General features: G+C 42.3%; 1 protein-coding gene across 5 annotated transcripts; it reads left to right on the top strand.

Annotated features, from left to right (window-relative positions):
- The first annotated feature begins 572 nt into the window (after positions 1-572).
- FSIP1 (fibrous sheath interacting protein 1) lies at positions 573-195,924 on the top strand. Of its 5 annotated transcripts, none has more exons than XM_048853119.2 (13): positions 573-1,016; positions 9,516-9,647; positions 18,321-18,498; positions 22,582-22,754; positions 26,152-26,242; positions 30,590-30,688; positions 35,398-35,510; positions 36,326-36,436; positions 45,209-45,373; positions 68,319-68,456; positions 172,592-172,657; positions 186,395-186,941; positions 195,842-195,924. In XM_048853119.2, exons 2-13 carry the CDS (start codon positions 9,522-9,524, stop codon positions 195,874-195,876), a joined length of 1,842 nt encoding a protein of 613 aa, XP_048709076.2. In that variant the 5' UTR covers positions 573-1,016; positions 9,516-9,521; the 3' UTR covers positions 195,877-195,924. The 5 variants fall into 5 exon arrangements, with proteins under 5 accessions (XP_048709076.2, XP_048709081.2, XP_048709082.2 ...); XM_048853123.2 differs by lacking the exons at positions 573-1,016; positions 9,516-9,647 and adding exons at positions 11,886-13,346; positions 14,092-15,037; XM_048853122.2 differs by lacking the exons at positions 573-1,016; positions 9,516-9,647 and adding exons at positions 13,371-13,590; positions 14,092-15,037.
- Positions 195,925-211,995: the final 16,071 nt, after the last annotated feature.

Raw genomic sequence — 211,995 nt, forward strand, 5'->3', positions numbered from 1 at the left:
TTATTTCATTACCTAGTTTACTAATATTTTAAACTTATTAAAAGTTAATTAGTTTTGAAAATGTAGTTTACATTTCACTTATTCTTTTGCATTCTACCAGTTTGGACAACACAAAGGGGTCTCGTGAGTTTCAATGGAGGTTTTCTAGCCAGTGAGAGAGGGTTTAGCTTCAGCCGGAAGTGGACAGTTGCCACTCGTGCAGCGGTTCTCAAACTGGGGGTCAGGACCCCTCAGGGGGTCATGAGGTTATTACATGGGGGGGGGGGCACGAGCTGTCAGCTTCCACCCCCAACCCTGCTTTACTGCCAGCATTTATAATGGTGTTAAATATACAAAAAAGTGTATTCAACTTATAAGGGGGGGGGGTCGCACTCAGAGGCTTGCTGTGTGACAGGGGTCACCAGTGCAAAAGGTTTGAGAACCACAGCGCTAGCGGCACCCGTTCTCTCCCGCCTGAAAGGCAGGGCCGTACTGCCGGTGCTGTGCTTACGCTGGGCCCCAGCTTGCCCGTCTTAGTCACAGTATTCGCGTATTTACAGAAGAGAGCTTTAATTTCAGTGACAGAACTTGCGCCGTTAGGGCTGAACCATGAGAAAAGGTGGCACCTGCCACGACGAGCCCCTTACAAAGGAAGCAGAGCGGAGCGGCCCCTCCTCTTCGCCACGAACGGGTGGGAGGGAGATGAATCTTCCCACAGCTAGGTGCATAGAGGCAGGGCCTGCTTCAGGTAGCGATTCCCCCCTCCTCCTTTCCCCGTGAATGGTACCGTCCACTTTCAGGTGACGGCAGGGAGTAAAGAGAGCTGGGTTACAGTTCTCGCGAGAAATAAACTAGGGAGTGAGACGTAGTTGTTGGTTGGCATGGAAACGGCGTTCCCGGATGTACTGTGCACGGGAGCGCAGCGGGGCTGGGAAAGGGGCTCAGGTTGCCAGCCGGCAGAGGGAGGGTAGCGGAGCAGGGCTCGCGCGACCCCGCGCTGAGTCCATTGGTGCAGAGCCTGGCTGCGCTCCGTCTGGGTGAGTGTAGGGGCGGGGCTGCGCATGCTATGGGGCTCGTTAGCTGTGGGCGCTGGTCGGTTGCCCTCCATAGGGCTAGGAGCTGAGGGCCTGTTGGAGGGAGGGCAGGGGTGTTGGAACAGTTTTTATAGTGGGGGTTGCTGAGAGCCATTGAACCAAACTGACAGGTTTCAGAGTAGCAGCCGTGTTACTCTGTATCTGCAAAAAGAAAAGGAGTACTTGTGGCACCTGTGGATGCATCCGATGAAGTGAGCTGTAGCTTAGGAAAGCTTATGCTCAGATAAATTGGTTAGTCTGTAAGGTGCCACAAGCACTTTTTATTGAACCAAACTGTAAATCCTATATATGTTGGAAATCATGTCAAGCCAGGGAGTTCAGTAGCACCCCCAGCCTCCCTGTTATTGCACCTATGGGTAAGGGGAGCGGGGGGGGGCTCCTCCCAAGAGTCTCACCCTTGCTGCGTCCCCTGTAACGGGGCACCATGGGAAGACGAGCTGGGAAATAGCTTGTATCAAAGGCAGCACGTCACCTAAAGCACTGCCTACAAATGGTACATTCTCCAGAGGGGAGCTAACCAGGGCCATACATCCCACTTGTTGCCCCAGGGCAGGCGCTCTGTGCTGCTGGGCTGGAGCAGTGTATTCTGCTGTCTGAGTTTGCACTGTTCCAAATGCACCCACGCACAACGTGGCAGAGCACTGAAGGGGGCCGTGTGGCCAGCGTCGCTTGGCAGCAGCACCCGCTACTAACTTTGAGGGAAGCATGCCTGGGGCCCAGGTATTTCATAGAATCATAGAATATCAGGGTTGGAAGGGACCTCAGGAGGTCATCTAGTCCAACCCCCTGCTCAAAGCAGGACCAATCCCCAATTAAATCATCCCAGCCAGGGCTTTGTCAAGCCTGACCTTAAAAACTTCTAAGGAAGGAGATTCCACCACCTCCCTAGGTAACGCATTCCAGTGTTTCACCACCCTCTTAGTGAAAAAGTTTTTCCTAATATCCAACCTAAACCTCCCCCACTGCAACTTGAGACCATTACTCCTTGTCCTGTCCTCTTCTACCACTGAGAATAGTCTAGAACCATCCTCTCTGGAACCACCTCTCAGGTAGTTGAAAGCAGCTATCAAATCCCCCCTCATTCTTCTCTTCTACAGACTAAACAATCCCAGTTCCCTCAGCCTCTCCTCATAACTCATGTGTTCCAGACCCCTAATCATTTTTGTTGCCCTTCACTGGACTCTCTCCAGTTTATCCACATCCTTCTTGTAGTGTGGGGCCCAAAACTGGAGACAGTACTCCAGATGAGGCCTCACCAATGTCGAATAGAGGGGAACGATCACGTCCCTCGATCTGCTCGCTATGCCCCTACTTATACATCCCAAAATGCCATTGGCCTTCTTGGCAACAAGGGCACACTGCTGACTCATATCCAGCTTCTCGTTCACTGTCACTCCTAGGTCCTTTTCCGCAGAACTGCTGCCTAGCCATTCGGTCCCTAGTCTGTAGCTGTGCATTGGGTTCTTCCGTCCTAAGTGCAGGACCCTGCACTTATCCTTATTGAACCTCATCAGATTTCTTTTGGCCCAATCCTCCAATTTGTCCAGGTCCCTCTGTATCCTATCCCTGCCCTCCAGCGTATCTACCACTCCTCCCAGTTTAGTATCATCCGCAAATTTGCTGAGAGTGCAATCCACACCATCCTCCAGATCATTTATGAAGATATTGAACAAAACCGGCCCCAGGACTGACCCCTGGGGCACTCCACTTGACACCGGCTGCCAACTAGACATGGAGCCATTGATCACTACCCGTTGAGCCCGACAATCTAGCCAACTTTCTACCCACCTTATAGTGCATTCATCCAGCCCATACTTCTTTAACTTGCTGACAAGAATACTGTGGGAGACAGTGTCAAAAGCTTTGCTAAAGTCAAGAAACAATACATCCACTGCTTACCCTTCATCCACAGAACCAGTAATCTCATCATAGAAGGCGATTAGATTAGTCAGGCATGACCTTCCCTTGGTGAATCCATGCTGACTGTTCCTGATCACTTTCCTCTCATGTAAGTGCTTCAGGATTGATTCCTTGAGGACCTGCTCCATGATTTTTCCAGGGACTGAGGTGAGGCTGACTGGCCTGTAGTTCCCAGGATCCTCCTCCTTCCCTTTTTTAAAGATTTGTATCCGGCTGTCTTAAGGAAGAGACTTCCTGGGTGTAAGTTATTCCCTGTTCATGATGGAATAACCAGTACAAGAAGCACTTCAGCTATGTGATGGGCAGTGTCTGACTACATCTGTTGCCTTTGGCTATGTTGTAGCTGTGTTGGTCCTGGATGTGAGAGTGACTAGGTTGGTCAGATAATATCTTTTATTGGACCAGCTTCTGGTGATGAAAGAAACATGCTTCTGAGCTACATGAAGCTCTTCTTTAGGTCTGGGGAAGGTAATCTTTTTAAAAATCATTTTTAAAAATCATTTTTAAAAAGATATCTTTCCCACACCTGAAGAAGAGCACCTTTTAGCTCAAGAGCTGGTCTCTTTCATCACCAGAAGCTAGTCTAATAAAAGATATTGCCACATTTGCATTTTCTCTTACATCTGTTATTAGCATATCTTTCAGGAACCCAAAGAAATGTCTAAAATAGACTCAGATACCTTGTGTCATGTGGATTTACGATCTCACTTTGGATTAATGGCTTGCACCTAGCCATATAGGGAATTTCAGTCCTATTCTTTCCATGCTTCTTGAAAAGAAACAATTTTGAATTGATTGAAAACTTTTGCAAAAGTATCTATGAAGTTTAGTTTTAAAAGTTTTCATTGTTTTATTGGGGCTTTTTCTCCATTTGTTTCTTTTCTTTTCTTCTTTAATGCTCTTTCTTCTTCTTCTTCTTTTTTTTTTTGCCAAATCCCACTCTTTTTTCCATTTGATAACTGAAAAAGGGAGGAAAGAAACTGAAAAATATAAGACACAATTTTTGTTTTAGTGAAAAAACAATTTCTGATGGCCCAAAATGCTCATTTCTTGACTAAGTTTGAGAATTTTTGACCACCTCTGAAAACTAGCTATTAAGAGAACTTGAAAAATATATTTAATTTTTTTAAACTATTTTAGGAAAATATATCTGAAAGAACACAACAGGAGGCAATTATATATGTAAGAAGTTGCAGAAGTTTATGACATGTACTTCTCACCTTTCTGTCTCCCACTACTTCAGTGTTAAATTTGACTTTTCTCTTTTTTCCTATGTCCATTCTCTTGCTAAGTCCTATAATTTCTTACTCTTTAATCAGAGTTTCTTCTATTTGATATCCCCATTGATTAAACTCCTTGTTTTTGCAATAATCATGTCTCGTGTGGATTCACTTTCCATATGTTTTGCAAGGCTCATCATTTATCTCAGGCATTTGGGAAGGATGGTGTCTGAAGGTTTGGGAAGGTTTATCTGGGCTTGGAGTGTGTGCCATTGCTCATCCTCCATAAATAAATAAAATTAACCCGCCATGTACCTACATAATTGTATGAAATGTTTTAATATGAATGTAAATTTAAAGTGTTGAAGCCGAAATACAGGATGGGGAGCCTATTGATTGAATGATTTAAAGCTTTGCAAATCAGAATAAATAAGTACTGTAACTTTCACCTTTCTGACAGGTTTCAGAGTAACAGCCGTGTTAGTCTGTATTCGCAAAAAGAAAAGGAGTACTTGTGGCACCTTAGAGACTAACCAATTTATTTGAGCATAAGCTTTCGTGAGCTACAACTCACTTCATCGGATGCATACTGTGGAAACTGTAGATCTTTTTATATTTTTTATATTTTATACTTTTAAGATCTTTTTATAGACACACAAAGCATAAAAAAATACCTCCTCCCACCCCACTCTCCTGCGGGTAATAGCTTATCTAAAGTGATCCCTCTCCTTACAATGTGTATGATAATCAAGGTGGGCCATTTCCAGCACAAATCCAGGGTTTAACAAGAACGTCTGGGGGCGGGGGGTAGGAAAAAACAAGGGGAAATAGGTTACCTTGCATAATGACTTAGCCACTCCCAGTCTCTATTCAAGCCTAAGTTAATTGTATCCAATTTGCAAATGAATTCCAATTCAACAGTTTCTCGCTGGAGTCTGGATTTGAAGTTTTTTTGTTGTAATATAGTAACTTTCATGTCTGTAATCGCGTGACCAGGGAGATTGAAGTGTTCTCCGACTGGTTTATGAATGTTATAATTCTTGACATCTGATTTGTGTCCATTTATTCTTTTACGTAGAGACTGTCCAGTTTGACCAATGTACATGGCAGAGGGGCATTGCTGGCACATGATGGCATATATCACATTGGTGGATGTGCAGGTGAACGAGCCCCTGAAAGTGTGGCTGAGGTTATTAGGCCCTGTGATGGTGTCCCCTGAATAGATATGTGGGCACAGTTGGTAATGGGCTTTGTTGCCAGGATAGGTTCCTGGGTTAGTGGTTCTGTTGTGCGGTATGTGGTTGCTGGTGAGTATTTGCTTCAGGTTGTGGGGCTGTCTGTAGGCAAGGACTGGCCTGTCTCCCAAGACTTGTGAGAGTGTTGGGTCATCCTTCAGGATAGGTTGTAGATCCTTAATAATGCATTGGAGGGGTTTTAGTTGGGGGCTGAAGGTGACGGCTGGTGGCGTTCTGTTATTTTCCTTTGTTAGGCCTATCCTGTAGTAGGTGACTTCTGGATACTCTTCTGGCTCTGTCAATCTGTTTCTTCACTTCCGCAGGTGTGTATTATAGTTGTAAGAATGCTTGATAGAGATCTTGTAGGTGTTTGTCTCTGTCTGAGGGGTTGGAGCAAATGCCGTTGTATCGCAGAGCTTGGCTGTAGACGATGGATCGTGTGGTGTGGTCAGGGTGAAAGCTGGAGGCATGTAGGTAGGAATAGCGGTCAGTAGGTTTCCGATATAGGGTGGTGTTTATGTGACCATCATTTATTAGCACTGTAGTGTCCAGGAAGTGGATCTCTTGTGTGGACTGGACCAGGCTGAGATTGATGGTGGGATGGAAATTGTTGAAATCATGATGGAATTCCTCAAGGGCTGCTTTTCCATGGGTACAGATGATGGAGATGTCATCAATATAGCGCAAGTAGAGTAGGGGCGTTAGGGGACGAGAGCTGAGGAAGCGTTGTTCTAAGTCAGCCATAAAAATGTTGGCATACTGTGGGGCCATGCGGGTACCCATAGCAGTGCCGCTGATCTGAAGGTATACATTGTCCCCAAATGTAAAATAGTTATGGGTAAGGACAAAGTCACAAAGTTGAGCCACCAGGTTAGCCGTGACATTATCGGGGATAGTGTTCTTGATGGCTTGTAGTCCATCTTTGTGTGGAATGTTGGTGTAGAGGGCTTCTACCTCCATAGTGGCCAGGATGGTATTATTAGGAAGATCACTGATGGATTGTAGTTTCCTCAGGAAGTCAGTGCTGTCTCGAAGGTAGCTGGGAGTGCTGGTGGCGTAGGGCCTGAGGAGGGAGTCTACATAGCCAGACAATCCCGCTGTCAGGGTGCCAATGCCTGAGATGATGGGGCACCCAGGATTTCCAGGTTTATGGATCTTGGGTAGTAGATAGAATATCCCAGGTCGGGGCTCCAGGGGTGTGTCTGTGCGGATTTGATCTTGTGCTTTTTCAGGGAGTTTCTTGAGCAAATGCTGTAGTTTCTTTTGGTAACTCTCAGTGGGATCAGAGGGTAATGGCTTGTGGAAAGTGGTGTTGGAGAGCTGCCGAACAGCCTCTTGTTCATATTCTGACCTATTCATGATGACAACAGCACCTCCATTGTCAGCCTTTTTACAAATCTTGGGAGACAGGCCAGTCCTTGCTTACAGACAGCCCCACAGCCTGAAGCAAATACTCACCAGCAACCACATACCGCACAAGAGAACCACTAACCCAGGAACCTATCCTTGCAACAAAGCCCGTTGCCAACTGTGCCCACATATCTATTCAGGGGACACCATCACAGGGCCTAATAACCTCAGCCACACTTTCAGGGGCTCGTTCACCTGCACATCTACCAATGTGATATATGCCATCATGTGCCAGCAATCATAGAATCATAGAATATCAGGGTTGGAAGGGACCTCAGGAGGTCATCTAGTCCAACCCCCTGCTCAAAAGCAAGACAAATCCCTAATTAAATCATCCCAGCCAGGGCTTTGTCAAGCCTGACCTTAAAAACTTCTAAGGAAGGAGATTCCACCACCTCCCTAGGCAACGCATTCCAGTGTTTCACCACCCTCCTAGTGAAAAAGTTTTTCCTAATATCCAACCTAAACCTCCCCCACTGCAACTTGAGACCATTACTCCTTGTCCTGTCCTCTTCTACCACTGAGAATAGTCTAGAACCATCCTCTCTGGAACCACCTCTCAGGTAGTTGAAAGCAGCTATCAAATCCCCCCTCATTCTTCTCTTCTGCAGACTAAACAATCCCAGTTCCCTCAGCCTCTCCTCATAACTCATGTGTTCCAGACCCCTAATCATTTTTGTTGCCCTTTGCTGGACTCTTTCCAATTTATCCACATCCTTCTTGTAGTGTGGGGCCCAAAACTGGAGACAGTACTCCAGATGAGGCCTCGCCAATGTCGAATAGAGGGGGACGATCATGTCCCTCGATCTGCTCGCTATGCCCCTACTTATACATCCCAAAATGCCATTGGCCTTCTTGGCAACAAGGGCACACTGCTGACTCATATCCAGCTTCTCGTCCACTGTCACCCCTAGGTCCTTTTCTGCAGAACTGCTTCCCAGCCATTCAGTTCCTAGTCTGTAGCTGTGCATTGGGTTCTTCCGTCCTAAGTGCAGGACCCTGCACTTATCCTTATTGAACCTCATCAGATTTCTTTTGGCCCAATCCTCCAATTTGTCTAGGTCCCTCTGTATCCTATCCCTGCCCTCCAGCATATCTACCACTCCTCCCAGTTTAGTATCATCTGCAAATTTGCTGAGAGTGCAATCCACACCATCCTCCAGATCATTTATGAAGATATTGAACAAAACCGGCCCCAGGACCGACCCTTGGGGCACTCCACTTGACACCGGCTGCCAACTAGACATGGAGCCATTGATCACTACCCGTTGAGCCCGACAATCTAGCCAACCTTCTACCCACCTTATAGTGCATTCATCCAGCCTGTACTTCTTTAACTTGCTGACAAGAATACTGTGGGAGACAGTGTCAAAAGCTTTGCTAAAGTCAAGAAACAATACATCCACTGCTTTCCCTTCATCCACAGAACCAGTAATCTCATCATAGAAGGCGATTAGATTAGTCAGGCATGACCTTCCCTTGGTGAATCCATGCTGACTGTTCCTGATCACTTTCCTCTCATGTAAGTGCTTCAGGATTGATTCTTTGAGGACCTGCTCCATGATTTTTCCGGGGACTGAATTGAGGCTGACTGGCCTGTAGTTCCCAGGATCTTCCTTCTTCCCTTTTTTAAAGATTGGCACTACATTAGTCTTTTTCCAGTCGTCCGGGACTTCCCCCGTTCGCCACGAGTTTTCAAAGATAATGGCCAATGGCTCTTCAATCACAGCCGCCAGTTCCTTTAGCACTCTTGGCTGCAACTCGTCCGGCCCCATGGACTTGTGCACGTCCAGCTTTTCTAAATAGTCCCTAACCACCTCTTTCTCCACAGAGGGCTGGTCATCTATACCCCATGTTGTGATGCCCAGCGCAGCAGTCTGGGAGCTGACCTTGTTAGTGAAGACCGAGGCAAAAAAAGCAATGCCCCACTGCCATGTATATTGGTCAAACTGGACAGTCTCTACGTAAAAGAATAAATGGACACAAATCAGATGTCAAGAATTATAACATTCATAAACCAGTCGGAGAACACTTCAATCTCTCTGGTCATGCGATTAGACATGAAAGTTGCTATATTACAACAAAAAAAACTTCAAATCCAGACTCCAGTGAGAAACTGTTGAATTGGAATTCGTTTGCAAATTGGATACAATTAACTTAGGCTTGAATAGAGACTGGGAGTGGCTAAGTCATTATGCAAGGTAACCTATTTCCCCTTGTTTTTTCCTACCCCCCGCCCCCAGACGTTCTTGTTAAACCCTGGATTTGTTCTGGAAATGGCCCAACTTGATTATCATACACATTGTAAGGAGAGTGATCACTTTAGATAAGCTATTACCAGCAGGAGAGTGGGGTGGGAGGAGGTATTTTTTTATGCTTTGTGTGTATATAAAAAGATCTTCTACACTTTCCACAGTATGCATCCGATGAAGTGAGCTGTAGCTCACGAAAGCTTATGCTCAAATAAATTGGTTAGTCTCTAAGGTGCCACAAGTACTCCTTTATTGTATACATTGTATATAAAGATTGTATAATTTGTTAGGGGTAGGACTTCTAGATTTGTTTAATTTGTTGCCTAAGCCTTATGGGGTTTTTTGTTTAATAAATAAGCTATTGATATGTGGTAGCATTTGTTGTTCTCTATTTGTCCATTTTAGATCACAATGGATATTACAAGGGGAAACTTGGATGAAATTTCAAGGCCTGCATCTAGCTCAAGAGCGCACCCTGTAAGCAGAGCTTTAAGTGCATCTTTGGAGGTTCTAACACCAGAGCCAGGCTTGTCAAAGGTATGAGCTTTGGCAGGTCAGAACCTCTGTGTGTCTCATTTTTCCCTATCTATAAAATGAAAAGAATAAACCTTTGTAAAATATTTATAAAGTGCTTTATGGATTAAAATTGATATGTAAATACTAGTGAGTATTATCATAGAAAGTCACTTAAAATGCAGTTCTAGTTTCAAGAGTGAGTGTGTGTACACAGGTCAGCTCTTTGTATGTATTTAGAGTGATATTTGCTTACTTTAATGACTTACATACATCTGTACTACTTTTTCCCCTCTGTTAGCCTAGATCATATTCTGTTTTATGCACCACCAGTCAAATTGTTAACTAAATTCTTCCCTCAATTAAACCTTTGTTACCCCATTGATAACAGGAAGGTTTCACAGATATAACTTGGGACAGAGTTTATGATGGTTCGTGGGGTACCCAGAACTGTGAATCACCTTGTTAAAACCTCCCCCCCCCCATCCCCCGCCTCCAGTGTGAGGGAGACTTTCTTGTGCTTAATTGGATATTAGCTCTTTGACACCAGCAGCCTGTTAGCTGCCCAAACAAAGTCCTCTAGGCTATGTCAGCCCTTACTTTGCCTTGCAGATTATGAATAGGTGCACCCCAGTCCCTGAGCCCCTTTTCAGTGTTCCCCTGTAGTGTCCAGCCCCTTATCCGCTGAACACTCACAGAAATATCAGGGAACAGTGTACACACCTTCTTGAAAAAAAAAACAACAACAAGAGTACTTGTGGCACCTTAGAGACGAACAAATTTATTAGAGCGTAAGCTTTCATGGGCTACAGCCCACTTCATCGGATGCATTGAATGGAACATACAGTAAGAAGATATATATAAAATATACACATACATACAGAGAAGGTGGAATTTGCCATGCAAACTGTAAGAGACTAATTAATTAAGATGAGCTATCAGCAGGAGAAAAAAAAATTTGTAGTGATAATCAAGATGGCCCATTTAGACAGTTGACAAGAAGGTGTGAGGATACTTTACTTAGGGAAATAGATTCAATATGTGTAATGACCCAGCCACTCCCAGGCTTTATTCAAACCCAGGTTAATGGTATTTAGTTTGCATATTAATTCAAGCTCAGCAGTTTCTTGTTGGAGTCTGTTTCTGAAGCTTTTCTGTTGCAGAATTGCCACCCTTAAGTCTTTTACTGAGTGGCCAGAGAGGCTGAAGTGTTCTCCTACCGGTTTTTGAATGTTGTGACTCCTGATGTCAGATTTGTGTCCATTTATTCTTTTGCGTAGAGACTGTCCGGTTTGGCCAATGTACATGGCAGAGGGGCATTGCTGGCACATGATGGCATATATCCCATTAGTAGATGTGCAAGTGAACGAGCCCCTGATGGCGTGGCTAAAGTGATTAGGTCCTATGTTGGTGTCACTTGAATAAATATGTGGACAGAGTTGGCATCGGGCTTTGTTGCAAGATTAGGTTCCTGGGTTAGTGTTTTTGTTGTGTGGTGTGTGGTTGCTGGAGAATATTTGCTTCAGGTTGGGGGGCTATCTGTAAGCGAGGACTGACTGGTTTGTCTCCCAAGATCTGTGAGAGTGAGGAATCATTTTTCAGGATAGGTTGCAGATCTTTGATGATGCGCTGGAGAGGTTTTAGTTGGGGGCTGAAGGTGACAGCTCTTGAATGATTCAACTCAGGATCATCTCTTTGTATAGTATCACAGCACTCAGAGATATATTTTTAGTGAAAACCACGATACATTTATTATCAAAGATTTGAGATTCAGGTGATAGTGAGTAAAAATAATAGAAACAAAAGGAATGTATACAACAAAATCATAGCATGATTTCTAAAGACTAAACTTAATAGACTAACCTTCTATCTATAGAAGTTTATTTCACCCCAAATGTCCTTTGCAGCATTTCAGCCGAGGTTAGTTGTGATCCCGTTTTCCAGAATGTAATTGCACTGCCTGATTACTTCCTAAGTGCAGGATAAAGGGATGTCTTCCTTACCTTCTCCTTCTGTCCCCCGAAGTTCATAGCCTGTACCCTGAGTCAGGATAACCCTCAGTAGTTTATTCTCCAGTGTGCTGCCTTCCTGTTGATTTCACATCCCTCCACCTGTTGACTTTGTATGGAAATGTGGCTTCCACTGTGTCGGCTTACAATGCTCAGTTTACATGCTGACAGAGAGAAGAATAAACATCTTTCCTCTGGCAAACAGAAAACTTGTTTGTCAGCTCTGCCTTGATACAGGCTGTCACACGGTCTGGAGTGGCTCATGACCGTGAGTGCCTACCTCAGGACAGAGTGTCAGAAACAGGGAAGACATTCCAAACTGATGGTATGTTCTATAATTAGATTTCACCAACCAAGTAACAAATGTGAACTCCTGGATCATTATAGCAGTCTTACTGTGAAGTCACAGACAGTCCCCTTATGCTCTCCAGTCTATCTTGCTACCAAGGCAAGCTGGATTTAGTGATTAAGTGGTCACTCTCACCAAAAATCACACAATATTCAGGTTGCTTCCAGTCCCCAAGAGACCAGTCACTTACCTTAGATCAGTTGGTACCCTAATTCTTACACCAAAGACACTGCCTGTAGCCAATCCTGTCATAAACTATCTACAGGTTTATTATCTAGGAAAAAGACTTAAGTTATTTACAGGTTAAAGCAAGCTAATATGCGCACTAATGAGTTGCAGTTTAAAACCTAGGAGTGACAGAGTTGTAGTGATCTGTCCATTCAAAATGTCTTTCAGTGCAAACCCAAGGATAACCCTGGGGGTTCTCTTACTTCAGTTTAAATTTTCTGGCCCTGTGAGAGTTCAAACAGCAAAGAGATGAAAAATTCTCCTGTGACCCTGTTTTATCTTTTACAGTTAGGCCTAAACGACAGAGTTAGGCTGATTTACGTCGACATAACTATGTTAGTGTCTACACTAAAATTTTGCTCCTGCTGATGTAACTTGCCCGCTATGCCAACTTAACTCCACCTCCACAAGTGGCGTAAAGTTTAGATTGACATCGACTATTAGTGGCCTCCAGGAGGTGTCCCACCTTGACCACTCTTGTCACCGTTTTGAACTCTGCTGCCCAGTGGCCAGGTACACAGGAAGCTGCCTCTCCTCTTTAAAGACGTGTGAATTTTTGAAATGGCATTTCATGTTTGCTCAGCTTGGAGAGCTCACATAGCAGTTCTCAAGCAAACCTGGCAACTTCCCAGCTGACCATGCCGGTTCCACACTGCAGATGCACTCCTGTCTGGAGTACACAAGAGGTGTTTGATCTCCTGAATCTGTGGGGAGAAGAGGCTGTGCAGACACAGCTCCAATCCCGCCAGCAGATCGCTCAGATCATGGCGGAGGAGGAGGGCTATAAGAGGGAGCAGCAGCAGTGCCGCATGAAAGCCAAGGAGATGCAGCTGGCAAACCAGAAGGCAAGGGAGGTTAATAATTGCTCTGGTGCGGAGTCATAGACCTGCTGCTTTTACACAGAGCTGCATACCATCCTCGGACAACACCCCTCTCCCCCCACAAAGAGTCCCATGGATAGTTAGGAAGCGTTACAGGCCTCCACTGTGAACAGCAAAGAACAAGAGGAATATCAGGAACAGGGGACTGACAAATCCAGCTGTGCAGCAAGCCAGGACATGTTTTTGAGTCCTGTGCAGTCCAGCCAGTCCTTACAGCCCAGGACAGGCGAGCATGATGCAGGGAAAGGAACCTTTGGTAAGTATGCAGTTTGCTTTGATATTGCAGGGATGGAACCCACAAAGTACCAAGACATACATGTTGATTTACTCTTTTTTACTTATGCTAGATGAGGTAGTGAAACAACCAATAGAGGTAGAGTTGCCATCTGCTTTTCATTCCCCTGTGGAGTTCAGCAGAGGAAGCCCCATGGAACAGTTTGTTTATGTGCACCGGGATGTCCTATGAATCCTCCAGAGATCTCGAGGAAACTTTCCTGGAGGTAGTCTGCAGTTCTCTGCTGAAGGTTTCTGGGAGGGCTGCCTGATTTCTTCCACTGCAATAGGATGCTTTCCCATGCCACTCAGCGATTATGTCATCAGGCATCATTGCAGCACACAGCCTAGCAGTATATGGCCCCAGTCAGCAGCTGGATGCCTGCAGGAGCTGTTCCCTTTCAGCCTCCATTACCCTCAGGAGTGAGATATCAGCTAAAATCATGACTGCCTGTGGAAATTGGTGCCAGTATTCAGTACAGTTGCCCAATGTGCATGTACTCATGCCTGTGAGCTATGCCCCCTTATTTCCCTGACTCGTCCCTTTCCCCCAGGGCCATACTCACCATAGCTGGGACTGCCACCATGATCTATCAGTCCCAAAGAGAAGTGAGAATGGAGTGCTTGCAACTTGTGTGGATCAAGGGCAGTGAGTTCTGTTTAGCAGGATTCCATTTATCTTGTGAATACAGTCACAATTGTACCTATGTGCATTGTATCTTTTGCAGCTGGAAATGTGGCCTTGAGGCTCTTTTCATCCACACCAGTGGAGCGGCTCAGCCAGATAGGGAGGAGAACGAAGAGGACATGGGATGACATGTTCCAAGAGATCCTGCAAGCCTCTGCTGCTTTGGATACTGAGCACTGGTCTTGGAGAATCACCCCCGCAGGCAGCATGAGCAGGGATAGAGCGGAGAGGAGAAAGAAGTGAGAAATGGACAGGGAAGTGCAGCAGCAAACAGGCATGCTGCAGACTCTTGTTGACTTTCAGGTTCAACAGTACCATGCTCACCTTCCTCTGCAGCCCATAGAAAACCATATTCTGGGACCTCCCTACACACACACACATTCCACGTAGCATCCGGGGCTGCTGCACTATCCCTACCACTCTACGCCGGGGGAGCGTACAGGCAGTCACAGCTGCACATGCACTGACCTGTGAAAAAGACAGTTGGCATATGTGTTTCTGAAATGGAAACGACTGTTCTTTCCCCTTCAAATGTTCTTTTCCCTTTACTTATTACGTTTTATTTAGTTATAATGTGTCTGTTTGCATGGGCATGGTATAAAACTCTATTTATGGAAACGTAATTCATCTTTTAGTTCACAACATATGCTGGCTGGGGTGCTAGTAACAGGTGAATTTGTAATGGTATATTACTACACACACAGCACTCATTACAAGATTCATATGGGGTTGCAAAAGAGCAGTGCCAGGTAGAGCACACTACAGCAACACACATGGTTTTTCAAAGCCTCTCTGAGCCAAACAGCTTTGCGTAGAGCTGCTCTTATAGCCCTGGTACCTGGCACTGCTCAAAATCAGCAGATAGCTGTTCCATGTCTGCCCTCCACCCCAGCAGAAACTTTTCCCCCTTTGCTTCACAGATGTTATGCAGGACACAGCAGGCACCTATAACCAGTGGGATATTTTTGTCACTGAAGTCCAATCTCGTGAGTAGACCGTGCCAGCAACCTTTCAAATAAGCAAAGGCACATTCAACTGTCATTCTGTATCTGCTGAGCCTGTAGTTAAAGCGCTCCTTGCTGTAGTTGACGTGGCCAGTGTATGGCTTCATGAGCCATGGGGATAAGGAGTAGGCTGGGTCTCCCAGGGTCACTATTGGCATTTCAATATTCCCAGTGCTAATCCACCAGTCTGGAAAGAAATTCCCTGCTTGCAGCTTTCCGAACAGTCCTGTGTTTTTAAAGACGTGAGCGTCATGCATCTTCACTGACCAGCCCACATTGATGTTAATAAAGTGTCCCTGGTGATCCACCACCGCTGACATTACCATAGAAAAGTAGCTCTTTTTGTTGACGTGCTCTGTGGCAAGGTGGTCGGGTGTCAAAATAGGGATATGTGTGCCATCAATCACCCCACCACAGTTTGGGAACCCCATTGATGCAAAACCATCCACTATATCCTGCAAATTGCACAGAGTCAAGTCCTTCACAGCAGGACTCAATTAACGGCCCTGCACACTTGTATCACAACAGCCCCCATGGTGGATTTCTCAACTCCTAACTGATTTCCAACTGATCAATAGCAGTCAGGTGTCACAGGTTTCCACAGAGTGATCACCACTTCTCCACTTCAGTGCAGATTGCATTTTGGTGTTGCTGCACTGGAGGGCTGGGGTGAGCTCTGCACCCAGAATCAGGAATATGACCTTGCACATCTGAAAGTTCTGCAGCCGCTGCTTGTCATCCCAAACCTGCATGACAATATGATCCCATCAGTCAGTGCTAATTTCTTGGGCCCGGCCCTGACATGTCACTATCTGCATTTCCCCATGAATGCTTCCAACAATTTTGAATTGTTTCTATGTCCCACAGCAATCTAGCCTCCATGGACTCATCATGTTCCCCGTGGCTTCTCTGGTGACTCTGCAAATACTGCAGGATCAGGTGCCCCATGCTTGCAATGCTCATCACAATAGTGCAGGGCTGTGCAGGATCCATGCTTCTGACACAGATGACAGACAGCGAGCAGGGATGTGTGGGTTTGTGGGGATTTTGAAAAGAGGTGTGAAACATTATGGGATACAGATGAAATTATGGGATGGAGAATACTGCAATTCGGGATGTTGAAATCATGCTCCGAGTCACCCCTGCATGACTTTTTCGGCCCCCATGAGGCATTGCAAAACCTCACGAAAATACCTTGTACTAGATGGTGGCTAGTTGCACAGTGTAATAGCTACCCATGGTGCACTGCTTTCTGCTGACACGAGGAGTGTAGTTTGGACACGCAAAAGCGATTTAATTACTGTGGCAGCTGTATGCCAATATAACCTAGGTCCACACAATTTTGTAGTGTAGACATGCCCTTAGTCTTCCAGTGTATGAGACGAGCTCCCTTGCATGTACATTTCTAAGATGTGATAGGGCCATTCACAAGCTTAGAATCCTTTATGTCACGATGTTCCTTAATGTCTCATTTCATCTTGGTAGGCCACCTAAATGGGCAGGGGAGATGATTCCTGTGCCTGGCTTCACAAGTTCAGAGCAAACATTTTCAAAGTTATAAAGCAAAGCTTACATATTTCCTCATGGCATGGAATACAGACATTACAGCTGAGATTAATGCATGCAGCAATTTACAAGCATTTCATAGAGTCTAAACACTGAATACATTCTTGTAAGACTAATACCTATTTTGAAAAAACTAACATACAGGTGAGCTGGTTTGGTTTCCAGCTATGAGTTTGTTAGTTCTTAGCTAATGCCTATGGCCTTGGCCAGAGCTGGCACTAGCATCACACAGACTTGAGGAACTTTTTGTCAGTATATATACATAACTCCTTACATAGGATCTGTACGTACATTTCACAATGATATTAATGACCAGTGGGACCCTGGCTTTCATTTAAGACCTAATATTCTTTTGTGCACCAGATTGTTCATACCAGGATATTTTTGTAACCCCCTTGCCAGTGGGCATTGAGGAGTTCTGAGGGCCACAGAATCTTTTATTACTGATGATAACTAAAGCTATATGAAAGTTGCAGGCTGTGATTTTGTTGCGGAAACCTCTGCTTTTAGCACACACCTTAACTTTTTATAGTTGTCTCAAATTTCATTGGTGTTGTGACCCTGTGTGTTAGGTGACAACACCACTCACTTGAATTTGGCCCAGCTGCCCCTTCAAAGGGGTGGGCAGACCAAATTTGAGTGAGTGGCGTTGTGACCCTCAGTCAGATTTGGTCTGACCACTCCTCTAAAGGGGTGGTTGGGCCAAATTCGGGTGAGTGGTGTCGCAGCCTGGCACATGGAGTTGCAACATCACTCAAATTTGAACGGACTGTACCAAAACCACAACTATATCAAACAGCGGCTGCAACTTTTGAACAAAAAGAGTCACAACTTTCTTACAGGCTTAATGCTGATACATGAGCCAGAAAGAGCGCAACTTGACTTTCAGATCCTGGGTTGTGCTTGCATGGTTAACAGTTAGAATAGATGCGACAATATTTTTTATTGGACCAACTTCTGTTGGTGAAAGAGACAAGCTTTCAAGTTACACAGAGCTCTTCTTCAACTCTGTGTAGCTCAAAAGCTTGTCTCTTTCACCAAGAGAAGTTGGTCCATTAAAGATATTATCTCATCCATCTTGTCTGCCTAATATTCTGGGACCAACATAGCTACAACCAACACTGCAAACAAGTTAGAATAAATATCATTTGCACTTGTAAGCTGAGCACACTTGGGAGATCTCAGCTAAGTGGAATTCCTGATTAAGCACATCCTGATTAAGGTGAGGGCTCTGTAATAAGTGGAATACGATTAAAAGATTTTTTCAAGTGCCATTATTTAATTATTTCAACAAATTCCAGTGTAAGTACAGTGTTTGACCCCATTGTGAAGATATTAATATTTGAAATCAAATTTGAATTTAAGGCAAGGAGTGTGGTGTAGCATTATATCAGTGTCTGGGAATCAGGATGCCAGAGTTAGTACTGCATTGACTTGCTGTGAGGTTTTGAGCAACTCATTTTATCACTTTGTGCCTCAGTTCACTCATCTGTAAAATGAGGATAATACCTATGTACCTGACAGAGGTGTTGTAAAGCTTTTTTATTTGTAAAGTGCTCTGAGATCCTTGGATAGAAGCAGCTGCAGAACTGCAAAGTCTGGTTTGGTGTCACTATTATTAGCAGTCATAAGAAAGAAAAGAAAGTATTTTTAAAAGATTAATACTTCTGTGGAAATTGTTAATTTACATAATTTTTAGGTTTCTTCACCAGTTGAGCGTAAAGAAGACAATTCAAGAAACAGCAGTGTAGAGGAAAACAAAGATGATGATAGTGAGAAGCATGAAGTGAAGAAAATGAGAACATCTCCACAGACTTCTGAGCGGGAAATTAACTGCATTTTCCAGCAGAAGATACAAAATGCTAATGAGTGTCCAGGTATGAGAATGACTAAGTTTACCAGCAATAGGGTTACCATACGTCCATATTTTCCCGGAGATGTCTGACATTTTGGTTTTTAAATCACCATCCGGGAGGAATTTTTAAATATCTAAAAATGTCCGGGATTTGCCATTATTATTTTTCCCCAAAGAAGAGTTGATCATTCAAGAGAGAGAGTGAATGCTGATCACTCGAGAGAGTGTCCGCTCTTTCCCCCTAGCTCCCAGTGCTTGCGCCGCGAAACAGCTGTTTCGTGTGGCTGGGAGGGAGGGAGGAGGAGGGGGAAAGCGGCTTGCTCAGGGGAGGAGGTGGGGCCTGGGCGGGGATTTGGGGAAGGGGGTCCAATACAGCACGGAGGGGGCGGAGTTGGGGTGGGGACTTTGGGGTAGGGGTTGGAATGGGGGCAGGAAAGGGGTGGAGTTGGGGCGGGGCCAGGGGCGAGGAGGCACGAGCAAACCCCCCCCCCCCCCCCCGTAGAGTGTGTCTTTTTTGAATGTTAATTTTGGTAACCCTAGTCAGCAATGCCAACTACTATTATATAACTTGGGTAAAATTCTACTCTTGGATCTGCAAATGTGGAATGCTGTGTCTGTAAGAACAGAATGATGAAGTCAAAATTCACCCTGTGGATATGAGAGCAGAACTTTGTTCTTAGTATTTCATATTTGCACTTATGTGAATTAACTTGGAGGAGGAAAAAAAGGTCATGGATGAGAGGTGCCCTAACATTTGTCAGTTATCTTAGTTTTTCCAACTTAGCAATTGCAAGTGTACAATATACATCTGAAAAAGAAATATTTTAAATAAAATGAAGTACTGCATTTTCTAATAATACTTGGTACTTATAGGAGATCTTCAGATGGAAGGTGCTAATACACTTTATAGATATTAATAAAATAAAGCTTCCCAATACTTCTCACACCCTAAAACATGAGTAAGCATGTATTACCATTTTACAGGCAGGGAGATGAAGGCACAGAAAGCTTAAATGACTTGTTCCAGGTCACACCAAGATTCTGCGGTTGGGCCAGGAGTGAAACAGATTGCTTGATTCCTAGTCCTGTGTTTTAAGCACAAGGTCGTAATGTGCCGGAATGTGCCTTTTCTAGACAGTAATCTGCTGTGGAGTGTTTTAGAGATGCTATTTTATGATTGACAGGAAAAAATGTACTTTGTTCTTTTGTTGTTTAACATTTCAATCAAATATTTTAAAGTTATTTGAAATAATCTATATTTTTGTGATGGTCTTTTGTCAGAATAGATTTCTAGCTCAGTAGGTTCTGAAGATGGGTGTGCTGAAACTCAAGCTTCTAAATTCAATAAAGCATCTCAGTGGAAGCTAACCAACGTGAAAGAAGGTATTATTTTTCAGATGCATTGAGTTAATAGAGCAGTAAAACAGATTCCCAGAAAAGGTGAAGGAGCAGTCAGGAGAGGGAAGAGAAGTGTGTGGTGATGATATTTCAAGAGGGGAATTCTTGACAGCCTCATTGTGTATTTTTTCATTTAAGTTCTTTAAAGAAAAGAAAAGGAAGGAAAAATATCTGTTCATGTAGTGTCAAAGTCAAGAGTTTAAATTTGTGGGCTTGATTCTATCTAGGTTTTCATAGTATAGTGATGGATGTCGTATCTGAGTGCTTGATACACCTTTCTGGGTTTTGTCAACACAAGTCTTCAAAACCCAGTGGTGGTAAGTGTGTCTGGAGCAGTGTTAGGCAACTTGTACCCCATCCATTCCACTATAGCAGGAATGGTCTGATGAAGACCCCAAAGTGGTTTGGATCTGTTCAGTAATTCTACATGTCCAGGCCAGGTGGGAGAGGCACTCTTAGGCATGGAGACCAAGTTGGATATTAAAGCTGCTTTCCCCTGGCAGAACCACTAATATCCTCCCTTGTGGTGAATTCTTCCCCCACCCCCAGCACAGCTGAGCCCCGCACTTGATGGGTGGGGTGATCCTGCAAAGGTGAATCTGGTTCCAAAATGTCAGAAAATCAAAAAGTATTATAATAACACTCTTCCACATCCCACATAGATAATACTTTTCCTTACTAGGCTGTTAAATTCATGTCCAAGTATAGAATTGCTACTTGTACTTCCATAGTTAAGGTTGCAACTGTTGTTTTATATCATTGAGGCCAATAACTTTTTAGGCATTAAAAATAGATTACTCGTGTATATGGATAATGAGGCCACTCATAGCAAAAAATATATCATTGACTTGTATGGCTCTGTACCAGTTTATGCCAGCTGAGGATATGGCCCAGAGTTGTCAAGTAATTTGTAAGGGAGACAGTATGATCTAGTGCAATGGTCTCCAACCTTTTTACGCCCAGGATCACTTTTTGAATTTAAGGGCAACACAGAATTTACCCTGCCCCTTCCCCGAAGCCCCGCCCTGTTCACTCCATTTCCTCCCCCATATCGCTCGCTCTCCCCCACCCTCACTCACTGTCGCTGGGCTGGAGCAGGGGTTTGGGGTTTGGGAACAGGTGTGGGCTCTGGGCTGGGGCCGAGGGGTTCGCATTGTGGGAGGGGGCTCCGGGCTAAGCCTGGGGCAGGGGATTGGGGTGCAGGAGGAGGTGCAGGGTGCTGACTCTGGGAGGGGGTCAGGGCTGAGGCAGGGAGTTGGGGTGCAGGAGGGGGTTTGGGGTGCAGGCTCTGAGGGGGGCTCAGGGCTGGGGCAGGGGGTTGGGGTGCAGGAGTGGGTTTGGGGTGCTGGCTCTGGGAGGGGGCTCAGGGCTGGGGCTTGGGGTGCAGCCTCCCGCCGGGCGGCACTTACTGTGGGCAGCTCCTGGTCGGTGGTGCAGCAAGGCTAAGGCAGGCTCCTGGAAGGCCCTGTGGCCCTGCGCGCTGCCCCTATCTGCCAGCACCGCCCTCTCAGCTCCCAGTGGCCACAGTTCCTCGTTCTCGGCCAATGGGAGCTACGGGGGCGGTGCTTGCCTGCAGGAGCAGTGCACTGAGACCCCTGCCCCCCCCACCCATGGGGCTGCGGGGGCTGCACTGGCCGCTTCTGGCAGTGGCGTGGGCCCGGGGCAGGCACGGAGCAAGCCTGCCTTAGTGGCAATCCCACTGCACCACCAGATATCACAGTTGACTGGGAGAGTCTCTAGGATTGACCAGTCAATTGCGATTGACTGGTTGGTGAGCACTGATCTAGTGAATAGTAAGCCTTGGTTCAGGGTTCTGTTCTGGCTCTATTACATGTTTTCCATGTAACTTTGGCAGGTCACGTCAGCTCTTTTTTCCTCTCTTAGCTCTTCAAATAAGTGGACTTGTGCACATTCCTATAAACAAAGGGCAATTTTAGTGGGAAATGCCTGCAGGAGAACTATCTTACTAGATCCTTGAAATTTCTTTTCAATTTAGAAAAGAAGACCAGACCTGTTCAGAAGCTGATCACAAATATATATTTCTCTGTTGGCATCATTGACAGAGAATCCTGTTTAATTTTGAAATAATGGTAATTTCTTAAGCATATTATTGTTTCTGCCCTTAACTGCTTATTTCCAGATCAAATGTCAAAATGTACCTGAGTTTCCCATCTTTTGGTATTGAAACTTTTTGTTGAGCAGGTAGAGGAATATATTAAAACTTTAGATGCTTTGCAGCATTTTAAAAATGGAGCCGTTTAAAATCGTCTTGATCTCAAAATGACTTAATTCAATCAGAAAATTCAGGACACATTTTAGTTGTCAATGAGATTTACCTCAAAAAATCTGAAAGCATGACAATTATTTTGAGTTTTAGCCTTATTATGGGGTTGTGGTTACAACCTTTGCTATGGATAAACCACTACCTCCCCAGAATAAATATTACACACTGCCAAACTAGAACTCTGGTCCTATGTGTCCAGAAACACAAACATCTACCACTACCTTTCTACCACAAAGGAAAAGTTCTGTTATCTTCTAGAAGGACCTGTATATTTCTTTCCTGGTGTAACCAACTAACAAAAAGCAACATGTGATAGTGAATGGTCCTATTCCTACTGAAGCTGCTGCCAAATAATTCCTATTGTCTGGTGATTATTTTATTAAATGCTTGAAGCTCACATCCTATTTTATATCTAATCTACAGCAAATTCTACCAATCTAGAAAATACTGAAGAGAAAGTTATAGATCCTCGGATTCAAGTAGCGATAAAGAAGATGAATAAATTGGACAATATACTGGCAAAGAAACAATCTAGAGAAAGAGAAATTAAAAAACAAGGCAGAGAAGTGAGGGCTAAACTTTGGGAAGAACTTCAGGTTAGCAAAGTGTGATTTTTTTTTAAATATTTACCAATAAAACAGTATCTCAGAATGCTATCTTATGGAAGGGAGAAGTCTAGTTCAGCAGTTCTCAAACTGTGGGTCGCGCCCCATTTCAAATGGGATTGCCAGGGCTGGCTTAGACTAGCTGGGGCCCAGGGCCGAAGCCAAAGTCTGATGGCTTCAGCCCTGGGAGATGGTTGCAACTTTCAGAGTGGTAGCCATGTTAGTCTATCAGCAAAAACAACAAGGAGTCCTTGTGGCATCTTAGAGACTAACAAATTTATTTCGACATAAGCTTTTGTGGGCTAGAACCCACTTCATTAGATGCATGGAGTGGAAAATACAGAAGCAGGTATAAATACATGAAAAGATGTGAGTTGCCTTACCAAGTTTGAGGTCAGTCTAACGAGACTATTCAGTTGACAGCAGGATACCCAGGGAGGAAAAATAACTTTTGAAGTGGTAATGAGAGTGGCCCATTTCAGACAGTTGACAAGAAGGTGTGAGTAACAGTAGGGGGAAATTAGTATTGGCGAAATTAGGTTTAGGTTTTGTAATGACCCAACCACTTCCAATCAAATGGTGTCCAGTTTGCAAATTAATTCCAGTTCTGCAATTTCATGTTGGAGTCTGTTTTTGAAGGGTTTTTTTTTTTTTTTTGAAGAATTGCCACTTTTTGGTCTGTTATTGAGTGACTAGGGAGACTGAAGTGTTTTCCTATTGGTTTTTGAATGTTATGATTCCTGATGTCAGATTTGTGTCCATTTATTCTTTTACATAGAGACTATCCCGTTTGGCCAATGTACATGGCAGAGGGGCATTGCTGGCACATGATGGCATGTATCACATTGATAGTGGCATATATCACATTGGTAGATGTGCAGGTGAACGAGCCCCTGGTGGTGTGGCTGATGTGGTTAGATCCTATGATGGTGTCCCATGAATAGGTATGTGGACAGAGTTCGCACAGGGGTTTGTTGCAGGGTTGGTTCCTGGGTTGGTGTGTTTGTTGTGTGGTGTGTACTTGCTGGTGAGTATTTGCTTCAGGTTGGGGGCTGTCTGTAAGCGAGAACTGGCCTGCCTCCAAGGTCTGTGAGACAGATGGATCATCCTTCAGGATAGGTTGTAGATCTTTGATGATGCGCTGGAGAGATTTTAGTTGGGGGCTGTAGGTGATGGCTAGTGGCGTCCTGTTACTTTCTTTGTTGGGCCTGTCCTATAGTAGGTGACTTCTGGGTACCCTTCTGGCTCTGTCAATCTGTTTCTTCACTTCCCCAGGTGGGTACTGTAGTTTTAAGAATGCTTGATAGAGAGCCTGTAGGTGTTTGCCTCTGTCTGAGGGATCGGAACAAATGCAGTTGTATCTTAGAGCTTGGCTGTAGACAATGGATCGTGTGATGCGGTCAGGGTGAAAGCTGGAGGCATGTAGGTAGGAATGGCGGTCAGTAGGTTTCCGGTATAAGGTGGTGTTTATGTGACCATCACTTATTAGCACTGCAATGTCTAGGAAGTGGACCTCTTGTGTGGACTGGTCCACGCTGAGGTTGATGGTGGGGTGGAAATCGTTGAAATCTTGATGGAATTCCTCAAGGGCCTCCTTCCCATGGGTCCAGATGATGAAGATGTCATCAGTATAGCACAAGTAGAGTAGGGGGGTAAGGGGACGAGAGCTGAGGAAGCATTGTTCTAAGTCAGCCATAAAAATGTTGGCATACTGTGGGGCCATGCGGGTACCCATAACAGTCCCGCTGACTTGAAGGTATAAATTGTCTCCAAATCTGAAATAGTTGTGAGTGAGGACAAAGTCACAAAGTTGAGCCACCAGGTTTGCCGTGATGGTATCGGGGATGCTATTCCTGATGGCTTGTAATCCATCTTTGTGTGGAATGCTTGTGTAGAGAGCTTCTACATCCATAGTGGCTAGGATGGTGTTTTCTGGAAGATCACCAAAGGATTGTAGTTCCTCAGGAAGTCAGTCGCATCTCTAAGATAGCGGAGAGTGCTGGTAGTGTAGGGCCTGAGGAGAGAGTCTACATAGCCAGATAATCCTGCTGTCAGGGTGCCAATGCCTGAGATGATGGGGCATCCAGGATTCCCAGGTTTATAGATTTTGGGTAGCAGATAGAATACCCCTGGTCGGGGTTCTAGGGGTGTGTCTGTGTCGATTTGTTCCTGTTTAGGGAGTTTCTTGAGCAGATGGTACAGTTTCCTTTGGTACCCCTCAGTGGGATAAGAATTTATTTTCGGAAACACGAAAACATGATCTTGAAAGGAAATATATGAAATTAACGTTCTTTTTAGTTTCATCATGGGAGTGGCGAAACTGACAAGAATGTCAAGTTTTCTCAGCTGGTGCCTGGGCTCTTCAGCACAGATCAGGTGTGTCTAGCAGAGTGTCCTCCCAACCCCCAGATAACTGATTCTCAGTGTTTTTGCGCAGCTGGTCCCTATCTCACCATTCTTTGTGTTCCAATCTGTTTCTTGGTGTGCAGCATGCTCACTTGCTCTGTGGTGATGGCACCATGTGCAGTCCAATCACAAGTAGGAGCTGTGAGGGAATAAGTGCACACAGAACCTTTGGAGATTTTAGCTGCTTAACCCTAAGAAGTCTTTGCTGAGCATGTGTGGACTGAAATTTTTCAAAGACTTTTAACTTGGCCCAACAATAAAAGGTACATTCCTGACAAAAAGGCCACCCCTTTCAAGTCTCTGCTCCAATGTGTGGGAATACTAGAGCTTCTCACCAAAAATGTCACCACAATTTTGTTAACATTACAGAACATATTTTTCCCGAACCTCAGTCTCAGAAATGGCTGAACTGTTTTTGCTGAAACTTTCAAAAAAATCTGCTTGAAGTCTGGGAAATTTCAGACCAAACAGTTATATTTAGGCAAGGTTATGGGTAGGTGAAAATAGGGTCTTTTATTGGGAAGTGTCTTGCAATGTTAATAATAGGCAGTGCTACCAGCCCCACATATAATATGTATAAATTTGGTTTGAAATGGTAAAGCAGTATATGCAATGTAAATCATACTGCAAGTCTACCAGAATTCAAATTTATGTATCTATAAAACTATATAGTTCCTATAATCCATGGATAGATTATGTACAATAATTATAAGCATATACAGAGCTTAAAAATCTATGCTATTTTCATAAATGCTCAGAGAGTCTAAGACATTCAGATCACCCAAAAAAGTAAGAAAAAAAAAGTAAGAAAATAATGTTCACCCAAAAGCTTGATTGACAAAAAAGGCTTCTGGTGTGTGATCTGAAGTTTGCTAGACTTGGGCCTCTGATAGATCATCAGGAAAAGTATTTTACTGTAATTCCAGTCTGATCATATATTTGCTGCTATCTTATATTTTCATACTTTCCCTCTTTTAAATAGTCTGTAACCTCACTAAGTGCTTCAGGAACTCAAGAGGAGATAGAAAATACAAACACATTTTTAGCTTTGACCTCCTCATTGCAGATAGTTGGTAAGTAAGTAAAACAGGTAAATTATAAATATCTCATAAGATTATCTTATATGTTGATTATAGCTGTATTTCTGTAAGTTCTAAGATATCACTACTATTAAAATAGATTAAAATGTTTTCCATTACAAGTGCAGTTTTAAAGTTTTATCAATAAAATAGTCCTTACACGTAAAAATTTGTAAAGACAATTTTTCTAAACCTCAAGCTGAGTAAAAAGTATTTTTGCTGCTGCACATGCCTTCACAAGGTAGTATTGCTTTGCAGATTTTTGTTTGCAATAATTCTGCAGTATTTCAAATGACTGGGCAGCCTTGAAGGTTTAACTAAGTAGAAGCAAGGTAGGAGAAATGTGAATAACTTATGTCTGTGATAGAAAAAACATTTCTAAGCTGCTTTATAGACTGAGTTGGCAAACCCGATTTTATTGTAACCAGTACAGAACCCTGTATGTATCTTCAGAATCTAACTATTGGCAATTTTATCTTCATTTTTTATCCCTCACATTTACATTTTGACTTTTGATCCCTAACCATTCAGCCTTGTCTGGAAATTCATCAGCAAAGCTAAACATTTTTAAAAGGCCCTATCCAGCAGAGCAGATATATGGTCTCCTGCAGTGTGAGGCTGTGGCCATAACTATCCTATTGAAAAGGAAGGTTGGCTGAGCAAATGCTCTGAATACTGCTGCTTCTGCTTCTCAGAAGGAATGACTTTAAAGTATTGTAGAAAGAAATCTGGAAAATAAGTGTGCTGCTTTACTGAAACCAAACATATTTAAACTACATCCTATAACACTCTTTACCTGGCCTACTCCTCAACATTTCAAACGGAACTGGAATTCCAGTGCGCTGAGATGCTATAAGTACAGCACGCTAAGTAAATCTCTGGTTACAACAATAATCAGTTTCAGAGTTTCAAAAATATACCTTAATGTATTTTAACATTCTGGTTATTAAATCCAGGGTCAGACAGCTTTTTGAAGTCACACACAGCATTCTGTGGGGTAGCTGGCTATGCAGCATTGTTACAAAGAATAATTTAACAATAACTCTTTTGCATTTAAAATGCAGCAAATACACCAGCTTTGCTCTTACCATCTTTGATTTTGACTGTGCTTTGAACTGAATTACCTTGGCATTGCTTATACTGCTCTCACATTTATTAATTGTTTTGTCCAGTTCTTAAACACAGACTTTTTCTTTTTCGTTGGGGAAAGATTTCTTGGAGTACAAATTTTTGACCTCTGTAATCTAAAAAATATTTCAATCTCTTAAATAAAAGAATTACCAAAAGTTGTCTTTTGGTAGCCTGTTGCACTATAGAATTTTGATTCTCACCACCTTGTGCTCTCCAAACTTAAAAATATTACATTATTGGCTGTTACAAAATTTAATGAGAGAATCTTTACTTGGAATCATCTTGGATTATAATTGCTTTTTTTCCTATCAGAATGGTTTTTTGTATTGTTGTCTGACCATTAACGTTAGACCTGTTGTGACTTTGTGTAGTTTTATAACTGAATTATACCATTCTGTGCTGGACTTTTTGAAAATGGTAAAGAAGTATATACAGGAAAAGAGTAGCAGCCGTGTTAGTCTGTATCCGTAAAAAGAAAACGAGTACTTGTGGCACCTTAGAGAGTAACAAATTTATTTGAGCATAAGCTTTCGTGAGCTACAGCTCACTTCATCGGATGCATGAAGTGAGCTGTAGCTCACGAAAGCTTATGCTCAAATAAATTTGTTAGGCTCTAAGGTGCCACAAGTACTCCTTTTCTTTATACTGGAAAAGAGGATTTTTACATCAATAACTGCATAACATTTATTTAGTTTACTATTCGGGGGCAAAAAACACAAGATTTACATATCAGCTTTACAGCAATTTAAAACTGTCCAGTAGGTGTCAGCATCTAATAAAAAGAATATGCTTTACTAGGTCTCTTAAACTTTAAGATATGGAGAGAAAATTTGTTTATGAGGTGGTTATTAACAAAGTCCACACAGCACTTCCTTTTTCTTTTCAAAGGTAACTACGGGTGTATGGGTCATATATTTGCTCCTGGGTCTGGCCAGGAGCTAGAATGAGGGAGGGGGCTCAGGGTTGGGGCAAGAGGTTTGGGTGTGGAGTGCTTACCTGGGCAGCTCCCATTTGGTGCTAGGAGTGCAGGTGGGAATGTGGGAGGGTGCAGGAGCCCCTCTTTGGTGCTCAGGGTGGGAGTGGGAATGTGGGGGGTGCAAGAGTCAGGACATGGGGTGTGAGGGGTCTGGGTATGTGTGGGGGGTGCAGGAGTCAGGGCATGGAGTCGTGGAGGGTGCAGGGGTCAGGGCAGGAGGCTGGGGTGTGTGCAGGGTGCAGGGGTCAGGGCAGAGGGCTGGCTGTGTGTGAGGGGGGTGCAGGGGTCAGGGCAGAGGGCTGGGTGTGTGTGTGGGGGGTGCAGGGATCAGGGCAGGGGACTGGGATGTGTGTGGGGGGATGTAAGGTGCAGGGCTCAGGGCAGAGGGCTGGGGTGTGTGGGGGGTGCAGGGCTCAGGGCAGAGGGCTGGGTGCGTGTGAGGGGGGTGCAGGGCTCAGGGCAGAGGGCTTGGGTATGGGGAGATGTAAGGGTCAGGGCAGAGGGCTGGGGGTGTGGGCTGGGGTCATGGGGGTGCTCCCAGCCCCCTGCTCAGAGTAGCAAATGGCCGGGGGCTGGAGGGGATATGCCCTGATTCCACCCCCCTTCCCCAAGGCCCTGTCCCCACCTCTTCTCCGCCTTCTCCCTGGAGCAGCGAGCACACTGTGGCTACGCTTCTCCCCCACCCGCGCAAGGGCCATCAGCTGATCGGCGTCAGGGAGGGAGAGGAGGAGGGGCAGGAACGCAGCACGCTGGGGGAAGAGGCGGGGGAGCGGGGAGCTTGCCTGCCCTGCAGCAGCAGCCGGCAGGACCAAGCTTCTTCCTCCTGCCTGGGGGGGCGCAGAGAAGAGCGGGCTGTGGCGGGCAGGATTTTTAATGGCAGGCTGCTGTCTGCCGGGGTCCTGGCCTGGGTTTGGCAGCGGGCTGAGAGGGGCTGGCGGCTGGGACCTGGCAGGCAGCAGCGTGCCATTAAAAATCGGCTCGTGTGCCGTCTTTGGCACGTGTGCCATAGGTTGCTGACCCCTGGTTTAGATTTTTCCAGGGTCCTCCTTGCCTCAAGGTTTTATGTAGCATGTTAACACTTTTCATTCATCAAATCATTTTGTATGATTGGCAGCTGAGGAACTTTCCCTGGTTGAAAATAAAGAACTGAATGTAATTAACTTTGTCTTCTAGCGCTTGAATATTTAGCTTTTATTTTATTTGACGACAACAAATGATGCAAGGGAGGTTGTTTTGAAAATAGTCTGTTTTGAAAAGAGTCATTAGAGTTTCAAATGCCAGCTACATCCACAAAATCACTTCTATCCAGCCACTTGTGTCTCAACATCTCTAGCAGCAGAAACACATCTGCCCTAATTGTGGCAGAAATTAGACTCTGCAGCTATAAAACGCGCATTCAGTTGTTACTAAATGACAATCATCATCATGCTTTCAGTTGAGAAGGCTAGTATTAATTATTACAGGCTGTTTGTTGTTTAGTTGATATTAGTTAATCTCTCATGTATGTGGATCCTTAGAGTATGTGCTTTTTAAGTGTGCACAGATTGCAGAGCAGACAGTGTGGGGCTTCTCCTTAACCTGCACTCCCCGGCTAATTCTTGTCAGGAGCATGACTAACACTTGGAGTACTTGAAGCAGCTCTTGAGCACTGGGATGTTTGGCACCCATTTCTCCCAGATCACACTCCTGACAGAGGCCAGTTGGATTTCTGACAATTTGGGCACATCTAGACACCCCCTGGGCACTTAACTTTCAGTTGAACCTCTAGATGATTCCCCAAATGGCTATTCATGTCTGTTGAAGCTTTTGAACATTTTGGCCTTTGGCTGTATCACTTACATACAATTACCAGTCCTATAGAAGCCTGTAAATGCAGCAGAAGAAAAAAATATGTAATCCCATTTACTCAAAACCTCTATCAGACTTCATAGATACATCAGAAGTGGTATAATACATTTTGATACTTTCTTCCAATCTTACTTGCCTTTGTTCATAATGATTCTTTTACTCGCATATTGACTCCCTTACTCACCTCTCTTCTTTTGCTCCATCTGTTCTATCCCTTGTAAAATGTTTTATTGTATTGTGGTAACTACTTGAAGAAAATCAATAATAAACTTCTATGACTCTTGCATATCGTACTTGGAGAAATGTACATTAATCATACTGTTAAGTCACAAAAATCTGCTTTAAATAAGTATTTAACAGTTATTCAATACACTTCTAATTAACAGATCCTTCCCATTCTGAAGAAGATGAAATATTTATTTCAGTATTTCACACACAAATTAATTCAGAAGATTACGACTGCAATGAAAAACAAGCTGTACAGGGTAAGCCCTTATTACAGTCCTATAATTATGTAATGAGCTTTTGTATTCTGGATTTGAATGAGTAAAATGTTCCAGAAAATCAAGGCTGAAAGAGAAGCGTTGTGTGCCATACAGAGGTTGGAAAACATAACATTCCCATAATGTATGTAATATAAATAGGTATTACAAGTTTACACCCCTGATGGAAAAATTTAGGAGTTTATCAACAATGTGGTTCTTTTTGGAAATTGTATAAAATTTATCTCTGCTATTAATCTAATACTGATAATCATAGGGTCATAGAAATTTGTAGCTGAAAGGGTCTTCTAAAAGTATCAAGTCCAGGCCCTGCATTGAGGCACCACCAGTTAAAACCTAGACCATTTGTGACAGGTGTTTGTCTAACCTGTTCTTAAAACTCGATGATGGTGATTCCACAGCCTCCAGGATTCTGGAAGCCTATTCCAGAGTTTTAATATCTAACATAAATCTTCCTTGCTGTAGATTAAGACTTTCACTACTTGTCCTAATTCCAGTGGACATAGAGAACAATTGATCACCATCCTCTTTGTAACAGCCCTGAACATGTCTGAAGACTTTTAGCAGTTCCCCTTATAGTCTTCTTTTCTCATGACTAAATATGCCCCCCCCCCTTTTATTTTTTTGGAACATTTCTTCCTAGGTCAGGCTTTCTAAACCTTTCCTCATTTTTGTTCTTCTCCTCTGGCCTCTCTCCAGTTTGTCCACATCTTTCCTGAAGTGTGGTGCCCAAAATACTCCAGCTCTGGCCTCACCAGTGCTGAGTAGAGTAGGGCAATTACCTCCTGTGTCTTACGTATGACACTTCTGTTAAAACACCCCAGAATATTAGCCTTCTTTGCAATTGCATCATGGTGTTGATTGATATTCAATTTGTGATGCACTGTAACCTCCAGATCCTTTTCAGCAGTACTACCACCTCATCAGCTATTCCCCATTTTGTAACTGTGCATTTGATTTTTTCTTCCTAAGGGAAGTACTTTGCACTTGTCTTTATTGAATGTCATCTTGTTGAATTCAAACCAATTCTCCAGTTTTTCAAGGTTGTTTTGAGTTCTAATCCTGTCCTCCAAAGGGATTGAAACCCCTCTCAGCTTGGTGTCATCAGCAAATTTTATAAGCATACTTTCCACTCCTATGTGGAATCCATCTATATACTGTCTGCCACCTAGTTTGACCAAACCATTGATAAGTACACTTTTGAGTATGGTCTTTCAACTAGTTGTTCTCTGGCCTTATAGGAATTTCATCTAGACCATATTTCTCTAGTTTGCTTATGAGAATGTCACGTGGGACTGTGTCTAAAGCCTTACTGAAATAAAGATATATCACCTCAACTGCTTCCCCCCCATATTCACTGGGCCAGTAACTCTGTCAAAGAAGGAAATTAGGTTGGTTTGGCATGATTTGTTCTTGACCAATCCATGGTGGCTATTCCTTATAATCCTGTTATCCTCTGGGTGCTTACAAATTGATTGTTTAATAATTTGTTCCAGTATCTTTCCAGTTATCAAAGTTAGGCTGACTGGTCTGTAATTCCCCAGGTCCTCTTTGTTTCCCTTTTGAAAGATAGGTATTATGTTTGTCCCTCTCCAGTCCTCTGGCACCTCACCTGTCCTCCATGAGTTCTCAAAGATAATTGCTAATGCTTCCGAGAATGCTTCAGCTAGTTCTTTAAGTACCCTAAGGTGAATTTCATCAGGCCCTGACAGCTTGAATACATCTAACTTATCTAAATATTCTTTGACCAGTTCTTTCTCTGTTTCCGCTTGTGTTCCTTTCCCCTAGTTGTTAATATTAATTGTGTTGAGTATCTGGTCACCATTAACCTTTTTAATGGAGACTGAAGCAAAATAGGTGTTAAACACTTAAGCCTTCTTGATATCATCAGTTGTTAGCTCTCCTTCCTTGCTAAGTAGAGGACCTACACTTTCCTGTGTCTTTATCTTGCTCCTAATGTATATAAAGAACCTGTTCTTATTGCACGTTATGCCTCTTGCTAGATGTAAGTCATTTTAGCTTAACCTTTTGGATTTTGTCCCTACATGCTTGTGCTGTTCTTTTGTATTCATCCTTAAATTTGTCCATGTTTCCACTTTTTGTAGGATTCCTTGTTAATTTTCAGGTAATTAAAGTGCTCCTGACTGAATCATACGCTCACTGTGAGGCACCATCTTCCCTTAGGTGTGCAATTATTAGGCCTATGCTGAAGAAACCTTCTCTCAAATCTGACGGTTGATGCAAAGTGCAGTATTACACAGTCTCTCATATTCCTATTTTGGGTCAAGGTTCTCTGGCCCTGTTTAATGTCTTCAGACTTCTTTAATCTTCTTCAGTTTAGTGGGTTTTTTTCCTATTAAACTGATTATGGTACAGACTGCACTTGTCTTGATGTTTGAAGATCTCCTGACAAAGATCAGACATCCTTGCTAGTTCTTTTAGATTTGTGTGTTGTTTTGATGCTATTGCTTATGAGATACTGTTGTGGCAGGCATCTGTCCAGATAGAATGAGTTGTGTTTCAGTGTCTGTATTCTTCCATCTCTGTGAGATTCCACTGCGTGGCATTGGGCAGTTGCTCATTTACTCAAAAGGTTATTTTCAGCATGTATACATGACCATTAGGAGAGTAGTGAAATGTTTTAAATTGCTGTTGCCACCAGTACGCCGATGACACTCAGCTCTGGAAGCATATTATGTGATTCAAAGTAATCTGGTTTCTTGGTAACTGGCTAAGATGGGGGGGTTGGATGAGAGGGACTTGGTTAGAGATCATTCACAACAGGAGAGATGAGGGGTGTGTGTGTGTGTGTGTATGGGTGCACTTAGGAGGAGGTGATATTTGCTGTTTCTACTTAGGCTTCTTGTTATTGTGGTTTGGTTTGTAATCTTGAGGTCTGTAGCATTCTTGGCTGCTGCCTGGGTTGCCAGGTAGGAGCCAAGATAGGCCCTGAGCGGGTAAAGCAGAGAAGGCTGTGCTTGACTATAAATACTTAAGTAGTCCCATTAATGGGACTATTTATGTGCTTAATTTTACATTTAATCCAGTTACATGCTCCGCTGAATTGGGGCCATAGTCTCTTTCCTCTGGTCCAGACATCAGGTTACAATCTTTCCTCTTTGATGCGTTCCTTGCCACAATTATCCATGTCTCTGTCATTCTGCATTAGATGTTCTATGTGGGTCTACCTTGGAAGGCCATTCAGACTTCAGCTAGCACAGAATGCGGTGTTAAGCAGTGTTTCTTATATGACACTTATTACACCTGTGCTTGTAGACTGCAATGGCTTCAGGATGCAATGCAAAGTGTTCATTTTTATCCATAAAACCCTGCATGCTCTGGTTCCTGGTTAGCTTCAAGGTAGTGTTTCTCCTATGCTCTGTGATAGCAACTAAGAAAGTTTGGGATGCTTTTTCCTAATAGGCCCTAGATTTGAACCCTGGAGGGTTGGAGGCAATTTTTCTTCAAGGGTGGGGCCCTCCACTTGGGAATTCATCTCCTTCATTGGTATTTGCACAGCCAGAGTTTGTATGACCTTAAAGAACGTTGCACAGCTTCTGTATATACTAAGACTTCTGTGCAGAGGAATGGGTAGAACTTCTTATATGATCCAGTGAGCTTTCTTTTAGTTGCCTTTTTTGGTCAGATTGCATATTCTTTAATTTGTGATACTTTTAAATGTAATGTATGTGCTCCTAGAGGCAGTGATAGTTAATCTTTTTATAAATCCAATGATAAGGAAGCACATTCTAGTTTTATAACTAAGTAATCCCCAAACCTGTGTCTAACCCCAGGATGAAAGGGGAAAAAAAGAGAGAACTATTATGTATGGAGGAGAACACATCAATTTGTGAGATTTATAGGACATTAAATATGATTGTTTAGTTTTGTCATTTATAAATCTTTGGAATCTGGATCATTCCAAAGTCATGAAAGAATTGCCACTTTAAAAGTATTAGAAATCTCTGAATAGCACATACCATATATTGTCTGTTCATATGGTTTTTGGAGAAACTGTGTTCAGAAAACATTAAATCTGAAAATAGCTTGAGGGTGAATTAAATGTTCAGTGTGCTACTTCCTGAACAATCTGATCTGCTTATTAGAACATATCTTTAAATGTAATGATCACACATAATATATTTAAGGCTGTTACTAAGAAACCATGTTTGTTTCATAACTTGCACAGATTTAAGGTGAGTTTTTAAACAAAAATTGTTACAACAAGGGACTGTAGAACATCAAAGACCTCATCTGTTTTTCAGCTGTTTCATTTAAGAAATCTGCTTGAAATATCCCCAAACAGTTGCATGCTTTCCCCAAAAATCACCACTTAATTTATCTAGTACTGGTGATATAGTTCAAACAATAAGAGGTTTAAAAAGAATGGGTTTAAAATCATGGCAATGTGTCTAACATTTTTGAGGTCAGATCTCCATAAAAAATATTTTGGCCTTCACAAAACTATAATCTTATGTAAGAAATAACTTTGCTAAATGGGCACCCTGAAAAACTTCGATTTACCACATTTAGCTGTTGAAATGGTTATGATAATAGTTTCTAATGGTAAATATAGGTAATACTTCCAATACTATAAATATAATAAATCATAGTGAAAATAGTAGTTATTGATTTTTGTCTATTGGAGAGGCAACAATCACATTTTTGCAACTGTTTTTTCTTAACTACAGACCATCTAAATGAAATCAAAACAAGCGGCTCACTGAAAATAACAGGAAAAACAGACCAAAAAAGTGACACCAGAAGTAAAAATACTCAAGATTTTATTAAAAAGAACATTGAGGTATGTGTTAGGGCCTAAAATCACTAAAAGTTTAGGGAGTTACTGATGTATACTAAATGCATTGCCAAAAAAAATACGTTGGTTTCTTGATCAAGACACATGCCATTATTAACTCTGTAAAAGTTAATCAGGATTAAATGAACAACATTATACTACAAAAATTTGTTGTTCACTGCAAAGTGCGGCTGAGTATTCATCCTTCACTGGTTGCCCAAATTTGCAAATTAGGTCCCCATTTGCTTTTAGATGGTCATATAAGAATGAGAAACTTTATATTTTCCAATCTGTGCCTGGCCACAGCCTATACATTTTGTAGACAAGTACTTCTTTATAACCTTTTTCTAAAAAAAGAAAAAACGATGTTTGGTGTTCTTAAGATAATGGGTGGACACTGAGTGATTTGAAATTCTCTATCTACAGAACTGTGATAGCAAAGGCCATGGCACAGCAACGTGTCCTATACCATTCAGGGAGTATTCTCAACCCTGATGGAGAGAAACAACTTACTGCTATCAGAGGGCAGTTTACTTTCCATGCATCATTTAGTTCTTGACCCATCTGCTAACATTCTCTGCAACAAGGTTGCCAGGTGTGGTAGAGGTTTTTGGACATGTGCACACTTCTGTGCCATGAACAGGAATAAGAATACTAATTTACTTCCTACAGGCCACCAGATTTGTGAGTGGTTTTGATCAGCTTGGTTTTGGTTTTAACTAGTAGCACAGAAATGAAAACCTGTTTTCCATTGTCAGTATTGCGAGCAAACCCAGTTTTATAGTTTTATTTTTAATGCTTTCTATCCATAAATACTTCAGCTGGCAAAGGATTCAGGGAGCCAACTGGTTATGCTAACGGAAGAGAAGAAAAGATTGGTTGAACTGTTGAAAGATATAGAAGACAATGGCAGTGAACTTCAAGGCATTGAGGTATGATGATTTTAATTTGCACTGACTCATGACTGGACTTTCATGGATGTTTATGATATTGCAAAGAAGGGAAACAGTGAGTTTACCTCAAAGTTTGCAGATGATACAAAATTACTCAAGTTAGTTAAGTCCAAAGCAGACTGCAAAGAGTTATGAAAGGATTTCACAAAACTGGGTGACAGGGCAACAAATGGCAGATGAAATTCAGTGTTGATAAGTGGAACGCACATTGGAATACAGAATTCAACCTATACATACAAAGTGATGGGGTCTGTATTAGAAGTTACAACTCAAGAAGGAGATCTTGGGGTCATTGTGGATAGTTCTCTGAAAACATCTGCTCAACAATGTGCAGTGCAGTCAAAAAACCTAACCATGTTAGGAACCATTAGGAACGAGATAGATAAGAAGACAGAAAATATCATAATGCCACTATATAAATCTGTGGTATGCCTACCCCTTAAATACTGCATCTAGTTTTGGTTGCCTAATCTCAAAAAAAGATGTATTAGAATTGGAAAAAGTACAGAGAAGGGCGACAAAAATTATGGGTATGGAACGGCTTTCATGCAAGAAGAGGTTAAAAAGACTGGGGCTGTTCAGCTTAGAAAAGAGATAACTAATGGGGGGTAGGATAGAGCTCTATAAAATCATGAATGATGTGGAGAAAGTGAATAGGGATGTGTTATTTACCTCTTCACAAAAACCAGGGGTTACCCAATGAAATTAAAAAGCATCAGGTAAGTACTACTTTACACAACACAATCACCCTGTGGAAATTGTTGACAGGTGATGGTGTGAAGGCCAAAAGTATAACTGAGCTCAAAAAAGAATTAGGTAAGTTCACAGAGGCTAGGTCCATAAATGGCTATTTAGCCAAGATAGCCATGGATGCAACCCCATGCTCTGGGTGTCCCTAAACCTCTGATTGCCAGAAGCTGAGACTGGATCACTCGATAAAGGGCCTTGTTCTGTTCGTTCTTTCTGAAGCATCTGGCACTGGCCAGTGTTGGAAGATGGGACATTGGGCTAAATAGCCCATTGGTCTAACCCAATTATCAAACTATAAATCTCTAGCTTTGTCTTTCTTTTCAGGTTTTACTGCAGATTTAAGGTAGTGGGTTTAAGGGAAAAAGTGTGATTTACACTATTTACTCTTTGTTGAACTTCTGTAATTTTTTGAAATGTAAAATTTCAAAGTTGACATATGATTGGGAAATAAGTGAACAGTGTTTTTCATCTCTTAATAGTATCAGATTTTAGTATTTTAAAAAAATTTAGCTGAGTACTGTAAATTATTGTGCCATCTTTTTTTCCGGTAACACGTTACCATCAATTTCCCTAAAGTTGAATATGACTTATTCGTTCAGTATGACATTAGATGCATATCATGTTATGTTCATTGCTCAACAAGTATTATGAGTAAGGAAGACGACAATGTTATATCCATTTGTGATGGGATCACCATGGAAGTTATAAGCATATACTGTTCTAACACCGTCAATTGAATGGGAGTGAGGTTGAGATTAAGCAATATCCAGTGGTATAACTGTGTTGAAGTTTATAAGCCAGGAACTTTGTAACAGTATTTTACTGTACCATCGAAACATTATAATGCCATATATTTCTAATAGAGAGTGCAATGTTGTTGTGACATACCAGGCCATAATCCAGACTAGTGGGGGGGATTTGTCACCCCTGTCCTGCAACTTTGTGTGCCCTACAATGCCTTACTGTAGTAGCTTCTATCTGGGCCGCTCACAAACAACCTTCTGGCATGCAAGCCACGGCCTGAGTGTCTATGTGTAAATGCAGCTGGCCATCTACACCCTGGCTCTCACCAGCCTTGGTTGTACTGCGTGGTGACCTCAACCCAGCCCCAGTCAGGGATCTTCTCCCAGAAATATATATCGTGTACTGGCCAGCCATCTCCTGGACAGTGCAAACATATTAAGTCCATTATTCTTTTAAGAGAATAATAAGCCAGCTTATTGTTTTGAATAGACTACCCAGACACTCCAATTTAAACACACTTGGTTAGATAAAATCGTAAAATATTTTAAGTGATTGTGAGTAATGAGGAATAAAAGCCAGAAATGGTAACAAGAAAAATAAAGATAAAACACTTAATAATATCTACTTAACAGACTATCTTAGTTGCAAAGCAGACTTTCTCACCACATGCTCCAGCAGATTACTGACCAACTCTCAGGTCAGGACCCCATCCCCAAAGTCCAACAGCTGTTTCCTTCTCTCTTCTCAGGTGTAGAGAATGAAATGGGCAGGGAGAGAGAGAGAGAGTGGTGCCTTGGGCTGTTTGTCCCTCCTTTTTATAGTTTTTCCCCCTCTTGAAAAACATTTCCAGCTGAGAACCAGGAGATAAAGAGTTTATCTGAAAGGATATTCCCCACTGGTTTTCTCATCTATTTGAATTTCCTTTGTTTTTCCTTCCTGCTTGATGACTCTGTTTACTGCTTAAATGCAAATTAAGGCAAGCACACATTCCTTCCTTTGTCTGTGACAGACCTGACTTCTGCCTGGGCAGGGCTGTGGGGTTTGGAATGTGTGTTAACAACATCATACAGGGGAAGCTTATAACTTCACATACAATATTGTACACACATTTTATCAGGATAGTACTGACCAGCAAATGATGAGTTTTCAAATGGTACCCTATTAGGCATACTGTGTACAAAGATTATTACAATAATATGTACGGTGTGAATACAGAGGTGTATTCCGTCAGTTGAAAATTATTTTAGAAGGGAAATTTACCTTTCAAACAAAGCATTCTTTGTGATTAAAGACCTTATATTGCAGGCAATCAACAAAGTCTTCTTGGAAGTGTGTTTCCAGAAAACTTTGTAAGTTGGTTGCTTACCAGGCTTGCTGATTTTAGGGAACAGACTGGGCTAGTTTGGTAGGGCAAAAAAGACGAACAAAACTCACTGACTTACTTTGTGCTCAGGTGGAGATTGGGATTGGAAGTGAACGTAGGTTCTTTGGGTAGCCTCTGCACATTCCCATTATTTGTAAGTGTGCCAGGTTGCTGCAGAGCATCAGAACCTTTTGAAACCAATGCCCTTCAGAGTATCCACTTTTTCTTAATCCCTGAAGAAGGGCTCAGAGCTTTGCCCTGCAAGGAATGAGAAGACAAGGCCTGGCCTCTCAGTTTCTTTTCTGGCCCTTGGGAAAGGAACTTGCATCACACAGCATTTACATGGGTAATCTCTCTCTGAGCTCTGAAGCAGACTCGGCAGATGGTGTGCATATTGGAAGCAAGTAAAATCTCTGGAGAGGAAGCTATGTCACGCCTGAGTGGGAGCTGCACAATAGGGCTGAGGAGCCAAAAACTTCCAAAAATGCTTAAAAATCTTGTAAACACCAACAGCTGTGCTGATTATTGTAATTAATCAACTGTGTAATACGATTAATACTAAAAGTACAAACAATAGGGGAGGCTTAATGAAAACCCAGGCGCAAGTTTTGAGGTCTGCCTGCTACTGTGGTTCAGAGGAACTGAGGTAGCTGAAGATGCTTTTGCTCTATCCTTAATTTGGTGAGTTTTAGAAGAACAAAATTTGAAAGTATAGCTCACCAGATTATGAGTCAATCTGCCCTTCCCTCAGTGTATTAACTATTCCTGCAGAAAATGGTTCCGAGCATACTACCAGATCATGTTGCCAAATCTGCTTGAAACAGATTTGGCAGCATGAAAATGACATTTTAGGTAATAGGATACCTAAATATTTTAAGATTCTAATAGAAACAGAAAGAAAAAACCCCAAACCTCTTCTGCCCTCTTTTTTTAAATACGTTCCACATTCCAGCACATGCTTTTCACATTAACAAAAGAAAAACCTGAGAGAGACTCATTCAGAAATGCCTTCACTTGAAAGTCTTTTAAACAGTTTTTTTGGTGGGCAACATCAAAGATAGTAATACATTTTCCTAACATGAAGAATGGCATTCTCTACTACATGCAGATTTATGTCTTCTCTCCAGATGTGTAGTCCCTCAGATTTTTAAAACAGGAAACAACTTCAAAAATAGTTAATAAAGGTTTTCTGTGTATCAGGAGTCCCCTGTTTAGGATGACTAATGAAGATTCAGCCTAACAATGCTTTAGCTGTTTCTTATACCAACTCTGATGGCAGCATGGCCATAGAAATGCAACAGTCTACCTAGGTTCTCATATTGGGACCAGTCACCACGTTATTTGGATACCTATCAGAGACTTTCTGTTGTTTGTGACAGACTTTCAGCAGCTCACATTAGGAGATGCTTGTGTATTGCTGCAGACTTAATACACAGTGAACACCAGAAAATAGGAGTGACAGTTTTAGGATTATTCTATTAAATGATTGTTAGAAAACAAATGTGAATATTATGGACAAAATGGGGAAACAGAAAGGAAAATGCTTTCCTTAGTCACTTGAGACCTGACCAGTCTAGAGATGGATTCTTTCGCCCCACATTTGAGTTATAATCTGACCTAGGCATTTCCTGAGACCTTTGGTAGGGAAGATTTTGAGGAAATTATCAAGAAACTAATGACTAATCTTGATTGTTTTGAATTGGCTCCGATACTTGTTTCAAGAACTGATTAACACTTTTGGGCACTGTGACGGGGTGTATAAACCTGACACTGGCTGGTGAGGGTTAATGAACTGCTCAGGGCAAACCTTCAATTCTTGGTTTCAGAGTAGCAGCTGTGTTAGTCTGTATCCACAAAAAGAAAAGGAGTACTTGTGGCACCTTAGAGACTAACAAATTTATTTGAGCATAAGCTTTCGTGAGCTACAGTTCACTGCATCGGATGCATACTCTTTTCTTCAGTTCTTGGAGAGGGTTGAGCAGAAGGCAGGAGACGCTCAGGGAGCCATTGCCTATTGAGGCCCCCTTCAAGAGAATCGAGGGCCTGATGCTGAACCATTACTTTGGAACTATTAGTAGAGACTTACTTGTGGGTGCTGAACCAGTCTATTGCTTACTAGCTTCCTTCAGAGAGTCTTGCTGTAATCTTGTATATGTTCGTGTACGTGGTTTTCTTTTTGATCTTTGATAGCCCTGAAAGGGGTGGACTTCCACGGACTCAGTGGCAGGGTTGTCTCTCCTACAGCCAGACCTGTGCCAGAGATGGAAGATTAAAGGCTGTGGGAGTTTAAAGCTCATCCATCACCTAGGGTGTGCCCTGGGAGACCAGCTCTTTGCCAGGCATATGCTGCCCTGACTTACAGTCCATCCAATCTTATTGGCTTCACGGATGTTATGTGGGATGTAAGTCAGGACAAATTTGGCACACTATATTTAAAGCTTATTTTTTTTCCCAGTGTTTATTTTTTAGCAGTTTTTAAGTTTTATTGTAGCTGTTTAAAATCAAGGGGCTTCTGGGCATTTCCATTGTATATACCAGGGATTGGCAACCTTTCAGAAGTGGTGTGCCGAATCTTCATTTATTCACTCTAATTTAAGGTTTTGTGTGCCAGTAATACATTTTTACGTTTTTAGGTCTCTTTCTATAAGTCTATAATGTATAACTAAACTATTGTTGTATTTAAAGTAAATAAGGTTTTTAAAATGTTAAGCTTCATTTAAAATTAAATTAAAATGCAGAGCTCCCCGGATCGGTGGCCAGAACCCAGGCAGTGTGAGTGTCACTGAAAATCAGCTCGCGTGCCGCCTTTGGCACGCATGCCATAGGTTGCCTACCCCTGGTATATACTGTAATGAGTAATTTATAGAATATAATATATAATGAGACTCTCTTAGTAATGTTCCCTAGTGCATTTTAACATAGTGCTGTTTTATACAAGACATTAGACACACGTAACCATTACCAGTGTTTTTCCAAAGTTTATCCAATAAACACAGATTTCATTTTTTAACCTCAGGGAGGTATTGTCTGGGTTTATTGGTTAAAACCGAAAATCAGAAGTCCTATGTTACATAAATGGTCTGTAAATTGTATTCTGCATTAAGCAACTGCATTCAGTCAGTTCTGCTAGATAACTGTCAAATAATGCAAATAGGATTTTTCCTTTAGATCTACAACCTTTGTAAAAGAGATTTCTTATCATTTAAAACATTTCAAAAGCTCTTTGTCAGGGTAGTTTGACCATCAAATTTGCAAGCGTGTAATCTGTCTCAAATATTCCAGGAGAATAATAATAATAAGACTTTACTATGTTGTTGGAAAAGCATGTTCTGATTTAATGAACTGGAAACTGGGAGTAGGAGTCTGAGAGAGAAGTTTTCTTTTTATGAAAAACTTAAAATCGCTAAGGCTGTTTTGAGAGTACAAGAGAGATTATGTATGTATTGAACTTGCTTCTAGATGTTATCTTGACATCATAACATGCTAATTTAAACTGGAACTAGTTACGTTGTCTATTTATTTCTGTGCAATTCTTCAGTTGCTCAGCAAGCTACAGCCTGTTGTGATATTTTCATTAATTGGCTTCAGAAAGTGATTTTATGACTTCCTTCACCTCCAGTTAGTTTTGGAATGCGTCCTTGTATGAGAAGCCATTAAAGAACCAATTTTTGACTTGTTGAGGTGGCTCTTGTTTTTTATATGGACATGATGTTTTCCTGTAAAAGAACAGTAAATGTTGCTACTAATTTGTGGTTGTCTGTTGAATTTAGTTTGACATGCTCTTCTAATTTTTTTCAGGTTTATTTCAGGTTTTTATCATAAAAGTATGCAGACTCCTCTGACTTCTGGCAGCTCTTTGGTTGCTATTAATTCCATGTGTATTCTCTTACATAATTCATATTTTAGCCTGTGGTATATAACCTGTTTTTGCATAGAGAGATATTGTCAGGGAAAGACAATAGTGAGAGTTTCAAAGGTATTATTTCTGGCATGAATTGCACTGAGTTAGGACTGTTGTGTATGTTTTTCTCAGACCGCATGTTAATGACTTTCTTTCCAGTGAATTGATTTACACAAGAGATTGGTTTTAAAGAATCTTCACCAATCCGTTCAAATACTTAAAATTTAAAATATTTTAAGTTTAATTTAAAAAAAATACACTGCCTCGGAACTACTGTAAGATGTCATTTTAAAGTGATGCCAGTTTATTATTTAGAGTAATAAATGAATGCTACATTTAGTTATTTTCTCCTTTACCAGTGTCATTTCATGGACCAATTTTTTCTGTGCAGCTCCATTTGTCTACAAAAGATTATGGCTCCGGTCCTGTGAAAGCCCCAAGTGCTGAACTCCTGCTGAAATAAATGAGAGTTCCATATGCAGAAAGCTTGCAGGATTAGGCCTTTTATTGAAAGAATTCATTCATTAACTGATGATTTCTTCATTCTTAGGCACTCAAGGTCTGATTTCCCCTCCCATCTCCGCCACAAAACTGGGATTTAAATACCACTGTAAAGTACACTGCTGTAAATCCAGAGTAAATCACTGAGTCAATTTACACCAATGTTAGAGTTTAATTTTGCCGTAGGTACCCAACTGAGTGACTAAATGGCCTGTTTAAAGTGTCACTAGACACGTGTCCTTCTCTGGGACCTGCATCTTGACACAATGGGAAAGCTTGTGTGTTCCAGTGACTGGAGAACTGTGCCAGCTGGAGTTCTAACCCCTGGTAGAGCCACCCAAGCGCAAAGCGTAGGGACCAGATGAAAACGGGTTGAGTGATAGGCCAAGGACCTATCCTTGTAAAAAAATTACTGTACAGGAAACACAGCAAGGATAGCTATTTGAGCAAAAGGCATGATAAGAGATGGTGGAGTCTTGTTCATGCCCTAAATGATGTTTTATGGTGCAGGAAGGATTCAGACACTAACTTAAACAAACTACATGTTTTTTCATACAGTTGTATACCTGACATTCACAAAAGCAGGCCCTCATGATTCTTCTCCCCTTCAGCTAGTCTTTTGTCTTGATTCTGCTTATTTCTGTTGTGTTCCCACTCTGCTTACCAGATAGCATTGGTGTGCCAGCTGCGGCATCTGAATTCTTGGGGAGAAGTTATAATGTGAAGCTTATGCACACCCTTGAACCTTTGAATATACATTACATTAATGAGGTTGTACCTGTATTTATGTCTGAAGGAGAGCCTTTATTCAGAGCCTATATTTTCAAGCATTTGAAACTTTTTAAAACTACCTTTTGACTTAAAATTTCTCTTGTTTATTATGCAGTGACATATTTGTTGATAGAGTTGCATTTGATTACTGTCTCTGAAATTTTTGAGATTTAAATAAAAACTTTTTTTACATGTCAAGAAGTCTGAGCTTTAGTTTTTGATTTGCTTTCTGGTAACTGACTTCATTTCAAGATTTCTAACTTAATGAGGACATGTTTGTCTTCTTTAAAAACACTTTGTTTAGAAAGAAGATGCTATAAACATTGCAAAACTGTATTGTACGTATGCAGTATGTTTTTTTTCTGTTAAATTTTAATGAGTCATGGAAATATGACAGTATAAATGTATGTTTTTTAGAACAGATTTTTTTAATGTAGGAGCTTTGCATACACTTTTTAAAAATTGCTGATTAGTTATATTTAAGAAAAATTTAAAAAGTATGCCTGCAATTATTGGATGAGATTTTGTTCTCAGGTACACTAGAGGAACATCATTAATTTCAGGGGAACTCAGATTTACACTGATGTGGGTGAGAGCTCACTGTATTTTAGTTCTTCAAAATACCATGTCTTTGAGAAGTAATATATATTGATGTTTGACTGCCTTAAATAGCCATTTTCTTTGGTCAGATGAAATAACCATTTCCCTTAACTTTTTATAGGAAGATGTAACTGGTTGGCTAATACCAGGAGAAGGGTACACACCCGAACCAATGGAATATCATCACCTAAATGAAATAGATGCTAAACTCCAAGTAGTACTCTCTAATGGTGATTTCTGTGCAAGTCACAGCTCCTGCTCAAAAGTCCCAAGCCAAATTTATCAGGTACAGTAATGCACAATGCCTATGAATTATATATTTATTTTTTGGAAATATATGTTGAGGTTTAATGAAAATAAACATGTAGAGAAGTGCAAAATACACTTAAATATATCAGGAAGTTTCAGATGCAAAGTCTGAGTACTGTAACTTGAACTTCATTAAACACACAATGGACTTCAGTTGCTCTTTTATAATGTGGTGTTACCAGAGTTGCTGACAGTTCTGTCTTTTGGGGACTAAAATTGAGTTTCCTCTTTGTTTTTGAATATTCAGATGGCTTTCCATGATCCACTGCTGAAGTATGTGCAGTGACAAACAGTAACAAATATAGTGAAAATAATCCCCCTTTGGATGTTAGTAGTAAAAGGTGTTCAAGTTCTTTTACTTGGAAAAAAGCATTATTCAGATTTTGTGCCTGGAGGAGTCTAAATTCTCATTCATGTCTTTCAGTAATGTAGTGTACTATGAACAAATGAGCAGAAAGTTTGCTTTGAGTAAAGCAAAATACTGGTGTGTGTTTTTGAAAATGCTGATTAAAAATGTATAATACAAAAGCATTCATGCTTATAAACAAAAGTAATGCAGTGACATATCCCAATTTTTGCATCTCTTTACACAAATTTGTTCTCTTGTACTATATCTACTGTGCTGTTGGAACAGATGTTTCTACAGAGCCATACATTTCCAAAGCCATATGTCCTGAGTCACCTATTTATCAAAGAAACAAAAATGTCTTTGAGCTAAAGAGGAGTGAATTTGTCTTCTCCCTTGAGGTTTAGAGTTTTTTTTTAAATTGTATCATTAGTTTTATTTTTATATTATCTCTGGATTATCTCCTTTTTGGCATCCTGTTTCTGACATTTTGTCAGAATAATAGAATTGTTCCTCCAGCTGTGCGAGTGCAGGAGGAAGCTCTTCCTGATACTGAGGTTAATGCCCTACTAGCAACAGATGCTTTAGTGTGAAGCAGCAACCCCCGCTGGTCATTAATTCAATCACATTCATAAATATGGTTAATTTACATTGTTTTTAGGCTTATGGGTCCAATCCTGCAAACACTATCCAGTATAACACTCACAACCATGAGCTGTCCAGCTGAAGTCAGTTGGACTATTCATGATAAGAAGCACTATGTTTTGCCACATTGGACCTGTCATTGCTTTTGCAGAAAAATGCTCTGAAGTTTTTGAGTTGACTTGACCATAAAAACAAACCAAAACACATCTGAAATACTGTGCTTATATGGTTTTTAGAAAGTTTAAAAACATTTTATTACCTTTTAGGTATGTTATAAAAACTAAAGAACTATAAAATGTATTAATTCCATAAATAAATATTCCATACCACTGATTACAAATTGACCATACTGGCAGTTTTGAAGTACATAAAGGTGGGTTGCTTTTTTTGACATCCTATTTAGGAAATTATTTGCAAGGTTTTGTATGGTATCTTTGTTTTTACGCAAATATTCTTTCTAATGAGAGAGCCATTTGGATGAAATGTACCTAACAATTGAACTCTTTAAAAGGACTTCTTTATTAATTCAGTCCAGCATCCTTTTATATTCTCTATTTAAGTGTCATGGGTTTTGGCTAAACTTTGTGTTAACCAATTGGTACCCAGATAATTGTTCTCAAACTGCAAAAAGAAAAGGAGTACTTGTGGCACCTTAGAGACGAACCAATTTATTTGAGCATAAGCTTTCGTGAGCTACATCTCACTTCATCGATGCATCCGATGAAGTGAGCTGTAGCTCTCGAAAGCTTATGCTCAAATAAATTGGTTCGTCTCTAAGGTGCCACAAGTACTCCTTTTCTTTTTGCGGATACAGACTAACACGGCTGCTACTCTGAAACCTGTTCTGAAACTGTAATTCCTATACGTATATAATCCTGAATATACTCTCACTGTCTCACACCTGAATGAAGCCTTGACCTTCTGCAGCCTAACACCAGCAGAATCCTTTTCAAGTGCCTTTTTGATAGTTACTTTTTATGAAAGAGATAAGGGCAACAAGTAATCCTTATTACCTCTGAACACTAGGGAATCTTTTCACATCTACAGAAGAGAGTTAGAAAAGCCAACTTCAGAGAGAGTTCTGTTTTTGGTGTGGACTTCAGAATAAAGCTGACCTTGGAAAACTGCAGGAGTATTCTATGAAGAGCAAAAGACTAAGAGAAAGCTTTTGTCCTTCCTCTCCCAAAAGTCCTGTAACAAGGGCAAGGTCCTGTAACTTTTTCTTCCACAATGGTTCTAAAATCCACCCTTTTTGATTTGTCCAAAGCCTTATCATCTCCTGCCTCAACTACTGCAGTCTCTTCATCTTGGATGTTTCAGTACTAACCTCTTCTTCATTCAAATTGCTCCTCTTCTTCATTCAAATTGCTGCTGCCAAAAGCCTTTCTTGTCTGTTGCTTCAAGATGATGTCTCCTCTGAGCCACTCCACTGTAATTCAAACTTCTCGTACTTGCCTTCAAGGCCTTATCACATAACCCTTTTTTAATCACTGAGTTGGTCTCCTTTTGCTTTTCCTCTGCTCCATCAGCGATTTCAGCCTTGATACCTCCTTTATTTAGTTCTGTGACAGAGCCTCCCTCTTGTCCCTTATTTTTGGAATGCTTTCTCAAGTTCATCAACCAACATCCCTGAAGTCACTGAAATCTCTCGTTAAAAACTCATTTTTGCCATGTTTCCTACAGAAGTGAGGCAGAAGAAAGGTAACTAAACAATAAAGGAAACAGAACCTGTCACCCATGTCCATCCTTGCTTCTCCTTTCCCTTCTTCCTATTTTCTGTGTAACCCTTATGTTTGTCATATTGTATTTAGGTTGTACACTCTAGGGACACTGTCTTTTAGTTGCTTTGTAAGGCACCCAAGTGTTTCCTGTTGAATGCTCTGGGGATTTTCCCTTTCCTGTAATCACTGTGTTGAACTTTTAGAAGGAATAACTTGATTTATAAATTTTAATTGTGACAGATCTGCTCCACACCAGATATAATGTGCCCCATTATAAGAGCATCTCTTTCACCGATTGTACTTCCGAAGATTTATAGGAGTATAAGTGTAAATGATATGAGGTTAGGTAACCAGTAATACATGCAAGGGCATGGAGCTATGGTGTTTTGCATGCTTCATCTTCATCCAAAGGCTAAGCAAATATAAAGTGCCTAAAAAAAAAAGTTACCAAAAAAGGGAAAATAAGGAATGAATCAGGAAAAAAACACACCTTCTTTTAGCACTTGCCTTCCACAAACCATCATTTGGTAGATGAGCTACAGTTAGTAGTAATCACTCAAAGTAAGCTTTCAATTTATATTAATATTAGAAACACAAAAACTATGGTAAAATAACATTAAGGTTCTAAAGTCAAGCATTCAAAAGTTAGGAAATGCTAGAATTGAAGTTGCCCGTGTAACCTTAATTTAGCTTCCTTTGGCATTTCTGCATTATGTCTTTAATTACATGATTGCATGCTATGTTTTCCACAAAATGCCTGCCTCCATCACTGCACAGAATGGACCTGCTTTGGGGATGACTCAGGGTTGAAGTTATCTGATTGTTTGTAGAACCTCTGCCTCATTTGTTGCAGCAGTTAAGTGATTCGTGAAGGAGGCATGGGATTGTGGGAAGAGAATGCGTAGTTTCATGATTAAAGCAGTTGAATGCTGCCCTGGAGATTTAGATTTTATCCCTACCTTTGTCTCAGAGTTCTTATGTGATGGTAGGCAAGTCATGTAAACCACTTTTTTCACAGGTGGTCACTAATTGTGTGTTCCTCATCTTCTGGGTGCCCAAAGTGAGACCCTGGCATTGGACTTACAAAAATGCCGAGCACTCACCATGGCAGCTGAAATCAGTGGGAACTGTGCTTTGAATGTATAAAGTGATGTATAATGCTAAGTGTTCTGAAAAATCAGGACCAAAGTATCTCAAATTGGGCACCTAAAATTAGTGGGAACTAGTGACCTTAATCTCTCTGTGCCTCATTCATAAAATGGGAATAATACCCCCGCCCCTTGTCTTGCAAGGTTGCTTTGAGAATTAATGTTTGTAAAGCACTCTGATACTATAGGTATGAGCACGATAGAAAACCCAGGAGAAAATTAATAATTCTATGTTACAGGATTTGAATAGTGTGCAGTAAATAAGACATTGCACCACACATTTGAAAGAATGAGATTGAAGCGAAATACTGAATAGCTGCTTATTAAGTGAGCACCTTCCATCCTGTGCACTGAATGAAGCAGGGGTCCTGTGGAAAAAATAGTATGTGATCATGTAATTAATAGCTGTATGATAATGAATATGCACAAGGGAGCAGAATGAAGGTTGCACAGGCAACCTTTAACTGTAGTTTTCGTGTGTATAACTTCCTTGGTTTATTAAAAACAAACTCAAAAAAACTAGCTTTGGGTATGTCACATATTGACACCCACACAGTTAATCATCAGAGTTAGAAAATTTAGATCCACTGCACAGACATCTACCACTTGAACTGAGGGAGTAACTGGTGGTGGTGGTAGTACTAGTAGTAGTAGATTGTCATTCTTTAAGCAGACAACTACTAGAAGGGGGTGAGATGTACTTTGTGAGTGGATTTCACAGATACTTACAGACAGCAGAGGAATAATAAGACTCAAGAAACCTGGGTTCCATTACAGGCTCTGTAGGGGAGTGTTCTATAATGGTCACAGACCCTTCTGCCCGTTCCCCTTACACCCCATCCCCTCCAACCTGTCCCTGGCTCAGTCATGTCTCTGCCTATCCTACTCTGCCTACTCTGTCTCTGCCTATCCACTCCTCCAGCTTCTCATCCCAGTTCCCTGCCCAGCCAGTCCCAGTTCCTTTCCTGCCCTGCCTCCTTCTGCCTAGTCTTCTTGCCCAGCCAATCTTTCCACTTCCAAGCTCTTTGATATGTCCCACTCCTGTTTGTTCCCTCTTGGTTGGCTTGCAGCCTCCCCTCACTGGCTTCTTATCCAATTTCAGTCCCCCCCCCCCACTCCCTCTCTGGCTTCTTGTCCCAGTGGTTTTGCCTAACTAGTCCCAGTCCCCCCACCTCACATAAACAGATCTGTCTCTGCTCCTCCTCCACTCCAGTTCCACCCACTTTGGCTCCCAGTATTTGTACCCAACCAGTTCCAGTCTCCTTCTCTCCCTGTCCCCCAATTCCAGTCTCAGTGGGCTCCTTATTCTTATCTACTCCCTCCCTTCCCTGTTGCATTTAAGTCAGGTGGTCTCCTCTACGTTGCTGGGTACGAGGAGAGGGATCATTTGAGAGCAGAGAAGAGAGAGGTTCTCTGCTCTCAGTTCTGGTGTCTAGTCCAACCGAGACCAGCAGCAATTACAGGGAAAGTCTCGCTTTGTCCGTGCAGCCCTGCTCCGTTGCTCTGTGGGGATGGCATATGTGTAGTCCTGTCATACGTAGGAGCTCTGAGAATTTGGAGCATGGTCAGTTGCTCTGTGTGAATGGTGCATGCACTGTCTGGTTAACAGTAGGAGCTGTGAGCAGCTGGATGGAATCTTTGGAGGTTTCAGCTGTTAAAACTTTTTAAAGTCTCTACTGACTGCCAACTGAGATTTTTCAGTGGCTTACAGTATGACCACATTTGGCAGATTTTCACTGGAGCTGCAATAGGCACATCTTCGGACACAAAGACCGCCACCCCTCCCACTTGCCAAATTTCATGTCCTGCTCCAAAGTATGAGGGCGCTAGAGCTTCTGAAAGGAAAGATCATCAGGATTTCTTTTAATGTTGAAAACAACATATTTTCTCATAACCTCATTCTCTGAGATGGCTGAACCCTTTTGGAAGAAACTCCCCTCCCGCTTCCCCCCCAAAAAAATTCAGCCGACCTGCTACCCCCTCAGTTCTATGGTTTAAACCCTGCGAGGACTGTGGCAAGTCTATGGCCAGGAGTGACCCACACACTTCTTGTTTGGAGTGTTTGGTGGAGAATCATCAGAAGCACCGCTGCAAAATCTGCTGGGGGTTTTGTCCCAGAACCCTTAAGGACAGGGAGAAGCAGCTTAAGATCTCCTCATGGAGGCTCTGCTCCGCCTGCAATCCGACCCCGGGTCAGCAGATCCCACCACGAGCACCTCCTACTTAGTGAGGAGTGCACCGGCATAATCGATGCACGAGCAGGGGCTGAGGAAGGACTCCTCAAGAGACGCTCGGCATCACCACAACTCCGCCTACAGACTACTGGGAGGCACTGGTCCCAATTCCCGGTGCCACAAAAGAAAAGGAGGCCTGAGAGGGATTGATTTTCTCCAACCAAGCTGAAGGAGCCTGCTGCAGGGAGACCTGAGTTGGGCCACATCACCTTGGCCCCACCGCCTCCAAGGGTCATGTTGACTCTTGCCCCTGTGGGGGTTCAGTTGAATCCGAGCCCTCACCACTCTCCAGGCTGGCACGGCTGAGAGCTTGAACTCCCCTCCATGCCAGAGGCATTCGAGGCGGCACAGGACCTCATGAGGCTGACGGCACTGTCCTTGCTTCCGAGGAGAGATACGTCGCTGGTGACTGCCCGACCCCTGATACCATGAAGGGGCAAGCTGGTGATGATGACATGCCACTCTCCATCCCCTGCACACCACTCTGTGGCATGGGGAGCCACACTGGTCCCCCAGTCCCGAGCATCACTCGCCAGCACCACTCCTCCATGGTCTTTGTACTCTGAGACCTTGGAGGCAGAATCCTATTGCTCTGATATGACCAGAAGCAGAAGGTCCAGGTCCCGGCGCAACTGGCAGCCCTGTCCGGCACCATGGTCGGGCAAGTAGCAACCCCCAGCGCAGTGGCCCTTCTGGACACCCAGGGCTTATGATCAGAGCCAGGGTTGGAGCTATGGATTGTGGTCCAGATCAGTGTCAGTGGTGGTGGCGTCCTTCGGGCCACCGGCACCATTGGCACTGAGGGCATGGGCGATAGTGACACCTGCTTCTGTCGCCCTGGCTCTATCAATGTCAACACCTACACCGCCAGCTTCGGTACTGCTGTCAGCGGCATCGTCAATAGTGGGCCCGGCAACCTCAGCACTGGCGGTTCCAGCACCACCGACAGTGGGAACAGCGGCTTGGGAGCACCGGACACCGCGTGACCCCCTCGGCGCCGAGGGGAGGGAGCAGGCCTGTCTCCCAGGGTTCTCCTCTTTGTCCTCCCTGGCCGACTCCGTGGCGGGCACATCAACGGCCCCAGCCCTGGAGGATAGCAGGGTCCTGCAGCAGTTACTGTGGCGTGTGGCCCAGAACCTGGGGATCCAGGCAGAGGAAGTGGTGGAGGATGCCGACCCCATGGTAAAAAGAAAAGGAGTACTTGTGGCACCTTAGAGACTAACAAATTTACTTGAGCATAAGGTGCCACAAGTACTCCTTTTCTTTTTGTGAATACAGACTAACATGGCTGCTACTCTGGACTCCATGGTAGACATCCTCGCCCACTCTGGCCCTCCTGTATTGCCCTACTGCTGATAAAAACAATCAGCAAGACCACAAAAACCTTATGGGAAACTCTGGCCTCCTTGCCCCCTACAGCTGAGAGGAACAAAAGGAGGCATTTCGTCGCCTCCAAGGGTTACGAACGTCTGTATACCCACCCCACACCAGATTCCTTGGTCGTGGATGTAGCCAAGCAGCACGAGTGCCAGGGCTACCAGGGACCCTCCCCAAAAAAACAGGATTGTTCAGTGGGGGGATTGCAGCTTCGCATCTCAAACCAACAGGCCATCATAAGTAGGTTCTCTTTCAACACCTGCAGCGCGGTGGTCAGATTTGCTGAGCTGCTGCCCCAGGACTCCCACACAGAATTCTCTGTGCTGGTAGAGGAGGGCAAACTCATCGCCTGGGCCTCCCTGCAGGTGGCTCTGGATGGAGCACATGGCTACAGGGGTGGCCATGAGGAGGAGCTCCTGGCTTCAGGTCTCTGGTCTTCCTTACGAAGTCCAGCAGACCATACAAGACCTCCCTTTCGAGGGTTTGGCCCTCTTCTCGGAGAAAACGGATAAAAGACTCCACAGTTTAAAGGACTCGAGGGCCACCCTCAAGTCCCTGGGATCTCCATACTCCCGTGACTCAGTGGAAGCATTTCTGGTCACAGCTTCCCCCACAATTCTACCAACCGCAGACCCAGCAGGACGGTTCTCGGAGGAGAAACAGAAGCGGCAGGAAAAGACTGCACACATCCTGAGGCCGGGGCTCTGGCCAGTCCAGGCCGTCTTTGGGCCAGAAGCAGGCCTTTTGAAGGTGCGCTCGAGGATGATGTACTAGTGCCACAACTGGATCTATCCCACCTTACCTTTTCATCCCAACTATCCCCTTTCTACCTTGTGTGGGCCTGTATCATATTGGACCATTGGGTGCTCCGCACGGTAGAGAGGGGATACTCCCTCTAATTCTCTGCCCCCCTGCCCTTCCCCATCCCTCTTCAGGCACCCTTCTCATGAGCAACTCCTCGTGCAGGAGGTGAAATCGCTTCTGTTGCTGTGGGCAGTGGAGCTGAAGGGCAAAGGCTTCTAATCCCTGTATTTCCTAATACCAAATGCCAAAGGCAGCCTCAGGCCCATCCTAGACCTGTGAGATGTCAACAGCTTTATGAAGAAACTGAAGTTCCGCATGGTCTCTTTGGCCTCCGTTATCCCTTCCTGGGATCCAGGGGACTGGTATGCCACCTTCGACTTGAAGGACGCGTATTTTCACATAGTGATCACACTGTCCCACAGAAGGTACCTCAGTTTTGTGGTCATCCACACCCATTACCAGTTCACAGTCTTCCTTTTCGGCCTGTCAGTGGCACCTTGAGTACTTACCAAGTGCATGGCAGTTGTGGCCGCGTTCTTGCACAGGCGGCAGGTACAGGTGTTTGAGTACCTCGACGACTGGCTCACCAAGGACCACTTCAGGGTTCAGGTGGAGGCACAAGTGGACTTCATAAGAACAACGTTTGACAAACTGGGCGTTCTCTTGAACATGGGAAAATCAACGCTGTCCCCGGTTCATAGGATAGAATTTATAGGGGCGGTACTGGACTCGACACAGGTCAGGGGATACCTCCTGGAAGCGAGATTCCAGGCCCTAGGTGATATCATTCGAACTCTCAGGCAGTTCCCTACCATCAGAGCAAGGAATTGCCTGAAACTGCCTGAAACTCCTAGGACACGTGGCCACTTGTACATGCGACGCAACAGGAAGTGTCAGCAGTTTTGCTCCTTACTGAATCACAGCCCAGGCTCCCATCGCAGATGCATTCCTTTCCCATGGGGGGACTACCTCTTATATGCGTTCCCTCCCATTCCTCTTGTTCACAAGGTACTCCTCAAAGTACGAAGGGATGAAGCGTCGGTGATATTAATAGCTCCAGCTTGGCCCTGCCAACAGTGGTACACACCCCTCCTCGAAATGTCTGTGGAAGCCCTGATCACCTTAGCACTCTTCCCGGACTTGTTAACTCAGGATCATGGCAGTCTGCAGCACCTGAACCTTGAGTTGTTGCACCCCAGGTCATGGAAGCTCCATGGCTGAACCTGATGGAGCTCTCCTGTTTGGACCCTGTGAGACAAGTATTCCTTGGCAGTAGGAAACTGGCCAAATGGAAGAGATTTTCAATCTGGTTGGCACAACATCATCCGTCTCTGATCATGTCCATACCCCTTATACTGGACTACCTTCTACACCTCCAGCGTTCCTCCATAAGGTTGTCTCCCAGTTTCATGTCAACCAGGACGTTTTTCTCCCATTTTTCTACTCTAAGGCACAGTCAAGCAGCAGGGAACAAAAACTTCATTCACTGGACATTCGCCAGGCGTTAGCCTTTTACATTGAGTAAACCAATCCATTCCAGAATTCCATTCAGTTGTTAATCATGGTAGCGGACAGAATGAAAGGACTTCCAGTCTCCTCCCAAAGGATTTCGTCATGGATCATGTACTTCATCTGGGAATGCTACGACCTGGCGAAGATAGCTGCCACTCCGCTCACAGCGCACTCCACCAGGGCACAGGTTTTGTCAGCAACAGGCACACATTCCAACCCAGGAAATATGCAGAGCGGCGACGTGGTCCTCCATTCATACATTCCCATCGCATTATGCCGTTACCCAGCAGGCCAGAGACGATGCAGCCTTTGGTTGGTAGAGCGGTGCTTCAGTTAGCAAACATTTAAGCTCTGACCCTGCCTCCAAATTTAGGCTTGGAAATCACCTAATTGGAATTGACATGAGCAATCACTAGAAGAAGAAAAAATGGTTACTGACTTCCTTGTAACTGTTGTTCTTTGAGATGTGTTGCTCATCTCCATTCCAATACCAACCCTCCTTCCCCTCATCAGAGTAGCCGGCAAGAGGGAACTGAGGGGGTGGCAGGTCGGCAGGGCCCTATATGGAGCGCCATGAAGGCGAGACCCCTGGGGGTGCCCAGGCTGACTCTATGAATACTGCTAGGGGAAAAATCTTCTGGCTATTGTGCATGCAGTGCACACGCACACCGAATTGGAATGGATATGAGCAACACGTCTTGAAGAACAACAGTTGCAAGAAGGTCAGTAACTGTTTTTTATCGTCTTCAGTTATTAAATGAATCTCACATCCACCTATGATATGTATAATTATGTAAAATTAATACAAAACTGTATTAAAATAATAATAAGGTTGCAAAGTTTAAATGTTAGGAAATGCTTGCAACTTTAATTCTGTCCCCTTCTATGTATGACTCGATACTGTACTTAATTACATAGTCACCTATTTTTTCCTCAGAACCCTTGCCTGGTTTAGTGCACAACAAGGCTGGTACTTAGTGTATGAGGCAGCTGTTCAATATTTCTGTTAGCTAGCAGCAGTAGTAGGCTATCCTCCTCTGTGGACCAGCCACAGTAGGGGGGAAATGAAATATACTGAGTCTGTGAGTTATATACAGTTAGGAGGTCTAATTCCAAGCATCTGAGGTCAACTCTGTACTGACTCTCTGCATGCATTATAGCAAGGTTCAAACTCAGTACAGATCTCTACTACTTGAGCTAAAGGACTAACCTCCATCAGTTAGCAGCAATAGTAGGCTGTTATCCTCTGTGGGCCAGACAGTAAAGGGGGGATGTGTAACATATTGAAACAATGAGTTACACATGCAGGAACTACCTCATGTTACAGACCCCCAGGCTAAGCACAGAGATTTGACAAATTCTTTCTGAGAGGCTGTGTGGCTAAGTGGATGAGTTGTCATATTAGAGACTTAGGGTGAAAACTTGGCCTCCCTTGAAGTTTCTGTCAGAACTCCCTTTTACTTCAATGGGCCCAAGATTTCACCCGGGGACTCTAGTCCCAGCTGAGCCAGAAACCACCTTGTTATTAACCTTCCAGTTATTTTTTCTGTAAAATGGGGGGTGGGGCTGAGACTTGCCTCCCTCCTAAAGTAGGAGGATAAAGGTCTGTCTCTATAATGGGGATTATGAATGGCACACAATTATTTTACTAAAAATACTACAGAATTATTTGCACAAGTGAGTAGAAGTATTGAATCTACATCACCTGTCTCCCACCCATTGGGCTTTCCCTCGTGCTAACAAATATCTTGCTAAGGGGCAGGGAAAGATCCATTTTGTTTGTGTCCCAGCTGGAGGCTCATTTCTGTGTGACCACTTCAGAATGATGCCTGGAGCGTAGTGGGGCCTGGGACCGTGCACCTTGCAACTGGATGTTCAGAGAAGTGTTGTGTTGTGTTTTTTTGTTTTTAAAGCACCAAGTAAAACATTTTTCAGAGGATTCTCTTTTGCTAAGTTAGATTTTCAGGTGGACAACCCGTGGCCTACCCCCCACCCCCCCGAAGTATAACAATTTCCTGTAACTGGAGATTGTCCCAAATGCTACTCTATGTCAGTTTTTAAGAAGAGGATTTTGTTGGTAGAACTAAGATATGATTTCAATATGTAGGATGTCAAAATAAAGTATGAGCCCTATTAGATGCTGTCATTTAATATAAAAAATACTAAATTTAACTAGGGTTATAAATATTTGACAACTGAGAGGTTATACTAAAATATTTCAGGATATAGCATTGTTTAGGACTATATTTATATATTAATCTAGTTCTCTCCATTGCATTTCATTCTCTTTTTCCTGCATTGATATATTTTTAATTACTATGGGTACAAAGAACATCTGTGCTTTTGAGGTTTCTGTGAGCTTCTAAAACAAAATAACTAGAGCAACTGATCCTTCTTCAGAGCAAACTGGAGTATCCTCTGATACCTTTTTCAGTTTTTTCATGGCATTTCCTGTTTTTCTAACAAAATAAATCCCTTACTTTATTTATTTCCAGAAACCTAAACTAGCATAAGTACTTCCTAAGATCATTTTGGGGAACAGTTCGTCTTGCACCAAGTATTCTGGCCAAATTATGTTGTGACTAAGGTGTGTGATAATTTGGAACATTTTCAAGCATCTGGTATTTTGATTTAACTTCTCCCCAAACTGTACTTTATAGCTGAACTGCAAGCTCTTTCTATGTAGTTGTCTTTCCTGTGCAGCCTGCATCTCACTATATGTAACTGTTAATATACTTCCATGACACTTTGAAAAAGCATGTAGTATCTTTTTGGCTCCCCACTCCATCCTCAATTAAAAATGGGAAGCTGTAATTGTGTAACAAGGTAGTCTGCCCCTTTAAGGCTGGGCATCTGGGGACAACCAGCCACATTCAATTATCAGACCAGATGGGAAGGGGGTCAGGTGATTCCTATACAGAGCTGAGAGAGCTGCAGGAGGGAGGTTGGCTTCTGTGGCATGCCCTAGAGTAATGGAGAGACACTCTGGCATCTGGGCCCCTGCAACTCAGAGAGCTGTTTTTGGCAGAGCTATTCAGCCTACTATAGCACAGTGATACTCAGACTGTGGTTTGTGAGCTGAAAGTGGCTCTTTAATGTGTCTCCTGCAACATTTTGCAGCACTGGGTATCAAAACACTGTGTTACTTAATTATTACCCAATGTAAAAAGAAAAGGAGTACTTGTGGCACCTTAGAGACTAACAAATTTATTAGAGCATAAGCTTTCGTGAGCTACAGCTCACTTCATCGGAGCCGTAGCTCACGAAAGCTTATGCTCTAATAAATTTGGAGCTGTAGCTCACGAAAGCTTATGCTCTAATAAATTTGTTAGTCTCTAAGGTGCCACAAGTACTCCTTTTCTTTTTATGGATACAGACTAACATGGCTGCTACTCTGAAACCTACCCAGTGTAAGTTATTAATCAGTCAGGATGCTTTACTATGTTATTAATCGAATAAGTTATCAACTTGCACTAGGGTATTATCTTATTTGCTGTGAGAATAATATATGTTGTGGCAGGGTGGTCATCCGCTCCTGCCCCAAAGGGCTTGAAATCAGCCCTAGGAGAGGGCAAAGGCTGTGAGAGGACTGCTGCTAGGGAAAGCAGCAAGCCTCAGCTGATTGGGAAAACAGCAACATCTGCAGCCATGCCCCAGTCAGGCCCCAGGTGGCCTTTATAAGAGGGCCCTGGGCTAGGAGGAGACACTCTTTCTCTAGATGTTGAGAGGGAGGGGCCTGATTGCTGGGAGCTGAGCAGGGTACCTAAAGTGGAGCGGAGCTGGGGACCTCTGGCTTGGAAAAACCCCAGGCTGCAGGCCTTGTAGAAGGCCTACCAGTGGAGCAGAGCTGGGGAAAGGCCAGAGGAGCTAGCTCTGGACTGAGAAACCCCCAGGCTGCAGGCCTTGATGAAGGCCTAGGAGAAGGGTACTGCGGTTGCAGAGGGTAGCCCAAGGGTAAGCAGAAGCAGCAGGTCCAGACCCTCCTTGCTGATGATGAGTGGCAATTATACTGCAGTCTGCCTCATGGAGCGGGGGCTAGCTGGTGACTGGCAGTAGCCAAAGACTGAGGCAAGGTGGGGATAGAGGTTGGGGTTCCCTGGGGGGGGAGAGACCCAGATCTGTGGGGGTACTGCCAGGGGGCAGCACCACGCTGGGACTCAGGGCCCAGCAGCAAGCGGGACACTGGCCTGCAGAGGGCAATCCGGAGGCTGGAAATGCTAATTCCCTGGACGACCAGCAGGAGGCGCCGCAGGGGTGAGTCGCTGCCCCGCTACTCTGTGTGTGTATATATATATATATATCACTAAATATTTCCTCTGTCCTACTGTTTAAATATGAATATATAGTACTATAGTAAATGAAACAATGAATTCACACTATTGTGACTCTCTTGGGTAATGCTGATTGCTAATTTTGCTCCTGAACCACTAAGGTTTGAGTATCACTGCTCTAGCATATATTCTCTCTGGAACTATTATTTGGCTAGATCCACAATATAGGCTTATTGCTGTAGTGCCTAACTTTAGGTACTGGCTTCCCAGTGGAATCTTCAGCCCAGAGTTAGCCACTCAGGCTCCTTATACAATGTATGTGGAGTGTCAGGGGTCTACAAATGGGATTCACAAAATCCATCACACTGAGCAAGGAGCCGTCTCAGCTAGCCAGCATGAAATGCTGAGAAGAGAAGTATGGCCTAAGTACGGGAATTAAGTGTCCAAGGCTATGCAACAGGAGGCACTTATCTCCACAAGCTCTCCTGGAGTTAGGGATCTAAGCCAGATCAGTCCTTTTGCACAGAAAATGAAGAGGTGTTACTCCCCCTTATAACCCAGTGATTAGGGCACTCACTCAGGCTGTGGGAGGCCCAGTATCAAATCCCCAGTGGGTCTGCTTTGGAGCAGGGATTTGAACTAGGACTGTCAAGCAATTAAAAAAAATTAATTGTAAGAATAAAAAAAAAATTGTGATTGATTGCAGTTTTAATTGTACTGTTAAACAATAATAGAATACCATTTATTTAAATATTTGTGATGTTTTCTACGTTTTGAAATATATTGATTACAGTTACAAAACAGAATACCAAGTGTACAGGACTCACTTTATATTATTTTTATTACAAATATTTGCACTGTAAAAAAGATAAACAAAAGAAAGTATTTAAATCAGTGGTCCACAACCTTTCTTGTGGGAATAGCATATTGCTATTCCCAGAAGACTGTGGCGGGCGCCGCACACCCCGCCGCCGAAATGCCGCCGGCGGTTAAGGAGCGTCGCCGCCGAGAAACGGCAATGCTCGGCAACAATATTTTGGAGGCAGGGTGTCCTGAGGGGGCACAAAAATGCCCCGGTGGGTGCCATGGCTCCCGAGGGCACCGCGTTGGGGACCCCTGATTTAAATTCACCTCATAAAAGTACTATAGTGCAACATCTTTATGGTGAAAGTGCAATTTACAAATGAAGATTTTTTTTTTTTACATAACTTCACTCAAAAATAAAACAATTTAAAACTTTAGAGCAGTGTTTCTCAAACTTTTTGTGCTGGTGATCCCATTTGGACTTTAAAAAAATTGTGATCCCCCCCGCCCCCCAAAAAAAAACAAAATTCTGATCCTTTACTTCCAGCCTTGTGGGGCTTAGGCCTGTAGCCCCGCTCGGGGTTCCAGGCTTCAGCCCTGCTTGGGGTACAGGGCTCTGGGCTTCATGGGTAAAACAGCTTACAGAAATGTAGGAAATGTGCTGTGTGAGGGAGCATTGCGTTTTGGGGTTGTGTGTTTTTTTTTTTTTTACAGTGAAGAGCAACAAATTTATAAACAGTGTCTGTAAGCCTGTGATAGAATTCCTGCCATGTAGCTTAATTCAGTGCAGCACAAAGTCTAAATTCTTTTGACATGGGTGCAACTCCTTTTGAAGATGAAGTTGACTAATGAGGTGAAATCCTGGCTTCACTGAAGTCAATGGCAAAACTCCCATTTGCTTCATTGGGGCAAGAATATTACCCATAGTCTCTGAAGAAAGAATAGTGTAGTCATGATGATGAATACAGAAAAGAACATCCTTGTCATTTCTAAATCATCTGTTTTTGTTTCCATTTAGAATACTATCACTAATTTAAGAAATTTAGCTTCCAGTGTGTGTAATAAATCTGTCAATTTTTTTCTGCCAAGAGTTGTATTTGATAGTACTTTCTAAGTAGATTCCTCAAATAAAATTGTGTGATGTACAAACATTTAATTACCATAAGCTCCTGGAGAGACCTACTTCTTGTTGCTTCTAGCTATATTTTCAGGTTCTAGGAATTAACGCTGTGACTTTGTTTCTGAAATCTTTAACAACTGGCTTTAAGCCTACAGTACTGCAGTTTGGGTATTACAGAAGTGTACTTTATTAATCTCTTTGCAATCAGTCCAGTTGGATCCAGAATGCTTTTCCATGGTTAGTATTCTTTTTTACTTAGTAATGGTTCTCATGAAAACTTTATTTCTATCTGAAGCATTTCTCCTTATGCCATCTTAATAAAATGTTTTTACAAATGCCTGTCTCTTAATTTGTTTTGTGTTCCTTAAAAATATCTATTCAGTTTAATACAATTTTGAAAAAATGGGATAGGACACGTAAGATTCATAGGGTAGAATAAATTGTCTGACCTTGTTAACCAAAGACGCACTATTGCCTATTTGCTAGGTTGGGACAACAGGATGCAGAGTTGGTATAGTGACTACAAATGCCAACTTGAAGAACTGTAAAACTCATCTGGAAATAACATAAACCCAGGATCAGTGAACAAAGAGAGCCTTAGAACATCTGCATGCTTGATTATGATTAAGGCTACAATTTAGTCATGGGTATTTTTAGTAAAAGTCATGGACAGGTCATGGACAATAAACAAAAATTCATAGCCTGTGATCTGTCCATGACTTGTACTACGAATACCTGTGATTAAATCTTGTGGGTGGGGCTCTGGAGAACCGTGGGGGGCGTGTTCCTGAGAGGTGGCAGCGGGCGACTGCTGCTGGGGGGGTGGGCTCCTGGGGCCAGTGGCACCAGCTGCCAGGGGCTGTGGCCCATGGCTGCTTTGGCCAGCTGCCTAGGGACCACTGCCTGGGACTGTGGCTGCTCTGGCCAGCCAGGGACTGCTGCCTGAGACCGTTGATGGCAGCTGCTCCAGGTGGCTGGAGGCAGCTGCCCCGGACTGTGGCTGTTCCAGCCAGCCAGCTGGGGATCACTGCCACTGCTCTAGCCAGCTGGCTGGGGACCGCTGGCCGGGGCCAGGGACCGCGGCTGCTCCAGCCAACCCAGGACCGCTGCTGGGGGCTGCCGGAGCAGCAGCTGGTGTGGCTGTCCTCAGGGCCACATGAACTGCTAGCCCCAGAGCCAGCTGCTTGGGTGGCCGTGGGGCTAGCCACCCTGGCCCCTGCAGAAGTCACGGAGGTTGCAGAATGTCATGGAATTCGTGACTTCCACAACTTCAGTGACAGATACGGAGTCCTAATTATGATATGAAGGCAGTCATAGTAAACCTGTTGGCTCTGCATTTATCTTTGATAGGGGCTTATTTCATTAGAAAAATTGGACTTCTTAGCCACAGCAGTCAGCTACAATAACCAGATGAATTATATAAGTAACTTGTCAAAAGAGCAAAAGATTGCTTAGGGAGCTCATGTTGTCATTAAAGAACCCTCTGGCAGCGTGTGCTCCTAGCATCCACACCAACGTGATGGATTAGATGAGCAGGTACCTATACTCTAAGTAATGGATGCTGTTTAGAAGTGTTTGTGCCCCAAGATAATTGCAGGGCACAAATTTATTTTATCAGGTGTCTTTGTCAGAGTAAAGAGTGCAGTATTTGGGAAATGGTGGTCATCTTGGTTTGTCATCTTTTCCATCTTCACTGTTACTCAGCTCATTACCTTTTGGTAACATTCTTTTTTCTCCACTTCCTCACTTCTCCCTACCCCCCATATTATATCCATACCCTTGCCAGATACTTTATCTTTTTCTAGTATAACAATTCTAAATTCTGTCCTTTCTTCATCTCTGAAGTTAAAATCCCTTTTCAGGCTTTATTAATCCATAATTCAGATTATTGTATGCTCTACCTTTTTGCCTTCCACATTGTACCCCTGCAGTCTAACTAAACCTGTTCTTACTGAGATCATCTTGCTTGCCCACTACTTTGACCACATCTCCTCCTCTTCAAATCCTCCCTTGGCTTTGTCTTCCTTCTGACATAAATTATAAGGTGATTGCTTTGACCTTCACAGTTCTGCACAATTTTGCTCCTGCCAATATTTCTCATTCCTCACTTTCTACTGAGTTCTTTCTGACAATCTCATTTGCATTTTTCTTCTCTTCCATTGTGGTGCCTTCTATGCCTCAAATGCCGTTGTCATCCTGATGTGGCAAATTCCAATCCCTCAATTTTAAAATCCATCTAAGCGTAGTTCTTGTACTGAGCCTTACTGTTAATCCCCACCAGTTTTGAAGTCCTTTAATATTACATATATAAAAAGTCAAAATCTGCTGTGTTGTTGAGTAACCACATTGTTGCCTGGTCATCTTTGTGCTTTTTGGTGGTATATGGTTTGTCTTGAGGTTAAGTCTTGCTCTCATTGAAGACAATGGCCATTTTGCCATTGATTTAAGTGCGGAAAGGGTCAGGCTCTTAACTTTGTTTAATGTTGTGTTCTGTGTGTGCTGCTGGTGCACAGCAATAATTCTAAAGAGAAATAGTCATAGTGTTTATATTCCTTTTTGACGAAGCTGCAATAACAAATCGTGCAATCCATTCAATCTGTCTCGCTAATGAACTATCTAGATAATAAGTTCTACCTCCAACTGAGAACTTCTCAAATTTACACACATTTAATTCCCTTGCAATTGTTTAAAATATTCAAAATATCATAGCTTCGATGCAGTAAACATTTCGGTAATCATCTGAATGATGTTTGAATACATATTTGACTGTTTTGGATGCTGGCCAGTGGGGGGGGAAATGTCTGTTTTGTGTATACATATAAATTGACTGGTAAGGTGTATGTCAGAATTGTTAATGTAACCCTGACTCATGGTTTCATTGTTATATTTTTCTTAAGTGGGAGTGTGTATGTGCCCTGAGTATGCATACCCTGCATAAAAGACAGGAGGAGGAGGAGGTTGTACTCCCCCGCCTTTATGTCCAATACCCATTGGTTAGAGCACTCACCCAAGATGTAGGAGACCCGGGTTCAAATCCCCCCTCTGCTGGTTCAGAGCAGAGACTTGAACATGCATCTCCCACCTCCCTGGGGTGTGCCCTAGTCATTGGGATATATAGAGTTAAACTCTTAATCTCTCCTGTTGAAACTGTTCCCAACAAAGCGCACTGCATTGGAATAATTTGACTTTTTATTACAATTTTATCATTATTATCACTATTTATTTGTACGGTGGTAGTGCCTAGGGGCCCTGTTTGAGAATTCAGACCATATGCACTCGTTTTTCAGAAATGAAGTAAAAAGACTTTACCATCTTGACAGAGGACAAGAAACGAGTAGTGGCTGAAACAAATAGATTTGGGATATGAGGAGAAGGGGTCCACGAGCAAACACTGAAACAAGCAGCTTTGAAATGTTAAATAGTCATAGGCTCATAGCTCACTGTCTGCCTAGTGATTGTCAACTGGCAGGGATTGGTAGGCATTACAGCAGAGTTTTTAAAGAGATGTTTGGAGGGGGATAAAGTAGTAGCTTTAGGTAACCCTAATATGCCTTCTTCCTCATAGGACCATATAGCATATACCAGAGAAGCAACAAGACTCAAACATGTTGAGTGACTATAGTGGGGTGAAATGAGGGAGGCGAGTATGGAAATATGACACAGTTGCCTTCCACAGCTATTATTTCTCCTCCAAGCACTTATGCATGTGGGACTTCTCGGTGTCAAGTGGAGTGCCCCAGGGGTCGGTCCTGGGGCCGGTTTTGTTCAATATCTTCATAAATGATCTGGAGGATGGTGTGGATTGCACTCTCAGCAAATTTGCGGATGATACTAAACTGGGAGGAGTGGTAGATACGCTGGAGGGGAGGGATAGATACAGAGGGACCTAGACAAATTGGAGGATTGGGCCAAAAGAAATCTGATGAGGTTCAATAAGGATAAGTGCAGGGTCCTGCACTTAGGACAGAAGAACCCAATGCACAGCTACAGACTAGGGACCGAATGGCTAGGCAGCAGTTCTGCGGAAAAGGACCTAGGGGTGACAGTGGACGAGAAGCTGGATATGAGTCAGCAGTGTGCCCTTGTTGCCAAGAAGGCCAATGGCATTTTGGGATGTATAAGTAGGGGCACAGCGAGCAGATCGAGGGATGTGATCATCCCCCTCTATTTGACATTGGTGAGGCCTCATCTGGAGTACTGTGTCCAGTTTTGGGCCCCACACTACAAGAAGGATGTGGATAAATTGGAGAGAGTCCAGCGAAGGGCAACAAAAATGATTAGGGGTCTGGAACACATGAGTTATGAGGAGAGGCTGAGGGAACTGGGATTGTTTAGTCTGCGGAAGAGAAGAATGAGGGGGGATTTGATAGCTGCTTTCAACTACCTGAGAGGTGGTTCCAGAGAGGATGGTTCTAGACTATTCTCAGTGGTGGAAGAGGACAGGACAAGGAGTAATGGTCTCAAGTTGCAGTGGGGGAGGTTTAGATTGGATATTAGGAAAAACTTTTTCACTAGGAGGGTGGTGAAACACTGGAATGCGTTACCTAGGGAGGTGGTGGAATCTCCTTCCTTAGAAGTTTTTAAGGTCAGGCTTGACAAAGCCCTGGCTGGGATGATTTAATTGGGGATGGGTCCTGCTTTTGAGCAGGGGGTTGGACTAGATGACCTCCTGAGGTCCCTTCCAACCCTGATATTCTGTGATTCTATGATTCTATGAGCATGAAGTGAAGCATGTGTCTAAGTGTTTGCAGGATCAGGGCCAAGGCCAGTAAAAAGCATTGTTCAGGACAATGTACAAGGGGAAAAAAAGAACTTGGAGCCAGTAACTTTTGAGTTGTGTGGCTTCTCTCATCATTACCCTTTTAAAGCTAAGTCCTATTGAGATGATAAACATTTTAGTGGCTTTACATGCAATTTGAGCTCTGTTCATTGAAGTCTAAATTCATATAAAAATATCCACCTGCCATCCATATACTCAAAACCCCAAATAAAATAATAGTGAAGCAAATGAATGGGAAATACAATATAACATTTAGTGACCTTGCAGTACCACTAACTCTGTTCTCTGTCTCTCTCTATGTATCTTATAAACTTAGTTATTTTCCTATAACAAATTATAATCACAGCTATAATCCACACTGAATGGTACCCATAGAACTGGCACTGTCTCTGTAAGTATGCAGATTATAAAGGTGGATTTAGAAATTTGACTTCATTGCAGAAATAGGTGTAATTTGTAAGAAAATGTAAAGTTGTCACAATCTTTTCTATTTTACCATAATAAATGAGTTTTCTTACCTTGCAATCATGAGTGGGGGGAAAAAAAGCCCTACATCAACTCCCAATAAATGCTGTGCCTGAAGAGTAGTAACTTTTAATCTTTATTATTGGTTTCTTGAGCCACTTCTCCATTCATATTGAAAATATGAAGATGATATACTGGTACATTGAATTTAATGTATAGAAATAGAGAGAAGTGGTGCAGGTTCTTGATATTATAACATCTGCATAGATGTTAATTATGCATGCCTATTGACTTCAGACCACTTATGTAGATAGCTAAATATGCATTTAGGTACCTAACCTTAGATAGTCATTGTTGAGACTCTTAGCTGAAGATAGCTCACCCTATTGAGGGTTAAACTGGCTCAGTTTGGGGAGATTCCACGCTTCTATAGATGACTCTTCTTATACCTCCTTCCGCTGTGCGTGAGATTTCTTGGAATTGTGATACTGGGAGCCATTGTGTGATAGCTCTGATACTTTCAAATACTCATGCTGAGAAATAAACTCCATATTGCATGATTCACTGATGTTATGGTTTAAAGTCCTAGAGTCACTTATTTGTCATATGCATTTTGACCAGAAAATATATTGTTTTTAACACAGTCACACTTTTTACAAACTGTAGCCTGTATGCTGAGAAGTTTTCATCTGAATGATTAAATCTAGAAAACTGTCCTTCTTTCCAGTTAAGTATAGTACTTAGTTTCCTTTACTGAGGAATATATGTTAATCAGGAATGGATGAGTTGCTTTGAAAATAAGAGTGATTAATTCGACTAGGATTTTATTTAAATAGTTCGGCATACTCTCTTGGGTTAAAGGTAATTAGAGTTTGGCAAATTTTTTTGCTGTTACTTTGACTACTCTATGACTTGGATTCTTATATTAAATCCTTGGTTGCCAAAGGTAAACCCTGTTTTTGTCAATTGTAGATTTGCAATTTTGTCAATATTTAGCATTCCCAGTTGGGTAGATTCCATTCTGGTCTTTCTCACATTGAATATTCCCTTAATCCCGCAAATAGTCCAGTTGATTTCCGTAATTAAGGTCATACTCCCTGTGTGTAAGAATGTTAGAATCTGGTCCCAGGCTACGGAATATTTGTAAAATTGTTCAGCTCTGCTCTGTAGTAGTGGTTGCAGTCCAGCTGCATGTGTGCCGCTTGGCTATGGGTTAGAGAATGGGTTTTGTGTCTCATGTCCGCACATAGATCCACTGTGCAAAGGCTGTTTCCTCAGGCTTCATATCGGAGAGAAACATTTTAAGTGAGATTTTGAAAAGTACTCCGCATTGGCTGGCCCTGACTGGTCCCACTGAAGTCAACTGGACTTAGACCACTGCTGTGGGCTGTTGAAAAGTCCTCCCTCCACTGTTAAATATTTTTATAGAAAAACTCTTAGAATGGAAATCTTGAATATGAATGTTTGTTCTTCTCCTTTACAAGTTTGAACAGAGTTAGTTAATACTCTGTGGAAAAAATCCTGTTCAATATTTAAATACTATTAACATACATTGACCAAAATGTGAAACTAACCAATTATGCATAAATATTCGTGTTCTCTCACTTTTTTCTGTAAAAATCTAATTAGCTTTTTTTCTGCTTTAAAGCATATATTTTAAGATGTTTTAGCCGTGTCCACTCTTTCTTTTGTCAGGAATCTCTGGCTTATGCAAATAGAAGTCTGGAAGCAGTTCCAGGTGAGAAGGTCCTGCAAGACGCACGTGAGCAACGTGAGCAACAAAACCGACTTAAAGAGATTAATCAACAGCTGAAAAATCTGGATGGAAATCTTGTAAGTTTAAACTTGAAAACTGTGCTGGAGTTTATAATTACATATGCTTATAAAATTAACCCCAAAAGAAGAAATATATAAGCTTCTCTAGTTTTGAGAGAGATTCCCAGTTCTAATGATACTCCCCATTTATATTTAGGGAATATCTCTCAAACTCTCTTTTAGAATGGAAGAAGCCTTTCAAGAGTGACCACTATATACACATAAAGAAGTAAATATTTTAAGTACTTTCTAATAACTTATAGAATTTAGTGTAGCTTCTTCACATATGTTTGAAGTAATTCATTGTGCTCTAACATTGACACTATGATCTAGTTTTGTTTAATTCATATGATTTTTTTTTTTTAAAACTGACAATTCTTTACCTAGCCCAATACAGTACCTGAAGACCTCAAGTTGCAGTGGGGGAGGTTTAGATTGGATATTAGGAAAAACTTTTTCACTAAGAGGGTGGTGAAACACTGGAATGCGTTACCTAGGGAGGTGGTAGAACCTTAGAGGTTTTTAAGGTTAGGCTTGACAAAGCCCTGGCTGGGATGATTTAACTCGGAATTGGTCCTGCTTTGAGCAGGGGGTTGGACTAGATGACCTTCAGGGGTCCCTTCCAACCCTGATATTCTATGATTCTAAGACCAATAGGAGGCAAGAAAGTTAAAATGTTAGTAAGTGTATAAAATGTGAATTACAACTCAGTAACACTTTGGAAAAAAACTGCATAATTTCTCAGTGTTAACAATAATTATTTTGGGGTAAGAGAAGTGGGGGAAAGAGAAATGAAATTTACAAAGATCCTCTAACCACAAAGTATATTGTATTTATGCCTAAAACATAGAGCAAGGGTTGACAACAAGCCCAAACCTGGGTGATCACATGCATCTTCCAAACAACATATCAGACTTCTTGCCCTTTAACTCTAATTTGTGGACACATTTTTCTGTTATAGTTTGAAAGCAATGTAATAGCAAAGTTAATGCTAGGTGAACTGCAATGTTCAGAGATTTTGTTTAGGGTACGTTTCTCAGAGTTGAAGAACAGCTGCTTATTTTTTTAATAGATTATAAAGCCAGAAGGGACCATTGTGATTATTTTGTCTTACCTCTATAACACAGACCATAGGACTTCCCTGAATTAATTTGTGTTTGAACAAGAGCATGTCTTTTAGAAAAAAAATCCAATCTTGATTTTAAAAATTGCCAGTGATGGAGAATCCACCACAATCCTTGGTAAATCATTCTAGTGGTTAATGATATTTTCTATTTTGTGTCTTATTTCTAGTGTGAATTTATCTAGCTTCAACTTCTAGCCATGAATCTTGTTATACCTTTGCTAGATTGAAAAGCCCATTATCAAAATTTTGTTCCCCATGTAGTTGCTTAGGGACTGTGATCAAGTCACTTTTGTCTCTTTACGTTAAAGGGATTGAATTTCTTGAGTCTGTCACTGTAAGGCCTGTTTTCCAATCTTTCTTGTGGCTCTACTCTCAGCCCTGTGCAATTATCAACATCTTTCTTGAATTGTGGACATCAGAACTTGCTTGCTGGAGAAGCACTCTGGAGAGAGAGGTTAGACATGGTGTGGGACTCTTTGCCAAGAAAAGCAGGGAAGCTATCAGCCCATGAAGAGCTGTGAAAAAGGCATGTAAAGAGGCATGTAATACATGGAAGTTCTGGGGAGGGATGAAATAAAAAGGCCGGGGACAATATGATTCTGGTGTGGGCTGGAGACTCGTTGTTACTGGTTCTTACTTACAGCCTTGCCCGAATTTCTGGAGAAGGTGCCCTTTTAGTTATGGCATCAACAGGGGGAGACCAGGACAGACACTGGTGGGGCTATTGTTTAAGCCTAGGGCTGAAGGACTTGTTTCTTTGAAGTTTTGGACATGTGTTTTTGTTTGGACTCTTGTGTTATGCTGAAAGGGGAGGTGTTTTCCTAGGCTGTTGCTTGAGGGCTAAACTGTAATTCACCATTGCACTAGAGTGGACAAGAAACTGAGCAGAGGGAAAACCGGCATGGGCAACTTGATGCAGGAAATCAGCCACACTATCAGAGGCTCGTTCACCTGCACATCCACCAATGTGATATATGCCATCATGTGCCAGCAATGCCCCTCTGCCATGTACATTGGTCAAACTGGACAGTCTCTATGTAAAAGAATAAATGGACACAAATCAGATGTCAAGAATTATAACATTCATAAACCAGTCGGAGAACACTTCAATCTCTCTGGTCACGCGATTACAGACATGAAAGTTGCGATATTGCAACAAAAAAACTTCAGAACAAGACTCCAGCGAGAGACTGTTGAATTGGAATTCATTTGCAAATTGGATACAATTAACTTAGGCTTGAATAGAGACTGGGAGTGGCTAAGTCATTATGCAAGGTAACCTATTTCCCCTTGTTTTTTCCTACCCCCCGCCCCCTCTGATTTCTATAAAATAAATTGTAGATGGTTTCTGACTGACCTGAAGAGCTTTGTGTAGCTTGAAAGCTTGTCTCTTTCACCAAGTGAAGTTGGTCAAATAAAAGATATTACTTCACCCACCTTGTCTTTCTAGCTGGGAGGTCTTTCAGCATAGTTGATTCAACAAGCATTTCTCAAGTTGAGTGGGAAAAAATTGGTCCAAGAAGTCTCATGTATAAGCCTGTCATCCTGGAAATCTCTGTCCCAAGAACAATGGTCTGAGTGTAGTCTAGAACCTATGATTTAAAAGTAAAATGAAGACACTGATTGTATCTGTCTCTTGTATGGAGATTAACAATACAGAGGATGGAGCTTGGAGGGAGAGAGGGCTCATTTCTGCAGTTGACAGATGATGATGATTGATAACCACTGATGGAATGCTAAAACAGAAACCTCAATAAAAGTAATTTTTGTTTACATCAATCCAGATTTCTTCTACCTACTATTGTGAGTAATCTCATAAATAACGGTAACTGGAAGAGACTGGTGAAAAGTAATTTATTAGTTTCCAACTTTGTGCATTTAACAACCTTTTGAATATAGTCAGTTTCACGGTTTTCCCTGTATGGCCAGTTAGTTTTCTCTTTTAGTTTTGTCAGTCTTTCATATTGCAAAAAGCAAGCGAAAATCATTTAAAAATGAAGAAAATGGGTTTATAAAACTAAAAAATTAGCACAGCCAGTTTCAGCATGGTACCTTAAAATACTTGTAATTCATCTTTTTTTAATTGACCAGATTTCTATTAGTGCCCACTTTAAAGATTAAAGACATAGACTGTTTCTGTGTATTTTTCAGGGCAAGAGGATGTGGAAACAATAGATTCTGGAGGAAACAGCTTAGCAGATAAATATAATTAGTTTAGTAAGTTATTTTTGCTATTGGTATATAACCAGATGGATTAAGGTGGAACTCCTGGAACTGCTGAGCAGACTTTTCTATTTGATTAAGAATTTGGCTAGATGGTGTTGTCATTTGTTATGCCCCAAATTTACAAAGCAACAAAATGTTCTTACCGTGGTTATTCTCTACTAAGCATTCTCCCCCTGATGGAAGTGCTTGGTGTGCCCCTCTGGATGGCATGCTCTTGTCAAATCATCACAGGCTAAATAATGGTCTGTGCACTTGGGGGAAAAAAACAATTTTGAACCACTGGTTTGTACAGAAAGGGCATTGTTGAAAATGATGGCAAGATTCTTAACCTGTCTCACTACTTTCTAAAGAGGAGGAGGGGGAGTTGTTGGTAGTGTTATTATTTATGATAGTATTCACAGTGCACTTGGTGCTTTCCTGTTTTAAAGAGCTCAAATTCTAAAGACAGACAAACATGCAGAAGGCAGGAAAAAAGGGGTATACTGTAAGTTCAGTTAAAAAAAAAATATTTATTTATTTTTGTTAACTTAAGTAGGACAGATGAAACTATTCCAAATTATTTCTCTGGGTTGTCATTGTTATAAAATTTCCCAAAGGCAATAAGGCAGAGGTGGACTTCAGGAGAGCTGGATTATGGAAAGAGTAGGTCTTTCAAAAATCTTCTATGCTGTAGGGGTCAATGTAGAAGGAGGCACAGAAACCCCTCCAACACATTATTAAGGATCTACAACCTATCCTGAAGGATGACCCAACACTCTCTCAAATCTTGGGAGACAGGCCAGTCCTTGCCTACAGACAGCCTCCCAACCTGAAGCAAATACTCACCAGCAACCACATACCACACAACAGAACCACTAACCCAGGAACCTATCCTTGCAACAAAGCCCATTGCCAACTGTGCCCACATATCTATTCAGGGGACACCATCACAGGGCCTAATAACCTCAGCCACACTTTCAGAGGCTTGTTCACCTGCACATCCACCAATGTGATATATGCCACCCTGTGCCAGCAATGCCCCTCTGCCATGTACATTGGTCAAACTGGACAGTCTCTATGTAAAAGAATAAATGGACACAAATCAGATGTCAAGAATTATAACATTCATAAACCAGTCGGAGAACACTTCAGTCTCTCTGGTCACGCGATTACAGACATGAAAGTTGCGATATTACAACAAAAAAAACTTCAGAACCAGACTCCAGCGAGAGACTGTTGAATTGGAATTCATTTGCAAATTGGATACAATTAACTTAGGCTTGAATGGAGACTGGGAGTGGCTAAGTCATTATGCAAGGTAACTTATTTCCCCTTGTTTTTCCTACCCCCCGCCCCCTCAGAAGTTCTTGTTAAACCCTGGATTTGTGCTGGAAATGGCCCACCTTGATTATCATACACATTGTAAGGAGAGTGATCACTTTAGATAAGCTATTACCAGCAGGAGAGTGGGGTGGGGGGAGAGAAAACCTTTTGTAGTGGTAAACATCCATTTTTTCATGCTTTGTGTGTATAAAAAGATCTTCTATACTTTCCACAGTATGCATCCGATGAAGTGAGCTGTAGCTCACGAAAGCTTATGCTCAAATAAATTGGTTAGTCTCTAAGGTGCCACAAGTACTCCTTTTCTTTTTGCGAATACAGACTAACCCGGCTGTTACTCTGAAGCAGAAATGTTTGTGTGACAAGCTGCCAAATGGTTGGATGAGGCCAGCATCTCTGGAAGAACAGAAGGCATGGCATGTGATCAGTGGTGGATTTACAGTTAGTGGGCCCTGTGCGCAGCTTCATTTTTGGGGCCCCCCCTTCAGGACCCAGCGAAGAAAAAGAACATTCTCTCTTGTCTCTTCTCCCTCCCCCACCCATTTTTCATTCTTTTTTTCTTCATCCTCCTCCTATATTATAAATTAAGGGGATTAAATTAAAATAAAGTGTGGGGCAGTGGGTTGGGGTGCAGGGAGTGAGGGGGTGGGCTCTGGTAGGTAGTTTGGGTGCTGGGTGCAGGCAGCCTGCCTGCCTGAGCCCTGCTGCACCGCCAGCCAGGATTTGGGGGCAGGTTGCCAGATATTTGTCCTCCATTTTGGGGGCCCCCTTGTTGTTGGGGGCCCTGTGCCAGCACATGGTTTGTTTCATGGTAAATCCGCTGCTGCATGTGATGTTGGAGAGGGCCAGAATTAGTCAGGGCTTTCAAGGCAGTAACAAGAAGCCAGAACTTGGTGTAAAGGGTGTTTAAATTTGCAGAAGTTTTGACTTCTAATATGGACTAAATCCTCTTGTAAGTTAAACTGGAACAACCTCACTGACTGATCACAGATGCTACTGGTGTAAGTGAGAGGAAATTTTTGCCCCTTGTTTTGAAAATAAGTCCCACAACTGGATTATTTTTTACTCAATTTTTGCTTCTTTGTCTCACAATGTCTTTGTTCCAAAGAGGAAAGCTCGTCAGATGATATGGGTCCTAGTCTGGGACTCATAAACCTGGATTCAATTCCCTCATCTGCCATAGATTTTCTGTTGTGAACTTGGGCAAGTGACTTAGGATGGATGTTTCAAATGTGCCTCATTGATTTAGGAGCACAAGTCCCACTGACTTTCAAAGGGACTCTGCTCCTAAATTACTTAGGATTTTCAAAATGTCTATCTTTAGTTTCTCCATGCCTCAGTTCCCCATTTGTAAGGTGAGGATAATAGCACTAACCAATTTCACAAAGGTGCTTTGAAGATAAATACCGTAAAGATTGTGACATGCTCAGTTACTGTAGTAATGTGGGCCACATAAATACCTTAGGCTTGGTTTGCACTTAAAAGTTACATCGGCATACCTACATCGGCCAGGAGTGTGAAAAAAACACACCCCTGGCTGACATAGCCACGCTGACTAAAAACCCCTGTGTTTTTTCACAAAACAGCTGTGCAGATGGAAGAGGGCTTCTGTCAACGTAGATAACGTCCTTTGGGGCAGTGATGTTCCTGTACCAACAGAAAAACTCTTCCTCCTGTTGTGTGTGGGCTGTATCTACAATAAGGGGCACTCCATAATGTGGACACTGCCTTAGATAGATCATATTTGGTAGTTTAAGTATCATATGATGTCGGGTGGCCTCCCTCTGTGAGGGTAGCTACCCCAAGGTTTGCAGAAGTGGGGAGTGGGTAGGGGGGCAAGAGTCAGAATTTTTTAAAAGATTTAGCATTCAGCACATTAATGTATTTCCCAGAGCTAGTGTGATTCTTAATTAACATGAAAAGAGAACTGGTACAAGAAAAGTGTAGGATGTACTTTTTAGCCAAACAAAATAGGAGAAAGTTAATGATTTATTTTGGTGATTTGACAATTATATACTCCTTTTTGTTCATTTTAAGCAGCTGGATAAAAAAAGTTCCTTTTTTTTAAAGAAGTATGCTGGGTAAAAGGAAAATAAATTATACATTTGTGTATTCAAACAAAGGGCTGAATAAAAAAAAAATCTGAAAGTTAATGTGTATTTTGTGACATTTTATGTTAAATTTTGGGATCAAATGATCTTTCCCCCCATAACTCTTTTAACTTGGGAGATGGGAGACCATTCCTTCTAGGGAGATCTGTCCGACTCCTAGAGATATTGCATGTTTATCATATAGTTACTATAGGAATGAATTCATTTCTCTACCTGAGGAATAAGGTGAACTATACAAATATTCAGTAATTTAATTTTTTTAGTGTCAGTTTAGGGAATTTTATAGTAAATTCCATGTTAAATGTGTAAGAACTTTTATTTTCTATTCTTATTTTCTTCTATTTGGTAAAAAAGACAAAACATACTTCTTTTGTTTAATTTAAGTTGAACAAAGTCTAATATTTGGGAAATTACTGTGTGAAGCTCTTGGAGGAAAGGGAGCTCTGTTCTCAGTGGAGGCAGAGAAAAATGGGCATATTACAGTCACTAATTGAGGGTATAGAGATGGCTGTGGTCTTCTGCAGTAGTGCCACAAATGGGCCATGAGAGTGACAGTGTGGACACAGGAGGATCAAACAGCCTAAGGGTATATCTACACTGCAATCAGACATCCGGGGCTGGCCAGTCCCAGCTGACTTGGGCTCATGGGGCTCAGGCTAGGTGCTGTTTAATTGTGGTGTAGATGCTCAGACTTGGGCTGTAGACCAGGCTCTAGGACCTTGCATGTTGGGAGGATCCCAGAGGTCGGGCTGTAGCCCAAGTCCGAATGTCTGAGTCAGCTGGCACATTCCAGCCTCAGGTTTTTAATTGCACTTTAGACCTGCCCTAAGCCAGAGGTTCTCAAACTGCGGGTCAGGACCCCCCACGGGGTCACAGGGCTATTACATGGGGGGTTGCAAGCTGTCAGCCTCCACCCCAAACCTCACTTTGCCTCCAGCATTTATTATGGTGTTATAAATTAAAAACACGTTTTTATATATTTAAGGGGGGGTCGCACTCTGAGGCTTGCTGTGTGAAAGGGATCACCAGTACAAAAGTTTGAGAACCACTGCCCTAAGCCGAGGGTAAAACGGTCCTTCACAAAAAGAGGGGATGATAAAGAAAAATAACTGAATTTGAAGTTTTTTCAGAAGGAAAAATAAAGGGAGCTTATTTACGTAATAGGGAAAATTCCTTATTAAACAGCAGGAAACAAAGAAAGGGAGAAGGAAAAAGAAAAACATTACAACTTCCAACAGGCTGTATTAACAGCTGTTGCTTACTTGCTTGCCAACTTTGGCTGACTTTTTAGCACTCTTGCTTTCAACATTAATCCAGTTTGAGATATATACCGTATACCGTTCCATCTAACTCACACTGTAAAGACCTAATCTCGCATTCCTTAAATAGGTGTTGCAAAGTAAGCTTGCCTAATTGACTCTTTTATTCCCACTGATTTCAGTGAGGTTTACCTTCATAAATAGTACAGGATCAGACCCAAAGAGACAAGTATGTGGCCACTTCAGCAAGACAACATATTTAGCTCCTCATCTATTCAATTTCTAAGCTGTGGTTGACTTCCACCTTAGTACGTTGTGGTTAGCATGTAAGTAATTGTTAATCGAATAGTTTAAGCCAATCTTGTAAATCTTCAATTTAATTGAATTAGGTCTGCTGGGGAACTGATAAAATAAATCCATGCTATGACATCCATTCCAGCCACTGATCCGTGCATTACTCTCTCACTCGTCACTGACCCTTGGTAATGAGGTAAATATAATCCCAGGCAGTGTGTCTGCAGCTCTGTGCGGTGGTCCACAACAGGACATTACTGCACTTTGGAATGTAATGGGCTACTGAGTCATTAGAATGTTATGAATGTTAATAGCTCAGTTTCAAGGCTTGATCAGCACAACACAGTATTTTCTTGGTATCTGCTATGTCACGCAAACCCCTGTAACATGCCAAACATGTTTTCTTGTATGTGTATAGAACCTTATATGACAAGAGCCGATTCTTTATTTACAGTATTTATCAACATAGAAACAGCCTGTAGTAATGTGTATTCCATGGCTGGGTTAGCTTCACTACATAGTGTGAGAACTATTTCAGAACATTTTGTTCATAAAACTACTTCTGAAGGAAATACTGAATTTTAACATCACCTGTTGCTGGTAGCATAACAATGAAATTATGACATACAGTTTCAAATTTATATGGATGTGGCATATTTTATAAATTCTCTGGGTTGTCTGCATAAAATATGGAAGCATCCAAATGTAAATTATGTTGCGGTTTCCCTTCCAGTAGTCGAAATAATAGAAATAAAATAGTATACGTCTTCATTGAAAGAACATCAACCTTCAAAAGATACTCCACTTATCTTGTCATTATGAATGACATTCTAGGAAACAACACCTAAGAAGCAAAGCTTCTTGGAATAACATCACAGCACTGGCCAAATTTGTTGCGTCACTTTCTCAAATAGAATGCTTCATAATGACATGCAAAAACTGGCCACTTCCCAGTCTGTCTTTATTATTGGGGCAATCCACTACCAAGAAGATTAAGGTTATATGTAAATCACTAGTTTTTGGATTATCAATCATCTCCTAATTTTAGACCCCTGTATTAATAAATATGATTGCTTTCCTAGATCATCATGACATGTCATCTGCTGTAACTAGACATCTTAGGCCAAAATTTTCAAACTTGGATGGCTACGTTCAGGTATCCAGTCTGTATATAGAAAGCTAAATATAAGTGACCTGACTTTTCAACCAGTGTCTCTAAAAATAAGACTATGTTTACTTAGCTGCCTATGCACCCAAGTTTGAAAATTTTGGACATACTTTGCGTAGCAAGAAAAAGAGTACTTGTGGCACCTTAGAGACTGTACTCTTTTTCTTTTTACGAATACAGACTAACACGGCTGCTACTCTGAAACCTGTCGTTTTGCATAGCAGCACTCTTTACTTAGGGAAGCAGCTCTTTAACTTTTCATCAAGTAGTTTCATCGCAAAACTGAGTGCTTGGCCCTGGCAGTATTTGATGTCAGACTTTGCACTGAAAGCTCAGTTTTTTCAGAAAATGTTCATTATTCAATAGGTGGCACCCTTCTCTCTAATTCAGTAAGCAGTGCCTAGGTATAGGTTAGGGACGATTGTGCTGCTGAAAGTGCTTTTGATTATATAAAATTGAGGGTACATCTACACTTGGAGCTGAGGATGTGATTACCAGATTGAGTAGACATAGTCATACCAGCTGTCATCAAGCTAGCATTATCGAGCAGCAGCACAAGCTGGTGGGACAGGCTAGCCTTCCTAAGTGTGTATCCGTCCAAGTCCCTAGGCACGTACTCAGTGGGGGTAGCTCATCCTACAGTTCATGCTGCTATGGCTATATTTTACTTTTAGTGCACTAGGGTGATGGGAGCTAACGTGAGTATGTCTAATCAAGATGGGGGTGTGATTCCCAGTTCAAAGTGAAAATGTACTCATTGATCATAACTACTTGTATCATGGCAGAGCTCATGGAACTTTTCACAAGTTAGGGTTGTCGGCCCTGATGTCTACTCAAATTCTAGTTTGGATAATTATACTCTGTTTAAAATTCCTGTTGTACTTGGATAGGGTATTCTCCTTCACTTTACCCTAAATTGTTCTGTAATATGGCTGTGTTCTAAAAAGAACTTCTATGTTCCACCTTAGAGGAGGCTGCATTTCAACAGTAGGAGAGGTGATGCTTATATGCATAGTTGTAAAGAGCTTTATCTTTCTGTATGAAAGACATTTTTAAATGTATGATTTTATTACTGATTTGATGATTAAGATATTACATCTGTTTGCGTTATAACAAATTCCCAAGTAAACAAAATTCCTGTTTGATATATGTCTGTACTAGAAGTAATTGATGATTCAGTTAGAAAGAATGTGCACAGTCCTGTACTGTGTGTTAAAAAATGGCTTGCCACAGTCATAAACGTAATTAGAGAGAGAAAGTGGGTGAAGTAATATCACTTTTATTCGACCAACTTCTGTTGCTGAGGGACTCAAGCTTTCAATCTTACACAGAAGAGCTCTGTGTAAGCTCTAAAGCTTGTCTCTCTCACCAACTGAAGTTGGTCCAATAAAATGCATTACCTCACCCACCCTATCTTTCTAATATCCTTGGACCAACATGGCTACAAGAACATGGCATATAAAACTAATTGTATGATGATTTCCTTTTGTATAGAGAAAATCTATTGCACCAAACACTACAAATTGCTATTGTAACAGTATGTTTAACTCCTTTTCTCAGGTCTGAGATCTGTTGTTTCAGGTACTGCTCATTCTGAAACACACCTGTTGTGTGATGAAACTGTTCTAAGCCATTTTAAAAATTAATTAGGCAACTTTAAAAATAATTTAGTTTTATTGAGAATTTAATTCTCTATGGACCTTCAGCAATTTAGAAAAAAAAGTTTTGCAAAGACATTTCATGGAAAAGCACTGAAGAACCACTTTCAGAAACACACATGAAGCATAGTTATCCCCAAATCCTGATTCTGGTCATCCCAAGTGTGGTTGGGTGCTGAGTATCTATGAGGGCAGGGAAAGTTAATTTTTCTTCCAGGTGGCACAGTTTTCAGTAAGACCTATGATCCTCTTCAGCAAGGAGCGGTGGCTGGTGGACTCATTCACCTCCCTTGACCTGTGCCTATGTGAGAGAGCACAGGGAAACCCAGTGGAGCTGGGGTCCATGACATCCAGTACTAGGTGCTCCATCACTATGTTATCTCCTAAAATCCCAACAGCCTCCACCAACTTTGCCCTTGCTTACACATGCACTAGAATCTCCCTGGTTCTGCTGGATCTGGTAACTGCTGAATCCACAAAGGGAAGCAACATGTGCCCCTTGATGTTGAGTCATCATTTTAGTAAATAAAAGTAAATCAGTTATACTGTTATGCTCTAAGTAAGTGAGAATCATTACAGGCTTTGCAATGTTACTTCCCCTTGCAACTTCTTAAAAAATGTCCTTAGTGAAATAATATACCAAGGAATGTATTGTATGCTGTGTTAAAAATGCATTCTGAAATCTCAATCCAACTGAAATTTATCTGACCATGGTTTCTAGGCCCTTGTTGAATTTCTTTTTGATTTTCTATTGGACCTTAGTTCACTTGTTCTTCATTTGAAGCTATGGCAGTTTCTTTCCACATTCTTTCATCTTTCAGTTTCCTGGAAACCATTAAGTTTAGCTTTGTTTAGTCAACTGCATTGTCGTTACTGCTTCAAAAATGTTCAGCTTCTGAAGACCGGTTGCTGAGCACTGATAAAAAGAATGTTGTATACAAAGGATAACAAATCTAGTGGGGTTTTGGGTTCTTTTTTTACATTTTGAAATATGGCTTCCATTGGTTAGCTGCTTGTAATAAGTGAGAACCCTACTAAGAAGATATGGGATTTCTGCAGTGTTGAAGGTGATGGATTTTGATCCATCTTTTACACACACACACACACACACACACACACACACACCATGAAAAGATGGATCAAAATCCATCACCTTCGACATATATATTTATATATATATATATATATGCGCCTACTGTATTTTCCACTCCATGCATCTGATGAAGTGGGTTTTAGCCCACGAAAGCTTATGCCCAAATAAATTTGTTAGTCTTTAAGGTACCACAAGTACCCCTTGTTCTTTTTAAATAGTTCAGTTTCTCTTTATTTCAGCTTCACAGAATTTAGTACCAGTACACTACTCATATCCTTTCCATTAGTTATATCTGCCATACCCATTTTTCTTGAGCACAAGCCAAACACAGTTTTGTTTAATTTGAGAATCAGTGTCATCAGGGTTGTCTGCACAGCTGTGGAAAGCGTTTGTTAATTAACATTCTGACCAGGCAGGTGGTTCAACAGCTGGGCATAAAATGTAAATTCTTAACAGTGATTCTAGTATTGTGTGTTTACCTTTTGTATCCTATCCTGTATAAAAACTTAAATCTTAAGGTAGGAAAATATATTATATACATAATATCAAATAATTTTCAGAGCCTCATGAGGAAATCAGCATTTTAGAATAGGGAGGGCAGAGAAAGAATTAAATGGATATATGAAAGAAAATGTGAGCACACATTGATGTCTTCAGAAAATATTGGCCGGAAGTGTCTCTTTATACCCTTGATGGTATAGTAGCTAGTAATGATGTATAATACACATGTCTGTGAGAAAGTCGCAGGGTAAAATTCATTTTAGTTTCAAGGAGCTGGACAAAGCCTCACGCACCATTTAAACCCTATGTTAAGACCTTAGGTGAGGCTAAAGTATTGCATATGATCTTGTCCAAGCCCTGTGAACTGGGATTAATTTAACTTGGTGGGCCCGATCCAGCAGTCTCTATATAGGCCAAACTTGAGCTGACGTCAATAGGAGTGCAGTACTAAGTCCAAACAAACAAATAAAACAGCAACAACCCTCCCCTGCATTACTCCCCCAATCCCCAAAACATTAGGAAAGCAATTATATTTCTTCTTCAAGGAGTGTCCCTGTGCGTGCTCCACTTCAGGTGTCTTGGCCAAAGATTTGCTCTGAGTGGCTACCAAGCATGCACAGCCAACCAACCCCCATTTCCTTCTCTACTGCCCTTGGCTTGAGTCAGAGTGACAGCAGCACCCCTTCAGCTCCGTAGAAAGTTTATATTTCTTTTTTCTTTTATCCCCTCTAATCTAGTTAACTTTGGTTACTTTTATTTTTTTCCATATTTAAAAAAATATTTTAGGGTAGTTTTTCGCCTCCTGCTCCGGAGGCCCTCCACCAGCAATGACTGCTTAGACACGGGCTGCCCATTTCTCTCCAGAGCTGGACCTTCCTCAGACATGCCTGGTTCCCCTGGATTTAAACGCTGCCTTACTTGCAGGCTATCGATACCTGTTTCGGACACCCATGCTCAGTGCGTCCACTTTCTGGGAGAGACCCATATTCCTCAAAAGTGTCCTCATTGTAAAAAAACTGACTGCCAGGACATTAAAGGCCAGGGACCTCCAACTTAAATTACTCATGATGGAGAAATCCCTCAGGCCAGCCTCCGACCCAGAGTCCAAGATGCCTCCTGGCCAACGGTCACCAGCAGCAGCGTCAGAAAAGGGCTCCACTACCAAGACCGCTTCTAAGGACCCTGTCCCTAAAAAGGCGACAAACGCCGGCTTCAGTCATTGTTTCTTTTTAGACGAATCTCGCTGTGGCAATCTTCTTGTGAAAAATCTGCCCTGCTACCGACGGCACCAAGAGGAACTGGGAATGTCCAGTACTGAGATTTCCCGAGGAGCCAAGGATCCGGTATGGGCAGGCTCTCACTGAGGTGCACAATCTAAAGCCAAGTTCCCTAGCTTGGCACTGACCGTGCCGAAAACTGTCACAGCATCGACCGTTGTAATGGCGTCACCTGCTGCACATATACAGTTCAGCAAGACCTCGGCACCGACAGTTCTGACCCTCTCCTCTCAGACTGCGCTGCCATCCCTGGCAATGAGCTTCCCGGTACTGCAACTTTTCACTATGCAGGCGGACCTGACAGTTTCTTCTACACCAGACATCCCCCTATTCAGTACCGATGGTACCCCAGTGAGGCCTGAACCAAGCCAGATCATCACTCTGGGGGCTTCAGTGCCATTGCTCTCCACTGATGATGATGATGATTGATGACCCAGGACTGTACATCCCTCGCCACTCCTCTCCTAAAGCTGGACCCTCACATCACCAGCCACTGGTAGACACGCGAGCTTGGTAGCCCCAATCCTGGCTGCCAACTCCTATGGCCCTCCCACCCAACTGGTCATATTGGAACCCATGGGCCATTTATAGGGTCCAGAACATTAGACTGCCTAACCCACCGGTCTCCAGAACACCCCACTCCCCCTCACTAACAGGCCCAGTACCTTCAGAGGCCCAGGATGAGGAGAGTGAAGAGCAGCAGGATGCACCTGAAGGAGACACCTTGCCACCTACGCATCTCATCTTCATCTCCAGATGAAACAATCATGCCACCACCTCCCTCATCGGGGGATAACTTCAAGTCCTTTCAGGACCTTTTCAAGAGGGTGGTGGACTCAGTCAACATCTCCTTGTCTGAGCTCCCTGAGACACAACATAAGCTCACTGACATCCTCCAGGCGTCCCCATCAGCAAAAATAGCACTGCTGATTAATGCTGTCAAAATGGACCCTGCCAAAATCATCTGGCACACTCCAGCCACGGCCCCTAATTCATGTAAAAGGTTGGATAAAAAAATATTACGTGCCAGCAAAAGGGGCTGAATTTCTCTTTACCCACCCTACTCCTAATTCACTGGTCGTGGAGGCAGTAAATCAGAGAGGCAACAGTACAGATCCACCCCTTATGACAAGGACTGGAAGAGGCTAGACCTCTTTGGGCGCAAAGCCTATTCTTCCGCCACCTTGCAATTCCGCATCGCAAATTACTCTGCATTGCTTGCAAAATACACTCACAACCTGTTTTCTACAGTGTCCTCTTTTATTGAACATCTCCCAGAGGACAAGAGAGAAGCGGGTAAGTCCAACATCTCCGAAGACTCTCTCATTGCAAAGATGACCCTCCAAGCCTCCCTCAATTCAGTGGACACAGCAGCACGCTCTATCGCAATCTCCATCATCATGCGTCGGGCATTCTGGTTACATCTCTCTGGGTTCCTGATGGAGGTGCAGGCTACTGTGGAAGACCTACCCTTTGAGGGTCTGAAACTGTTCGCGGAATCCACAGATGCATCCTTACATCCTTTAAAGGACTCCCGGGTCACCTTAAAGACTCTGGACATCTATGTCCCTGGAATCAAGAGGAAGCAAGGCAGGTTTTACAGCCAAAAATTCCGGGCTGCACCCTACTCCCAGCCTGAAAGACACTATATGCAATGCTGCAAACAGAGGCAAATGGGACGAAGACAGAATCAAGATCAACCTGCCACTCCCCAGCCTTCCACCTCCAGGCAATTGTGTTGAAGGTCTGGTTGAGGGCCTGAGACCTCTCTACTCTCTAACTCCGGAACTTAACCCCACCTTAACAACATTCGGGGAACGTCTGTCACCATATTACCCAGTCTGGAACAAGATCACTACAGATGGGCCTGGAAATTATTCAGCAGGGTTACTCCATCCCATTTATTTCTATCCTACCTACCCACCCATTCCCCATCTCTCTTCAGGGACCCCGCTCATGAGCCCCTATTACAACAGGAAATAAACCACCTCCTGCAATTAAGGGCCATGGAACCAGTGCCACCTCAACACCAGGGAAGAGGATTTTATTCCCATTATTTCCTCACTCAGAAAAAGAACGGCGGATGGAGACCCATTCTGGATCTACGCAAATTCAACAAGTTTGTGAAAACACAGTGATTCAAAATGGTGACCCTAACGATGATTCTGACACTGGATAAAGGAGATTGACTCTCATCCCTTGACCTACAAGATGCTTACTTTCATGTCACCATTCACTCAGCGCACAGAAGATCCTTGTGCTTCACCCTAGGACATCAACATTACAAATATAAAGTGCTACCCTTCGGACTGTTAACTGCCCAAAGGGTCTTTTCCAAGGTCGTCTCTGTTGCTGCAGCTCACCTTCGCAGACAAGGGGTCATGATTTTTTCATACCTAGACGACTGCCTATTATGACCACCAACTCAGCTGGCAGCAGTAGAGGCCACACAAACCACAATGGCCTTCTTTATGAACTCCCAGACTCCAAATAAATCTTCAGAAGTCCATTTTGGTCCCTGTCCAACAATTGGATTTTATAGGAGCCTATCTTGACTGCCTCACAGCAACAGTGAGGTTACCTCAACAATGCTTCCTCAACTTAACCACTCTGATTACTACGGTCACGCTCAGCCCACAAACGTCCGCCAGGACATGCCTACAACTTTTGGGGCATGTGGCCGCTACAACTTTCCTTGTCAAATATGCCAGACTACATATGAGATGCCTATAAGCCTGGCTTCACACTTGCTTCATACCACACAAACACTCCCTCAACAGGCAGCTCCCCAGGCCCTGCAAGGTAAAGGATTCCCTCGAGTGGTGGACACACCCACAAAATGTCTGCTCAGGAGTCCCGTTCCAACAGAAAGCTCCTACAGTAATGATCATCATGGATGCCTCCCTCATGGGATGGGGCGCTCATCTGGTCAACAACATGATCCAAGGTCATTGGTCAGCAGCAGAAGCCAACTTTACATATAAACATACTAGAACTAAGAGCAGTCAGAAATGCAGGCGAGCATTTCCTTCCTCTAATCCACAGCACTAATATCAAAGTCCTTATGGACAACACAGCATGTATGTTCTAAATAAACTTCCAAGGGGGAGCCTGATCAAACCCTCTGTGCATGGAGGCAATACGGAATTGGTTCATCTCCCACAATGTAGGCGTCTCGGTATCCTATCTGCTGGATCACCAGAACACCACGGCAGACCGACTGAGCACAGAATTCTCACAAACCCACGAGTGGGAGATGGACTATGTAACCCTCACCACCATCTTCAACCTATAGGGGTTCCCTGCTATAGACCTATTTGCCACAGCTCACAATGCAAAGTGCCCTTAATACTGCTCCCAAGCGGGACTGCAACACCACTCCTTGGGCGATGCCCTCCTGATGAAATGGGAGACGCCCCTATTTGTATGTGGTCCCTCCGATTCCACTTCTGAGTCAGATATACACAAGATCAGGCAAGACAAGTCCAGGGTCATTCTCATTGCCCCTACATGGGCCAGACAAATATGGTTCCCATGTCTGTGACAGATGGCAGTGAAACCACCTCGAACCCTCCCTTTAATACCTCGCCTCCTGACACAGGACTCAGGATACATCAATCACCCCCAACCTAGTTTTTATCCATCTCAAGGCCTGGTTTCTCCATGGCTGACGGGTATTGACAAAGACTATTCTGACGAACTTAAAAACATACTCTTGAACAGCCGCAGACTAAGCACATGGAAAAGCAGAAGCAGACACAATTTCGCACCTGGTGCGAGACTAACCATATTTCTCCATGCTCCGCCCCACTACCCAGGGTCCTCTAATATATACTGGGTTTTAAATATCCGGGCTATCCAACAGCTCCATTAGAGTACACCTCAGTGCAATCACCTCTTTCCATTATAACGTGGATGGAGCCGCTATCTTTGCTCATCCAACGACTAAGCGTTTTCTAAAAGGCATGATTAATACCTACCCAATGCCAAAAGACCCTACACCCATGTGGGATCTTAACCTCATCCTCTGTAGCCTCATGGCGAAACCATTTGAACCCTTAACTATTTATTTGTTGCTACAGCTATCAATGTAAGTTGCCTTCCTGATTGCCATCACATTGGCGAGAAGGGTAGGAGAGCTAGGTGCCTTAATGGCATATCCACCTACCACATTATGTAAAGACATTTTGTATGACTGCACCCCAAATTCATACCCAACATAGCCTTGCCCTTTCATCTAAATCAACCGATATACTTACCTGTGTTATTTCCGAAACCACACGCCAACAACAGGGAGGCTTCACTTCACACGGTCAACATCCAAAGAGCGCTAGCCTTTTACCTAGAAAGAACAAAACCATTTAGAAAATCGTTTCAACTCTTTCTCTCCACAAAAGAACAATCAAAGGGTCAGACCATCTCTAAACAGAGACTATCTAAATGGATTTCTGGCTGTATCCTTTTGTGTTACCAGCAGAACAACCTCCCTGCTCCACCAGGAGTTTGCACACAGTCCACTAGAGCATAATCAGCATCCACAGCATTTCTCAATGAATACCCATCACGGACATTTGCAAAGCTGCCACCTGGGCCTCTGGCCACACTTTTACTAAGCACTACGTTTTCGAGCAACAATCAGTTGCAGAGACACAGTTTGGACTCTCAGTGCTAGCCCCAGGCAATAAACCGGCTGCCCCACTCCATGAGAAAAAGGGCTGGAACAGGCCAAAGAGGCTGCTCAGACCAGCAGCCAATCAGAGCCAGGCTGGGCCCTATATAAAGGCTGCCTAGCAAAGGAGAGGGCAATCTCTCCCTGACTAGCAAGGGAGGAGGACTGGCTCCTGAGGTGAGGAGGTAGCACCTTGGACAGAGCAGTGCTGGGCAGGCTGCCGGAAGCAGAGGAGAGCTCCGGCCCAGTCACCTGCCAGGCTGCGGCCCCTGCTAAAAAGGGTCAAGGAGGTACTCTGGGCCAAAGGGGAAGTGACCAAGGGAAGATAAGCGGACAAGAAGGGAACGAAGGAGGGCAGAGAGAGGCTGCTGTTAGAAGGTCCCTGGGTTGGGACCCAGAATAGCGGTTGGGCCTGGGACCCACCCTTCTCCCCCTTACACTGCACCTGGCCACAGAGGAGTGTGGCTGAGACAGACTGCAACTTGACCTGAGGTGAGGGCTAGACTTTGGGGTTGTGGGGTTTAAGTAAATAGCCTTAAATCAAACTCTAAGTTCTCTAGCAGCATTTTTCTTTCTTTGTCTATCTGTAAATTTGGATTATTACTGATGGAAATAGTTTTTCAGTGGTTTGTGTATGTACAGTGAAATTGACGTTTATCAACATTTATCAATAAAAAAATCGAATCCTCCCAAAACCTACACATAAGTAACAAATATTTAGACAAAAATTATGTATTGCAAACTGGACACCATTAAATTAGGCTTGAATAAAGACTGGGAGTGGATGTCTCATTACACAAAGTAAAACTATTTCCCCACGTTTATTTGCCCCCCACCCCACTGTTCCTCACACGTTCTTGTCAACTGCTGGAAATGGCCCACCTTGATTATCACTACAAAAGGTTTTTTTTCTCTCCTGCTGGTAATAGCTCACCTTACCTGATCACTCTCGTTACAGTGTGTATGGTAACACTCATTGTTTCATGTTCTCTGTGTATATAAAATCTCCCCACTGTATTTTCCACTGCATGCATCCAATGAAGTGAGCTGTAGCTCAGGAAAGCTTATGCTCAAATAAATTTGTTAGTCTCTAAGGTGTGTGGCAAATTGCTGGCACTACTTTGATGGGTCTCGCACTTTCCCTTCTTGGGGAGGGTTCAGGGCACCGTTTCTTGCCCCTGAACCAAGGTATTAACTGCCCCACTAGTGTCCTAGACGAGGGGAGTGGAGAGGGAGGGACCTGGGCCCGCCCTCTACTCCAGGTCCCAGCCCAGCGTCCTTAGGGATAGCAGTAAACCGCTTGAACTAGCAGTTCCTTCCCTGCTATTATCAGCAGGAGAGTGAGTTTGTGTGTGTGGGGGGCGGAGGGTGAGAAAACCTGGATTTGTGCTGGAAATGGCCCAACTTGATTATCATACACATTGTAAGGAGAGTGATCACTTTAGATAAGCTATTACCAGCAGGAGAGTGGGGTGGGAAGAGGTATTGTTTCATGGTCTCTGTGTATATAATGTCTGCTGCAGTTTCCACGGTATGCATCCAATGAAGTGAGCTGTAGCTCACGAAAGCTTATGCTCAAATAAATTGGTTAGTCTCTAAGGTGCCACAAGTACTCCTTTTCTTTTTCCCCGGACTACTTCCCTCTCCTGCCCTTAGCTTGTGGGGCTTCCTGCCCTCCCTCTGCACAAACCAGGCGTCCCTTTACCTAGGATCTTGGTCGTCTTTGCCCACTGTAGCACTTCTCCAAACTCTCCTCTGCTTCCCTCCAAACTGCTCTCTGCTCCAACACCAATCCACTCTGCTTCAACTCCTTCCCTTGTCTGATTGAAGCAGGGGGGTTTTATCAGGTGACTGGCTTCAGGTGCTTTAATTAATCTATAGCAAACTTTCTTCCCTCTACAGGGGATAAAGCTCCCTTCTAACACTCTCCTGCTGCCCTCTGGCCATGCTGTATCATAGGTGCCACAAGTACTCCTTTTCTTTTTACACTATCCTCTAACATCTGGTTTCCTCATAAACGTGTTTATGCTTAAAAGTCAATATTTATTTATCATAATGATTTCCTGTTAAATGCTTCACTGCATAAACTGAAAGGAAAAAGCATACCACATATCGTAATGAAGACAACTTATTCTGTCACTGTGTTGACCTCACTTCAGCAAAGCACTCATAGCTAGCAGGTACTGAAGCTTTGATAAATAACATTTAATCATATTTTGCTTACGTAAATTTGCAATATGTGTTCTATTCATGTGGTTATACAGAACTATTTCAGAATGAAAAGTGGTACCACTTTCCTCCTGGAAGTAATATTTAGTATGGAAACCAGATGTTCTGCACACAACGCTTACTGTATAAACAAAAAATGATATAAGAAAGCAGTGCCACAAACAATATGCAACGGAAAAACAAATTAACTGCTGTGCAATTATTTTGCTCAGATGCTTGAAACAAAAAATTATAATAATGTTGATAGTTTTTCGCAGTAGTGAAGACAAGATGCAGATGAGCACTTAGCTAGAATTCTCTTCATATGAATTCCTCCATTTGAAAATGTGATAATTACTTTCCAAACAAATAATTGTGGAAGTAAGAGATGCTTATTTATGTGAACCCTTAGTAATTTAACACATACAAATATTTTCCTGGAACACTTGAGACCAGTTGAACTGAATACATTTATAGCAGTCAAGTAACTTTGCAAGCTTACATTTTACTTGGCATCCCAGGATCTCAAAGGACTTCACAACTGTTAATTAGGCCTTGATACTGCATATAATAGCAAGTGGCTGGACTTCTGTGCCCACAAAGAATGCTGTTGAATTAATTGGGGCTCTGTGTGGGCACAGCAGTCTCTCCACACACTAGTAAGTAAAGGTTTGGCATCTTAAGCTTCACCACACTCCTGTGAAGCATGTATATAATAGTATACAGATTGGAGGCACAGAGGTTAAGTGACTCATCAAAAATTGCACAGTGAGATTGGTAGCAGAGTGGAATTAAAACTCATGAGTCCCAGACTCCCCCTTGTTTTTTTCAACTTTTTCCTTACTCTCCAACTTTTCCTACTTTTTACATCTTTTCCCTAGCATTTTCTCCATTTTTTTTACTTTTTGAAAATATATTTTTTTCTCATTTTTGAAAACAGTGTCAAAAAGCCATGGCTACCTATGACTTCACGTTTATCACTATGCTGTTACACCATGGCTACCTGGGACTGCATATCAGCAGGGAGATAACTCAGACACTCTGCTCCCAAAGTAGAGGTTGCTACTATTTGTGCTAAAGAGCACTCCGCTAAATTTTATTGGTATAGAGTCTATAAAACACCCTTGAGCAATTCTGATTCTACTAATTCCCCTCCAGCACTCTTCCTTCTTCCCTGTCATAGATACAGAAGTGTCTCATTTGCTCTCCTTCTGTAACCTCTCCACTTGTCCCCGTGATCCCATCCCATTCCTTCTCCTGATCTCCCTCATGCCCACTCTTCTATTTCCAGCTGGGATGCTCTTGTTTCTTTCTCAGAGACATTTTGCTTTTGACCCTATAAATAGGATTAAAACTGATTTTAGAAAAGCTCTGGAAGCTTTCCCTCATGAACCTAAAGAGTCTAATGACACAACGGGTTTTTAGTTACACTGTTTTGTACTCTAATAGAGATGTTCTTCAGTAACTATTTGGCTTATTTGGTATCACTGATACAGATGGTACTGAAAGAGATGTCCCTATTTGTGGATAATGTCAGGTTGATACTGGTCAGTTGAATAGACTATATATATGGGCCTTGTAATAGAAAAGATTGTCTCCCTCTCCAACCCTTTAAACTCGGACATTATTCTGCCCTCCCAGCTGGTTATATGCACTCAGGAGAGGAAAGCTTTGTTTGAACTGCTGTTTATAGAATTAGCTGAACATTTTGGGCTTCACACAAGTTAATGGTGTATTCCTCACCAACACCCTCCTTTCTGGGTGCAAAACCAGTTCAAGTAAATGGCTTTCCCTCAGTGGTGTAAACAGCAGTTCTGCTAATGCTATTCCCCCACCAGCATGCAAATGGCAGTTCATATTTTAAAAAAAAATCCATACAATTTTACTAGTCCAGGAACTCTATGCTTCAATTCACAGCCCATCTCTTTTCTAAGCTCAAGGCTATCTCCGCTAGTCTACTCTGGGCCACTTCCTTTTCTGCTGTACAAGTCAGTTGGCCTTGACTGTTTGATGAGATCCAGCTGTCTTGATCTTTTAGCCTCATAACCTTTTCCTGCCTGTACTTCTACAGATCAGCCCAGATGCCAGAGGTGTTTTGCAGTTTACTTTTCTCTTATCCCTGTGTGAATGAGATTAACCTTTAGAAGCAGATTTCCAATGTAAATACTCATGCTTAAGTTCAAAATTTGCTTTCTGCAGATAGTCTCTCATATTCACTTAAAATTCATTGTTTCTTGTGAATGTTTTTGCCAGTAAACTCAACTGCTGGACTATTCTCGGAAAGCAGACCCAAAAGGGGTGCAAACATAGACAAAGCAACATTGAATTTTTATTTTGAGTGAATATTCCTGGAAATGTTTTTTGAGATATTCACTCAGATGTCATACAAAGTTGTCTGGCCTTGTGGCTCACAGCTTAAATAGATAATGGTATATGCCTAATGTCCTGCAGGTAACTTGCTAAAAAACGTGGACTGATAGGAGGTATATAAGGAACAGAGCTGTTAGGTCACCTGGTTCCTCCCCCTGTCAGTGCAAGATTATTTCCTACATTTTATTTTTAAATGCTTTGGCCTGTATTGGTTTGTGCATATACTGAGGACGTGGGACTTCTGCAATTTCCCTTGGAATATTATTTCAAAATCCGATAAATCACTCTGTTGGGAAGGGTTTCTATTGCCCAGGATACATTTTTCTTTACATAAAGTAGGAGTCATGGAATGTAATTAACTCCTTAAACAATTCCTTTCTGCCCTTGATATATTCTCCCTTTAAATATATATAGATGATTATCTATTTTTTCCCTTCCCTTCCCTCCCTGTTTTACTATGTCTAATGATACAAGACTAAGAGGACACCGATGACATTTAACGGCAGCAAATTGAAAAAGGAAAACCTTTCTATGCAATGCATAATTATTTTATGGACCTCACTACTACAAGATATTGAGGCAGAGAGTTTAGGATTCAAATAAAGGAATAAACTTTTATATTAATAATAATCATAATTTGCAATTGCCCTAGATAGTTGGTATTCAGGCAGATTGGTGTAAGGAAGGGAGGAAGGATTTGCCCGTTGCTAGTTTACCTTTCCCTACAGCTGTATTTGTATAAAGGCTACACTACATTTATAACTTATTTACCTTTCTCTGTACTCCTCTTTTCCAGTCAGCCAATCATCCCTCTTTGGCAGGTATTTCTTTCATAGAGTTATAGATTCCAAGGCCAGAAGGGACCATTGTGATCATCTAATCTGACCTCCTGTATAGCACAGGCCATAGAACGTCCCCAAAATAATTCCTAGAGCATATCTTTCGAAGAACATCCATTCTTGATTTAAAAATTCAGTGATGAGGAATCCACCACCACTCTTGATTGTTCCAATTGTTAGTCACTCTCACTGTTATAAATTTACACTTTATTTCCAGTCTTAATTTGTCTAGCTTCAACTTTCTGACATTAGATTGTGTTATATCTTTCTCCGCTAGATATTTGTTCCCCATGTAGATACTTATAGACTGCAATCTAGTCATCCCTTAACCTTCTCTTTGTCTCTCTTTACCCTTTATAATAATAATATTTCCAGTATGTTTAGTTCCAGATTCTTGGCAGTGGAGTTAGGAATTTTATATGCCAAGTACTAATACAAATGCATTAGAATTTAGTATTGGGAGTTCTGGACTGATGATGCCAAGTGGGGGATAATTGGTGGTAATTATGCAGATTTAGAGAAATTCAACAGCAATTGTTTTATGCTGATAAAGTTTCAATCCAAAACAACTTGACGTTTGTTTAATATGATATGGGTCAGGAACTCACATTTTCCCCCACGTGATAGATGTTTGATAAAAGATGTTTTTTTTAAAATGAGTAAACTCATGTATATTTTGCTTGATTTCTTGCCAGAGGTTCATAACAACATTTAGTTACAGAGAATAAATTGAATGAGCAAATCTTTTAATTAACCCATGATTATGCATCATGCCCCGTTTATTAAATCGATCTAATGGGGACAAAAACCAGTTGTTTCTAATAACTTTCTACTGCTATTGTGGTTTGTATACTCCAATATTTTGGAGGTCAGATGGAGTTACCAGACCATAAAATCCAGCCAGCAAGAGAGCTGGCACTAAGAGAGCTCAAGGATTTATTAAGTGATGTGAAACTCTATTGTTTTGTGCATGTGTTACATAATTGCTGTCAATGCAAAGTTGTTAAAATTCCCTGCTAGTAATAACAGGCATACCATTTTATGGCTTCAAGAGGAGATAAAAGAAGTTTCTTAGTCAGCACTTCAACAATATCACAGCATATGTCAGTTTTATTATTGTGGGGCCTTCAGTTTTGGCAGATGCTCTCCATTCTGGCTATGGTGCTGTAATTACCATATAAATTAAGCAGTGAAATAAACTGAGTGCAGCCTTATCCCTTCTTCCTGTAACCAGGTTGCAAGTACTGCAGTGTGAAACAGGCATAATTCAGGCTGATTATGTTTAGAAGGCCACATTTTGAAATGCTGGGGCTTTATCTCTATTCAAATTGATTAAAAGTAAATTGAAGCTGTTTAGTTGCTGTGCAAACAGAAGGATCATTCTTTCTGCACAAGGTACTCTCTATAATAGCATTCCAGGAATTAGTTTAATCCATGCAGGGTTGATTCATAGCCACTCATTATATTTCAGCATAAATTCTAATGCTTCAAATTATATGTGTCCTCACTTTAATGAGTTGTAACTAGTCCTTAAATTGGGAGCTTTGCACTTTCCTTTTATATAGTAACAGGCTTTACTCTGAGAGATGATGGGATTAAACTACAATAGAAAGTTTAGGGCACTGAACTGAAATGGATGATGGATGTATTTCTTTTTGTTGTGCATTTTTTTTAAACAGTTTGATTCTGATCTTTTCAGCAAATTTGGTAAATTTAAATAAAGTGAGGAACCTAGAAGACTATAAATGCCTTTGTAGCTTAGATGATTATGATAAAGTAGGTTTCAGAGGAACAGCCGTGTTAGTCTGTATTCGCAAAAAGAAAAGGAGTACTTGTGGCACCTTAGAGACTAACCAATTTATTTGAGCATGAGCTTTCGTGAGCTACAGCTCACTTCATCAAAGTAGACATTCCCATGCAAATTATAAATATACATGATAGTAAAGAATGGCAATTTAAGGATGACCTGTATTATCCCAAGTTGATTTCTAAAACCGTAAAAATGTTACTGAAAATAAGTGTGCAAAAGAAAAAAGTGATGTGCATCATGTCAGTAGGCATAATATTTTATACTTGTATTGCGTGTTTCATCCTATGATCTCAAAGCACTTTACAGCGGTAGGTATATTATGGCTGGAGCAACTGAAGTACCAAAAATTAAGTGACTTGCCCAATGCCGTTTATTAAGTCAGTAGCAAAGCTGATAATATAGCTTGGTTTTTTTACTCCCCTGCTTTAGCTTTGTCGGCTGCTGTCACTCCTCCTATGCATGCAGTTGCCATCAAACCACACTGAATAATTATTTATGCTTGACTGGAATATTTTCTCTGTAATTAAATTGTGAACCCATAAAACCATTTTAAAATCTCTAATGCTGTTTCAAAGGGAGTTGCGCTGCTCTACTTTTAGGAGGCTTTTGCAAAAGGAGATTACACTGGAAATACCAATTTTGCTTGCAAAAGGGAATTCCTACCCTTCCCATCTGAAGATGTCATTTTGGAAGGACTCTCTCCACTGGATCAGTTGCTTCCTACAGCTAGATAGGTGGAACTCTTCGAGTTTGAATGTTTGTGGTCTTTAGGGCTGTAGCAGTGGCTTAGTGTGTGATTCCTACGCCAACCAGGAAACTTAATTGCCATACTTGAAACCTTCCAGGCAGTTGCTATTTGAGCAGAAAGTGGAGATTCTGCAAAGAAAAAATCACAACAAAAATAAAATGAATGAAAAATTAATGTCTCAAAATGCTACAGAAATAAAGATCTAAGAGAAAATCATCTCTTCAATAGCAGGTTCCTCTCTGTCATCTGAGGGGAGGTCATCAGCTGGGTGAGAACGCAACTGGAGTGATATCTTTAGAGAAATAGAGTTAAAAGGCAAGTAATTCTCCCTGTTTTGCAGATACCATATGGGTAGGATTTTCACTCGTGGAGAATAACTTGCTTGCGGGGTGTCACTACAGAAGAAGGAGCTGCAGCCAGCAGCACGCACTAGGACAATGCCAACAATATGCAGCCTTTTAAAACAGGGAAGTGGTGAGATGACTCTTAGGGTATGTCTACACTATGAAATTAGGTCAATTTTATAGAAGTCGATTTTTAGAAATCGATTTTACACAATCGATTGTGTATGTCCCCACTAAGCACATAAAGTTGGCGGAGTGTGTCCTCACTGCTGTGGCTAGCATCGACTTCCGGAGCGGTGCACCGTGGGTAGCTGTCCCACAGTTCCTGCAGTCTCCGGTGCCCATTGGAATTTTGGGTTAAGCTCCCAATGCCTGATGGAGCAAAAACATTGTGACACCATCACAGGGCCTAATAACATCAGCCACACTATCAGAGGCTCGTTCACCTGCACATCCACCAATGTGATATATGCCATCATGTGCCAGCAATGCCCCTCTGCCATGTACATTGGTCAAACTGGACAGTGTCTACGTAAAAGAATAAATGGACACAAATCAGATGTCAAGAATTATAACATTCATAAACCAGTCGGAGAACACTTCAATCTCTCTGGTCACACGATTACAGACATGAAGGTCGCTATCTTAAAACAAAAAAACTTCAAATCCAGACTCCAGCGAGAAACTGCTGAATTGGAATTCATTTGCAAATTGGATACTATTAATTTAGGCTTAAATAGAGACTGGGAGTGGCTAAGTCATTATGCAAGGTAGCCTGTTTCCTCTTGTTTCCCCCCCCCCCCCCCAGATGTTCTGGTTTAACTTGGATTTAAACTTGGAGAGTGGTCAGTTTAGATGAGCTATTACCAGCAGGAGAGTGAGTTTGTGTGTGTATGGGGGTGGGGGGGATGTGAGAAAACCTGGATTTATGCAGGAAATAGCCCGACTTGATTATGTAAAGAGTTGTCCCTTTGGATGGGCTAGCACCAGCAGGAGAGTGAATTTGTGTGGGGGGGTGGAGGGTGAGAAAACCTGGATTTGTGCTGGAAATGGCCCACCTGTTGATCACTTTAGATAAGCTATTACCAGCAGGACAGTGGGGTGGGAGGAGGTATTGTTTCATATTCTCTGTGTATATATAAAGTCTGCTGCAGTTTCCACGGTATGCATCTGATGAAGTGAGCTGTAGCTCACGAAAGCTCATGCTCAAATAAATTGGTTAGTCTCTAAGGTGCCACAAGTACTCCTTTTCTTTTTGTGAATACAGACTAACACGGCTGTTCCTCTGAAACCTGTCATTGTTGAGGATGGTTTTGGGTACATGTCATCAGTCATCCCTCTCTCCGTGAAAGCAACGGCAGACCATCGTTTTGCGTCTTTTTTCCTGGGTTACCCGTGCAGACACCATACCATGGCAAGCATGGAGCCCGCTCAGCTCACCGCTGTTGTTGTGAGCATTGTAAACACCTCACCTATGATCCTGGAGTATGTGCAGGACCGGGCTAAGAGACGCCAGCACGAGGACGATTGTGATGAGGTCATGGACACACACATTCCTGAAAGCATGGGCTGTGGCAATTGGGACATCATGGCGGCAGTGAGGCTGGTTGATACAGTGGGACGCCGATTCTGGGCCTGGCAAACAAGCACAGACTGGTGGGACCGCATAGGGCTGCAGGTATGGGATTATTCACAGTGGCTGTGAAACTTTTGCATGCATAAGGCCACTTTCCTTGAACTTTGTGAGTTGCTTTCCCCTGCCCTGAAGCTCAGGAATACCAAGATGAGAGCTGCCCTGACAGTTGAGAAGCAAGTGGCGATAGCCCTGTGGAAGCTTGCAATGCCTGTCTGCTACCGGTCAGTCAGGAATCCATTTTGAGTGGGCAAGTCTACTGTGGGGACTGCTGTGATCCAAGCAGCCAATGCAATCCCTGACGTTCTGCTATCAAGGGTAGTGACTCTGGGAAATGTGCAGGTCATAGTAGATGGCTTTGCTGCAATGGGGTTCCCTCACTGTGGTGGGACGATAGACGGAACATATGGCCCTATCTTGCCACTGGACCACCTTGCCAACCAATACGTAAACTGCAAGGGGTACTTCTCAATGGTGCTGCAAGCACTGGTGGATCACAAGAGATGTTTCACCGACATCAACGTGGGATGTCTGGAAAAGGTGCATTATGCTCGCATCTTTAGGAACTCTGGGCTGTTTGAGCAGTTGCAAGAAAGGACTTACTTCCCAGACCAGAAAATTACCATTGGGGATGTTGAAATGCCTATAGTTATCCTTGGAGACCCAGCCTACCCCTTGTTCCCACAGTTCATGAAGCCGAACACAGGCAGCCTGGACAGTAGTAAGGAGGAGCTCAACTATAGGCTGAGCAAGTGCAGAATGGTGGTAGAATGTGCCTTTGGTCGTTTAAAAGCTCACTGGCACTGTTTGCTGACTAGGTTAGACCTCAGCACAACCAACATTCCCATTGTTATTGCTGCTTGCTGTGTGCTCCATAACATCTGTGAGAGTAAGGGGGAGATGTTTATGGTGGGGTGGGAGGTTGAGGCAAATCGCCTGGCGGCCAATTTTGAGCAGCCAGACACCAGGGCGATTAGAAGAGCACAGCTAGGCGTGATGTGCATCAGAGAGGCTTTGAAAACCAGTTTCATGACTGGCCAGGCTACAGTGTGACAGTTGTGTGTGTCTCTCCTTGCTGCAAACCTGCCCTCTTTGTTGATTTTAATTCCCTGTAGGCCAACCACCCTCCCCACTTCGATCACAGCTGGCAAAGAAAATAAAGTAACTATCGTTTTGAAACCATGCATTCTTTCTTTATTAATTAAAAAAAAAAGTGAGATAACTGACAAGGTACCCCGGGTGGGTTGGGGTGCAGGAGGAGGGAAGGACAAGGCCACTTTGCTTATTGTAGCCACACTACAAATCAAAACTGTTTGAATGACAGCCTTCTGTTGCTTGGGCCATCCTCTGGAGGCCATCCTCCTCCCCCCCCGCATTCTTGGGCATCTGGGTGAGGAGGATATGGAACTTGGGGTGGAAGGCAGGTGGTTATACAATGGATGCAGCGGGGGTCTGTGCTCTTGTTGGCTTTCCTGCAGCTCCAACAGGCACTTCATCATGTCAGTTTGCTCCCCCATTAGCCTCAGCATCACCTCCTGCCTCTGCTCTTCGTGCTCACTTAATGCTTTCCTGGCCTCTGCCTGAATGCCTCCATGCATTAAGCTGTGCCCTACCAGTGTGGGAGGACTGCATGAGCTCGGAAAACAAGTCATCACTAGTGCGTTTTTTTCGCCGCCTTATCTGCGATAACCTCAGGGACGGAGATGACAGGGGGAGCATAGAAACATTTGCACCTGGGGGGAGATAAAAAGGGAGAGTAAAATTTAAGATGATACATTTCTGAGAACAAAAGGGAGACTTTCACAGTGAATCAAACAATTCACAGCAGACAGCACGTGCTTTTGGTACAAGGTCACATTTTGCCTTTTATATTGAGCACCTGCCAGTATGGTGACACATCACGAATGTCTGGGCAACAGCATTCGGTTTCCAGGCAGCCATGTTAAGCCTTTTGGTACATGGGGTTGGCTTTTTACACCTTTATAACATGTGGGAATGGTTTCAAACTGCAGCACCATCCTTTCCCATAGGAAGCAATGCCGGTTGGGTTTCACATTTAAAAGGAGGGACTGCGATTTTTGGGTATACGTGCAGCACATGCCTCCCCCGACCCCACCACGTGGCTATTCTCTGGGATGATCGCTTCACCCCTTCCCCCGCCATGTGGCTATTCTCTGGGATGATTCCTTTTAGCCAAGCGCAAACAACCCAGCATGAACGGGGTCCTTTTACTGTTCCCTTACAAAAATTCCCCTATTTCAACCAGGTGACCATGAATGATATCACTCTCCTGAGGCTAACACAGAAAGATAAAGACCGAAAGTTGCTTGAATGCGACCAAAACCCAGGACCATTTGCTGCCATGCTTTGTGTTGCAGTGATTCCAGACTACTTGCTACTGGCTTGGCGGGGTAAAGTATCCTACTGTGGAGGATCAAATAAGGCAGCCCTCCCCAGAAACCTTCTGCAAAGGCTTTCAGAGTACCTCCAGGAGAAATTCATGGAGATGTCCCTGGAGGATTCCCGCTCCATCACCAGACACGTTAACAGACTTTTCCAGTAGCGGTACTGGCTGCGAATGCATCCCAATTCTTCAGGGCAAATCAAACATTAAACGCTACTGCTTTTAAACCCTGTACTGTATTACAAATGTGCACTCACCAGAGCTGCCTTCTCCGGCTTCAGGGTCAGGGATCCCGGCTTGGGAGAGTATTGGCTCCAGGATGATGAAAAGATCCTGGCTGCCACGGAGAACAGATTCACTGCTTGCCTGCTGCGCATTCTTGTCCTTGTCCTCCTCCTCTTTCTCATCCACAAAATCCTCCTCCTTGTTGCATGAGACTCCCCCTTGCAGGTGTCCACGGACAGTGGTGGGGTAGTGGTAGGGTCCCCCCCAGAATGCCATGCAGCTGATCATAGAAGCAGCATGTATGGGGCTCTGACCCAGAGCAACCGTTTGCCTCCTTTGTCTTTTGGTAGGCTTGCCCGAGCTCCTTAACTTTCATGCGGCACTGCTGTGTGTCCCTGTTGTAGCCTCTCTTCACCATGCCCTGTGCGATTTTGGCATATATATTAGCATTTCTTCTTTTTGATTGGAGTTCGGCCTGCACAGATTCTTCTCCCCATTCAGCAATCGGATCCAGTGTCTCCCTTTCGGTCCATGCTGGAGCTCGTTTGCAATTCTGGGGGGACTGCATGGTCACCTGTGCTGCTGAGCTCGCCATGCTGACCAAACAGGAAATGAAATTCAAAATTTCCCGGGGCTTTTCATGTGTACCTGGCTAGTGCATCGGAGTTCAGAGTGCTGTCTAGAGGGGTCACATTGGAGCACTCTGGGATAGCTCCCGGAGGCCAATACCCTTGAATTGTGTCTGCACTACCCCAAATTTGACCCAGCAAGGTCGATTTTAGCGCTGCTCCCCTCGCCATGGAGGAGTACAGAAGTCAATTTTAAGAGCCCTTTAGGTCGACGGAACGGGGTTGGTTGTGTAGGCACATTCATTTTTAAAATCGACCTAATGCGGCTAAATTCGACCTAACCCCGTAGTATAGACCAGGGCTTAGAGTATCAGGTTTAACATTTGGACAGCTTGGGGATGCATCCAAACAACAAAACTTCTGCCCAGGATGGTCGTTGGAACTGTGGAGCTTGGCTTTGCTCCTCTCCACTCTCTCTAGCATTCACCCTACAGTTTGTTCATAGTTTGTTGTTATAGATTAATAGTTGTAGTTCTAGTTATAGTATAGTAGTTTTGTATTAGTAGGGGAGAAGGGGGTTCCCCTCCTCTGCGTACTTGATTGGGCTCATGCCCAAAGCTCCGGGCTTTAAGCCCTGCGGATTCTGCTCCAAGCCCATGCCAACGGGCGACCCCCACAACTCTTGCCTGAAGTGTCTGGGGGAAGCTCACCAGGTGGAGAAGTGCAGGATTTGCAAGAGCTTTTGTCCCTGGACTAAGAAGGAGTGTGACTTTCGTTTGAGACAGCTCCTTATGGAGGCGGCTCTTAGTCCTCAGCCTCCAGTGGTGCGGCAAGACCCGGTGCAGAGAGCTTCGGTATGCAGAGCCCTGGCTTCAGCTACAGGAATGGTGCTGTGGTCGGACTCTGATAGACAGCTGTGGCACCAAGGTTCCCCGGCACCGCAACCAATATCTTCAGTCTGGCACTGCTCTCACTCGCCTGGTCAGAAGTGGCACCGGAAGCCGGAAAAGGCTGGCCCACCTCAGCAGGCACCACCCTTTCCAGATCCCCCTGCAGAATCTTGTCCCGCAGCAGAGCACCCGGGGACACAGGTGACAGCCTCGGCACCGTTGACTCTGGCACCGAGGATGGAGCTGTTGAGTCCAGTGCTACTGGACTACCCGACTCACAGCGTGGTTGAGGTCCAGTTGCCATCTATACCAGATACCTTTGTGGCGGCAAGGGATCTGATTGCCTGGACTGTATCACCATCCCCTCAACAGACCAAGGCACCTCCACATGCCCGCATGGCATCATCCGGGGCAAGCCGACTCTTATTCACCTGCCAGCACTGTCGGTTGAGCCTAAATACCGATCCCGCTCTTGGCGCCATTCCCACTCCCGATGTTGTTCGCAGTCCTGGCACCGCTCTCGCTTTCCGGTGCTGGTCTCGACACTGCTCCCAACGCCGGTCATCATCATCGAGACCCAGGTCTAGATCCAAGTGCTGGTCCAGGTCCTGGCACCGATCTAGGTCCAGATACCACTCCACTCCCCAGTATCGCTGCACTGTTCTTCTGCATCTTGGCACCGATCTCCAGCTTCGCGGTACCGATCAACTTTGTCTCGTCGACATGATTCGGCGCAGACCCACTTGGCACCACCATGACCATCGTGTTCCGCCTCTCGCTCATCAGGGTCTGAGGCAGGGTCACGCTTCTCAGACTGCCACCGCTCTGATCACGGTCACCTGGGCTCAGGGGCGGATCAGTGGCAGGTGCAAGAACAGGGCCCCGCTCAAGGGTCCACCCAGTGGCTCTTTTGGACACCCTTGGCATACCACCAGGCCCAGGGTGCTCCCTCTGGGGCTTCTCGCTCAGCCCTGTCTGAGCCGTGAGGTCCTGAGGCCTCTGCCAGCCGTCCTGCTCCCAGAGGCATGGAGACAGTGGCATCGTCCTTACAGGCGCCAGCTCCTCTTCCTCCAACTCCAACTCCTGGCCTGAACACAGAGGTCGTGGGACCGGAGCAGCGGGGCATAGCTCAGCAAGAGGATCCGGATGATCCTCTCCCTCCTGTGGCGGCATCCTCCTCTTCCCCGATGAGGCTGTGGCGGGTACTGCTATATCAGACCCCCCCCACCCCCATAGACCTCTGCACCCACCAGGAACTCTTGCGCAGGGTGGCGTGGAACATGAACCTGCAAGCAGAGGAGGTGGTTGAGGTGGAGGACCCTGTGTTTGACCTTTTGTCCCCAGAGGCTCCTTCCAGGGTGGCCTTACCACTTATCCAGACCATTCAAACCGCAGCCAGAAGAATCTGGCAAACACCCGCCTCCATTCCCCCAACTGCTAAGGGGGTGGAGCGGAAGTATTTCATTCCCTCCAAGGGATATGACTATCTCTACACTCACCCACAGCCCTGTTCACTGGTGGTGGCCTCAGTGAATGAGAAGGAGCGTCATGGTCAGCAAGCTCTGGCACCTAAATCAAGAGGTCAAGCACCTCTAATTATTTGGGCACAAAGTCTACTCCTCAGGGGGGCTCCAGCTCTGGATTGCAAACCAGCAGGCTCTCCTGAGCTGATACAATTTTAACTCTTGGAACTCCATGATGAAGTTCAAGGAACTGGTTCCTCCAGAGTCCAGAGAAGAGTTTGGAGCTCTGGTAGAGGAGGGCAAAACGGTCGCGCGAACCGCTTTGCAGAACTCATTGGACACCGCGGACTCTGCCACTTGGACCCTCTCTTCAGGGATAGCAGTAAGGCGCATTTCTTGGCTGCAAGCTTCTGTCTTACTACCAGAGCTTCAGCAAACTTTGCAGGATCTCCCCTTTGATGGAGACGGCCTGTTCTCAGACAAGACAGACTTGAGGCTTCAAAGACTCTAGGACCATAATGCATTTGCTGGGGATGCACACACCATCTACCCTGCGGAAAACATTTAAACTGCAGTCTCAACGGTCCTACCCTCCTCCTCGGCCGAGGCAGGACTTCTATAGGAGATGGGCGCTCGGTGGCAGGAGAAAACCCTCCAACCACCAATCCGGCAAGGCCCAAGGTCCTTCCAAGCCCTTGGCGGGTCCCAAACAAAACTTTTGAAGGGACGCCCAAGGACGGTGTACCGGACCTCAGTCAGGATCCTACCCCATTCTTGAATCATTTATCCTGTTTCCACCGTGCCTGGTCCCTCATAACCACGGACCGTTGGGTTCTTCGCATGGTGGAAAGGGGATACTCTCTCCAATTTTCATTCTCCCCACCCTCCCATCCCGTCCCTCTTCAGGGACCCCTCTCACAAGCAACTCCTTATTCCAGGAGGTGCAGTTGCTCCTTGCCATGGGGGCGATCGAGAAGGTTCCAAGGGAGCTAAGGGGTAGGGGGTTCTACTCCCGTTACTTCCTAATCCCCAAGGCAAAGGGCGGGCTTCTGCCTATCCTGGATTTGCGCGGACTCAACAAATTCATGGTAAAGTTGAAGTTCTGCATGGTCTCCTTGGGCACTATTATACCTTTCCTGAATCCTGGTACACCACCCTTGACATGAAGGACGCGTATTTCCACATCATGATTCATCTGACTCACAGACGCGTCAACCATGAACATTACCAGTTCACGGTCCTTCCCTTCGGCCTCTCCATGGCCCCCCGGGTGTTCACCAAATGTATGGTGGTAGTGGCAGCCTTCCTTTGTTGAGGACGGATACAGGTACACCCATATCTCGACGACTGGCTCATCCGAGAGTGCACCAAAGAGCAGGTGCAGGCTCACCTTCAATTCTTCACACACACTTTCAATGGTTAGGCCTCCTGCTCAACGTGGCGAAGTCAACACGAGAACCGACCCAGAGGATAGAATTTATCGGGGCGGTCCTAGACTCCATGCAGGCTCAAGCCCTCCTTCTGGATGCTCACTTCCAAGCCTTGTCAGGCCTCATCAGGAGCCTTCAAAGCTTCACAACCTCCACGGCAAGAACGTGATTGAGTCTTCTAGGACACATGACTTCCTGCACATACGTGACCAGACATGCCAGACTATGGCTCCACCCTCTTCAAGCCTGGATGGTATCGGTCTACCGCCCAGGACAAGACAGCCTGAACCTGGTGGTCACCGTTCTGGAGAGGGTCCTGGCCTCCCTCCAATGGTGGCTAGACGCAAGGGCAGTATGTGGAGGAGTCCCTTTCCACACCCCTCAGCCTTCCTTGTCCCTCGTCATGGATGCGTCAGCCCTGGGATGAGGTGCCCACCTTGGGGACGTCCAGACGCAAGGTCTATGGGCCCTGTCTGATCTCTCTCTCCATATCAACGTACGGGATCTGATGGCGGTGCGTCTTGCGTGCCAAGCCTTCCGGGAGCGGTTGCATGGTCGTTGCTGGTAGTCCCCACAGACAACACCATGGCTGTGTTCTACATCAACAAGCAAGGGGGGGCCCTGTTCCTCCCCCCTCTGTCAAGAGGCCATTTGACTGTGGGAATTCTGCATAGCCCACTCCATTCACTTGGTGGCGTCATTTCTCCCAGGGGTCCAGAACACGTTGGCGGACCACCTCAGCAGGTCCTTCCAATCCCACGAGTGGTTGCTCTGCCCCGATGTCATCTACCCCATCTTCCTCAAGTGGGGGTTTCCCCAGGTCGACATGTTTGCCTCGTGCAGCAACTGGCAATGCCCAGCTTTTTGCTCCCTCCAGGACTGCTCCCCAGGCTCTCTCTCAGACGCCTTCCTACTCCCGTGGATGAGCAGGTTGTTTTATGCCTTCCCGCCATTTTCCCTTGTACACAAGGTCCTGCTCAAGGTACTCAGGGACAGATCACGACTGATTCTGGTTGCCCTGGTGTGGCCCAGACAGCACTGGTACACCACGTTGTTGGAGATCTTGGTGGATGCCCCGGTTCTGCTGCCTCTTTTTCCGGACCTGATCACTCAGGATTATGGCCGCCTCTGTCACCCCGACCTACGATCCCTCCACCTCACGGCGTGGATGCTGCATGGCTGAGCCACTCTGAGCTACTCTGTTCTCATTTGGTACTGCAGGTTTTGTTGGGTAGAAGGAAACCTTCCACTCGGGCCACATATATGGCTAAATGGAAGTGATTCTCATGCTGCTCACTCACTGCAGCACACCCCCCGCCCCCCCCCCCCCCCCCGGCATCCATGCCTCTCATTTTGGACTATCTCCTGAGCCTGAAACAGCAGGGCCTGGCGATATCATCCATCAGGGTTCACCTGGCAGCCATTTTGGCTTTCCACCCTGGAGCGAATGGCCGATCTGTCTTCGCCAACCCCATGGTCAGTAGGTTCCTTAAGGGCCTGGACTGTGTCTACCCACAGGTGCAACAGCCAGTTCCCACGTGGGACCTGAACCTGGTCCTCTCCAGGCTTATGGGGGCCCCATTCAAGCCATTCGCCACCTGTTTCCTCCTATACCTCGCTTGGAAAACTGCTTTCCTCGTTCACATCGGCAAGGCGTGTATCCGAGCTCAGAGCTCTTACCTCGGAACCACAATATATGATCTTCCATAAGGACAAGGTGCAGCTACGACCTCACCCAGTCTTTCTTCCCAAGGTGGTATCAGCCTTTCATATCAACCAGGACATTTTCCTCCCGGGTTTTACCCAAAACCGCATGCTACTCGTCAGGAACAACAGCTACGCTCCCTAGATGTTCGTAGGGCCCTGGCCTTTTACAGTGAGCGTACAAAGCCTTTCAGAAAAACGATCCAGCTCTTCGTCACAGTGGCGGAACGGATGAAGGGCCTCCTGATCTCCTCCCAGAGGATCTCCTCTTGGATCACTTCCTGTATCCATGCTTGCTATTATCTGGCAGTGTTCCGACCCCGCCCCTCACCGCTCACTCTACAAGGGCCCAAGCCTCGTCAGCGGCTTTCCTGGCCTAGGTCCCAATCCAGGAGATCTGCAGAGTCACTACTTGGTCTTAAGGACATACTTTTACCTCTCACTATGCCATCGTCCGACAAGCCAGAGACGATGTGGCATTTGGTAGAGCGGTTCTACAATCCACTCCAACCCCACCACCTAGGTTAGGCTTGGGAGTCACCTAATTGCAATCGATATGAGCAAGCACCCGAAGAAGAAAATACGGTTACTCACCTTTTGTAACTGTTGTTCTTCAAGATGTGTTGCTCATATCATAGAATCATAGAATATCAGGGTTGGAAGGGACCTCAGGAGGTCAACTAGTCCAACCCCTGCTCAAAGCAGGACCAATCCCCAATTTTTGCCCCAAATCCCTAAATGGCCCCCTCAAGGATTGAACTCACAACCCTGGGTTTAGCAGGCCAATGCTCAAACCACTGAGCTATCCCTCCCCCCAAAATGAAAGTCCTATGAAAATGCTAGGAATATTTCAGAGGTAAATTGAGGTTCGTTATCAGATATAACTGATATCCATTCCAAACCCACCCTCCTTCCCCTCTGTTGGAGTAGCCGGCAAGAAGGAACTGAGGGGGTGCTGGGTCAGCTGGGGTGTCTATCCAGCGCCATGATGATGCCACTCCAGGGGGCTCCACAGCCGACCCACTGGGTGTTGCTAGGGTAAAAATTCTCTGGCTGTGCGTGCACACCTATTTGGAATGGATATGAGCAACACATCTCGAAGAACAACAGTTACAAAGGTGAGTAACCGTATTTTCCTTTACCTTAGAAACAAGTTCTGCATTACTGAGAAACCCAAGCAGAACTCCTCCCTTGAGTCAGAATCCAAGCAATATCACTTTTATATGGAGTAAGGACCATGTGGCTGCCTTGCATATGTCTGACATGGAAATATCCTGAAAGCAGGCAGCACTGTTTTGAACTGAATAGCCCTTGACATGGTCAGGGCAGCCAGATCAAAGTACACAATGTCCACATGAGCAAGATCACATAGCTAGTTGCCTTGTTTTAGAAGAGGCACAGTGGTTCCCAGGATGTTCATGTTGAATTTCTCTTTGTCCATTTACTGATTCAGGTCTCTGAGACTTAGGATGGGCTGGCATCCTTGTCTTTTTGATTATCAAGAAGTATCTTGAATAAAACCTTTCTGCTGTTGCTTGATGGTTTTCTTTAGCAGGAGAGATTGGATTTCATCCAGCTTCCCTTTCTGAGAAGCAGGCTTCCCAGCACATTTTCCTGGGGGATGGCAGTCTGATGGATGAAATATAAAACTGAAGCCATAACAACTTATGGTCATTAAAGATCTACATTACTCCTAACAGGAGTAGAGGTATTAACTCTAGTGCCTTGGACAAATTCCTGCCTGGGTAATTATATTCTGTATACCTGAAATTTCCCTGTAATTTTAAATAGTCGATTTGTTCTTTGCATCCTGTCATATGTTGCTTTTTTTAAAAAAAATGTTGTGCACCGCTAAACAGTTGACTTGTTCTACTCAAGTAGTAAATGAAGTGATTCCTGTGTGGGTTTGTAAACCACTTTGGGATCCTTCAGGAACAAAGTTGCTGTATACAGGTAAGAGATTATTTATATAAATTCTCAGGTTGGAAATTAAATCTGTTAAGGCACTCTTAAATTGCATGTGTGTCTTAACTGGATATGTGGAACGTGGTGTGGAACATGTTTTGATATGTTTAATCTTGGAGAAGAGGGACCCAGTATCTAACAGCCTAATGTCTTCCATTTTTGAAAATTTCCTTCCTCTCATCCCTGTTTTTATTTTTGCAACAGTCTGTTGTCTGGAGAAGAGAGAACTTGACAGTTCATCTAACCTTTAAATTAGGTTCCCTATTGTATTTTAGTGTGTTCATATACTTTGAATTATCCAGCCTGCTTGTTAGAATTGTTCTGAATCATATTTTGCATTTCTTTTAAGGACCCAAACTTAAGGACACAGTTCTACAACTAGTTCCACTATGGGATGATCCCATACCGTATGCAGAAGTCAGTGGGTTCCATGTGGGTGCAGGTGTCTGTTTATGGATTTGGAAGAATTGGGCACTAAATTGTCATTTAGTTTGGGAGATGGAGCCCTCTAGTCCATACTTGGTTTCATATCCATGGGGAGAATCAGCAAGACTTCAGTTTTTGGACAGACTTGCATAAGAAGAATCTCTATCCTTTGAGATCACAGCCTTTAAACAATGAAGAATGAACTCCGATTGTTGTGAATGGATATTAACAACTAAGTAATCTTAAAAATGTGGGTAGGAAGGATGGTGGTTAAGCATTAGAATAATATTTCAGTTAAAGTTTGACACTTCACTGAACCTAGTTCACATGCAAATAAGTAAAAACTTAATCCCCAAACCACTGAGTATATTACCCCACCTGACCTTATATTTGGATGTTAGCCAGGCACAGAATGACTTAGTTAAATCTTGCTTGTACTTTCATGGTTGACCTCTCCGTAATCTCATATGGTGGAAAAAATTCCATGGGAAAATGAACCTTATGGAAAAAATTCCTTGTTTGATCAGATTAGAGAAATTTTGCCCTCACTTACATTTGTGCAATCCAATTTATTCAGAAAAGATATCGAAGTTGTGGGAAGACCACACGTTACCACCTTTCCCTTTTTGATGTTATTAATTCACTAATCTGCCTGTCTGTCCTTCATCCAAGTGTATTGTATATCAAATGGGGGAATGAGCTAGTAGACTGATAATATCTTTAAATGGTCCCAATGCCCTAAGGTGTTCCAGGACATTCCCATGTTTATGAAAATATTCTAATGGCTTCCCAGGTAGCAGAATGGAATGTTTTAACGAGATACTGGAATAAACTTAAGTAAAGCAAGATATGTCTACAACAGGAAATCTGTTTGGCCAGTGTTTTTCTCAGAGCGCTCTTTTCTGTTTCTGCTGATATTTGTGGTAGGGTGGATAGGAGCATACCACTTCATTGCTCACCTTCCGCTTCAGCTGGATCTTCTACTGAATTAATTACTGCATTTCTCACTTGGCATCTTTTCTTTTGTCATGTAAATAACAGATCTCGTAAATGTTGAAAATAATGGCTTCAGTGCAGGATCAAGCAAAAGAAGATTGGACTATGCAAGGGAAAAATCTTATTTTAATATTTTTACTAGTATCTAGATAGGTATCAAGAAAATTGACAAATATTTGAAAGACAAATGTAAATGCAGTAAATAGAGCATGTTTAAATGTACTTTGATGAAAATGGAATATGCTTAAACCTACTTTGCTTTCTCCTACTTGCCACTGAGGCCTTGTCTACACTGCCACTTATAGCACTGAAACTTTCTTCACTGAGGGGTGTGAAAAAACACCCCCTTGAACGATGCAAGTTTCAGCGCTGTAAAGATGCAGGGTAGACAGTGCTAAGGCATTGGAGCCTCGCGGAGGAGGTTTTATTACAGCATTGGGAGAGCTCTCTCCCAGGGCTGGAGCCGTGACCACACAGCCACATTAAAGCACTCCTGTGGCAGCCCTTTGACGTTGGTTGTGTAGAATCCCTTGCAGCACTTCTTAGGCTGCTTGTATTATTAACCTTAATCACATGACGTTATTGCTGTAACCCCATTCCTTCCCTGCCTCTTCTTATCTTTCATTTAATTAATTAATTTATTTATTGTTACTTTGCTTGCCCTGTTACTAGCAGCACTGTCGTCTGCTTGCTTTGTTGGCAGTAGTTCTAATGGTTCAGGTGTGGTGCATGCTATGTAGAGTGGCTGTTCTCCAGCCCTGAACCCCAGCTGCCCCAGCCTGTTTTTCATTTGTTTGTCTCTACCTAACTGTATCTATCCTAATCTAATCTAAGTACTTATATTACACCAATTTATCATGACATCTAGTACTTATTACAGGTATCTGGGTCCTTGGAATGACCCCTTCCAAAGAGTCCAAGAGACTTGATCATGTGGAATGTGCTCAGAGAGAGCTTTTGCTCAGCTCCAGGAGTTCTGCTTCCCCTTTTTTACTTCTTTCAGGCAAACTTTATTCCATTTTTTAGCCTAGTTTTAACGTTTCCCTTTACATCTCGCAGTGGGGTGAATAGATTAGGCACAGTATGTAGCACGAATAAAGTACCATACAAGATTTCATTTTCAGCCCTCTGTGTGCCTGTAGAATTATGAGGTCACAGTATATGTTTCTGGGTTGTTCTTGTTGCTTTAAAACATTTTTGGACATAATAGTAAATTATTTTATTTTTGAAAATTCTACTGTGCATGCAAAAAACAGGAAAGAAATTTCACTATGTTGCTTGCAGTTTTTAACATGTAGTTTTGTTTATGATTTTTAATTTTCCCCAATCTTACTATTTCCGCAACAAAAATGTGCACCAACCGTTCTCTAATCCAGTTCGCTCTTAACCTACTCTGTTTCAACATGTGTCCCAAACCCTGTTTTGTTTAGTAATAACTCCTTGAAGCTATGATCTGCCAGTTGACCATCCATATATGCCATATGTGAGATTAAGTTAAATAGTGTTGAGACACAATCCAGATAAAGAATTCCAAAGGTTGACACTTGAGTATTATTTATATTTTAAATGTTGAATTCTTGATTATTTATACTGATGGAATATTTTGATGAAATATTAGAGGGAACATGCTTTGCAAGAAAACCTGGGAATGTAAGGAAGACGCATGTTAATTCAGAGTGGTAGCCGTGTTAGTCTGTATTAGGAAAAAGAACAAGGAGTACTTGTGGCACCTTAGAGACTAACCAATTTATTTGGGCATAAGCTTTCGTGGGCTAAAACCCACTTCATCAGATGCATGCAGTGGAAAATACAGTAGGAAGAGATATATATATATGAAAAGCTGTTCCATACCAACCCCGATCTTTTCATGTCCTGTGTGTGTGAGGCACTAGTGCCACAATCTTATGGACATCTACGATTGCCCTAATTATTGTTCCTGCCAGATACTGTGCAGCAGCATGGGACTCCAGTCATCACTGTGGCAAGTTGAAATCAGAGATCCACTCTGCCCTCTGATCCACTGGTGTGATCTGGACAACTCCAGTCTCCAGCCTTCCAGTTCTAGAAGGCATTGCTTCTCCGACGATTAGGCACGGAGGTAGGGCCCTGGCTGTATTACTGCATGCAGCCAATTATTAAGATAACTTCCTTCACCTCAAAGCAACTTCAAAAATGCCGACTGTAGTCAAGACATCTATTTTCTGAAATAGTTGAGCCTCTCAGACAGTACATCGGATATGACCTCTTTAAGGAACAGTGGGAACAGTGTGTGCAAGACTATATTTTGGATCAGTGGTGCATTTGTTGGCAGATTGACAATGCAGATCTGTATCCCCTACTCTCCCCAAATCACCTCTCTCATGTCCCTCAGAACAACCATATGAACCAAAAGATTCTTCTTTGTTATAACAGAATACATTATAATCATGGGCTGTTTAACTTACATCTTTGCCATTGGGGCTTCTTGAGTTCCCCCTCCTGATCCTTTGGAGCTCAAGAACAAAAAGCATGCCATCTGATTATGGACTGCCGTCTTGATGGTGGATGGATGCGCTTGACGTCTCCAGTTGATGGTGCTGGGACAGAATGACTATGTCACTTACCAAACATCTAATTCCTTGTTTGTGCTGTCAGAAGCCATATGCTTGAAGTGCATACTCTTATTTGTCATTGCATCTTTGGGAATCCTTGCTGAGTTAACAATTGAACCTAGATCCCCAGTTTGGCGAGTTTACCACAAGACCAACTTTCATCCAGCATAGAAACAAAAGAGTGCAAAACAGAAAACAACTCTTCTCCACAATCCTGGAACTGTCATGGAACTACAAGCAGTAAGTTAAAATTTAGTGGTGATAAAAGGTGTCTTGGTTGTCAGTTGTCAGCTCCAAATGAAAATTTCAGATAATTTTTCTTTTAAGACCAAGTGGTTAATTCTTTATTTGCTACTAGTTAATATTAAAAATATTAAAAATAGCTCTTAAATTCACACTTAACAATAATTGTAGGAATATTTGTTGAATTTCCCTCTCTTGTTTATCCAGTTAGTATATAGTGCTGAAAAGTAATTATCCTACGTATTTCAACTTGGTGAATTAGTTAGTGTTCTGTGTATACAAGATGTACTGACTGCAACTGATTAAGTGCTAATAAAAACAAGAATAAACTGGATTGCTTTTAGCACCTAGATCATTCTGCAGCTTGTCAAGTACATTCTTTTAACGAGAAGTATTTTGATTAGAATATATTATACTTGGATTGTTTAGAAAGGGGAGAAGTCTTACCACCCCCCTCAGCCCTCTTGCACAAGTACACCTTACACAAAATTCCTTCACAGAGGGAGGATAGTGGCTTGTGCCCACTACTACAGCCCCAGAGATTGTAATTGTAGCTGCAGAGTGGTTATGAAAATACTGCATACATTGAAGGAGAAGGTTTCTGTTCACCACCACTACCCATGTGCAGGTCATGTAAGAAAAGCCCATTCACTCAGTTTTTCCACAGGTAATAAGGATTCCGCTCTAAACACTATATGTTAAATTCAAACATTTTATCTGTCATGGGACTGGGATGTGGGACATAAGTCCTAATGGTTGGAGCAGGAGTCGATAGCCAGGAATCGCAGCCCTGGGTCAGAGCCAGATTTGGAGGTCAGGGGCCAGAGCCAAGGGTCAGAGCGAAAGTCAGGAATCAGAGGTGAGGGTCTGTCAAGGTTCCTCCCCCACTCTGAACTCTAGGGTACAGATGTGGGGACCTGCATGAAAAAACCCCCTAAGCTTATCTTTACCAGCTTAGGTCAAAACTTCCCCAAGGTACAAAATATTACACCCGTTATCCTTGGAATGGCCGCTACCACCACCAAACTAATACTGGTTACTGGGGAAGAGCTGTTTGGACGCGTCTTTCCCCCCAAAATACTTCCCCAAAACCTTGCACCCCACTTCCTGGACAAGGTTTGGTAAAAAGCCTCACCAATTTGCCTAGGTGACTACAGACCCAGACCCTTGGATCTTAAGAACAATGAACAATCCTCCCAACACTTGCACCCCCCCTTTCCTGGGAAATGTTGGATAAAAAGCCTCACCAATTTGCATAGGTGACCACAGACCCAAACCCTTGGATCTGAGAACAATGAAAAAGCATTCAGTGTTTTACAAGAAGACTTTTAATAAAAATAGCAGTAAATAGAAATAAAGAAATCCCCCCTGTAAAATCAGGATGGTAGATATCTTACAGGGTAATTAGATTCAAAACATAGAGAACCCCTCTAGGCAAAACCTTAAGTTACAAAAAAGATACACAGACAGAAATAGTTATTCTATTCAGCACAATTCTTTTCTCAGCCATTTAAAGAAATCATAATCTAACACATACCTAGCTAGATTACTTACTAAAAGTTCTAAGACTCCATTCCTGTTCTGTCCCTGGCAAGAGCAGCACACAGACAGACCCAAACCCTTTGTTTGTCTCCCTCCTCCCAGCTTTTGAAAGTATCTTGTCTCCTCATTGGTCATTTTGGTCAGGTGCCAGCGAGGTTACCTTTAGCTTCTTAACCCTTTACAGGTGAGAGGAGCTTTCCCCCGGCCAGGAGGGATTTCAAAGGGGTTTACCCTTCCCTTTATATTTATGACACGCCCCCCAAATCTCAGCTAGGGTGAAACACTGGCTGGGATTTCTTCCTGGAGCTCTAGGAAAAACAGAGTTAATAAGACACATGCATCTCTAAATATACTACCAAGTACATAAAGACTAACAATATTTTCCACATCTCAAGGACGATTTTAACCAGTTGACTCTGGGAAACTTTCACGGGAGAGTGCATCAGCCACTTTGTTAGAAGCTCCTGAGATGTGTTGGATGTCGAAATCAAAATCTTGGAGAGCTAAACTCCACCGAAGAAGTTTTTTGTTAGTTTCTTTGACGGTGTGAAGCCACTTCAGTGCAGCATGGTCGGTTTGCAGGTGGAAACGCCGTCCCCAAACATATGGGCGTAGCTTTTCCAGAGCGTAGACAATGGCGTAACATTCTTTTTCAGTGACTGACCAGTTGCTTTCCCTCTCAGACAGTTTTTTGCTGAGAAACACTACAGGGTGGAATTCTTGATCAGGTCCTTTCTGCATTAAAACTGCTCCCACACCATGCTCGGACGCATCTGTGGTTACTAGGAACGGTTTGTCAAAGTCTGGGGCCCTTAGTACAGGGTCAGACATGAGCGTCGCTTTAAGCTTGTTAAAGGCCTTCTGACACTTTCCGGTCCACTGAACAGCATTTGGCTGTTTCTTTTTGGTTAGGTCTGTCAGTGGGGCAGCGATTTGGCTGTAGTGCGGTACAAAGCGTCTGTAATAACCGGCCAAGCCTAAGAAGGATTGAACCTGTTTCTTTGACTTTGGGACAGGCCACTTTTGGATAGCATCCACTTTGGCCTGTAGGGGGCTGATAGTTCCTTGACCCACCTGGTGTCCAAGGTAAGTCACTCTGTTTAGGCCTATTTGACACTTCTTAGCCTTAACAGTTAGTCCTGCCTCCCTTATGCGCTCAAGGACTTTTTGTAGATGTTCCAGGTGGTCTGCCCAGGAATCCGAAAATATGGCCACGTCGTCAAGGTAGGCGACTGCATATTCTCCTAATCCCGCTAGGAGACCATCTACAAGTCTTTGGAAAGTGGCGGGTGCATTTCGCAGCCCAAAAGGGAGTACATTAAATTCATACAGCCCGAGATGTGTGATGAAGGCTGACCTTTCCTTGGCAGATTCATCTAGCGGTACCTGCCAGTACCCCTTGGTTAAGTCCAAGGTAGAGATGAACTGGGCCCGTCCCAGTTTCTCTAATAGTTCATCTGTGCGTGGCATTGGATAGTTGTCTGGGCGAGTTACAGCATTTAGCTTACGGTAGTCCACGCAAAAACGTATTTCCCCATCTGGTTTGGGAACTAGAACCACTGGAGATGCCCATGCACTTTCAGAGGGGCGGATTACCCCCATCTGTAACATATCCTGGATCTCCCGTTCTATAGCAGTTTTAGCTTGAGGAGACACCCGGTAAGGTTGGACCCTAATTGGGTGAGCATTACCTGTGTCAATGGAGTGGTATGCCCGTTCAGTCAGTCCTGGGGTGGCTGAGAACGTTGGCGCGTAGCTAGTGCACAGCTCCTGGATCTGCTGTCGCTGCATACGCCCAAGGGTCATGGAGAGGTTCACCTCTTCCACACCACCAGCACATTTCCCTTCGTAGTAAACACCTTCAGGCCACTCAGCGTCGTCTCCTCCCTGGGCTGTAAACTGACAAACCTTTAATTCTCTGGAATAAAAGGGCTTTAGAGAATTAATATGGTACACCTTAGGCTTTCGGTTGGAGGTGGGGAATGCTATGAGATAATTAACAGCTCCCAGGCGCTCCTGGACCGTGAATGGCCCTTCCCACGATACTTCCATTTTATGGGCCTGGAGCGCCTTTAAGACCATGACCTGGTCTCCTACTTTGAAGGAACGCTCTCTGGCATGTTTATCATACCAGGCTTTTTGCTCTTTTTGAGCATCCTGTAAGTTTTCTCTAGCAAGGGCTAAAGAGGTTCGGAGGGTGTTTTGTAGGTTGGTTACAAAGTCCAGAATGCTAGTTCCTGGAGAAGGTGTAAATCCCTCCCATTGCTGCTTCACCAACTGCAATGGCCCCTTAACCTCACGGCCATATACAAGTTCAAATGGGGAAAACCCTAAACTGGGATGTGGTACAGCTCTGTAGGCAAAGAGCAACTGCTGCAATACTAGGTCCCAATCATTGGAGTGCTCATTTACGAATTTACGTATCATGGCCCCCAAAGTTCCATTAAACTTCTCCACCATGCCATTTGTTTGATGGTGGTAAGGAGTGGCAACCAAGTGATTTACCCCATGAGCTTCCCAAAGGTTTTTCATAGTTCCTGCCAGGAAATTAGTCCCTGCATCTGTGAGGATGTCGGAGGGCCAACCTACCCTGGCAAAAATGTCTGCTAGTGCCTGGCACACACTTTTAGCCCTGGTGTTGCTTAGAGCTACTGCTTCCGGCCATCGGGTGGCAAAATCCATGAAAGTCAGTATGTACTGCTTTCCTCTGGGTGTCTTTTTCGGAAAAGGACCCAGAATATCCACAGCTATTCGCTGAAATGGAACTTCAATGATGGGGAGTGGCTGTAGAGGGGCTTTGACCTGGTCTTGGGGTTTTCCCACTCTTTGGCACACCTCACAAGACTGGACATAGGTAGAAACATCCTTGCCCATTCCCTCCCAGTGGAATGACCCCCCCAAACGGTCTTTGGTCCTGTTCACCCCAGCATGGCCACTAGGGTGATCATGGGCTAAGCTCAAGAGCTTGGCCCGGTATTTAGTTGGAACTACCAACTGTCTCTGAGGATGCCAGTCTTCCTGGTGTCCACCAGAAAGAGTTTCCTTGTATAAAAGTCCTCTTTCTATAACAAACCTGGATCGATTAGAAGAGCTGAGAGGCGGTGGGTTGCTCCGTGCCGCCGTCCAAGCTCTCTGGAGGCTTTCATCTGCTTCCTGTTCGGTCTGGAACTCTTCCCTTGATGCTGGAGACATCAGTTCCTCATGGGATTGTGGACCTAGGCTTGGTCCCTCTGGAAGCGATATAGGGGATGGAGCTGTTTCTGTTGACTGTGAACCGCTCTCCGCTGGTGCACTATGTTGGGATTCAGGCTCCGGCTGAGCCTCTTGGGTCGGGTTATCGGCTGCTGCCAGTTCAGGTTCGGTGGGGCCCTCTGTTGTTGAGGTTGCAAGTACTGGATTCAGTGCTGACACGGGGTCTGGTGTTGGTTGTTCGGCTGGTTCCGGTTCTGGGACTGGTTCCGTCTGGGTCTCTGGGACTGGATCCACTACTGCTGTTGCAGACATTGGCCTGGGGTCCAGGTCCATCACCTCTGACTGGGTCCTGATAGAAGTTTCTGGAACAGAGCTAGGCCTCACGGCTTGTTTAGCCTGGCTGCGGGTGACCATTCCCACCCTCTTGGCCTGCTTCACATGATTGGCCAAGTCTTCCCCCAACAGCATGGGGATGGGATAATCATCATAGACTGCAAAAGTCCACATTCCTGACCAGCCCTTGTACTGGACAGGCAACTTGGCTGTAGGCAAATTGAAAGAGTTGGACTTGAAGGGTTGAATCGTCACTTGGATCTCTGGGTTGATTAAATTGGGGTCCACTAAGGAAGCATGGATAGCTGACACTTGTGCTCCGGTGTCCCTCCATGCGGTGACCTTCTTCCCGCCCACACTCACAGTTTCCCTCCGCTCCAAGGGTATCTGAGAGGTATCTGGGCCTGTGGACCTCTGGTGTGATTCCGGTGCAATGAACTGTAATCTGTTGGGGTTCTTGGGGCAGTTGGCCTTTACATGCCCCAGCTCGTTACACTTAAAACATCGTCCAGCTGACGGGTCACTGGGGCGAGGAGGGTTGCTGGAGAACGGGGTGGTGGGACGATAAGGGGTCTGGAGGGTTCTTTGGGAGGTAGGTGGGGCTTTGGGCGGCCCCCGGTAATAGGGTGTGGTCTGGGGTGGTCCCTTCTGGTCTCCACTCCAACTGCGACCAGTTTTCTTCTTCTCTGCCACCTCCACCCATCTGGCTCCAATCTCTCCTGCCTCAATTACAGTTTTGGGTTTCCCATCTAGGATGTATCTTTCTATTTCCTCAGGAACACCCTCTAAGAATTGTTCCATTTGCATTAGGAAGGGCAAATTTACTGGAGATTCAACACTTGCTCCTGATATCCAGGCATCCCAATGTTTCACAATGTGGTAGGCATGTCGGGTAAATGACATGTCTGGTTTCCACCTTAGGGCTCTGAACCTCCGACGAGACTGCTCGGGTGTTATCCCCATTCTGACTCTCGCCTTGGATTTAAACAGTTCATACTTGTTCATGTGTTCTTTAGGCATTTCAGCTGCCACCTCAGCTAAGGGTCCACTGAGCTGCGGCCTCAGCTCTACCATGTATTGGTCAATAGAGATGTTGTACCCAAGGCAGGCCCTTTCGAAGTTCTCTAAGAAGGCCTCAGTATCATCACCTGCCTTGTAGGTGGGGAACTTTCTGGGATGGGAAGTGGTACCTGGAGAAGGATTGCTAGGGTTTGTTGGTATATTCTGCTGGGCCTTTATCCTCTCCACCTCCTCCACATGCTTCCTCTCTTTTTCCTTCTCCTCCTCCACATGCTTCCTCTCTTTTTCCTTCTCCTCCTCCACATGCTTCCTTGCCTCCATTTCCCTCTTGTGGGCAGCCTCCTGTACCTCCTTCTCCAGCCGCATGAGTTCTATCTGTCTTTCATGTTCCCTTTGTCTTTCCTCAGCCTGAAATTTGGCTAATTCCAGCTGTAGTTGAGCTGAGGATTTGGTCATTCTAACCTCTCTGTTTTTAACTAACTTTACACCTGAGGTTTAGAAATAAACAAACAAAACTTGGCTGTAAAATTTTGCTGTGCTGCAATAGAATACCTATTCTCTGATAGTGATTGTCAGCCTACAGAAAAAGACAATTCCCTTGTCTCTGCTCTGGGCCCAAATTAAAGCAAAAAACCTCCAACTACTTGGAAACCTGCTTACCCAGCCCAAAGAAAAAGCAAATGGGTAGAACACACCCCCCCTATTTACTTTTAGGAAGAAAAGAAAAAAAAACCTCTGGATTGGAAGATTTCCCTGCAGGAGTTAAGTACCCTGCCTCCAGGCAAAAAAAACCTGCAATTCACAAGATAATCCCCTTTTGTCTCTGCTTGGCCACAAAGCAGAGAGAAACCAAGCTGCTTTCAGTTTCAAAGCTGCTTTCTGGACTTTCTTTCCAAAGAAAAAAAAATTTTCCTTTTTAAAATCTGTATTTCTAGTTCAAAAAATCTCAACTGGATCTCAAATGATTTCAGGTTAATCCCACCACTGTGCCACCATGTCAAGGTTCCTCCCCCACTCTGAACTCTAGGGTACAGATGTGGGGACCTGCATGAAAAAAACCCCTAAGCTTATCTTTACCAGCTTAGGTCAAAACTTCCCCAAGGTACAAAATATTACACCCGTTATCCTTGGAATGGCCGCTACCACCACCAAACTAATACTGGTTACTGGGGAAGAGCTGTTTGGACGCGTCTTTCCCCCCAAAATACTTCCCCAAAACCTTGCACCCCACTTCCTGGACAAGGTTTGGTAAAAAGCCTCACCAATTTGCCTAGGTGACTACAGACCCAGACCCTTGGATCTTAAGAACAATGAACAATCCTCCCAACACTTGCACCCCCCCTTTCCTGGGAAATGTTGGATAAAAAGCCTCACCAATTTGCATAGGTGACCACAGACCCAAACCCTTGGATCTGAGAACAATGAAAAAGCATTCAGTGTTTTACAAGAAGACTTTTAATAAAAATAGCAGTAAATAGAAATAAAGAAATCCCCCCTGTAAAATCAGGATGGTAGATATCTTACAGGGTAATTAGATTCAAAACATAGAGAACCCCTCTAGGCAAAACCTTAAGTTACAAAAAAGATACACAGACAGAAATAGTTATTCTATTCAGCACAATTCTTTTCTCAGCCATTTAAAGAAATCATAATCTAACACATACCTAGCTAGATTACTTACTAAAAGTTCTAAGACTCCATTCCTGTTCTGTCCCTGGCAAGAGCAGCACACAGACAGACCCAAACCCTTTGTTTGTCTCCCTCCTCCCAGCTTTTGAAAGTATCTTGTCTCCTCATTGGTCATTTTGGTCAGGTGCCAGCGAGGTTACCTTTAGCTTCTTAACCCTTTACAGGTGAGAGGAGCTTTCCCCCGGCCAGGAGGGATTTCAAAGGGGTTTACCCTTCCCTTTATATTTATGACAGGGTCAGTGGAGTGAGATAAGGCAGGAGCAAGGCTGGAACAAGGTGCGAGCAAGGCTGGGACACAGGAGCTATTGCAGCCGTGGGCAAATGCTTTGAGCAGCCAGCGAACTGCTGCTGCTGTTGAGCTTAAGAGCAAGCCTGCTGGCTTCCTCAGCCAATCTGGCAGGGCACTCTATGAGGTGGTCTAGCTGATGCAGCCCAGTTGTGCTCATTAGGCTCACAGATGACTGAGCAGACACAGCTCCAGGGCCTTATTCCTGAAACTGTTTTAGATGATAAAAGCTACATATAAGTGCTTAGATGTTATAGTGATGATTGCTATAGAAAACCCTGTGTTAGAAAGATGTACATCATGTGTGAATGCAGTTCATGCATTTTTGTGATGTTTCACAAATTCACATGATGTCTCTGAATGCTAATATTTTTGCATTTGGGGGTTTGATTACCTCAAAGATGTATAACAGACATAGCCTGAAAGCTTCTTATTGGAATCTCATCTAAGAAGCCTTGTGCATAAATTATTCTGAGGCTTTAAGCTAAGGTTGGGAGTAATTTATAAGATCTTAAGAGCCACCTACAGATGGTAGCCGTCACTCTGTCTGGAGTGGCTCACGACTGTGAGTGCCAACCTCAGAGCACATTGTCAAGACACAGGGCATGAACCCGAAACTGACTGTGTGTCGTATGCTTAGATTTCACGAACCCAGTAACAAGTGTGAACTCCGCAGGCATTATAACAGCCTTAATAGGGAGCCACAGACAGTGCCCTTGGGTTCGCCAATCTGTCTTGCCACCCAGGCAAGCTTGCCTCTATGATAGATGGTCCCTTACACCACAAATCATAACAGTATTCAACCATATTCCCAGTCCCAAAAGTCAGTTGTACTCAGATCTCAAACCAATCCTGTAAGAAACAAACTAAAGTTTTATTAACTAGGTAAAAGAAATGAGTTATTTACAAGGTTAAAGCAGGTAAACATACACACACAAATGGGGTATAATCTTAAATTCAAAAGCGAATAATGCTTCAAAAATAAGCAAGTTTCTGTGTCCGTTAGGGCTAACCCAAGGCAAGCAGCTTGGGGAATCTCTTGCTTATGTTTAGGAATCTTTGCCCTTCAGAGTCCAGACAGCATAAAGATACCAATTTCTCCTTAGCAGGCATTTTTATTCCCTTTCCCCAACATTCAAGCTGTGATGGGATGTGGGCTCATACATGCACCCTCTTCCGGTGTGTGGGGGAAGCAATAAGCAAAGTCTTCTGTCCACAGTGACCTGGCTGATGTCTGAAGAGCTTCTTTTGTTGGGGAGATGATAACATCTCTTGTGGTAAACTAGCATTTCACACTTGGTAATGCTTCTCCCTTAACTGTGGGGAATTTACAGTCTTAGGGCTTGGTTACACTGGCAAATTTTGTTGCCAAAAACTGCCTTTTGGCGACAAAACAGCACAAGCCTACACGCTAGAATGGGACTTTTGTCACAAAAAATGCCCAGTTTTGGCTACAAAAAAACTGTCATCCCTACGAGAGACTTTTGTCTTTTCCCCTCCCTTTATTGTTGACAAAGAGCCAGTGTAGACACTGCTGATTGTTTTGTCCACAGAACTGGCTTCCACCAGTATCCCACAATGCCTGCCCTGATTGCTATGCTCAGTGTTTTGATTTCTGCTGCCCTGCAGGCATGCATCCCTCCCCTTTCAAAGCTCTGGGAAGTATCTGTGTGCTGCTCCATTTAGGGAACAAAGAACAAATCACTGGAATGCTCCTGTTCTGCCCTGCTCTAGGAACACAGCAGCAGGCAGACTGGTGTTCTGCTTTGCCATTCCTCAGTACGGAAAGCTCACAGAGCTGCTCATGATGCTGCTCTCGGCAGCTGAGGGGGCTGTGGGAGAACTCGGAGAGATTCCCAAGATGCACAGTGATCAGCTCTTCCTTCCCACAACACTGCACTCTGGGATACATACCCACGGTGCATTGCTCACCCTGTTGATGATGATGTCCCCAATGTGGACATGATCTGTCGACAGAGGCAGTAAGTGTGAACACCCTTTGACGATTTTTGTTTTGTCGACTTTTGGGTGTCAACATTAAGTTTTGTCAACAAAACTTGGTAGTGCAGGCAAGCCCTTAGGCCAGGTGTACACTACAGACTTCTATCGGTATAACTACATCACTTCAGGATCTGAAAACACCCCGAGTGATGTAGTTATACCAAACTAACCCCTGGTGTAAACAGCACTATGTTAATGGGAGAGCCTCTCAGGGAGGTGGATTAACTATGCTGACGGGAGAAGCTCTCCTGTTTGGCGTAGTAGTGTCTTCACTAAAGTGCTACAGTGGTGCAGCTGTGCCACTGTAGCACTGTATGTAAAGACAAGTCCTTAGTAAACATTTTTATAGTTACAGAACAAACATTTAAACATTACTTGATAACATGGGATACAGATATTATAAATAGGATTAATACATGAAGCATCCCACAAGCATTCTAAAAAGTCTAAACACTAAACATTCTTACAACTCTAATATCTGTTTTAATATTAGTAACACACAGGTAAGCCATATTGGTTTCCAGCTATGCATTTGCCAGTGTTCGTTGTGGCCTAGGGACCTTGGCATGAGCTGACACCTCATCTGCTAGCGTCACAGTAGCATGCCAAGATCTGTAGGGCTTGATGTAAACCGCTCATTTTTGACTAGTCCACTTTTCTGAGATCCACCCTCAAATATTCAGAAGAATACTTATATATTATATTTTGAGTACAAAGTCAGGTATCAGCTATATTACCTAAATTGTTCCAATACTCAGCCATATATCGTGTCAGTGAATGAAGGGTTTGGTCCCACGGGGTGCCTAATATTACCCATGTTGATGTCATTCCCTTTAGTATTTATCTGTGTAAATCGGAATAGAGAAGAGAGAGATGGTGGCAGAGATTTTCAAAAATGACTAGTTATTTTGGTATCTCTATTTTCAGATGTTCAACTTTTGAGACACCTTAAAAAGGAGCTTGATTTTCAGAAAATACTGAATCAACCACCCTCTGATGGTAATCAGGCTCCATTAAGATATACTTTGGGCATCCAAAGTATTTTTGAAAATCTTGACCTGTATTTATGTTGTCACCGTGCCTCAGTGGGTAACAGCTGAGGATGCCACATTCAGGACAAACTGCTGAGAAATAGGGAAGACTCACCCCAAACTGGTGATTATTCTATCATTAGATTATAGCAAGCAGGTAACAAAAGTAAACTTCTGTCTCACCATATTAATTAACAAGAAGTCAAAGTTACAATCTCCTTAGGCATTCATTCGTGGTTCATCATGTCTCACCACCCAGACACCGGACTCTATGATGAGTGGTTATTGAAAACCTATTTAATCAAACATAGGGTTCTTCTAATCCCATGAGATCAGCCACATAGCCAGGTCAAGATATAACTCATATCTTACCTAATAATCATGCTGCTGCCAGTCCTTTAGTAACTAAAATCTAAAGGTTTAATAATAAAAGGTAGAATAAAAGAATTAATAATGGTTAATAGATCATATACATACAGATAATTGCAAAGACTAACAGATGTATTGGAGCATAAGCTTTCATGGGTGAATACCCACTTCGTCAGATTTTTGTAGTAAATCCACAGTCCATAGAATTAGTCAGGAAAGAGGCAAAATGGAGGAATCTCCGGGGTCTTTTACACCCTTTGCCATGTGCCTGGAAATTTACTGGCTCAAACACAGCTCACAGCCTCTGATTGTGGAAAGTTACAGGCCTAAGATGGAGTCCAGGGTCACATGAGCATATCACATGTCCTTATATGTTTTGATGACTCACAGACGCAGCCATTGCCCATATCTGTGCTGAGGTGTCCACAGGAAGGCTTACTGGGTGGGATGTGTTTCTTCTATGGCCCACTGTTAGAGTGAAGTGTCCTTAATGGGCCATCAAGCTTGAATAGTCCATTCACAATGGGCTGGACAGACTGGATGTGAACTATCTTGTGGATGTTACCCCAGGAACAAACACATTTGAGATATAGATACACAGCCAATATTCATTATTTCAGATACAGTGTTGATAAATGGATTTAAACAGGGTAATCTTATTTAGCAAATCATAACTTTTCCATTGATACCTTACATGATATACTTTATACGAGATTTGTTGCAATTGTATAACAGTGGCCATATCAATGATATAAATGGTCATATTTAATCATACAGCATGACATGTGTTAATATTTATTTAATTACCATCTCAACTAAATTGGCATTTATGTGAAATGTGTCTCTTGTGTAGCAGATATTTTAAATACTCAGTGAGAACTAAATTAAAAATTCTGCCATCCACATAGCTTAAGTTGTTAAATTATTTTTGGTTTTTGAAGCAGAATTGATCATAAATCTTCCAAATTGCAATTCAGATCTCTAGTTCCTTTAGTGACTGTATACATATGCAACTCCCATTGAAATCTCATGTGCCTCCCAGGACAGTATTTGGCACTGTATGTTTCTGCACTGACCATTTAAGATTTTTTAAGTTTAAAAACTTCCTCTTTTAATAACCTTCTTAACCAATTATTGACTTTTATTTTACAATCAAAATCTATTATCCCAGTATGTGAAAGCAGAGTTGAGTTACTATTTGAAAAACAAGACCCAAAACAATTTTTTTAGAGTTCATCAGTGAGGATTGTGGTTTCAGTAGTTGCATTTCAGTAGTTGCATTACAGTAGTTGCATTACAGTTCACATAATGTTGTCTGCAAATCTTGTGTTGTATGTAGAAAGGTTTGAGTCCAGTAGTGTCCACAGTACGCTTTGGAGTTGAAATGGCCGTGTAACTAGAAATAGCCATATAATTCAGATTGCTATAGTGAACTTCTAATGGACTTGCCTATCAGTTATTTATGTAACTCATTTGATCTAAACATCAGAAATATTTTAGTTTCAACACATAAAAAGGTAGATCTGCCTTATGTAAATTCGGCATGGCTCAATTGATTTATAGTAGCTGTAGATCTGGCCCAAAGAGTTGGATTTGTTAAACTTATATACAGTGTGTGCAGTGCCACAAAAAGGGTGATCTTCAGAAAACCTATATTTGCACATGCAAACAGAGTTGTTATGCATGCAAACTAGCATCTAGCTGTGAAATGATCTGATTTTCAAATACAAGAAGTGCCCACAATTTGAAAATTTGACCCGGGATGTTGTCTCTGGCTGAGAGTAACTTATTTTTAAAAATAAAAATACATTATCATCAAAATAAGTTATATGAATTCTCTCATAAATTAATGTGGTGTTTGGACACAAGTTATGGTATAGTAGCTCTTTCAAAAGCAATTAGGAAGTGAGAACCCCATTAAAGTTTAATAGTTCTGGCACTATCTTGAATGAGACAAAGCTGTTACATGTAACATGTTACCTTTTTCATGGTATGTATGTTCTATGCATATGAAATTCAATTTCCTTTTTATAAGCTAATAACATAGGTAATTGTTTTTGTTGGAAGTAGAGAATATCACTGGTAAAACTATTAAATGGATTATTTCATCAGGATATAACAATAAATGGATTCCCCACACTCTGAGAGTCCCATTAGGACCACATATGTAATAAAACAAGAGTGATGGGGAATCTGGAATGCTAATTAGATGGCAAGGAGGTGGTGATTTGTACAAACAACAATCACACATCTTTCTCTTCAGACAACTGTTTTTGTTTAACATTCTAGTTCTAAAAGGATTCATGAAACAGGAGAATAATTTGGCTTAGGTTGTCTGAAATATTCGTGGTTCATCATGGTAGCCTTCAGTATCATTTCATTTTGACAATTTTTATTGACCTTGAACTGAACACCAGAACCGTTGATAAGAAAAATAGTGATCTTGTGCCTAGTGTTTCATCCACACAACAACAAGGCTAACTGCTGGGCTGGAGTTTTGCTTAAATATTAAAAATTCTTGAGGGGTATCTATTACCTACATTCAGAAAATTGTTAATGCTTTCTGTATGTGTTTCACAAGATATATTACAGTATTTCTATAAAGAAAATGTAATATAATTAATCCCTTTTTTGTGTGTCAGTGTACCCAGATCCCACAACAAAGGGGATAATTATAATATTTGAAATAATATGGCCAAAATATATGCATGTAAATGTTTCTGAGACTTGAGAGGCTTAAGTTTTGTTGTCTTAATGTAAACCAAAACAGGTGAATTCACAGATGACTAAGCCCACTACAACAATTTAGTGAGGTTTTGACTTGGTGCAGCATTAAAAGCCATTTAATTTAAAGTTAAGAATGATAAAACTTGAGCCATTTTGAAGAAAATAAAGAAATATGAATTTAGGGCATCACAAATAAAGTAAATAGTGATACTGTAATTAATTGGTACAACTAATTTTTATGTGGAGGTAGCCCTAACCTGAAATAAGTCTCCTTGCTTCCTTAATTCTTGTCTTTTCTAGGAGTGCTATGAAAGGTGCCAAATGTGGTGGTGGTGGTTTTTTGACATGCCATTGAATCCAGTCGGAACTTGATTGAGATGATTAACAAATTTCTACTTTTACTTACTTATGGTACTTTCTGACTTACTATACAAATAGGGTGACCAGATAGAAAGTATGCAAAATCAGGAAAGGAGTGTAGAGTAATAGGCACTCCTATAATAAAAAGCCCCAAATATCAGGACTGTTCCTATAAAATAGAGACATCTGGTCACCCTATATACAAATTAAGGTCCTGATCTGGCAAATACATAAGTATGTACTTAACAAGTAGTCCTATTGAAACCAGGTGGACTATTCATGTCTGTAAAGCTGTGCACGTGCTTACATGTTTGCAGGATTGGAGCTAACGCAGGTAGAAATCTTCTTTATGTGTCTAACCAATTTCATATGTTGTTTAAGTTATTAGATTCTTTATTAGTTTCAGAGTAGCAGCTGTGTGAGTCTGTATCCGCAAAAAGAAAAGGAGTACTTGTGGCACCTTAGAGACTAACACATTTATTTGAGCACAAGCTTCCATGAGCTACAGCTCACTTCATCGGATACATCCGATGAAGTGAGCTGTAGCTCACGAAAGATTATGTTCAAATAAATTTGTTAGTCTCTGAGGTGCCACAAGTACTCCTTTTCTTTTTGTAGATTCTTTATATTGCTGTTAGAATCTGATCCTAGAAGCCCACATGTGTAATGTGAATTCTAAGGGCTATTTCTGAGCAGAACTATGTGTTTGCAGGATTTGGCTCCATAATTTTGTATGCTTAGAAATCTAAGAGTGACAAAGTAAAACTTATCCATTGATCTTGGACTAAGCCTAGAAGTGAATTATTTAGGAAAGTTTGACAAAAATCCATTGAGCCACTTCTGAGTTATTTGAAGATGACAAATATGCATGTTTGATTTTTTAAAAAAACCTTGAGAAATGCCTGGATAGAATAAGTGAAATATAGGTTTAATTTTAAATCTCCAATTTGATATGTACTTAGTACTTAGCTTGTTTTATAATGCACATAGAGAAAGGTGTGGAACTGAAGTTATTGTGGAAGCCTTATTTCTGAAATTTCCGTGATTTTAAATCTCAAAACTAATATTAATTTTTTTATATATGTTGGCCAGTCAGGCAACACAGGAAAAAGGTCAAATTTTCAGAGTCCCATCCAGTTGGCAAACTGTGCATAATCCACATACGATGGTTGGGCACACCAATTGTGTAATTTCATATGCCTATGCAATTACTGGATTTACATATGGAAATATAGGGATTTGCTTATATAATAAGTATGCACATTCAGCATAGATAATCTGTTATGTTCATAGGTCCAATGTAGAAAAAAAATTGTGGGCAACCAGATGTAATGTCATAAGAGACCTGCAGCTTTACTGTTGGGAGACATCAAAAAGATAGTGAAAAGTGAGGGGGAGAACACATTTCCCTCTCCCTCTGCCTCCAATCTACTGGTTGCACCTATGGCTGAATGGAGCTTTGCAAATCAGACCCAAAGCTGACTTTATCCAATTACTAGTTAAGTAGCTTCAAATCCTTTGGACAATTTTTAACTAATTTTAAGATCAAGCAATGACTTGCAGTGCACGTATTACAACAGTTTTTCCTGAGTATTGAGCATAAATATTCTGCAATAGGGGTGTTGGTTTGGCTAGCCTTTTTTCTGATATTCTTTAACCGTAGATGCACTGCTTCTGATCCACTTTTAACACTGACTATTTTCTCCTTTTATGGGAAACAGATGGAATGTCTGGAATTTTACTTAGAAAAAGGAATCTGAATCCTGCTGTGCAATAGTAATACACTTGTCTTTTTTTCTAGCTGCAGACGTAGAATTCAATACCAAAGGCATTTGAAAAATTGAAGGTGATTTATTGCCAAAGTTTAATATTTTTAAAATTAGGTAGCTGTATTTGGCTACAAGGTTAATATCAAGAGGTGAAATTTAATTCTTTTGTTGGGAAAATATATATTTTAAAAGGGAGAAATAGAATTCATAAACCAGAATCATTTATCTTTTTATATTCTATTTAATTTTGTAATGTCTGTGTTTAAAAGGATTCCTTAAAAGTGTGCTTACCTATCACACTGTCTACAAAATCCAGGCACTCACATTCAAGTAAGGCTTTGATCTTGCAAAATGCTGAGCAGCCTTAACTTCTTTTGACTTCATTGAGAGTTGAAGAATCTCAGCACTTCATAGGACCGATCCCTAAATGAATAGTGAAGGCATAATAAATTCTATGCTGCACACATGATAAACATAAATATATTATTCTTATCAAGTACAAAGAAAAATACATTTCATCACACCACAGTGACCTTAATTCTGACACCAAATAACTGATCAGTATTCTCAAAATTAATCAGCGATCCCAAAACAAAAGTCTTATTTAAAACCCTCACAAAAATTATGGGTAGAATTTTCAAAAGCACTCAGCTTTGGCCTAATTTTGTATAGACCAGGATACAAAAACTCAAAGCGATATCAGACCCTGCCAGAACAACAGGTACAAAACCTGCAGGCATATTTCCACTACTACAATGATCAATACTCCCCACAAGATCCCTGGGTCCTATACATGCCTTTCACAATATGTAGTGTACCTCATCCAGTGCACTAAATGCCCCAATAGCAACTATGTGGGTGAAAGCAGACAATCACTGTGCTCTCGAATGAACTGACACAGAAAAATGATAAAAGATACAAATACTGTATCATCTGTGGGTAAACATTTTTGACAATTCTGTCATTCCATAGCTGACCTCTCAGCCCTCATCATCGAAGGAAACCTGCACAGCACCTTCAAAAATGGGCCTGGGAGCTTAAATTCATGACTTTGCTCGACACTAAAAATCATGGACTGAATAGAGATGCTGGATTTATGGCTTATTCCAACAATCCGTAACTCGCTAACAATCCTTCCCCCCAACTGCTTCCCCCCAATCTCCTTCCTCCCTATGACGGGAGGGATGTTAACAGGCTACTATTTCATATTGAATGGTCTCTTGAAACGTGTTAACTACTCATGCTAAAAAATCTGTTCCATCCAGGGTTTAACTGTAAGCAAGTCTACACTACAACATTAAGTTGATCTAAGTTACGTCACTTACAGCCGCCACAGTAATTAAATCGCTTTTGCATGTTCACAGTACGCTCCTTGTGTTGGTGGTGTGCATCCTCACTAGCAGCGCTTGCATCACTGCAGAGAGCAGTGGACTCTGGATTGGCATCCCATGTGCAACTTGCCACCATCTAGCACAGGGTGTTTTGGGAAGGGTTTGCAATGCCTCACGCGGGCAAATGAATTGCAGAGGGGTGACTGGAAACATGGTTTCAACGTCTCATAATGCAGTTTTCTTCATCCTATAATTTTATCTACATCCCATAAGGTTTCACACCTCTTTCAAAAGTCCCACAAACCCATGTGTTCGTCATCTCTGTGCGAAGCACGGATCCTGCACAGCTCTGCACTATTGTGATGAGCACTGAGAACGCAACGTGCCTGATCCTGCAGTATTTACAGAGCTGCATGAGGAGCCTCATGGAGTATGTTGATTCCTTGCAGGCTAGCTTGCTGTGCACCATGGAAAGAAATAATTCAAGGTAGTTGCTGGCAGTTGTGAAGCAGCTGCAGACGGAGTGCCAGTTCTGGGCCCAAGAAACAAGCACTGATTGGTGGGATTGCATCGTTACGCAGGTATGGGATGAAGAGTGGTGGCTGCAGAACTTTCAAATACGCAAGACCACGTTCCTGGAACTGTGTGCAGAGCTCATCTTGGCCCTCTGGCTCAGAGACACCAAAATGAGAGCTGCATTGATGATGGAGAAGCGAGTGGTGATTGCTGTGTGGAAGCTTGCAACTCCAGATTGTTACCAATCAGCTGGGAATTAATTTGGAGTTGGGAAATCCACCGGGGGGGGCGGGGGGGGGATTGCTGCGATGCAGATGTGCAGGGCCATTAATCGTATCCTGCTACGAAGGACTGTGACTCAGGGCAATGTGCAGGACATAGTGGATGGTTTTGCAGCAATGGGGTTCCTGAACTGCAGCGGGGTGACAGATGGCACACATATCTCTATTTTGGCACCAGACCACCTTGCCAGAGAGTACATCAACAGAAAGGGCTACTTTTTTATGGTATTGCAAACGGTGGTGGATCACCGGGGATGTTTTACTGATATCAGTGCAGGATGGTCAGGGAAGGTGCATGACACATGCATCTTTAAGGACACAGGCCTGTTCAAAAAGCTGCAAGCAGGGACTTTCTTTTCAGATCAGAGGATTATCCTTGGGAATGTTGAAATGCCAATAGTCATCCTGGGAGACCCAGCCTACCTCTTACTACTTGCCTCATGAAGCCATAGCCCGGTCACCTCAACAGCTGCAAGGAGCATATCAACCACAGGCTCAGCAGGTGCAGAATGACAGTTGAATGTGCCATTGGCCACTTGAAAAGCCTCTGGCACTGTCTATGCTGTCTACTCACAAGCTTAGACTTCATTGAGAAAAATATCCTGATGGTTATAGCTGTCTGCTATGTACTTCGTAATATCTGTGAAGCAAAGTGGGAGAAGTTTCCGCCGTGGTGGAGGGCAGGGGTGGAACGCTGTCTGCTGATTTTGACACCGGGGCTATCAGAAGAGCTCAACAGAGAGCTCTATGACTCAGGGAGGCTTTGAAAGACATGTTAATAATGAGCCACAATAATGTGTGTTGCTGTTATGTGGTGTGTCTGACGTTTTTCATCCCACTTTGAACCCTGTAATGAGTGCTGTGTATATGGTAATATAACATAGCTAATGCACCTATTGCTATTATATGTCAACTCGAGCCAGCATATGTTGTGAACTAATAAAGATGAATTACGTTTCCATAAATAGACTTTTTATTCCAAACATGTGCAAACAAACATATTTAAAAGTGAATTAAACTTTATAAATACAGGGAAAAGAACCTTTGAATGGGAAAAAACAGTCATTTCCATTTCACAAATCCATACACTAACCCCGTGTCTCCCAGGTCATTGTATGTGTGGCTGTGATTGTTTGCACTCTTCCCCAGAGTGGAGTGGTACGGCATAGTGCAGTGGCCTCAGATGCCACGTGGAATGTTGGGGGTGTGTGTAGGCAGGTCCTAGAATGCAGTTCTGTATGGGCTGCAGAGGGAGGCGAGCATGGATCTGTTGAGCCTGAAAATCAACCAGACTATCTCGCATGTCTGTTTGCTGTTCAGAAGTGCTATCACCTCCTGCTGCATGTCAATCTCCATTTCCCACGCTTTTCTACTGTCTGCATTTTCCCTGTCCATTCTGTCCACGAGTATGATCCTCCAAGCCCTCTGCTCATTATCCGCAGCACCAGAGGCATTGAGGATCTCTTGGAACATGTCCTTCCGTGTCCTCTTCCTTCTCCTCCTTATCTGTCTGAGTTGCTCCACTGGTGTGGATGGAGAGACCCTCAAGGCCACATTTCCAGCTGCAAAAAATACAATGCACAGAGGTACTATTGTGAGTGTATTCATTCCCCTTGATCCACACAGGATACAAGCACTACATTCTCATTTCTGATTGGGATTCGTTGAGCACAGCAGCAGCCCCAGCTGTAGTGAGTATGGCCCAGGGAGCGGGTAAGCTGGCCCAATGGGTGGTGGGGGCGGGAGCTCAGGGGCATTGAGTATATGTGGATAGGGCAACTGAACTGAATACTGGCACCATTTTCCACAGGCAGTGGTGACGTTAGCTGATATGTCATTCCTGAGGGTTATGGAGGCTGAAGGGGAATAACTCCTGCACGTGTCCGACTACAGACCGGGTCTGTATGCTGCTAGCCTATGTGTTGCAATGATGACTTTTGAAGTAATTGCTGAGTGATGTGGGAAAGTGTTCTACAGTGGTGGAAGAAATAAGACAGCCCTCCTCAGAAACCTTTGGCAGATGATTGCAGATATAGGCGACTAGTAACCGCTGAGAGTACAGGGGCACAATTTAAAGGTTATGGTGGTATTGCATTGCCCCATACATGGTGCTTGCACCACGGCCCAAATTTAGCCCTAACAGACCTTACAGGGACACTGTGAAACTGATTATACACAAAGTGCCATCAATACATAAAATAAACTTAAAAAATGTAGAGGAGACTCTTTCCCCCCCACACACACATACCCTAATCTCTTTTGGTTTTCATAATCTTACTTGTTGGCTTGTCACTATAGTAGGTACAAAGTTTTCAGACAGAAATGTGATTTTCAAGTTGACGTGCCTTTAGCCATGATCCTACATTTCTGCCCACCTGGAGGGTGAGGAATGTAGGACTCCTAGACCCATAGGGAATTCCAGACTGACTGGCACAAGCCTGGTGTAAAGCAGGACTGGGGATGGTGGTCATCTTAATAAAAAGTGTAAGCACTTTTGCAACCCTGCTTTCAGGAAATATTACTCTCCAGTCAATGTTAGATCTTTCATATATATTGGAAACTTGACAAATCATTATTGATCAAGCAGTTTGTGCTCCTGAAAGACCCCAGGAGAAAGTATGTTTCCAGAATCGCTGCAAGTGGTCTGGTCCATACACAAGCAAGGGACACAAAAGTAATTTATTCCTGTCTCTCCCTGTTTGGGAAATTGTGTCCTCCCTCAGATACAGAAACACCTGAAAAGAGCATCTGGTGGAAAAATGTCTGCAAAGATACTCCCTGCTGTTAGTAGTAGGAGGAATTTATATGGTTTATTTTTAAGTTGGAACAATTACCACATATACGTACCTCTATAACAGATGCTTTGACAAGAGCAAAATAAAGCTGACAGGCATTCATGGAACACCACCCAGGACTGGAAAATTATTCTTTAGAATGCATGAGATGAAAAAAGACACTGGGAGGTTCTATTGAGCTCAGGCCTGAAGGAACTCTCATGTTCAGTCTATCCTCCTGTTAATTGAATGGGATAGCTAGATACACAAGAGAACTTGAGTGCACAGAACTGTACGGTATAGCATAAGGAAGCTCAACAGCTCTGTCATACACAGAACACAAGAGTGCATCAAACCATAGTTAAACATTATGGGCCAATATTTCTTCACACTAGTGGGGTGAGTCTATAAATAGGTTGAAGACCCATACCTTAAAAGGCTCAGAGTGAGCAACACACTTGAACTATATAGAAAGATGTAGCCTGCTGTTAACCATGAATATCCCATTAACTCCTGACGTTTTGACTTGTAATAAAAGGAATATTTCATTTCAAGAAAAAGTAAAAATAAATGGAATGATGAGGCATCTGGTAACATAAAATTAAATGCAGCACTGTAGTCCACTATTAGAAACCCACAAAAGAAATGCATATTTACCCACCTTTTCTGACCCTGCCTCCAGCATTCAGTAATATAAACTGCGCAACTCAGGATTTATTATGAAGGTGGCAGTTTAACAAGATGAACAACAGGTGCTGCTTAGTTTACTAAGATTTTAATTTTGTATTTAGTTTTTTGTTTTGCTTTACTATGTAAGTTGGTTAGAGAATTCATATTGCGTAGGGTTAATTTAATGGCTATTTAAAATATGTATATAAATATAAATTTTAAATATATATTTTAAATAGCCATTAAATTAACCCTATGCAATATGAATTCTCTAACCAACTTACATAGTAAAGCAAAACAAATTCAAAATGAAGCAAAACAAAAAACTAAATACAAAATTAAAATCTTAGTAAACTAAGCAGCATCTGTTGTTATATATAATCTTAATACCCTCAATTTTAAATCTAGATGGACTCCAAAAATCTGTCCTCCTTGTTTCTAATAACAGGAACACAGAAATACAGGAATTGCCAAATTACCAGACTGGATCAGACCAGCAATCAACCTAGTCCAGCCTTATGTCATCAACAGTGACCAATACCATAAGCTTCAGAACAAGGTTCAAGAAACCCTGCAGTAGTTAGTTATGGTGTAAGGTGCCCCATGGAAAGTTTACTCCTATTCCCCAATAGCAGAGGCTACCTTATGCCCTACAGCATGTTAAGGGTTTATATTCCTTCCAAAATTCCTTGGGATATTTCTTTTAACATATAATTACTATTATAACTTGGATATTCTTACTGTCCATAAATATCTAATCCTTTTTGTACTCCTTCTCATCTTCTGGCCTCAATGAGATTGCAGTGAGTTCCACAGGCTAGTTTTGCATTGTGTGAAAATATAATTCCTGTTACAATATTTGAATTTGCCTTTCGATTTCATATAATATCCCCTTGTTCCCAGAATATGAGACAGAGTGAACAGAAGTTTCTGATCTACCTTCTCTGTACCATTAATTGTTTTCTTCACATTTATCAGGTCCTTTCTCATTCATCTCAGCTAGGATTTTCAAAGGCTCCTGGGAAAGTTAGATACTGAAATCCCATCTCTCTGGTAAACATGCCAGTCTTTTCCATATCTTTACTTATGAGAGCTTATCCATGCCTCGGATCAATCTCAGCACCCATGCCTGAACTCCCTCTATTTCTGTTTTATCCTATCCGATCCGATCTGTGCATAGTATTCCAGATGAGGTCATACCCTTGATTTATACATTGGCATTATTTTACTCTCCAGTTAGTCTCCATTCCATATGTATCCTAACATTTTGTTTGCTTTTTAACCTATGGCTGCACAGTGAGTGGAGGTCTTCCCTGAGCTGGCTGCAGTAATGTTCTGCTCTTTTTCCTGTTAATACAGAATTTTCCTGTTAATACACTTAGGTATATAACTAGATGAAATTACTTCATGAATTATGAAAAAAATCTTTGGTATAAAGCTTGGCTAAAATATGGGTGCTTAAATACACTATCACATTTTGATCTAATATGTATCTACTTTATACAATGTAATTGAGTTGTGGTAAGGGCATTTAAGTGTAGTTATGAACTGGCAGGTAAAGCAGCTACTTCTCTCAGGGGAAACCTTGCTATATTGCAGTTAAAGAGGAAGACAGCAAAGTCTTCATGGCTTCTGCTAAAGATTTTATTTCTCCATTAAGTGCAGAATTGGGTCCTCGGATTGAAACCGTATTGTACAAACACTGCAAATAGAACTCGCACAAGTAATCAACATACCAACATTAGCTGCATTCCACATCACTACTCTAATTGATTTCAATAAGACTACTTGAGTAAATAATGTTGCACATGTGTGGAAATGTTTGAAGGATTGGGCTCTAATCTACTAATTTAGGGAGTGCCACATTATCAGTCACAAAACTCTGGAACTGCTAACTTAATCAGCACACATTCCTGAAGCATTTCCCATAGTCTGACTTGATTATGCCTTACAAAACTCCACACATGCATGCTAAACAATTTTGGGGGTGGGGGAAACAAGCAAGTAAAATATTGCTTTCATTAAAATATTGTAAGTTTGGGTTAGTAGAATTTGTGCCTCTGCTGGTAAATTTTCATAACAAGGAAGAATGAGTAACTTGCACCAAGTTACCTTGATATTGCTCACATGTCAGTTACTCAGTTCCATACCCTTGCATGACAATTGCTCTTAAATGTTCTACAGGTGTTGGCTGCAGATTTTTTTTTAAAATGCCCGAAGAGCAATAATTGTTGCCTCAAAGAAGGCAATAACCTCCAGACACACAGACCAAAACTTTTCCCCCCTTTAAATATGTGCCCCAGTTAGGCTCTGAAATACATGACCCAATTTTTAAAAAATGAAGCTGATGCGTGCTTTGAAAAATGGGGCCACTTACTTAGGAACCTCAATAAGGATTTAGGGCTCTGATCCTGTTCCCATTGAGATCAACGGCAATGGTATCCTTGAGTTCAGTGATGCAAGATAATGCCCTATGCACCTAACTTAAGCACCCTTTCTTTAAAGTCTCATCCTTAATATTTTAATAAATACTTTGTCCTTCTATAGCACATTCTTCCAAAATTTAACAGACAAGTTCATCATCACATGCCTGTCCAAGCTTCCATTTTACAGAAACTAAGGCAGAGGGAAATTAAGCAACTTGCATAAAGGAAGTCTCTGGCAAAATAATATTATTATTTAGGTCTTCTAAAGAGAAGCCAGTGTTTTAACTACAAGACCATCCTCCCCCTTCTTTGAATTTCATATCAACACACAATAAACACTTGGAGGATGCACTGGAGTTTTAAGTGCTCACCAGCTACTAATAGGCTGGCCCAGATCACATGAGAAGTTTGGTTTCCTGTCATGAAATATGACTCTGATTCTGCACTCATGCAGCATTTGGAACTCAGGCAGGGCCTTATTTAAAGTAAAATACCTGTTTCCTGCCCTTATGGCTTTAAAAGAATCCTGTGCATTGCTAAAAGCACATCAGGGATTTCTGTCTAGCTTATTGTGTGGCTGGAGGAATCCAGGCCAAGAAACCTCTCTCTCTCCCACACAAATCCCCCATCCTCCATGGGTTTTGCCTCCCTCAAATACCCCCTGCATTGCGAGCCCCTGGCCCTGCTGCTTCTCCCCCCTGCCCCCAATGCCCATCCAGGCTGGCCACATGGCTCCTTCCTTGCCCCCCAGCCCCCGACTCCCAGCCATGGCCTATGCTGCCTCCCCATCGCCCCCCCATGATCATCCCCAGTGTCCCTGGCAGCCCCCCCTTCTTCCCTCCCCCTGAGCCCTCCCATTTTTTCCAATCACTGCAGGAAAGAAGCTCCCCTTCTTACTCGCCGGCAGCAGCAGGCAGACCAACTCCAGTGAGCTCAAGAAGGCAGGCAGATACCTGAGCCAGCTGATGGACAGGACAGGGACACCTTCCCCCCGTCCTCTCTGGAATGGAGGGTTCATGGGAGTGACATCCTGGTGCACATAAGTAAACTATTCTGCAGGGCCCCTTCTGATTAACAGGGGAGAGGGAATGAGGAGCAGAAAGCAACTCTACTTCTGTTGTTTTTTTCGCTTCCTCTTGTAGCATGATTGAAAGAGTACATGAACAGATGTGTCACGACAATTTCAAATCAAACTGCATACTTACCAGAGGTTGCCTTCCCATGCATCAGGCTCGCCTGTGCTGGACTGTAGGGACTGGCTTGACTACTCTGGAGTCAAAAAGAGGTCCTAGCTCACTGTGCTGCTGGATCCTCCTCTTCCTTGTCCAACACCTCATCTTCAGGGTTCGCTCTGGTGGCCTGTGACCCCGACTTCTCTGAAATATCCACTTGGCCCTTAGTGTGTTGTTGGGGTTGCCGCCGAGGGTGGCATGCAGCTCCTTGTAAAAGCGGTGTGTCTGTGGCTCTGCACCAGAGTGACTGTTCGCCTCCCTTGCCTTCTGGTTTGCCTGCCGCAGCTCTTTGGCTTTATTGCTGCACTGCTGCTTGTCCATCTTGTAGTCCTTCTCCACCATGTCCTGAGCGGGCTGCTCATAGATATCAACATTTCTATGGCTGGATCGGAGCTGTCCCTGCACAGCCTCTTCTCCCCACAGGCCCAGGAGATTCAACACCTCCTGTGTACTGCAGGCAAGAACATGTCTGCAGTGTGGAGCAGACATGGTCAGCTGGGCAGTTGCTATCTGAGCTGGCTGCAGGGTATCAGAGTTCAAAATTGTCATTGTGGGGCACCTCCTGGAGGCCACAAAAGTCAACGTAAGTAATGCAGTGTCTACAATGACATTGCGTCGACCCAAGTATGTCAACCTAAGTGCTACACTTCTTACTCAGGTGGAGGTATTAAGTTGGCATAGCAGGCGAGTTACATCTACAGCAGTGATATTTTAGAGTAGACGCTTACAGAGTTAGGTAAATGTAAGCTGCCTTGCATCGATTTAACTTGGTAGTGTAGACCAGGCCTGTGACACTCTGATTAAGTTTCCCAGACCTGAAGAAGAGCTGTGTGTAAGCTCGAAAGCTTGTCTCTCTCACCAGCAGAAGTTGAAATAATAAAAGATATTACCTCACCCACATTGTGTCTCTAAATGTAAGTTGCTTATTTAAGTGGTTTCCATATGTTTTTATTTTTGTCTTCTTTCAGATCAATGAAAGGAAAATATGTTGTTTTACATGTCTCTATTTAACACTTTTGCTTATTCCTTACATACATTCACTTGAAAGCCTTTAGAATGGTATATTGCAGAAGTAAATTGGTGGAGAGGTATCCTTCAATGAAGAATGGCTTTTGGAAAGGTTGCTATCACTGCATGTGTCTGTTTCTCTCTCTTAAAGAACTCTCCATTGCTCAACTTACTTTCCTTTTGCTTACTGTTTTCAAAGCTCTCCCATGTATTAAATGTCTGCCAGATATTTCTGGGGAGGCTTCCAAATACAAAATTTGTGCTATAAAAGAAAATGTAATAAATAGGGGATGTACTACTGTCCGTAGTTATTAAATATAACTTTATCATGTTGTAACTATTACAGTGCCAGTCAACATGAAAGAGGAAGCAAATCCACCTGTCTCCTATTTACCATGTATCCTCTGCTCTGTGAGGGGGAAACACCAGTCACAGGAGGAGCTTTTTGAGGCATTGATTTTATGTGAATAACATTGTTACATGGTGAAACCAGCACCTTGCTTGGTTTACTGCATGATTTGCAATATCTTTTTTATGTGAGGGTCATCTCTTGGCTCTTCTTTCCCAACTTTATGTATGATTCAAATGGGGGAACAGCAGAGCACCTGAAAAAGATGAACAGAGCAGGTTAGTTAGTGACTCTTGGAGGCATGGAGAGGCAAGTCATGACTCTCGGGGAAAAGGAAAATCAGAAAGGAAGAGAATCTTTTTCTCCTCAAAGTCTTAAGGGTATTAAATTCATAGTTGATACAATGGAATGGTGTGACAGTTTGAGGAATGTGTCTGTCAACTTATTTCTTTGTTTTCTGAAATATTTCTGATTGTGACCTTTGGTGTGGTGGTAGATCCTCTGTTTTGTGGCAGAAACAGACTGTCTTGGAAGCTGAAATAGGGCTATGGAGGAGCCATCAATACTGAATAATTCTACCCTGGTAGAACACTGGGATTGCTATTGGCAAGCCATTGACTCTTAATGACTCTCTATCAGCAATCCAGTGTATGTGTGTGGGGGCGGGGGGGGGGAAGGAGAGGAGCGGGGAAGTGTTGGAGCATGTAAAATCTCTAGTGGAAAAAGAGAAAACCTGTCACAGACTGCTTTTAAATGAGATAACTGACATGCACGCTAAGCAAAGGGGCCAGTCCATCACCAGAAACAGAAGATACAGCTGGAGGAATGCGAGAGGAGGGGCTTTGCTTTCCCCCAAGGTCACAAACCAAACCCAAGGACTCTCAGGAATGGTGAAGGTTCTGAGGCCTGGTCTACAAACCATCCCGATGTGTAGAAAGAATAGTAAATATGGCAGGCGACCAGCTTGGCTTAACAATGAAATCCTTGCTGATCTTAAACACAAAAAAGAAGCTTACAAGAAGTGGAAGATTGGACAAATGACCAGGGAAGAGTATAAAAATATTGCTCGGGCATGCAGGAGTGAAATCAGGAAGGCCAAATCACACCTGGAGTTGCAGCTTGCAAGAGATGTTAAGAGTAACAAGAAGGGTTTCTTCAGGTATGTTAGCAACAAGAAGAAAGTCAAGGAAAGTGTGTGCCCCTTACTGAATGAGGGAGGCAACCTAGTGACAGAGGATGTGGAAAAAGCTAATGTACTCAATGCTTTTTTTGCTTCTGTCTTCACGAACAAGGTCAGCTCCCAGACTACTGCACTGGGCAGCACAGCATGGGGAGGAGGTGACCAGCCCTCTGTGGAGAAAGAAGTGGGTTGGGACTATTTAGAAAAGCTGGATGAGCACAAGTCCATGGGGCCGGATGCGCTGCATCCAAGAGTGCTAAAGGAGTTGGCGGATGTGATTGCAGAGCCATTGGCCATTATCTTTGAAAACTCATGGTGATCGGGGGAAGTCCCGGACGACTGGAAAAAGGCTAATGTAGTGCCCATCTTTAAAAAAGGGAAGAAGGAGGATCCTGGGAACTACAGGCCAGTCAGCCTCACCTCAGTCCCTGGAAAAACCATGGAGCAGGTCCTCCAGGAATCAGTTCTGAAGCACTTAGAGGAGGGGAAAGTGATCAGGAACAGTCAGCATGGATTCACCAAGGGCAAGTCATGCCTGACTAAACTAATTGCCTTCTATGACGAGATAACTGGCTCTGTGGATGAGGGGAAAGCGGTGGATGTGTTGTTCCTTGACTTTAGCAAAGCTTTTGACACGGTCTCCCACAGTATTCTTGCCAGCAAGTTAAAGAAGTATGGGCTGGATGAATGGACTATAAAGTGGATAGAAAGCTGGCTAGATTGTCAGGCTCAACGGGTAGTGATCAATGGCTCCACGTCTAGTTGGCTGCCGGTATCAAGTGGAGTGCCCCAAGGGTCAGTCCTGGGGCCGGTTTTGTTCAATATCTTCATAAATGATCTGGAGGATTTGTGGATTGCACCCTCAGCAAGTTTACAGAAGACACTAAACAGAGAGGAGAGGTAGATACGCTGGAGGGTAGGGATAGGATACAGCAGGCCCTAGACAAATTGGAGGATTGGGCCAAAAGAAATCTGATGAGGTTCAACAAGGAGAAGTGCAGAGTCCTGCACTTAGGATGGAAGAATCCCATGCACCGCTACAGACTAGGGACCAAATGGTTCGGCAGCAGTTCTGCAGAAAAGGACCTAGGGGTTACAGTGGATGAGAAGCTGGATATGAGTCAACAGTGTGCCCTTGTTGCCAAGAAGGCCAATGGCATTTTGGGATGTATATGTAGGGGCATTGCCAGCAGATCGAGGGAAGTGATCGTTCCCCTCTATTTGACATTGGTGAGGCCTCATCTGGAGTACTATGTCCAGTTTTGGGCCCCACACTACAAGAAGGATGTGGAAAAATTGGGAAGAGTCCAGCGGAGGGCAACAAAAATGATTAGGGGTCTGGAACGCATGACTTATGAGGAGAGGCTGAGGGAGCTGGGATTGTTTAGTCTGCGGAAGAGAAGAATGAGGGGGGATTTGATAGCTGCTTTCAACTACCTGAAAGGGGGTTCCAAAGAGGATAAATCTAGACTGTTCTCAGTGGTAGCTGATGACAGAACAAGGAGTAATGGTCTCAAGTTGCAGTGGGGGAGATTTAGGTTGGATATTAGGAAAAGTTTTTTCACTAGGAGGGTGGTGAAACACTGGAATGCGTTACCTAGGGAGGTGGTGGAATCTCCTTCCTTAGATATTTTTAAGGTCAGACTTGACAAAGCCCTGGCTGGGATGATTTAGTTGGGGATTGGTCCTGCTTTGAGCAGGGGGTTGGACTAGATGACCTCCGGAGGTCCCTTCCAACCCTGATATTCTGTGATTCTATACACTAGAGCTAGGATGATGTAAGGCAGCTTACGTCAACCTAACTCTGTAAGCATCTACACTAGAATGTCACTCCCATTACATTGACCTAATAACTTTATTATGAAGAACATCGTTGAGAAGCATAGCATTTAGGTTGACGTAGTTAGGCCGACACAATGTCGATGTAGACACTGCATTACTTACATCGACTTTAGTGGCCTCCAAGGGGTATCCCACGATGCCCCACCGTGACCATTCTTATCACTGTTTTGAATGCTGCTGCCTGGCAGCCAGTACACAGATACACGCTCCTCCCTTTTTAAAGCCCTGCGAATTTTTGAAATTCCATTTCCTGTTTGCTTGGTGTGGAGAGCTCACCTAGTGACTCTCAAGCACACAGGAGGTGGATCTCCTGGGTCTGTGCAGAGAGGAGGCTGTGCAGGCACAGCTCAGATCCAGCCATAGAAACATTGATATCTACAAGGAGATCACTCAGGGCATGGTGGAGAAGGGCTACAAGAGGGACATGCAGCAGTGCTGCATGAAAGCCAAGGAGCTGCTGCAGGTGTACCAGAAAACAAGAGAGGCTAACAGTCGCTCTGGTGCAGAGCCACAGACATGCTACTTTTATAAAGAGCTGCATACCATCCTTGGCGGAGTCCTCGTGACCCCTGCCAAGAGTCCTGTGGATACTTCGGGGGACCTGGAGTCACAGACCCCAGAAGTGAACTGTGAAAAGAAGATGCTGGACAAGGAAGAGGAGGAGGAGTATGGGGGACAGGCAACCAGGGATCAGTGGTGCAGCGAGCCAGGACCTGTTCTTGACTCTAGAGCAGTCGAGCCAGTCCCTACAGTCCAGCACGGGCGAGTATGATGCAGGGGAAGAAACCTCTGGTATGTATGCAGTTTGCTTTGATATTGCAGGGACACAATTGTTCATTTACTCTTTTTTAATCATTCAGTCTTTTCAATCGGGAAGAGGTAGTAAAATAACCAATAGAGGTAGAGTTGCTATCTGCTTCTCATTCCCATTTACAGTTAGGCAGAGGATTGAGCCAGGCATTTATTGTTTTGCATAGGTTTGTAACTCTTATGCTGTCCGAGTAAATGTCTGTGTTTAAGAATTTCCTTTGCAGAACTTGTGCTCATTACTTTACCTGCCACATATCCCTGAAGAGTTAAACTATAAACCAGAGAGCCCATGGAAGTGGATTCTGGGGAAGCATGCATGAATGACAGAGCTATGGGAAGTCTCAGCACTGGTCTTGGGGCTTAGGGCAGTTGGACGTCACAGTGTGTCTACATTGCAATTACACACCTGTGGTTGGCCAGAGCCAGCTGACTTGGGCTCATGGGGCTCAGGCTAAGGGGCTGTTTATTTGTGGTGTAAACATTCTAGCTCTGGCTGAAGCTCAGACTCTGGGGCACTCCCACCTTGCAGGGCCCTAGAGCCCAGTCTTTAGCCTCAGCCCAAACAACTACACTGCAATTAAACAGCCCCTTAACCTGAGCCTCAGGAACACGAATCAGCTGAAATGGACCAGCCATGGGTGTCTAATTGTACAGACATATCCTCAGGATCCACGTTCCAAGAAAAGGTTTCAAACAGGGAGTCTACACCTCAGGGTACATCTACATTGCAAAAAAATCCAAAAAACCGGCAGCAACGAGTCTCAGAGCCTGGGTCAACTGACTTGGACTTACACTACAGGGCTAAAAATGACAGCGAAAACATTTCCTCTAGGTCTGGAGCTTGGGCTTTGAGATCCACCCCTCCAGCTGGGTTTCATAGTCCAAGCAGGAACATCTACCCTGCTGGTTTTAGCCACGTACTGTGAGCCTGAGTCATTTGACCCGGGCTCTGAGAATCACTGCTGCGGGGGTGTACCCTTAGATGCCAGAAATAGGAACAGTGTCTGGATGCTGCCCAGATGGCTTGTAAGCATGTGGGATCCAAAGGTTGATTCTGATTAACACAGTCTGACAACCATCAACTAGGAAGTCAGCCTGGACTGTAACAAATGGATCAGCAAGAATGATCAGCTTCATATTTTTCCTTTCTTCAAGGTTTCAGCAGGATGTTCTATTTTTGTTTTCATTTCCAGCTGGAAGTGTATGACTAGGGGGCAAATGGAGTGTGTGGCAACCTTTGTGTCTCTACTTCATAGAATAATATGAGTGCAATTAAGGGGGACTTCTTTTGGCTCAAGCCCACCTTTCTGCTATCATTTATCCCTCATTGCAAACCTATCCTGTGGCAAAAAGAGTCAATATCTGCTTGTGTTTTATGATATTGTTAAATCCTTTTAAAGGTAGCAAGTTAAAAGTTATTTCTACAGAACTATTTCTCAGCCTTTGAGGCTGAACTTCTTGGGAATGCTTTGACCTCTTCCAATGAGAGTTTGTTAAAGAAGAGATGATGGGGAAAAATTGTTTACTTCCTTAAACATTTTCACATAACAAATCAGCAACGGGAACTGTCTGTTCCATAATGGATATTTCATAGGAAATTCCACCTTTCCTAAGTGAAAATGATCCAGCCAAAAGGAAAATGAAACAGATTGTCCTGTCCATCTATTAAAAAGTTTAGAAATATTTATCTGCAGAGCTGTTTAAAAATATTTATGTCTGAGGAGCTGTGCTTGAATTAGAGGTGGAGGAGAATGGCCAGTGTCCAGCTTCCCTTCCCTCACTCCCCACTCGAAGACCACAACCATCCTGAATAAAGTATCCCTATTCACCAGAAGAGTCAAATTTGACCCAGAGATACTCCCATTCTTTCAGGTTTCCTCTTTTCTGCCAATATAAAAATAAATAAACAAGTGAAATGAATACATTAATAAAAGAAAAATCATCTTTAAGTTGTCTTTTCTTGCTTGTTCTTTTTCCATCTCTCAGTTTCATACTATTTTTTCTTCTTTTCCTCTTTATCAATTTTCTCCTCTTTTTGTGTTGTGTTTCTAAGTCCTCCCATCTTCCTGTCTTTGTCTCCCCTGCAACTTCTCTGTCCCCTCCCCTACCTGTGTTTTCTCCATTTCTTTGACTCTCCTTCCTCACCTCTCCATTGTGGTCATTATCGCTGCTCTGCTTCTTTATCTTGGAATTAATTATCATGATCTTTCCCAGTCTACTTCTGGCTTCATCCTTACAGTTCTTCCATCATTATTCCCCCTATCATCACTGTCTGCCCCAGATTCTCATCACCCTCTTCCATTCAAGGCAAGAAAAAAGCTGTGTGCCCAAGGGCCACATGCTCTGTGTCCTTGATCTCTGCCAGCTTCTGCCTATGACATGCTTCTCTGACATGCTTCCCTTAGAAACTTCTTGTTACTATAGAAACAGAAGCGAAACCAGTCTTGACAGCACCGCAGGGGAGGGTGCAGAGTGGCAGTGCAGCAGAGCATATAAACAGATAACAGGATTTCCTGAGGCAGCACTTTCCTCCTCTTCTGCATGCAGGGAGAGGTTTCAGACTGGCAGCGTCTCTTGTCCCTCCTGTAGAGAGGTTGAGGGAGGCTCTTTTTTTTCCCTGGTGAAGAAAATGCAAGTATGGCATAACAAGCTATAACTGAACTATAGACCAGTCAGCCTGACTTTGATACCTGGGAAGCTACTTGAGCAATGTATAAAACATTCAATTTGTGAATACCTGAAGAATGAGGGTTTCAGAGGAACAGCCGTGTTAGTCTGTATTGGTTAGTCTCTAAGGTGCCACAAGTACTCCTTTTCTTTTTGAAGAATGAGGGGTAATCACTAGCAGATAGCATGGATTTACCAAGAATAAATCATACCAAACCAGCTTGATTTCCTTCTTTGACAGAGTAACTGGTTTGGTGGATAGGGGGAATGCAGTGGACATAATATACCTGGACTTCAGCAAGGCTTTTGACACAGTCCCACATGACATAAGCTGGAGAAAGGTGGGCTTGGCGGAACTACTATTAAGTGGATACATAATTGGTTAAACAACCGCAAACAAAGGATAACTATTAATGGAATGATGTCAGATTGGAGGGAGGTCTCAAGTCGGGTTCCACAGGGGTCTGTTCTGGTTCTGGTGTTGTTGAACATGTTTATTAATGACCTGGATATATGAATAGAGAGCACACTGATCAAATTTGAAGATGACACAAAGCTATGGGAGGTTACTTACACTTAGGAAGATAGAGCTAAAATTCAGAGGGATCTTGATAAATTGGAGAACTGAACTATAGACAACAAAATGAAATTCAACAAAGACAAATGTAGGACACTACACTTAGGGAAGAAAAATCAAATGCACAAATACAGAATGGGGGATAATTGGCATGGGAGCACCACTACTAAGAAGGATGTGGGAGTTATGGTGGATCACAACCTCAACATGAGTCAGCAATGTGATGCTGTAGCAAAAAAAGCAAATGAATTTTTAGGTTGCATAAACAGAGGCATAGCCGGTAAATCACAGGAGGTGATAGTACCTCTCTGCTCAGCGCTGGTTAGGCCTCAGCTGGAGTACTATGTCCAGTTTTGGTCACCAATGTGTAGAAAGGATGTAGAGAAACTGGAAAGTGACAGAGGCGAGTGACAAAGATGATCAAAAAGAAAAGGAGTACTAGTGGCACCTTAGAGACTAACCAATTTATTTGAGCATAAGCTTTCGTGAGCTACAGCTCACTTCATCGGAAGCTTATGCTCAAATAAATTGGTTAGTCTCTAAGGTGCCACAAGTACTCCTTTTCTTTTTGCGAATACAGACTAACACGGCTGCTACTCTGAAAGATGATCAAAGGGATGGAATGGAAGCCAAATGAGCAAAGGCTGAAGGAGGTGGGTATGTTTAGTTTTGAAAAGAGGAGATTAAGGGGGGACATGATAGTGGTCTTCAAATACTTGAAAGGCTGACATAAAAAAGATGGAGAAAAGGTATTCTCTCTTGCCACAGAGAACAGGACAAGAATCAATGAGTTCAAACTACAGCATAGCGGATTTCTCAGGAAAAACTTCCTAACTGTAGGACTATGGAACAGACTGCCTAGGGAGTTTGTGGAAAATCCTTCACTGGAGGTTTTCAAAAGGAGGCTGGATAGCTCTATGTCTTGGACGGTTTAGACACAAAATGTCATGCATCTTGTCAGGGCGTTAGATTAGATGACCCTTGTGGTCTTTTCTAACCCTATGATTCTAAACCCCAACAAGAAAATCTGAGTATCTTTTCTGAGCCTGAGGGGAGCAGTGGTGGCAAAAGTTACAGAAACTCAATTTTAAAGCAAAGAGTGGGGAATTTATGTACTTTGCTATGAATCTGGTGCAAATGGACAGTGCCTCTCTTAGGAAAACAGCTGTTTTAAGTAATGATCATCTTTTCTAATACTACTGTATTTCCAAATTCTCTATTGATGTTAAAATGCAAGGTTTTTAATCTGACATTGAAATTTAAGGACTTTAGTATTTATTAGCATTTGTCATAATTGTGGGATGTGATAAAAGGGGGAAGGAAGTTAGAGGTGGGTTATTGCAGAGGTTAGAAACCAATAATCAGTGTTTGAAAACAAAATACAAGTTAAGATTATTTAGCCATTATTGTAACTTTCTTTTGATTCCCTTTATTTTAATATATATATTATGACACTGCTACAGCTGATTGCTTCAGTTATAGCTTTCCAAGAATTATAGAAGATTCGTCTTTTGTGCAGTTAATGAAATTAAAGAAATCCTTGCTTTTACATGTCAATTCAAGCATACCACTCTTGATATGTTTTAAAGCATGCAGTGTAAATCCTTGTTTGCTTTAAAACTATACTGAGTCTCTGCATTTATTTCACTTGCAATCTCCTAAAGCTTTTCAATTCAAGAAGCTTTTAGTTGCCATAAGTGAGGCTGGATTCAAAACCAGGTGGCAGAGATGAATAGACAATGTCTCTGGACAATGCTTTGTTGAATTCCAAATCACAATACCTACCCTGATGAGATCTTTTCTTCCCACTGGAACAGCACTTAAATAGAGCGCAGTGGATCACTGAATAATGCTTTTAGAAACATTAAAAAAAAATCCGAAAGTTATTCTTTTGGTACCTTTGTCTGTTTCTTTATTATCTAAATTCAGACTGTTTTAATCCTCTAGCCCCTGTTGTTTCTTACATTATTCCTCTCAATTCACCACACATTGTTACTTCTGCCCAAGTTCCTCTCAATGAGAATGGCTTAGTCCATTGTCATTCCTAACCTCATATTATAAGGAAGTATTGTGAGTACCAAGTACAATTTTTTATAGTGGTTATGAATATAGCTGCAGGTACTGCCAATGCCCAAGTGTGTATTTTCCATTCCTTCTCTTCAGTCCTTATCAGCATGAATCTGACATTGGATACTGAGTCTGGCATATTTGTCCTGAATGTTAACACCTCTAGAATATGTGACTCCAGGGGAGGAAAATTCCTCTACTGTGACATCAGTTAATGGTATTGTGTTGTATAGTAAGCAGGAGTGGCAGAAATCCAGCCAGCCAGTAGGCATGTAACTTCAGGTTCTTTTGTTGCAATATTCAGTAGTGGTTTAAGCCGGGTTTAGAAGCTTTAGACAGTGCATGAAATTCCATCATTTTATAAGAGAAAAAGGAAATTAAAGACAATTTAGCTCTAATTATAGATGGTTGGGGGCAACTTTTCTCAAGAGTCTAGGAAACTATTGTGTAGATTTTATTTTGTCACCTTGTTACAGTGGGTTTGCAGCTCAGCTAATTTGTTTCTACAGAATGAGTTTAAACTAAGGCAAGGCAGTTGGTATTTCTGCTCTGGTGAGCTAACTTTTTCTAATGGTAATGTTAAAGTATAGCTTGCTTCTCTCTTCTAAGAGGCAGAATAGAGTAAGGGAAGTCAATTTCAAAATATTTTCTTATTTTCTCATTTCCAGAATTCTATTAAGTATTCTTAACCTGTATAGGAAAAAAATCAATAGACCAGTGTTTCCTAATGATTAAAGCACAGGACTGGGAATCAGGATACATGGGATCTCTTGCTGGTTCTGTCACCGAGGGTACATCTACACTGTGATAAATGTATCACAGGTCAGCTGACTTGGGCTCGCGGGGCTCAGGCTGCATGGTTAAAAATTGCAGTATAGACATTTGGGCTCAAAAAGCTGGAGCTTGAGCTCTGAGACCCTCCCCCTTCTCAGGTCTCAGAGCCCAGTCTCCATACCGCGCCTGAATGTCTAAACTTACAATTTTATAGCTCTGCAGTGCGAGCCCTGTAAGCCAGAGTCAGCTGACCCAGGCTCTGCGACTTGGTGCTGTTGTTTTCATATCGCAGTATAAATGCACCCTGACTCACTGTGGACGTGGACTAGTCAACTGCTGGAGAATTTATGGTGGGAGCAGTTTGGATGCACAGCAGGGAATTTCAGAAATTTATTTTTGGATGCTTCAAAGCTGAGGGGAGCTGGTGCTGTAACTCTGAAAATTCAGCCTCTCTGCTGGGCGACTGTCTGCACTTAGAGGGAACTTTGATTTAGAATATGAATGCAAGACCATCTCAGGAAACATGCTTTGTCAGCAGCAACTTAAATCTCTGAAGATTCGACTAACTCAAAGAACACTCTCATCCTTGTTATAGTAAATTATGCTCTGTGACCTGCAACTGGGTCCTGGATGGAGTAGGGTAGGGGATATTCGCTATTAAATGAAAAGGTAATGAAGACACTTTCCTCTTGTCATGAACACACAAACAACAATAGCTTAGATTTAAGTACCTTGGGACAGGGACCATCGTTTTGTTATGTTTATTCAGTACCTAGCACAATGTGGTCCTGGTCCATGAATAGGGTTCCTAGGTGCTACGACAATGCAAATAATAAATGATAATAACGATAATAACCAGTTATAGCCCCTGCAGAGAACTCTGCTCAACCTTCCTGTCCCCACCACAAATCAACTCTCTACCAAGTGGAATGAGTAACCAGCCAGTTTAGCAGTAACTTGTTTTTAAAAACGGTGCCAGTCCATATTGAGGCAGAATTTAAAAAGATTTTTGGTTTCAGCAGGGGCAAAGAAAGGATGTGCACAGAAAGATCTTCTGGCCACCCGGATTTACAAGAAATGCTTATCTCAGTAGTGAGGAGTGGACAAAGATAAGAGATCGGTAACTTTCTGATAAATTAAATAGTTGTTGTGAAACCCCTTCTGTTCAAGCAGTGCAGCTCATTCATACTTGCCAGCATCTAGTCACTGCTCAGAATGGGATGGGACTTGTGGTAATAATACATTCAGAAAAATGCAGATTAAGAAATGGTCAGTGGCTTTTATTAAGAAAAAGTGGTTTGCTTTTAAATTAGATATCACTAAAGGGGATTGAACACAGTGGCTTGGGTCATAATCTGGGGCCTGTGTAACCAGTGTTTAAAGAAACAGGAGTGACTGAGGACTAATAGAGTCTTTGGTTACATGAACAACAAGGAGTCCAGTGGCACCTTAAAGACTACCAGATTTATTTGGGCATAAACTTTCATGGGTAAAAAAACACTTCTTCAGATGCATCTGTTAGTCTTTAAGGTGCCACCAGACTCCTTGTTGTTTTTGTGGATACAGACTAACACGGCTACCCCCTGATATTTGGCTACATGAAAATTAATCAAACTGGAGAGTCACTGACATGTCTTAAGTTTGAAGCACTTTGTTGAATGAATGTGGAGCTCTGAGTGCTTTAAAACAGGGTTTCTCAACCCAAGGGTCATGACCCAAAATTGGGTTGCCAAAATGTTTCAGAGGGTTACGTGCTGGCTCCTGCAGTTCCAGTCCCGTGGGTCTGGCTGGGCTCAGTTCCCAGCTTGGTGTTATGACCTCCGGGGTCATAGCATCACTCACGTTTGGCCCAGTTGCTCCCCCATCCTGATGACGGGGCCAGTCAGGCCAAATTTAAGTGACTGGCACTGCAACCCCGTGCTCCAGATCACAGTGCCACTCACACAAATTTGGCCCCGTTGGCCCCCCCCCATGAGGGGAGTGGGTCAAACTTGAGCACTGCTGGGTTTCCGGAGGCAGTACCTAGAGCAGGGAGCCAAGTCCAACCATCCCCATTGGATCAGAGCCCCAGAAGACACTGCAGTTTCCACGGTAAACATCTGATGAAGTGAGCTGTAGCTCACGAAAGCTCATGCTCAAATAAATTGGTTAGTCTCTAAGGTGCCACAAGTACTCCTTTTCTTTTTGCGAATACAGACTAACACGGCTGTTCCTCTGAAACCTGCTGCAAGGTAAGTGCAGGATGAGCTCGGGACTCCCACAGGGCCTCGGACCCATCCCCAGGACCCCCCAACCCTGCGGGAAGGACCTGGTCTCCCACCCCTCAGGAGCAGGACTTGACCCCCTGGCGTATTTACTGGTTGTGACAGGTCATTTCTCCCCCCAGGACTTCCCACCCCTTTAGGGCAGGACCTGACCCAACTCCCTGCCTGCAGCCTATTTATAGGGTTGCAACAGGCCATCAAGATTAACAAATGGGTCCTGAGGTTGAGAATCACTGCTTTAAAAAATGCCAGTTGAGTCACCAACACCTTAACTAGGCCCTGGACTTGCCTTTTGGAGTGCTTATCTCCCAGTGTGTTCAGAGGACATGGACATGACTAAATACCCATTCTTAAAATCCTCTGAGCACCTAAACACGCTCTGCTCTGCTTTTGAAAATTTGGCCATTAACCTCTCCCTACTTCAGTTTCCCCATCTTTTGAGAAGCTTATTTAATATACAGTGCTTAGAGGTTCAGATTTTTCTATGATAAATGCTATGTAGCATGCCAAGGATTATATATACATTAATTCTCCAAAAATTATTTGTCTTAACATTTTGCCTACTTTAGGGCTTGATAAAATGTAATCATTGATAGTCCTAGCTACAGCCATTGATGGCAGATGCTGTTTTACAGGCTCATTTGTTAATTCAGTTTTGGGGAAATTTCCCTCTTTTTCTGGAAGGCTTGTTTATGGATATACTTTTATTCCTGCATTTCAGCACATTGAAATTAATAGGCAATACTTCATTTACAGTTTTGCATTTCTTCCATAAATTCTTCTTCCTCTTATCCAGTTTACCATGTAAAATTCTATATCTTAATTTTGAGAAGATATGTTTGCTTAGTATCAGTCCACAATGGTATTTCCATCTATATTATGCAAAGAAAACGTCTCAAATGTGTTTGAATACTTGTCCCATTTATCTCTCAGTAAGTAGCTGCTGAGGAATGCTGTGGGGCTCTGCAGATGTTCTTGATAAAGGTGAAAGATTATGCAGGTATGCAGAATTAATGGGTATGCTATGATTGCAGTCAATCCCTAGATGGACTGATCCTGAATCAAACTCACTGATTGCTATAACTGAAAAGAAAAGTAGCTGTCAGCCTGGAGCATTACTGTGTTGACAAAATAATGGCTTCTAGTAGATGGATGACAGTGTAGTTAGGAACAACTTTCTTCATCAAGTTTCAGAGTAGCAGCTGTGTTAGTCTGTATTCGCAAAAAGAAAAGGAGTACTTGTGGCACCTTAGAGACCTTAGAGAAATTTGTTAGGCTCTAAGGTGCCACAAGTACTCCTTTTCTTTCTTCATCAAAGTACTGTATGCATTTATTTATCAGTATTTTATTGGTATACGATTTATTTTTTAAAATCACTGTTACAGTTGAGAACAAGATTTCTCCTTTAATCTTTTCCATTCTTCTGTGCTACTTAGTAGTAATAATAATTGACATTTATATAGTATCTTTTGTCTCTAAGCTTCACACAGCACTTAACAAACTTCGCCCTCCAAAGAAATCAGCAGGGCTGAAACACATCTGTTTTAATAGTGCACAGCAACAGATTTAGAACAGGAAATGAGGATAAATATATTTTCCAATGGAAACTATGGGAAGAATTTAAGTAGGCAGAAAGTTACCTGGACTGGAATTTGGCCAAGGCACCAGGGCTAAAACCCCTATACTTACATTAAGATGCAAAGGATCTTTCTTCTTTGAGCGTGCCGTGTGCACTGTTGCTAGAAATTTTCCCCTCAATGGCATCCGTTGGGCTGGCTCTAGTGCACAATAGTGCCACGCCCTTATGTGCCAGCATAAGGGGCGCTGCTGGCCCCGCACCCTCTCAATTCCTTCTTACCACCCGTCATGGTTGCTGAAACAACTGCTCTTGCTTCGGCAAGGCCTTTTTCAGTGGTTTCTTCTCTGTACCGTAGTTTATTAGTCTTAGTGTAGTTGTAGTGTAAATAATGTACATAATCAGAACCTCTCCTTTATCGTTGAGGGGGTTCCCTGGCTTCAAACCTTGTGCCTCCAGTAGTAAGCCTATGTCCGTGAGCAACCCACACTCCAGTTGTCTGAAGTGTTTGGGAGAAGCTCATGTAAGAGAATGCTCTCAGATTTGTCGGGACTTTAAACCTCAAAGAAAGACAGAGAGACTAGACAGAGCTATCCTAACGGAAACTGCTCTTAGACTGCCTTCACAGCAAAGCTGCTCGGATTTGGCACCAAGCACTTTGGCCTTGGCACGAAGTGCTCTTCCGGCACTGTGTGTATTCTGGCACTGTTCTCCATCTCCGGTGCTCAGGCAGAAACATAAAAAGCAGCGCTTTGAGAGCAGGCGCTTGCCGGTACTGAAAAAAGCAAGCAAGGGGAAGGCAGTAGAGTGCGACCTGCATCGGCCCACTACACCCTGGTCCCATAGCAGCACCGTCAACTCCACCAAGAAGTCATTGTGGTGCCAGCGGAATCACAGTACCTTCAACCCCAGAGGCCTTTGCAGTGACAGGGACTTATTATCATTCTTGGTACCGCTAACTCTGAGGGGACAACCACCCACTCCAGCAAGCACAAGCAAGAGAGAGCATGGTGCTCCGAGCTCCTTCCTGGCACTGGGACCTTCTATACCTACCAGGGGCAAGCCGACCCTGCTTTCTTCTACAAGGTCGTTTCCTGTCCAGCACCAGGCCCTGGACCCTCAACGCCGATTGGTGGAAGTGAGGGGTACCACTTCCCCGTGGTAACCTCAGGAAGACTCTTCGTCTGAGATCAAGATGAAGTCCTACACCCATCCCAAGAATTGCCACCATTACCCATCTTACATGCCGCCAGACTTCGAAGTTAGTCTCCTTACCAGTGCCTGGCCAGGTGGAAAGTGGAAAGTACCGGGTCCATCGTCTCACTGGTCATATTCAGTTGCTTCCGAGAGGAGGGCCCTTGCACTGCTCCGCTCAGCACCAGACCCTGACTCGGGTACCGAACCCAGTGCCGATACACACGATGTGAGCCCCATGGAGGTAGTTGAGACTGAAGAAGAGGAAGAAGCCCCCTTTCTGGTACAGGCCTCTTCCTTCTTCCCAGAGGAGGCTGTCTCGGGATCGAGCAGCTTGCTGCCACAAGATGACTTTAGAGCCCATCAGGAGCTTCTAAAGAGGATAGCAGCTAACCTGGGGCTAGAGGTTGAGGAGCTCAAGAAATCATCCCACAGCCTTATTGACATTCTGGCTGCAGCAGCACCATCTAAGGTGGCCCTACCCATTAATGAAGCTGTAATGGGTCCAGTCAAAGCCCTATGGCAGACCCCATCTTCTCTCTCTCCCACTTCAAAGAGGGCAGAGAAGAAATACTGCATGCCAGCCAAAGGATAAGAGTACCTGTACTCTCACCCCCTCCTTATGTCACTAGTTGAATCGGCAGCCAATGAGAGGGATAGACAGGGCCAAGCAAGCACTACCCCCAGACAGAAGGATGCAAAGGAACTCGTTCGGGAGAAAAAAATATTCAACAGGTGGACTACAGCTACGTATCTTAGAACAGGAAGACCTGCTGGGGAGATACAGTTACAACTTGTCAGACTCCTTGTTCAAATTTAAAGACTCCATGCCTCAGGACTCAAAGGCAGAAATTGTCTGCCCTCTTAGAGGAGGGAAAGAACATCGGAGAACCTCACTCCAGGTGACACTGGACACAGCCAATGTAGTGGCCAGGACAGTGGCCTCTGCAGTGGCCCAGAGGCAATGCTCTTGGCTGCAGTTCTTGGGGCTACCTTAGGAGGTCCAGCAGTCAATTCAGGGCCTCTCTTTCAAAGGCTCTTCATTGTTTTTTGAGCAAACGAATACAAAACTCTATAGCCTGAAGGACTCAAGGGTTACCCTCCCTGGGCCTCTATGCTCCATCTACTTCAAGGAAGCACGTCAGGCCTCAACAGGCGGCCCGCTTTTCAGCTCCGCCACCAAAACAGAACCTGTTCAAAAGAAAGGTCAGAGGTTACAAGGGCCATCAACTGCTTCCATCCACCATAACCTCAATGCTGGGGTCACATAGGAACTCTGGTGGGCCCAACCAGACCTTGCTGGGTAGTAGGAGGCCAGCCACTATGGCTACCTACCATGCCAAGTGGAAGCATTCCTCAATATGGTTGTCCCAAAGAGGCCTTTCTCCAACTCGGTCTTCCCTTCAGTCTATTCTGGACTGTTTGCTCCACCTAAAACAACAAGGTCTGGCCCTCACATCTATCAACACCTAGCAACAATTTTGGCCTTCCATCCACCAGTGGGCGGTATGTCAGTTTTCTCTCATGAGATTACAGTCTGCTTTCTTAAGGGGTTAGAGAGACTTTACCCTCAGGTTTGTGAACTGATTTCCTCATGAGATTTGAACTTGGTCCTTTTGAAACTCATGGACCCTCACTTTGAACCACTAGCATTGTGTCCTCTTCTGTTTCTCTCCTGGAAGGTTGCCTTCCTGATAGCAATTACCTCATCCAGAAGAGTCTCTGAAATCAGGGCCCTTATGTCAGAACAACCGTATACAGTATTCTTCAAGGACAAGGTTCAATTGTGCCCCCATCCGGCCTTTCTGCCAAAGGTGGTCTTGCAGTTTCATACCTACCATGCCATTTTCTTGCCAGGCTTCTTCCTGAAGCTGCACAAGAATTCAGAAGAGCAGTGGCTTCGCTTGTTGGATGTTAGGCATGTCCTCACTTCTTGTATCAAGATGACTTTGTGGCAATAGCAGAGAGGACGAAAGGCCTACTAGTTTCAGCCCAGAGAATCTCATTCTGGATAACCTCCTGTATTTGGACATGCTACGAGCAGGCGAATGTTCCACTGCCTGCCATCTTGACCACTCATTCCATGAGAGCTCTGGCCTCTTCAGCAGCATTTCTGGCCCAGGTTCTGATCCAAGACATCTGCAGGGCCACAACCTGGTCATCAGTGCATACCTTCTCATCCCACTACACCATCACCCAACAGGCTCAAGTTGATGCTACATTCAGGAGAGCAGTGTTGCAATATGCATGTCCATGAACTCTGAGCCCACATCCTTTGGATACTATTTGTGAGTCACCTAACGTGGAATAGACATGAGCAAGCACTCGAAGAAAAAAAAACTGTTACTGACCTTCCTTAATTGTTGTTCTTTGAGATGTGTTGCTCATGTCCATTCCACAACCCAGCCTCCTACCCCTCTGTCGGAGTTAGCTGGCAAGAAGGAACTGAGAGGGTGCAGAGCCAGCAGCACTCCTTATACTGGCACATAAACATGCATCAACAGAGGGCGCTAGAGCTAGCCCGACTTGATACCACGGAGGGAAAAATCTCCAGAAATGGTGCACATGGCTCACACACACCTAATGTGGAATAGACATGAGCAACACATCTCGAAGAACAACAGTTATAGAAGGTCAATAACCATTTTTATTAACAGAATTGATTAAGACCTTGAGTTTACATCTCATTCAGAAGAAGGCATCTCCAGTACCACAATGCTTTCAAGCATCCATGCTTGAAATTCAGCAGTGACTCAAAGGGAAGAGCACAGCCAGCTGAATCATGAACATTATTTACTGTAGCAACTAGGAGTTCTTTAGAAGTCTCCCATCTATGTTCTGACCAGATTATAGCTTTTAAGATCTGATTGGATCACACACAATGTATTGCAGCTAGATAACAGAATATGTAATTGAATAACCTAAATAAGTAAGGCAAGATATATTATTTAGCATGTTTAGGATTGATCAAGATTTTTACCTTCCTTAAACTCTAACAGATAAATTATTTTAAATTTTAAATGTTTTATTAAGGGTTATGGAGCAATTGTATTTCTATTCTACCATTGTCATGCCAACTGATTCTAAATGCCCTGTTTGGAAATAAGTTTGTATATTTTCCATAGTGATGATCATATTCCAGTCTGTGATGTCAGTGCTCAATTTAGCTATATTTTAGACTTGTCTATGCTAGGAATTTTTTTCTTACTATGTCCTGTAGTTCAACTACTGGTATAGCTCCATGGGCAATAGTGTGTCAATGTAGACAAGCTGCCAGTATCTACTGATATTTTAAGCACGATGTCATCTAGACCTCTCTGAGCATTGTTAGATATTACATTTGTTAAAATGCTGATGCCCCTGAAGCCTTTTCTACACCAGCACACCTCCCTTTGGTACCAGTGATGTTAGAAATAGTGGCAAATTTTAGAGAAAAAAGGTATGTGTAGAAACAGCCAAAGGGTTATACTGTGCTAATGGGGAATAAGTGACGGGGCTGTATTTCTTACAGTCTGTTAAATGTTTAACACATGCTGTTGTATGTCCTGTATGTTTCTGCAGCCAAGGCAGTAAAGAGTGTCTTTGGAAATACATGTTAAACATTCACAAATCTATAAGATCTAGGACAGGGAACCTTTGACTGGGTGATGTTATACTAACATGCACTAGCAATATAGTTTATGGTAAGGAGATGTTTTGAGATAGCTTATTAGTATCACTGCCACATAATTGTTTTAAAGTGTGTGCATGTCCGTGTGCACTTATATAGACCTCAGTATGGGCCTAGATCTCAGAGGTGCTGAGCAGCCACAGTGGAAGTTAAAAACGCTCTTCATCTTTCTCATGGAATTTTAACTCCTCAGCGTGAGGGTCAGAATTAATTTCATACCGTGAAGACCCTAATATTGTATAATAAGAGTAACTTACAAAATAACCAAAGCTTGCCACAGACACTGTATTTCCCAGTGTGTTAAGTAGTCTATGGTTTTCAGACTGTGAGGTTTATTGTGCAAGTATATTATTCTTGTATTGCAGATTAACATTTATCGCCCTATATAGAGAGTGTAAGAAGGCACATGGTATCTGTTCTGCTAAGGCACATCCAGCCAGTCTCTCATTGCCAAAATAAACTCATTTTAGTAGATTCATCGTCCATGACACAAGCATTGGCAACTGCAGCAGAGGGACCGGCTCTCCATCTTCATGATTTGGGGTGTGGGAAAAGGTCCATAGACTGAATATTCGTTTATAGTGTAAAGCAGTGGTGACCAACCTTATAACAGAGGAGGGCCACATAAACCTAAGCACAACCTTGTACAGGCCAAACAGATTCTACATATTGTAATAAGATTTAAAGTCACGTGTATTAATTTATATTTTAAGTTCAGCTTTTTTTGTATATATTTAGATAGGTTGTTTCTATGTACAGCATTGTCTATTAAAAACAAATAAACAAATCAGTGCATAAAACATGTATCAGAATGATAGAAAACAGGAAAAAAAAAACAGAAAAGAACACATAGCCTTCTCCCTAATTACAAATAAAGAGTGTACTTTCTGAGTTAGCGAGAAGTCTGAGGTTGTTTCTCAGCAACCAGTTTGTTGAAGTTTGACTCAAAGTGAGAGACACTCATCTGAAGTACAGCATGCAGATGGTCATCTGTGAGGCAGTACTGCAGCTTACATTAATTCAGCTTCATAACTGATATATGTGCTGCTTTTTGACAGGCTGCCCTGAGGTTAGCACTCACGATTGTGAGCCACTCCGGACAGTGTGACAGACTGATCATTTCAAAAATTAATTTGTAAAGAGCTTTAAGTTTTGCAAGGCAAAAGATATATCAGATCTTTTAATAATTACATGTAAAATGCTTTTCTAACAATGTGACTGAATCTCATATCCAGTCTTTGTTAGTGCTAGATTACTTCAAATTTTACAACATTATCATTAACTCAATATTTAGATCGTATAATGCTCTGAATCAGAAATTGTATTTTGGGATTTCCTGTTTGTAACAGAAAGATTGAATTATGTTTGTTAAAATACCAAACAGAATAGTTTGCAAATCATATGAAATCTCAGTGAGAGTGAGCTTGACTCTAGTTTCAGTTACACCAGTATAAAATGTGCAGTAACTCTAAATACTTAAGTGGAGCTACTTCAATTTTACCACAGCGTAACCAAGATCAGAATCTGGTCCATAGATGCTAATACAGTGAAACTATTTGTTGACTGCACAAATCAAAACAAACTTCTGAATTGTTATTCAGAAGGATTTGTTTTCATGTCAGATATAAAGTGTTTACATGTTAGATTAACTGTTTAGTCATTTTGCCAAGGTGTTCACATTAATGTTTTTGAGCCAAAAGATTGCACTTCCTTGCCTTTCATATTTCTTTGGCTCTTTCTTGCATTACCATCTCATTTTGTTGGACATTTGTAAAGACATGCTGTGCTGGTTGCTTGTAACCTACTGATTAAAAACAGACGAGTCAAGCACACTTAATGTTTATCAAGACAGATGGAAATACTTTAAGATCATGATTCTAAGAGGCAATTTGTTTAACTTGCACATGGACAACATATTTCATCACATCTTTTATTTTTACAAATTACATCATGTGAGCTCCTGATAACAATAATCTGTGAATTTTGCCACCTTTTGACAAAGTCAGGAAAAGGAGCAGGTCAGAAAATTAGAAGTGTGGAATCTAGTCTAGACATAAATATCTCTTTGACTTAAAGAGCTCTGGTCAAGAATATAATTTATGCTCAATTTTCAGATCAGATGTAAAGAAAAATGAAGTTGCCCATATGTGTAGCATTTTTTTCACGTGTAAGTGGGCAACTAAATGTAGAGCCTATCTTTCTCTCCTCTCCCCCCAATCAAACTTGTCAGTGTAGGGCTCACGTGAAAAATTGATGTCAATGGGAGTTTTGCTATTGACTTCACTGGGGCCAGGATTTCACCCCAGGTTTCTAATATAGCAAGTCTCATTCACTTAACCACACTACCTTTCAGAATGAATTTGTGAAATGTATGTGTTTGGATGTGCTGTCTGAAGTCATCAAGAAGATCCAGTCCCTTTTTCATTTGTTGGATCTGTTGACCAACACCGTCAAATCAGTTCTTCTCATACAGAGGACTGAATTTATAGGAGTGGTTCTGGACTCGATGTCAGTGAGAGCATATTTGACAAGCCAGATTTCAAGCAACATTCAACCTATGCAAAGAATTCAAGGTGTATTCTCATACATCAGTAAGGAATTGCCCGAAACTTCTAGGTCACATGGCAGCTTGCACATATGTGACTCAGCATGCCAGACTTCACCTCAGAATCATGCAAAGGTGGTTGAAATCTGTCTACTGTCCCTCTCACCATTTGCTGGACAATTGTTGACTCAGATGCCTGCAACTATCCTGTCTTCCTTGGGTTGGTGGATGGTTCTTGCCAATGCATGCAGTGGAGTTCCATGGAGTTCCCTTTGCTCCAGCTCTACCCTTTGTGATCTTAGGGATTCATGGTCTTTGGTCAAATCAGGACCTCCCCTCCACATCAGCTCAATCAACCAACTGCTAAGACCACACAAAGAGGCCAGATCTGGGGTAGAGAGTATGTCCCTTAGATCTAAATGATACATATCCTATTTATATCTCACCTGTACATATTGTCAGAGGTGTTTTATTAAGTTGTCTTCCAGCATAAACTTCTCTCTAAGTCGTAAGAAAAATAAAGTCCTTTTTTGTATACTTGATTAAATAAAATTATTTTGTCTATCCACTTATTATTATTGATTTTTTTTAAAAGATGGATTTTTCCACATAGTTTATTTTCATGAACATATGGATTGACTATGTGGTTTTTGGGTACACTGTGGTCCAATCTTATGTGTATGCCTAAGAGTCAAATACTGAGGATGTTTTTATTATATAATTGGCTGCTTTCACTGCAGGATAGGGAATGATTTCATACATATTCATATTATTACTATAGTTCTTAATATATTATTATTTTATTATATTGTTACTATATGCATTTCCACCCACCTATCCCTGTTCTGGTGTTTCTCTGCTTTTGGAATAAAGATTGGAATTAATTTTAAGGGGCAAATAGTATATCTTGAAACATAGGAATTTAAATTCTCCATTTTCTCATTAAGAGTGTTGCATTTTTTCAATGACATCTTCATTATTTGAATTTAGACCAAATAAACTCTTGGAACATTTTGAGAGGAATGATGGTCAAGTGGTTAGGGCATTAGTACGGGCTATGGGAGACCTGGATTAAATTCCTGCTGTGAGATACACTTCCTATGTGACCCATGACAAATCACTTAGTCTGTTTTTGCCTCAGTTTCCCATCTGTAAAATGGGAAGATAGCACTCTTTTCACAGGAGTGTTGTAAGGATAAATATATTAGAGATTGTGAGGTGTTCAGATACTGCAGTGATGGAGACTACAGAAGTACCATAGATGGCTAGATAGTTGTTTTCCTAAGTTTTTGCTAACTGACTTTTGTTGTCTTGTGAGGACTCCTTGAAAATGAAAAATAAAAATTCATTTTTCATTTGAGCTAGATTAAATAAATGCAAAATATCGAATATATGGAAAAATCTTTGATTCAACACATTAACAAATACAGAAACATACACTAAAGAAACACAAATTGATTCTGCAGACATCATAAAGAAAATCTTGTGAGAGATAACTAGGAAGCATTTCTACCTTAACCTCTAGACCATGAGTAAGAGATGCGAAATTACAAAGCATTTGAAAGAGATGAGCTCAAGGCTGTTTGGCCCAGTTGTTTCAGTTATGCAGATGCACCGAGAACTTTCATCTGTGTGGTGTGGTGATCTAGGTTAGTGCACAGGGCTGTAATATAAAACTCATAGGGGTTAATGTACATCTAAGCTTAATCAAGCTTTTATTCTTAGGCCTATTTTTTAATCACACATAGCCTTCTTTGTTCAATCAGATAGGTTTGTGATATGCTTTTTATATAGTTGTAGGAATGTGTGATCATGCACATGAACGCATGAGTTCACATGACTGATCTGTAAAAGGGTGGCAGTGTACTGCAATCAAATCACAGGAGTGCCTAGAACAATGAGTTAAATAGGATGTTTGGGTAATGGAAAAACCTATTGTGTGAAACATGATGAAAATTACTGATATTTTGCAACTAGACTCCATGTTGCTGATTTTGAGACTCAGATGACCAAACCACCTTTTACTGTTCTTTGCCAGTTCATCGCCCATTGTGTTACACTGAAGTTTATTCTGTCTTTACTTACTTTGCTATCCCCTTGTAATCAACTTTCCATTGTTATGTGATTGTGAAAAATTCCTTCCCTTTACTCGGTGATTGTGTCCTTAAAACTATACACATCTCACATTTAACTTTCTCTTCAGTGCATGTAACTCTCTGAAATAAAATAATTTAAATTAGGAAGGCAATAAACAAGTCATGATTGTGAAGGACACAACCATGGTTCAATGCTTTTGTTGATGCACTCTTGGAAATGCATTCTTTACAAGGTTAATTCAGCTTTGTTTCTTTTATGTGTATAGAATTTGAATAGGCCTGGCCCTTGTGCCAGGGAAAGGTCCAAAGTGCCTTACCGTCTGTCCCATTTGTCATTATAAAAATAAAAATAGGTAAATGCACATCTATCAAATATGCAAATTAGGATAATCTATGGTCCAGACTTCTAGACCTTAAGCCTTCACATATACGTTCTGTATTCAGTGAAATTGATTATGCAAGAGATGAGGAACATGCATGTTTAGAGGCACACCAATCTTTCCATGGATACCTATGGTATTTTTCATATTAAGGCTGCCCTATGACTAAATCAGAGCTCCAGTACATTTGACTTGAATAGTTTGACTGACCATCCTGAAACCATTTAAATCCTCAAACTTCAATAAACTCACATTAAATTCAGCCATGCTCTTGGCAAAATGAGTTATATCAGTTAAATTGATTTCATCCATTCTAAGCTGCTATTATTGTGTTTTAGAAAAAACAATAATTTTCCTTTAGTGGTTCCATAGGAGCACTCTGTCTGAATTAGTATTATGAAACAAAGGAGCCTTCTGTTAAATGTCTTGAAGATATACATACAATATTTGACTGTGGCATTGCTGGCTGATCAGTAGCTATGATAATAAAATTCCACATAAATATGAGCAGTGCAATATCTTGTTAAACCAAACCTTGTCAAAATTAATTCAGATCAGAAGCACAGCTATGAATGTTAGCTGGTTTTTACTAAAATAACTGGGTAAAGAATTCCAATATGTAGTAAAGAAATTACCAAACTGCTGGGTACAGAGAGTTTTGCGTTTCTACCATTGACCTTGTAATGTGATCATGCAGACTGCTTGTAAATTAATCTTTTAAGATCTTATCAGTGATGTAAACTTTGACCTCATAGGCAAAAAGACACACTTTAGTTAGCACCAGTGAAGTCATGATTATTTTACCATATATATTTTTCTTTCTTTGTCCATTTAAAAAATCTGAATATTAATTGCCATTTTTGCCCCCAATTCAGGAAAGCATTTAAGCATGGTAAGTCCATCCTTATTTAGGATGGCACTCATGCATGTGCTTAATTGTGTAAGTATCACTGAAATCAGTGGAAAGGTAGCTGGACATAAGGACTTGAGAAAGGGTATTGTTAAACTGCAGACAGTTTAAGTTTGGATTCTAAATATTTTATTCGATAAATTAATTACATTTGCCAAGATATTATGTAAGTGCAATGTATTCAACCTAAGTAACTGTAATGCAAAATCACATAGTGTACCATTTTGTGGTGCATTGCTATAGCATTATTGTTACCTATATAATTAATTGTGTAGAAAGTTTTGTGCACAAAGATAATTTGGCAAATGACATTTGCATAGATTTTCACAATGGTGAAAACTGGTGCAGTTTCACTTTTTTGCCATATTTGTATGACACAAGAAATTTTAAGGTCAATGGTTAAAATATACTGTCTGTGACACATTTTTGCCAGCTGATTCTTGACCCTGTGACTATAACAGAGCTTGAGTCATAAGTTTGGAGAGGGAGGAAGCTCACATAGATATCTTATTTGGCAAAAATCTTTAAGAATTATTCATGCAAAATCTCTCACTAGACAAATATCTTATTTTTATGTGACAGGTTTCAGAGTAGCGGCTGTGTTAGTCTGTATCCACAAAAGGAAGAGGAGTACTTGTGGCTGTAGCCCACAAAAGCTTATGCGCAAATAAATTTGTTAGTCTCTAAGGTGCCACAAGTACTCCTGTTCTTTTTATTTTTATGTGATTCACATTAATTGAAACATGTCTATGGAGAATAGGGAGCAAGATCATCCATGTTGACCATTTGGGAAGGAGATGGGAATCATGTAAAAGGATGATTGTGGTGCCAGCCTTCAGAGGGACCCTGTACAAAATAAGATATGTGGGGTTCCATCTAGCTTTTTATGCATCTGTCATGAGCCCTGCGGCACTGGGTTGGTGATTTTGGTGTTTGTATACAGCTTCATTGTTTTCACGGCTCCCACTACCAGTTACAAAAACCACAGCCTTCTCTTGCTTATTAAAGAAAGACACCCTAACTGGTTAGCTACAGTAGATGCATTGATAGAGAACTAGGAATTGCAAGAATTTGAATGAATGTACTTTTTCAGCTGTCTGGTGTTCTAGCACTTGAGAAAGAGCTTATCAGTGAGAAGAACAATGGGAGACCCTGAAAGTGGCTCTTATTTCTAAAGCCTGGAGAATTAAAAAAACTAAAATAACTGCAGTGGAAGGAAAGAACAGTGACTTTTTTGTGGAGAAAATAAAGGTTTTGTACAGGAATTTGGCTGGCTAATCAAAGTCCTGTAATCAATGCAAACAGTAAATGTTTCAACTGCTGCTCTATGCAGTCAGATTTATGAATGTCTATGCAGGAAAAAGCAAATATGTGGAACTCATAAGTCATATCTGTCAAACAGGAATCAAAACACTGAGTCCTGCTCGATAGTTCTTCAACAGAACATTCATGCAAATATCTATATTTAATTATATTTTAATTAGTAAACAAAGAGAATCTAATTCCTTTTTAAAATTAGACACTATGTGTGAATTCACTGAGGCAACTTAGTTGGAAGAACTGCAAAGGAAGTTGATATTTTTGTTGTTATGTTGTGGTCCATCCCTGTAATAAATTTGAGCATGATATTAACTGGGCCCAGGAGGGAATCATGTCCCACCATTAATTAATGGAAAATTGCTACAACAAGAAGGTTATGGGGACTGCATGACAGTCAAAGGTAAAATAGAATGATGCACCCCCTTCCCGCCCTTTTTCAACATGGACCTTGAGGGATTGGGTGGAAATCAAAGGATAAATGGAGTGACCTTTTTTACGGGATCCTTATAAAAGTTACTTTTCGGGCTTTCAGTCTTCACTCCCTCAGCCTTTATTGTTCTGCATTTGTGGTTCATCTAAGGAGCAATTAAATCTCTGTACAATATTTCCAAACCCAAACAATTAAAAGTCATGGGATTTAATAGATTTGGAGTTATTTATATTTGCCATCTTGTTTATGGGCATTTAGGGTGTACTCTAGTCACGTTTTCGAGCTTCTCTCTACAACCATGCAAACTTGCTTTTTAAAAGTTTCGAAAAGAAAGCTGAGATTTTCACTTAAGTGCTTGACTTCAGGAGCTGGGGCTTTAAGAAGAACACCAAATATTTCAAGACCTCTGATAAAATTGCGAGAGTTGGTAGCAATGTATGTATGTATGTGAATTGCAACCTTGGCATCAGCAAGTCTCTTCCTAGTTACGCAGGTGGGACTTCAGACAGAAAAACAAGAGAGTTGAATCTTCATTCATTTGCTATTCATGAAACATTTGTAGACCTTCACTTTGCAATAAGTAGATTTTTTTGGATATTGTTTATTTAGGCTCCAGTTGAAGAAAACACTTCTGTGGTCAGTTTTGTTTTTCAAAAGCTTTGAACATAAGAACGGCCATACTGGATCAGACCAAAGGTCCAGCTAGTCCAGTATCCTGTTTTCCGACAGTGGCCAATGCCAGGTACCCCAGAGGGAATGAACAGAACAGGTAATCATCAAGTAATCCATTCCCAGCTTCTGGCAAACATAGGCTAGGGACACCATCCCTGCTCATTCTGGCTAATAGCCATTGGTGGACCTATCCTCCATTAATTTATCTAGTTCTTTTTTGAACTCCTCTGGCAAGGAGTTTCACAGGTTGACTGTACATTGTGTGAAAAAATACTTCCTTTTGTTTGTTTTAAGCCTGCTGCCTATTAATTTCATTTGGTGATCCCCAGTTGTTGTGTTATGAGAGGGAGTAAATAACGCTTCCTTATTTACTTTCTCCACACCAGTCATGATTTTATAGACCTCTATCATATCCCCCCTTAGTCATCTCTTTTCCAAGCTGAAAAGTCCCAGTCTTATTAATCTGTCCTCATATGGCAGCCGTTCCATACCCCTAAACATTTTTGTTACCCTTTTCTGAACCTTTTCCAATTCCAATATATCTCTTTTGAGATGGAATGACCACATCTGCATGCAGTAGTAGAGATGTGGGTGTACCAGGAATTTATATAGAGGCAATATGATATTTTCTGTCTTGTTATCTATCCCTTTCTCAATGATTCCCAACATTCTGTCCGCTTTTTTGACTACCGCTGCACATTGAGTGAATGTTTTCAGAGAACTATCCACAATGACTCCAAGATCTCTTTCCTCAGTGGTAACAGCTAATTTAGACCCCATCATTTTATATATATATAGTTGGGATTATGTTTTCCAATGTGCATTAGTTTGCATTTATCAACGTTGAATGTCATCTGCCATTTTGTTGCCCAGTCACCCATTTTGTGAGATCCTTTTGTAGCACTTCGCAGTTTGCTTGGGACTTAACTATCTTGAGTAGTTTTGCATCATTTGCAAATTTTGCCATCTCCCTGTTTAGCCCTTTTCTCAGATCATTTATGAATATGTTGAATAGGACTGGTCCCAGTACAGACCCCTGGGGGACACCACTATTTACCTCTCTCCATTCTGAAAACTGACCATTTGTTCCTACCCTTTGTTTCCTATCTTTTAACTATTTACCAGTCCATGACAGGACCTTTCCTCTTATCCCATTGCAGCTTGCTTTGCTTAAGAGCCTTTGGTGAGGTACCTTGTCAAAGGCTTTCTGAAAATCTAAGTACACTATATGCACTGGATCCCCTTTGTCCACGTGCTTGTTGACCCCCTCAAAGAATTTTAGTAGGTTGGTGAGGCATGATTTCCCTTTACAAAACCCATGTTGGCTTTTTCTCAACAAATTATGTTCATCTATGTGTCTGACAATTTTGTTCTTTAATATAGTTTCGGCCAGTTTACCCAGTACTGAAGTCAGGCTCACCGTCCTGTAATTGCTGGGATCACCTCTGGACCCCTTTTTAAAAATTGGCACCACATTAGCTATCCTCCAGTCATTTGGTGCAGAAGCTGATTTAAATAATAGGTTACAAACTACAGTTAGTAGTTCTTCAATTTCACATTTGAGTTCCTTCAGAACTCTTGGGTGAATACCATCTGGTCCTGGTGATGCTGTGAAGACCGATGCAAAGAATTCATTTGGTTTCTCCGCAATGGCCTTATCATCCTTGAGTACTCCTTTAGCATCTTGATCGTCCAGTGGTCCCACTGGTTGTTTAGCAGGCTTCCTGCTTCTGATGTACTTAAAAAATTTTCCTATTACTTTTTGAGTCTTTGGCTAGCTGTTCTTCAAATTCTTTTTTGGGCTTCCTAATTATATTTTTACACTTAATTTGCCAGAGTTTATGATCCTTTCTATTTTCCTCACTAGGATTTAACTTCCACTTTTTAAAGGATACCTTTTTGCCTCTAACTGCTTCTTTCACTTTGTTGGTTAGCCACAGTGGCACTTTTTTCGTTCCCTTACTATTTTTTTTTTTAATTTGGGGCATACATATGTATGTATGTACATTGGCTAATGTAGTGCCAATCTTTAAAAAAGGGAAGAAGGAGGATCCTGGGAACTACAGGCCAGTCAGCCTCACTTCAGTCCCTGGAAAAATCATGGAGCAGGTCCTCAAAGAATCAATCCTGAAGCACTTGCATGAGAGGAAAGTGATCAGGAACAGCCAGCATGGATTCACCAAGGGAAGGTCATGCCTGACTAATCTAATCGCCTTTTATGATGAGATTACTGGTTCTGTGGATGAAGGGAAAGCAGTGGATGTATTGTTCCTTGACTTTAGCAAAGCTTTTGACACGGTCTCCCACAGTATTCTTGTCAGCAAGTTAAGGAAGTATGGGCTGGATGAATGCACTACAAGGTGGGTAGAAAGCTGGCTAGATTGTCGGGCTCAACGGGTAGTGATCAATGGCTCCATATCTAGTTGGCAGCCGGTATCAAGTGGAGTACCCCAAGGGTCGGTCCTGGGGCTGGTTTTGTTCAATATCTTCATAAATGATCTGGAGGATGGTGTGGATTGCACTCTCAGCAAATTTGCGGATGATACTAAACTGGGAGGAGTGGTAGATACGCTGGAGGGGAGGGATAGGATACAGAAAGACCTAGACAAATTGGAGGATTGGGCCAAAAGAAATCTGATGAGGTTCAATAAGGATAAGTGCAGGGTCCTGCACTTGTTCAATAAGGATAAGTGCAGGGTCCTGCACTTAGGACGGAAGAACCCAATGCACAGCTACAGACTAGGGACCGAATGGCTAGGCAGCAGTTCTGCGGAAAAGGACCTAGGGGTGACAGTGGACGAGAAGCTGGATATGAGTCAGCAGTGTGCCCTTGTTGCCAAGAAGGCCAATGGCATTTTGGGATGTATAAGTAGGGGCATAGCGAGCAGATCGAGGGACGTGATCGTTCCCCTCTATTCGACATTGGTGAGGCCTCATCTGGAGTACTGTGTCCAGTTTTGGGCCCCACACTTCAAGAAGGATGTGGATAAATTGGAGAGAGTCCAGCGAAGGGCAACAAAAATGATTAGGGGACTGGAACACATGAGTTATGAGGAGAGGCTGAGGGAGCTGGGATTGTTTAGCCTGCAGAAGAGAAGAATGAGGGGGGATTTGATAGCTGCTTTCAACTACCTGAAAGGGGGTTCCAAAGAGGATGGCTCTAGACTGTTCTCAATTGTAGCAGATGACAGAACGAGGAGCAATGGTCTCAAGTTGCAGTGGGGGAGGTTTAGATTGGATATTAGGAAAAACTTTTTCACTAAGAGGGTGGTGAAACACTGGAATGCGTTACCTAGGGAGGTGGTAGAATCTCCTTCCTTAGAGGTTTTTAAGGTCAGGCTTGACAAAGCCCTGGCTGGGATGATTTAACTGGGAATTGGTCCTGCTTTGAGCAGGGGGTTGGACTAGATGACCTTCTGGGGTCCCTTCCAACCCTGATATTCTATGATTCTATGATTCTATGGTTTGTGTATGTATATAGATGGGGTTAGGGTAACTTTGGCACAACTGAGACTGGTTATGAGATATCATGGTTTGAGCCAGGAAGGAATTTGAATTCTTTCACAGATTCAGTGGATGTGGTTTCTTCAGGTTAGGGGTGAGGTTATTGGTAAACTGCTATGGGAATCTCTATTGCAGCAGTGCTCACCAACATGTGCATAATTTTTATGAGCTGCTGAAAAAAATACGAAAAGAAAGAGAATAGAAATTCCTGACTACACCTTTTTTTTCTGAAATGATGGCAGGGTTTTGGAAGGAGCTACATGCATCTGTCTCTTCTATTTCCATACACAACAAACACAAGGGCCCTATGGAAGAATGTGATGAACAGTACACTTGCTTTGGGAAAACATTTTCTTTGGCTTTTCAAACCTTTTTGAACTGGTTCCAGTTCCTGAGCAAAGAAAATACTCCTTTTAGTAAGTGCAGGAACATGAATCTCTACTCGTCATGTAAAAGTAAGAAAAGTGAAGCAAAGCAAAGCCTCAGATAAACCAACAGCAACATTAGTAAATCAGCAAACATTCTGAATGTATCTGGCAGTTATTCACTAAACACTTAGAAATTCAACATGGTACCGTTATTAATTTTTTCCTGCAATCACAAATTAGTTAAGCTTCAGTGGGCCATGTGAGGAGGGACAAAGAATTTTTAAAACAAAGCTGAGATTTTGACCTTTCATCAATACAACTGTTCTTTTTCTTAAAAACCTATTGATTTTTCTTCAGGTTAGTCTTCTCTTTCCGGGCTTTTGTCCGTATCATACAGTGAACATGCAGGAGTAGCAATGAAGTTGATCCTGCCTCAGTGGCAGCTTGTGTGTGTGTGTGTGTGTGTGTGTGTGTAGACAGATAGGTAGATAGTTAGATGTAGGTAACTGACAGTGGAAGCCTTACACCAATGGGCAGAAGATTTCAAGTGAGTATTTATTTGGAATGTCCAAGGAAGGTCTGCATGTATCCTACATTGAAGTCCTTATGTGTCTATAATTAGAAAAAATTTCATTGGGTCATTTTTTTGATTGGGTCCAGTTGGACTTATGATAACTAGAGGTTGGATCCAAAGTCCACTGAAAACAAAGGAAAGACACCCTTTGACTTCAGTAAGTTTTGGTTCAGGCTCTAGGCACATAGCTTTACTGACAGAGGGATTTGAAAAGAAAAAGTTACAACATTTTAAAAATCTCTCTAGAACATTCCTGAAAGAGTTGTTTTGTGACATATGCAAAATGTATATCTAAAATAAAAGATATTATGGGTATGACTTTGGGGTGGTTGCATACTAATAGGCTAATAGTGAGAAGTTAGGTGCAGCCTTCACTGTGGAATGGCTACCATCCCTCCATAATAACACACATACATACATGTGATGGTGATATCCATGTGCAAAATTACATTTATTATGAGAGAGTGCTTTGAGATGCAGGAGGGTAATACCCACCAGAAGTCCACTGAAACATGTAAAACTATGTAGAGGTCCAATAGTCTTTAAACATTGCTCTTGCAGGGAGGTTATTTTGTTGTAAATTAAGGACTGCAACCAGTGGACTGTAGTATTACTGATTGTTTGTTGTTTGTTTTAATATTTTGTTTAAACAATATGAAGCACACAAATACTACAGCGATTGGGTGTCCTATACAAATTTTATATACATTATTCCTTAATGGCATAATTATTTGCTTTCAAACCAATATCTAGCAATTTGTCCCTTTTTAACCTTACTAGAAATTATCAGTAGCAGTTTAACTCCTAACATGTCAGCCCTTCAGTGAGCTGGACCATGGGTCTGATCCTGAGTGGCAATTCCTCTGTTTTTAATTTTTTTAAAAAATAAAATGGTGGTTTTGGTTAGCATTGACAAAAATAAAAAAGGAGGTTGGTTACCACTGACAAAAGTGGTTCTTTGTTGACAGTGGTAGGAATGGCAGCATCATGCTTGTCAGTGCTTTTGACTTTAAACAAAAGCATGGAGCTTGATCCTGCCAGAACCTGACGGCTGTGGCCTGATCAAACAAAGCACCTAAGCACTTGTTTAAAGTTAACCATATGTCTAGGTACTGTGTTGGATCAGAGTCAGAGTGCTCAACATTATTGTGGGATTAAGACCTTCAGGAGAAGACTGCTTTCATTGTCTATCCAGGTTTCAGTTCACGAAAATCCTACTGTGGCAGGGACAGTTAGGATTATGCATGGTAAAAGGCACTTTAATTAACTGATTGATGGATTGGCTGACAATGATTTTTTTACATCTAGAATAGATTTAAGTAAGAAAAGTTCAGTGAAATTGGTGTGTTGATTTTCTTTTGTGACAAAAATTGGTCCATAAACTGTAGAGCAAACTCAGTGTTACATATATTATTATTTTTAGGCCGCTTCTTTCTGTGCAGAAAATAATTTTAGGGTTTTTTTAAAGTTATGTGCCTATTAAATTAGAGTTGATTTTGTTCATTTGAACTTAAGTTAATGTTGAATTTACTTTGAAGCAGTTTCAATTTACCCAATTAAAATAGATTAGGCATGAAATATGCACTGAATTTTTCAATAAGGGAGAAGAAGAAGAAGAAATGAGTGGTAGAAAAAGTAGTTTACTTATTTCAAGTTCTCATTGGGGAAACAATTGTACAGAAATCAATGTAGTATAATGGCTAAGTATATGAATATGTTGCAATATATCTCTATATAGATAATCTCCTTGGTATCCACAAGTAAATGTCTTCATAGTTCTTTTCTCTGCTGAGCTTGTGAAATGCAAAAGCAGTCTCAAAAGCAGCCAGTCCATCCTGGCTTTTATACTCTCCTCAGTCATGGAATCATAGAATGAAGAACTGGAAGGGACCTCAGTAGGTCATCTAGTCTAGTCCTCTGCACTGAGGCAGGACAGTGTTATCTAGACCATCGCTGACAGGTGTTTGTCTAACTTGTTCTTAAAAACCTCCCATGACAGATTCCACAACCTCCCTAGGTAATTTGTTCCAGTGCTTAACTACTCTTACAGTTAGGAAGTTTTTCCTAATGTCTAACCTAAATCTCCCTTGCTGCAATTTAAGCCCATTACTTTTGGTCCTGTCCTTAGTGGATAAGGAGTACAATTTATCATCCTCCTGTGTATAACAACTTTTTATGTATTTGAAGATTGTTATCGTTCCCTCCGCCTCTGCTTCCCGTGTAGGTCATGTTTTCTAGACCTTTAATCGTTTTGGTTGCTCTTCTCAGAACTTTCTCCAGTTCGTCCACATCTTTCCTGAAGTGTGGTGCACGGAACTGGATGTTGTATTCCAGGTGAGGCCTTATCATTGATGAGCAGATGGGAAGAATTACTTCTTGTGTCTTGCTTACCACACTCCTGCTAATACATCCCAGAATCATGTTTGCTTTTATTGCAACAGTATCACATTGTTGACTGATTTAGTTTGAAATCCACTATAACCCCCAGACCATTTTCTGCAGTACTCCCTCCTAGGCAGATAGAATGAGAGCATCTGTGATGAAGGTTAGTATAGATGACCTGAGCTCCCTTGTTAGGTAAAAGGATTATTCTGCCATTTATTGTGCTTCTGTCAATATTACTTTCTCCAAATCTTATGATATGCCTACACAGCAATGTACTGCAACATAGGACCATGTTTAAACTCAGACTCAAACCTAACCCCCATTTCATCTACAATGCAATTATGCTAATGTAGGGCTTGGACCCAGGGTCCCAGGACCTTGCAGTGTCCGAGCACGAGTTAAGCCAGGACCCAGGGTGCAAGCCCAATTGCTTTGTGGTGTCCTGGTGGTCCACCAGAAGTATTCCATGGGCCAAATTCCTTAATCCTCTCTATCCTAACAATCTCCAGTTGACTCTACTGAATTCCCACAATTCCATGGGCCAAATTCCTTAATCCTCTCTATCCCAACAATCTCCAGTTGACTCTACTGAAAATGGAAGATGACCACCCCAACCCCACCCCGGCTTACAGCAGCTGCTCAGGTCAGCATTAACCCATTCTCTTCTGATCACCAATCTGCAAGCACGCTATCGGAGAGCCTCCTGGATTTGCAATGGAGACTGAGCAGAGCATGCCTTTTGAGAAATGAGCTGCTTTATCGTCACGGGAACACAGCCAGATTTTGGTGAATCTCTGGTGTGAGGCCAGTAAAACTGGAATTTAGCTAAAGCACCAGGAATGAGCATGTGTACCTGGAGATAGCTAAAAAGCTGGCCGCCTTGCAGTTTTTCCTGACAGGTGATCAGTGCAGGGAGCATATTAAGAGGCTGAAGAGTGAGTACCGGAAGACCAGTGACAAGTACTGCACCTCCGACAACTCACCAACAATGTGCCCACTTTATGTGGAGTTTGACACATGTTACAGTCATGATTTCAGACAAGAAAGGTAAAAACATGATCAGGAGCAAACCAAGGTACAGCAATTCACATTTCAATAAATTCCATACATAAACCCATACTGACCTCCACAGTTTATTAATCATCATGTCATTCATAATTACATTATATGGCAATGCTTACATTGAGTGTAGACATACCATTAATGGGTTTCTGCTCACATGGCCAATTCTTGTTCTCAAAATAGTTCTTTTGCAGTGGCATGTTTAGCCACAAGGTGGATTTGCCATCTGATCCTGTGTTTGATGCTTCTGTTTTCCCAATGTCGTTGGCTTGATGGGCATGTGTTAATTCTGTCCGTTGACAACCAGTGTTAGAAGCTTTTTGGATGTCGTCAGAAACAGAGTCCATGCCCTTGGTTTTGTTCAGATATCTTCTGTTCCTCAGCTAAGGCAAGGGATCTGTTTGACTCGTGAGTTTTCTTACTATCTTTCAATAGTTTGTGCTAGAGTTTTAAAATTGAGATAGAGGGTACAGTAGCAGCCACCTTTCGCCACTTCGTATCTAACTGTTTGGAAAATAAAAGCAAACATGAGCAAAAAAAAAAAAAAAAAGTAAGTGGCCTTTTTGTAACAGAAAACAGCCAAAACCACATCTGAGCATTTTTTGTCTACTCAGTTGGCTTTGCTAAAAATCAAAGCCACAGTTTAATGATACTCAATGAATATAGTTGAGTCATATTTTAATCAAAGGAAACCTGATGACAGTTTAATAACAATTAAAGACATGAGATAGATGTATGCATGGCAAATAACTTGCATTCCCAAGTAACAGTTATATGCTATTACAGAGCCCAGATGATGAAAGTTTTATTCAGCATAGTAAATTATCTGTATTTATACATATTTACATCTTTTTAAAAGTAAAATTTCTTGTCTTATCTTTTTGGGCACATAAAATAGATGTCCAGACAAAAACACTGGGGTTTTTGTTTCTTTGTTTTTTGTTTTTTGTTTTTTGTTTTTTTTTTAACCTAAGCAGATTTTAGAAGTTAAAAAAACCTTATGAAGTGACCTTCTCTCAAGTGCTTATTTTGATTAATGCATTGGGCATGTTGAACATTCAACTGATTTGACTTTAGAAGTGCTGAATTCTCCCCAAACTGGTGCCTCGTAGTTAAGATGTTCTACATCTTTAAAAACTGTATATGTTGCAGTCACAATACTTCCATTTACATTGATTTATGTCTTACTGTGTATGACATACTATTCAGAAGCAAATCAACCACTAAAACATGCTTATAGTGGAATTTGCAGTGGGATTGTAAAACTAAATTATTTTCCCCTCTGTTTCAAAACACACAAGAAAAGAACTTATCTCAGGATTTCTTTATTATTTTAGCTCTCAAAATGGAAAAAAAAAAAAAAAAGGATCCAAGATGAAAAAAGTACATAAACATTGAAGCATTTATGTGTAATGTTTTAACAATTCAGGTTTGATTTCAATCTCCTAAAAACTATTTTGGGAATCACAAGGTCACAAATGTTATAATTGATTCAATTAATGAAAATGAAGCATTCCCAGTAAAAGGAACCATTGCAAACCATTCTCCTATAAACAGAAAATTGCGAAAAATACTGTGTTGAAGAATCTGTAAGTACAGAAGCTATTTGATCAATAGATAAAGAGCTGGTAGGAGACTAGGGAACTGTATGCATACACAGCATTTTCAAACTTGGGTGCCTAAAGTAAGCCACCTAAATCCATACTCTGTACGTAAATACAGATTTAGTCACCCACATTTGAAAATTTTGGCTATAGTATGACACCATTTATAACACATTATGTAATTTCCAGAAATTTCCAAATTTCCAAAAAATTATATTAAGAAGGAGTTGAGGTTGAGAGTATGCACCAGTAACTTAATGGCAGAAAACATTACAGGGTTGTTGTAATTATCTCAAAGCATTTAAACACTCAGGAAATTTAAAGTTAAGGTTACTGTAGTGGGGTGGCTACCCTGCTCCTAAAATAGAAAGGGTTAAAAGTAGCACTGGAGAGTGCTGTGGCTGGGGTTGGCTGACTGGGGAAGCAGCCACTGCTGGGCCATGCCCCAGTCAGGCTCCAGCTGGCCTGTATGAAAAGGCTGTGAGCCAGAGGCCCAAGGAGTCTCTTTCCAGGCTGGGAAAGAGCAGGGCCTGCCTGACAGGGTACTGAGGGTGGTGTAGTGCTGGGGAAGGAGCAGGCTGAGTGGGGGCGCTCCAGGCTGTAAGGCCTGGTCCAAGGCCCATAGAAGTACTAGGAGGCAGAGGAAGGCAACAGGTCCAAACCCCCTTGCCTATGAAGAGTGGCCTTTACACTGCAGTCTGCCTCAGCGAGTGGGGGCTTGGTGATGACTGGCAGTAGCTCAGACTGAGGCAAGGTGGGGATAGTGGGTTGGGGGTTCCCCAGAAAGGGGAGACCCAGAGGCAGAGTGTGGCGGTACTGCTAGGGGGCAGAACCCCAGAGAAAGGGGCACCGGGGTCTGTGAGGGACACAGTGGCCAGAGCTGTGCGGATCACCGGCCTGCAGAGGGTGCTCCACGATGGAAAAGAGCTAATTCCCAATGACCAGCAGGAGGCACTGTAGGGATGAGTCTGAACCTTTCCAGTTACATTTAAAACAAATCCAAATACAATAAGGTAAGAAATGCACAGATAAGGCACCCAAACAACCTTAACTCTGCCCTGCAGTAATACCATATGATTGTTTGTTATTTTAGAGTCTGTGATTCCAAATTAGAGGGAATAGTTTTTAAAGATATTAGCTTTCTTTTTATTTTTTTCCCTCTTGTGGCATCACTGTGTGTGGCTCGTTGCTAAACCCTCCTTGTAACTGCAGAATGAGGCCAAAGTTTATCAAGTGCAGGTTTTCATTATTTGCCAACTCAAACAAATTTCTGGTTTTTGAGATAAAGTAACATCAGATACTATGATTAGTATTGTGACATTACCCAGAGTACAATCTGGACTGTTGAACAGCTGTATCCCCTCAATTCTCCAGCCTGGGGTGTCTTTTACACTGCTCCACTTTGAAAGCAACCACTCCTGGTCTGCCCCCACACAGCCTCCAGCATGTAAAATACTCCCAGCTGTATTATATGAGTGCTCTAGCCAGCCACTCCTAAATTATACTGGAGAGTGACACCAGCAAATTTCCAGTCCCTGACTAGTCCTCAGAAGTGTGTGTCTTGTACTGCCCACTACCTTCATGGACAATACAAGCTCATAGAAAATCCATCAGTTTATTAATAGCACAAATCCTATTATCTCAAATGGAATTTCCAAAACACTTCAGTGCAAACACGGTGGTTCAGATAAAACAATAAAACAAGTTTATTTACTACAGAAAGAAAGATTTTAAGTGATTACAAGTAATGAGGTATAAAATCAGAATTTGGTTACAAGAAAATAAAAGGTAAAATGCAATTAATATCTAACAGGCTGAGTGAATTCAAAGCAAAATGTCTCTCTCACCACATGCTTTTGCAGTCTTACTGGATGGATGCCCTTCAGCTTGGACCCCATCACCCAGTCCAATGCTCCTTTCCTTGTCCTTCAGTCATTGTAGATGTTGTGGGCAGAGACAAAGGGAGGAGAGATGACTTGTGTCCTCTGTTCTCACTTCTTATAGTTCTTTTCCTCTTTGAAAATCATTTCCAGCTGAGGTTCAGGTGACAGAAAGTCTCTTTGTACAGGAACGTCCAGCTGTTCCATTGCCAAGATGTAATTTTCTCACTCACACCCTTCTTCCTGTCAAGGAATGACTGCTTAACCAGGTGATAGTCCATTTGATTATATTGACACCTGGCTGAGGTGTTGGCCAGCCGTTTGTCTCTGGGGAACTGGTTTGAAGCTGTTTCCCCAAACTTGGAACCTGTCATATACAGTAAAATTTTATAACTTTGCTACACATATTTTACCAGAACAATAATGTTCAGCAGATTATGAGTTTTCAAATGATTCCTCACAAGGCACTTTGTACAAAATTTATGTTAGTTTTGTAAAAAGGGTGAACATAAGGGTACAGGCTATCACAAGTATATTCATTTTTAATGACTTTGTGTGTGTGTGGATAGATAGACAGAAATTAGTTTCAGCTTTCAGGCTCTCAGCACAGTTACCCAAGTAGCCTTTGTTGTCACAAAGTTTGGGTATCTGACTTACCCTTTATTTTTTCACTCTTCTGTCTCTTCTTGTTTTATCTGTATTGATCTTCTAAATATTAACAAAATTACACAAACCAATGTCCCTATCAAGGCCGTTAATTTCACCTGAATCTTGCTCTATCCCCACCAAAGGAAAACAAGGAAAGTAACTCTTTAGTGATATCTCTTCACCCTTCCCTCCCCCCCACTTCCCAAACTACTAACAAAATGAAGCTTTTAGGCTGTTTTCAGTTCTTAGTTTTTTCTGTTTCTAGGTTTGTTTTCCCCTGGGAAGCCTTCATGTCTTCCATCAGCCACCTACCCTTCGACACTCACTTTGTTGTGGTTCTGAAAGTTGCTGGTCGCCTTGCTGATATTGAGCCCATGAAAATAGGATACTGCAAGTTGACATTCCCCTTTGACCAATAGTATTAGAAGGTCCCCGCTAATCCTCTTGTCTTCCTTTTTCTGTCATCCCCTCCTCCCTTCAACTTTCTCCCCTCCCCCCGCATTGTTTCTCTTCTGCTCCCAGAAGCATCTTCAGAGAATGGGATATTAGACATGTTTACTCTGCTGCTAATAGCACAAGTAAAGCAGCATAAGGGATACAATGCAGAAACTAGAAAAGGGTGAGGGGACTAATGTGTAGGAAGGAGAATAACAGATGGGCAGAAAGAGAGAACATGCAAAGGAACGTTTCCTACATGGATCAGGAATCCTCTTCATGCACAACCTTCTCTATTATCCCAGTGCTCTTTTATTTTTCCCTGGAAAATGTTGTAGAACAATTCCATCCATACTTCTGTCCACGCCTAATGGCTTGATACCTTTGAGTGCTGAATGATGGTTAATATTACCTGGGAACCTTATACCTCAATTTATTATTCTGTCTTTTTTAATCATTCATTTCAAATTGTGTGAAGGAAATTGGTTAGTTTTCTTTTGGCTCATTCAGAATATTCTCTCTGCCTCTGGAAGCTGAGTGTCTTGTCTTGTCTTTGTTTTGTTGTCCACGTTAAAACAAGACAAGTTGCACCTGCTACTCAGTTATTTTGATTCTTCATGAACCTGGTGTAATGCTGAAAACTGCCATTTGCATGAATGGATGCAAACCTTTGTGTAGCTCTGATTGATTTCTTTTCAGATGTAAATATATCTTTGTACTGTGGCTTGTTAGTATTTTATTTAGTTTCCATATGATGTTTTGTGATTTAATTGTCCTTAAATTTTAACTGAGCAGCATTTCAGTGGAGTAGACACTTGAGAATAATAATAGTTTTAGCATCATTAAAATTTGCAAATAGGATTACAAATAACAAAATAAATGTTTCAAGTTATTCTGTCTGGCTTCATTCCTTAATTTTTTAATGGCACAAAATTAGTGGAGACTCTGGGCCAGATTCACCCTTGCTTAGCTACATTGGCGGCCCATTCTTTTTAGCAGTCTTTGTTACATCTCCTCTTGGAATTAACCTCACAGATGTCAGACTAATTTTTTTCTTTAATCTTTTTTCTGTGTTCTTAGTGTTTTTAAAAAAGTTAGAAAGACATAACTGGCAGTTGCACCTCAGAATTAACACAGGGCTCTGATCAGCATAAGACTCAACAACTTAAAACCAATTTTCAAGTTTTTTAAACCCCAGTCCTGTGCTGACTTCAGAAATGCTACTTACTTGCCCGAATTTAGGCATGTGTGTAAGTATTTGCAGGATCTGGGCCTTAAAGTGTTTTTGGAAAACTTTAGGCAAATCATTCACGTTTAATAATCAGCTGTCTCCAGGTGTTTGAATGCAATGTATTAGATTAAGCAAATATTCTAATGAGCGGTGTTGACTGACAAATATGTGTGATTATTGAGGAGGGAGGGTAATGTATGGCATTGCCTGGCTGTTGAGCGGGCGTGTTGGTGTGAGATGCTAAATGGAAAGGTACAGGGCAAGGATTGCCTTGTCGGTGATATGGTAGAGCTATGCACTTAAAGTGCTATTTATCATTTAGTAAATAACTATTTAAAACTTCCAAATGATACCACTGCTGGTGTGTCAAAAACCAGATTGTTGTTTCAGTAGGTTATTGCACTCTTGTCATGGATTCCTTTCAGCAGGAAGGGAGATGATTATTTCAGAACAGATTACAAACCGTACATTTGACATTACATTACAGTTACAATACATTTCCAACAATTTTAAGGAATCAAACTGAACAACTTCAGAGACATAGTCACAGCAGGTAACTGTAGTACATCCAAGGTGAACAACAAAAATATATCTTATCACAAAACAAAAAGGCTTAAATATTCCTTTGTCTTTTTTCTAGTACAGAGAATGAATTTAGTAGTCTGTCTCCATTATTGTATAGAAATTGAAAACATTCCTAATGCTTTGAACTTGTAAGCCCAGAGTCAGAGCAGGTCTATACACAAAATAAGTACAAGTGTGCATTCCTACCACATGCAGTAAGATTTATCCTATAGACCCATGCCTCTGAGGAATTCAGCTAAACACAAAAGACCCTCAGGTAGAGAGAGGCAACTGGGGTCAGGAGAACTAGCTGCACACATAAATAGATTCCTGCTGGAAAGGTCATTAACAGGCATCCTAGACTCCAGGCTAGGAATTAGTTTCTTGGACCATTAGCAGTAAAAAGCCTAGCAATTGAATGGGATTCAGTTCCCTATTAAAAATTTGCAAGAACAATTGGAGCTTTTCCAATTATAATAGGAACCAGACTTCATAGATCATTTTGCCTTGTCCAGTATGTGGTTTCTATATTCTGAACAATATGAATATGATGTATTTATATGTTATTAAAATAGTATCTCTGTAAATGTTTTGTCTGTTTAATGAGGTTTTATAAGTACATTACAGTGAAGACAATGAAAGCTTAGGAGAACTGGAGTTTAGTGTCCTCCTAAGAATTTACTGTTGATTCCAAGTATTGAACCTCCTAAATGTGTACAGTTAACCATAAAAGAATGATTTTGTTTGACATATACAAATATTATATAGTATCAACTTTCTATATAATCCCAGGTATTAAAGTGCTTTTGTGGTTTCATATATACAATACATTTAATGTAAGTATATATTCCCGTCATTTTCCCTGGTTATTCAGACTTCTAAATAGAATTTCCAAGGCTAGTGCTTGAATGGACACTAAGTCCTGGTCTACACTAAGAGTTTAGGTCGAATTTAGCAGCATTAGGTCGATTTAACCCTGCACCCGTCCACACGACCAAGCCTGTTTTGTCGACTTAAAGGGCTCTTAAAATCTATTGCTGTACTCCTCCCTGGCGAGGGGTTTAGCGCTAAAATTGACCTCGCTGTGTCGAATTTGGTGTAGTGTGGACACAATTTGATGGTATTGGCCTCTGGGAGCTATCCCAGAGTGTTCTCCATTGTGACCGCTCTGGACAGTACTCTCAACTCAGATGCACTGGCTAGGTAGACAGGAAAATCCCCGGGAACTTTTGAATTTCATTTCCTGTTTGGCCAGCGTGGCGAGCTGATCAGCACAGGTGACCATGCAGTCCCAGAATCACAAGAGAGCTCCAGCATGGACCGAATGGGAGGTACTGGATCTGATCGCTGTATGGGGAGAAGAATCCTTGCAGGCAGAACTCCACTCCAAAAGACGAAATGCCAATATATATGTGCCAAAATCTCCAAGGGGATGATGGACAGAGGCTACAACAGGGACACACAGCAGTGCCGCGTGAAAATTAAGGAGTCCAGGCAAGCCTATCAAAAAACAAAGGAGGCAAACGCTCGCTCCAGGTCAGAGCCCCATACATGTCACTTCTATGATGAGCTGCATGCAGTTCTAAGGGGGGCCCCTACCACTACCCCACCACTGTCTGTGGACACCTGCAAGGGGGGAGTCTCACGCAACAGTGATGAGGATTTTGTGGATGAGGAGGAGGAGCTTGAGGATAGCACACAGCAGGCAAGCAGAGAATCCCTTCTCCCCGGCAGCCAGGAACTATTCATCACCCTGGAGCCAATACCCTCCCAACCGTCCCAAAGCGGGCTCCCAGACCATGAAGCCGGAGAAGGCACCTCTGGTGAGTGTACCTTTGTAAATATAATACAGGGTTTAAAAGCAAGCGTGTTTAATAGTTGATTTGCCCTGAATACTTGGGATGCACTTGTGGCCAGTATAGCTACTGGAAAAGTTTGTTAACGTGTCTGGGGATGGAGTGGAAATCCTCCAGGGACATCTCCATGAAGCTCTCCTGGAGGTACTCTAAAAGCCTTTGCAAAAGGTTTGTGGGGAGGGCAGCCTTATTCCGTCCTCCATGGTAGGACACTTTACCACACCAAGGGGACATTCAGGGGTGCCCATTCCTGCTGGGCTATTTGCCTTTGGCTGAAAAGAAATCATCCCTGCTGTTAGCCACGCGGTGTGGGGAGGCCCGTTCATACTGAGCTGTTCACGTTTGGCTGACAGGGATCTTCCCTGATACTAGCCGTGGGGTGAAGCGATCGTCACAGAGAATTGGGTGTGTGTGTGTTGGGGGGGGGGGGATTGGGTTGTGCTGCACATTCACCCTAAAACCGCAGCCCCTCCTTTTAAATGGCCAACCCAACAGGCTTTGCTTGATATGGGAAAGAAGGACGCTGCTGTTTGAAACCATTCCCACATGTTATGAAAGTTGAAGAAGCCGAAACCCTTTGCCTTACCATAGCTGTCTGCAAGCCGAATTCTGTTGCCCAGCCAAGCGTATGTGATGTCTCACACCAAACCGGCAGGCAGCCAATATAAGAGGCAAAATGCGACCCTGTACCCAAAGCATATGTGCTATGTCAGTGTGAAATAGTCTTCCCTTCATTCTCTAAAATGTATCTTTTTAAATACTACTCTCCCTTTTTTTCCTCCCACAGCTGCAAACATTTCTATGCTCCTGTATCATCTCCATCCCAGAGACCAGTGCAGATTAGAAGGCGAAAAAAACGCACTCGCGATATGTTCTCAGACCTCATGCAGTCCTCCCGCACTGAAAGAGCTCAGTAGAATGTGTGGAGGCAAACAATAGCAGAGTCCAGGAAAGCATTAAATGAACACGATGAGAGGAGGGAGGAGCACGATGAGAGGAGGCAGGATGTAATGCTGAGGCTAATGGGGGAGCAAACTGACATGCTCAGGCGTCTGGTGGAGCTGCAGGAAAGGCAGCAGGAGCACAGACGTCCTCCCCAAGTTCCATAGCCTCCTCACCCAGACGCCCAAGAACGCGGTGGGGGGGCCTTCAGCCACCCGGCCACTCCACCCCAGAGGATTGCCCAAGCAACAGAAGGCTGGCATTCAATAAGTTTTAAAAGTTTTAAACTTTTAATGTGCTGTGTGGCCTTGTCCTTCCCTCCTCCACCACCCCTCCTGGTGCTTCTCTCCTCCACCACCCCTCCTGAGCTACCTTGGTAGTTATCCCCCTATTTGTGTGATGAATGAATAAAGAATGCATGAATGTGAAGCAACAATGACTTTATTGCCTCTGCAAGCGGTGATCGAAGGGAGGTGGGGAGGGTGGTTAGCTTACAGGGAAGGAGAGTGAACCAAGGGGCGGTGGGTTTCATCATGGAGAAACAAACAGAACTTTCACACTGTAGCCTGTCCAGTCATGAAACTGGTTTTCAAAGCTTCTCTGATGCGCACCGCGCCCTCCTGTGCTCTTCTAACCGCCCTGGTGTCTGGCTGTGCGAAACCAGCAGCCAGGTGATTTGCCTCAACCTCCCACCCTGCCATAAACATCTCCCCCTAACTCTCACAGATATTATGGAGCGCACAGCAAGCAGTAATAACAGTGGGAATATTGGTTTCGCTGAGGTCTAACCGAGTCAGTAAACTGCACCAGCGCGCTTTTAAATGTCCAAATGCACATGCTACCACCGTTCTGCACTTGCTCAGCCTGCAGTTGAACAGCTCCTGACTACTGTCCAGGTTGCCTGTGTATGGCTTCATGAGCCATGGCATTAAGGGGTAGGCTGGGTCCCCAAGGGTACATATAGGCTTTTCAACGTCCCCAACAGTTATTTTCTGGTCTGGGAATAAAGTCCCTTCTTGCAGCTTTTGAAACAGACCAGAATTCCTGAAGATGCGAGTGTCATGTAACTTTCCTGGCCATCCCACGTTGATGTTGGTGAAACGTCCCTTGTGATCCACCAGTGCTTGCAGCACTATTGAAAAGTACCCCTTGCGGTTTATGTACTCGCCGGCTTGGTGCTCTGGTGCCAAGATAGGGATATGGGTTCCGTCTGTGGCCCCACCACAATTAGGGAATCCCATTGCAGCAAAGCCATCCACTATGACCTGCACATTTCCCAGGGTCACTACCCTTGATATCAGCAGATCTTTGATTGCGTTGGCTACTTGCATCACAGCAGCCTCCACAGTAGATTTGCCCACTCCAAATTGATTCCTGACTGACTGGTAGCTGTCTGGCATTGCAAGCTTCCACAGGGCTATTGCCACTCGCTTCTCAACTGTGAGGGCTGCTCTCATCTTGGTATTCTTGCACCTCAGGGCAGGGGAAAGCAAGTCACAAAGTTCCATGAAAGTGCCCTTACGCATGCGAAAGTTTCGCAACCACTGGGAATCGTTCCAGACCTGCAACACTATGTGGTCCCACCAGTCTGTGCTTGTTTCCCGAGCCCAGAATTGGCGTTCCACCACATGAATCTGCTCCATTAGCACCATGATGCCCACGTTGCCAGGGCCCCTGCTTTGAGAGAAGTCTGTGTCCATGTCCTCTTCACTCATGTTACCACGCTGATGTCACCTACTCGCCCGGTATCACTTTGCCAGGTTCCGGTGCTGCATATACTGCTGGATAATGCGCGTGGTGTTTAATGTGCTCCTAATTGCCAAAGTGATCTGAGTGGGCTCCATGCTTGCCGTGGTATGGCGTCTGCACAGAAAAAAGGCGCGGAACGATTGTCTGCCATTGCCCTGACAACATGGCTTACAGGGTTGGCTTACAGGGAATTAAAATCAACAAAGGGGTTGGCTTTGCGAGAAACTGAATGGCCCCCTCAAGGATAGAACTCAAAACCTCAAGGATAGAACTCAAAACTGGGTTTAGTAGGCCATTGATTTCACAGAGGGAAGGAGGGAGGGAGGAGAAAATGAATACAAAACAAATCTGGTCTATTTCTTGTTTTGAGCCACTTCATCTATCTTTATACATCTTGCTGGCAGCAGACTGTGAAGTACGACCGCTAGCCGTCATCATCTCCTGGGTGCTCGGCAGAAGATGGTGCAGTATGACGACTAGCCATCATCTTCTGCTGGCTGGAGGTTAAAAGACAGCGCACTGCCGGTAGGACTGAATCGCCATGAGATGAAACTTAAAAGGGAAATGACCTGGCAGAGTCACTCCCATGTTTGCCCAGGCACCCGATTAAAAGAGCACCCAGGACTACGTCGATGACGGCTACCAGTCATACTGCACTGTCTGCTGCCAAAAGGCAATGAACTGCTGCTGTGTAGCAATGCAGTACCACGTCTGCCAGCACCCAGGAGACATACGGTGACGGTTAGCTGAGTGGGCTCCATGCTTGCCGTGGTATGGCGTCTGCACAGGTAATTCAAGAAAAAAGGCGCAAAACGATTGTCTGCCCTTGCTTTCATGGAGGGAGGGAGGGAACAGGGGCCTGATGATATGTACCCAGAACCACCTGCGACAATGTTTTAGCCCCATCAGAAACTGGGATTTCTACCCAGAATTCAAATGGGCGGCGGAGTCTGCGGGAACTGTGGGATAGCCACCCACAGTGCAACGCTCCGGAAGTCGACGGTTGCCTCGGTACTGTGGACACACTCCGCTGACTACATGCACTTAGAGCACTTGTGTGGGGACACACACAGTCAACTGTATAAAACCGCTTTCTACAAAACCGATTTCTATAAATTCAACCTAATTTTGTAGTGTAGACATACCCAAAGGAGCATTAAAGGTTGTGATGACTGAAATTTTACATCATAAGCCCTGTCTAATATAACTGCCCCCTCATTGTTAGTATAAGAAATTGACTGAAAAGGGGATACATGGGTGTAAGAGCTCCAAATATATCATCCAAATTAAAAATTAAATTTCAGCTATGTATTCTGTTTCTTTTGATATTTGAAAGAGAATAGAGCCCTGAAATCAACAAGGAAATATTATATTTTTAAAAAGTAACTAAACTGTTTAACTTAGTAGGTAAACGACTGTGCTTTTATCTTTAATAATATGAAGTCTTGTGTGAAATTGTAGGTGAAATGAAAGGCCTCTCCATTAAGTGCCTGGTATACAGCAGGCCTCCTTAATAAGTTTCAGTGTCTAATCTATCTCACACCCTTTGGAACGGTTTAATAAGTAGTATAATTACATATAAGTATATTTAAACTCAGGAAACCCCTAAAATAATAGCATCAATATTCATTCTTTTGTGTCTGCCAAACTCTTCTGTGATGGTTTTATTAATAGTTAGATTTTGACAGGAAGAAATTTTTGCTTGTTTTTTCCAGCCTGAAGAAGTACCTTGTCTCTCTGAAGGGCAGCTTGTGACTCTTCTGGAAGAATGTATGCAGTTTCCAAGAACAACAAGCAATGTTACCATGCCAGAATTACAGGAATCTCTTTCTGATGGAATAAGTCCCTTTTGTTACACAACTCAAGACTCCACCCTGCTCTCCAGGTCTACTCTTTCCAAACTGTTAGATGAAGCCCGTAGCGTGGGGATGTTATCAGCTCAGGAGGGGGCTGGTATCGAAGATAAAAGTATATGTGAAAGTGCAGAGAGTGAAACCTGTGGCTACTATCTCAGTAAAGCATTGGCCATTAGTCATTTATCAAAGGATTCTGTGGCCCAAATAGAAGAACCTGATGACCTAGAAAGTTCACAGGAGATGGAGAATAAGAGTAATACTGAAGGTTACTTTATGTCAAGAGCACTCAGCGCAAAAAGATTGAAAAAACCCTCTTTCTTGGATGAACCATTTTATTGCATCAGCATGAACAATGAACTATCCACAGAGGCTGACATTCCCAGCATACCATTGCAGACCAGAGGAGGTGAGGCTCTTAACAACCATTTAGAATAGGCTTTTGATTAAGATGAACAAAAGAAGCAGTTTCTCACCAAAGATATTCACTAATGCAATACAATTACAGTGGTGGGGCAACAAAGTACTTTTATAAAGCATAAAACCATGCCAAAAATAACACACACAAGCTGTTTTTCAAAATTCTTGCCCTGATGTAATTGCCCCCAAAATTAATAGTTTTATGAAATACTAGTAGCTGAAAGCCCATGTTGTCACATGGGTATCATTCATAAAGTCAAAATGGCTGAGAACTTAAAAATTGGATGGTAACAGATTGCAAAACCCAGTGAGGATTCAACCTGGTGATATTCTGAACAAAAAGAGCCCTCAATCATGTTTGTAGCTGTTTCTATAGCTTCAGAGTGACAATCCTGGCATCTTATTATATTGATAGTATTGATTGGGATTAATACTGTCAACTGGAAAATAATGCTAGATACACATGGAATATTTTTTATAATAGTAAAACCTGTTGTTTCTTTTCTTCATCTTGAACTTCCTTTCTGTTTCTGGAGAACGTATATTCTCATAGTAGTTTCCATGTTAATTCACACGAGTCCCAGCATATATCTGTTGAGTTGTTTCTCTGATATGACAAACTCCATACTTAAAAAATAAAATAAAATGATATCATGATCTAAGTATAAGAAAAATTAATCAGAATTGCTTACAGCACTTCAACCCTGTATGCTGACAGCATGCACATAGTATAAAAGTATACTAAATATACATATTGGTATTCTACATATTAATTTTAGTTGTTTACATTCATTAAAGACAGACTTGTACATATCACCCAGTGCACAGTTAAATAGAGATTATGTATTACTATAAAATTTTAGGTGTGTCCACATTTCTAATTTCTTTACTGATGCAACACATTTGTATTATGATATTTTAATAAAAATCCAAATTCAGATTTTTAGCCTAATAGCTGTGCAAGTCACCCCTCTTTTTTTAAAAAAAGAATTGTGTTCTAATAAATCAGCGAGGCACATATCTATACATCATTGCTAGCTAAAAATCGCATCAGATTGGTAAAACACTGTTAACGTTACTGACTGTGATAAATTGAGATCTTTTGATTTTATTGTAATTTAACAAAATCCTCTTTAATTTACTAAATTAGATCTCATCATTTAATAATTATTGTCATGCTATACCTAATCACTTCCAAATTTGGATTCAGGTATAACTTAGCAGAGCTCTGTCACACCTCCTTATTACAGTAGCATTTTTGAGCTCTGATCATAATGGTTGCTTTGATTGCACATTATTCTGCTTCCCCTCTGTAAAAATGGTGCCTCACATTATATTGTTATCACTCCACCTATCAGGAATGAGGAGGTAAGAAAGATTGTCAGTAACTGAGCCTGCAGAGGTAAGACCCTGCTTACCACACCCCAGTCTTATCTTACTACCTCATCCTGGAAGCATGGGGAAACAAGATCTGCAAGATCTTTCTCCCCTTTCCTTCTCAAAAGACATACGATAATGACAGGTGTAAGGATGACAGAGAGAAGATATTAGAGAAGAACAAAACAGAGATGACGAGCCAGGAAGCAAATAGCCTTCTTTACAGAGTCATACAAACAGAATTTTCAGACACATAGATGAACATGACTTGTTGGGTAAGAGTCAACACAGCTTTTGTAAAGAGACATCATTCCACACCAATCTATTCAAATTCTTTGAGGGGGGTCAACAAACATGTGGAGAAGGGTGATCCAGTGGATATAGTGTACTTGGACTTTCAGAAAGCCTTTGACAAGGTCCAACACCAAAGGTTCTGAAGAGGGAAGTCCTGTCATGGATTGTTAACTGGTTAAAAGATAGGAAACAAAGGGTACGAATAAATGGTCATTTTTCAGAATGGAAGGAGTGGTTTCCCCCAGAGATTTGTACTGAGACCAGTGCTGTTCAACATAGACACAAATGATCTGGAAAAAGGGGTAAAAAGTGAAGTGACAAAATTTGCAGATGAACCGTCATCTTATATAGGGCTGTGAGACTGGCAATTTCACTTAGTTCCTGTTTCCTGATAGGACAGTGGAGCCATACTGGCATAATTTGAGGTATCTTTCTTGCAGAGTAGAGAAGAGAGTAGATCATAACAAAACAAACACTTGGTAAGTAATTTTCCCATGTAGAGCATCACATGCTAAAGCATTGAAGTCTATAGAATTACTTTGTTAGATTTATTACATAATAATAAAGGCTCCGTGTTTGTCACAGAGGTCATGGAAGTCATGGATTCCGTGGCTTTCTATGACTTCTGCAGTGGCCCGTGCATCTGGCCCAAGGACCGCCTGAGCAGCTCGGGCAGCCCCTGGGCCAGGCGCACCAGCCGCTGCTGGGGCACACTCGGGCTTTCCCGCCCCCCAGCAGCAGGAGTTTGGGTGTCAGGGGAGCTCAGGGCTGGGGCTTGGGGTGCAAGACAGTGCTTACCTTGGGGGGAGCTCTCCGGAAGGGGGACAGCAACTCCCTTCCCTCAGCTCCTAGCTCCATGTGCTGCCTCCGCCCGCAGGCACCACCCCTGCAGTTCTCATTGGCCATGGTTCCCAGCCAATGGGAGCTGTAGAACTGGAGCTTGGGGTGGAGCAGAGGCAGCACGTGGAACTGGGAGCTGGGGTCGTCGCTTCCCAGGAGCCAGTTAGGGAGCCCACCCAGCCCCACCAACCACCCCCCCAGCCCGTGGCACCCCTGGAGCGCCCCCCTCCCCAGTGCCCACGGTGCCCCCCAGGCCATCCCCCCCAGCACCTGTGGTGCTCCCCCGGGCCACCCTTCCAGGGTGCCCCCCCACCCCCAACTTTTAGTCAAGGGTATATAGTAAAAGTCATGGACAGGTCACGGGCCGTGAATTTTTGTTTATTGCCCGTGACCTGTCCATGACTTTTACTAAAAATATCCACGATTAAAACGTAGCTTTAATAATAATATAAGGGTGTCTGTGTCATGGTAGTTCACTCTGTCAGCACAACATTGTCTGGTGTATTTATCCTTTGTTTCATTAATTGTTGAATAATGTTCAGCTATATACACTTTAAAATATGTAAAGTTTAAATGCACATAGTTATTTACCAACCTGTTTTGTTTATCAAATACTTTGAAAGAAAGTAGGTAAGTAGCAGAGATTTTTCTGCCCAAACTTTTGTGGTTCAGTTTTTCATAATGAAAAACCTCTTCACATTTACCTGCTGTCACATGAGTCTTTGACTCATCACATTAGGTTCTGGTCAGGTAATTGGAACAAGTGGATTTGGCTCATGAAAAGCTGATGATCTGTAGGGCAGAATGAAAGGAAGTATAAAAAAAGAATTCGGACATTTGTAATGTCATTTTTCATAACTGAGCCATTTTCCAGTTCCCCATAAATTGAGGCCGATAGAGGGTATTTCAGATGTGCCATTCGGACATTAAAATACATGTAGAACTTAAAATTCAAAAATAAATGTGAGGTATTTTAATTTTTTTTGTCAGTTTATTACTGATTATATGGGATATAACACTAAAGAGAAGATTGCATTATTTATCCAAAGGACTAAAGTGATTCCTGCAACGACAAATCATGTGTAGCTATAACATTTGTTCATGGCCATGACTGGAAGTTCATAACCTTTATCAAGGTTGTGAAATTATTCAATATTATATTATAGATGAGCCCAGTATTACTCCAGTAGCTAGATGTGATAAATTATGTTGACTAATGTAGGAATTAGATCCTTGGAGATTCCAGTGGAGTCCAATCTCTGGCAAATACATTTCTTTTCAAAGTTTCAACCCATATTTATTTAAACAGATTTCTTAATCCTTTATTCCAAGCTCCAGGGCTTTTTTTTTTTAAATTATTTTTAAAAGAGACATCCCCATAGTTGCATCATGTTATGTATACATATTTAAACTACGCCTAATATAAGAACCACACTAAGGATAATTTTATGTTTTACTTTTTTGGAAATAGGAAACATAGTGAAAAATTCTACCAGACCACTTCACTGGTTAGCCACATAGCCCCAAATCCAAGGGAAGGTAGGGGTAAGACCTTAATGGCCATGGTTGTAGACAGTTCAGGCATGTTTACACACCCCAAACTACTATGGAAATGGCTGATAGCTTTATTTCAGAGCCTCTGCAGGCCATCATGCAGTTTCCCCAGTTCTTGCTCAGCTGGGGAGGAAGCTAGCCTCTCTCTCAATGCTATCATTGTCTTCTCTTATATCATCTCAAAACACCTCTGAAACATCATATGTGGAAGTTTGTATGTGGCAGCTTGATGCTTCACTCTATTATTCTGGTGTTACTTCAGTGTGATTGTTTAAGTGAATGGAGTTATGCCAGTGTAAAGCTGGTGTAATAGAGCGAATACTCAGGCCTGGGGTTTAGAATCATGGACTATTCTTTGGGACATTTGACTCCTGAGAATCTGAGTAGGTGACACAATTCAAGCTGGACCTTGCAGCTGGATTGAACTCCATCCAAGAAAGCTATTTAAATCCAAGATTTGGTCCATTATGCATGAGTTATCCATTGACCTCTAAGATAGAAAAAATAGATTTATTGTGACTCATTAATATTTTTTACTAAAGCACACTGTGCATATATAAATTTCAGTGAAAAAATCCTAATGTAGTTAGCCATGTACTATATTGCTAAATGTAGTATGACTATAATTCCTAGTATCGTGGAAGATTAGTATGTGGTAATTATGCTTTTCTAAAAGATAGGGTCTTTGTGGAAGATACTTATTTAAAAACCCTTGACCGTGTTTTAGACTCAGACAATTTAGAAAGTTAGTAGTGTTTCTACTTTTTCCTACAAGGCCAGGAGAACATGGTCATTGGCCTGTAGACCTTCTGGGAGAAGGTATGTGCATTGGCCTTCAGTATTTACATTTCTTTAAAAAATCATTATTTGTACCTCTCAAGTGTTTCTACTGAAGGCTGTATTGCTTTGTCAGAGATAAGATCTCTCTTATAAGATCTATTTTGGGATGTTCACTGAGACTTTCCGAGCTCAGGAGGCAAGAAAGTCTGTTGTATCTTTCCTTATTTGGGAAGGGAAAAGCTTATCCAAGTTCTTAAAGATTGTCTTTTTGAGCTTTTGAATCACATCTTTTTTCTTTAAATTATTTATGAAAATACAGTCCTTCGGAGAATGGATGTACACTAGAGCACTGACATATATTCCTGTAGATTCACTTACTGAAGCAGATATTGTACAATACCTCTCAAACAGAGCGAAAAACTCAGAAGTTATTCATATTTTTTCATCTCTATTTAAATATATAGGGATTATTGTCTGCTTTTGACCTGATCCTTAATATTTGCAGTGGACCTTCTTGTTTTGTCAGGCAAGTGAATCTTACATGCTATATCTTACAGTATCAGCTCCCTTGAAGCAGGCAGAAATACAGACTGCAGCGATCCAGGACTTTTACAATATCTTACTGTGATATTTTAGTGCTTACTGTGATATTTTAGAAGTACACCAGACCCTCGCTAGAACATGGGATTTGGGATCCATGCCAAGTACTGCGTTATAGCGGGGACCGCGTTAAAATGAAATTACTGTATACAGTAAATGTCACATCCATAAAGTATAGAAAACCTTAGAAAATAAACTCCTACTTGAAGGAAACAATAAATGAGAAAAAAGTGTTGCTTTATTAGAGATTTAAAGTAGACATTACAATAAACTAATCTAGTTTTTCTTAAAAGAGTCGGTGAGTTGCTTTTGCTTCTTGCTGCTGTGCCGCTTCTGCTTAGCAAACTGCAAAAGACTACGTAGCTGCATAATTTTTATAGGCTCAACTTCTTGCGTCTCAAACCATCTCAAAGCAGTCTCTAAGCCGGCTATGGTCGCAGTTGACATTGGAACGACGTCTACTTCATCTTCCTCTTCTTCTTCCATGGCGAAGGCCAATTCTTCAGCTTCTGGAATGTTGTTTGGTCGTACTGCCAGAAGAATTTGGTCATCCGTTAGACTTTCAGCAACGGGACAAAATTCTTCTGCTTCATCGTCGCCTCTTATCCAGGACTCGATATTCTGCGGCAGAACAGTTACTCCGAGCCCAAACAGTTGCTGGCACAGCTCCTGCATCCACTCCATGTCTGTTCTTCCAACTTCCTCCTCTATAAATCCCTCAAAGTCGAATTCCTGCTTTCTTCATTTTCTTCCAGGAGCAGGTGGCCAAATGACTCTTTCAGTCCCACCATCCAACAGCGGTTTATCATTTAGGCGCATAATAAATTCCGGGAATCGCCGCCAAAGTAAAAGAAGTCTTCTATAGTCAACTTTTTCAGAAAATCGGTGACAGACAACTCGCTTTCTATCATTTGTCGTACCAAGTTCCGTTGATAGTGCTGCTTAAAAATGGCGATAACACCTTGATCAAGCATGAATAGCTGATACTTTCCCGTCAACTGTGCTTGCACTCCTCATTCTGGTGGAGTACTAGAGTCGACAGGAGAGTGCTCAGCGGTCGATTTATCACATCTATGCGCAAAAAAATTGTACTGTACAGTACTTAAATTTGGGATCCATGGCCGCGACCGCGTTATATCCGAATTTGTGTTATATAGACGCACGTTCTAGCGAGGGCCTGGTGTACTCTGTGCTGAGGAATAATCAGTTACATCAATGTCAATTTATATCCCCCAAGAGTTAAGACATGGAGCATGTTTTGGTCTGTACAATGCAGAGAAAATCTTAAACTGTATCATAAATGCTTGAGTCCTTCAATATCTGGGAAAAAACAGTAAAACAGAATGTCATCTCATAGAGAAATGTTTCTGATAAAATTCTGACCCCCAGATGCAGGCAGGAAGCTTGGAGTTACACTTGATCAACCAAGAGTAGAGTTTGGCCTTTAGTTATAAAGTTGTTTTATTAATCCCTTTCAATTTAGAAGGCAATATAGACACACAGAGACATTTTTTTAAAATTTGGTAGCAAATTCCCTGCAGGAATTTGAGGTGTCATTCATTTACTTAGCTTTCAGACAGAAATATTGAACTTTGTTTCACCTCACTGTCTCTCATGATCAAAAAAGTTAATGAAGATGTTTAACATCAAGAGATACTGTAACTTCCCACATCACTTAGTTCCTTAAAAAACACATATTCATTGTAAGAAGAGTGAAGAATCCTAGCAAGATTTACACATTTAGTACTATTAAAAAGAATCCAGTTAACAGACTTGTGGGTAATGATCAGATCTTAATACTCCAGCATCTATTGCCATTTATGGCACAAAATCAAGAATTTATTATTGTACTTTTTCAGTGAGTGCATAGAGTGTCAGGTAAGGCAAGAAAACAGGCAAGTAACTGGAACTGGCAGGATTTGACTTCTTTATGCATAGAACCCCTGCTGCTAGAATTGATGAAAAGAAGAATGTTATCTTCAGGTCTGCCGGAAAGTTCAAGATTAACTAAATGGGCCAAATTCTGCTTTCTCATGTGACTGTGTAAATTCTGAGTAACTGTCAGGAATCAGGGCCTGCAGCAGAGCTAGTCTCCAGGCAGCCTCATCCAGACATCTGATCTGTAGCAGGCTGCCTGATTGGTCACGCCACCTGATTTGCTGCAGGGGACAGCAGGCTGGCTCTTGGGGCAGCAGGCTGGCTCTTAAGCCAGCAGCAGCTTATTGGCTTCTCAGTGCTCATGCCCACAACTGTGTCTGTGTTACTTTGTTCCTGCTGCTCCTGCCTTGCACCCAGCCTTTCCTCTGTCCTGTCCCTGCCTTGAATCCCTTCTTGCTTGCTACCCTTCTTGCTCCAGTTCCTGAGCTCCGGTTTGACCCTTGGCTCTGCCTTCTGAATCCGGCTATGATCTTAGTCCTTGGTTCCTGATGCCTGCTCCCACCACTAGGCTAGACCGCCTTATCCTGGTCAGCTGACAGTAACTCCATTAAAATCAATGGTTTCAGGGAAATGGTGGTCCTGGGAGGTGGAGTGTTTGCTAGGACCATGTGATCAAAAACACTGACTTTCTAAATAAATACACAGGTACCTTCATAACTGCATTAAAAAGAAAATACCTGACTTTGATTACAGTCACATAATACCAGACTTATTTCTCTTTATATTATTAATCTTTTGCAGAGAGAGTGTGCATCATTAAATAATGTGATCTTTTTGTACCATAAATCTTCTAATACAAATTATTAAAATACATCTGTGACCAGCTATCTTGTTCAAACTCTTTATACTGATTATCTTCTGGATGCCTGTTTCTTGAGATTGCTTTTCACCTGGAAAAAGCTGTCATTGGAAGTCTACAGCCTAACCTTCTATTTTCTTCTTTGAAATTTCAGACCTCTATCTAGCTCAAGAGCTTGAACAATCTGTGGTGGTTTAAGTTAAATAGTGGATAATGTTACACTTTCAAATAATTCAGAAATATAAAGCTAGTTGTTTATTTCCAAAACAGATTCAGTTTTAATTTCAAATCCATCATAACATGGAGGTCTATGATGCAAAATTACTTTCAGAGCTAAAAAAGCACTTACCTTAAGAGAACAGTGATTACAGTTATCATTGAGAGGTAAGTGACGTCTCTACTTCCCCTCAAGAACTGGTAAAGGCAGACGGTCAAATACCTTTGGATGCACATATGATGCCTATTGGGATAAACAGAAGCCAAACGTATCCACAGGTGCAGGCATATACATCAAAAGTTGATATTTCTCCATTTTGAGAGTCCAGTCAGTAGATGTGCATGAGTGACTGCTCTTATTCCCAGCTTTCTTTGGGCTTATTAGTGTTCAGGAAGATTGTGTATCACAATCAGTTACTACTTTTTTTAGTTTTACTTGTGAATATTATTGGACTTCAGGCAATTCATGTATGATTTCTTCTTTTGTGCAGATGATCTGAAGATTGAAGATGTGACAGCAGAGTAATATACATACTCCAATTTAGTCATTTTAATAAAACATTGGTAAACTACACTTCAGTGTTTTTCATTAATACATGATCATTTCAGACTCTGAATACAGTGAAATCATCATGCATATATACACTGCATACCATAATTGTTACTGTGAAACAGTTTCTTCTTACAGAGACAGTTATTATTGTCACACATTGCAGTTTGAGTTTTAAAGGAAAAATATTCCATTTAATTGAATTTCTGGTGAATATTTTACATAATAGTGTTCAGTGTTTTACCAGCAATGTACATTTTTTCAACATACAGTAGTAGATATAATCACAAAGTTGCATTGAATTTGGTAAAATTGAATATGAACTTTGTAAAAATATGACATGTCAATTCTAATAATCTATTTTTTTCCTTTTTTTGCATACACTTTACTGTTTTGAAGAAAAATGGCTAAAATCTGACTGCAGCTATTCCTGCCTGCAGTGAAGTTGTCTGTGGTACGGACTGGATTCTGTAAAGTGGTGAGCACTCTGTCCCTGACTCAGCAAATTGCATAATCGTTTGCTTATTTTTAAACCAATAATAATTGACATCAACATGACTACTTGTATGCATATAGTTAAGTATGTGCATAAATACTTTGCTGGATTAGAGCTAGAGTGCTCATCACTTTGCAGGATTAAGCAATAGGTGAAGATAAGAATTTAATCATGTGGCAAGTAGCCTTAGGTTCTAGTTGAGGTACATAACTAATTTGCACAGAGACAGTGAGTCAGTCTCTGTAGTCCTTTCTTAGGATCTGCTTCTTAGTTGCACTAAAATGCCTTTACACCAGTTTGACAGTATGGAGAAGCCTAATAGTGTAACTGAAAGTCAGATAGATACACAGTCCTTAATGGGAGTTTTGTCTGAATAAGAACTGAAGATGGAATTTAGAAGTTGGATGTAACAGAAGGTATGCAGGACCTGGAGTGATAGTATCGGAATCTGAAACCTTCTGGTAATGTCTAGCAGAAGGGGGGAAAACAGCAGCTGTTTTATGTTTGAGATAACAGTATTAAAAATTTACTTTGTCCCCAATCCCTCCCTCGCTACTCTGTCTCTTGAATTTTTGCTTTGTTAAAGAGGCAATTTTCTTTTCATCTTGTGCACTATTATGTGAGAATAAAATAACTTTTTTAAGTGATTTTTTTTAAAGATTCTGAGGGAAAAAAATAGTCGTTCTAACAAAGATAATTTGGTAGTTACATCAAAGAAATCTATTAATTTAATGTGACCTCCACATATATCACACTGACAAGTTTTCAGTTAACACAAGCTAAAAGCATAATTTTTTTCTTAGATTTCGTGCTGTCTATCCACCATTCATTGAGAAGAAACTTCTGGTTGTACTGATACAAAGTCAGAAATGGCAAAGGTCATACATGAGCTAATCCGAACTCAAAGTAATAAACATATTCAGACAAAGTCTAATCTGTGATACCAGTGTAAATGCAAGTGGAGTTACTCCATTGATGTACTTGGGATTTACATGGATTTAACAGATCAGAAACTAGCCCAATATGTTTTAGCTTATGAATTTAGATAACTGATGCATTATAATTGCCATAATCAAGTGCCACTTGTCCCGTTGGTAGTTTAGTGAATGCTGTGCTCAGGAACCCGACCCAAACCCCTCCAGATCAAGGCCACCACATTGTATGCATGATTTATATATTATGTCAGAAAATGAAAGCCTAACAGTGAAGTTATCTTGGGGACTAGCAGCTTAGGAACTTTTTTGTAGAGCATAAAAATTAAATCAAAATATCATCTCATACATACAAAATATCTGTGAGGTAACACAAAGAATAGATAAATATACAATTCTAGTGGGTGACCTCACCCATGGAGCATCCCCTAACAGCCCAGTGCAGTGCCACCATTGTATCTCTGCCTCAGTCTCCCCAAGTGAGAGTTTTAATAAATCAAGTGGGGCTTGTATATTGAATAGTGGCCGTTCAGGGGTCTAGTTTTTTTTAACTCCAAAGGAAGAACGTCGTATAAATAGGCCTGCCTCTCAGCTTCTCTGGCACAAATGGGGCTATCTTCCAAACTGTCCTTTATACTTTTCCTCTTTAATGCAGAAGTTTCCCACAGCTCTCTTCCCTGGAGCTGGGCTGTGGTTCAGGCCAGCTTCAGGACTTTAGCCAGCTTCTCCTCAGCTGGGCCCTTTCACAGGCACCTGCCCTGCTGTGAAGAAGGGGGCAGCATTTATGCTGACCCCTTCTCCCAGCTCATTCCTTATTGGCTGGGACCCCTTTCCTTTCTCTCCATATCTTCTGAAGGGGCAGACTATCTGTCAAAACAATATAACTGCAATCTTTATTAAAGTCATAACTATATGTAAAATGTGTATAAGATGTAACAATAAATTCAGACCCAAGATGTTGCCAGTTTCTATGATCAAATATAGGTAAAAGTCTCAGAATCTTCTCTCTTCTTGAATCCATTTTACTGGCCCTACTTTCTTCTATTTTTCCTAATCTCTATGAGTGAGTTTCTGTGTTGCAACTCCAAGAGATACAGAACAGAACTCACAGTGCATGGTGAGGTGCTATAGCAATTTTAAGCCACCTTTATGCCCTTCTGATCCTGGGCTGCTCTGAGGGTTGGAGAGGAACCTGGGGCCTGTTTAAAGTGTGGCAGTGGGCTGCAGAATCTGCTCAGAATCTGGCTCTATGTGATACAGCCCCTCCACCACATAGTTTCCTGCCCCCAGCCCTGGCCTCAGCATAATGCCTGCCCTGGGGGAATCCATTTAGGGCCCCTTCTTGCTATCCTGGCCCTTTTATGTGGCTTAAAGGGACCAGAGCAGTGGTGAGGATCTCTTCTATCTCATGTATTACAAAAGTATGTTCTGTGAGCACTTGATCTGACTCTCATTGAAGTTTGTGGAAAGGCTCCCATTGACTTCAGTAGGACCTGAATCAGGCTCTAGGTGTCTAAATTAAAAAGTGTAAAAAGAGTTGACTTACTGGCTCTTTCAGTAGCCATTTGTGTTACCTCATTTTAAGTTAAAGGTGGGTAGAATTCAATATTGTATTGCTGGTAAATTTTTTATTTTAGAATTGTAGACTTTATTTCAAATTCTGAGTGCACTAGTAGTTCTTGGTGTTCCCTCTGGCCTTTTTCTCAGAAATGTGTTTCCCTTCCATTTGTCATATGACTCTCTTCTTCCCATACTAGAATCAAAATACCATTATTAGGCTTTACCCACCTCTCTGTCTTCCTTACCTTCCCCCTCCCCCATCCTTTAAGTGTGGAGTTTGCTGAACCACCTCCAGCTCCTGTTGCTTCTAACAGGGAATTATGAGATGAAAAGATCAAGAAGAAAAAGAAAAAAAAGTGTGTGTGGGGAAATCCATCAACTGTGGCAGAGAAAGAGACAAGAAGCCTCTAATCAGGGCCTGCAAAAGCCTCAGTCCCAGCTCTAGCTGGGCAAGTAAGCCTCCCTATCCAGAATTCCCTCTGTCCCATTGTCTGCTTACCTACCCACTTCAGTAATTCTAACTGCTGCATGCTAATAGGGAAGGTCCTCTCAGTGTTGTTTCCATGCTGCTAGCTTCCCAGACATACAGCTGTAGTGTGCAGCCTCTCCTGCAGATTTCACTGTTCATCCTATTGCTACAGCCCACTCCTGTTTGTGTGATTAAGGCATGTGCACCTCTGCAGTTGGCCCCTTGCCTGCGGTCTTGCTGCCATGTGCTCAGCTGCTTTTGCTACATCCTGTTCCAGCAGGTTTGAGACCTGCTTCTCCCCAAAACCCTTACACTGATTTCTCTCAGCTGATTTTCTTTGTGCAGGGTACACCAAGTTCCCTGGTGCCGCTCCTTCTCCTTTTTCCTGGCCCACCCTTCATGAATATCGAATGGATTCTATAACTGTGTTGATTTTATCCCCGGGGAGCTCACCCACACTATTTCCCATTTGGACGCAGCTAAAAGAATTACAAAGTACATGTGACGCTTCAATTCATTTGGACAGCTGCATTCCACAACTGCCTAATGCCCCTGCCTCTCTTCATACTCCAATCCTCTTCCTAATGCACATGTGACTAAGGCCCCAGTTCAGCAAAGCACTTAATTACTCGTTCAACTTTCAGCACATGAGTAACCCCATTGAATTCAAACTGTGCTTAAATGTTTTTCTGGATCAGGGCCTAAGGTAGCAGGTCCAGCTGAAGGATCCAGTTGCAGTGATGAAGCTTCCCCTCAGATGCAGGAGTAAGTTCAGATGCGAAACCAGATGGATAATCTGATGGAAGGACCCTTCTAAGGGCTTATCTACACAAGGACACTCATGAAAGGTAAAATTAATCAACTAAGGGTTTGAAGTTAAAGCTCCTAAATTAAAGTGCCTTAAACCTTATGTGGATGCTCTCGTTTAGAAGTGGCCTCTACGTGCCACTTTACTTTTGAATGAGAGCATCCACACAGGGGTTTAACATGCTTTAACTCTTGTGCATTGACTTCACAACTTTAGTTGATTTGCTGTAACATTTCTGAATGTCCCCACATAGACAAGGCCAAAGATAGCTACAACAACTGACATCAACACTTGTAAAATACTCAACTCTTTAGTTCTGGAACCTGAGCCTTGGATGTACATCGCACAAATGCCTCCAATCGAGGTGAAGTTTCACATAAAGTGATTGTAGTTGAGAATTCTCAGACTGACTTTCAAATCATTGTTTCACAGATCAGAGTGCAATTTGTGCAGAGTCTCATGAACAACATGATTGCTATTTCTCTATCTTAAGGTTTTTATATTAGCCCCTATCACTCTAATACTTGAGTATTTCCCAGGTTAACTCAGTTGGCATAGCATGGTCCCTAATGGACCTCCTGGTATCTTCAGCTCTTCATTGGTTATTGTTCTTTTTCATATTTGGAAGTGATGATTGTTGTAAGGATCATTCTGGTTCTGGTACAAAAGCTTTATCAAAGGTCTTGCAGTGTGTCCTAAAAATAGTCGGACTCTGGATTAATCTAATCGTCTTCCACAACTGGATTTCCTTGCTGAGATTGCCTTACCTCTAGCTGTCAAGGACTTCGTCGTGGGCAGATGGGGAACACATCTGTCTTGCAGTTCCTAGATGAAGATGCAACCTTTGATGTAGCTGAGACCTGGTCCTTAAATAAGATCAAGGCAAAGGCCTTGGACTTGCAGCAGAAGTAGTTGAGAAAACAGTGGAGGTAGAGGACAGCGACGTGATCACCCATAGAAGAAGTGGGCAGCTGCATTCTGCACAAACTGGAGCCTTTGAATTTGCTTTCACATTCAACTTCAGAGACAGTGAATTACATTAATCCAATCTGTAGATGAAAAATACATGGATCACTGTGGCCAGGCCCTTCTCTAGGAAGAATTCAGCTCACTTATAGCTGTATTGACTCTGCCATTCTAATGGGAGAAATAAGTTGTAAGCAGATATGACTCTCAATACTCAGGGAGCAGATTTGTTAAGTAATCACTTTTCAGAGAAGAATCACTTTATTTTCTGTTCCCTGTTGTACAGTATGTATTGTCTGAGATTTACATTTCTCAAAAGTACACACTTCTATATGTTGTTTCATACACCTAATTTTTTTGTAGGTGTGTTAGATAGAATTTCTGGACCTTTTACATGTGGAAAGCAATAAATGTATTTACAAACTCCAGGAATGTTCCTATTTCAGTTGGTATGTCAGAATGTTCAGTCTCTGGCAACATGATGATGATGATGAATAAAAAATGATGATGATGATATGTAAAATGTGTATAAGCATGATGATGATGAATAAAGAAGAGTTGTACAGTTACATTTTAAAATGAAGACGCCTCAGTTTTGACTAAAAATTGGTACTTGTAAATCCCGTATGTGCATGTCAGGTATCTGAACACAAATCTGATACTTATGCTCACCGTTACTCACGTTGCATATATAGCAGGCACTCACTTTTTTGCATGCTCAGTTGAGAAAATGTTGCCCTAATATATATACTTTAAAGTTTTGAACTGTAATTTAGTGTACATTTGTAAATGTCTTTTCATTTTATTTTGAGTCACTTAGCAACAAATGTCCACAAGTACTGGGCAGTTGATATCCCACACTTCTTTGGATAAAAGGATTACTGTAAGCAGATTTCACTGATATTTACAAATCTACTCAGCTCAATTTATTCTGAAAGATTTGTGTCCTAATCTATGTACTATGGTATAAATATAATCAGAGCAGCTCTGACAAGTCTGGGTTGTTCAGTGCTATTTTCTGTGTATGTATGATATTCATGGTGAGCTATGAATTAGCTGCAGGCCTTTAATGGTCCTCCTATGTACACATGGAATTTCTATAATTTAATTATTTTTAAGAAATAGCATTAAAAAGCTAATGTACTATCTGTAACCTCTACATATAATTTGATTAAGAGGGTTATTGAGAAGAACCTTGTATTAGAAAACAAAGCCCCCTGTTCTTTGTGTGCTTGCATATGTCCATTGCAGTGCCGGTGCGTGTGCATCTCATGCACCAGTACTGGAGAGTATTCCTTAATGGTACCTGCATGCACCCTGTGTTCCCAACACAGAGTATAAAGGAGACAACCACCCTGCTCATCCTTCAGTTCCTTCTTACTGTCTGTGGTTTGTAGTTGGAGCATTTCTGTGCTTTACAGCCCCGTTCATCTGTGAACAAAGTTGCTTATAACTGCAATTTAGACTTAAACTGCTCTTAAAAATCTCCAGTGATGGAGATTCCAGGTCCTCCCTAGGCAATTTAGTCCAGTGCTTAACTACCCTGAAAGGAAGTTTTTTCTAATGTCCAACCTAAAAGAGACTGTAGGAGATCTATCATTGCTGCTTACAGTGGGACAGCCATCCATTTCAGTGCCAACAACACCAGAAGCCTTTGTGGCTGCCAGGGACCTATTGTGCCTTTTAGTACTGCCATCACCACTGATTCAGGGTGAAGATCCTCTACTGGTACCGGCACATGTGCCACAGTCATCAGCACTAACATTAGGGTTTGTTGCAGCCCCATCAATCTCAGGGCTGGTATTGCACTCATTGACCTCTTTGGTGTTGATATCTAGGCCTCCGGTACAGACTCCACACAGTACCAGTTTCCAGGGAGCCTTCAGTGCTGCTGCCGGTACTGCAGTCTCAACAGAGATCCATGTCCTGGTCTCCAAAGTCTCCTCTGCACCATCTTGGCCTTCAGAGTTCTCTTACTCCTTGTCAGAGTCCGAAGTGGGTTCCTAGGTCTCCTACATCAGAGAGTCCAGGGCCTCCTCCAGAATCCATTCCTGCTCTCACAGAAGACCCTCTGTCAGGAGCAGACCCCGGGATTTGGAAACTCGGTGTAGGCACAACTGGCCTCCAGTACTGTATCAGTCTCCTCACTGGCCATATTGGACACATTGAGGGATGCTTCAGGAATCCTGATAAACATTTCTGCTTCCTCATAGAAGCAAATCACCAAGACAGGAGTCACCCCCCACACCCCAGTATGAAAAGACCACAAATGGTTGTTATTAAACTGTCTCCAGAGACAGAGTTTCTGGAGCTTCCCCAACTTGCCTTGGACTAATAATGTACCTCAGCAGTGCAAGATCAACCTCCACTGAATACATAATCCTCATCACTTGATGAGGCTCTTGTACTGGAAGCTTTCTCTCTGATACTGGATGACTGCAAAATCTAAAAAGAGCTCCTGAAAAAGATAGCTGTATCTCCTGGTATTTAAATGGAGGTGTTGGAGGAGAGTTCTCACAAACATATAGACATTTTGCACTTGGCTATTGCAGGGAAGGTAACCCTTCCTATAGGTGAGGTGATAATGCAACTCATCAGGTCACTGTGGCAACCCCTCACATCTGTTCCACCAATGGCTAAGTGCATGGAGCACAAATACCATGTGGCATCCCAGAGGTTTGAGCAATTTTTTTCACACCCTGCACTGGGCTCAGTGGTAGTGGCCATGGTGAATAAAAGGCACTGTAAAAAGATGTCTTTGATTTTTGTGTGCCACCATTTCTAGATGCTGAACTTGAGACATTGTAGGCCTAATCTTCTGAGGTGCTGGGCAATCACAACTCCAGCTGTCGTCACTGGAAGCTGTGAGTTCTCAACACCTGTAAAAATCTAGCCCAAAGTGTCTCAAGGTGGACACCCAAACTCAGAGGCCACTTTGGAAAATACTGACCTAAATGTTTGTGTGACTTTGGTATCAAACACTCTAAATCACAGCTGGTTTTTTTCAGCATAACCACATTTCTTGCCTGTCACTATGTGTGTGGTTTGGTAATAGAAACATAAAATCGAGGCCTCATTTAAATTCTTTTATTTTAGGTAAAACCACAGGAAATGAAAACATTTGGAAAATATGTTAACTTTTGGTTTCAGCACTACACTCATAATAACAGAGACAAACCACAAAATATCATTCGCTGAAGCATCATGGATGAAATGCAAAAAAACAGGTTGGGTGCAAAAGAATAGAGAAGACTTGTTTTTTCCCTAGTTTTTCCAATGCCTCTCAGTCATGACCTGCAATAACCCCTGCTTTTGGACGATTCTTGTGCAGTCTGCCAGCAAAGCTGAAATATAAGAGATTGTTAGTCTGTGTCGTGATGCAACTCCGGAGGTTAAGACCTTTAAATATGTTTACATTTGTGACCTGAATCAGGATTTGGTAACGGGCCTGTCAAAATAAAAGGCACCATTTCAACCCATAGAACTATTTGCAACAAAATAGGATTTAACAAGGTTTTTTTTAAGGCTTTCTCAGCTCTTTGCTTATACTCTCACACAGCCGAGCAAAGGATATTCACACTTAAAGTTATCCCACTAGCTTTACCAGGCGTTTTCTGTTTTGAGACTGTTGATTTTTGGTGTGCAAAGAAAAAGTTTGACTGTGTTCAACTCTGTACTGCTTTATGTTTCTTGTCGTATGTCCTAGTATGAGTCTTCCAGCAGATTGCAAATAATTCTGTTCCAAAAATGTAAGGTTTTTATTAAAAGAAAGGTACCCAATTTACCAAGTAACCTGATTGTTCACAAGAAGTATTTTATGTCAACACTTCATCATCTGATAACAGAAGATTTTTGCATAAGACCCATCTGTTTTCTGAGCAGAAAATAAGCAATCCATTCTGCCATTGTCAGTGAAACTCTGAGTAATGTATATTGAATGTAGCACTATTGTTCTGTATTGGGAAATGCTCAAGTGTTGATAATGAATAACTTCAGTGATTATGTGTGTGTCAATTTTGCATGGCTGGCTTCCTTTTTATGATAAACTCCACAGTGCTTTTTGCTGAGATAGACAAATGATAGGCACATTTATATCTGAGACCTCTTTCATAGCCTGCTACTAACATGTTTACAATAGAAATCATATCTCATACTTACACGATTTGTGGAAAAGCTATGCAATACCTATTTAGCTATGGTTATTCAAGGAACTCTTAAGTATTGGTTTTGGTGTAGGACAGTGATATAAAATTATTGGGCCATATCTTCAGCTGATGTAAATTGTCATAGCTCCATTGAAGTCAATAGAGCTATGACAGTTTACACTTGCTGTGGATCTGGCCCATTAGATGAAGTGTACTGGAGGTATCTGCCTATGTCTGGATTTCCTGATAAAATCATCTGGGAACTACAGATAATTAGGAGCAAAAGAGTGAAATTTTGGATAATAGAATTTTTTATTCTCTTGGTGGGCATAAACACTCCCATTAGGGCTATAAAAACTATATACATATCGCAAAGGGAGAATAAACACCCCAATTGTGTCATAAACAGAAGAAAAAAACATGATGAAAATGGTCTTTTCTGCGATGGACTATGGCTGTTATCATATCTACTCTGTGGCTCTCTGGTGCATATTTTGCTCTAATTTCCCATGCAGAACTCCTGTGATATCCGTGGTGTCAGTGGAAACTCTGAGCACAGGCCAAGAACAGCCTACAGTGATCTACCGCACAGATTAAAGAGGGAAAGTTTGCTTTATGATAAAAGTAGATATTACTACATCATGTTTGTTAGGAATTCAAAACTGTATGGAAAAGATTGGAAGTAGAAAAGAGCAGCAGAGAATGTAGGCTAGGAAGGATAAATTCACACTAGAATCGGGGATGGTCATCAGAGAGATTATTATTTCCATTCATTCAGGTGGATTTCGGTAAACTCATTAATGCTCTGTCTGAATGTTCAGATATGAATTATATCTGAAAAGCTCCTCCTCTTCCTCAAACAAAATTAAAAATGTAATATACTATAGACTACACTCCCTTTTTCCTGCCCTAAGAATTAGTTTCTAAAAGCAATTTTAAATCATATCGCTCGTTTTCAGTTTTTATGTACGTTATTAATTTTATTATTTAAATTCCAAAAATATGCTCCTAGCTGCACAGGACACAAATATAAAGACAGTCCCTGTTCTATGGATCTTATTACACTTTGAAAGACAGACATATTGAAGACAAAATACACTGGCAGATTCACAGGAGGGTTTTAAGTTAGAAAAGTTTTAAGGTCTAGAAAAAAAGGCATGGAACATTATGAAATAATCTTTAAATCTTCTTTTTTTTGAACAGAGTTCTTTATTTTAAAAAAGTCTGTACTGTTTGAGGCTGATTTATATATTGGAAAATAAGTATCCTTATAAAATAGGGTGGTAACTCTTGAAGACCACTTAAAGCTATAACCTGGAGCTCCGTGATCTGGACTATCTGGACAACTGGACTATTCCTCTTTATTCTCCAACCACAGAGGCTCCTCTTTATTTTATTTTTGTAAATCCTTCTGTCAAGCTTCACAATATAGCACTGGCACATGGAGTTGTTCAGGCAGCTGATTGCCTTTCTAATTCCCCAATGTCTCCCTCTGCTCCAAGGACAAGAAGTTCCTCTGGGGCTCTCTATCTTCAGCCAGTAGCTTTTTCCATTGTTTTTTTTCATTTTTCTCCCTCTTCTTGGTGCCCTTATTGGTAGGCAAAGGATTTTTGAGAACAGGAGACTGCAGGAAACTGGTATTTGAGGTGAAAATGCTGCAGTGTAGCAGACCCAGCTAAGATCAAAAGCTCATAGCCCAGTAAAATAGTGCACTGCCTCTCCCACTCTACAGCAGTGTGGCAGGCAGCCTTAAGCTGTTTGGAGCAGAAATTCAGCAGCAGAAACTGGCATTTGGACGTGACAAGTCAGAAGTCTGTGACTGGTTTTTCTGTGCTTCCTGGGGTAAAATGTGGGCTCCAAGAGTGTCTCTAAGAGACTGGAAAGTCAGAGGAGCAGGAAAAACCCATGGCACAGGACCCTGCACCCCCTTTCAGGCCATCACACTAACATGGAATTTTTCCTTGATTGTTCAAGGAGAGCATGTCTGTACTTGTTGTAGTTGGTATCTTATAAAACTCCAACCCCCACTTCTGTCAGCTCCTCCACCTCTGGGATCATCTATGACTTTCACAGGCTCTGAAACAGAAACTTCAGTTTAAAAAACAAACAACCCCCAATGCCTCCCAAAGCACTCATGTGACTTGGATTCTCCATATTTGGCACCAGTTACCATTATGTTCGGGCAGCCTGAGGGTTCTGTGCACTGATTCTGTTCTCCCTTCAGATGTGGGTTTGCTCAGCGTTGCCTAGACAGCTATTTCCCCACAGTTTTCTAACTCCTTCAACTGGCTGTTCCTCAGTAAGTCAGCAGAACTGTCTAGTCTATACTGCCAGCCTGCTGGTGCAGTGAACCCTCTCTTCCCTTGGCTCCCTCAAGTATGGCCTAGTCCAGCCCTCCATTTACTACTGTTTTCTCTGTTTTTTTCTTTTCACAGGATGCTGCAGAGCAGGCTAGTCCATACTGTTAGCCTATCAGTGGCAGCAGACCTTCGGTTTTCTGTTTGGCCTCCTTTAGGTCAGTGTGATCTAACTTAGCCTGTCTTTTTACCACATCTGCTGGTTGCTTCTCTTAGCAGTGCAGCCTCAATTTGCCCATACTTCTAGCTTGAATGTACCAACAGACCACCAAAGTAGTTGGAATCTTCAAGTAGAGTTGTGATTAAGCTGTTCTCCTTCCAGTTTCCCTTCTTATGTGCCAGATCAGCTTGGCCTGCTATTTTATTGACCCTGACGGCAGCTTTCATCCAATTGATATTGGTGAGCATGTTCAGTTGCTCACACCAGTGGCTTGCTAGCTCTAATGAACAATCTGAAAGGCTGTGATCCCGCACTAAAATGTCAGTATCAAGGGATTGAGAGTGCATCATTTGAAGCAAGGGACTTCAAATGTGAGTGTTTATGTTTGGCTGTGTCCCCTTTCATCACCATTCCCTGCTTCTATAAAACAAATGTAGAAACTATCCACACATCTGGGATTTTAGGGGATTCTGAAAACTTGATCATTATGGTGCAAGAATCCTATTTTTTCTCAAAATCAGAGATATACTGGAGTTTCTTCTATATGGTCTATTGTTTGGGTCCAAGTCCTAACTTCCTGAAGGTACAAGTCTTAGTGTTATGAGCCTTGTAGCATATTTCTTTCACTTCTAGCCTTTCCCTCCTCCCCGGTACCCTCACTTTACCCTATTTCTTAAAGTTATGTCTCTGCAGAGATGCCAAGTAGTAGACTAGGAATTCTGAACTTTGTTTAATATCTAGAGGAATATTCCTTTTACTTTTGTTAATTACATAGGTCAGGAGAGTTAGTAAGTTGAGGGACGTATCACTCTGGGTTCCTTATGTGCAGTTTTGTCCAGATGAGGTGATTCTCAGCTAGCACTAGAATTTTCTACCCCCAAAATTATGATTTTTATTTAAACCAGTCTATTGATTTGTGTTCTGTGTGTTTTAAGCCATACCACAGCTAGGAGAATCCTCTGAACACCTTAGGTATGGATGGAACACTCGAATTCTATTTATGCAGAATCAATCCTAGAAAAAAAATCACATCCAGTTTTAGGATTAGATGGATTATTTAAGAAGGAATGCAAAGCATAAGCACTGTTTCCAGATGGATAAATTCAGGAATTTATCAGGCCTACAAATTGTTTGTAAAAGATCTCCCTCCTTCTGTGAAGGCTATTCAATCAGGTACCTGGCCATTTCCTATGAAGAAGCTTCATTTAAGTAATTCCTTTATCATTTTAAAATAGTTGTGTTGTCTTTGCCTGATCTGGCTTTTGGACAAAAGGTTCTGCTGGCTCTCTCTTGGTTTTCCTTCAGAAAATCCTTCATCTAGTGGTTGAAGGAAGAAAGGGGAAAGCAAACAAACACCCAGGAATCTAACGTAAGAGCTGTTTTTCGTCATAGTTCAGTTTTGTTTATGTTTTAAGTTTCCTTTCCATATGTGGTGATTGCTTTACTGCTGGCTACTTCCAGTTTCGAATGGATTACTGAGCATTAAGTGTCTATTAGGGAGAAAATTAACACTTATTCACCTGCAATTTTTCTTCTCTAAAGTGGGCACATGGTGATCCCCATCCAGGTCATTACCTAATTTGCATTAACATCTAGTTGGAGGAAAGATACCTCAATCCTTCCTTTTTCCCTTATGGACCATTCCTGCAGGGAAAGATGGAGAAATATTGGGATTTCTTCATATTGGGATTTTGTTTTCTGTGTGTCCATTTCTTGTATAATAAATGAATAAGACAAAAGATAAAGTATCCTGACAGGATATAGCTAATTTTTCATATTGTTTATCAGTCAGAATGTATAATTCGTTTTTCAACTTGAGCAGTTGGCTGGGCTATTAGAGACAGTCAGTTCTGTGAACAACTCCTTCTGGAGTCATTGTGAAGTTAGAGAGAGAGGTTGAAACGAAAGGAAAAGAAAAGAAAAAGGAGCAGCTGTGCTTGGCGGATCAGGAAGACTAACCCAGTTGGAATGGAACATGGAGAACGAGGTGCCCACATCAGGGAAGGAAAAATTACACGTAGGTAAAGTAAATTTTACCTCTTATTCCCATCCATCACACCCCAATGCCTAAACTGCCAGTTGAGTGGGAAGAACACAAAGTTGTGAGGCTGCTCTAAGCTATACTGGGGTGGGGACCAATGTAGAACTTTCCCCTAGATCAACTAAGTATATTTCCATAAAACATATGCAATGTCACAGAATGAACAGAACAGATAATCATCAAGTAATCCATTCCCTGTCGCTCATTCCCAGTTTCTGGCAAACAGAGGCTCGGGACACCATCCCTGCCCATCCTGGTTAATATCCATTGATGGACCTATCCTCCATGAATTTATCTAGTTCTTATCCCTTTGGTGAGACACCTTGTCAAAGGCTTTTTGAAAATCTAAGTACACTATATCCACTAGATGCCCCTTGTCCACATGCTTGTTGACTCCCGCAAAGACCTCTAATAGATTGGTGAGGCATGATTTCCCTTTACAAAAACCATGTTGACTCTTCCCCAACAAATTATGTTCATCTATGTGTCTGACAATTGTGTTCTTTACTATAGTTTCAACCAGTTTGCCCAGTACTGAAGTCAGGCTTACCAGCCTGTAATTGTCAGGATCACCTCTGGAGCCCTTTTTAAAAATTGGCGTCACATCCTCCAGTCATTTGGTACAGAAGCTGATTTAAATGATGGGTTAGAGACTACAGGTAGTAGTTTTGCAATTTCACAGTTGAGTTCCTTCAGAATTCTTGGCATCTATAAGTAGTGCTATTAAGAAGAAAAGGAACACCTGAGCACCAAAAACTACCCATGACCCTTTGCTATTTTTCCAGAGAAGAAATTGTTTAAAAATATCCAGTTGAAGACAACAAGACCAGGCAGCAGGTGCTAGCACTGGTGTCTGTATGCTTTTGGTGTCTTGAACAATCTTTTAGCTGTGGAAAAAGGAATATTGGGACAGATCTTCAACTAATGGTAAATTGGTGTAGCTCCACTCAAGTTAGAGCAAGTTAGAGTTTACACCCTGAAAAGTAGCAGAGGGTCCTGGGTGCCATCATGAGATTTTTGCATATTCTCTAGGATTTGCTATTGCAACAACTGAGAAATTCCTGAGCAAACTGACTTCAGCCTCACTACTTTTCAGCAGTGAGTTCCATATATAAGCTGCTGACAATTCGTCTGAAGTATGTGCTGTACTAGAAGTGGGAATTTTCTGTAGTATTTTTATAATGATAGGCATATTAGTTGACCCATTTGGCTTGGTATTGCTACCCAGTGGGTGCAATAAGGTTTAAACATTTCTTCTGGAACAGAGAGAAGGTATGAGGTATGTCACATAGTTGTCTGGGGTGGGGGTGAATGAGATATCAAGGGCTGCAATCCATATGTTTGAATGGAAGGATTACACAGGGATAATGGAAACCCCAAAGATCGACACCTCATTGCAAAAGTAACTGAACATGCAAACATAGTATGGTGATGTTGAGAGAACAAAGATGACAGGTGTCAGGAGCTGTGTAAAGAACTGGGTTCACACAGACATACAGCAGCTCATTTGGGACTGAGAGGGAGAAAGACTAGATGGATTCTACAGCAGCGTGGCTTAGTGGAGCCCTGACTTTGGCCAGCATGAACTCTGTCTTAACCTTTCTTCTTTATACTAACCTGAGGACTTCCCAACCCTGTATCACAGCTGACTACTAAAACCAACCTGGTGTTGAGAAGGCTGCCTGGTGTTGCTGCACATACTGACATGCATTGATCTCTGAACGGGGTAAGTGTCTCTGAACATCTGTCTAGCTCATTCAAACCCCCTGGGCAGAGCTAATGGTGTGAAACAGGAGTTCTGGAGCCAGTAGCTCACTCCCAGAGTCATTGAGGCTGCATGACCTACCCTTGTGGAAGAGGGTGAACCTGTGGGGGTCTGACACACTAAAGGGGTAGCCCCAGAAGACTATTCAAAGGCCAGGGCATAGCACAGACACTGTAAATCCATAACATATGCCATACACTAAATTTATTTGGAGTGGTTGCCATATCATGTCATTAATGGTAAGGGCTTGATAACCCCGTGCTGGTGCAGGGGGACTGAAAATTGCACCTTGCTGAGACAGTTGCACCCTACAGAATGATTCTCCTATTCCCTGCTCCCACCGCCTTCTGTAAGGTCACAGTTTTTCTACCACTGCCCTACTTAAAGGCCCTGACA

The sequence above is a fragment of the Caretta caretta genome, chromosome 6 (assembly GCF_965140235.1).
Source record: "Caretta caretta isolate rCarCar2 chromosome 6, rCarCar1.hap1, whole genome shotgun sequence".
Taxonomy (NCBI): Eukaryota; Metazoa; Chordata; order Testudines; family Cheloniidae; genus Caretta; species Caretta caretta.

Bases quoted from the DNA above. Each gene is read 5' to 3' on its own strand.
- FSIP1 (XM_048853119.2), top strand. From the start codon at position 9,522: ATGGATATTACAAGGGGAAACTTGGATGAAATTTCAAGGCCTGCATCT. The intron at 30,689-35,397 runs GTAAGCCCTTAT...TCTTAACTACAG, and splicing joins TGAAAAACAAGCTGTACAGG to ACCATCTAAATGAAATCAAA. The intron at 36,437-45,208 runs GTATGATGATTT...AACTTTTTATAG, and splicing joins GTGAACTTCAAGGCATTGAG to GAAGATGTAACTGGTTGGCT.